A 256,198-nucleotide genomic window follows, 5' to 3' on the forward strand; every position below is an offset into this window, starting at 1 on the left:
GAATCTGGGGGATTTCTTAAAAATATTTCTTTTCTTTTTTTTTCCAGAATTTTTGTTTTGTTTTTGTTTATGAGCTACATCTGGCTATGTTCAAGGCTTATTCCTGTCTCTATCCATGCTCAGGGATCATTCCTGCTGGGCTCTGGAGACATATGGGATAGTCAATGATGGAATTCTGGGTTGGCCATGAGCATGTAAGACAAGTGTGCTACTCACTGTACTATTTCTGTACTTCCTCTCTAGCCCCTCAGAAATATTTTTATCTATTTTTTTTCTAATCTTGTTACTATAAAATATCTTGTGTGTTTTTTTTTTCTTTTTGGGTCACACCTGACGATGCACAGGGGTTACTCCTGGCTCTGGCTCTGCACTCAGGAGTTACTCCTGGCGGTACTCAGGGGACCATATGGGATGCTGGGAATTGAACCTGGGTCCGCCGCGTGCAAGGCAAACGTGCTACCCGCTGTGCTATCTCTCCAGCCCCTTTGTGTGTTTTTAATTCTTTCAGTTTGTGTAGGATTTTTGTTTTTGGAGCAGACTATAAATATCACCAAGTCAAGCTATTTAATAAAAGTACTAACCCAGGCTTATTTGGTTTTTCAAGTCCATGTTCTTTCTTGAACACATCTCTGTCTGCCTGTCTGTCTCACTCTTGTGTTCTCTCTCTTTCTCTCTCATATCTCTATAAATTAATTTCAATAAATACTACTACACTATTTTGGGGCCAGAATGATAGCGTACTAAGTCAAGAGATACTATTGACAGGAAGGATAGAGTACTTGCATGGGACTGGAAGAAACAGCTTCATATTAAAATTTTAAATTGTTATTATTATTATTATTATCACTGGTAGTGAAATCCATGCTCTACCAACTGAACCCCAATCGCGGTCCTTCTTATCACTTTAAATTTACTCTAGAACGCGAAGACAAGTTGGAAATCACTACGTATCCCAGCAGGCCTAGTGGAACTCGGTACACACGCAAAGAGGGGAGTCCGAGCTTTGGGCCACGCCCCTTCCCTGGGTTGGCAAGGCAACTGATACCCAAGCCAGCCAATTGGTGAGGTGCTCACCTGCAGGGCTGGGGGGCTCCACGAGAACCAATGGGAAGCGGGGCAGACGGTTCCACGGGCCAATGGCTTGCGAAACGGGGCGGGCTTTCGCCAAAGGAACGGTGGTGGGAAAGATGGCGGCGGCCCTGGGACCCTCTGGGTGGTGGCGGCGGTGGCGGCGGCGTTGGTCGACTCGGGATGGGTTCAAGCTGCTGCTCCTCCTGCTGTTGCTGGGGTCTGGGCAGGGGCCGTGGCAAGTCGGGGCGGGCCAAACGTTCGAATACCTGAAGCGGGAGCACTCGCTGTCGAAGCCCTATCAGGGTGAGGTGCCCCGGGCGAAGTGGTGCACGGGGACGCCTTCGGGACTCGGTCCCTGCGGTCGAGGTGGGGGGCAGCGGAGGGCCCCTGGCCCTGAGGGCACCGCCAGCGGCGGCGGCGTTGGCGGCGGGGGCGGGGGCCTCGCGGGAGCCGCGGGTAGGAGTCCGCCTCCCCGGCGTTCCCGTAGGCGCGCAAGTTTGCAGCAGGTTCTTGGATGCCGCTCGCGCCGGGCCTGGGCAAAGGGGCGCTTTGGAGCCGCGCGGCAGACGAGTGGGAAGGGGAGAGAGCTGCGAAGGGTGGGCTGCGGTTAGGGTCCGCCGGCAGTGAGCCGCCGGCGGGATGGACCTCTGGGTGCGCTAGAGATAAAGCGGCAGGAGGAGGAAGGTCTGGGGTTCCAACTAAGGCAGGACTGAGAAAAAAAAAAAAAAGCAAATCCTTGTTGCCGGAATTTAAAAGCACCTGTTCTTCAGTGTAGGCGGATCAGCTTTGCTATTTAGGGTACGAGGCTCCTGAGGGTAATTTGCCCGCCCAGGACGTGTATTAAGGCCCCCTACAAGAGTACCAAGTTAGTGCAGATGGCTTAACTGTGCCTGTTACCCACCGAGTGGGGCGGGGCAGCAAACAAAAACCGCTCAAGAAAAGAGGGTAGTTCCTGCGATTTTGGTGACCATTTAGCAGTTGCATTGGGGCCTCTTCTGTGCTAATACTATGGGTAACTCACCCGCAAAGTTCTCACTCGAGTTTATAATCAGAGGTGCTGAAAGTAGCTTCACGCGGAAAACTTACTTGCTTTTTGGGGGCCACACCCTGCAGGGCTTATTCCTAGTTTTGTGCTCAGGGATCTCCTGGCAGGGCTCAGGTGATCATTTGTGATAGGATGCAAGGCAAGTACCTTAGCTACTCAGTGCCATCTCTCCGACCCTAGAAAGCTTATTTAGTTTTTTTTTTTTTTGACCACACCTGGCTGTGCCCATGGCTAACTCCCTGCTCTAGGATCAGGGATCACTCCTGATGGGATCAGGGCACCATTTGAGGTGCTTCTTGGGATCCAACCGGGGTGGGCTGGCTGCACGCAAGGCAAAATGCTTCACCCACTGTACTGTCTCTGGGGACCATGTGGGATGCCGGGGATCGAACCTAGGTGGGCCACATGCAAAGCAAACACCCTGCCCTCTGTACTATTGCTCCCAAAGCCTGGTATCATATTAGGTCAGGATTTTTAGGGGATTTCTTTTTTTTCCTTTTGAGATCTGGGGCCACACCCAGTTGTGCCCAGGGTTTACCTCTGACTCTGTGCTCAAAGGTCGCTGGAGGTCCTCAAAGACCTATTTGTTTCAGAGACTCTAACCCAGGTATTTAATAATGGAGGTTCGCTGGGGCTAGGCAAGTGCCTTAATCCCTATACTATGTCTTCAACTGGAGTATTGCCTTGAGGTAGGTTTATTGTGTGTGGATACAGTAACAGTTCTCCTATGCTTAGAAACGTTTCCTGAAAGGGAGCTGGAAAGGTGGTGAGTATTTCAGATTTATGAGTTTCCAGGGTGGAAATTGACAGGAAAAGGTAAACAGTGATGAGCCAGCCTCTAGAGTCTGTGGCTTTGTGACTGTAGGCATTGAAGCATATGAACTGATGTACTTCCTTCCTGTAGGTGTGGGCACAGGCGGCTCCTCACTGTGGAATCTGATGGGCAATGCCATGGTGATGACCCAGTATGTCCGTCTTACCCCTGATATGCAAAGTAAACAGGGTGCCCTGTGGAACCGGGTGGTAAGAATCTTTTTCTCTTCCTTGAGGTGTCTCCAGAGAGTTCTTGAAAAGTTCCATGGTAGCATATTGACTTCATTTAACTATTTTCCCTCCAGTATTCTTTCTTCTATAGATGTCAAGGATTTCCATTGTGGGAATCATGATGATATTTATAATGAAATTAGATATCCAGGCCAGAGCTTTCCATTGCCCTAATTAAGCAATAATTCATTTTGATTCTACTTTTGGAAATATCTAAGTGACCTGATAGGACTTACTTCTTGGGAGGTTAATAATTCACTTTTAATTACTTTGTAAAACAGAAGATTGTTCTATAAAATTTATTTCGTCATGTTTCCTCATTGTCTTACTTTGAGGAGTCACTGTCACTGTCATTGTCCTCCCGTTGTTCATCGATTTGCTCGAGCGGGCCCAGTAACGTCTCCATTGTGACAATTGTTACTGTGTTTGGCATATCGAATACATCACGGGTAGCTTGGCAAGATACTCTTGGTAGCTTGCCGGGCTCTCCGAGAGGGGCGGAGGAATCGAACTCCGGTCAGCCATGTTGGCCGCTTGCAAGGCAAACGCCTTACCCACTGTGCTATCGCTCCAGCCCACTTTGAGGAGTCTAAATTTTAATTTTTATTTTCATATAAAAGTCACTTTATTATTTTATTTGTTTTGGGGCCACACCCAGTGATGCTCAGGGGTTACTCCTGGCTCTGCACTCAGGAGTTACTCGTTGTGGTACTCAGGGGATATGGGATGCCGGGAATCACTGGGTCACCGCCATGCAAGACAAGCACCCTCCTTGCTGTACTATCTCTTAAGCCCCTGTACTGTGATTTTCTACAAATGTGAGATGATGGTTTCCTTTTGGTTTCAGGACTCTTTTTAATCTTTTATAACCACTTTGCTTTTTTTTTTTTTTTTTTCGCTTTTTGGGTCATACCCAGCAATGCAGAGGGGTTACTCCTGGCTCTGCACTCAGGAATTACTCCTGGCGGTGCTCAGGGTACTATATGGGATGCTGGGAATTGAACCCGGGTCAGCCACGTGCAAGACAAATGCCCTATCCGCTGCACTATCGCTCCAGCCCCTAACCACTTTGCTTTTGGGAAGGGTACTTTTGATATCCTTTACTACTCTTTGCGATGCTCATTTATGAAGAACTTTTGCTCTGTTTTTATCATTAGTTATAGATAAGTGTCACTGTCACTGTCCTCCCTTTGTTCATCGATTTTCTCGAGCGGGTCCAGTAATGTCTCCATGGTGAGACTTGTTACTGTGTTTGGCATATCGAATACATCATGGGGAGCTTGCCAGGCTCTGCCGTGAGGGCGAGATACTCTCGGTAGCTTGCCGGGCTCTCCGAGAGGGGCGAAGGAATCGAACTCGGGTCGGCCATGTTGGCTGCGTGCAAGGCAAACGTCCTACCCGCTGCGCTATCGCTCCAACCCCTAACCACTTTGCTTTTGGGAAGGGTACTTTTGATATCCTTTACTACTCTTTGCGATGCTCATAAATGAATAACTTTTGCTCTGTTTTTATCATTAGTTATAGATAAGTGAGCCTCAGGAAATAGACTTATTTCTTTTCCCTGTTCAATGAGAAAGTTCTCTAAGAGCTGTTGGCACAGACTGATTCCTTAACCCAGATTGTGGTGCTAAGTTTGTTCTTGGGCAGAATGCAGGGCAGGGTGTTCTGGTGGAAGTGAGTTGAAAGACTTACCACTTCTAGATCTAACTGTATCACAGCTCCCCTGTGAGCCTTGGGCAGCTTCTTTCAGTTTTCACTTTTCCTGTCTGTCATGTGAGCTACGTAATATCTGTTCTACTTGCAGGGTTATAGTGAGGAATAAAATAAGATGGCAGACTGAAACAAAAAAACTTTGGAAAGTTAAAATGTTACAGAAGCGTATTGCTATATCTGTTAGAAGGTTCATTGATAGTGCCAGTGTGGGTTACTAAACTTTGTTCAAGGCTTGATATGTCACTGCTATTTTGCTAGCTATTACTTGGTAACTCCTTCAGTGGTAGTTCAATCTGATATCTTCTTATAGTGCCCCTTCCCTCCTTTTTTTTTTTTCTATTCTTTTTGTACCACCCTGGGTGGTGCTCTGGGTTTATTCCTGGCTCTGTGCTCAGGGATAAGTCCTGGTGGTGATCAGTCTTATAGGTTAGGGAATAGGATCGGGGTCAGGTATGAGCAAGGTAAGTGTTTTAACCCCTGCACTATCTCTTTAGTTTCCTACTTTTTTTTTTTTTTGCTTTTTGGGTCACACCTGGCAATGCACAGGGGTTACTTCTGGCTCTGCACTCAGGAATTATCCCTAGCGGTGCTCAGGGGACCATATGGGATGCTGGGAATCGAACCTGGGTCAGCCGTGTGCAAGGCAAACGCCCTACCTGCTGTGCTATCGCTCTAGCCCCCTAGTTTCCTACTTTTTAAGAAAAATATTTGGATCACTCTCAGGGGTGCTTAGGGAACCTTGTGCTGTCTGGAATCTATCCCGGCTCTTGCATGTGAAGTTTGAGCTTTAGCTCACACTCATGCAAGACATACTATCCTCAGAACTGTATCCCCTGCCTTCTCCAGATTTCAGTAGTTGTATTTTTTTGTATTTTTGTATTTTTGTTTTATCTCATTCGGAGAGGGAGGTTTGGTATTGTTTCTGAGGTATTTGACCGCATATGCTTACGTAGGTTTTGACAGTTGGCTGACCATTCAAATTGATGCCTGGATCCCTTCCCCGAAGATTCTGAATTAATTGCTAGGTACTTGGGGGGTTGTAAAACTCCTTTAATGAATCTAACAGGTAGCAAATCAAGACTCTCAGTTAAACAACAGCCTCTTGCTGGCTCTGTGTGAATTTTTCTGGTCCTGCCCTCTTTATGGTGCCTTATTATATACTCACTCGCTGTGGGGCAGCTTCCTCTCACTGAATTTCACTCTTGACCTGATATAGAAATGAAACCATAAAAATGAGAACCTTACTTGGCCCACAGGAACAGGGCTCCTCAAAATAGAGTAGGCAATTGGAGATTTCAGACTCTTTGCTAAATTTAGAGGTACCCATACCCCTTGCATTTTAAACATTTATTTCTAATACACTTTGTTTTTGTTTTTGGGCTACACACAGCAATGTTCAGTTTATTCCTGCTTCTGTGCTCAGGGATGCGGGAACTAGATGGAGTGCTAGGGGTTGAACTGGGGTCAGCCACATGCAAGGCAAGTACCTTCCCTATCCCAGTCCTGTCGCTAGGCCCCACTGATAGTGATACTTAGGGCAGATTTTCCAGAAACTAACACAATACTGAAAAAAATCTGGCATTATATTACTAGGAGCCCTAATCTGACTGACAGGTCTTTGACTCCACCCCCAGTCTGTCTGCTTTTTTCCATGATAAGCTTTAATCCAGAGCCTCTCAACCAGATACCCATTTTTGGTTTTGTTTTGGGGTTAATGATCAAACCAGGATCAGTTTCGGACACAGCTCATCTGTGCTTAGGGTTCACTCCTAGCGTGCTCTCGGAACCAGGATTCAAACCAAGGTGAACCTCAATAAGACAAACATCTTAACCGCCGTACTTTCTCTCCGGCTCCAAATACACATTTGGGTTTCTTCTTGAAATTGTTCAACTATTTAGTGTACTTACTTATCCACTCACCTTTTCTTCATTTTCCCGAAGTTCTGTACACTATTATTATTATTATTTAATCAAAACCAGGAATCTGATAGCATCTATTTCCTTTATATTTCCCACCAGAAGCTGTGCTCCCGTGAGGACGATGATCTTGCTGGTGCTTTTGTGCTGCGTAGCCAGAGGCATGAGATGGGGACTAACGTATTCCTCCCTGTGGGAACTCTGGCTTGCCCCTTAGCTTGGCATAGGACCAAGTTTAGCTAATTAGAGATGCTTATAGCACCTGCTAATTATTCCCGGAAACCTTTTCGTAACGACTTCGCTTTTCTTATTCTTTGGTAATTAATGAAGCTTTGACCTTTCTTTAAGTCAAAGCTTTTCAGAGTGCCTCTCTCAGAAGGGTGATCTTATTTTTGGTTTGTTTGGGGGTCATACCTGGCGATGCTCAGGGGTTACTCCTGGCTCAGTGCTCAGGAATTACTCCCGGTGGTGCTCAGGAGACCGTATGGGATACTGGGAATCGAACCCAGCTGCTTGCAAGACAAGAGCTCTATCCTACTATGCTGTCTCTCTGGTCCCTCTGAGGGGGTGATCTTAAATTGCAAATTTGTGTTAATTTGGCCTTGTATACAGGTTGAGCTACTTTGCTCTTCAAAGTAGAACAACAGTAATCTGATTTGGCATTTTCTCATCTTTTCCAACTTGGCAATACTGCCCCGTTTCTGTGGGGTTAGGCCAGAGAGAATTGGGAGAGTTAGTCACTTTTTTATTTGGGTGGGGTGGGGGGCACACCCAGTGATGCTCTGAGGTTACTCTTGGCTCTGCACTCAGAAATTACTTCTGGCAGTGTTCAGAGGACCATCTGGGATGCCTGGAATCAAATCTGGATCAGCCGCATGCAAGGCGGACTCCCTACCCATTGTACTATTGCTCCAGCCCCAAGTTAATTGCTTTTAATATTAAATCTCATAGTTGAATGACTCAATTCATTTAATTTTATGAAATACATGTGCATAAATCTTATATTTTGTTTTTAGTCCTTAGCCTCATGTTACCTTCCTTTATTGTCTTATAAACCTGTAGATGACTGATAAGGATGTCAGGGCTTTGTAGTTCATGTTCCTCACTAATTCCACTATCTTTTCCGCTTTAGCCATGTTTCCTGAGAGACTGGGAGCTGCAGGTGCACTTCAAAATCCATGGACAAGGGAAGAAGAACCTCCATGGGGATGGCTTGGCGATCTGGTACACAAAGGATCGAATGCAGCCAGGTACATAAGTGAGCCCTGGGTGGCTCTTGTATGGGGTGACACAGGCCTGTCCTGCTGCATTCATCCTTTTGAGGATTTGTCCCTACAGTGCCAGGGCTTTGCTCTCTCCCTTGATGTCTGTGTCTGAAGACTGCCTTGGCTAGTCTCTGCAAAGGACCCGAGTCCTAATAAGCAGCTGAACTTGACTCATCCTGGAGTGATTTCTTGCTGATTAATTCCATCTATTTTTTTTTTTTCTGTGAAACCACCTGGCCTGTTGACTGGGTGAAAACACTGACTCTCAGACATCAAGTTGGGGAGAAAGTTTTTTCCGGGAACGCACTGGAAACAGATCTCTGCAGTGCTGAGTTATGAGAAGGAGCTGTTTTATCTTTGTGGGAGCCATTGCTCTAACTCTGTGGCAGATTCAGCCTGATATGACCTGATCTCTTTTGCAGCAAGAAGTGGAACTTGGGAATTCAGTTTTCTCTTGGGGACTTAGTTGTCACCAAGTGTTTGTGAAGCAGAAATCTTTAGGGGCACCTTAGCAACCACTTTGGATCAGGAGCAGGTGCAGTGCCAAACAAGGTTGCTGGGGCCTTCTCTCTTTCCCTCGCCCTCAGACAGTGGCCAATAGCTTTTGGGTGCTTTTACCAGTGTTTTCTCCTCTTAAGAGAGGCACGGGAGTCAAATTAAAGTTCACCTTCTCCACCACCATATTGTTATATTATTCCCTTATCGACTCTTGGCTTTGTCTCATTGTTCATCTGTTCTCTCTCTCTAGGGCCTGTGTTTGGAAACATGGACAAATTTGTGGGGCTGGGAGTATTTGTAGACACCTATCCCAATGAGGAGAAGCAGCAAGAGGTAATGGCAAGTGTCTGAGCTTAGGTCAGCTCCACTGACATTACAGTCTTTGCCTGAGGAATGTTGTTTCAGAGGGACAGAAGGGATAGAAAGATTCCATTGTCTTCGTCGTCGAACTTCAAATATTTATTCCTTGAGAAGGTTTCTTCCTACAGAGAGCTGCCATGGTACAGAATCCTTTGGGAGTGACTGTCATGAGTGGGGCCTTTTTCTTTAGTATTAACAGTGTCTCTTTCGTGCATATTAGGTAGATGTGGAATTGAGCTTGTTTGCTGGTTGGTTACTCAGCTCCCCTGAGTTCATCTAACATTGCCATGCTCTCTCCTGCAGTTGACTGACCCTTTCTGGCATTCTTTTTTTCCTTTTCTCAGACCCAACAGCAATTCTCTTATCCTATAGGAAAGGCTGTCAAAGGAAATTGATGAAATTGCAGCATTTCACTGGAACTAGGAATCTGGTGTTCACTGAGCTTCTGGCTTTTTGTAGCTAACTCCAAGGGTTCTTTATTGCTGCCTTATGCTGGCAACATGTTTGTACCCATCTCTGCCTGATCGATGGTCCAGCTGTCAGATAGTGGGACAGAGCTTATGATGCGTGGTCGCTGGGTCTTCTAGAGCTAGAACTAAGTAATTGTTGTAAGGAAGACAGGATTAGGTGTGGGGACAGCACTCACTCGTATCTGGCCCCCGCCCAAACTGTGTGTCGTTGTCTTGGGGGAGGGTTGGTTTGGCTGTTCCACCAGCACCAGAGCTGGGAGAGTGCATGAGCACATGTCCTCACCGTGCACAGAGTAGGGTTGTGTTCTGCGGGGTGCATTCTCTTAAGGAGCCTGGACTGATGACTTCCGAGTACTGCTGGGTGTGTCCCCTTCTCCTCTAGTGAAACAGAATAAAAAAGTAAAAGCAGGATATATCCGAAGATATCTGGAGATATACGAAGGGAATGAATGCATTAAGGGATGTTTGTGAGAAGAACATCATGACTGGCTAAATGGGTGGGGCGTGGAGGGGGCAACCATCATTCAGTACCAGGGATCCAACACTGGCTGCATGCAGAGCCTGTGTTTCTGCCTGTGAGGTATCTCCAGCCCTGGTCTTGACTACATTTGCAGCCAAATTGAAGATATAATGATAGTTAGAAATGCATCTGATTGTATTTCACAAGGGCTTCTGTAAGTGACTAGAATTTTATTTATTTTATTATTTGTCTTCTTTTTTTTCTTTTATTTTTGGTGGGGGTTGACTATACTTGGTGATACTCAGGAGTCAATTCCGGTGGTGCCAGGGATCAAACCTGGCCCTCCACATGCAAAACATGTACTTTAGCCCTTTGAACTATGGCTGCTGCCCCTTGGCTAGTGTTTGATTTACTTAATTATTATGATTATGATTTTACTGTGGTTGGTCTTTTTTTGTTTTGGGAAATTTGGGCTATAACTGGCGGTTCTTAGAGGCTGTTCATGGCTCTGTGCCCTGGAGTAACTAACTCCTGGCTCTATGCAGAAAACTATACGTGGTGCTAGAAATTTGAACTGGGGTTGACAAGATGTATTGCAAGCGTCTTAATCTTTGTACTTTCTCTCTAGTCACTGTGGTTGGTTTTCTGCTGGAATAAGTGGTCTCTCTCTCTCTCTCTCTCTCTCTCTCTCTCTCTCTTTCTCTGTTAAATTAACATGTTACAGTAGTGTTAATGGTTTTTTGTTTTGTTTTGTTTTTTTTTTTTGCGCCACAGCTGGTTCTGCATGCAGAGGCTGCTCCTGGTGGCCCTTGTGATGTACTTGTGGTTTCAGGGTTTGAGCCAGTGTTGGACAGTAGCTCCAGGCTAGGTAGCCTTTGTACTCTCTCTGTGGCCCAATGTTTTTGGTATACAATGAATTTACCATCATCACTATTAAAGTGCCAAAGACCCTCCAACATTATCCACGTGTCGCTTATTTGTTTTTTAGTTTGGGGAGCCACATCTGGCAGTATTAAGGGCTTACTCCTGGCTCTGAGCTCAGGACTCACTCTTGGCGGGGTTCAGGATATCATGTGCTGGAGATTGAACTGGGGTTGGCTACATGCAGAGCAAGTGCCTTACCCATGGTATTATTGCTCTGGCTCCGTCCTGTGTCACTTCTCATCTGCCCCTTGCTTTTCCCACAGACCTTCTCACCCTGCTGCTTGGGAACCGCAATCCTGTAGTCAAGGACAGAGGGTTTGTTTTCACTGCATACTGTCTACTCCCTTTCTTTATTTGGGATAGGCCAAATAAACGTGGGAACTTCCATCCTAGACTAAACTAACAGCAGTTCTTACTTACTTACAAAATTGGCTACTAAGGGGCCAGAGAGATAGTACAATGTGCAAGGTACTTACTTTGCATTGCATGTGGTGGTTTGATCCCCGGCATCCCATATGATCCTTGAGCATCACCACCAGTAGTGATTCCTGGGTGCAAGAGTAACCCCTGAACATTGCTGGGTGTAGCCCAATCCCCCAACCTTCCCAAAATATTGGCTTTTAAAACTAAATTTTTTTTTAAAAAGCAGTTTCTGTTTACTAGGTGACTTATGTATAAAGTAATTTACAGATATTATCAAGCCTCATGAAATCTTATAGTCAGTATTGTGTGTTTAACAATGAGTAAGGAAACTTGAAAAAGCTCAGTTTAGGAGCCAGAGTAATGACAGTACAGTGGGTAAGGCGTTTGCCTTGCATGTAGCCTATCTGAGTTTGATCCCTGGCACCCCATATGGTCTTCTGAGCCCACCAGGAGTGATTCTGAGCTCAGAGCCAGGGTAATGCCCTGAGCACTGTCAGGTGTGCGTCCCCTCCCCCCCCCCCCCCCCCCCCCCCGCCAGAAAAAAAAAAGTAAACTTAGAGGCTGAAGAGAGAGTCCAATGGGCTGGAGCACATGGAGAGAAGAGTGTACTGACAGAACCCAACTTCAGGACTTAATGCTATGTAATAAAAAAAAAAAAAACATGGTGTTGTTGAAAGACAGATCAATAGAATGGGAAGAAAACAAACAAACAAAAAAAACCATTTTAAGTATATTCAACTCACCTCTAAAAAGCGACCAGAGGCAACTCACCAGAAAAGGGTAGTTCTTTCCAACAGATAATGTTAGAAATATTTGATATCCAGGGGGTTGGAGTGATAGTACAGCAGGTAGGGTATTTGCCTGAGTTCGATCCCCAGCATCCCATATGGCCCCCCAAGCACTGCCAGGAGTGATTCCTGAGTGCAGAGCCAGGAGTAACTTCTGACCATCATCTGGTGTGCCCTCCCCCTTCTCCCTCCACAAAAAAAGAAATATTTGACATTCATATTCTTGATTAACTAAAAAGAAACCATAAACCTAAATGTAAAATGCCAATACTACAAAACTTAGAGGAAATAACACAGAAAAATTCTGGATGACTTTGGTACTGGCAATGAGATACAATACCAAATGCTTAATTTTTTTTTTATAATTTTATTTATTGAATCACCGTGAGAGCACTTACAAAGCTTTCGGGTCTAAGTCTTGGTCATACAATGAAACACCCGTACCTTCACCAGTGCCCATTCTCCACTACCAAAAACCCCAGTATACTCCCATCCCACACCCTCCCCCTACCTGTGGGGCAGATGATTTCCACATTACTCTCTCTCTACTTTTATCACATTCAATATTTTGACACCAAACCCACTATTATTATTTGAGATTTTACCCCAACACTTAGATCTGCTGAAAAGGCAACAGTAGACAATTTGTGTTCTATTTCTGGTTATGAATAACATGATGTTGCGTGGCTGCAGTAGGGCCACGTGATTTTGAAATTCCGAATTTTTTTTTTTTTTAAACACCATGAGGTACAGTTGTAGATTTACAATTTTTTGTGCTTGGGTTTAGATTATACAATGATCAAATACCCATCCCTCCACCAGTGCCCATTTTCCACCACCATGGATAATATCCCTCCCACCCCCATCCCTCCCATCCCACCCTGCCTCTGTGGCAGGGCGATCCCTTGTGTTCTCTCTCTCCTTTTGGGTGTTGTGGTCTGCAAAAGAGGCTTTGAGTGGCAAACATGTTCAGTCCATAGTCTACTTTCAACATGCAAATGCTTAATTTTTAAATACGATACCAGTCCATGAAAAAATTGATAAATTGAATTTCATTAGAATTAAAACCTAGCAATGAAATGACAAACTACAGACAGACCAGGAGAGGACTATTTGCAAAACATCTCAAAAAGCCCGAGGGTAGACCGTATTGATAGTGCCCTGAGCTTCCCCAGGAGCTAGCACTGAACTGTGTCTATTCTCTGAACACCATCAGGTGTGCCCTCCACCCCCCAAAACAGTTATACATAGGGATTAGGGAAGTAGCTCAAGTGATAGAGCATGTGTAAGGTCCCAGATTTATTCTTGGCACCTCATGACACGACACACACACAAGCACGCACGCACACATGCATACATACACACACGTTCCAGTGTTGCTTTCTTTTTAACAATCAATGTTTTGGATTTGTTTTGGGCTACACCCAGCTATGCTCAGGGCTTACTCCTGTCTCTGTGCTCAGGGATCACTTCTGATGGTGCTCAGGGTAAATCAAACATGGTCAACTATGTGCAGGGCAAGCACATTATCTACTGTACTATCACTCTAACACTTAATTGTGTTTCAGTAGCATATATAAGAACCAGATACTGGTGATACTGGTTGTTTTTTGGAGGGAGAGGGGGTTGGCCACACTCAGTGGTGTCAGGTGCTACTGCTGGCTCTGTGTGAAGAGGGGTCACTCTGCGGTGCTCAGGGTGCTGTCCGGGATTGAACCTGGGTCTCCTGCTTACAAAACCTCAGACCCACCAGATATTCCTTTAATTGTGGGTGTGGGGTGGGGCAGGCACACCTGGTGATTCTCAGGGGTTTCTTCTGGCTCTGCCCTGAGGAATCACTCCTGGAGGTGCTTGGGTGACCATTTGGGATGCTGGGGATCGAACCCTGGTTGACCACATGTGAGGCAAACACCTTTCCCATTGTACTATTGCTCGCCCCCACCCATCAGATATTTTTAAAGCACTTTTACATCTATTATTTAGTTACCATAATAATCCTAGGATTAATAGTAGTATTATGCTTGTGTTGTGGATAAGAAACTGAGTGCAAAAAGGTAAAAAACTTGTCAGATAGCACAGGATTATGGTTTATGCAGCCTTGCATATTGCTGACCCCAGGTTGATTCCTATCTCTCTGGAAGTGACCTCTAAGTGCAGAGCTGGATGTAGCCCTTGAGCCATTCTGAATATGGCTCAACGCCTCCTCCCCTACCAAAACCCAAAAAAGCTTGTCAAGACACACAGATAATAGGCCTGATCCAGAGACTACAGTCTCGTCACTTGATTTATTTGTTTGAACACAGGAAAGGGAGATAAATATGGTAGCTTTTAAAAGCTTGCAGGTGTTGAGTGTAGAAGATGTGGTGTGGAGCTGTGGATGAGGGCCAGGGGCAGGCAAGAGTGTATGGAGCAGTTCCTCCAGCCCTGCAGATGAGGGGACAGCATTTCTCTGGGCACTGTGTCTCTGTCGCAGGAGAGTGCATGGGCCTGTTGCTCAGCCCCTGCCACATTTCCTCATGGAGAGAAACTAGGACAGTTCTAGCCCGCACTGAAGCATGGGAGTGGCTTGAGGGGTACAGTATCTGGCATTCAGCGTGGCTTTCTGAAATGACGGGATCTGAACGGTGCTGAGCTCTAATTCCCCACCAGCAGTGCAATCCTGGAGTCGCACTGAGTCCATGGGGCACTTGTTTCACTGTGTCTGTGTCAGGAGCTCCCTCAGTGGGAGCTGTTTGTTGAAGAAATAGAACATTTGGGTAGACCTTTAACAGAGACTGAGTCTGTAATGAAAAAGGACTCACAGAGAAAAAGCCAGATGTAGATGACTTAACAAATTCTGCCAAACATTAATTAATAGTAAATACCAATTCTTTCTTTTTTGGGGGGATGGAGTTGGGAGGAGGCACACCTAGCAGTGCTCAGGGCTCACTCCTGGCTCTGTGCTCACGGGTCTCTCCTGGCAGGCGGCAGCAAACCATATGTGGTGCAGGAGATCAATCCCAGGTCGGCTGTGTTCAAGGGAAGAGTTTTACAACCACTTTTTTCTTGCCTGCCCTAATACCAATTCTCAGTACAAAAAAGAGGGCTAACCAACCCATTCTTTGAGACAAGTATCACCCTGTTATCCAAACCAGATAAAGATGTCACAGAAAAAGAAAATTATAAACTTTTATTTTTGTGAATATAAATGGAAAAATTATCAACAAAGTACTGATAAGCCAAACTTGGCAATATATAAAAAGGATAATAGGAGGCCAGAGCGATAGCATAGCAGTAGGGCATTTGCTGTGCATGCAACTGATCCAAGTTCAATCCCTGACACCCCATATTGTCCCCCGAGCCTTCCAAGAGTGATCCCTGGGCGCAGAACCAGGAATAATCCCTGAGCATCACAGTGTGTGACCCCAAGACAAAAGCGGAACACAAAGGGTACTTGCCACATTGATAAATACAGGTCTGATACAAATCCTGTCTGTTAGAAGTTCAGCCAATATTTTTGCATAAATTAAAAGGTCCATCCTAAAATCAATTTGGAAATTCAAGAGAACTAGAATATAAAAAATAATCTGAAAAAGAAGCAAAGTTGGGGGCTGGAACAATAGCACAGCGAGTAGAGTGTTTGCCTTGCACATGGCCGACCCGGGTTCAATTCCCAGAATCCCATATGGTCCCCTGAGCACCACCAGGAGTAACCCCTGTGCATCACCCGAAAAGCAAAAAAAAAAAAAAGTGAAGCAAAGTTGGAAGCCTTACACTTCCCGATTTCAAAACTTACACAACATAGTAGTAATAAACACTGTAGTATTGGCATACAGACATATAAATCAATGGGATAGAACTGAAGCTCATAGATTTCACGTGTAAATTTTCATGAAGTTTCTGAAGTGTCTCAATGTGGAAAGAAAAATCTTTTCAACAAATGGTGTTGGTACAATTGGATACCCACAAGTAGAACAATGAATATAAGTAAAATTGAACTCAAGTGTAGGGGCTGGAGATGGGGCTTCACATATAAAGCACACGCATGAGGCCTGGGTTTGATCCCCAGCAGCTAATAGGTAATAAAAGTAAAAATTAAAATTCTAGAATCTCTGAATCCAAATTTTTTCAAATGTTAATTGCATTTGCTTCATCCTTTTCTTTCATTTCTCTTGGTGTATTTATATGTATAATTATGGGTGTATATATTTTTCTGAACTCTGACAGTAAAAGCCTTTATAATGCTCCTTTAGTTCTAAATACTTGAGGGTTCCCCTCCTCCCCCCGTCTTAAAAACAAGTGTTCCCTTATATTGCCACAGCAAAGTGAGGAAAATCAGGGACCGGGGTGATAGTACAGTGTGTAGGGCTTTAGCCTTGCACATGGCCAACCCAGGTTTGATACCTAGCATCCCACAATCCCCCAGGCAACGTGAAGAGTAATTCCTGCGTGCAGAGGTGGGAGTAACCTCTGAGCACAACCAGGTATGACCCAAAATGAAAAACGGAAAAAAAGTGAGGAAAATCAGAAACTTATTATTGATAACTATTTAATCTACTGAATTTACTCAGATGTCTCCAAGTGTCCTATAATATTCTCAGGGGTTGTTCCTGGCTCTGTGCTCAGGAATGGCTCCTGGCTGTGCTAGGGCACCATATGTGGTGCTGAACCCACTGCATGCATGACAGGTGCCTTACCCCCATAACAACACTCCGGTGCCCCCCATCCTTTAATCTGGAATTACTGGGTAGTAGCTGTTTGTGCACATGCGCATACACACACACACACACACACACACACACACACGTACCATTTAGAGCTCAGTTTTGATTTGATTTGTTGGATGTAATTTTTTTTTTTTTTTTTTGGCGGTTTGGGGTCACATCTGGTGATGCTCAGGGCTTACTCCTGGCTCTGCACTCAGGAATCACTGCTGGCGGTACTTGGGGGACCATATCTGATGCTGGGAATTGAACATAGGTCAGCCACGTTCAAGGCAAACAACCTGCCTGCTTTACTATCACTTTGGCCCCTGGATTTAAAAGTTTTGTATTCAATTGTATATGTCATTCTTTCATATTGTTAGTGAGAGCATTTACAGCCTTATGATTGAGCCCAGGGCCCTATAGCCAAACTACCCGGTTTCTTTCTTTTTCTTTTTCTTTATTTGCAGTGTCTGGGCTCAAACCCTGTGCTGTCCACACTCAAGGCTTGTATTCTACCACTGGGCCAGGTTTCACCCCTTAATACCTGGGCTGACTTGAGCAAGTTTTCTTACTTAAGATACAGGAATACTAATACTACCTCTTAGGGTTGGGGAATGAAACAAAACCCTTCTGGGTATGTGGCTGAACACAGTGTCTGCACTGAGCAGGTGCTCAGTAATTGATCACTGTTCCTCTTCCTAGCGCTAAGTGATACTCCCAAGGGACATGGTTCCAGCCTCTGGGCCACTGCTGTGGTTCTGTCTCTCCTGATCCTCTTCTGCGCCTTTGTTTCCTGTCTAGGTTCCAGCTTACTTGGTTGCAATGTGCTTTAGAGAGGAACCCTGCTCTCAAAGGGTCTATCCCAAACGCTGGTGCAGGAATTCCTGCTGGCAGGTCAGTGTCACTGGTCTAAGAATAGGAGCAGTGACAGGACTTTGTGAATGTTAAATGTTTCATAATGACATCATTATTTAATTCTCTTTTTTTGATGTTCCTTTAAAAACAATGCTTTTTTTTTTTTTTTTTTTTTTTTTTTTTTGCTTTTTGGGTCACACCCTGCAGTGCACAGGGGTTACTCCTGGCTCTGCACTCAGGAGTTACTCCTGACAGTGCTCAGGGGACTATATGGGATGCTGGGAATCGAACCCAGGTTGGCTGCATGCAAGGCAAACACCCTACCCGCTGTACTATTGCTCCAGCCCCTCTTTTTTTTTTTTTTTTAATTTTTATTAGTGAAACACCATGAGGTACAGTTGTAGACTTAAAATTTTTGTGCTTGGGTTTCAGTTATACAATGATCGAGTACCCATCCCTCCACCAGTGCCCACTCCCCATCACCAATGATCCCAGCATCCTCCCCACCCCCCATCCCCCCCATCCCACCCTGCCTCTGTGGCAGGGCATTCCCCTTTGTTCTCTCTATCCTTTTGGGTGCTGTGGTTTGCAAAAGAGGCATTGAGTGGCAGTCGTGTTCGGTCTTTAGTCGACTTTCAGCATGCATCTCCCATCCTGGGAGGATCCTCCCAACACCCTTTATTTGGTGGTCCCTTCTCTGTCTGAGCTGCCTTTTTCCCTAGGATGTGCAGCTGGCCTCCTAGTACTAGCAGCTAGCCATGGAGTAAACCTCCTAGTACTTATCTCGGCTATTCTTGGGTGTTAGTCTCCTATTTTGTTACTTTATGTTCCCCAGATGAATACAATCTTTCTATGTCTGTCCCTCTCTTTCTGACTCATTTCACTTAGCATGATACTTTTCATGTAGTGCCACTTGTATGTAAATTACATGACTTCATCTTTTCTAACAGGGCTGGAGCGATAGCACAGCGGGTAGGGCGTTCGCCTTACAAGCGGCCAACATGGCTGACCCGAGTTCGATTCCTCCGCCCCTCTCGGAGAGCCCGGCAAGCTACCAAGAGTATTCGATATGCCAGACACAGTAACAACAAAGTCTCCAATGGAGACGTTACTGGGCCCGCTGGAGCTGATCAACAGGAGGGCCTTTATTTTACTTTACTTACTTTACATCTTTTCTAACAGCTACATAGTACTCCATTGTGTAGATGTACCAAAGTTTCTTTAACCAGTCATCCATTCTTGGCACTCCGGTTTTTTCCAGATTCTGGCTATTGTAAAGAGTGCTGCAATGAACAAACAAGTACAGATGTCACTTCGACAATACTGTTTTGCCTCTCTGGCATATATTCCCAGGAGTGGTATTGCTGGGTCAAATGGGAGCTCAATTTCTAATTTTTTGAGAATCATCTATACTGTAAAAATAATGCTTTCTTCAGGTGGGTGTTCTGTCACTTTGTATTTCAATATCTGATTAGTAGGTGAAAAAACAGAAAAGTCAGGGTTTTTTTATGTTTTTGTTTTGTTTTGGGGCCTCACGCAACAGGGGACCACACTGTTTGGGAAATTGAACCCAGGACCCTCTGCATACACTCTAGCCCGGTGAGCTATCTCCTCAGCTCCGGTCAAACCTGTTAATCTCTCAGATAATTTTTGTTAATTTTTTACTGGCCTATGACTGACAGTTGTCTGGGTCTTAATCTCCAAACGTGTGTTTGGTTTCATGCTTCTGTCCGAGCACTGTGAACTCTCTGTCTGGAGACGTCCTTAGTTTAGTCATTGATGGAGTAAACATTTAGTTACTTCTTCCTGAATGCCAGACACTGGACTAGATGCTTGACATTTCTTGTTTCATCTTCATAATTAACCCGTAAGTAGTGTACCTTATTCTGCCTGCTTGCAGTGAAGAAATAAAATCTCAGAGAGATGCTGTCATCCGCCCCAGGTTATGCAGCTGTGACACAGGCCACAGAGTCCAGTCTCCCGCACTTCAGAAGTGCTAGTGCCCTTTTTCCTGTTTGATGATTCACAGTCTGTGTGCTTTGGAGATGGAGTTTGGTTTTTAAGTAACATTGAAGTACAGCCGGATGTAAGTTTCAGGTATGAGTGCTGAAATGGTGCCATTATTTACATGGCTAGTGCTCGACTACTGAACCACCTCCCACCCAGATGGGTCTTTTCAGTCAAGATAGGTTGAAGGTGGGCCCTAGAGAGTAGGGCTTTTGATTTGTATGAGGCTGACTCATGTTCACTGCCCATCTGGTCCCCTGAGTACAGCCGGGAGTGATCCTTGAGTGTAGAGCCAGGAGTTAAATCTTGAGCACCACCGGGTGTGACCCCAAAACAAAACAAACATGTAAAAATGATAGATTGAAGATACAGTGATCAGGAACAGGGTGTTTTCCCTCACCCCCCTTCATGCTCGTCATCAAACCCAGGTCATGTTTTTTTAGGCATTATGATTTGCAAAGCTGTTAATAACAGAGTTTCAACGTCTGACTCCAAACCCACCCCCAGTGTCAGCGTCCCTCCATTCCTGGTCATGATTTTCAGTGACCTTGTAGCCCAAAAATTTGCAGCCATTTCTTCACTCTCCAGAAAGCAGTCATTTGGATGGCAGGCTTAAGTTCCTCATTCTCTGGTCACTCCCCAATCAGGAATGAAGCTGGCACCTTGTTGGCGTTGGGCGTCTTTAGCCTTTGGGTTTAGCTAACTGTGGCTGCTTTCCAAGGAAAGAAAATTCGCAGCTGCGAGAAATTAGTGGCTACACAAGACCCACTTTAAGAAGCCGTGACTGGGTGTAGACAGTGAGATGGCATTTAAAGACTTACTGCTAATGGGAGGTGAAAAGTTGAAGCCCAAGTCCTGGGTTGCTGAAGCAGACAGATTTCTGAGATGCAGGCTCTGTGTCTAGTGCAGTGCTTTTATTTTTATTTTTATTTTCTTTTGTTTTTGGGCCACACCTAGTGGTACTTAGAGCTTATTCCTGGCTGGCAGGGCATTGGGGACCACATACAGTGCTGTAAATAGAACCCTGTTGGCTGTGTTGGATGCAAGTGGCCTACCTGTTACACTATGGCTCCAGCCCTGGGCAGTGTTTTTAAATGTGGCTGCCCATAACAGCCATTGTAGGCTTTTTAAAATGTAACCCTGTGCTCTCCACTGGACCTACTGAGTGAAACACTGACTGAGGGTCCCAAAGGAATGTGCCATTGAAAAGCTTCTGGATGGGCACTTGCCTTGCACATAGCTGACCTGAGTTCAATTTATAACATCCCATATCCCTGAGCACGGCCAGGAGTAATTTCTGAGCACTGAGCCAGGAGTAATCCCTGAGCAGTGCCAGTCCTGAGCAATGCAACAAACAAAAAATCCCCAAAAGCTCTCCTGGGAGATGCCCTCTGAAGATTCTGTGGAGGAGATGGTGATTGGGTGCTGCTCTCGGGAGAGCCCTGCACCCGTGGGTAAGGATGAGGACCACTGTCCTACAGCCTGCTGGAGAGTTGCCGCGTCAACTTACCATCATCAGTACGGGGACCAATAAAGAAGCACACTTGGAGACCATCAGAACTCCTAAAGACATTTTTGGATTTTGTTATGTTTTTATTGTTTTAAATTTTATTGCTTAATTGAATCATTGTGAATTAGAAAGTTTAATTAAATTAATAAGGTTAATTTATTATTATTCATGACTGAGTTCCAGGCGTACACCAGTCCTTTCATCAGTGTCCACTTCACTCCACCAATGTCTCTAATTTCCCTCCTTTCCTCCATGAGACAGGCTTTGTTTTTGTTTTTCCGTTTCCTTTTTAAGCAATGTGTTTTATAATACTGTGGCTTACAGGGTATAATCGTGCATATCACTTTACCTCCTCTCAGTACCCTATCTTCCTCCAGGATGACCACTTACTTCCCCTGCACCATTATCAGAGTTCTCTTCCTTGACATACTCCCCCGTCCCTCCTCTCATATGCAGGTTTCTTTATACCCTGCATATGAGAGAGATCATTTAGTGGAAGTCCCTTTTCTTCTGTTCCTTTTACTCCAAGTCCATCCATGTATCAGCAAATTGCATGATTTCATTTTTCCTTAAGGCTGAGTAGTATTGTTTATATGTACCCTAGTTTCTTTATCCTCTCATCAGTTTTGTTTTGTTTTGCTTTTTGAATCACACCCAGCGATGCACAGGGGTTACTCCTGGCTCTGCACTAAGGAATTACTCCTGGCTGTGCTCGGGGTACCATACAGGATGTTGGGAATTGAACCTGGGTCCGCTGCATGCAAGACAAATGCCCTACCTGCTGTGTTATTGCTGCAGCCCTCACTCATCTGTTCTTAAGACACTTGCGTTGTTTCTAAATTTTGGCAATTATGAATAGTACTGCAGTGAATTTAGGAGTGCAGATATCTTTTGTGCAGCGTGTTATTGGGGCCTCAGGGTATATCCCAAGAAGTGGAATTGCTGGTTGGTATGGAAGTTCAATTCCTAGTGTTTTTTTTGAATAACAGTCAATCTGTTTTCCAAAAAAGGCTGGACCAGTCAACATTTACCAGCAGTGAGTGTCCTGAGGGCATTTTTAATCTTGTCCTTTCTGTAATTGTTCACTGAAGTTAGATATTTTCTTGTCACAAGCCCTTTTCATTCCCTAAACTTAATGAGTTACTTTTTTTTTTTTGTTTTGTTTTTTGGGCCACACCTTGTGATGCTCAGGGTTTACTCCTGGTTCTGCACTCAGGGATCACTCCTGGTGGTGATCAGGGGACCATTTGGGATGCTGGGAATCGAACCCGGCTCTTCTGTGTGCAAGGCAAAGCCCCTACCCACTGTACTATCACTCTGGCCTAATGATGACAATGTTTCTTGATCTAGGAGATGATAGCTGTAGAAGTCGATCCATGGCAATTTAATCAACAGTTGATTCATTTCATATTTTAAGTAGACAGGTGCCTCATAGTGCTGCGGTGTACCCCCTGCCAGACATGACCAGTGGGCCCTGAGTGCGAGGTCCCCATCTCCTCCACCCTGTCAGTGTTTCAGACACCTGTCTCTCTGGCACCTGGAACATGGCCGTCTCGTGCTGCTTGTAGCCCAGGTCTTGTGGTGTCATGACTCCAGTGCTCGGGGTCTGCCTTCTCAGCAAGATGATCCCTCATCTCCCTCTGTCACAACACCCCTTTTGTTTCCACCACAGCATCTGTCACTATCTGAAATAAGTTTATTCGCGTGCCTGTTTGTCTCTCCCCCTCTGATGCCTGCTTCATGAGTGTGCGTTCCTGTCTGAGCTCATGGAGCAGTGGCTGGCTAATTCCCTGCTGGACCAGAGGAAGGATGCTTCGGGCTCTGCCCTCAGTGCAGGGCTGAGCTCAACTGTGCCTTATTGCTAGTAGCTTACAACAGTTGTGATTTCTAAAGTGAACCAGCCTTCAGTCTCAGGGTTTTTCTTAATCCATTGGAACTTTCCCTTTCTCGCAAGTTGTAGGTCCACAAGCCTGTGCTTGTTTGGAAATCCATATGCATACATATGCGTACATGGCGAAGGATTCCTTTGAATGGGAGTGAACGTCGGTGTCTCTCAGGTGATGGGCAGGTGCTGTGCCCTGAGTTCCTGAGCACGAAAGATGTTCTGAATTTGGAACAATTAGCCCTTTTTTTTTGTCTCTTTCGGGACAGATTAACTTTCTGTTTCGGGACAGATTAATTTGTTGGCAGAACTTTTGACTCTGAGACACTGTGGTCCTGCTTGGGCATTGGAGGACTGTGGGAGTTCCTGAGAGCATCAGGACCCTCGGGGGTTAGATAGGTACCCTCATGACCCCCTGGGAAACTCGGAAATGGCAACAGGTTCCCTGCCTAGAAAATGTCCACGAGTCTGTGCGTCGCGTTAGACCTGTAATTTTGGCGAGGGAGGGAGGCTAAGCATTTGCTGAATGCCCTCTGTGGACCCTAAACTCTATTTTGGGAATTTAGATTGGCGTGTCCACCTGTCATAGCTGGGTCCTAGCTCCTTCACGGCTATTTCTTTCTGACTTCGTCTCCTGTCTTCTGTGCCCTCTCTCGTTTTCGTAATTCCCTGCTGGACCCTCTCAGGCCCAGAAGAGGCGGTATTCTCCAGGAGTGCAGGTACTCAAGGCCAGCTTCTCCACCTTGGCCCTCCCGCATTCCCTGTGTCCATCAAACCTTTGCTACTGTTTGGAATCCATTTGGCTGTTGTCTCCAGAGTCCCTGGCCTCTAATTGCGACTGCATCTTCACCTTGCATGCTGACTGTGGGGGGCAGTGAGCAGCTCACATGAAAGGGGCATGTTTGTCTTCCCTCCGCCGCCTCTCAGCATTGCCTTTGCACTGGGCTTGGTCTGGAATGTTCAGCACATCCTTTCCAAGGAGAGGGCCTCTGAAGAACATGGAAGGGGGGTGGCAGGATGGGAGACTTTTTCCGTGGGACACTTTGCCCTGGGTGTTCTAGGGGTGTGCTCTGTGGATGGGTCTTCTGAGCAAACTTGGAGGTCTTTGAGGGGGCTGGTCAGCTGGAGAACACCCTCCTACAGCACAGGCCTGCTGCCCTCTCTGAGACCTGCTTTGTGTGCCAGTGGGATTGTGAGAGGCAGTTTTCTTGATGGAAAGATCCCCCCTGCCATGAAAAGGCATTTCAGAGTACCAGGGTGTGTAACACTTAACCTGAGGGCTAGGGGTTGTGTGGGGGAAGAAATGGAGCTAAGTGAAACGCTTCCAGGGAGAAGGAGCGTAACAATGACCTTTTTCCCCAAGAGCTTCATAGCAGATCTGCACATGGACCTAGAAGAAATCCACTCTCTTGTAGCAGTATCTGCTGCTAAGTGCTGATGTCTGGTGGCTTACAAGGCATGCAGCAGAGTGCAAGGGCGGCCGTTTCAGGCGCACCCCAGATAGTTAGGCAGGATGGCCCCTGAAGGCAGGTACAGAGATGAGCTGCCTCCCGGGCCCTGTCTGTGAGTGATCACGCGAGGGGGGCGGAGGGGCTGCTGCAGGCTGCTGTGAGCTGCTGTGAGGGCGGCAGCTTGTCTGTGCAGATTCCTGTGGCTTTTCTCCCGGCCTTCTGAGAGCACTGCCTCACTGCCTCTGCTTTTCCTTCCCTGCTTCCCAGAGGGTGTTCCCCTACATCTCAGCCATGGTGAACAATGGCTCCCTCAGCTATGACCATGAGCGGGATGGGCGGCCTACAGAGTTGGGGGGCTGTACAGCCATTGTCAGGAATCTCCACTATGACACCTTCCTTGTGATCCGCTATGTCAAGAGACATTTGACGGTGAGTTCAGGTTCCCGATGCGTTTGGTTGTCTAGGTTGTTCTTGTTTCTGCTCCTATGGCCTGGCCCTGATCTATTTCTTCTTTTCATTCTAGATAATGATGGACATTGATGGCAAGCATGAGTGGAGGGACTGCATTGAGATGCCAGGGGTTCGCCTGCCCCGGGGCTACTACTTTGGTGCCTCCTCCATCACTGGGGATCTCTCGGGTACTGCCACGTGCACCCTTTCTTTGCTGAGACACACAGGCCGTAGCTTCTCAGGGAAGAGGCCGAGGAGCAGAGCGTAGGGAAGCAAGTGCCCTGAGAAGGCTTACCGCTCTGCATTCTTCCTTGCAGATCCCCTCCCGCCTGGCCGGGCCTATGCCAGACCTGTTGTCTTCACAGGGAGCTAACGGGCAGCAGTGTTTGTGGCTCCCTCCAGCCCATGGCCATTCCAGTTGTGTTTTGAGCTCTGTACTTTCTTCTTTCTGAGGCCTCTTTCTACCCGCCACCTCTTCCTCTCTACTGCACTTACTTCCCCTTCTAACAGCTTTCCTGGACTCTAATCCATTTTGTGACTCTTCTTTGTGCTCTGACTTTCGTTTTGGGACTATACCTGGTGGTGCTCAGGGGTCACTGCTGGGAGGGCTCAAGGGACCATATAGGGTGCCAGGGATTGAACTTGGGTTGGCTGCACATGAGGCATAAAAAGGCTTGTACCCACAGAACTCTCTCCAGCGCCCAGTGTGCTGTGGCGTTTTGTTATGAGGAAGGGCCCTCTCGGCATTGTTGCAGTGGGGGACACCTTCCGGCCCAGTGCTCAGGAGCCACTCCAGCTGGTGCATGGGGGACCATGTAGTGCTGGGGGCTAAGCTGGGGATTGAGCCTGGGGCTCCTGTGTGCCCAGCCCTTTGAGGTGTCTCCTAGCCCCTGCTCAGCCTCTGGATTGCACCGTGTACAGATTCTTCTGCTTTCTGCTCTCTGCTCTTTACCAGGCTGCTCTTGGCCCTGTATCTCTCTGTCCCCTTAGCACTAGTCTCTTAAAAGTCACTTCTGTTTTCTTGCCATTTTAGTCCTTGATTCTCAGTCCTCACTCTTTATCCTCTTTCCTCCTGTCTAACAGGCTACTCCAAAACTCTTAACCTTGGAGTTTTATGGCATTTACATGTGAATGCTTCTTTTTCTTTGCTGACTCCTCTGGCTATGCCTTTCTAGTTCTCAGGTTCTGTTGTCTTTGGCTTTCTGCTTTGATATTTGGGCCACACCCAGGGATGCTCAGGGATCACTCCTGGTGGGTGATATTATATGGTGCTGGGGATTGAGGCTGGGTTGGGTGCATGCAAGACAAAAACATCACCTGCTATACTATTCCTCTGGCCTAGGTTCTGTTGCCTTAGGCATACTGTGTTTCTTTTCTTATTGGTTTGTTGTTGTTATTGTTGTTGTTGTTTGCTTTTGTTCTGTTTTTTGGGTCATACCTGGCAATGCTCAGGACTTACTCCTGGCCCTGTGCTCAAGGATCAGTCCTGGTGGGGGGGGGGGGGGGCTTCGTGAACAATATGAAGTTCCGGGGAGCAAATCTGGGCCAGCCACATGCAAGGCAAGCACCTTACCCTCTGTACTATCTCTCCAGAGCTTTGTTCCTTTATAATCCACATGTGAGAGAAGGTTTTGTATTTGTCCCTCACCTTCTGACTGATGTCATGGATGGATCTCCAGATCATCTCCGCAGCAGCAAGTTACATGATTTTTGTCCTTTCTTATAGCTGAGTAGTATTTCATTTTGTATCGTAGTTTCTTTATCTAGTCATGTTCTTGGACATGTGGACAATTTTCAGATTTTGGCTATTGTGAATAGTGATATAAATGTGGATGGATCATAGAAGGGCAAATGCCTTTTCTGCAGAGCCTTTAGACCCTAGTAGTAGATTCCAAGTATTACGGCTTGATCATGTGGAAGTTCAACTCTCAACGTTTAATAAGTGTCCATATTGTTTTCCAAAAAGTTCAAGCTAGTAAATATTCCCACCAGCATTTTTCCCCATATCCACACCAGTACTTTGGATTGTGCTGTGTAAGAGTTTTTTTTTTTTCTTTTCTATGCTGCCAGATGTACTGGTATGTGGAGATATCTCATTGTTGTTTTGTATTTCCCTCATGATAAGTGAATTTTTTGTATACCTATTGCCTATCTGTATATCTTCTTTGAGGAAGTTTCTGTTCATCTCTTCTCCCTGTTTTTTGATGGGGTTGATTTTTGTTAAGTTTTACAAGTGCTTTATATATCTTGGCTATTCCCCCTGGCAGATGAATAGTGGGTAAATATTTCCTCCCAGTCTGTGGGGTCATCATTTATTCTGGTCATCATTTCTTTCGCAGTGCAGAAGCTTCTTAATTTGTTGTAGTTCGATTTGTTATCTTTGCTTCTGTTTGCTTGGCCAGTAATGACAAGTTCTGGTGACTAAAAGCTTATCTGAAATTGGCTGCTGCTACTTAGTTCCAGCTGTTGTTGTCAAAAGTATGGGTGTAGTGAGACTTTTTCTTAGTTTTATAAGAGAAGATAAAATTCTGGATTTTTATTTTATTTGTTTTTATTATTTTGGGACCTAGGACCTCATTTGGTATTCAGGGGCTACTCCAATCTCTGCCACTTGGGGTTTGCTCCCAGGAGTGCATGAGGGACCATATAGTGCTGGGGCACAAACTTGAGCTTCTTCCTCAGAGAGCATGGGCTTTTGCAATATCTCCCCAGTCTCCCCAGAATCTGAATTTTAAAAAAATTTTGTTTGTTTTTTATTTTTGGGCCACACCCAGCAAAGCTCGGGGGTGTTGCTCCTGCTCTGCACTCAGGAATTACCCCTGGCAGTGCTTAGGGGATCATATGAAATGCAAGGGTCAAACCTGGGTGAGCCTTATGCAAGGCAAGCTGTACTGTCTCTCTGGCCCCCACCCCCCCCCCATCTGGATTTCTGAAATGAGATCTCTTTTTTCCATTTATTTAAAACTATCAACTTATTTTAAAAAATCAAACTATTGAAAATCCCTTTTTTTTAATACAGTATAAGTATATAATCTAAAGGCTTTATTTTTGTCTTTTTCCTTTCGTCATTGGACCACATCTGGTAGTGCTCAGGGCTTACTCCTGGCTCTGTACTCAAGGCCCACTCCTGGCAGGACTCATGGGACCTTGTGGAGTGCCAGCGATTGAACCTGGGTCAGCCATGTGCAAGATCAGTGCCTTATCCCCTGTACAATATCTCAGCCCCCGCTGAATTTTGATATATATTCATGCCCTTGCAAACACCACCATAGGCAAGATACAGAATATTTCTGTTACGCAAAAATTTCTTCTTTGGTGCCCAGGAGACAGTGACAAGTGGAAGAGCCCATTTCTAGGACTTCAAGGAAGGTCTTGACTTTGATTTTTAGCACCGCACCCCCTCTGTACCCTCTGCCACTTCCTGGCACAGCTCTGGTGGCCCCTGAGCACCATTGGCCTGTGCCAGGCCGCACTCCACCCAAAGTGCCCCCCCCCCCCACACTTCAATTACCAGCATTGCTGGTTGCAATCCCAGCAATTAAAAATTAAAAATTAAAAAAATAAAATAGGGGTGGCCAGAGCAGTAGTAAAACAGGGAAGGCATTTGCCTTGCACATGGCCAACTTGAGTTCAGTCCTGGGCATTTCATGTCCCCAGAGCACTGCCAGGAGTAATTTCTTTTCTTTTTTTTTTTTTTTAAATTTTTATTAGTGAAACACCATGAGATACAGTTGTAGACTTACAAATTTTTGTGCTTGGGTTTCAATTATACAATGATCAAATACCCATCCCTCCACCAGTGCTCATTTTCCACCATCACGGGTCCCAATATCCCTCCCACGCCCCATCCCCCCCCCCATCCCACCATGCCTCTGTGGCAGGGCATTCCCTTTTGTTCTCTCTCTGCCAGGAGTAATTTCTAAGTACAGAGCTGGGAGAAAGCCGTGAGCACTGCTGGGTGTGAACCCCCAACACACACACACACACAAAAAAAACAAAAAGAACAAAAAGGACTGGAGAGATAATTCAGCAGGTAAGGCACTGTCCTTACATGCAGCCAGCCCAGGCTTGATTCTAGTCACTACATATGATCTCCTGAGCACTGCCAGGAGCGATCCCTGATTGCAAAGTAAGGAGTAAGCCCTGAGCACAGCCAAGTGTAGCCAAAAAAGAAAAAAGAAAACCAAAACAAAAAAAAACCCAGAAAGTCCTCTGCTATCCTCTTTAGTATCCTTCCCTGCCCTGGCTCTGGTCTAGGACTGCTTTCTGTCACTTGAAGTGTTTCCTTGGGCACTGACAGTGCCATGGGGCAGGCAGCACCTTGCAGGCAGCATGGGGGTGAGAGACACTGGCTGGTGCTCTGTCTGTGACTCAGGTTGAAAAAGCTTCCTTGTCTTACGTATTTTCCTTTGAGCTTTTAGCTTTTACAGGCCGGCATTCTTGCAAATTTAAGAGTAACTTTGACCTCCTGATGTCCTGATTTTCAGCGGGGCCTTTTTCCTAACTGGTAAAAATGGCCAGAGAATAATGTTTGATAAGAAAGCCAGAGTACAGCACAGTGGGTAGGGTGCTTGCCTTGTATGCATTGGACCGGGTTCCATCCCCAACACCCATATGGTCCCTTGAGCCCCACTCAGATCCCTGAGCACAGAACCAGGAGAATGCCTTGCGTGTTACCAGGTGAGACCTAACCTCCCACCCCCACCCCCACCCCCAAAAAAAGCATCCTGTCCTCTAGGTATTTTGTGATTATGGAAAAGTTAATGTCTGTTTCTTTCTTCTAAGACATCTCTAAATACAAATTATATCAGACATAGAATTTGAGGTGATTTTGCTAAGTAAAATAAGCAAGTAATTGAAATACAATTATGGGTTAGTTTTACCAATGAGGAATATGAATGATGCAAACAAACTGGGTCTGGAAAGATGGTAAAGCAGTTAGGATGCTTGTCTTGCATGCAGTTGACCCAGGTTTCAACTCCCTGTCCCGCATATGGTCTCCTGAGTATAGAGCCTGGAGTAAGTCCTGAGCACCACCAGGTGTGGTCCCAAAACAACAAAACTAGCTTCTAGATTCAGTGAGGACTAAGTTTCAAATAAGAGAAAGAAGGTACAGTGGGCCGATGCAGGCAGTACTCGAACGTTTGGTTGCCGAGAGCTGCCTCCCCAGGCCAGACGACAGGCAAAGGACTGGGGGGTTGGGGGAGAATGACAAAACAGGAACAGGACCCCAGCTGGTCAGTAGTCGGTTTATTTCTCTCTCCTCCCTGGCGTAGTCTGATCTCTCCCTTACGGTACAGTCGCAGTCATCATTTTGGTTGTAGTCCCAGTCATCAGAGTTCCATCATCCTAGTTTCCTTATGGACCTCAAAGTCCTCTGCTTTCTTGTATCTTCTTCACGTCTCGACTTAGTCTCAGAGTCTTCTACTTCCAGTCATCATCGCCATCTGGTTCTCCTAGTCCCAAGGTCTCCAAAGTCTCAGTTCTCCTCGTCTCCAACGTCTCATTGTTGACCTTGTCCTCAACGTCTAGTCCTCAGCATCTAGTCTTCAGCATCTGGTTCTCAGCATCAGTCCCAACTTTCTCGTTCCCAACATCTAGTCCTCAACATCTTCAACATCTCCTTCCCAGAGTCTCATCCCCTTACAGCATAGTTATATAGAAATCATGAAGGGTGAGGATACAGACGTGGGGTTGAACATTATCATAACAACAAAGAGAAGTAAAGCCCTCCTACAGGGGATTAACTCAAGGACAGAATCTCATCTGAGGGTTCAGTTGTCTAGATTACTAGGAGATTCTGCTCAAGGGCAGGATTCCATCCAGGGTGTATTGCTTTCTCCTTTCCTCATCTAGTAATCCATTTAAACAATCACAGTAAATTTACTTATAATATTTCTACCAATTTCATTTTGTATGAACACAGCAAGAGATATATTAAGCGTAAAGATATATTAAGCTCTTCCTGGGGATGTCTCGCTATATATTCCAGACCACAATCCTCAGGCTAAATTAGTCGTTCCTAACTCCAGCAGGGTCTGCATTCAGTTACTTCTTTTTGGGTCATGACAGAGTTTGTCCATGACCGTGCTCTTATAGTTAAGTATTATGGCACTTGGCCTGGCCCATTTCGATGTCAGGGTAGCTCACAGCTTGCCTGGGTCCATCTAGTCCCTCCTCGGGACCATGCTCTTGGAGTGCTAGGAACTAAGGGCAACTGAGGCTTAAGTAAATATGGATGCCCAGGAGTAAAATATTATTTTGGAGTCAATTAACTTCCATGTTACATAGCATAGCAGCAATTGTCTTCCTGTGTCTGTATGAAAAGGACATTGCTAAGTGAACCATGCAAATGACATAAAGGAAAGAGAAAAGCAATATAGGATTATTAGTGCTTGATGGAATTGGGTGTGCCTCAACTGTACTCTTGTGGGAGTGGCTCAATAAACTTAAGATCCCTGGGGGAGGAGCAAGGAAAACCCAATGTTATCCAACAGAAGACTATGATGATTACTAGAGAGGAGAGGGTAGGATGGTATTGGAACTTTGAATGTAATGAATTCCATATGCATAGAGATGTTAAGCAACATTCCTTATAATCTATTAATGTAAGATAATGATAAATCAATTTTTAGAAAGACCAAAAATAGATAAAACTTATCTCTTACTCTGTTTGGGGGCCATACCTGGCAGTGCCAAGGTCTCCTCCCATTTGGTGCTTGGGAGTCACAGGCTTCTGGGAGTGCTCAGGCGGCCATGCTGGCCTGGAGTCTGAACCTAGGATTCTACATGCAAGTGTAGCCCTTTGTGTTATCCCACCAGCCCTCTCCCCCCCCTTCTCTTATTTTCAATATCTGCTCATTTACGCTTATGTTTTTACTCCCTCCCTGTCTCCCTTTACTCTTGTTGATGGGGGTTGCACACGCCTGGCTGTGGTGACGCTCCTTTAGCTGAGGTGGGACATGGTGAGGCTGCTTGTGCACTCAGCTGAAGCTTCACTGTGGTGCTTGCACGGGTGTCTGCCTGGGCCCCCTCCCTCAGTTGAGGCCCACAGTTTCTGATCATGGTGCCTGCCAGGAGTCACATTTCCTGGCTGGGACTCTCAGGTGGCTTTTGTGGTGGTGCTCCTTTGGCATGTCCCACCTCTGTTGTTCCGGTGCCCACACATCCCAACTGTGGTGTGGGGAGAAGTGGCGTGTAGTGCCAGGGCCAGAGAGCTGCCTGGTTTGTGCTCAGTGCATGGTGGGGGAAGCGGGTGTCTAAACTTGTGCCCAGACACTTGTGAAGCAGGTGCTGAGCCCCCGAGTTCTCATTCCTTTGGACCTTAATTGTTTTGTTCAAGGTTACTATTTAGCTGGAATCAGAAGCTTGAACCAGGATACTTGAAGGCACTTGTTTTTGAGGTTACTTGAGTAATCTTCATTCTTCCATTCTCTAGATAATCATGACATCATTTCCCTGAAGTTGTTTGAGCTGACGGTGGAGAGAACCCCAGAAGAAGAGAAGCTGCATCGAGATGTATTCTTGCCCTCAGTAGACAATTTGAAGCTACCTCATGATCGTGAGCATGGGGGGCCGGTGGGAGGGGGAGAGGGTTGGGGCCTGGGAGATCTGAGTAACTTGACCCTAGCTTTCCGGGCTCTTCCTGTGCTATTCCTGTAATGAACATGGTACACAGGCCTCTGTTTTCCCCTCATCTCTCAGTTATAGCAGAATATCTGCACAGCAGCACTTATTACATACTGATTGCCATGGCATCCATGCAGTAGGCGGCAATCACTGTGTCTACAGACTATTTCCATGACAGGAGGAGGCCCTGTGGTTGGTTGACTGGTTGGTTGGTTGGTTGGTTGGTTGGTTGGTTGGTTGAGCAGCAGCCACACCCGACAGTGCTCAGGGCTTACTGCTGGCTCTGCGCTCAGGGATCATTTCTAATGGCTATGAAGGACCACGTGGAGTGCCAGGGGTCGAACCTGGATCAGCTCTGCCCAAGGCAAATGCCCTACCTGCTATACTCTGAAGCCCTGTGGTTGAAACCCCACTGACTGAGTTTATAAATGGAGGCACCTGAAAAGGGAGCTTCTAAGCCCTGGCTCCTGGAAATTGGTGTCAGAAACTAGGGGATTAAAAGCTGGTTGGTTGGTCCCAACTGAGCAACCTGGTTCTGATTTGCTTTTCTTTTGTTTCCCCAGTGACAGCCCCTATGCCTCCCCTAGGAGGGCTGGCTCTCTTCCTCATCGTCTTTTTCTCTCTGGTGTTCTCTGTATTTGCCATTGTCATTTGCATCATTCTCTACAACAAGTGGCAGGACCAGAGCCGAAAGCGTTTCTACTGAGCACACCTACTGCGGGGCCTCTGTGCAGAAGTCTATATGACCTCTGGTGTCTGGCCACTGTTCAGGGATTGCTCTGTCAATGTTGCCGAGAAGGCAGGGATGCTGCATCCCCATGGGCTGTGGGACATTAGACTCGGATTCCGGAAACCCAGCCACCCCAGGGCAATGCTGCTGTGCTGCCTTTCCTTGCAATCCTTCCACTTGGGAAAGGAGAGGAAGGGGAGGAGAAAGGCTGGTGAAACGCCAGCATCACAGAAAGAACCTCAGAGCTCAGGCTGCCTTGTTGATGGGCTCCAAGGGCCTCTGAGCTCAGTTTTAAATCTGCAAAGAGCAGAATACCAGTGACCCTTGTCCATGCTGGTTAAATCTTCATTGGTTTTTGCCTTTCGTCCAAATCTCTGTTCACCCGAGAGGCTTTCTATGGAGACCTGAAGAGGAACTTTCTTCCCTGCCTTGCCTTCCTTCTTCTTTCATTGTCCTCCAACTGCAAGCTGAGCGGAAAAGACTTCCTAGTGGGGCCTTGGGTCCTAGCGCAAGCCCACACTTCACCTGTGCTTACCCGGTGGCCCCAGCACAGCGGCTCTCAGCTTTGCTCACTGCTCTCGCCTGTGTCCTATGGTGCAGTTCCAGGCTCTCTCATGCAGTCCTGCTGCCCCACAGGCCTGCAGCTCCTCCGTCAAGAGGAAGGAGCTACAAGTCAAGAGAAGTTTGGAAATCTTGGGTTGCTTTGGGACCCCCGTTGAAAATAACTGGCTCCATATCTCACCAAAAGGAACAGTCACCATATGTCTGACCATGTGGAGATTTTCTTTTGTGGGGGGGTGGGGTCATTGGAGCGTTTCGCTGCATGGTTTTTCATGATTTGGGGAATTCCACTTTGAGGGCTCCAAATGTGAGGAAGCTGCTTTCACAGAGATTCAGCATGGATTCTATGACCCAAGGAGGAAGAGATCTGCTTCCTCTTCCTAGTGGAGGAGACACAGTTGTGGTGTTACACAGTTGGAACATACTCTTGACGCCTGGAGACTCAGTCAAGCTGCAGAGACTGAGTATAAGCCTCCAAAGTCCACTGCCTTATCTGATGGGGGTCACTGCTCAGCTGTCTACCTGTGGTCACAGTCGCCAACTCAAGGGCCTGACACTCAGAACTTAGTCACCGTACACTTTTGTAGCATAAGGGAATTCTTAAAATGGCTAATAGAAAATCAAACATGAGTTTCTCACTTAGTGTCCTTCCTCCTGGGAGGGGTCTAGAGGCCCCTGATGCTCAAGCTTCTCAAGCTTCGCACTTTTCTGGCTTGGGAAAGCCCACCACAGCCATGTCCAGAAAGAAAGGAGTGGGCTGGGTCTGCGTTTCCATCTGGGCATTTTGCTCACTGCTCTCGCCTGTCTTCCATGCACATCAGAGGCTGTCATGTTGCAAATGGAATTAAAGGGGGGTGAGTGCCAGAGGACATACTGTGACCTTGAACTTGGCCTTAGGAGCAAGTAGTACTAAAAAAAGCAGATGACTTTTTGTTCTTTTTGAGTTCCAGGAGAGATTGGATAGAACCCTGTGGTGGGGTGACCTGAAATATCACACCTGGGATGACAGTGCTGTAAAAGTCATTTCTTTCATGGGGTGGTATGTGTGTGCTGTGTGAGGTCATTATGGAATGGGGTGTATGCATATGTGTAAGGTCAGACATACGGGTGCTCTCATGGAGTTGTGTATAGTTGTGTGTGTGTGTGTGTGTGTGTGTGTGTGTGTGTGTGTGTGTGTGTGTGATATCAGACATTTTGCTTAGGAGGTTTTCTGGTGCTGAGCTCCTTTGGGCTTTGTATTTTTATATATGTATTTATTTGGGGGCTACACCCAGTGGTGCTCAGGGGCTGCCTTGGGGGTTGCTTTGGCAATGCTTGTGGAACCATGTAGTTCTGGGATCAAATTCAAGGGATGCTACATGCAGAGCATGTGCTCCAGAGAGTTTTGGGTTTTGGGTCATAGCTGGTGGTGCTCAGGGACTTCTCCAGCTTAGTGCTCAGGAGTCACTCCTGGCAGTGCTTGGGGGACCATGTGGTGCTGGGGAGTGAACCTGGGCCTGTGTACAAAGTGTACAAAGCCTGTACTCCAGCCCAGTAAACAAATTCTGATCCCCTGGAGGCTTTTAATTTTTTTGTTTTGGGGGCCACCTCTGGAGGTATTCAGGGCTTACTCCTGACTCTGCACTCATGGATAACTCCTGGTGGGTTCAAAGGACCATATGGGATGCTGGGGTTCTACAGCATGCAAGGCAAGCACCCTACTATTGTACTTTCACTCTGGCCTCCCCTGTAGCTTTTTTAGAAAGAGGGCATGGAAGTCATGAAAATGACCCCACCAAGCCTGGGGCTACTTTAGGGAAAACATACGCAGGGCAACAACTGCGCCAGCTGGAGCTTTTCTAGAATTGTGGGCATGTGATCCCAGGTCTGATCACGAGAGGGAGGTGCCTGGCCCATGCTGTGGCTCTGCGCTCGCTTGAGACTCATCTGCTTGTCCCGTGGCCCCAGGTGAGAACAGGTCTGCCTGTCCCGTAGAGGCATTGTTCTCCTAAATCCCCTGTCCTTCCGTTGTCCCACTGCTAGGCAGAGACCCGAAGGCCTGGAGGTGGTGCAGAAAGAGGGCACTATTTTCCCGAGAGTCTTGTCTGAAGACTGGAGGTTTCAGACTTCCGTATGGCTCCAAGCATCCAACACCGTACCCCTAAATTATCAGGCAGCAATGTTATAAAACTTGTTTATTTTAGTTTCAGGAAAATTACAACTCTGCCCTCCTTGTTGAAAGCGATTTTGGAAGAGAACAGCCAGAATACCAGAGGCTTCCCGCGTGTGTCTTAAAAGACAGAAATAGGAGTTGCCCAAGGAGCGCTGCTGGGTAGGAGAAAAGCTAAGCAAAATGACGGATCGTCTGGGAGAGGACCTTTGAGCGACTCCCCTCTCACTCAAGTGGATTCTAGGGGGAGTCTTAACTGAGTCTTCTGTAGACCTTAGGTTCACATGCTGGCTGCAGAGGATGGAAGAGACCTCTCGACTGGCACACTATTTTTAAGGTTAGCAGAACTAATCATCCGGAGTTCAGGTTTGATCCAGGACATGGCCAAATAGTTCTAGAGAGAAGAGGCACTGGCTAGCTTGAGGTAACAACTCCAAGAGCGACCAGTGCCTCGTCCTCGTCCCCATGACTGTCACTCACCGGAGCAGAATAGATGAAGTTGAATAGCAAAAGCCCTATAACCGATAGGATCAAGCTGATCAAGAGTTTGTATCGATAGCGTCTCCACAAAACATAGCTGAAAGTTCGGAAAGGTGCCCGAAGCCATCTGATGAAGCTGGAGGCCCGCCTGTCCACATGCAGAGATGTCAGAGAATGGGGGGCAGAGGGAGGCTGCTGCCACCAGCCCAGGCCTGGGCCTGTTCCTGTCTCCCCCACTTCATCTCTTTATTCTCTCCTGATTTGAGCTGTGGACTTGGGACATCTGGCCCCTCCCTTTGTAGGTCCCCCATACCGTGCAAATGGAACCTTACACGGGAGGATAGAGTGTAGGATACTGGTTGGGCTCTGAATGGCCTCGGCCTGTGGGCTTGAGTAAAGCATCCTTCTCTGTCAGCACCTCCAGCGTCATCTTTATTTTACCCTAAAAATGTCCGGGGGGGGGGGGGAGGGGGAGGGGGAAGGGGACTGAGCTCAGTTTGAAAGAGTAAGAAGAGCTTTTTGTTTTGTTTGGGGGCCACACTTGATGGTGCTCCAGAATAGTTTACTCCTGACTTCGAGCTCAGGGCTTGACCCTGTGGTGCTCTCGGGATCATGTAGCACCAGGGATTGGACCCAGAACTCCCCCATGCAGAGCATGTGCTCCAGCCTATTGAGCTCACTCTTTCCAGTACCAGGAGGGAAAAGTGAGAATCTGTGAGAATCAAGACCCATGACAGCCCAGGCAGTGGATGCCTCCCCTGGGCGCTTACCGACATGTACCATTTATTTTCCTTAAGGGCCTGACACGGCCACCAGCCAGTCACAGTCTTCTTCTTGAAGAGGGAGAAGCGTTGAGGCTGGAAGTAGGGCCATCTGGGGTCACTTTCCATCAACCTGATGGAGCACTGCCTGGATTTCTTGGCTGGGAATGGCATGTTGGAGAGATTCAGCTCCAGCATCCCTGAGTGGAGAGATGCCGTCAGTAGGAAGGCGCGCCCTGTCCTGTGGTCCTGGGTCACAGGCAGGGTCTCACCTAGGAAGTCATCCGCAGAGATGATGTCATTGTCCCAGACCTGGATGATGAGCCGGGCTGGGAACTTTTGTGATGTGGGGTTCAGGCTCCAGACATAGTCCTGGAGGGTGGCCGGAGGGTATGTTACGGATCTGCTTGGAGTGTCTCTGGTCCATTGCAGCCAGTAGGCTGTCCAGTGGAGGGTTTCATCTCAGGTCCCCTTCCACGTGCACTAGGGCAGCTTGCAGGCCTCCCTGAAGGGCGTGGGGGGCAGGAGCGCACCCACCCGGCCTGTTACCTTCTTGCTCAGGACGCACATTTGCTCCTCAGGCAGGTAGTCAAAGGGGAAGATGAAGCGCCAGTTGAAGTCGGCTTTCCCCAGGGATTGGTAGTGGATATCTGTACTCTGCATGTCCTTCTCGAGCCCAGATAACCACCTGCGGCAAAAGGCCTGTCATCTGGGGGTGGGATCTGCTTGAGCCCCTGGGGAGACCCATGGGAGTCACAGCCCCAGGGACATGCAGGGGTACCAGGCCTCACGCACCCTTTGATGTAGATGTCACTCATTTTGTCGGTGCTTATACTGATGTCCTGCAGCTCTACCTCAGCCGTTTCCCAGATGACACAGCGCAGCTCGTACCTGCAGTCACCAAGCTCTCAGGCCTCCCTGAGTGACTAGCTCCATGACTGCAGCCTCAGGAGGGAGGAGGGCCCTGGGCCCTTCATGCCCACATGAGTCGGGCTTCATTGAGAAGTGAGGAGGGGGGCCAAGGGAAGAAAGCTCCCGTGGAGGAAGAGTGTGACCAGGTGTCAGCCCCAGAGCATTGGACCGGTCAGGCTGTACGAGCTGTGCAGAGACTGGCAGGTTTTTTTCACTCACCTCTTAGCAGTTCTGGGACTGATGATGGTGGGAGCACCAGGAAGCCCAAGCTTCTTGGGGAAGAGGTCCACCCACAACTGCACCTTTCCCTACAGTGGAGATAGATTGGTTTGCTGGCTTCTGTTTGTGGTATGGGGGCCTGGGGAGTCCTGGTCCAGGTACCAAAGTCTGTTGGAACTGTGTTGCCCACATGGAGGGCAGGATGTATCTGTGAGACATTTGTGAGTGAAGGAACTTGAGCAATTGTCCATCAGTTCCCCCCTGCTTGTCCATTCTTTGTTTGGGGACCACACCCAGAGATGTGAAGGGCTTAATCCTGGCTCTGAGCTCAGGGATCGCTTGGGAGACCCTGTGTGGCTGGGGATCGAACCCAGATTCACCATGTGCAAGGAAAGAGATTTAATCCTTGTGCTCTCTCTTCCCCTCTCTGATTTCTCTGGGGTACTGGGAGAGGCTGGTGTCTTCTAGCCCTGACTCTGAAGAAACTAGATGATTAAGCCAGAATCCCAAGTCTCTTTTTCCCTTATGCTCTATAAACACACTGTCAAACACTGTCCTCCTGTTGTTCATCAATTTGCTCGAGCAGGCCCAGTAACGTCTCCATTTTTGAGACTTGTTACTGTGTTTGGCATATTGAATACGTCACAGGTAGCTTGCCAGGCTTTGCCGTGCACATCCTAAGGATAAACAGTCCACAGAGCACTGAGGTCTGAGGAAGATGAAAATGGTGAGGAAGAGGGTGGGACAAGTGACACCACTCACCCTGGAAGAGAAATGCCCTCTTTCAAACCATCTGGTTGGGTATTGACCCCAGGCGCCTTCTCCATCAGTGCTGACATGCCTCCCTGGAAACTTCTTGCCATCACCATTTATGCAGCCTGCTCACCTCCAGGGCTGGCACAAAGGTGAATGTGTGATTTCTCCTCCCCCCACCTTACCTTGTCTGTGCCCTGGGAATGGGCGCCCAGCTCTCTGCGGGTAGCACCGACAGTCTCCTACCTGGTCAATGCCTGGCTGGCTCTCACTGTACAGCGTGCGGGTCTCCACATGCTCAGGGACCAGCCCCTGCAGGCGCAGGACATGCAGGGCTAGGCGTTCTTTCTTCGGCCCCAGATAAGGCAGACGAGGGGTCTGGGGCTCTGGAGGGGAAGGCAGGCAGTATGCGCCATTAGTCTTCCCGTCTCCTGGGCAGGCCTCCCCGCTCCCCGGGCCTCTTGGCAGGCTGGGCTCACCAAAGTGCTTCAGCTTGAACACTGTCCCGTTGTAAAACACCGTGTCCTCTTCCATGTTGAACACGGGCCGAGACAGCCCCTTCCGCCTGGCATGCTGTTCCAAGAGGACAGTGGGGGGCACCTGATCACGCCACTGGAAGGGCCCCGACCTGTGGATATGTGTAGGGAGAAGGGAGAAACAGGATGAGCAGTGGGGTGACTGGTAGGCAGCAGGAGGGCAGAGCTAGCACAGGAGCCATCGTAGTTCCCGGATGCAGCCCTGGCAAGGGCTGAGGGCGCTGGGATTCTCTCCTGCCCTCTCCAGCTGAGTTCTCTCTCACAGGCAGTAGGATTTGGGGATCCCACAGCGAGCTCCAAAGCCAGACAGGAGTCGGTTTTCCAGGTCGATGATGGTGGTTCCGATCTTATCATCGGGGGAAAACAGGTCAAAGTCGTACAGCTGGATCTCCAGGTCCTTCTCCAGGGGGATGGTGCAGTTCAGCTCAAACATCCTAGGGCAAGGGCGTCAGACATGCAGACTGGGGGCTTGTTACTAGCCACCTTCGTCCCTGGCATCTTTGTCTCCAGGCCTGTGCTCCACCCTCTGCTTAATCCCAGTGAAGATGGGGGCAGAGCCTCATGACTTTTATGAACAATGACTAGCCCCCCAGTTATGGCTGGAAATACTTTTTTTTTTAACTAGGGGCCATGCCAAGCAGTGTTTTAGGTAGGAGTGTGCAGTTAGGATTTTTCATGCATACCTCACAGTTGGGCGCTTTGGGGCCACCAGGGCCACCCTGGAGATCTTCTGGGGGGCATAGGGTTCTCGGGAGAGAACTCAGGCCTCTGGAGTGCCCAATGTGCTCAGCCACTAGAGTTGTCTCCCTTGCCCCCGGAAGTAATATCTTATAGGCGTTGGACCCCAACCTCCATCCCCAGAGAGAGTGTTAGAGAAAGAGGGGGAGAGCATCCGTCGCCCCTCTACTGAGTGCCCGGAGTGTGGAAGGCTTCCCACTATGAACTTGGGGGTCAGAGCTGGAGCTCTCTCCAGGCATGGTAAGGAGAAGAGCAGGACCTGCTGAATGGGAGCAACTCACATGCCGAAGATGGGGTCCAGAGTGTTGGGCTGGTACTTGTCGCGGGTGCCCAGCACCACCTTTCCCAGTTTCAGCATCACGTAAGGGTCACACTGGAGTCAGAAGTCAGGGGAGAACAGGAAATGGGGCATCTGGGTGACTCAGGCGGTCAGGAGGGACACACACAAGCAGCAGTTAGCAGTCTGAGGGGCCCCCTGGGGCTGTGGGCGGGGGAGTTGCTCATTACCAGGCCGTTGGTGTCCTGGGGCTGCAGGTTGATGGCCCGGATGATGTACACCCGCACCAGGCACTCCTGAGGGAAATCCTCCTTGTCGGGGTGGAATCGGAGCTGGCGGGGGGGCCTGGGGTCATTGGGGTCCTCCGAAATGGGGTAGATACGGAAAAGGCCCTGTGGGGGCATGCAGGAGGGTTGGTGGCTTTCAGCTTGGCTATGCCACCCTCCTCGGTTAGGCTCTCCAGGGGGTACCCAGCAATGCCCAGGAGAGGATGGGTGGAGGCCGGCATGAGTGTGACTTGGGTGTGTGGGGGGTCTGTGGGAGGAGGGTGTGGGCAAGGCCCCCTGGTCATGGGGTGAGCTCTGGTTGCCAGAGTGCGTCTCAAACACAGGCCAGAGGCAGGGTGAAGAAGGCTCTGGTCCTGGGGTCACCACAGGTAAGTCTGTACATACCCCGTTCTCTGCTGCCCCCAATTCCCAGATCATTGCTTTTTGGTTTTGTTTTTAATTTTTGCTCCACACGCAGTGATACTCAGGCACTCCTAGTTCTGCACTCAGGCTCAGGGGAGTTCCTGGTTGCCTGCCTGGCCAGTGCTTTGCTGCTGTACTGGCTCTCCAGCCTGCCCCAGCCCCTGCAAACCGTGTTTCAGGTGCTCCCAGCCCCAGCATTGAGAAGTACCACCAGAAGCTAGGACCCACACAGGGGTTTCTGGGTGCAGAAGGGCTCCGGGCCAGGCTGCTTAGGCAGTGTGGGGGAAGGAGGTTGCGTGCCTTGAACTCCCCCACGACAGGGCTGTCCACCTTGGGCTGCCCCTGGTAGAGTTTGAAGGTCTGGCAGAAGTCCTGCAGGCCCTCGAAGGCAGGCACCGCCTCTAGCTCACAGTCATACACCTGCAGGGGTTGCAGAGGCCGGACCATCAGTCCATAGCAGGCCGACTTGCCACCAGCCCTCAGATCCTTCCCCAGAGTGTCTGCTCCACTGGTGGCCAGGCTAGTGCTCGGTGCCAACTCCCTGGAGGGGTCTCCAAACCTCAAGGGGGAAGTAGTCCTTGTACTTGTACTCCTGGGTCTGCTGGTCCAATCCTGTGGCCCAGAACAGCTTGCTCCACCAGTCCACATCGTACTGGAGATTGTCCTGTGGGGAGAGCGTCCTGGGCCCTGCCCCATACCACCTGCTCGAGTCCTGTTCCCAGGCAGAGCCTCCCTCACCTGGACTTTGCTGACCTTCGGCCAAAACTTCTCATAGAAGTAACCAAGGAGCTGTAAGACAGACCGTGAGCAGCGGGGAGCCAGGCAGCCCCGCTCTGGTGGGAGCCAGAGTGAGGGGGGCTCAGTGCCCAGCCCCTCCGCCACTCCCATGGGCCATGGAATTTTGGAATCTTCTCCTTTGGGCCTGGGGGTGAGGGAGACAAGGAGTTCTTTTTTGCCCACAGCTTCAGCCTGAACTTGGGGAGGCTTGGAGGTACCGCAAGTATCACACCAATCCCACTTGGGGTCATCAGAATGTGGGTCTGCTCAGAGTGGCCCCAGACACTGTTCACGCATGACATGTTCACGCATGATAGCTACTGCTCCAAGCACACACTGGGGCCTGGGCGATAGCGTGTGCCTGCTCCTGGGGACCCCAGAGCCCGTCTTGAGCAACCTCCTAACTGTACCAGGTGCAGTTCCTGAGTATTGTGTGTGTGCCACTGCCCCCCCCCCAAAAAAAAAAAAAAAACTGACAAAAATGACAGCAACGTGCAAACCTACCCAGACTGGGCAGGAAGGGGGACTTGGAAAATGCTGATGCCTGGGTTGTGCCCCCATCTGCTCTCTGCTATCAAGATTTATTTATTTTTGCCAGGACGGGGTGGGGTGGTGAACCACACCCAGTTACGTTCAAGGATTACTCCTGGCTCTGCGCTTAGGAATCACTCCTGGTGGTGGTGCTCTGGGAACCATATGAGGTGCTAAGGATTGAACCTGGGTTGGCTGTGTGCAAGGCAAGCACTCTACCCACTGTACTATCACTCTGGGCCCCTGCTGTGTTCTCAAGATTTCTAAAGAACTCAGCCAGTGGTAGTTTTGGGGGTCATGCTGCAAAGTTCTGGTGTACAGTTAATCACGCCTCACCCTGGCGCTGATGGCGAAGTGTGAGCTGTTTGGTCTACCCTCCCCCCCAGGAACAATTGTGCAGGAGAGGAGAGGGGCGAGGAGGAAGAGGAAGGATGGAAGGGAGAGGTGTGGGGAAGGAGGAGAGGAGAAGAGAGGAGGGCGGGGTGGCCTCGCTCACCGTCAGTCTCCTGATAGAGAGCACTGTGTGGAGAAAGCAAGGGGGAATCTCAGGAAAAGGGCAGCCAGGACCTTCCCCACTGCTGCTAGCTGGGTGGGCAGGGCCAGGAGGAAGGGCCTTACCTGGGAGCTTTGGGGGCACATAGTCAGAAGCCCAAGGATCACAGATGTAGGGCTGGAGGGAGCTGATGCTGGTCTGACCCACCACACTGCGCTGGCCATACTTCTGGGTATCCAGCACCTTCAGCATGAGGGGCGTCATGTAGGACTCCTGCATGGGCATGAACTGCAGCCAGGAGAGAGAGACGATGGTGAGGCTGCGCGGGTCCCACCCCCACCCCCACGGGGACCCCCTGCAGGCAGGTTCCACACCAGCGTGAGGAAGAGGATGGGCTCATTGAAGTTGGGGTTGGTCTGGAAGTTGGGGATGGGCCGTGTCTGTAGGGTCTCTTGCCAGCACTCCACAAGGAGCTGGGGGGAGCCCACGTACTTCAGGTTCCGGAGGCCCCAGGCCAGGATCTGCCAGAAAAGAGAGGAGGCTCCGGGGGAGTCCCAGGGACCCTGCCCCGTGCAGGTACCAGCTTGTCCTCCTGGCCTGGAGACTGTCCTTGTGGTCCTTCCCCTCCTGCACCTGGTCTGGCCTCTCTGGAATTCTCCTGAGTGAGTGTTCAAAGTGACTGCTCAGGGCCTCGATGTTGCAGGCGCCCCTTATACTCTTTAGAGAGATGCTGGCTTGGACCCGAGAGCAGTCTGAGACTCAGCACCCTGGTGTGGCGCCCTGGCAAGGTCCAGACCCCGCATCAGGGGCCATCACAGGGTTTGCCAGCCTGCCTTATGTCCTGGTCCAGCAGGTGGCCAGGCAAACAGGTGTTCACAAGGACCCCTGACTCACACGCTCATGCTGGCTGACTGGGAAGTTAGCCGGGGCTAGTTCTATAGTGCAGCTCTGAACCCCCACCCCCACCCCACCCCTATGCAGCCTCTCCGTGCCCAAGGAAGGCTGAGCCCTTTGTTTTGGGGCCACACTCTGCGGTGCTCAGGGCTTACTCTTGGCTCTGCACTCCTGGCAGGCTTGAAAGACCACATGGTGTGCCGAGGATTGAGTCCAGGTTGGCTGCATGCAAGGCAAGCACCCTACCCACTGTACTGTCTCTCCAGCCCCTCGACAGGGACTTAAAATAACTGAATAACAAGGTAAAATACTGAACCTCTTGAGGCTCTTTGCTTCTCTGCTGCCTCCCAACAGGCCACACACACTGTGGGCTTCAGACTTTGGATCAGCTCACCAAGAGGGCCCACGGGGGGCAGCAGAGACAGCTCTGCAATGCTCAGCTGCTGAGGATGGGGTCCCTGCGACTCCTCCCCACCCCCTCCCCCTCATCACCTCAATAACCATTTTCTTCATCACAGGCTGGATGTTCTTGGGGAGAGCGTAGACCCCATTCTTCCAGGGGATATTGAAGATGGGCAGTTTCTGTTTGAGTTTCTGAAGGAGGAGGTGGAGTGTGAGGGGCTGTAGTGCACCCCATTCCCTGATAGGGTCGGTGCCAAGGGCAGGGCTAGTGGCAGGGCAGCAGAGAGACTGGGCAACCCATGGCGCCGAGCCCAGATGGGGTCCGGGCCCTTTCTTCGGGTGTAGCTTCGGGGCTTGTGGTGGGGACGGCAGGCGGGGCACCCCAGTACCTCTGTCTCCAAGAACAGCTCACAGGAGGCCAGGATCTCGCCCTCTTCCTCCCCCAGTTGGTTGATGAGCGGACACCACCTCATGGGATACAGGATCCTGTTTTGGACATCCAGCCAAACCTTCGGGACACACATGCTCCGTCCCCACAAGCTTTCCCTGCCCTGGAGAGCAGGGGGTGGGGGGTGGGATTTCACATCAACTGGATGCCCAGAGCCCAGCCACAGGCTCTGTGGAACCCGACCCACTACCCCCACTCCCAGCCCATCACCTGGGAGTCATGCTGCCACAGCTCCAGAATCACGAGTGGGGGGCTCTCCCGGGTGTCCTGGGGGCTCTCGTTCAGGAGCAGGTGGTGGAAGATGAGTGTCTGGGCCCACGTGGGCACGGTGGAGCTGCTCAGGGTCTGCGTGCACTGGCTGTGGTTGAGGAAGACCGCCCGGACGAAGGGCCCTGGCAGGGGGATGGGGGCGCTGCTCTGAGCCCTCAGCCAGGTGCTTCTTGCCTCTGGTTACTGCCGCCCAGGACTGCGACATGGGGAGGTCCCAGCCGACACCCCCGGAAGTCACCTCAATGTTAGCTCCTGAGTGAAGTAGCAAATCTCCAGGACCCTGATCGTTTGCTTCCATCCATGTCCACTTCTCAGGGCATAACCAAGGGAGCCCAGTGGCCCCAAGCAGGAGCTCAGGACATTGAGGCACAAAGGCAGTCCTTTGGTGGGTCAGTGGGTGCCCTGGCCCTGGGGCCCTCCTAATGTGTGGGTGCAGGAACACAGGAGACACCTGCCAGCACCCCCGAAACAAGGCCACTTGTGATGTCCCTGACACCAGTCCTGTCTCCTCCCGGGACCCCCGTGGGCTGCTTCCATGCAGGCCAGCAGTTGCCCCCCACCCTCACCTCCCTTATCACACAGGGATACTCTGGCCCCAAGTGCTCCCCTTGCTTGCCTTCACACACGTCTGCTCTCGGCCAGCCAAACTCATTCCCCACCTGAGGCCTAGGGATCCCCTCACTGGATGAAGCCCCTCCAACTCCCCCGTGTTGGTGGCATAGGGGAACCCCCAAGAGCAGTCCTGCCTGTACTCCTCTTGGCTGTTTTAGGTTAAAATAGTGCTCATGAGACCACTGGGCACCGGGGATCACACTCAGTTCCACATGCAAAGCATGTGCTCTTTTTGAGCCCCCTGAGCTATTTCTCTGTGTCCCTGTACTCCTGGGTTCCATGCCCCTTGGTGTTTTGGCCACACCTGGCAATGCATTCAGGAACCTCTCCAGGGACAACATGGGGTGCTGGAGATTGACCCTGGTACCTGCTATGCTCTCTCTCCAGCCCTGGTCTTCTTGGGTCCTGTTCTTTCCCACAAACTAGCACCATGAGTGACCATGGGGTTGGAGGGAGGACCCCTGTCTTTGTCACCCTCTTCCTTTACACTGACGGATCACCCCCTCCCCCACACACCCTTGCGGCCCTGGGTGCTTGCCACCTACCCTGGAAGGTCAGGATGTTGGTGGAGATCAGGCTCCGGGCCTGGTAGATATAGCAGAAAAGCTGGTAGTAGTTGGGCTCTGGGTAAGAGAAGAGTTGAGTACACCCGCTGGCCCCAGGCCCCGTCTCCTCACCCTGCCCTCAGAGGCGGAGGCCCATTCAAGGCTCACCATCGAAGACACAGTAGATGAAGGGCAGGTCGACTGACTGCACGGGTTCTGGCTGAGACATAAAAGAGAAACTGCTCCTTCTGGAAAAGCTGGTCTCTGTCACCTTCTTCTCTTCCTGAGCCATCTGGTTCAGATCCAAAGCCTGTGCCCGGGATGGTCTCTCCTCAGGTCCATGTCCCAGTCCCGAGAAGGTGCTTGTGGCGCCCTGACCCCCCCAGCCTCTGTGTCAGCCTGGCTGCAGGATGTGAGGAGGCAGAGCCTTTACCAAGGATCCCTCCAGCAGGAAGATGGGTGCGACTCTTGCTTTCTTGCTGGGCACCATGCTGCGGTGCCAGCAGCGGCGGCGGAAGCGGCTCTTGGGCTGAGGGTTCAGCTGGTACTTGGAGCCCACAACATTGCTATACTCCCAGTCCTCTTCTGGCCTGGGCTGTGGCCGCGGGGAAGGAAGTGAGTGACCATGGGCTCGGGGGTCTGGCCCCGGCCCTGCCAGCCCCTCCATGCGGGTGGGCCTCACCAGCTGCAGAAAGGAGAGTGTCTCCTGCTCAGGGCTCAGCTTCCTGTGGTCCCGGAGGCGCACCCGGGCCCAGCGGCGCCTGCGGCATGAGCAGTAGGTCTTCTCCACGGAGTTCCAGATGCGTGGCTGGCCTGATGGTGGGACCCCCACTCCGTACTCCCAGCCTGCAGGGGCAGGACCAGGGATGCAGGCGTCCAGGTGCCCTGATGCTTGGAGGCTTTGGACTGGCCTAGGGATGGCTCCCCAGAGCAGGAGTCTAACGGGGCACAACTACTCCTGAGGTCTGGTGGCTTTGGCCCAGAGTGGGAAGGGAAGGTGTGGTAGATGACACCAGGTGGCCCCAGCTCACTGCTGTCTCCAGGGTGAGGGAGACCCAGAGATGTCGCATGACCCACATAAGGCCACATGGTCAAAGAAAAATTAAAAAAATAAATTTAAAAAAAAACCACAGGGGCGCTGGAGCAATAGTACAGCGAGTAGGGCACTGGCCTTTCACGTAGCCAATCCGGGTTCTATTCCCAGCATCCCATATGGTCCCCTGAGCGCACCACCAGGAGTAATTCCTGAGTGCACGAGCCAGGAGTAACCCCTGTGCATTACCAGGTGTGACCCAAAAAGGAAAAAAAAAATACCCACAGGGTTCTAAGTCAAGGAATTGGCCTTGAGCATGGCGCAACCACACAGGAAACCCCAGCCCCACCCTTGTTCAAGCACGGGGGATTCAGGGAATGACAGACAACCAGCCTGTCTAAACACTGGGCCATGGCCTATCTCAAAACTGGGGGCCATTTCTTTTGGGAAGGATGAGGCCCTGTTCTTGGCAGCTGGAGGTCCCCCCCTTGCGGCTCCGAGGCCAGGACAGAGTGGGACCCAATAGCCCCAGTGTCCTGCCGTCAGTCCTCGGCCTGAACACGCACCCTCATTGTCCACTGCATGGTTCAGCTCCACCGTCCAGTTCTTCTTGATGTGCCAGCCCTCTGGGCACTTCATGTTCTGCCGGGTCTCCACAGGCTGTCCGTTCTGGGGGGACGGGGGCCTTACTCTCCTGCTTGGGTACTGATTCACGTTCCTTGGGTCCAGTGCCCCATTCCGTGAGCAAACCAACTGCTATGAGTCTTCACACAAACTTAAATTTCCTTTTACTGACTGGCCTTTTTCAACTGTGAATGCATGTATTTTGGGGGAGAGGGAAGAGGACACACCTGATGGTGCTCAGGGCTTACTACTGGTGCTGTGCTTAGATCGTTCCTCTTCCCTGACAGTGCTGGGGGACCATAAGTGCATATAAGACAGTAAGCCTTAACTCAGCCCCATCAACATTGTTTTTGTTGTTGCTTTTTGTTTGTTTCTTGTTTGGCCCTTAGCCGGCTGTGTTCGGAGATAACTCCTGAATCTGGGCTGAACAGCACTATCTCTCCAGCCCCAACCATCATTGTGTTTTTTAGAGGGAAATCAGAATTCATGGCTTCATGAAAAATCAGCCATCCTCACTTACCATAAACAGAAGATAAGCACAGTCATGGCTGAAAACAAGTCGCATGACTGGCTCTCAGCGACTGCCCCCAGGTCAGACTTGTGCTACTGAAGCACAGCTCTGGGGATACCGAATGAAACAAAATTTAGGACTGGGTTTCAGATGCAGACAATTAAGTTCAGAACATTCCCATCCTTGGAGCAGCTTGCCTTGTACATGGCTGACCCTGATTCAATCCCCAACATCCCATATGATCCCCTGAAGCCCCACCAGGAGTCACCCTTGAGGGCCAGGCAAGCCCTGAGCACCACCAGATATGATAAACAAAAAAATACAACAAAACAAAACAAAAAAATAGACTATTTCCATCCTCACAGAAAGTTCCATGGGCCAGTGCTGGCTTAGTTTGGCCTCTTACAGACTTTCCCTGGGGCAAGACCACCTGGGGTGAGGGCTGGGAAGAGACTTGTTATTCCTTCATCCGCTTCTCCTCATATTCTGATATACAGTATCTCTATCCACCATCTTGGGGGCTCAGGCCATGTGGGGGGGGCCAGGCTCTGATGGGGACCGTATGGACTCATGCACTAGCACAACCCATCTTCCAAGGTCCCACCCTGGTAATGGAGTGGGCAAACCCACCCCACCCCTGTCCCCTTCACCACCACCTCCTTTGAGTTGACTTTCACCCCCACTCACCACATCGGTGTTGGGGACGGCTGCAGGCACCCAGGCACCCGTGGCATCCCGGTGTTGGTTCTCGTATACTTCCTCCACCACTTGGCTCTTGTTGATGTCTATGTCGAGGAGAAGTCTGGGAGCAGCGAAACCCCACATTCCTAACACATCTCCCAGAGCTGATTCCCACCCCTATACTGAGGGGGTCCTTCTATACTGGCCACCCACTTGGCCTTAAATGACAGGGCAAGCCTGTCAGTGGGGACGGGCATTTAAGGTGGTGGCAGGGCTGTTGTCCCCATGGGAACAGAGATAGTGGCTGGGTGGCCACCCCTCTGGGCTGCTGCTAATGAATCCTCCTCTGGGAAAGAAGGGTCAGTTCCTGGGGTGCACGATGTAGAACACAGACCGAGATCCCACCTTACCTCCTCTGAGGCTCCACTCTCCACTGCCCCTGCCACTGCCATCCCTGGGGTGTCTTGAAATTCTCCTTGGGCAGGGCCTTCTTGCACAGGACATCTGAGAAGTTGGGGCAGTGGTACAGCCTTTCTTTGCCCCACTGTCCTCTGAACATGGTTTCGTTCTCGTACTAAGGAAGGGAAGCCAGTGCTGACTACTCCCCAGGAGCTCACGGGCGTCCCACCCTGACCGTACTCTGGGCTGCTTGACACCCCCAAGGAGTGACCCCTGCCCCAGGACCAGGAGTGAATGTGTGATTTACCAGAGAAAGGCCTGCCTGCAGATGTCAGGTCTGCATCCCCATTCTCGTCTGGCCTGCCCCATTCTGTCACAACTCTGCCTCTGCCCATCGATTCAGCACAGCAGGGCAGCCCACCAGGACTGAGCCCAGTTACAGAACCCTAGGGTCTTATACCCCCATTCCACAGGCGAGAAGCCTGAGACTCAGAAGGGAGCTCTCCCACTGAGGGGCAGAGAGGGGTGTATGCCTGAGGGGATCCTAGGACACTTCCTCCCACCACAGTAACTGAACTGACCCTGAGGAGCCCCATTCCACCCCACAGATTCCACCTACTTTGCTCCTTGCACATGTGACCCCCCCTCCCGCCGGCTCCATCCCAGTGTCTCCATGACCTATATAAGGGCTAGCTATGCCTCAATGGCCTACACATCTGCAACATACGCTTTATTTATGGTGTGGTGGTCACACCCAGCAGTGCTAGGCTCTGCACCCCTCACAGAGCTAGGAGGACCATATGATGACCTGGACTGAACCCAGGCCTCCCTCATGCAAAACTTTGAATCATCTCTCTGGCCAACATGCACTTTTAGAAACAATTTTAAAAAATAGCTCTCATTCTGTAAGTTCAAAGTTTAAAACTCAAGCTTTATTTCCCTTCCTATAACATCTTCTAAACCATGGCCTGTGCCAGGGAGGAAGGGGCCATCTTGCTTGATTCTGTGAGAAGATGCCTCATTCCAGCTGCTTGGACCATCCCCGCCTTCCCTTTCTGGAGGGTTGAGGCCCGTAGGGGGCCTAGCTGACATGTGAGTGATGGACAACAACCCCCATGAGTCTGAACCTGGTTCACCTGCCACTCCCTAAACTAACGGGGTTAAACTCCCAGCACTTCCATCAGGGAAGACAGTGACCAATCCAGAGACCCACTCAACTGCCCCTCACACACGCGTGAGGACCTGCCAACAAGGGACCCTGAGTGTGTGGCATAGGAGTCGTTTTCTTCTCTGCCCCTGTCTGCAGGCCCTGGACTGCAGCGGAGCACACCCAGTCTCCGCCCCGCCCCGCCCAAGGTTCCGCACCCGTTCAAGACTCCACCTGCTCAGGCTCCGCCCCCGACCAAGGCTCCTCCCCCAGCTAAGCTTCTGCCCGGGTTCATAGACTCTACCCCATCCCCAGACCTAGGCTCCGCCCCTCGCAGGCTTCACTCCCGCCCGGCCCCGCCCCCAGCTAAGCTTCTGCCCAGGTTCATAGACTCTACCCCTCCCCCAGACCTAGGCTCCGCCCCGCGTAGGCTCCGCCCCCGGCCACGGCCGCCCACAGCTAAGCTGCTCCTGCTCATAGACTCTCCCTTCCCCAGGCTCTGCCCGCAGTTAAGCGTCTGAGGGTTCATAGACTCTACCCCTAACTCAGACTTAGCCTCCGCCCCCGGCCACGGCTCCGCCCCTGATCTCAGGCTCCTCACCCGCCCTGCTCTGGTGGCCGCAGGCTCCGGCTCCCAGTCCCGCTCTCACCGTCTCTGCGTACACCACCACTTCGCCCTTGTGTAGCAGCTGCAGATTCTTGCTGTCCATCACGTTGCCCAGCCACATGCAGACTCGGAGGTAGCCCGGCATAGTGTCCCTTTGTTCTTTATCCTGGGGGTACTGAGGCAGATACATTTAATCCCCAGGGTGCAGGACCTGGGGGCAGCGGTGGGGGCCTCCAGCCCTCCCCCTGGGTCTCTCCCTGAGCCCCTGGAGCCGGGTGCTGGGGTGAAAGTTGGCTGCAGCGAGCCTACCTTCCAGCATACCTGAGAACTGGGGGGGGACGAGGACAGGGCCCCGAGCTAAGGGCCCAGTGCGCGTCTGCCTCTCACACCCCACCACGAGGGGGCGCGCTTCACCAGGCCCATTTTACAGCCGTGCACGCTGACCCCTGGGGGCAGGGACAGGGAAGGCCTGCCACAGTGGTGGAACTGGGGTCCAGGTCCTGGCGGTTCTTGTAAAACAAGCAGGACTCAGCTGTACTCCCGAGGGTTCTTCCACCGTGGGGCAAAGGGCAAACAGGTTTGGGGGGGGGGGGGGGTACTCCAGCCCTGCTTGGCCAGGAGGTAGTGCCTGAGAGGTAGCCCGGGCAGCTTCCCCGTGGGGGATGGCGTGTCCCCGACTCGCCTCCCTGGAACCCTCAGGCACAAATGGCTTTTATGTTACCCTGCCTGGTCCCCGGCGAGGTGACAAGTGACAGGAACCCTGCCTTGCTCTGGCGACTGGTGAACCCTCAGTTCATAGGACCCCGTGTGGGGGGGAGGTGCTGCTCCTTGGGGGTGTTTGTGGGTCTTTCCTCCCCGGAGGACCCCGCTTCCACACCTGCAGGAAAAGGTTCTGTGTCCTCCCGCAGAACCTGCCGGAGCGCCGCACTCCTGCTGGGGAGAAGAGGATGGAGTGTGCCGGCACCTGTGCGAAGGCCACGCGCTGCTCCTTGGACACCAGCCAGATCATCACGTCGGGGATGCTCTGCTGGGGCTGCGGGACGCATGTCAGGTGCTGCCAGGCCCGCAGGTCCTCAGGACACGCCCACCCGGCGCCCCGCTCGCACCTCGGGGAGCACACTGTTGAGGCGGAAGAGCCAGCCCTCCACGGTGGCCACCATGTCCTTGGGCTGGGCCATCATGCTCTTCTGAGCCAGCTCCTGCAAGAGGAGGCTCCGGAGCTGCCCTCTCTTCTTGTCCAGCTCCGTGCTTTTGGAGTAATGAGCCACATGGGGCAGTGGGTGCCTGTGGATGGCCAGGGAGGGGCTTGGACCTTGCCACAGCTCCCTCCTCTCCTCCTTGGGCCTCTCCTGAGATCAGCCCGGCCTCCTGAGCCTCCTTAGACCCCACCCTTCAGGGAACAGGCATGGGAGCCTGGTCCCTGGGTTCCCCTTCTGCCCCACAGGGGGCCAGACCTGTGCTAGGTCCTCCCTCTTGAGGAGGGTGAGACAGGAGACATGGGCCACCAAAGTGGAGGGTGGAGGGTAGGGTGAGAGGGGTGGGTTCCAGTGGAAGAGAGGCCTTCTGTACCACAGTCTTCTAGAGCAGACAGAGGGACAGAAGGGAGGGGCCCGGGTGGGCACTGGTCTAACAGAAAGGAGTGGAGGGGGTGGTTGGCCATTTCGTGCTCAGACTGCATTAAGGAAACTTTATGTGGTGCCAGGGAAGTTCACTAGGGTCAGTGATGCAAGGCGTATCCTTTATCCCCTGTAATATCTCTCCAGCCCATCAGCTCCTCTTTCTTTCCTTTCTTTGTTTCTTTGTTTGTTTGTTTTTGTGCCACATCCACCAGAGCTCGGGGCTTTGCACTCAGGAAAATATTCCTGGTGGTGCTCAGGGAACCTATGTGACACTGGGGATTGAACCCGGGATGACTACATACAAGGAAAATGCCCTACCTGCTATGCTATCCCTTTGGCCCCAGCTCCTCTTTTTTTTTTTTCTGTTTGGGTCACACCTGGCGATGCACAGGGGTTACCAGGGGTTACTCCTGGCTTTGCACTCAGGAGTTACTCCTCGCGGTGCTCAGGGGACCATAAGGAATGCTGGGAATCAAACCCGGATCGACCGCGTGCAAGGCAAACACCCTACCCGCTGTGCTATCTTTCCAGACCCCCAGCTCCTCTTTCTTGAGGCTGTGTCTGGGTGGCAGCGGGGAGGTGGGGTTCAATAGGGACCATCCTCAACCCCAGCCCAGCTCATCCCCATCCCAGATGCACCTCCCCACCCGACCCCTACTTGCAGTCCTCCTCCAGTTCCGCCAGCAGTTTCTTCCACTGGTAGAGCAGAGCTGGGTCTTTGGGGTTCCTTATGGACTTCAGGTTGTTCAGATTGGCTTTCTGTCCAGCAGGAGAGAAATAGCAATTGAACTCAGGATTCAGGAGATGGGTTTCAGGGCTGATTTGGTTTTTGTTTGTTTGTTTGTTTGTTTTTCAAGATGTTTTCAGCTCAGTCTTTGAGGGCAAGCACTGCGCGTCAGTGCAAAGCTGGTCCCAGACGCCCATCCTACCTACTCTCAACCACCAATTTTTAGTACTGGGTGACGGGGATGAAACCAGAAAACTGATTTCCAAAGAAATGAGGAGCTGAAATCAAAATTTTTTTAAAAAAGAAACTGTTCTTTTGGGCAAGGAATATTGTCCTTCCCTTCTCCCCTCCAAAACAAATAAACAAACAAAGATGAGGACAGATAGATCCTTACCCAGAAACTTTGTTTGAGGTTTGCAGATAAGCTGCAGCCTCATTGACCAACCCACAGGAGAATCTGTTGATCATTCTGGTGCATGCTAGCCTACAACTCAGCCTTCCCAAGACATGGCGTCCTCCTCACTTTCTCTCTACGAAAAGCTTCTTTTGATCATACAGGTGGTTTTATTGAGAACACAAGTCTGCCAGCTTATTACCAATTAGGCTCTTTCCCTACCTGTCACCCTGACAGTTCTCCAGCTCCCAGTGGGGACATTGGTGGCAGGCAGGAGCCAGAACAGGGCAGATGTGTGGTGGGACAGACTCCGGACCCTGTCCCATCTATACATTTGAGAAAGTTACCTGTGGCCTAACGTTGACCAGCAGCACCCGGAATACACAGACCTGTGCCATCTGTCCTGTCCCCTGTCTTCGAGTCACTTCCTACTGCCACCCTCCAACTTTGTACTACCCCAGGTTTCTTTGCACACTGTCCCCTTTTTTGCTCCCTGCTGGCCCCGATTCTGCTAGACTCTGCACCTGTTAAAACTTTTCTGACTGGCCTACTGCCCTTCTCCACGCTGTCTCCCTTCCCTGCACTTTCCCCCACTAACCTGCCTCTGCCCTGACTTCTCCAGGGTGGGCCCAGGGTGCTCCTCTCTTCTCTGTGGGGCTCCAGGCACCCACCCATTCAGTGGCCCATTGTGGTTGGGTTCTGAACCCCAGCTTCCCCTGCACTCAGCGACTCTCACTGGGTGTCCGAACCCCACTCCCCCTCCCTCTAATGTCTGCACCCGGCTCCCTCGCATCCACCCCGCTCACCAGGGTCTGCACCCGGCTCCCTTGTGAATCCACCCCCACTCACCAGGCGGTCCCGCACAAAATGGAGAAGGTTGAGGGTGCTCATCCGAAAGCTGTTGTCCTCCCAGAAGGAGGTCACTGCCACCACTGGCTTGGTGTTATACCAAGGCACGTAGTGGTAGAGAGTTCCTGGCACACAAACACACAATGGAGGTGTCTGAGGAGCTCTGGGCAACTCCCCTCCCCTGCGGCGGGTCCCCCTCCAGGGCTTGTCTACTTCCCAGGGCTGGTGGCAGGGTGGGCGCACGGTGCTGGCACTGACTCATCCTCCTCCGAGGGCCCACCGAGAGGGGGAGCACTGGGGCGCGCTGTGTCAGGAGCCTTGGGAAGTCCCCGGTTACAGGAGACAGGGGCTAGGGTCAGGCCTGATGGTGGGTCTCCCTCTGGGTGGTCTGAGGCACAGGAGCAACCCAGGGGGTGGTGGGGCAGGCCGATGTCTCACACAAAAGCCCTGTCATTCAGGGGCAGGGGGCCACAAGTGGGGTCAAAACCCAGTGGTCCAGGTTCCCGTGTTCCTGTCATACAGAGGATGGGGAAGGGCAGCAGAAACATGGTTCTAAGGACTGAGCAGAGGCTTTGCAGCCACGATACCCAGGTTCAATTCTAGCGGGGTCCCTCAAGCATCCCCAGGAACAATCAATGAGCACTGTGGCAGAGGCAAATTCCTGAGCACTGAACCAGGAGTAATCCATGAGCACTGTTCTGGGGTCAGTCCCCTGCAGGATATGACCCAAGATCCAACCCCTTACAAAGCAGAGTGGGGAGACAAAAGGAAACACGTTTTAGAGATGCATTGCTGAGCTGACAGAAAAGTTGATAAGAAGCAGAGTCTCCTACTTCTGAGGCATAGAATCTAAGTGAACCAGTCTTCTGAGTGCAGTTTGAGAAATTGTCTATTTCTCTCGGCAATTTTCTTGGGGCAAGGGGCAAAGGAGAAAGCCTGTCCCACACTGGACCATCTCGCAGAGAACCACATGGAGTGGGTTGGGTTAGGACCCTTTGCCAATGTATCTTATCCCCACGGCTCTCCAAGTACTTAGTGAGGAAAATGTCTGAGTGGACAACCCTGGTGCACTGCAGTACGCCTGACTGGTGTTCTTTCTGTTGGGTCTGGGATGGGGCTTGGGCCACACCTAGGTGCTCAGGGCTTATTCCTGGCTTTGGGCTCGGGGATCACTTTGGTGATGCTGCAGGGGAACAACCATTTAGAGTAGATGCTTCCTCAGCTCCCTCTGGCTTTTATTAGAAGATCTAGAAGAATCTAGAATATAGCTCAGAGAGATGGGAAAATATGGGAGTTTTTAAAATACAAAGAGTGGGTTTACTCTCCCATGTTCTCCCTTGAACATGTATCTTCACTTTCTTGTCTATGTTTCTTTGCTTGCTTTTTCCACTCTGGAGAGGCCTGTTTTCTCTCTCTAGCACATACTTTCCCTCTTTCTCTCCTCTCACATCTTTCTACACAAGTTTTGTTCAGTAGCAACTACCTTGCTTCACTAAAGTTAAATAGATTACAGAATGAGAAGCTCCCCAGAGGAGGGAGTGAATGAGAGCTATAGAAGGGCCTGGGAGAGATGTCAATCTCCAAGAGAAAACACAGTCTTTCAGACTTGTGAGGGGATGCTGGTTTTGGCACTGAGTGAATCCTGAGAATAATAAATAAGCAGTGACCCATGACCAGGGTTCTCAGATTTGAGCGTGGTCACGGCTATGAGACAAGTAATTTTCCTCTTCTCCCCTTGGACAGCATACAACAGCAACAAGAAGGAAAATAACCCCATTTTCAGCAAAACCAGGAGACTGATAAAATCTGCAACTCCAAACACTCGGAGGGACTGAGTGCCAAAAGCAACTCTGGCACAGAGGAGCTGAAGGGGTACAGCACAGCAGTCCCCGGGACAGGGAGGGTGGACAGATGGTGGGAAGCCGGCAGCTGGAAGCACGGCGTGGCAGGAGCAGACTGCAGCCTGTGCCAACCCAAACACACTCCCAGCATGCATTCAGCACTCACCAAGACACGGGAGCGGGTGAACCAAGGAGACAAACAGAAGCAAAAACAAAAATTCATAGATAGGAAGACAACAGAAAGCCCGCTGGGAGATTAAATCCTGCAGACAGTTCAGAGGCATATAACTGTAGCACTGTGGTACTGTCCTCCCGTTGTTCATCAATTTGCTCGAGCGGGCACCAGTAACATCTCACAACAAATTGCGGCATATTGAATACGTCACGAGGAGCTTGCCAGGCTTTGCAGTGCGGGTGAGATACTCTTGGTAGCTTTCCAGGCTCTCCGAAAGGGGCAGAGGAATCGAACCTGGGTTGACTGCATGCAAGGCAAATGCCCTATCCACTGTGCTATCGCTCCAGCCCAAGAGGCATAACAATAAGGCTTAAAAATAAGAAAACCAGGTTTGAGCCCTGGCACTGCGTGGTCCTCTGAGCACTTCCAGGAGCAACCTCACACCCCCCGCCCTCCTGAAAGGAGGACTGGAGAGAGCACTCAACAGACTGAGCATATGCTTTGCAGGCAGGAGACAGGTTTTCTCCCTGGTCCCACATAGTCCCCCCAAACACCACCAGAAGTAATCTCTGAGCAGCAAGCTGTGTGTGGGGGGGTATCTCTTGCATCACAATCACTAGTTAAGACCCTGCACTGTAGCAATGTAGCACTGTTGTCCAGTTGTTCATCGATTTGCTCGAGTGAGCACCAGTAACATCTCCATTGTGAGACTTGTTGTTACTGTTTTGGGCATATTGAATACACCACAGGGAGCTTGCCAGAATAAGGTTAAGACCCTAAAGTAAAAAAAAAAGAAAAAAAAAGGAAAGTGATTCCAAAATAAAATGAAAAAAGGTTTAGGAATATCTGACATAAAAGAGAACCAAGGAGAATTATGGGTGTGGAAGAGATAGGAGGGGAGAAACTTGAGACAGCAGGGAAGGTGAGGGAAGGTGCTTGTCTTGCACGCAACTGATCTGGGTTCAATCCCGGGCATCCCAGGCATCCCATAGAGTCCCCCAAACTCCCCAGGAGTGATCCCTGAGCACAGAGCCAGGAGTAAACCCTGAGCACTGCCAGGTATAGCCCAAATAAGAAAGAGAAGGGGGCCCTCTGGCTACTCAACAAGCTGCTTAAGCCATGATCCCAGAGACTCAGAAACAAATCTCGGAACCCAGCAGCTTTTGGCAGAAATCCCTCCAGATTTAATTATTAAGATTTCAGAATTCCAAAATTGCGTGGCTGCAACCGAGGCTGTGTGACATCATATTCTATTCATAATCAGCAATAGTAAACAAATTGTCTAACGTTGCCTTTTCGGCAGATCTCAGTGTTGGGGTAAAATCCCAAATAATGATGGTGGGTCTGGTGTCGAAATATTGAATGCAATCAAAGTAAAGAGAGAGTAATGTGGAAATAATTTGCCACACAGGTGGGGGGTGTGGGATGGGGGGTATACTGGGATTTTTGTTGGTAGAAAATGTACACTGGTGAAGGGACAGGTGTTTCATCATTGTATGACCGAGACTTAAACCCAAAAGCTTTGTAACTGTTCTCATAGTGATTCAATAAATAAATTTATTTAAAAATACATTTTATTGGAGCTGGAGCGATAGTACAGCGGATAGGGCATTTGCCTTGCACGTGACTGACCCGGGTTCATCCCATATGGTCCCCTGAACACTGCCAGGAGTAATTCCTGAGTGCAAAGCCAGGAGTAACTCCTGTGCATTGCCAGGTGTGACCCAAAAAGCAAAAAACAAACAAACAAACAAAAAAACCCACAAAAAACAAAAAAATGCACTTTTTAAAGAGTGAAAGTATTTCTGAGAAATAGCAGTGAGGAATTTTATTTAAAAAATTAATTAAAGAAAAAAAGAAAGAGAGGAGGGGGGAGACAGACAGAGAGAGAGAGAGAGAGAGAGAGAGAGAGAGAGAGAGAGAGAGAAACATGAAGCCCATAAATAGCAGCCCTCAAATAGAACACCCACACAAGGAAACCAAAGACTTGAAAGTCTATTCTGAGAGACTGGGGCATGGCTCAGAGGTAGAGCCCGCCTGGCAGGTGTGTGGTGGAGAGTCAGGTCCCTGTGACCACCCCTTGTCCCCAGTGCGATCTCTGGCAGCTCTGCCATTGGCATCCACAGTGCCCAAACAGTGAGCTATCTCCAGTGCCTGCTACCCACCAAGTGTGGGACCCCTGGATATTGCTACAACAAAGGGAAGGGAAAGGGAAGAATATATTGAGAAAATTCCTGCAAGGGGTCCTTGAGCATTGAGCCAAGATTAAGCCCTGAGCACTGCCAGATGTGGCCCAACCTACACACACCCACCAAGAAAAATTAAAAATACTTTCTTTAGAGCTATAGTAATTAAGACAGTTAATGTTGGCATAAAGATAGAAAAATATTCAACAGGACACTGCTAAAAGGAGACCCGCAAAGTATACTTAATTGGTTCCAGCAAGGCTGTCAAAGTAATTCAATGTGGCCATTGACAGTCTCTTCTGAATACAGTGTTGAATTTAATAGCTGTATATATTAAAAAAATACTCATCCTTTTCTCACATTGCATGTAAAAATGAAGACAAATCATGTTAAATCATAAATCTAGATAAAGAAGCTAAAAATACAAATGTTTTGTTTTGTTTTGGGGTCAAATCAAAGAGTGCTCAGGGGCCACGTTTGGCTCAGTGCTCAAGCCTTGCAGTGGTTGAGAACATACAGTGTGAGGAATTGAGCCTAAGCCCGTGGCATGAGGGAAAAGCATGCCCTTAGTTGTCGTGTTATATCTCTGGCCCCTAGAAGGATAAATCTTATTAATGAAAGAGGAAAATATCCTCATGATCTTGGGACAGATGAATATTTCTTAGAATTTATGATGTCCAAGTGATGGAAGGAAATATCTATAACAAATTGAATCCATCAAAATTAGAAACTTTTGTTTGTTTTTTGGGTCATACCCAGCGATGCACAGGGGTTACTCCTGGCTTTGCACTCAGGAATTACTCCTGGCGGTTCTCAGGGGACTATATGGGATGCTGGGAATTGAACCCAGGACAGCCGCGTGCAAGGCAAATGCCCTACCCACTGTACTATTGCTCCAGTCCCAAAATTAGAAACTTTTTATCTTTAAAAGACATTGTAAATTGGGTCTGGAGAGAGTACAGCATAAAGTGTCATATGTATGATTTCAATTGTGTAAAACTTTAGCATAAGGCAAAACAAATTTATAATAATAGATAACAATAATAGTATCACAGCAGTTACTGGGGTTAGGAAAATGGATGTAAAGGTACACGCTTCGACTTCCTTCCTTCCTCCTTCCTTCTCCTCTTCATTTTCATTCCATTTTCTCTCTCTGGTTTTGAATCCACATCCAGAGGTGCTCAGATCTTACTCCTTGTTCTGTGCTCATGGATCACTCCTGATGGTGCTCAGGGTACCACATGGAGTACCGTAGGTTGAACCCTGGTCAGATGTATGTAAGGCAAATACACTACCCTCTGTGCTATCTCTCTAGACCCAGAACGGTCACGGTCACGGTCCTCCCGTTGTTCATCGATTTGCTCGAGTGGGCCCAGTAACGTCTCCATTGGAGACTTTGTTGTTACTGTGGTTGGCATATCGAATATGTCACGGGTAGCTTGCCAGGCTCTGCCATGCGGGCGAGATACTCTCGGTAGCTTGCCAGGCTCTCTGAGAGGGGCGGAGGAATCGAACTCGAGTCGGCCATGTTGGCTGCGTGCAAGGCAAATGCCTTACCGCTGTGCTATCGCTCCAGCCCGCCCCAGAACGGAGAAGACATTTAACACACACATACACATACATCTGGGGGCCAGGAAACAACTCAGTGGCTAAACCACCTGCCTTGGAATCACAAGGCCCTCAGTTCAATCCTTAGTGCTACCACATGGGCCCAGCTCCATCTGCCACTCAGCTGTTTGGCCCGAGAGTTCTGCTGGGAGAGCCCAAGCTGCACCACTCCAGGCATGCAACCACTGACCCCTATGAGCACGAGCCCTGGCGAGCCCCCAGGTGCATGAGCGAGCAGGGCAGCCTGCTGTCCGAGCCCGACCCCGGGAGCACCACCACTAAGGCCACGTGTGACCCCAGTCATCACACCATCAGTAGCATATAGGGAAGGAACAACTGAGAAAAAGATACAGCTGACATAGAGAAGTCATCAGAAAAAGTGATGTACAATCAATGTATTAGAGAAATAAAAGCTCCAGGGCCAGGAATAGGATAGCGGTTAATACATAAGCCTGCAATTTGCTGACCTAGGTTTGATTCCTGGCATTACAATGTCCCCCAAGCATGGCGGGATGCAGCTCTGGAAGACGCCAGGATGGCTGGGGTGGCCAGGAATCATGGGCATTGAATCCTCAAGCCCTTTCATTGACCCTCCAGTCCAGCTGTCTGAGAGCTGCCAGTGGGACCCCTGGACCTCCTGAGCACCATCCGGGGAGGCCCCCCAAAAGAAGCCAAAATATAATCAAATGCATAACATTTATTACATGTGTATGTATTAAAAATATAGCCAGATAGAATCACAAATGAAAGAAATTAGTCTTTTACAGATGAGTAAAGAGAAATGTTTATGAATGCATGAAAAGAAGGCACAGCCTTCATTTATCATCAGGAAAGTGCAAATCAAGATTGTAGAAGATATCTTTTCACATCTACCCAATTGGCAAAAAATTAAAAGGCTGGGCAACAATAAGAACCGGTGAGAACGCAAAGTAATAGGGATTCTCATACCACACTGATGAGAGTAATTTGGTATAATTACTCTTGTTTTGAATTTCTCTTCCACTCCTGGGTATATAATTTAGAGGAAGTATTGCACTGATGACCAGGAGACACATACAATAATGTTTATTACAAAATTATTATTGTAGAGAAAAGATAAAACCTAAATATCTACATATAGCACATAATTTAGGATGTAATCAGGCAGTGGAATAAATACCGAAATGAAAGTGAACTTTAGCCAATATTAAAAAAAAGTAATGCTCAGCAAAAGTTTCAAAATATAAGACTACAGATGAAAAGTGCCCAACTATATAAAATGTAATCATAGTTGGCTACTTATAGTTGCACACACAGGTGGCAAAAATTAAAGAGAAAAGGGGTGCTTATTTTAAGATTCAGGATCATGGATATTTCTTGGAGGAATGGATACGAGAACATAAAAGGACCTTTGAGATTCTGAAAATTTTTGTTTTGTTTTATACTGTTGGCTCACACCCTGCTGTGCTTCGGGCTTCTTCTTGGTTCTGTTCTCTGGGATCATTTTTGGTGGTGCTCAGAGGACCATCCAAAGTTCTGAGAATTCAACCAGAGTTAGCTTTGAGCAAGGCGAAGGCCTTAACCCCTGTGTTATCTCGTTAGCCCCATGCTGACAATTTTTTAAGTCTTGTAAGATGAGTAGTGAGTTCAGTGGTACCCATTATTCTTTAAATGGTACATATACCTTTGTTGGATGGACCTCATCTGGCAGTACTCAGGGATCACTCCTTGTGGTGCTCAGGGGACCATATGGTGTGCTGTGGATTGATCTAGAGTCAGCCACATGCAAGGTAAGAGCCTTATCCTCTGTACCATTTCTCCGGACCAGGAGCGATATATATATATATATATATATATATATATATATATATTTGGAGGACCTTTGAAGGGAAGGAGGAAGAGAAAGTGGAAGAGAGTGGAGAGTAAGAGAGAGAGATTATCATGCTCTAGGGAGAACGCAGGCTTCTCCAAGGGCAGAGAGAGCCCCTACACATATCCCAGCATTAGATAGGAAAGCATAAAAGTACACATCTCAAGAGGGGAGATGTGGGTGACGCATGTGCTCGGGCACACGGGCGCAAGCAATACACGGGCTCGGGCGGCATATCCGCCTGGACCAGTACATATATTTAAAAAAAATTTAAATAAAGTGATGCTCAAGAGTTGCCCCCAGCTGTGCACTCAGGAATTACTCCTGATGGTGCTTGGGGGACCATATGGGATGCCTGGGATCAAACTCGGGTTGGTCCCATGCAAGGCAAATGCCCTATCCACTGTACTATCTCACTGGCCCCAATTTTTAAAATATGTTTAATGTATATATATATTTAAAACTTTGAAAACAAGCACAACTTTATGCTAGGTGAGAGAAGTCAATCTTTAAGAACCACATATTATACGATTCCATGTATGATAAGTTACCAGGATAGAAAACTATGGAAACAGAGTAAGTTAGTGAATATCTAAGTTTGGGGGTGGGATGTAGAGGTAAAATAGAGTTACTGTAAATGGGTACTGAGTTTCTTTTTTTTTTTTTGGTGGGGGGAGCCACACCCAGTGATGCTCAGGGGTTACTCCTGGCTTTGCACTCAGGAATCACTCCTAGTAGTGCTCAGGAGACTATATGGGATGCTGGGGATAGAACCTAGATTAACCATTGCAAGGCAAGTGCCCTAACCACTATACTATCTCTCCAACCCCACTGAGTTTCTTTTTGGAGTGATAAAATATTCAAAAATTGATCATGATATGGGAAGGGGGGCGTTCCGGTCCGTCCTTCACGCCCTACCAAGGTCACCAGTTGCCCCCCACGAACGGCTCTCCAGCACGGCCACAGCCCCAGAAGCACAAGGGCTTAATGCAGAACCCAGCAGCTTGGAGCAGAAAAGTGAAAGGACTATGCGTTAATCCAGGCAATCATTTCTGCCCAGAGGGGAAAGGGTGTTGCTCCCTTCCGCCCTCCTCCCTCTGGAAAGAAAGATGGCGGCCACATGGGGGCCTTGTGGACAGCAGATATGAGCCGGGGGTGTGGGGGCGACTAAAACCTCATGGGAAGAGGGGCGTTCTGGTCCGTCCTTCACGCCCTACCGAGGTCACCAGTTGCCCCCGCGAGCGGCTCTCCGGCACGGCCACGGCCCCAGAAGCACAAGGACTTAATGCAGAACCCAGCAGCTTGGAGCAGAAAAGTGAACGGACTCTGCATTGATCCAGGCCATCAAGTCTGCCGGAGGGGAAAGGGTGTTGCCCCATTCGCCCTCTCCTCTTTGGAAAGAAAGATGGCGGCCACATGGGAGCCTTGTGGACAGCAGGTATGAGCCGGGAGTGTGGGGGCGACTAAAACCTCATGGGAAGGGGGGCGTTTCGGTCCGCCCTTCACGCCCTACCGAGGCCACCGGTTGCCCCCCGCGAGCGGCTCTCCAGCACGGCCAGGACTCCAGAACACAGAAACCAATTTCTTAACTATCTGACTTTCAGTAGAAATACTTCCAGGGTCAATAGGTAAAATAGCAGAAATCCAAAACCAACATTTAATTCTTGAACCCAGCCGTAGAAAGCAAATCACTTCACAATGCTTTTTCAGCATGTCTGATTTGGGGGGGGGGGGGGTAAACTCTAAATAATAGTGGTGAATCTTTTATTGAAACAATGAATCTAATCAAAGCAGATAGAGTGTTAACTAGAATTCATCTGCTTCACAGGGACGGGGAGGGGTGGGGGGTGGGGTTTTATTGGGGTTTTTCATGGTAAAAAATAAGTATTGGTAAAGGGAAATGTGTTTGATATTTGCATGACTGAGACATAAACCTGAAAGCTTTGTAACCTTTCCCACAGTGATTCAATAAAAAAAAAAAAAAAAAAAAAAAAAAAAAAAAATTGATCATGATAGCCCAGTGAATTGTTCATATTGAAAAGATTAATTGTATGATATATGAATTTTACTTAAACAAAGCTACTTTTTGTAAAACAGCTGCATGGGGCTACAGAGATGACTCCAAGGGCCAGAGATCGTGCATTGCATGGGGGGGTGGGAGCCTTGGTTTCCATCTGTAGCACCACCTTTGAGTACCACCCAGGGTGACCTTTCTGCCCCAGCACAAGCATGCCGCCTGGAAGCACTGTTTGTGTTTCCCAAACAAAAAGAAAAAGGAAAATAAAAACAGGTAGAGGCATGGAATAATCATAGAGGCTTACTTGTCTTGCATGTGTGAGACATTGGGTTCAATCCCCATTCTCAGCACTGTATGACCACCCCCCCCCCCCACTCTAGCACTGTTGGGTGTGACCCCTAAGCACCACTCCCTGACAGGCTTTCAGTGACGAGACAGTGACACTGGCAAATTGGAACCACAAGAGCAGTGGTTCTCAGGTTTTAGCAAGCATCTTGGTGACCTGAAGGGCATGATAAAAGATGATGTTTCATGACGAAAAATGACTAATTCTAACTTCCTGCTTTTGTAGGTCTGGAGAAGAGTCAAGGATCTGCATTTTTCACAGTTTGAGTACTTTGAGAACTCCTACTCGATAGTAGCTGGCACAAGTGTGCAGTATGTAATATGGGCTGAACATATGGGTGATAAGTTGGGTGGGTGTTAGGGACAGCAAATAATGGGAGCCGAATGAACAAAGGGGTGGATACTTGGATGCCGGTGAATGAACCGAAGGTGGGTGGATGAAGTGCTGCTTGCTTGGATGGGTAAGTGATAAGTAGTGGGAAAACATAAAATTGAGGGAGTGGATTGTGCAGAATGTGGCATAAAAAAGGGCTTACTTCCAACTCTTGTCATAGTCTCATTACCTATAAACTTTACAGTGTTTGACAGGGGGCTTCAGTGAACTAACACTCATTTCCCTCATGTGTAAAATATGAATTCACAATGCCTAGGAGTGTTCCCTGAGCATTGATTTCTTTCAAAGGGCCAAGAGAAGGGTCAGAGTACAGCAGGGAGAGCTCTTGCCTTACACGTGGCTGACCCAGGTTCGATCCCCAACATCCCATGTGGTCCCCCCAAGCACTGCCAGGAGTAATTTCTGAGTGCAATCCCAAGAGTAACCCCTGAGCATTGCCTGGTATGGCTCTGTACTGCCCCCCCCAACCAATAAAACAAAAGGATCAAGAGAAAGATAATACAGCAGCTAAGGGACTTGCCTTGCACACAACCAACCTGGATTTGATCCCTGACACCCCATCTGGTCCCCTAAGCACGTCCAGGAGTGATCCTTGAATACAGGACTAGCAGTGAGCCCTGAGCACTGCTGGGTGAGGCCCTAAACTTCCATTCCCAGAATAAATCTGAGCATTGAGCCCCCTACACAGTAGCTGCTCTTGACCCTTTGGGGGTCTGATTATTACCGTCATAGATCACTGGGCTGTACTGTGTGGTTGAGACCAGAGGCTTGTAGCTCAGGTCCATCTTGTTTCCATAGTGGCCGATGGTGACCTCAAATTGGATCAGGTCCTTAAAGTCGGGCATCATGGTACAGGAAAGAAAGATGACACATAGCCCATACTTTTGGCGGTTCTGTTGTTTCTGAAACAATAACCACACCTTGCATTTCCAGTACATAAACCAATGGATGAACACAGCGAAGGGCTGGCAGATGTCCTGCTCATTCCAGAGCTATATTTGCTTTTTTCCAGGATGAGTCAGACCATCACTGAACATGACCTTCCTCTCAGACCTGCCTTGACTCCCCCTCACCGGGCTGTCCCCCTTATCTGGTTCACTCCACCAAGACAGTCCCCTCCCTTCCCTTCCTCAAGACTGGAGGCACTTTTCTCTGGCAAGACTGGCTCTGAGCACCACTGCCCCTCACCTTTCCTCTTCTCTGGAACATTCTCCTTGGACGACGCTGAGTATGGGTAGCCAAGTTGTGTGTGCACGTGTAGCACATACTCACACACACATGCACACTCTGTCTCACACATACACACACATGCTCACACACATACATAAATACTCTCTCACAAATACTCACATATACACTCACCACACATCCTCTCTCTACACACAGTCACACACACACACTCTCACACATACACACTCACATGACATGCATTGACACGCTCACGCACTCACATTCACATGCTGTCACACACACCCACACATTCACACATTCTCACACACATCCATTCACATCCATTCACAAGCACAAACACAAACACACACAATCTCACACATGCACAGACATTCAGATATACACATACACAGATACACACAGAGACACAGACACAGACACACACACACACACACACACACACACTCCTTTGCTCTTGGCTACCCTCGAGCATCCTCCTGCTTCCAGTATACCACACATATTCTGAGCCCTGCCATCCATCCGTGAGCCCCTCTCTAGTTCTGTTGTTCCGTTCCTGCCTTCTTCTAGTCATTAACTACCTCAAGTCCACCCTGATTTTACAAACAAGGGACCGGAGCAATAGTACAGCAGATAGGGCATTTGCTTTGTAGGCAGTCAACCCGGGTTCGATCCCTGGCATCCCATATGGTCCCTCGAGCACTGCCAGGAGTAACTCCTGAGCGTTTCGAGGTGTGAACCAAAAAGCCCAAAACAAATGAAACAAACAAACAAAAACAGCCTCCTCCCTCTGAGGCCCCTTTTTGGTTTATTTGTGATCTCATCTCTTTCCACTTTCCAACCGAGTTTCTCTGGCCTTGCCTCTCCAACTCTTCCTGTCCACTGTGGCCTGACTTCTCTCTGACCCAAGGCTCCCTGTTCTCTCCCAATAACCAGTGGATATCTCCTCACCCCATCCAAGGCTGAAAGATGCCCCATGGTCCTCTCGCAGGCACCTCCTTATTCTCCGGCAAACCCTGCTCCTCTGCCTCTGTGTCTCAGTGCCTTCGGCTCCCTTGGCCTTTCTCTCTCTGTCATATCCACCCCCTACCCCACTCCTCACAAGTCCGTGTTCAGATGACACACTCCCTGTGTGTCGCAGCTTCAGGGAGTAGACTGTGTGGCTCTCACATAAGCACAAACCAAAAGGGGGCACCATGGCCCCCTAACCTGCTCCTCCAGGAAGCCAATGTCGGCATGCTGGCCCCATCTTGTCATCTGCAGCAGAAAATGAGCAGCCCCCTAGAGGGGTTGTCCAAACAGGCCTATGTCAAAAACAGTCACTGGCCCCGATCGTTGTTTCCAAAGGTTTCTGGAATCAACTCTCCTCCCTGAGACTATAACCCGATTTTCTGGATGGAGTGACCCACTCACTTCTCTCTGGCCTACTTGTCCTCATTCTATTCTGACCTGTCTCCTCCTGCCCTTTCCTGCCTCAGTGGCCCTTCCTTGCCTCCGGGAAGAAATCCACACTTCCTCCACTTCATTTATCCCTAACTGGATGACACAGCTCTTCACTCAAAACCTTTGTCCCCTGGCCAGCTGGAACCGGGCAGGGCATGAAGACCGACCCCAGGGAGGTTTAGGAGAGACTCAGGTGCATGGACCCAGCATCCTCCATCCCCCGCTCCCACCCTGAAGTGTACTGAGCTTGTGGCCATAGTCCCTTGCAGGGTCAGCAGCAAACCCACAGCAGATTTGGGGTAAGGAGAGAAACACTTGCTTTTGCAGCAACCTCTTTGCAGAGTTTACCTCCATGCTAGTCACTTCTAAGGAGAGATCATTCATATGAGGGTTTCGTCGGGCCGTCTCACGGGCTATCACCTCCAAGAAGACCCGGCCTCGATAAGCCAATCCATCCTTAACAGAGCTGGGCAGAGTCTGGAGGAACATGGAGGATAACGGTGAGCACATGAGGAAAGCAGGAAAATCTCTGCTGAGGTGTCACTCAGAGAGGGTGGCCCGCTTGTCTTACAGGGAGGAGTCCCAAATACCCTAGACTGGACGTGCGTGGAAACTCTTACACCTTTAAGGCCGTATTCCTCTCCATGCAATATACCTGCTGACCAACTGGCAGGATTATAAATGCCTCCTGATTGGAGGGATCTGTGGCAATTACTGATGTCCACATCAAGCCTGACCAATCAGATCATGACCTGCCCCCTTAGCGGCAATGTTTTTCTGAACAGAGTGTGCCTGTTAGAATGCTCCCCACTGCCTTCCCAATTAGTGTCTTCTAAAGCCACATGTTTGCCAGGAGGCTGGTGGCAATAGGAGCAGCTGAGAGTTGATAAGGGCAGCAGAGGTCAGAAAGACAGAGAGCACCTCCAAATAGCACTGAGATCCTCCTCCTCAGACCCTTTCCTGCTGCATTCTCTTCTTTTGTCCATTCAAGTTATGGCATTGATCTTGTGATCCAGCATATATATGTTTATACTATAATATACACTTAGCACAGCGGTAGGGTGTTCGCCTTACAAGCGGCCAACATGGCCGACCCGAGTTCGATTCCTCCGCCCCTCTCGGAGAGCCTGGCAAGCTACCGAGAGTATTCGATATGCCAGACACAGTAACAACAAAGTCTCCAATGGAGACGTTACTGGGCCCGCTCGAGCATATATTATAGTTTATAAATATATAGTTTTGGCTCAAGGGCCACACCCTGCAGTGCTCAGGGGTAACTCTGGGCTCAGTGCTCTGGGCTCAATTCTGGCAGTGTTCACTTCAGTTACTGGGAATCAGATAGGCTCTTTCTGGGGGGGGCTCTCTTTCTCTCTCCCTTCCCTTATATTTTAATCTGTGCTAGTTCTTTTTTTTTAATTTTAATTTCGTTTTATTTTGGCTATTTGGGTCACATTTGGCAATGCTCAGGGCTTACTGCTGACTCTGCACCAGGAATTACTTCTGGCATTGCTTGAGGGACCATATGGGATGTCGGGGATCAAACCTAGATTGACCGCATGCAAGGCAAATGCTCTACCAGCTGTACTATCGCTCTGGCCCCAACCTGTGCCAGTTCTGTTGTCTCACACATACTCTGCATCTGCTGAAAAAATCTAAGAACTCATCATAGTATCCCCCACTTCAGAGAACACTCAGAGCACTCTGTGTGTGTGTATGTGTGTGTGTGTGTGTGTGTGTGTGTGTGTCTGTGAGTCTGTGTGTGGAGGATTAGACCTTGTCCAGATGTGCTCAGGAGCCATTCCTGGCTCTGTGCTTATGCGTGTCTCCTGGCAGTGCTTCAGAGGTAGCCAAACACCCTGTGTATCCGTAGCCATTCTGTTCAGATTCAAGGCCATCCACAAGAAACTGTGGACAGGAGCAAGGACTGGGTCCTCCTTGGGTAATTCCCCAGTTCCAGTGCCCTGGCAAGATGAATTTTATCCCACCCATCCCCCTGCCCCTGCGCCCCCTAGAATTGATGAGCAGCTTACAGCGCCTTCTTCTTGGATCCTGAAAGGGGCCTTTTCACCCCCATGGAGAATCAGGAAACCAGGGCCAAAGCAGGGTAAGAAGCCGGAGTACATTCCTGGAAGGAGAGAGAAGGAGGTTGGGGTCATATAGGAGGGGATTGGGAGGCAGGTGCGGGGCAGAGGCTTGCTTACCCTCTAGCTCTGCTCCCGTAGAGGAGATCTGGTTGAGGTAGAGCCTGACAGTTCCAATCTCTCTCTGTGTTTTGCCGCCGAGGCTGGAGGGGGAAACACTCTGTGCCTCTGGGCCTCTCACCCAGTCCGCGTCCCCTCCCACATTCCCCAGCAGCCACCCCAGTGCTCACCAGTCCAGGACTCTGAATTTGATGTAGCTGGAGTGACAGGGCATCTGCCAGGGAAAGGTAAGAGGAGAGGTGGGGTCACTCAGACGCCCTTTGTGGGGGGTGTGGGTCTCAGACTCTCTCTAGTCCCCGTGAGCCGCAGCCACGGATGAGGTCAGTTGATGCTGGGAGCTTAGCCCTCTTTGGCTTTGGGGACACCCTCTTGCAACAGCCCTTCCTGGGAGTTGCTTAGGACTGTGCCCCAGGGTCCTTTGATATATTTTTTTCTTCACTTGACCCCTTAATTGCATAAGCTCCAGAACCTGCAAGACCTGGTGCCCACCCCAACTGTTTATGGAAATATTTTATGGGGGCAGGGGGCTTTAATGTCTCCATATTTCCCCATCATGCCGAGCAGTTAACTGAAAAAAAATTTTTTTTTAATTTCTTTATTTGGGAGGAGGGTACACCTGGTGACACTTGAGGCTATGCCCAGATCTGTGCTTGGGGATCATTCCTGGCAGTGCTTGGGGGGACCAATGTACTCTGTCCACTGACCTCTCTCCAGTCCTAGCAGTTCACTTTTTGGGAGGGAGGCTATTGGTGGGGGAGTATGATAGTTAGGGTCACACAGCAGTTTTCAGGAGCTATTCTGGTCTCTGTACTTGAGACTGACCCTGGCAGGGATAGGGGAACCATAGGCAGTGCTGGAGAATGCACCTGATCAGCCTTGGGCAAGGCAAGCACCTTAGCTCCTGTACTATCCCTTCCACTCCAGCAAGCAGGGCCGGTTTCTTTTTTTCCCCACACCTGACTGTGCTCAAGGATTACTCTTGATTCTGTGTTCAGGGATCTCTCTTGATAATGCTGATACGTGGTGCAGGGATGGAACCAGGGCTGACCATATTCAAGGTAAGTGATTTCCTGCAGTATTATCTCTCCCACATTAGCAATTAACTGTGTGTGTGTGTGTGTGTGTGTGTGTGTGTGTGTGTGTGTGCCAACCTGGCAGTGCTAAGGGCTTACTCCTGGCTCAGCTCTGTGCTTAGGGATCATTCCTGGCAGTCTCTGGGGATCATATGGGACCTGGGGAAAAAACCAGGTAGGCTGCATGCATGGTAAATGCCTTTCCCAGTATACTATCTCTCTAGCCTGCCCTCAAATATTTTTCTTAAAAAATGCACTGCTATGGGGCTGGAGCAATAGCTCAGCGGGTAGGGCATTTGCCTTGCACACGGCCGACCCGGGTTCAATTCCCAGCATCCCATATGGTCCCCTGAGCACTGCCAGGGGTAATTCCTGAGTGCAGAGCCAGAAGTAACTCCTGTGCATTGCCGGGTGTGACCCAAAAAGAAAAAAATGCACCGCTAGGGGCCGGAGCAATAGTACAATGGGTAGGACATTTATCTTGCATGCAGCTGACCTGGGTTTGATCCCTGGCATCCCAAATGGTCCCCTGATCACTGCCAAATGATCCCCTGATCACTTCCAGGAATTCCTGAGTGCAGAGCCAGGAGTAACCCCTGAGGATCACCAGGTGTGAGCCCCCTCCCCCCGACACACACACAAAAATGTACTGCTACCATGTTTGAGACCTAACTGGGACCCAGATCCCTTTACTGGGCCTTTTCCCTCATGGTAGCCCCTGAGGAATGGCTGAGCAGTCTCCCAGCTCCTCTGTCCCCTTGTCTGTTCAGCTGGAAGTGCTGTGGTGTGTCTCAGGAAAGTGCTCTAGTGGGGAGCAGCTGGTTCATCACATTGGAAGAAGAATCATGGGATCCTGTCAGGCTGCCCCATGTTTTAAGGTTATGAATCCAACAAATGGGAATTTTTGACCATCCATCTCATCAGCCAACACATTAAGAATTCTACTGTCACCATGAACAGCTTTACCTGTGTATCTCATGGTGATTCAATGAAAAAAAAAAAGTCACAGAAGTCACCTCCAAATAAATAATTTTATAGCACAGCGGGTAGGGTGTTTGCCTTGCACACGGCCGACCCGGGTTCAATTTCTCCGTCCCTCTCAGAGAGCCTGGCAAGCTACCGAGAGTATCCTGCCCACATGGCAGAGCCTGGCAAGCTCCCTGTGTCATATTTGGTATGCCAAAAGCGGTATCAAGTCTCACAATGGAGACATTACTGGTGCCCACTCAAGCAAATCGATGAACAATGGGAGGACAGTGACAGACAGTGCAATTCTTAAAAAAAAAAAAGGATTTTCCTGTGTGGCCTAAGTGATAGTACAGCAGGAAAGGCACTTGCCTTGCTCATCAGGGCTGACCCAGGTTCGATCCCCAGCACCCTGTATGGTCCTACACCTGCCAGGAGTGATCCCAGAGCATGGAGCCCAGGAGTGAGCCCTGAGCACAGGTGGGTGTGGCCCAAAATTAAAAACACAAAGTATGCAAGAAAAGAATCCTCCCCTTTCCTAGATCTTTGGCTTTCCTTTCTTCTGTTCTGAGGTCCCTCTTTGATGGAGAGGCACCACCATCCTCAGCAGACCCTGCTCCAGTACCCTGGTACCCTGACCAACTGGCCACAGAGACTGTGAAGTGCCAGTCATTCTGGTGTCAGAGGGCTGGTGATGAGCAGCCCTGCATCCCCATGGCCCAGCCTGGAGCCTGTGCTCTGCGGGAAAAGGGTGAGGCTGCAGGAGGAGCTTGGGCATTTCTGGCTTCTTTCAGGGAGGGAGGAACCTGGTGAGTACACTGGGAAAGCCTCCAGGCAGCTGTACCTGGGCAGGAGTGATAGTACAGCAGTTAGGGTGTTTGTCTTGCTCCTAGCTGATTCAGTTTAATTCCCAGCATCCCATATGGTCTCCATAGGACTGCCAGGAGTGATTCCTCAGTGTAGAGTCAGGAGTAAGCCCTGAGCATTGCCGGGTGTGGTCAAAAAAAAAAAAAAAAAAGGCAGCTCAGCCCAAGGGAGGATTCCTAAAGTCTCAGAGCAACTGAGGAGTCAGTCGTGGGCCTCCTGCTGAGCAGATAGGAAGGAACACTTGGCAAAGATGGGAAATGGGTCTACGTCCCTTCTAACATCATTTACTCCTTTAAGAGTCTAGAAAATCATTCAAGAAGGTGGAGCATATGAGAATGGTGGAAAATGATGATTCAGGCACCAAGGCTGGAGCGCAAGTTTTGTTTTGTTTCTGGTGGTGCACAGGGGTCACTCCTGGAGGTGCTTAGGGAAATGTATGTTCTGTCAGGGACCGAAGTAGGCTTGACCTTGCACAAGGCAAGTGCCTTAAATCCTGTTTACTCTTTCTGGTCCTGGAGTTCATGTTTTGCATGGAAAAGCCCTGACTTCTATCCTGGCTATTTTGTGTTCCACCACCGTCCCTCCTACGTCCTAAACCATGAGGAGGAGGAGGGGAGCTCATTGGGTCACCAGGTCACTGACATCACACAGATATCATGTGTGAGGAAAGCAGCATGCTCTCGGGCACCAGAAAGTGTCCCTGCACCCTGACAGTGCTCACATCAGCAGTCTCTGGGCTATCAGCCACTTAGTCCTACTCTACACACCACTGCTGGGGGGTGGGCATTGTCGAACTGGCACCCACACTGCTATGGGGAACTGAGGAGACCTTCAGGTTGTGAGAGAAGACTACAAAACAGAGTTTGGGCCCCGCAGTGAGGGACAAATAACCCCCTACTTCATGTCGCTCGTTAGGAACCATGTTCCTGTTTGCTAACCAGGCCACCAACAAAGAATTATGATTATATTCAGGGCACTTAGCCTCAAAGATTAGAAAGTGTTGGAGTCAGGGGCCAGAGCGATAGTACAGCAGGTAGCGTGCTTGTCTTGAGCATGACAACCTAGGTTTAATCCCCAGCACCCCTTATGGTCCCGAGCACTGCAAGGAATTATCACTGAGTGCAAATAATAATAATAATAATTAATAATAATTTAAAAAGTAGGCGCCAGAGAGAGTACAGCTGCTTGCCTTGCATGAAGCTGACCTGGGCTTTATCCCCAGCACCCCATGTTGTCCCCACCATAAATGAAGTGCATCCCACCAGAGCACGAAGTGTCTTCTCCCTCCCCACTAACCCCTTGAGATAATTTTATTTTTATTTGTTTTGGTGGGGGGGGCAAACCCAGTGATGCACAGTGTTTACTCCTGGCTCTCACTCAGCGATAGTGATCCTGGTGGCCTTGGGGGACCATATGGGGTGCTGTGGATTAAATCCAGGTCATCTGTGTGTAAGACAAGCACTCCACTCATTGTACTATGGCTCCGACCCCAATTTTGACTTTTTAGAATAATTTATCATGAGGTCTTCTAGGTGTGCTCAAGAGGCCCCAGGGCCCTTTCAGTGACTGTCTGCTAACTAGGCCAGAGGTTCAGCACAAGGGTCCAAAGATGTGGTGTGGAGAGGACTACAAATACTGAATAAATAAAGCAAAATTTCCCATAAATTGTGATGGGCTTCTTCATGCTCCTATCAGGGCTCCCCATCCTCCCATACCTTTATTTATTTATTTATTTATTTATTTTTAAAAATGTTTATTAGTGAGACACCATGAGGTACAGTTGTAGACTTACAAATTTTTGTGCCTGGGTTTCAATTACACAATGATCAAATACCCATCCCTCCACCAGTGCCCATTTCCCACCACCAAGGATCCCAGTATCCCTCCCACCCCCTCCCATACCTTTTGGCTCCCACTTTCCATCCATTTCCCTGTACAAGCCCCCTGACTTCCCTTCATCGAGCAGGAGGAGGAGGGCGGCAGGTGTGATGCAGTTGCCATACCTGAATCTTGAAGACCAGGATTTGATTCCATATCGGGTTCTCGGTTTCGTTCAGCACCCTGGTCATGAGCTGGAAAGACCCCAAAGCAGCATCAGTGCCGACACCCCCCAGTCTCTGACTTCTGCAGCAGGGCAGAGCCAGGTGCACAGACGCCAGGCAGCAGCCTATCGCTGCCGTCTCAATTCTGTGTGCCCGCCATGACCCAGACTTTCCCTCAAACCAACTTCCAATGGATTTAATTCTTTTGTTTGTTTTTATTTGGGGGTGAACCCCCACAGTGCTCAGGCCTTACTCTTAGCTCTGTGCTCAGGGGCCACTCCCGGTGGTGCTCCGGGTACCATGTGTGGTGCCAGGGATCAAACTAGAGTTGAATGTGTGCAAAGCAAGTGCCATACTCACTGTACTAGCTCTCCAGTCCTTTACAATGGTTAAACTTTTTAATATACCCCAAGCCACAAGAATATAAAACACTTTTTGAAAACTGCATGCCATCTACCATTCAAGGTATCTCTTCTCACTCTGGGGAATCCCACACACTCACTGGGATATTAATACTCAGTGAGGTGGTTTAAAAGTACGTCCACTAATCCTTCTGTACTCCTCCCATCAAATGTTGCACACGCATTTCCCTCCCCCAACCCAGGGCTGTATTTAAATGCTTCTAACAGGTAGAATAAGCTGTAAATTATGGCTGTATGAATTGAGACAAACCTATTCATCTTTCATCCAGCATTCCCAAGATTTGAATATAGGATATCTTTTTTTTCCCATCAGCACATTTGGGAAAATGCTACTCTCTAGAGAGTGCAGAGAACTTCATAGAGATTTATGGTCAATCCCCAGCCCTTCATTTAGAGATGAAGAAACATAGATCCAAAGGGAACAGTGAAAGGTTTAATGTCATTCATTTGCAAGTGTTCTTTCATTCTCTCATCTACTCACCCACTCTTTAGTGCATTTGTGACTAAGGCAGAGATCCTAATCCAAGGCGGCCCACCACCCATTATTGGAAACGCTAGGATAGGATTCCTGGGCTCCCACCCACCAACTCAGTCTTTCCCTTCACACACTTCGACACTCACCTTTTCCCCAAACATTTCCACCTCCAACCTGGGATTCACTAACTGACCGGCCTCTGTGAACAAAATGTTGAACAGTTTCTGAGACGACAGCATTGTTTTTTAAGGGGAAGAAACAGAAAATAGAAAAATCACTTGAACCCTCTCCTCTACTTGCTGGTAAGATGCGCCAGAATAGGCCTCTCCCGTTTCTATGCTGTTTCTCTGTGCCCCAGCTGTCAGGGCATACCAGGGCCATAGGGGTGGGGGTTGGCAGAGGGAGCCTTGAGTTTTCATCTAGACATCAAAGACATGTCAGAGGCCTACACCCTCCTCAACAGCAAGAAAGCCACATTTAGTGGGGCCCAATCATAAGGGCTCCCCCAGGCCTTCCTGAGACAATGCTGAGGGAACTTCAGCCTCATCCTCCCACCACTCCCAAATATTAGGTTAGTGTCAAAATGGGAAAGGAAAGTGACCCATGAGAATCCAAGGCACACTCCCTCCCACCCAGCTTCTAACTGAGGTGCAGATCTTCTGCGCAGTAGATCAGGAACTCCAGGTAGTAGAAGTTGATCGGTACCACTGATGAGCTGAAGATCTTAGGGTCAGTGTCATCTGTCTCATAGAGCATCCTTTGATCTACCTGGAGGGATCAGAGGACTGATTGCATCACGGTCATAGGAAGGTCACAGCCAAGACCACCAGACTTGGCTTTCCTGAACTTCTACATATCAGGGTAGCATGGGGTTGGGATAGGAATATGGACCACCCTGAAGTGACCCTGTGGGAAAATGAAGTCACACAAATATCGGTAGTCACTGTGCTGGGAATGGCTCTAAGGGCTGGAGGAAAGGGTTTGCATGTGGGCACCTGGGGGTTAACCCCTGGCACTGCATGGTGTACCGAGCACTGCCAGGAGTGCCTGAGCATTACTAGTGGTGGCACCTCCTCAAACATACTCACAAAAGTATCAAGGGTCATCCGAGGGCCAAGTGGAAGCCACAGGGTAGAAAATGTTATTGGGATTGGGGTGCAGCCTCACCATGGCCTGGTCTCCCATGCCAAGGGCACAGATGGTGACCTTCAGGTAGCCTTGCAAGCCAGAGGTGGGATTCTGTGGCTGGCAGAGGCCTAGCCACTTCCTCAGGAGCATGTGACCTGCAGAGGCAGAGGGGCCTTGGGGGACCAGCCTCCAGTCTTTATCTTTCTTTCTTGAGACCAGTCTTGATAGCACGGCCTGAGCGCTGCGATCCTCCAGCCCATCTCCCAGCAGCCTCTGCTCTGTTGGAAGCTGGGAGCCTGCACTGGAGTCCAGCTGTGTGCATGTGTATGTCCATGTGCACGTCTATGCGTGTGCATGTGTGTGTGTGTGTGTATGTTTGTGTGTGCGTGCGTGCATACTCTTGCACACGCTCATTTGAGGCTAGGCATAACTTCATACCAGCCTCAGTGTTCAGGTCCATTCTAAGTCAGTCTTTTAGAATGTCAGTTTAGGGGCCAGAGCCACAGTACAGTGGGTGGGACTTTTACCTTGCATGCAGCCAGCCTGGGTTCGAGCCTGAGCACCCCAGGTGGTCCCTGAGCCCTTCCAGGAGTGACTGTGGGAAAGGTATGTGGAATGTCTGTCTGTGTGATCTGTTTTCTGCTCAGTCACTGAGGAGACTCAGAGATACTTCTCCCGGTGGCATTGACTGTGACTCAGAGGTTGGGGGCAACATATTGCCTTTAGGAAAAAGTGATCCACCTTCCTATGCCATGAACCAGCAGGCAGTACCTCCTGGTCTGACACAGACCACCATTTTCCCCAGCCCCAGTTTCAAATCTCCACCTGCTCTATGGGGTTAGGACTGGGTTGCCATGGAAACCTCTGCTCAAACTTCAGTTCCCCATACAGGTCCCAAATAACAGGTGTTCAGGACCCAGAGGATGGCTGGGTGGCCATTCAAGTCTGCTTGGCAAGGGTGAAGACAAGAGTGTGACCCTTAGTGCTGTCCCCATGCCTTGAGCATGGTCCCCATGGCTCCACTTCTGGGGATCTCTGGAACTGTGGCAGGTTTGCTCCCTGGTACACAGCGGGGATGTGAGAGCACCACAGCTATGAATCACAATCTGTCAGCCCCAGGGCTAAAGGTGTGCAAGCTCCCTGCTAAGAGTGCACCCCACAAAGCTCATGTGAGCATCACGGGGATGCCCTGAACATGATAAGCCAAAATGTGCCCAGAAGTAGCCCACCCGCCCCCTAAAGCTCTGCTGCTGAGTGAGTCCCATGACCAAGCATGCATGAACACACCGAAGGAAAGGAGAAAAGAATAAAATATAGAACAAAAAAACCCATGGGGATGGAGTGATCTTACAGTGGGCGGGGCACTTGCCTTGCATGCAGCTGACTTGGGTTCGAACCCAGCACCCCATATGGTCCCCTGAGCAACACTAGGACTAATCCCTGAACACAGAGCCAGGAGTAACCCATGAGCACTGCTGGGTATGCCCCACAAATGAAACAAAACTAAATTAACAGACATTTTAACCAGAGGCATCAATAAAAGGGTAACACTGATCCAAAGGAATGCCTAGAGTTTTTTGGAGAGAGGTTACTATAAAATAAAATGCCTTAAGGTCTGGGACTTGAGAGCTAGTACAGCAGGGAAGTCCTTGCATATGACTGAACAGGGCTCGGTTCCCAGAACCCACAGTCCCCATAGCCCTGCTAGGAGTTTTCCCTGGATGCAGAGTCAGGACTAAGCCCTGAGAACTGTAAGGTGTGGCCCTAAAACCAAACCAAAGCGCATTAATTAAGCTTCTGTGAGAAATTAAGTACAGAAAATAGTGATACTCTCCAATAGGTTTGATGAACACAAGGGAGTTTTTGAGACATTTTAACACCTAGGGTTTTTTTTTTTTTATCAGCAAACATGGATATTTGCAACTGTGGATACCCACCTGGAGAATTGTATATAAATCCAATATCTGTCTGAAAAGACAAAAGTGCATTGGATTAGTCAGCAAGATGCATAAAAGCCAACAAACTGGAGACACTATCAGGGGGAGAGCACTTTTTGCTTGGAAACACAAGTCTTTTCTTCTACACACAGGTAGGGAGCCCCAGGGGTGGTTTCTAACAATCTCCCCAAACCTCCTCTTGTATCTAGTGCTCACTTGGAATCTCCCGATCTCTGACTGGAATTTCAACACCGTGGAATTTAACACCTGTGGGGGAATGCCAGAAATATGTTATTCCCAGAACCCGATACCCACATTCCCATGAAAGTGCCTGTAAGGACACATTTGAGCTTTTCCAGTATTTACTCAACCCTTCCTATTGGTTGACACTTATATGCAGGTTTTCTCCTGCCATTCCTGTTGGTTGACACTTCAATACATGTTCTTCTCTGCCATTCTCAGAGGAAGACCTAATCAGTGAGGGGATGGATCAGAGAACACAACTCCCAAAGCACCCAGTCTTCTCAGCTGCACGCTGTCCTGTGTTCCCAGGAGCCTGACCACTCAGCCCTGTGCTGGTCCTATAGGAGGTGCTTACACATACCTGTCCCCTTCTGTTATGGGACTTGCTGCTCCGAGAATGGGACACCTCACAGAGAGAGGAACCAAGAGGTCTTTTGATAGTATGAATCCTGGCCCATGGAAGGTGTACTTTGCTCATATTCAAACTTGGCTGGGAGCCTCGCAGTTGCAATTCCGTAATGTATGTTAAGCAGAGATATGGGGATGGGTGGACTGTTTGGGAATGAAGATAGCAGTGAAGATGGGGTTAGAAAAGGAACTCAGAGGCAGGAGAGATAGTGAAGGAGGTAAGGTACTTCCCTTGCTTGTGTCCATGGCATCCCTTATCCTACTCCAGAGCCCACAAGGAGTGATCTTTAAGTACAAAGCCAGGAGTAAGACCTGAGCAATTTCTGGGTGTGGCAAAAAAAAAAAAAAAAGGGAAAGAAAAAGAAAAGGAACGTATTTGTAGCCACTCTGAATTTAAAGTGGGGATGGGGGACTGGAGTTCAAGTATCTCCAAGAATTAAGGTGGGTAAGAAGGCAACACTGGGGCTGGAGAGAGAGCATGGAGGGTAGGGCATTTGCCTTGCACGCGGCCAGCCGGGGTTCGATTCTTAGCATCTCATATGGTCCCCCGAGATCAACCAGGAGTAATTCCTGAGTGTAGAACCAGGAGTGACCCAAAAAGAAAAAAAAAGGAGGCAAAACCATCTCATCTGATTCCTCACCTGTATCAATATGGGCTCATCGAAGAACTTTGCTGGAACTTGATAAAAGTTGTGGAAAAATATCTGAAGGAGAAAATGTAGGTAGGGCTAGATCATGTTTCTGCCACCCCTTTCCACAAGGAGCTCTGTGAACCTGAAGACTGGGCAGAGCCTACTGCTTCCCCTCATCTGCCCATTTGCGGGACTTGCCACACGGTGCCGGCCTAACGTGCCTCCTCTGGCTGCAGAGGCTGAGCAGGCCCCTTGCAGGGTCTGCAGAGGGATCAGGGCAGGGGCCAGGGTCCTGGAGCTGCCATCACAAAGCAGCTCAAGGCCTTGCTCACTGCTGGGCTGGGTGTGAGTTTCCCCTTCCTTCTAGGCTGCATCTTCAATCCTGCCCCCACTCCCCACTGCTCCCAGAACTCTATTTCTCAGAGACAAGAAGCTGAGTCACTGTTCTACAAGTCGTTCAGCACTCCCCAGTCCTCCTCAAAATCCCAGGCTCCCTCCAGCCTGTCCCCTAGCTACAGCTCTGCCCAAGTTCTGCTGTTTCCAGCTTACAGGCTTCTGGACACTGGCCCTTTTCCCCGAATTGTCTTTTCCCATCGACCCTCTTCCTGTTAAATGATCCCCTTATGATTATGATTTTGGGGATCTTATCCACCTCCTCTCTAGTTATTCCTCTCTGCTCCAAGTAAGATGCTTTTATGGTTTTTTTTTTTTATATCGTTTGGGGATCATACCCACAGTGCTTGAGAGCACTCCTGAGAGTGGTCCGTGCAGGGTGTGGGAAAGGGGGAGTCAATCCCAGCACTGCTCAGGGGATCATGCAATGTCTAGGATCAAACCCAGGACTCATTCTAGTCCTTTAAGCTCTTTTCCCCCCACCCACTCTCATCTTTTGTTTGTTCTAGTCACAATTTCACCTATCCAGCATTTATGGAATTTCTATTGTGTGTCAGATACAATACTACAAGGAGAAGATTCAAGTGGCAGAGCACATGCCCAGCATGTGCAAGGTCCTGAGTTTGAATCCAAGTACCACATTATCCCCCACCACCATGGCCAACACCATTGGGCATGGCCCTATAAGAAAATGTTAAAAAGTTAAAAAACTGACTCAGTGCGGTGAGATGGAGTCCCGATGGCCTTGGGACACACATGGTCAGTGTTTCCCAACCGTGTTAATGGTTCACGTCAATTTACCCCTGGCCATTGTAGGCATGCACAGGCTGAAGGCCCCTCAAACGTAGGGTTCTGAATGACTTCATCTGTTTTCCCAGGACTTGAATCACAATGCTTGATCCTTCATGGATGCCCAGGAAATGTTCATACTACAAACAGGTGGCCGTCCTTGTTTGGAGGCATGCCCAAGCCTGCTGCAGCTCAACTGGTGGGAGAGCTCGAAGCCTCAGTGAGACCCTGGCTTTGATCTCTGACCCCACAACATCAACAGCCACAGCAAAGAAACCTCCTTGCTAAGTCCGTGCAGGAAATGCCAAGGGGCCGCTGGCCATTTGGCCAAAGTGCCCCAATTATCCCTTACAGGCACAGCCCTGACCTCATTGAAGAAAGGGTTGTTTCCTATCTTGATGCGCGTGTGGAATATCTGGCTTCCGATGACCACCTTCACCAAAGGCTTGAGGTCATTACCCAGGAGCTGTCGGGCTTCAAACACCTTTACTCGAACCTGCAGAGGAGAACACAGGGGCCCTGAGGAGCAAACTTTTCCTGAGAAGAAACGTTCTCAACAGGTAGGAAGGACTCTCAGGAGAAGGACTGGAGGAGAGAGACCAACTGCCTGCCCATCCCAGGGCGGGCCTAGCTTCCTCCTTCCCTCTCCTGGACATCATCACCTCCCCTGCCCGGGTCATTTTGCATGGACTGAGCTCTCTTCTCAATTACTTGGGGTTTGTTACAGAAGAAAAATAAATAGTATCATGCTTCTCAGTTTAAGTGGTTTTTATTTTTGTCTATGATCTTTTTAAGGAATTGAAAATTTCATCCTTTGTTTCATTTTCTTTTTGTTATATTTTGTTTTAGGGCTACAGAAAGGCCTATTTTGCTAGGCTTATACCTGGCTCTGTGCTCAGGGATCATTCCTGAGAGTCTGGGGGGCCACTGAATCAGGGCCAGCTACACATAAGGCAGGTGCCTTCACCCCTGTACTATCTCTCCAGAACTGAGTTGATTTGGGGGCCGCACTTGCTGTATGCCCCCAAATCAACTTTGCTGGGAGCTACTCCTGGACCAGTGCTCAAGAATCACCCCTACTGGTACTCAGGGGACCATGCTGGTCATCAAACCCAGGGAGCCTCCTGTATGCAAAGCAGGTGCTCAATTCTTTGAGCTTTTTCTCTCTCCTGTCCAAGGAATTGAACATTTTAAAGTTCTCTGTAGTTCATTTGTGACCTGTGATTTGATCCCTGATTTGTGATTTCTTGTGTTTTTTTTTTTAACTTGTTTTGGTTTGGGAGTCACACCTGGCAATGCTTAGGGGTTACTTCAGGCTCTTCACTCAGGAATTACTCCTGGCAGTGCTCAGGGAACCAGAGAGGATGGCAGGGATTGAACCAGCATGCTAGGCAAGTGCCCCACCTGCTGTACTCTCTCTCCAGCCCCTATATGTGGGTGTGTTTTGCAGAGGCAGGAATGGTACTCAGAACCTCACACATGCATGGCTTGTGCCCTCTGCTGAGCCTTACCCCTGCTTCTGCTTCTGTTATGTTTATACTCTTTCCAGTCAGTAAAGGGACTGTGACATCTGCATTCTACAACCAGAAGGCATTAGGGAGAAGAGCCAGGCAGAGCCCACACGAGATCAAGCTGACTAAATATCAGGGTGGATGAGGAGGTGGAGCTAATATCTGGCAGAGCATAGTTGAGAGGGTTTGTTGTGATGCTTAAGGGTAGTCAGCATATAGCCCTCCCAGGCCGGGCCATGGGTCTGACACTTTTCTCAAGGCTGTGGCAGGGATGAAACACATGCAGCTACCAGACCCTCAGAGATTGGACTAGACCAACCTTACAGGTCTGAATCTGCCCTCCCTCAGTCATGAGGGAGAGGGCAATTGGGGATCTACCTTGGTGGGAATAAAATTTGGTGAAATGGATGGAATCTCATAAGAGAGAGAGATGGTATTCCCAAGGACACAATAGTATGAGCCAGGCCTGGTGGCTGGAGATTTGAGAATGGGGCCTAGACATTCCTGGGGTGGTGGTGCGGGTTAAGAGGGACAGGCAAGGGGGCTGTAGTGATAGCACAGCAAGTAGGGTGTTTGCTTTCCATACGGCCAACCTGGATTTGATTTCCAGCATCCCACATGGTCCCTCAAGCATCTCCAGGAGTAATTCTTGAGTGCAGAGCCAGGAGTAACCCCTGTGCATCTCCAGGTATGATCCAAAAAGCAAAAAAAAGGAAAAAAAAGCGATGGGCAAGGGAGATGGTGACTGGAAGCTGCAGCCTGGGGATATCTGTGGGCTTAGGTTATCTAGAACTCATAAGGCCCATCGTTGAGTTTGTTCCTGAGGAGACTGGCATGTCCTCATTTTAAAGGATACTCTAAAGGAGAAGAATCATATCTTGGAGACTCCTCTGATAGGAATCTGGGGGAAGCTTGTTGAGGTGGTCCAGGGATGTGAGGATGGTGGTTCAGGCAGGGAACAAAAAGATGATGAAGAAGTAAGTGCATCAGGAGATATGGTGACTGAGGACTAGGAAGCTGGATGAGGAGGTGGGGTGAAGGTGAGCAGCAGTCAAGGTTGCCAGGCTCCTGGGTGAGGGGCAGGCCTGGGTGCAGGTGAAATTACATCCGGGAGGGCCAGTCACACACTCCACATCCTGGGGGAGTTGGAAAGTTGTGGGATTGAGCTACTAAAGCTCATACTGAAACCTGGAATCTTCTCACACTCTCCACCACCTGGTACATGGCCAGCCTGGTGTGGCCAACAGCTGAAGGGCTCCTGATGTGCCCAACCGCCTACTGAGGTCAAGGAGAGAGATAGGGACTACCAGGGACTGTGTCAGGGGGCAGGCGCACAGGGGTCTTTCAGCTGAAGGGGCCTCACCTGGAAGTGCTGTGGTTTAGAGGACAGGGCTTTAGGCATGGAGGAGCTGGGGAACGTCACATACTGCTTGGCCACTTCGCGAGTGGCTAAGCCCAGGAGGTCTTCATTCCCTGAGAAACACAGTCTAGATGAGTGCCCAGAGGCTGAGGCTTGGGAGCTTTTGAGGTGCTTTCCCCATTTCATCATGTTTGAGGGGCCCACCCCGCAGTGCTCTGGGGCAACTCCCAGCTCTGTGCAGTGGGGGTCACTTCTAGTGGTGCTCCGTGGCCATGTGGTATTGGGGATCAAACACAGACCTCCTGTATGCAAATCCTGTTCAATTACTGCCCTGCCCCTTCTCCTCCATTTAATAACTCTACCCCCAGTGGTCAGTTTGTCACCAAAAATCATGGTCATGAGGCGCAAAGGCATGACATGTTTTCTCAAGAACATTCCCATCCCCTACCCCCAGTCACTCAGGATCCTTAAGCCCAATGCCCCACACATGGAAACTCCTAGAAATGTTCAGTCCACCTTTATCTGCAGCCCTTTGGAAGTGGAATCTTGGGCTTAGAGATAGCAGAAGGACATGTTGGGATAACAGATGGCCTCAGTGGGTGACTGTCCCCATATCCTGACCTGGCCACAATCCTTCTGTGTGGGCCTCAAGAGACATGTCTTAGGTCTCAATGAGCCCATTAAGCTCTGGGCTTAGTGCTAAGAAACTTGTTAAATTCAGATCAGGGCAGAGCTAAGCCCCATGGAAGAACATACCTATCTCCTCGAACTGCCGCTTGACCAAATAAGACACATATAAAGAGATGGTGCACTGGAAGGAAGACAAAAGCAATGACCTGTGAGCCTTACTATGTGTCCTTGGCTAAGTCACAACCTCAGAACACGGCCCAGTCTGATCAATGCGGGCCATGGGAGGGGGCCACTCTGGGAGAGCCTGTGTGTCTGCGGAGGAGGAGGCTGTTGGCTCTCCATCCTGCAGAGGGAGCGAGCAATTTGGTAGAGAGGAGGGGATTTGGAGAATGAGTCAGGTGGCAGGCTGTGGTGGGGGACCTGGGGGGTGATGGAGAGGTGACTGGAACCTATCTGGAACTATTAATACCAACACTTCTCCCCTCACCCATGATCTCATGATGTCATACATGGGACTCCTCCACCTGCCCACCCATCCTTCAGAATTCAGAGGGTCTAATGCTCTCTTTCCAGCACTCCTGAGAAAATCTATCCTTTTAAGGGCTAGAGCACTAGTTCAGTGGGTCGGGCATTTACCTTGAACGTACCAACCTGAGTTCAATCCCCAGCACCCCATATAATTCCCCTAAACACCTCCAGTGATGATCCCTGAGCACAGAATCAGGAATAAGCCCTGAGCACTGCCAGATGTGACCCAAAAACCATGAAAACAAACAAAAAATTTTATTTTCTTCAAGTGAACCAACAGGAAGCCTTATACAATGGCATTCCAGGTTCCAAGTCCCCTGCATTGGATTGTATCATTCTAGCACCCCCACCCAACTCCTGAAGGACGCCAGGCAGGACACCTTGTTCAGGTGCCCCAAACCACCAGAATAAAGGAGAAACTGTCCAGCACAGACCACAACACCCTCCTTTGGCTCCTGGCTGCCTACCAAGCCTCAGCTCCCCCTGCTTCAGTTTCCCACCCTCGCTGGAGGATCGCACTGCCCTTGTCCCTCCAGCTCTCACACCATATACCCTGGCTCCCCAACTGGGGATTATCCTTTCAGCCAGATTCATACGCTTCAAGAGTCATCTGAGAAACAGAATATGTGAGCGGACAATTACCTGACCACATATAAATATGGAACTTTAGGGGCTGAAGCGATAGCACAGTGGGTAGGGCATTTGCCTTGCACGCGGCCCACCTGGGTTCGATTCCCAGCTTATAGTTTGATTCCCAGCTTATGGGTTTGGATCCCATATGGTCTCCTGAGCACTGCCAGGAGTGATTCTTAAGTGCAGAGCCAGGAGTCAGCCCTGAGCATCGCCGGGCGTGACCCAAAAAAGCAAAACAAACAAATAAATAAATAAATCACTGTCACTGTCCTCCCATTGTTCATCGATTTTCTTGAGCGGGCCCAGTAACGTCTCTATTGTGAGACTTTGTTGTTACTGTGTTTGGCGTATCGAATACGTCACGGGGAGCTTGCCAGGCTCTGCCGTGCGGCGAGATACTCTCGGTAGCTTGCCGGGCTCTCCGAGAGGAGCGGAGGAATTGGACTCGGGTCGGCCATGTTGGCTGTGTGCAGAATAAATAAATGAATTAATTAAATAAATATGGAACTTTGATCCAAAGTTTACAAGTGGTGAGCTCAAGAAATGAACCCAGACTCTGCAGAACGCAGCTTTGCTCATCAACCATGGACAGTCTGGACAGAGTCTCAGACCTCTATCTCTAGCAATCATCCAGAAGCCAAACCATCAGGACCAGCCTCAAATGCCCAGAACTGTCAAATAACTAAAAGCTTCCTTCTATTTTTTAAAAAATATTATTTATTGGCTTTTTGAGTCACACCCAGTGATGCTCAAGAATTACACTTGACTCTGCCCTCAGGAATTACTCCTGGCAGTGCTCTGGGGACCATATGGGATGCCGGAGTTACCCAGGTCAACTGTGTGCAAGACCAATACCCTCTGCTGTATATTGCTCTGGCCCCAGCTTCCTTCATTTTTGTCTCCACTTTCAACTTAGGGTCAACTGAAGAAAGCCAAAATGTGTTTTGTATTGTTTGATTTGGTTTATGCGCCACATCTGGCTGTGTTCAGGACTCACTCCTGGTGGTGCTCAGGGGACTATAAGCGGTGCCAGGAATTGAACCAGGGTTGACGACATGCAAGACAAGAGTCTTATCTAGTGTACTATCTCTCCAGTCTTAAAGAAAGTCAGTGTGTAGAAGTCTTCATGTTCCTCATGTCCATAGCCTTTAAATCAGGCAGGGTGTGCCTGGATTCATCACTTTTACAACTACAAATCATTCCCGTTCCTCTGATGAGCTATTCTTTGTTCCAAAGTGCACGTGGTGGTGGCTGGCTCCTCTGCTAACTATAAAGCTGAGTCCATAGCCCCACCTATTCCCCTTTGGCTCCATTCATTTCCGCTGTAAAGTCTTTCATTACCTCCCCAGGGGCCTCACTCACTCCTGGTCTCGCTGATGCCGTATTACTGACCCTTGTAAATGTGTGCTTTTGTACTTGCCACTCCAGTGGACAATGGGCTTTTTCAGGGTTGCACCCCAAGCCCTGAATGATCTATCAACTTACTCTGGAGGATGGGGGAGAAGCAACAGTGGAAGGGTGGTGAAGGGCTGGTCTGTACATGAGGGAGTTGGGAAGATAACGACAGCGTTTGATGGGTTGTTGTCTAGTGGAGGTCACAGAATCTCTGAGTGCAGTATTCCAGGATTCTCTGCACCCCCCCCCCCACACTAACTCCCCCAGTCACCCTTCCTAGGACCCGACTCACGTTTGAGACCGTCATATATTGGCTGATCAGGGGCAGGTCTTTCAGGAAAAGGACCTTATCTGGTTTCTTCACCAAAGGCTTGAGCGATATTACGGCTGAGCCAATAAATCTGGGGAGACAAGGGGCAGGCAAGGCTACTGAGCAGGGAGAAGGGGATCCTTCCCCACCCTAGAGATGGAAGAACATAGTGCAAGGAACATCCACCAGAGGGAGCAGGACTGTCTCTGGGGACCTGGCATGGGGTTTCCAGGGCACATGGCATCCCACTGACTGGCTCTTTCCAGAATCTCTGCTCCTATGCCCCAGAACTGAAATGACTGAGTAGCAGGTAAGCAGATAGGGAGGACACTTGCTGGAAGTGGATCTGCTGAGTCTGTCCTAGGATTCCTGAGCTTGGGGCATTAGTGGGCACTAGAACTGGACAGTAGGAGGAAGCAGGGGGTGGCAGAGAGAGGTAGGAGATTTGAGACCTCATCTCTTTCCCTGTGACCTCAGAGGAGACACAACCGTTACTGGGCTCCCAGGCTAATTAGACTTAGTCTCAGACTTGCTAGCCTTCTTCAGCTCTCCCATTTTCTTTCCTTTTTTATTTTCTTAATGAGCTGCCTGAAGTGGGGTTCTGGTTCCTGCATCTGAATTATACACTAGAGAAATGCAGCATCTGCTGCACCTTTAGTCAGAGGGTCAACTCCTCCTTCTTCACCATTACTTTTCCGTCCCTTTCCTCCCCGCTTCCTGCCCCTTCTCTCCACCCTTCCTCCCTTCCTCTTCCTCTCCCTTTTCCTCTTCCCTTTCCCTCCTTTCCCCTCACTTCCCTCCTCTTTCACATGAGGTTCCAGGAACTTCCCTTGGGGCCTCACACATGAAAAAGCAAGCTACCCTCTCATCCCATCCTTTACCTTTTTCTTTCTTTCTTTCTTTCTTTCTTTCTTTCTTTTTTATGGAGGGCATAAGTGGTGGTTCTCAGGGCTTATAACCTGGCTCTGTGCTTAGGGATCAATCCTGGTGGGACTTGAGAGCCATATAGGGTGCTAGGATCCAACCCAGGTTGGCTTCATGGAAGGCAGCCCCTTACCCACTGCATTATCTCTCCAACCGTGCACCTACCCCCACCCCAGCACCCCTCCTACACTCAGGTTTGGGCAACACCTGACAGTGCTTAGAGATAGTCTAGCAATCGATGGGTTCTAAATAATCTCCCCACCAGAGGAGGACCACGTGGGCTACTGGTGATAAACCCAGACTGGTTAGAGGCAAGACATTCTGCCTCCGTACTGTTGCTCTGGGCCCCTCCAGCCTACCTTTCACTCTTCACTGAGGTTTTGTTCCGAAGGATGGCTTGCAGGAAAGAGTCATTTTGCAAGGGAAAGTTCTTAAGGTGCCAGACTAGGGTCTGCAAGAGGCAGATAGAGGTCTTTCAGATGAGGGGAGATATGGGGAATAGGAGGGTACTATTCTCTCAAGCTGAGGAAATATCTTTTGAGGTTTCCTCAAAAATTATTTTAGTTTTTTTTGGAGGGCCATACCCTGCGATGTTTAGGAATTACTCAGGGCTTTGGGGACCCTATGGGATGGCATGATTAAATCTGGGTGAGTTGCATGCACGACAAGCGCCCCCTACCTGCTGTACTATTGCTCCAGCCCTCAAGTCTAATTTCCTAAGAAAATGGGGTTTGCTACCCGCACAGGTTTCTGGGCTTCTGTGGCTGGAAATACTGTACCATGTTAGTAGATAAGAGGTTTGGGGACCAAGGGTGCGGGGGGATGGGAGAGAGAAGGGATCCCTGGTTTGCTTGAGACTCCTGGGAATATCAGCTTGGCTGGGCAGGGCAAGATGGACCATGACAGGAACCATTCCCAGGGCGAGAGAAGGTCCCAGAATAGCTCCAGGCCAATTCGGCCTGCAGTGCTTGGACAGCTCAGTTTCTCCCTTGGGAGAATCCTCTGTGGCTCCTATGTGCTCCAGGACAGCTGAGCAGGCGCTGAGATCAGCCTGGTGACTGGGATGGTCACAGACTTACCTCATTCCATACGGGGTTATTCCCTTCCACTTCTGTGGTTCTCTTCTTGGCATCTGCAAAGACACCCAGGGGCCATGTTGGTATAACAAATGCTTTCAAGTCTAGACCCAGTGGGGCAGAGAGCAGTAGAATCCACTAGGAAGATTTCAATCTGCATTGGCAGGTGTGATATGATGCTGAGTTCCAATGGGATGAGGGAGGCAGTTTCCAAGTGTCTCACCTTTTATAAGGGTACATTCATCCCCTCTGACTGACTATATTCTATGCTCATTTAATTTTCTTCCCCACTATCCTGCTGGTGCTCATCCATCCTGCTGCCAGGTGGGACCCTGTGACTGGCCCCTGGGGCTTGGGTGATGCTCACTGCGCCGTCTGACTCCTAACAGCTCCCATGAGATTTTTCTTCTCCCCCACCCTTCCTTCCGGTCTTCCACCTGCCGCGCTCGGGCCTTACTGCTGGTTTTATGCTCAGAGATCACTCTCAGTGGTGTTCTGTGTTCAGGGGACCATAGAAAAGAAGTGAAAAATACCAAATACTATAAAAATTGTAGGTAAGTCTGTGGGATGTCTAAGCATATGGGTAAGAGCTATTTCTAAGAGCAAGACCACGTTCACAATAATGAGGTAGGTAAGGGGGCCTGGAATCTGAGAGGCTGCTCCCTGGATCCCTGTGAAAAGTTCATCAGGGCAAGACTCATGGGACACCCATCATGCTTTCTTGAACTGAAAAACCAGAGGCATGATGAGCCTCAAGACTTAGAAATTTCATCGCAGGTGCTCAGTGGGTATCTTTCACAGAACAGAAAACATGAAAGGAGTGTGGTTTGCTGTTCATATCTGTTTTATTTTGGCTTAGTCTTTTGCCATACCCTGCAGTTCTCAGGGCTTACTCCCAGCATGTTTTCCTGGTACTTCTGCGCGCGCTCTCTCTCTCTGTCTCTCTCTCTCTGTCTCTCTCTCTCTCTCGCTCTTGCTCTCTCTTTGTATCTGTCTATCTCCTCTCTCTCTCACCTTTTTTGGGGGGTGGTGGGGTCACATCCGGCGATGCTCAGGGATTATTCCTGTCTCTGCAGTTAGGAATTACTCCTGATGGTATTCAGGGACATATGGGATGCTGGGAATCGAACCCAGGTTCGCCGCATAAAAGGCAAACAAAAGCCCTACCTGATGTACGATTGCTTTGGTCCCCTCTCACTTTTTTGTTTTTGCCCCTCTTTTCTCCTCTCCACACTTCTTGGGAAACCTCATTTTCCTGCACACTCCTCTTCCTCTTCTCTGCTGGCTGACTCATATGACTCATAATCCTTTCCCTTCTATCCCTTTTGCTCTCAACTCTCACACATATAGTGAAGATGAGATTATACATATATAATCTGAAATCTTTATCATAAATCTCCCACTTTTCTCGGACATCTTTCATATATCTACAAAAAATAATGGAGGGGCTGAAGAGAAAGTACAGCAGTAGGGCTTTTGCCTTACATACGCCCTACAATTTGTCTCATTTGCCTCAGAATTGTAAGGGGCAACAGCAATTATATTTATAAAAAGGCTTTGCAAGGATAAAAGTAACATTTATTGCTAGAACTTGAACAAAGAACAGTACTGATGTTAAATCCTCATATTAATCCTATGAAGCCGGTACTTTTTCCCTCGCACAATTTTGGTTTACAGAAAAATCCCAAGAAACAGGAGTCAAAGAGATAGAACAGCAGGTAAGACTCTTGCATGCAGCTGACCCAGGGTCAACCCCTGGCATCCCATAGGGTCCCCTGGGCCTGCCAGGAGTGATCATTGAACACAGAGCCAGAAGTAAGCCCTCAACAGAGCCAGGTGTGGCTCCAAAACAAAACAAAGCCATTAGGAAGAGAGCTCAGTGGGCTGGTGCACAAGCTCGGGGACTCTCAGTTTCTGTCACCCGGCACCCTGACTCTCACCCCTGAAGTAGAAGGTCACGCAGAGTCTGGGCTCAGGAGTCAGAGGTGGATCGATTTTGGCTGACTCCATCACCAGCCGCAGCATCTTCACACCCTACTTCCTCTGCCCTCTCGAGGGAAATTTCCTCTTGGAGCACCTTGGTCCAAGTGTTGCTCCAGTTTCGTGGGGCAAATAGAGCCCTGTGTCCGTTGCCTAGAAGTCTGGATGCTGTCACAAAGCTGGATGGTTCTTGGTTCTGAAAAGGAATCGGGGGTCTAGAAAAGGACAAAGTCAGGAGTCTCAAGCAAATGATTTGAGCTGATTAAGCCTGGAGAATCATACTCTTGTGGGCACTTTTTAGGTCCCCTCTTCTCTTTTATTCTCACTATCCTGACTCAAGATCAGTTAGTTATAAGGGTAATACAATCTCTGTATAGAATCAGGTAATCTAGAGAATTATTGCCCAAGTCACACAGTCCAGATGAAGTTAACAAGCCAGGCAACCTAAGAAAGGCACATGGCAATCAGATTTGGATTTCAGTGACATTTCAGCATTGTGTAAGCAATGTGAGAGCAAACCATTAGGCTTTTTCTTCCAAGGAAACTTTTTTCTTAGAAAACCTAAGTACAGATATGTGTCTCTCTTTAGCAGTGGGAAATTGGTTTTCTAATTAATGTGCTCTTACTTTAGAAAGAGAAAGGAAGGAGGGAGGGAAGGAAGGAAGGAAGGAAGGAAGGAAGGAAGGAAGGAAGGAAGGAAAGAAGAGGGAGGGAGAGAGGGAAGAGGGAGGGAAATAAGGAAGAAAGAGAGAGAGAAAGAAAGAAAGAAAGAAAGAAAGAAAGAAAGAAAGAAAGAAAGAAAGAAAGAAAGAAGGAAAGAAAGAAAACAACATAAAGCAGTACAACTTGGTGATGTCCAGACTGCTGTCAATACCTCTGGCCTGCTGCTAGGGCAGGGCTATTAAACATTTCCAGAACTTTTCCCATTTTTAGCCCCTTTGCCTTCCTTCCCTTTTTGGTTCTGGTTTTGTTTGGGGTAAAGTTTTTTCTGCATTAGAGCTAAACTTTTTGACAATTCCATTTCATTCAGTGGCTGATGTGAGAATTTATGTAGTTTTTTGAAAGTGTATTCGGGGAAGCCAGGTGTGACTAAAACTGCTTTAGAAGTACGCACTTGGTGCGGTTACAGGGTCAGTGGGATCCCAATCCCGGAGTATGTCACAGTGGCTGTGGATCACTTTGGATCACAGTGGCTCTGCGGTGTGAGATCCCAAGTCCACTTTGGGTTTTGCAATCAATCTTCTGACTCAGCCTGTAGACAGTGTCCACTGCAATTAGCACACGGGAGGAAGAACTGAGCCTTCTCATTGCCTTATTGCCCAGTGCTCTCCCAATACCATTAAAACTCTGTTGAGGACTAAATCTATATTCAGTATTTTTAATTTAATTTTTTAATTTAATTTTATTTTTTATAAAGTAGTTCACAATATTTGATTACATTTAATATTCGAACACCAATGGAACCACCATTCCACCTTCCCACTACCATATTTTGGATGTTTCCATCCCAAACTCCAAACCCTACTCCAAAGCAGAACCGAAATAATTTATTTTGTACTGTTTGTTATGAATAAACCGCTGAAAATGCACCAAAAAACTTTCCTTAGGGGAGAATGTGTGAAGATTGTTATATTTCATCCACGGGCCATTAAGCCCTTCTATAAGAGATTACTAATATGTTGTTAAAAGTTGAGCCTTGGGGCTGAAATGATAGTACTGCAGGTAGGACGTTTGCCTTGCACGTGGCTGACCCGGGTTCGATTCCCAGCATCCCATATGGTCCCCTGAGCAGTGTCAGGAGTAATTCCTGAGAGCAGAGCCAGGAGTAACCCCTGTGCATCACCGGGTGTGACCCAAAAAGAAAAAAATGTTGAGCCTTGTGTGCATATATATATATATGTATATATATATACACCCACATATATATCTGTAAAAATATATTTCCCTCTAAGATCGGTTGCCTTCTACTTTAAACCCCATCAAATGTGGTGCGCTACTCTTGGAATATGAGTGGTGTGAGATATGAGATGTCCAGGAATAGGTTTACTCATGGGTGAGGCTTGGCCCGAGTGTGTGGAGAGCAGCTGTGAGCTGTGAGGTTGGATTCTGGAAGTTTTCGGTTGCTAGGGCTGGGTCCCTTGGGTGGGTAGGGGTCTCACCCGCCCCCCCCCCCCCGGGGTGCCCCAAATGAAACAGCCTGGCACGGGGTTTGGCAGCATTGCTATGGCCAGTTGTTTTATCTATATTCAGTATTTTTAATAATTATTATATCTCAAGTGTTTTCAGTCTCCAGTTCCACATCTTTTCTTTTATGATTTGGTGCTTTTCACTATGAATTTCTTTGTTGTTGCTGGGTTTTCTTGAAGGGGGTATTTTTGTTTGTTTTTCCTTGCCTTGATTTCTTGAAAGTTTGACCAAACTTTCTTCCAATATCTGTCAAGAGCTCTGTGATCTTTTCTTTTAATTTTTGTGACATAAAAAAGTTTTGTTTCAGAAATATGAGTGAGAGGGGAGCCAAGAGGGGGCAGGAGAAAGAAAGAACCCAATGAAGTAAAAGGAAGGAATGGAACATCCCAAGTTGGAATGCCCGAGACCAGGAATGGGAATGTGCCTATTTTTGTTGTTGTTGTTTTTTGTTTTGTTTTGGGGCCAGGTGCTCAGGAACCACCCCAGGCTTGATGCTCAAGAGTCACTCTCATGGGTGCTGGGGGAACATATGGTGCCAGGGATTCAATCTGGGTCTCCAGCATGCAAAGTACTTGTTTCAGCCCTTTGATCTATCCTCTGTGATATTTCTAAAGCTTTGATTTATTTATTTTGGGGGACTCTCCCAAGCACGGCTCAGGAGGCTTTTGGCTTCCCATGATTCTTGGTCACTGAACTTATGGTTCTATGTGAGAGCCCATGCCTTGGGGGGATGCATCCCGCAATGTTCAGGGAACCATGCAATGCTGGGGATATACCTGGGTCGGCTGCATCCAAGGCATGTGCCTTAAACCCGATACTATCTCTAAACCTGTGGTACTTCTTTTTTGGAGGGGGCACATGCAACAATGTTCAGGGGTTACTCCTGGCAGTTCTTGAGAGTCCATATATGCACACAGCCAATCTGGGCATCAATCTGGGTTTGATGCTCAGATTGGCTATGTGCAAAGAAGTATCCTACCCACAGTATTATATCTCTGGCCACAAACTCTTTTAAATCTATCAGGTTTTAATTCCACCAGTTGTAGTTTTTCCCCTGTAGGACTGGCTTTCTCTCCTCTACAGTTCAGCATCTAACATCCTGGAATTTCTCTTCTCCATCATCTTCAGAATTCCCTTCTCTACTCCTGTGTTAGGGCCTTGTTCAGATCCTTTTTCTTCCTCTTTCTTGCTTTAATCTCTCATTTTATTGGAACACATATTTCTGTAACTTTCTGAAGTTTTGGGAAATGTTTGCAAGTTTATATATGCCTCTTTCTGCCCTTACACTAACTGATAATCTGGGCAGACATGTATCAATAGGATGGGGCTACATTTTGCTAAGGTAATAAACAAATTTAAATTCTCAGTGGCTCAAAACTATAAAAATTTTCCTAAATAGCAAGTTAACTGAAACATAATTCAAATATTATAATTCATGTACTTTTGGCATTTTCTAACCTTAGGCTTAATTGGTATAATTAGATTTTTAATATATTCATAAGTTTATATAACTATCTACTTTCTAATTCCAGAACATGTCATCACCTGAGAAAGAAATCTTACGTGCATCAGCTTTACTCCTCATTTCTCCCTTCCCAGAGGTGCTGGAAACTATAAATCTGTGTTTTGTCTCTATGAATCATAATTATATGATTTATAATTGCTATTCAGGACAATTCACATAAACAGAGCCAGGGAAGTGGTACAATGGTAAAGCATGTGCCTCTCTTGCATGGTTAAGGTTTGAATTTCACAAGTGCTGGGTTTAATTTCTGGCACAGAAAACAGAACAAAATTCACACCAAGAAAAGATAAACAAAATCAAGTATGCAGGGGCCAGAGAGATAGTACAGTGGGCAGGGCATGCAGCCAAGCCTAGTTTGATACCTTGACATTACAGAGGATCCCCTGAGCACTGACAGGAGTGACTCCTAGCGTAGAGTCCGAAGCAACCCTTGAGTATATCCAGATGTGGTAAAATAAAGGAAGAAAGAAATGTGGAGGGGAGGGATGCAGAGAGATAGTATAGCAGGTAGGGCATCTAGCATACAGCCGGCCCAAGTTCAATCCCCAGATCCCATAAGGTCCTCTGAGCACTTCCAGGACTAATTCCTGAGTGCAAGAGCCAGGAGTAACCCCTGAGCATTTCTGGGTATGACCCCAAATAAAAGAGGAAAAAGGAAGAAAGAAAGAGGGGGGAGGGAAAGAAAATACGCCAAAATTAAATAAAGTATAAAACAAGTGTGTTTTTCAATGCTACATCCTTGGTATGTAGCACAGAATTTACCACATACAATTTGTGATTAAATGAGGGCCAAATGCATTTTGTAGGCTATCAGAGAGAGGCAGAACTTTATAGCAAAGAGAATTAACTCTAACCAGTGGTAGTGACAGACCTGAGTTCTGTGTTGGAAAAATGATTTTAAAGTTACATCTGGGCTCAGAGGGGTACTGAGCACAGTAGAATGAACTGTGATCGATGAATCATGTCTGTTATGGGCACAAAGGGGGGAACCTGTAGTGCAAGTACCAAGAGTTTAACATCTCTGCTGTCAAGAATGCTCACTATAGAACTAGAGGCAACCAAGATGAGAAGTGACCATAATTTGGTCCCCCCCCCCACTGTTTCCCCTCCTCTAGTTCTTCCTGATATAGACAGGTAGTAAGGAAGGACACCCACCCCCATGGCAATGGAATTCCTAGGTAGTAAAATATCCAATAGTCTTGAGGCTGCAAAGAGTCCATCTAATTTTTTTTATATATAATCTTATTTATTGAATCACCGTGAGAGCAGTTACAAAGCTTTCGGGTCTAAGTCTCGGTCAGACAATAAAACACCTGTACCTTCACCAGTGCCCATTCTCCACCCCCAACAACCCCAGTATACCCACATCCCACACCCTCCCCCTACCTGTGGGGCAGATGATTTCCACATTACTCTCTCTCTACTTTGATCACATTCAATATTTTGACACCAGACCCACCATTCTTATTTGAGATTTTACTCCAACCCTCAGATCTGCTGAAAAGGCAACAGTAGACAATTTGTTTTCTATTGCTGGTTATGAATAACATATGATGTTGCATGGCTGCAGTAGTGGCCACACGGATTTGAAATTCTGAAATTTTAACACTTAAATCTGAAGGGATTTCTGCCAAAATCTACTGGGTTCCGAGATTTGTTCCTGAGTCTCTGGGATCATGGCCATTAAGCAGCTTGATCAGGAGCCAGAAAGGCCATTCATGGGCGGCGACTCGGGGTCTTGTTGGGACAGGGAGGAAAAGGCTGGCTCCACCCCCATCCTGTGAGGCCCAATATGTCTCGTCACTGAGGGCCCAAACCAGACTGTCCAGTGGCCTCTGAAGGATGGTGGCCACCGAGCCTCCTAGGGGGAGCAGGCGGAGGGACAATACCCTTTCCCCCCTGGGGTGGCCCAGCGACAGTAACCTACTGTGGGGTCTGGATGCATTTCTGCCAAAAGCCACTGGTTTCTGAGATTTGTTTCTGAGTCTCTTGGATCATGGCCATTAAGCAGCTTGATCAGGAGCCAGACAGGCTGTTCGTTGGGCGATGACTTGGGGTCTCATTGGGGTGATGAGGAAAGGACTGGCTCCACCGCCATTCTGTGAGGCCCAACATGTCTCATCACTGCGGGCCCAAACCTGACTGTCCAATGGCCTCAGGAGGATGGCGGCCACCGAGCTGCCAACGGTGGCGGCCACCGTTCTTGGGTGGCGACTCAGGGTCTTGTTGGGACGGGGAGGAAAGGGCCGGCTCCACCTCCATCCCATGAGGCCCTATGTGTCTTGTCATTGCAGGCCCAAACCTGACTGTCCAATGGCCTCTGGAGGATGGCGGCTACCGAGCCAGGCGGAGGATCAACACCCTTTCCCCCCTGGGGTGGCCCGGCGACAGTAACCTATTGTGGGTTCCAGACGCATTTCTGCCAAAAGCCACTGGGTTTCAAGATTTGTTTCTGAGTCTTTGGGATCATGGCCGTTAAGCACCTTGATCAGGAGCCATAGAGGACGTTTGTTGGCGGCAACATGGGGCCTCGTTGGGGTGGGGAGGAAAGGGCCAGCTCCACCCCCATCCTGTGATGCCCCACGTGTCTCATCACTGCGGACCCAGACTGTCCAGTGGCCTCTGAAGGATGGCAGCTACCAGGCCGCCAGGGGGAACAGGACAAGGCACGAAACCTATTCCCACCTGGGTTGGTCCAATGCCGGTAACCCACTGCAGGGACTGGACGCATTTCTGCCAAAAGACACTGGGTTCCATGATTTGTTTCTGAGTCTCTGGGATCATGGTCATTAAGCAGCTTGATCAGGAGCCAGAGAGGCCACTCATGGGAGCAACTCGGAGTCTTGTTGGGATGGGGAGAAAAGGGTTGTCTCCACCCCCATCCCATGAGGCCCCACGTGTCTTGTCACTGCGGGCCTAAACCTGACTGTCCAGTGGCCTCTGGAGGATAGCGGCCACCGGGCTGCCAGGGGGAACAGGCCAAGGCATGAAACCTATTCCCTCCTGGGGTGGCCCAGCGCCAGTAACCTATTGCAGAGACTGGACACATTTCTGCCCAAAGCCGTTGGGTTCGATGATTTATTTCTGAGTCTCTGGGATCATGTCCATTAAGCAGTTTGATCAGGAGTGAGAGAGGCCGTTCTTGGGTGGCGACTCAGGGTCTTGTTGGGACGGGGAGGAAAGGGCCGGCTCCACCTCCATCCCGTGAGGCCCTATGTGTCTTGTCATTGCAGGCCCAAACCTGACTGTCCAATGGCCTCTGGAGGATGGCGGCTACCGAGCCACTTAGGGGAAGCAGGAGGAGGGACAACACCCTTTCCCCCCTGGGGTGGCCCGGTGACAGTAACCTACTGCAGGGTACGGACGCATTTCTGCCAAAAGCTGCTGGGTTTTGAGATTTGTTTCTGAGTCTCTGGGATAATGGCCGTTAAGCAGCTTGATTAGGAGCCAGAAAGCCATTCATGGGTGGTGACTCGGCACCTCATTGGGGTGGGGAGGAAAGGGCCGGCTCCACCCCCATCTCGTGATCTCATCACTGCAGGCCCAAACCTGAGTGTCCAGTGGCCTCTGGAGGATGGCGGCCACTGGGCCGCTGGGGGAACAGACCAAGGCACGAAACCTATTCCCATCTGGGGTGGCCCAGCGCCTGTAACCTACTGCAGGGACTGGACGCATTCCTGCCAGAAGCCACTTGGTTTCAAGATTTGTTTCTGAGTCTCTGGGATGATGGCCATTAAGCAGTTCAATCAGGAACCAGAGAGGCCACGCCTCCAATTATATAGCTGAGTTGGAGGTGGTTTGTGGGTGTGTCTCCCACATACCTAACTTTTGGCCGTTTACTTCTTGGTAAACTTTGCCCCAAGTTTTTGTCGTCTGGCCAAAGGCACAGCAGCTATTTTGGGGTATCTGGAAGTCTGAAGGCGCCATCAGGCTGCTGATATACTCGCCTCACAGGTACAGATTGACCTGCTGGCGGCACCATACCCCTGAAAGAGCCCATCTTGTAGACACAGGATCTAAGGTCTGATAAGACTTCACATGGTGCCAACAGACTCAGAGAAGGCTGGAGACCCCTCTAAGAGAATCTCCAGCAAGAACAAAGGCTGGGAAAGGAATTTCAAAGAATACCATGAACCACTCCCAAATCTACCCCGTTGGCAACCACCTGAGGAATAGACTCTTACCTAGGTAGAAACCCCACATAGGGTAGCTTGGGAAAATCTATAAAAGCCACTTTAACAAAGGAAGCATGCATATATATGCTGCCTGAGCCCATGTACTCTTTGTGCCCACATGGCCAAGGACACGTGGCCATGCTGGAGCACGTGTCACCCACATCTCCCCCTCGAGTTATGCACTGGGCTCTCTCTGCCTTTGTAGAAGCTCATGTTCTCTATTGAGAGCACTTCTCTCTTTCTCTCCCTCCTTTCTTCTCCTAAAAAAATAACAAACCATCCAAACAAAATCTGTTTTTACTTCACTGCTCATCTCCTTCTGAAATTCTTTTCTGTGAGTTAGAACAAGGACCTTTAAGGCCTGGGCAAGGCCTAGGACTGGCTTTCCTTTATCAGTCCTAGCCTTTGGAGAAGCCCACGTTCTCTCTTGGACACATTTTTCTCCCTTTTTCTCTCCCTCCCTTTCTCCAAATCCTCCAAATAAAATCTGTTTTACTTCACTACTCATTTCCTCCTGAAATTCTTTTCCAGGACAAAGACTTGGAAGGCGTGGGTAAGGTCTAGGACTGGCTTTCCTTTCCTGCAAAGATGGTGGGGATTAACTCTCATGCCAAGAAGGACGAGTGAATTTCACATGGGTTTGATGGTTACAGTAGTGGGGCTGGCCCATGCCACACAGGGGCTCATCCACAGACTTTATCAGTCTATTCTTCCCAGCTGGTCTTGAGCTAGCAGAGGTGGATCAGGAGAAAGTGACTGTTTCTCTCCTGTTCACCTCATATAAGCTACCTATGGAAGTCCACCAACTTCACTCCAAGCAGTCAGGACTCAGCATTGCTTGGGTTTTTAGGGGCTCTGTGCTCAGGGATCACTCCTGGTGGGGTTCAGGGGACCATATGTGTTGCCTGGGATCAAGCCTGGCCAGTCACATGTAAGATAAGTGCCCTACCTTCTGAATTATCACTTCAGCCCTACATGTCTTTGTCTTTGGATTGTCCCTGATAGGTCTGAGACCTTTCCCACTGCAGACAGTGGGAGAGAGACAAGTAAAGTGAGGAAACAGGAGAAATTTATTGGGCTTCACTCCTGGGCAGACTGTAACCAGCCTCTGGTGAGTAGAGATGACCTGAGAAGTTGAGAGAAATTTTTAAGGTGTCTTGGGTGGGAAACATAAGCATAGAATGTAACCTGGGGGCTACAGGCTTGGGATGGACCATAATCCCTGTATGGGGGCAGGCAGGGTGATCTTTGATTCCAGGGATGTCACTATCTCATCAGCTGGCCACCATTTGGTCCTGAGAAAACCTCACATTCTCTACCCACCGTTGTCTCCAAACAAAGTGAACATATCTGCTAGTCAACCTAGAAGAAGTAAACTTGACCCTTGGTTGTGTTTTCCAGTCTAGTGACATCTGCTTTTAGGGGTAGCCTAGGGGTGTGTGTGTGTGTGTGTGTGTGTGTGTGTGTGTGTGTACATGTGGGATAAAATCCGATGCCACAGGAGCCGAGAAGGTGGAATGAGGCTGGCCAGAGTGAGGGACTATGCAAATTTCATGCCTGGCATTCAGGAAATTGACCCTGGTTGCTGCCAGGGCCTCTGTTTTCTAGAGATTCCAGATAGCTGGACTTTACATAAAATCAACTACGTTTAAAATGTTGCAACATTTATAAGGTAATGTGCAGGCCAAAGATAGATATGTTGGGCTCTTTTAGGTCCACTTACTACATCTACACAGGCCTCACCAACGCTTCTAATTCTAGAACTACTGGAGCTCCAGCTCAATCTCAAAAAAACCTTCAAGAAACCACCATTAATAATCTGGTTAGGTAATCTCTTCCAGAACACTCTGGGGCCCCTCACAATGGTTGGATAATAATTCTAAGTGTTTTAGGCTTCATCAGTGAATTGTCCCTTTTCCAACTCTCAGAGAAGCTTACAGTGCTATTATGAGCACCCTCTAGCCCCCTGCATTTACCTTAAACCCTTCCTTTGTGCTTTACCTTTCATTGTTACATTCCCCAAATCAGTCTTGATTATTTATAAGTCAAAACTTCTGGTATTTTTGGACTTTGTATTTGTAGTGAATTACTTGCTTTTCTATTTCCCCTATAACCTTTTCATATTTTACTCTAGAGCAATGTTCTTTGCTTAAACACAGAAAGACCGTTAATGCTGCACTAATATCTGGGAGTTCGTTAACTCTGAAATATATCTACTCCTGGGCATTCATCATAATTACTAGACTCAGGCTTCAGTTGCTGTAGTTCCTAACATCCCAAAAGGGAAGTCCGGCTGTGGGACTGGGATGGACCCAGGGCGAGCAGTGAAGCTACCCTGGCATCAAAATGGGCCAGTCTAGAAATCATATAATCATAGTCTTTTTTTTTTTTGTTTTGTTTTTTTGGGTCATAGCCAGCGATGCTCAGGGGTTCCTCCTAGCTCTGCACTCAGGAATCACTCCTGGCTGTGCTTGGGGGACCATGTGGGATGCCCGGGACAAACCCGGGTCAGCCACATTCGAGGTAAACACCCTGTCTGCTGTACTACTACTCCGACCCCAAGGATGGTCTTGATGCAAGCTATTATGACTTGAGGACAATACCTCCACAAGGAATGACAAGCTGGACTTGCCTAAGGACTTAGTCTGGGATTTACCTTAGAGCCCAGAGAACTAAGTTTTGGAATTTATATCTCTTACTGTGTTTATATAAATAACTGCAAATATTAATAAGAAGTAAACTGAATTGTTTAATATATACAACTAAACGGAAAGAGAAAGCAATATAAATGTCCCTGGGAGACAGAGTGTTTCCTTGAGTTAATTCCCTCCAAGAGAATTGCTTCCGAAGAAATGCTTTATCTCTGTAAATGATCTATCATACCTAGGGTCCTATACCTTGAACCCTTTCAGACGTTCTATAAGTATGCTAACAGCTCTGCATGAAATGGGTCGTTCTGACCATCAGTCTGTGTGATGTAGGCAGGTAGATAGGGAAAGGCTCTCTGCAATGAAACAAAGTCTCATAGAAGAATTCTAGGACCGACCCACCCTGTGGAGACAGAGAATAAGGACTTGATAAGACCATTCCCAGACCCTGAAGATATGGGCCTCCTCCCCATGAAATTCCTCCTTTTCAAGAACCCCCCTTTCAATCCGGTTGACTCCAGTGACCCAGCCCCAAGGAGATTCCAGGACATTCCAAGTCAGATGATTCTCGAACCCCCTTTCAATCCAGTTAACTCCAGCGACACAGCCCCAAGGAGATTCCAGAACATTCCGAGTCAGAAGGATCTATAAGAACCAGCTCGAGAGCCCACTTGGCACTCTCTCCACCCTCGGAGAAGCCCGCGTTCCCTCTGGACGCGTTACTCTCTCTCTCTTACTCTCCATTCCCCCGCTTATCTGTTTATCCCTTTCTCTCCCTCTCCAAAAGCCTCCAAATAAAACCTGTTACTTCACTGCTCGTCTACGCCTGAAATTCTTTTCTGCGAGCGAGACAAGAACCCCAGAGACCTCGGGTAAGGCTTGGGACTGGTCTCTCCTTTCCTGCAAAGAGCGAATTCTCGCCCCAACTTGAGTCCGTGGCTCCCCGAGCAATCGGTGGCGGGGATTAACTCCCGTGCCGAGAAGATCAAGCGGACTTCAGGTGTGGCTTGACGGCCACCTTGTGGGGCTGGCGGGGCTTAGGCCCGAGCCGAGCAGGTGCTCACTGCAGACTTTACTGGTCCTAGCCTACCCAGGGTTCCGGGTGGCAGAGGAGGGTGGGAGAAAGTGGACGTCTTTCTCCTCCCCACTTCACATAAGTCACCCGTGGGGCCCACCGGCATCATGTGGTCCCTGTCTCTTTGTTCCTCTGCAGGGGAGGCTGCGGAGGTGGCTTCTGGCCACCCAACACAAGCGTCATGGATCCACATTTTGAACTCACAACAATAAGTGGCATCTTGAAACCGATGTGTTCTTGCCAGGTGTGGTGTCTTACACACTTAATTCTCTCAGCAATGCTATGAAGTACTGTATTGGGGGTCAGGGAGGGACACACAACCAACTTTGCTTAGGGTTTACCCTGGCTCTCTCCTCAGGGATCACTCCCGCAGGCTCAGGGGACCGTATGAAATGCTAGAAATTAAACCCAGGTCAGTTTCGGACAAGGCAAGCACCTTACCCGCTGCACTACCTCTCGGGCCCCATCAAAGCAACTTTCTATTTTTGACTTTGGGAGCCACACCCAGCAGGTGCTCCGGGCTCACGTTCTGGCTGTGTTCAAAGAACCATATACGGTGCAGAGATAAGCAACTTTTTATTTATTTGTTTTTTTTGGGGGGGAGGGGCCCACACCCGACAATGCCAGGGGTTGCTCCCGGCTCTGCACTGCGGTGCTCGGGGACCATATAGCATGCTGGGTCGGCTGCGGGCAAGGCTACCATCTTACCCGCTGTACTACCGCTCCGGTCCCGGCCTCTCAAAGCCACTTTCAAAACTTATTTTCATGTTTCGTGTGCTCGCTTTTGGAGCCCTTCTGGAACTGGTCCGGAGCGGCACGCGTTTGCTCACTGTGCAAAGGAAACATTAAAGTCAGCTCCGCCCCCACCTCGCGCCCAGCCCCGAGCCGGCACTCCACAGAACAACAATGAAACGTGGGCCAGGCGGCGGCTTTGTCCGGCCAGGGAGGCGGAAACTTCCGGAGACTTGCGTGTTCCGGCTGGCGCCGTCACATCCGGTCCGGGTTTTGCGACTCACGCCCCTTCCGGCCGGGAACGAACCCGCTTCCGCGTTTTTTGCTGCGTGCCGCGCACGCGCGCTGCGTACCGGCCCGGGCTCACCCCGTGCGCGCGTGAGCGCGCGCGCGGCGTTCCGAGTGCGGGTGAGCCGCTTTCGGCCCGGCGGGGTGACGGGGAGGAGGTGGGGGATCGCGGCCCTGGGCGAGCGGCCGTCCAGGCCTCGGGGGCAGCCTGGCTGGCGGGGCCCGCGAGCTGGAGTCGGGCGCCGGGGGCGGGGCGGGGCGAGGGGGGTGAGGGCCCGGGGAGGGACCGAGCGGCCGTGACGCGGGCGCCGGGCCGGGCCGGGGGCGGGGCGGAGGGGGTGCGATTCCCGGTTCTTTCGGGGTCACCGACCCCCGGTGACGTTGGCCCGTCGTGGGAGCGCGCGGCGGGTCGGTGCGAATGATGGGGCCGGCCCCCCGGCGCGGCCCGCCGGGTAGCGGGCGGTTTGCCGGGTGCGGGCGAGCGTCCGGTGCCCGGCGCGCCGGGCAGCGTGTGAAGAGAATTCCCGCGTGCTAGCACGAGGACCCCAAAGCTCGTTCTGTCCCCCCCCCCCAGCCTGGCTCCCTCGAGGGCCGCACCCCGAGGCGCCCTCCGTTAGGCGCGCCCGCCGTCGGCCGCGCGACGGCTCAGGGGACCGAGCCGCTGCTCGGGGAGGCGGGTGAGGGGGGCGCCCTCGCTCGCGGTTCGGCAGACGCCGCCCACCCCCGTTGCCTCTGTGGGGGGCACGTGTGCTGTCTTAACGGGTCCCGAGTTATACCCCCACCTAGAAGGGGACCGGGTGAAGGACGCCCGGCCCAGAGAACGAGGAGACCGTTTGCGCTGACTTTCGCGCTTTTCGCCGCAGGTGACTAGCATGCAGAGGCCTCGTCTCTGACTTGCCGACCCGACCCTCTGTCTGTGGACATGGCCCACCGGGGTGGGGAGCGGGACTTCCAGACGTCAGCCAGACGCATGGGGACCTCCCTGCTCTTCCAGCTTTCGGTGCACGAGCGGGAACTGGACCTGGTCTTCCTGGACCATAGCTATGCCAAGCCGTGGAGTGCCCACCCGGATGCCAGTAGTGCCCGCCCCACGCGCATGCTCTTTGTCACGCCCCGGAGGCAACATGAAAGTGCCGTGTGAGTCGGGGCTTTAGGTCTTACGGGAGGCTGGAGGGCAAGAGCTTGCAAGGGATAGGGGTGGGGAGTGGAATGTTAGGATTTTAGTGTGGGAGAGTTTAGGGGACTGGAGGATATCAGGCCTGTGTGTACACCCCTGAATTCAGGACATCTAACGAGCAAAGAAGGAAAACAACCTAATCCACTTAGATAATACGATTTCAAGGGGAAAACCTAGTCCCCACCCTTCCTTTATTGTAGTGCCAGTGATCAAACCCAGGGTCTCACACATGCTAGGCATATGCTGTCCCATTAAACCACGTGTCCAGCTAGAAGAGGACCGTTTGCTTTTGGTATTTGGGCCACAAAATACCAAAAGCTTGCTCCTGGCAGTGCTCATGGGACTATATGTAATGCCAGGGATCACATGCAAGGTTAGCACCTTCCCTACTCTGTTATGTCTCTAGAAAGAAGTAGATTTTTTTTTTTTAACTGTTGAAGTAAAGGGTGGGGTGGGGTGGAGATATTTCATGTTTTGTTTTCTGTAAGCCGAGGTTCATTTCCTGGCTCCATCCCTGGCAGTACTTGGTTCCTTTAGCATTGAGCATCATCTGGTGTTCCCTTCCACTCTTCCCAAAAAGGAAAAGAAAATAAAAAGGCTAGAGTGTTGATTTTTTTTTTAAGGGCCAGGAATGTACCTCAGATGGTAGAGTGGTAGACCTATGCACATGCCTAGCATGCCCCATTACCTTCCCTCCACACCCCCAGCACCTCAGGATGTGATCCCTAAGTGGAGAGTTAAAATTTTTTTTATTGTTGTTTGCTTTTTGGGTCACACCTGGCGATGCACAGGGGTTACTCCTGGCTCTGCACTCAGGAGTTACTCCTGGCGGTGCTCAGGGGACCATATGGGATACTGGGAATCGAACCCGGGGTTGGCCACGTGCAAGGCAAACACCCTATCCGCTGTGCTATCTCTCCAGCCCTGAGAGTTGAAATTTTTTAATTGCTGCGAGCTCATTTGTTCTGGGGCCAGAGTAATAGTACAACAGGTAGGGCTCTTGCCTTGCACTTTGACTCTGATTTGATCCCCACCACCAGGGAGTGAGCTCTAACTACTGCCAGGTGTGGCCCAAAACCAAACAACAAAAAAGGTCATTTATTCTATTTAGATGGGGTTCTGGCATGTCCCAATAGTGCTAACAGCAACCTTATTGCAATAGTTTTGTTTTTCCTGCCTTGCAGAGTTTAGGAGCATATTACCAAGACTTTGCTTTCTCTCTGAGTTACAGCTGTCACCCAGCAGTTGACCTAAAATCTTTGTAGATTTAATCATGCTTTCAGAGGGTCAGTATGGTAGGGTAAGAAATTTCTTCTAAATTTATTTTGTATGTGGTAGTTAGAATTGAGCTAGAGTGACAGTTCATTTTCACTTTAATGTGTTTTAATTATTTAAAGATCTGTTGCTATAATCTAGTTTGATGATGAAATTGTGTCTAGATACTTTTTTTGGAGATTTTTCTTTATATGGTTTTTGGGGGGTGGAGGGGGCACACTTGGCAATGCTCAGGACTTAACTCCTGCCAGGCTTGGGAGACTATGTAGTATTGGGGATCAAACAAGGATGCAAGGTGCAAGGCAAACTTCCTCCTACCACTGTACTATCCCTCTGGCCCCAGGATATCTCTTTTAATCTGATCTAATGTCAGATTAAAAGGGGACTATATGGGATGCCAGGGATAGAACCCGAGTCAGCTGCATGTAAGGCAAATGTCCCCTTCACTGTTCTATCGCTCTCACATCCCAGTAGTTTTCTTTTAATCTGACCTAATAGCACAGGTTTTAGGTTTATTAGAGAATAGAGGCCTTATCTTTTAGTTCCTGTCATTAAATCTTATCTAGAGGTATCATGTTGTGTGTTTTAAACACATAAAATGCATTTTATTTTATTCTCATTGGGGGGAGTATTTTTTTGTCATTATATTAGAAAATATGTTGAGACAATCAGTTGTTTGCTTATGGAACATACTTGGTTGTTTTTTAGGGCTTTTTTGTTGTTTTTTTTTTTTAAGGGAAATTTAACTGTTGAGCTAGGGGGATAGTATAGTGGATAAACCTTGCTTATGGCTGATCTTGATTTGATCCTGACATAGTTTAACCCAGTACTACCAGGAATGATCTGTGAGTGCAGAGCCAGGAATAAGTCTTAAGTACTGTTGGGTGTGGCTCAAAAAAACAGCAACACAAAAGAAAACTCATTTTTTTTTCCCTCTATTTCAATGTCATTTTTTTCTTAAATTTTTATTAGTGAAATACCATGAGGAACAGTTGTAGACTTAAAAATTTTTGTGCTTGGGTTTCAGTTATACAATGATCAAATACCCATCCCTCCTCCAGTGTCCATTCACCACCACCACCAGTCCCAGTATCCCTCCCTCCCCCCATCCTACCCTACCTCTGTGGCAGGGCATTCCCTTTAGTTATCTCTCTCTTTTTGAGTGCTGTGGGAAAACTCATTTTTTGCATAGGCTCATATAAATGACTTGGTTTTCCACCGGCACATATTAGCATATCAGAGAATGAAGGTTTAGGTACTGTGGTAAAGAAGACTGGATCAAAAATGTCTGTGAACATAATGTGCTCAGGTAGACTTTAAGACTGTTTAATAGCCTAATTTGGCAACCAGATTATTTTTCTTGTTATTAAACATTCTTGTGAAAAGAGACCGAAGTGATAGTGCAGAGGGTAAGGCCTTGCATGTGGCCAACCTGGGTTCAATCCCCTACATCCCGTATGATACTCCGAATACCTTCAGGAGTATTTCCTGAGCATCGCTGGGTGTGGCCCCATAACAAACATTAAAAAAATTAGAGCAAAAGAAAGCACTTGTGTGAAAACCTGTATTCATGTGATCTGGTCCTATTTCCCCACCTTTTTTCAGTGAATCAGATGTTCCAATAGATGTGGAGACAGTCACATCAACACCTGTGCCACTTTATGACAATCAGAAGGCACGAAGTGTGATGAATGAGTGTGAACGGCACGTCATCTTTGCCAGGACTGATGCGGATGCCCCTCCCCCACCAGAGGACTGGGAGGAGCACGTCAACAGGTAGGCCACTTCTCCTAAGGACTGGTCACTGAAGGGCTGATGGCACCACACAAATTATTTTGAATCATCATGGTCACTCCTGGTGGGCTCAAGGAGCCATGTGGGGTGGCAGGGATTGAACTCAGGTTGGCTGCGTGCAAGGCAAATGCCCTATCAGTGTACTATCATTCTGGCCCCAGTTTGATAAACATTTTATCACCTCAAAAAGAAACTATCCCCTTTTAGTAGTCACTTCCCATTTCTCCAAGCCATGAAGTCTGCTACCACTTTGTTTTTCTAAATTTGCCTCCTCTTGATCTGAGATGTTGCTCAGTGAAAGCGTGTCGGCATTGCATATGTGAATCACAGTCATGGCCAAAAATAAATGAACAATCTCTTCAGGATGTTTTATATAATATGTGGTCTTATGATTGGTCCCTTCGTGTAGCTTTGTTTTTGAGGGTTGTCTGTGTTGTAGCACGCATTAGTACTGTGTATTGCTGGATGATACTCTGGTTGTATAGGTATTCTTCATTTTGTTTATCTATTTGTCTGTTGATGGACATTGAATGCTAACGTGTTTCAGGTATTACAGTAATGCCCCTAAGAATACCTATGTACTTGGCTTTTGTGTTTAGTTTTTTTGGGGTTTTCAGGGCTTACTGCTGGCTCTGTGCTCAGGGATCACTCCTGGCAGTGCTTGGGGAACCGTGTACAGTGTCAGGGATCAAGGCAGAGTATGCGACAAGCAAGACGAACGCTTAACCCTCATACTATCTCTCTTACCTCATGGTTTTTGTGTGGACATGTCTTTATTTGTATGTATATATTACCTAGGTGTGGAATTGTTGGGTCTCTGATAACTTAATATTTAAATTTTGAGGAATTTCCAGACTTCATCTGGAAGGACTCCATCATTTTATGTTCACACTACTAGCATATGAGAGTTCTAATTCCACCATATTCTTGGAAATACTTTTTATCTGACCTTTCATTGCTACTGTTATTACCATTCTGAAGTGACATCTCTTATGATTTTAATTTCCCTGAAGGCTCACTATATTTTGTTACTGCATCAAAGGATATTGTTAAAGTACTTCTAGAGTTCATAGGTGGTAAACTTGCTACATTGTCCAAGAGCTCTTATATATAATGAAGAGAAAGTGCTAACTGGGTAGTAAGTGTGAGGCAAATTCAAGATTGTGAGTCAAGTCAGAAGCTAAATGAGATTAAGCAGGTATGCTATGTGAAGTCAGAATTGAAGAGGAGCATTTCTGCCTGTTGGTTGAAGAGCTGTAAAGAGTTGTTTGGCCTCTGGGATTGGAATTCTTGTAATAACCTAATGGGACATCTTCTCGAATTTCTACTTAAAAGGAAAACTGTTGTGAATGAAGATCAGCTACTGGAATAGATGAATTTGGCAAACAGCTGCATTGTTGCTATTAATAATAAATTGTAGCGATTGCATTACTAACAAAAATAAAACTACCCTTTGGTGAGTGCTTTCTAGATGCCTGGCATTGTGCCAAGTACTCTGTGCATTCTCTCTGTACCCTCTAGTTACTTTTTTGGTTTTGGGCCATAGTCAGCGGCGCTCAGGGTTTACTCCTGGCAGGGCTTCTGGACCATACGGGGTTCCGGGGATTAAACCAGGGTAAGTGGTGTGCAGGTAAGGTCCCTTCCTACTGTATTATTTCACTGGCCCCATGTGCCCTCTCTTTAAAGATAGTAAAAAGAGAGGGTCTGGAGAGAGAGATAGTATAGCAGGTAGGGCACTTGCTTGCACAGTCCTGACCTAGGTTTGATCCATGGCACCCCTGCTCCACCAGGAATGATCCTCGAGGAGCCAGGAGTAAGTTCGGAGCACTCCCTTGTGTGGCCCAATAACCAAAAAGAAAAAAAAATTTTTCACAAAGTGGCCTTATAGGATTATGTGTTTTGTTGTGGTTTTACCATTAATTTTGTTCTCCATTTGCAATTTCTCAAACTGCATGGGAGAATTTAATATTTTATCAGTTTACTCATGGTTTTGACCAGTTTGTTTTTTGGGATTTCTTGTGCTTATCAAAGCCAGAATGAATAGTACATAGGAACGCAGCTTTTAGGGGCTGTAGTTACAAGGCATATGAGATACTCGAGTGACAGTATCAGATTCTTCATTTCTAGTAGAAATGTCTGTTGATACATTTTTATGCAACACCTAGCAGTGCTCCAGCTATTCCTGGCTCTGTGCTTTGGAGTGGTGGGCCACTGGTGGTGTTTGGGAACCATATATGGCGCTGGTGATTCCAGCCAAGTGCTAGGGATTTAAACCAGGGCTGGTAGAATGTAAGATGAGTGTTTTAACTACAGTACTATCTCAGACAGTCCCACCTCCCCCTCTCCTCAAGTAGGAAAGTCTGAGAAGACATTTTTTTTTTTGCCAGAGTGGAAAGCAAGTAGAAAGATTCCTTTTTATTTAGAGTAGTTGGATGCACTCAGCTTTCCTCAAGGCAGGGCTGACTGACTTAGTAGACCAGGGCACACCTTCAACTGTCTCATCCTGCAGAGAAACACTGCCAAATTCTACCTTTTTGTTTGTGTCTTCTCATGTGGGCTTCTATCCCGTTATGACATTGCCACATATTGGCAGATATAACTAATTAGTATTTACTTTAACTCAGAGATGGTTTTTTAACACCTAATGAGATTTTAGAGGTAACTTAGCTCTTTTTAGTATTTGGGATACTAACTGGCTTCCATCTCAGAGGTCACTATTTTATGATCTGGTCCTAGAATTCTGAAGCTGTAAACTGTTTGGAGCTTGCAATATCCTATGCTCTGATTATAATCATATTGTTGCATTCTTTCCCTTGTCTTGATTGTTAAATTGCAGCTTGCTTTCTTCCTGTATAAAATCATGTAAAATTACAGTTTCCCACATGAAGAACTCATGAAGAAACTTGAGATTAGCTCCCTAGAAATCTGTTTTATTTTTGGAGAGCTTACTGATCAGTGGAGTTAGAAACAACTTTCTTTGTACCTTTCATTACCTTCTTGAGTTATTTTTGATAATTTGCTGTGTGTAGAAAAAAAACCTCATCCAAACGATTCTCACTTTGTCTAGTAATGTCAGAAATTTTTTGAAACACAGCATAACTGGGAGATCACACACTTGTTTCAAGGCTTACAGTCATGGTTGCAATGCTTGCCGGGAATTGTATGATTTAATTGTGCACACACACTTTTATTGTAGTGCTCACATGCTTTTGGTTGTGTTACCACTTTGTTATGACATCAGAGATCCCAGATGACAGTGTCCAAGGGATCACTCTTGCTTATGGGGTGGTGCCAGGAATTAAGCACAGTGATCTCTTGCACTCAGGGTAGATACTTAGCCATAGCCCCAAGCTCCTGATAATTTAAATATCCTTCTCTGTCTAATTAAAATTTTAATGTTGGGTCTGGAGACAGCTGACCCTGGTTAGATGCCTGAACCTCAAGCCCTGCCAGAAGTGATCCCAAAGCACAGAGCAAGGAGTAAGTCCTAATCCCCACCAGGTTTGGTCCTTTCACCCCATCCCACCATCACACAAACCCCTTTTTTTCCTTTGTTTTTGGGTCATGCCCAGAATGCTCAGAAGTTACTCCTGGCTCTGCACTCATTGATTACTCCAGGTGATGCTCAGGGAACCAAATAGTGTGCCAGGAATCTAACCTCGGTTAGTCAAGTGCAAGTCAAGCACCCTACCCTACTTGCTGTGTTATTTCTCTCTCCTCCCCCCCTACCCCCCACCCCCACCCCCGCTCCAATTTTTAGAGAAATTGACTGTTGATAACTATAGCTCATGTACCAGCTTTGGCCTTTTGTTTTTATATGGCATTTGTTCTAAAAAAGGTTTTGTTTTTGTAACCGAAAAATAAAGTCAGCATCTGCGAGATGATGTGTGGGAGAGGACCAGAGTGCTTAGTTTGCCTGTAAGAGCCTTAGATTCTATCCTCAGTACTGCTGCTAACACCCCAGAGCACCATAGGGATGGCTCCAAGACAGAAAATAAACCAAAAAAAAGGGAAAATAAAATCAAAAGACATGTAAAAGGACTGAAGAGATAATGTAATATGTAAGGAGCCTAACATTACATGTGGCTGACCCAGGTTTAATCTTTGGCATCACATATGGTCCCCCAAGCACCTGCCAAGAGTGACCCCTGAGCACAGACACACACTTGTGGGGAGCCATATGTGGTGCTGGGGATTAAATCCGTGTCGATAATGTGCAAGGCAAGAGCCCTACCTGCCATACTGTCCTTTAATTATCTTTCAGTATTATGTGTATCTTTATGTGAAATTGAATGTTTTGAGATTTTCGATCTAAGATCTTTCAGTTGTTATTCCCTCTTCCCCACTTCTATTCATAGTTGGGTTTTTTTTTTTAAATTCTATATTCATTCATCCTTTCCTTAAGGTTTTCTTTTGCCATCTTGTGGTGTCCAGGGCTTGCACACTTGACTGCTGCGGGTTGCTCTCACACTGATTGTGATACTCTCACACTTGGTTGCAGGTCATGCTCGGTGATTTATGTCCAGGATAGACTCAGGCTTTATGCATACAGGACATGTGCTCTGTCACTGAGCCACATATCTAGGCTTATCTCCTAGTGATTTTTTTTTCTTTTTACATTTTAAAAATTCTTCATTTCCCTTTGTTATTGGTAGTGTGTGGTGGGCTGGGGAGCAGGGGCATCTGTATACAACTGGGTTGTGGAGGTCATATACACTTGATTGTACTTGCACACACTTGTTTGTGGTGCACTGGAGATCACACACAGTTGGTTGTGGTGCCAGGGATCCCAACTAGCAATGTTGGGGCTGGAGAGATAGAATAGCAGGTAAGGCACTTGCTTTGCAGGCAGCTGACCAGGTTTAATTCCTGGCACCCCTGAGGGCTTCTAGGAGTGACCCTCAGAAGTATGCTACTGTGACCCAGAAACAAAACCAAACAACCAGATAGCAACGTTACTGTTGGGATTATGCTTTTGTGCCTGTGGAGCACCAAGATAAAAAATTTTGGTGTTCAAAACTTATTCCTGGCTCTGCGCTCAGGGATCATTCCTGGTGGTTGGGGAGCCATATTCAGTGCTGGGGATTCAAACTGGGATTAGCCATGTGCAGGGCAAGTGCCTTAGCCCCTATGCTCTCTCTATAGCCCCTCTCCTGGTATTTAAACAAAGAATTGAATAGGAAAAGTGTGTCCTATTTATTCTCACTAATGTTCTTGTATCTCTGCTTGAACTCTAATTTTTAAGCACTTTCGACAGTAAATGATTGAGTTAGTCTCCCATGAAGAGGTCTTAGAAAAAGAGTACTTTTCCTTGAAAATAACAGGCTTTTACTACACTGCAGGTCCTGGCAATGCACTGTGGGCCTGAATACCCACCCACCACTAGGCCCACACTGCTGGGCAGGGTATTGCTAGATGTGGCACCTGTCAGTTTTTTATTTTGCTTTTAAAAAAAAGATATAATTCAGATTTAGTCACAACATAAGGACCATAAGATGATCTCATCTTCATCCAAGAATAAAGAAAAGACATTTTTGCACTCATGAAAATTGAATAGGTGTAGGTGGGGAGGGGATTGTGTTGACTCACCACAGTTCCCATTGCCCTTTGACTGTTTAGACTTGTATATAAAATTGGCTCCTGGTTTTAAATTTTTCCTTAATTATATCTTTTACATGCTCTTTATCTTAATCTTGGGTTAGATCACTTTCTTTCCTGCCCACTTAATTTTCCAGCCTCCCACGAAGCTGACAAAATAGAACATACTTCAGTTCTTAGAATCACTTTGCTATGTACCCAGCCAACAGTCCAAAGAACCTTTGTTTTTTTGATTTTTAGACTCTCAACAGTGTTTTTTTTTTTTTTCAATTTAATTCCAGCTGCCATTGGTATACCATAGTAATTTTCAAATAGCTTTCTAGCCCCCCTCCCACTTGGTTCACATCATTTTTCTTGCTCCTGTCATTTTGTTTCAGAATAAGTACAGAGTAAGAAACAAAGAAAACAGTCTGTTATGTAATAAGTGGATAATTTTGGAAATGTTGATGGTGCTTTACTCTGATGATGCTGATGGTGAAATGAATTATGTTTTATACTGTATTCTTAGAATCAAAATTTGCACCATTATCAGTAGACTAAGAAAGATCAAGGGTGTTCAATCTAAAATGTTGCTTCACCTGTTTAATTATTAACAAGCGTTGTTGCCATGGGTAAGGTCAAGTTGTATTATTTTCACAGAACTGGGAGCTTGATAACTTTAGCCTTTGACACTTTATTCCCATTTCAAGAAATTTATCCCACAGAGATGCTTTTCTGACTCTTTCGGTATTTTGTTCTTGGATCACACACCCAGCAGTACTCAGGTGCGTTTATGGCAGTACTCAGTGCTACTGGCAGTGCTTAGGAGTAGGTGGGCTTCCCGTGTGCTCCAGCCCTTTGAACTATTTCATAGGTCCTTACCTGACCATTTCAAGATGTGTGTTACTGTTTCCCAGCATAGATGATGCTACCTCCCCTGTCAATGCTGGACTGATCCAGGGAAGCGGAGATGGTAGTTTTGGGTGCGGTGGAGGTGGGGAAGCACTTTCTGTTTGCTTAAATAAGGCGGATTTCCAGGGGAGAGTGATTGTTTTTATTTTTTTCCTTTTCTTTCCTGAAAAGAGGGTGGTAGGCCAGTTAAGTTTGGAAACTTCTGATGTAGATAGAGCACAGGGAGATAGATAAAAGAGGGTTGTGCCTAGTTATATGTTCTGGTGGGGAAAGAAGAGATGGTCACTGTAACTAGTGATAATAATAAGAGATAAAACCTGAATACCCACCCGTGTAATTGACTTAGCAGTTAAAAGCAAAGAGTTGTATGAATAGGGAAATAGATCTGTGTACTTCTTGAATTACTTGTATTGGGGCTAGAGAGCTAGTACACTGGGTTAGGGACTTGCATTACATGCGACTAATTGGGTTCAGTCCCTGGCACCACATATAGTTCCATGAGCTCACGAGAAGCAATGAGTATTACCATATGTGGCATCAAAGCCAAAAATAAAAAGTAAAAATTACCTGTGAATGAATATCCTTTGTCTCTCACTCAAGCCCACCAGAGAATTACTATACAGGAGAACTGTAGCTCCTGTGAATACGTTTTATATACATATAGTTTGGGGGGCCACATCCAGCAGTGCTTACAGTTTTTAGTGTTCTCCCGGTTTGGTGCTTGCTCGTGGCAGTGCTTATGGGGGGACCATATAGTGCCTGGGATTGAACCTGGGCCTCCCACATAGCAGAGTATGAGTTTCAGCCCATTGAACTTTCTTCAGTACTGTGTATTTAAATACTGTGTATTAAGGAAAAGAAATAGCTAAGAGGACGAAGAACCTCCGGCTCCGGGCACATCTCTTTGATTCCACTGTTCTTCCTGCATTAACATATGCCTCAGAGACCTGGGCCCTACGCAAACAGGATGAGAATGCTATTCAGGTCTCCCAAAGAAGAATAGAAAGAGCTATGCTTGGAATATCACGTTTCACTCAAATGAGAGAACCAATCCGGAGTTCTGACATCCGTCGACGATCAAGGATCAGGGACGCTGTCTCATATGCCAAGGTGTCGAAAATCAGATGGGCTGCTCACGTAATGAGATTTAAAGACGAACGCTGGACTAGAGCTGTTACCGACTGGATTCCACGGGATGTCAAAAGACCGCGTGGCCGCCCACCTACCAGATGGTCAGACTTCTTCGTCAAGATCACGAACGATCGGTTTGAGGCTCTTCATGTTCCCGGAGCGAACAGATGCCATTGGGCTACACTAGCACGCAACAGGGACAAATGGAGACGTTTCTGGCGCCCGCTCGAGCAAATCAACGACTAACGGGAAGTTAAGTGATTAAGAAGTGAAGTGATAAGGAAAAGAAGACTTTGTTTTTAAGCCACTCTTGGTGGTGCTCAGGGCTTACTCCTGGTTCAGTGCTCAGGCTCATGGGATCATGTGGGCTCTTGGGGATCATGCATCCTGCTAGATGCATGCAAGACAAGTGCCCTGTATGCTCTACTATCTCTCTAGCCCTTAGAGTCTGGCACTTTTTAAAAAGCAATTACTAGTTTATTTTATGGAAGGAAGAGTTTGGTAAAAGACTTACATAGCTTCTGTTCCCTTTCTTTAGTACCCTTAGGAAGATTATTGATTTGAGTTGAACTGCCAAAGTAATTAACGTCACAGAAGAATGGTGGAGGGGGATCTTCATGCTCACAGCTCTTCTGGGTGTGATAAGGTGGGGGTAAGATCAGTAGGATAGGTTTCTAATTACAGTTTATTTACAGCTTAGTTGGAGGCATCCTTATAAAGCATAGATAAACCAGTTGGAAGTCTGTTTGCCAGTCTTATATTCTGAATAATAAAACGTTAACTTGCACATAGCAGAGTATTCAAAAACACATGTGAATGGAGTACTATGTAGCTCTTAGAAAAGATGAAGTCATGAAATTTACATACAAGTGGTACAATATGGAAAGTATCATGCTAAGCGAAATGAGTCAGAAAGAGAGGGATAGACATAGAAAGATTGCATTCATCTGGGGGATATAAAGTAACAAAGTATGAGATTAATACCCAAGAATAGCTGAGATCAGCACCAGGAGGATTACTCCATAACTTAGAGGCCAGCCGGGTATCCTAGAGGAAAGGGCTATTCAGATAGAGAAGGGAGCACCAAATAAAGGATGTTTGGAGGATCCTCCCAGGAGGGGAGATGCATGTCGAAAGTAGACTATGGACTGAACATGTTTGCCACTCAATGCCTCTTTTGCAGACCACAACACCCAAAAGGAGAGAGAGAACACAGGGGATTGCCCTGCCACAGAGACGGGGGGATGGGGGGATGGGGGTGGGAGGGATATTATCCATGGTGGTGGAAAATGGGCACTGGTGGAGGGATGGGTATCTGATCATTGTATAATTGAAACCAAAGCACAAAAAATTGTAAATCTACAACTTTAAAAAAAATAAAATAAAATAAAGGGGGAAAAAAAAAAAGAAAAAAAAATAAGTAAATTGGCAACAGTAAAAAAAAAAAAACAAAAACAAAAAAAAACACATGTGATATATAGAAAGAACATAAAAAAATTCACATGGGAAGGCTGGGGAATAGCTCAGAGGGCTGGAGCTCGTGCTTTTCACGTGGGAGCCCTGGGTTTAAACCCCAACAGCTCCTGGTTCTTCAAGCACTGTTAGGAGTAGCCACTGAGCACTGCTGGGTATAGTTGCAATATCAAAAAAATTAATAATAATATATATGGGAAAGGTGAGTGGGATGGATTATTGGGTGTGTGAGGGATGGGGAAGGAATAAACATTTGTTATGTTTTTGTTTCTAAAGTTAATTTAAAGAGGCCTCCTAGATTAAAGATTTAGTCTATTAAAATGCTTGCCCATCTGTTTGCCTTTTTGTGTGAAATATTGCAGTTGGTTAAACTCAAATATGCCTTTGTAGTGGTGTTGCCCATTTACTAATGGGATTACTTTAGCTGCTAATAAAATAATTAGCTTTACTATTACTTTTTAAAAAGGTTTTGAGGGACTGGGGAAATAGGTCAAAGAACTAGAGTGTATAGCTAGGACCCTGATTTTGACCCCTGCATCTTAGGGCGCATGCAGCCCCAAGCCCCTTAAGTATTGCATGGGATCCCCTCTTATGTCCCCCCCTAACCAAAAAAAAAATTCAAAACCCATAAAGGCATTTGTGATTGAGTTTTATTTTCTGTGTGATGTCATTGCTAATGTATGCTACAATAATTCGTGAGCAGGACTGGGACCAGACTCTAGGTCTCATGGTTTAGTTTAATGAGTGATCTTAGACTAAGTTACTGCAAATTATTTTCTCATAGTGGGGACAAAAATAGGGCATATTCTTTATGCAATGTATATGCCTTTATAGAGTGACCCAAAGTTTTGGCTTTAATTCCTCAATTTCTCTTACAGAACTGGCTGGACTATGGCCCAGAACAAATTATTCAACAAGATTCTTAAAGCCTTGCAGTCTGATCGGCTTGCCCGCTTGGCCAACGAAGGGGTAAGATTCCAGAAATCTGTCCACAGTGGCCTCTCCCTAATTCAAGCCTCAGTTGCTGGCTCACTTGTGAGCCCCTTTAACTCCCAGTGCTAACAAGATGATCCTCAAGTTTTATCCTGTTTCTTAGGCTTGCAATGAGCCAGTGCTACGCCGAGTTGCTGTGGACAAGTGTGCAAGGAGAGTGCGACAGGCCCTGGCAAGTGTGAGCTGGGACACAAAGCTGATCCAGTGGCTACACACCTCCCTGGTGGAGACTTTGAGTCTGCCTATGCTGGCAGCCTACCTGGATGCTTTGCAGACACTGAAAGGGAAGGTAAGGCTGTGATTGGCATCCGCCCTTTCCTGGAGAAGTCAGCTTCTGCTGTGGATTCAGGAAGTGGGGTTGACAAGGTCATTGCCTGGTTAGCCTGGAGGGCGTGATTGAAGCTAATGAGTTTTGCTATTAAAAATCTGAGACATAATGTCATCATATTTCTCTTAACTGCAAACCATCTGTAGCCCTGTGGCTTCCAGTATGTGGTATGGAACCCGAAGGCCCGAGGACCTTTTCACCTCTGTAGCTTTGCAGCTTGTGGCTTGAGTCACCTGTGACATGAGATGATAAAGAAATTATCGTGGAGAAGATGAAGAGTTTGCCAGTGAAGAGTGTTATTTAGGGTGTGAAGCAGATTCATGAGGCTCTTAAGTGTGGGGTGTGGGTAGAAGGATCCTTCCAGACCAGAGAAGTGTGGTAGCCTCTGTCTCTCCTCAAGGGTGAGCCTTCAGTAGCAACAATTTGACTAATCTTTTTATTTATTTTTTATTTATTTGGTTTTTGGACTGCACTCGGTTATGCTCATGGATTACTCCTGGCTATACACTCAGAAATTACTCCTGGGAAGGGCTGGAGTGATAGCGCAGCAGCTAGGGTGTTTGCTTTGCGCGCGGCTGACCCGGGTTTGATTCCCAGCATCCCATATGGTCCTCTGAGCACCGCCAGGAGTAATTCCTGAGTGCAGAGCCAGGAATAATCCCTGTGAATTGCTGGGTGTGACCAAAAAATTACACCGGGGAACTGAAGGGATACCAGGGATCACACCTTGGTCAATTGCATGTAAGGCAAGCATCCTAACCGCTGTACTCCATCCAGTGTCTTGACTAGAATTCTTAATTCTTCATCAGATATAACATTGCATTCCCCTTCTTTAAATAATATTGCACTGAGCTGAACTTCATATTGCAGAGTATTGTAATTTTAGTTATTACACTAACCTAGTGAAGTTTGGGTTTTGGAGCCAACTGTCTGACTGATCTCAGATTGAACATTAATAAGCTTATCTTTGATTAGTATTTCAGTTTCTTTATCTCTAAAATGTGGGAAGGGCAGGGCATATGGCTGTTTTAGAATACATGCTTTGCATGTGAAAGGCCCTAAGTTTGGTTCCTGCCACTGCTAAAAATAATGCTATTATATTATGAGTTTTGTAAAAATTAAATTAGCTCATCTGAATAGAAGGCTCAGCACAACTTTTGGAAATAAAGCCAGAATTCTGTTAAGAATTACAGTGTTACCATCAATATTTTGCTTCAGTACAAAATGTCCTGCAGTCTAAAACAAATTAAATTTTATTTTAATTATTTTAGTTCTTGATATTTTTTGAAACTTTTATAAATGAGTTTTTGACATTTCTTTTTTTTTTTAGTTCTTGACATTTCTAAAACTATTTCTTGTGTGATAGGAAGCTAGCCTCTCATTTCTCTAGGTTGCTGCCAACAGCTTTCTGCAAACATGTCTCCTTAATTTGTAGGTTTATTGTTTTCTTATATTTTTTTAAGATGAAGGATGCTGAGTTTGTTCAGAAGCAAAAGAAAAATGATTTGAGGCTACCATAGAACTAAATCTAGAGATACATTAATCATGTGTATGATCAGAAATTTGACATTCATTCGACAGACATTTATTTTAGACCTATTATGAGCCAGGCACTGGGATGACCATAACAGAAATGCTCTCTTCTCTGTAGGATCTGGTTTCCTAATGGGGGGGAAAAAAAAACAGATGAAAAGATAGTCCCAGACTACTACTTCTGCTTCCTTTGAAGAGAGGCCCAGGAAGTGACTAGTGGCAGTGCTCAGGGCTGACTTCTGGCTCTCTGCTCAAGAATCACTCCTGGCGGGGCTGGAGACCATACGGGGTGCCAGGGATTGAACCATGTTGGCATGTGCAAGGCAAGCACCCTGCCTTCTGTATTATCACTTCAGCCTCAATGATAGATTTAAAAAAAAAAAAAACATGTTGCTGCTTAAAGGTGTTGCACAAGAAGAAAATGTGTTTTTAAAATTCTTAGCCACCTGATGTTCATTGATGAAGTTTAGAAAATACAGAATTATAAAGCAAAAAAGTCCCTTATAACTCCATAAAGATCAGTTTAGGTATAGTGGTTACATTATTACTGAATACAAATAACTGAAATTTACTGTATTAGGTTGGACATTTTAGCAATATTATTTCTCTGTGTTATCAGAAGTCTTTCAGAATTGAGGGGAGCGGGATATTGAGCCACACGCAGCATTGTTGAGGGTGTTCCTCCCTCTCCTTGGGGATCTCTCCCAGCATTGTTTGGGGGTCAAACTGGGATTGCCCACATGCAACGCAAGCAACTTAATCCCTCTGTACAACCTCTCTAGCCTCCAAATTATTTAATGACACAATATAATTTTGTTGAAGGAGATACTGATTCTAAGGAAAATGTGGAATTCTTCCAGGTAGAAGAAAGGCCCGAAGAAGAAGATTGTGCACTTAGATGCATGTATCTCCAGAGTGGAGTGCTTACAAATTCTTTAAAATGAGGGTCTTAGAGATAGTACAGTGAGTAGGCACTTGCCTTGCATGGCAGCTGGGCAGGGCTGAATACCCCGACAGTGCATATGGTCCCTGGAGCTTTGGCCAGGAATAATTCCTAAGCACAGCTGGGTATGGGCCCCTCCCCCACTCACAAAACAAAACAAAAATTATTTAAAAGAGCCACATTCTAGGGCCAGAGAGACAGCACAGAGGTAAAGACAATTGCCTTGCATGCAGCAGATCTGGTTCAATCCCCAGCACCAAATGTAGTCCCCTGAGGATTGCCATGAGTGAACCCTAAGCACAGAGCCAGGATTAAGCCCTAGTATGAACTGAACAAAGAGGTACTGGGGTGGTGCGGGGCATGTGGTTTCAAGGATCAAATTCAAGGCCCCTCACATAGTAGGCATGTGCTTCTACCACTTGAGTCACATCCCTGGTCCCTCTTTAGAATATTTCCCCTTCCTTTCCCTTCATTATTGTTGTGAGCTAGGGTTACAGATCTCATTGCAGTACTTGCGCACTTGGCTGCAGCAGCTCCGTAGGTCAGACTGACACAGCTAAGGATCATACTCATCTATGTGTGATGGTGCCAGATCTAACACTCATGCCCTCATGCATCTAACACTCATGCAGGGCAGTTGTTCTAGCACTGAGCCATCGCCGCTGACTACTTAAATATTTAAAATTAATCCTCACAATATAGCTATGTAAATAATTTGCTTGACCATTTCTTTATATGCACATGTTTAAATTGTCTTTTTCTCTTTTTTTGTATTGAGAGTGCCTTTGTTGCATGCTTAATCTTCCCCTCTTCCCCTCTCCAAAGTATGAGTATGTGCCATATTTTTGATAAGTTTTATTAGGAAAAGTTCTCAAAAATAGAATCCTTTGGAAAAAGGATAGCAATACAGTTAAGTCTTTTGATGTATCATCTTAATGCTTTCCAAAGGATTCTAGCTGTTTACCTGTTGTGATGAGAGGCAGCATACTTTACAGCTACCACTAACTCGAACTTTTGCTCCTGAGAAAAGTCTCTGTGGGTCCTAGTGGAGCTCTGTTCTCCTGCTTGATCTCTTGGAGGCAGCCTCCTACTTCTGCCAGCAATACCTTTGCTCTCCTTTCTTCTAGATCCCTACCTTGATTGACCGAATGCTTGTGTCATCCAATACGAAAACTGGAGCTGCTGGAGCAGAAGCTTTGTCCCTCCTCCTGAAAAGGCCTTGGGACCCTGCTGTTGGGGTGCTTTCTCATAACAAACCTGTAAGTCAGTCTGCTCAGGACACAGCTGTAGCTCGAGAAATGTTTAAAATTCAATCTTAGACTCCTGAGGCTTGTGAATGCTTATTTAATATATATATATTTATTAATTGATTATATATAGTGCATAGCATAGTTGAATAAGCAAGCTAGAATTGGTTGGAAAGAGGTTTTTATCAGGATACTTGAGGTTTCATGGCAGAAGACTTCTCACTCACTGGCTCTGTCTCCTTAGAGCAAACTCCCTGGCTCGCCGCTCATCATCATTGCCTCCTCTGGACCCTCCAGCTCCGTGTTTCCCACCTCACGCCGCCACCGTTTCTGGCAGTCTCAGCTCTCCTGCTTAGGCAAGGTATGATTGGGGAGCAAGAAGGGTCTTCTTGGTGGGAATATAGTCTTGGAGAATTATTCAGACAAAAGGCAGAATAAAGCCAAAATAAATTTGGAGAATCTTCTCTCTCTCTCTCTCTCTCTCTCTCTCTCTCTCTCTCTCTCTCTCTCTCTCTCTCTCATTAATTCAGTTGCTTCTTATGCAAGGCCAAAGGGATTTAACTTGGATGGACATAGGTGAAAGAGACTTTGAAACTTAAACTCTGCTTGCCTGGCTACAATTCTCTTTCCTTTAGGTCATCCCAGTGGCCACCCATCTACTGAACAATGGTAGTGGGGTCGGAGTGCTGCAGTGTCTTGAGCACATGATTGGGGCTGTGAGGAGCAAAGTACTAGAGGTGAGAAAGCTCCTTTCAGTTCTCTGTGGCATACCTGGCATTCCAGGCATGTTCTGTACCCATGTATGGCCTCCTGTCTCACTGAATTCTTTCTTTTCCCACAAGATTCACAGCCATTTTCCCCACAAACCCATTATCCTGATTGGCTGGAACACAGGAGCTTTGGTGGCCTGTCATGTAAGTAATTCCCATCTTATTTAGAAGTTGTACTGGGATAAACTGCAACTGCTACCATTAAGCCCTTTATGTTTTGGGTACTGCTGTGCTAGAAATTGCTTTGTGAACTATAGGAGGCAACTCTATATTACAAATTTCCATAAAGCAGTTTAAAAAACTAAGTTAAAAGGAGAATAGACAGTTTATTAAATACCTTGAACCCCTCACCAGTTTAGTGAGCTCATGGCCAGACTTCTCTTGTCTAAACCATCCCATTTTCTCCTGCCCTTATATTAAAGAAAGCCCTAAATATCTTCATGTATATTACAACAATTCTCTCTTTAAAAGGTGTTTTTTTTAATATCATGAAATAAGGAGCACATATTGAATGATTTGAATTGTATAAAAATTTCAGAAAGGACAATAAATACAGCTTGAAGTTGAGGTTAGAAGGAAGAAATTTTGCTATAGTAGAAATGTTCTGGGCTGGAGCGATAGTACAGTGGGTAGGATCTTTGCATGTGTCTGACCTGGGTTCGATCCCCAATATCCCATGTGGTCCCCTGAGCACTGCCAGGAGTAATCCCTGAGCATCACCAGGTGTGACCCAAAAAGCAAAAAAAATAGAAAAGAAATGTTCTGATAACTTCATAGTCTTATAAAATTATTAAAATTTATTTTAATATATAGTAACTAACTACAGTGGTTGAATGCCCTAGTATTTAGAGCATACTATTTGTTTCATACTTTATGTCATACTATTATTTTTGCTTACCAAAGTAATAATATATGATCTGGCATTTGGCTTATTGGTATATGCACAGAGCTTCTGTAGCAAATTTATTGATAACTGCCAAAAATTAGAAGTAGCTGGGGCTAGATGAATAGTACAGCAGCAAGGTGCTTGCCTTGTTCACAGCCAGCCTGGTTTCAATCCCCAGCACCAAATATGATCTCCAAGCCCTGCCAGCAATGGTCCCTAAGTGCAGAGCCAGGAATAAGCCCTATGCACTGTCAGGTGTGGCCCAAATCTCCCCTCCCCTCCCTGCCAGAAAAAGGGCTGGGGGGTAAATTAGAAGTAACTATAATGTCTTTCAGATGGTGAATGGAAAATTTACAGTATTTCCAGGAACAAAAAGATTTTAACTACCATATTATGTCCCTTTCTAAGACATTTAAGGAACTTATTCTTCATTATTTTATTTCTGTGTGTATGTGTATTAATTTGCTTACCTGTCCTCGATCTTTCCAGTACCTTGGTAATCATGAGGTGTGAAAAGCAGAGTCCCTGCTACTTAATGTGTTCTTGCCAAGTCTGACATAACATGTAGCGCCACAAGAGAAAGGCCATTTCTGCAAAATCCTTGTTCTAGAGATAACAAAACTCAGCAAGTGTTTTGGAGAAGTTTGGATGTCGAAAAGAGAGTTCAAAAGGAGTTGTGGTTAGTGGTGGGGAAAGTAAGCAAAAAGACTCTAGAATTTGATAAGAGGGGCATATTAAATCCCCTAACCTGTGGTCAGCTGTCTGCTAGTATCCTTTGGGGCTCCAATTTTCTAGCTGGTGATGGCTTTGACATATGCTATGTTTCTGTTTGCACTCAATGCTGGCTCCAGGATTATATGTGAAAGTTAGGACAGGGAGGGACAAAATCGAATTCTGAGTAGGATGTAGCTGCAGTGAAGTTCATTGACATTGAGATAAACTGTTCCATTATATCTAGGTGTCGGTGATGGAGTATGTCACTGCAGTTGTCTGCCTTGGGTTTCCTCTGCTAACTGTGGATGGCCCCAGAGGGGTAAGTGCAGGGGACAGCTGATTGCTGGACCGTGGTGCTCAGCAGCTTCTCTCTTTTCCAACTGCCTCTTCCAAGTGGACTTGCTAGACCTAAACTGAATGAAATTGCACTGGACAATTGTACAATCTGTGCCTGTTTTAGGATGTGGATGATCCACTTTTGGATATGAAGACACCAGTCCTCTTTGTCATTGGTCAGAATTCCTTGCAGTGTCACCCTGAAGCCATGGAGGACTTTCGGGAGAAGATTCGGGCTGAAAACAGCTTGGTGGTGGTTGGGGGAGCTGATGATAATCTCAGGTGGGTCCTTTCCTCAACTAAAGAGCCAGGTAGTGATGGAGAGGTATCTGTAAAGTGGCAGTGCAACCAGACTAATCAAGTCAGAAATTTAACGACGTGGACATAGTATTGTTAACTACATGAGAGGTTTTCAACGCCCATTCAGACATGCTCTGTGGAATCGTCCTGATGGTCCAGTTTTCCTGTTACTTAACACAGAGTGTGATGGACTGGGTAGTGGTACTATTATAAATATCAACATATAAATATTCCTGTTGTGAATAGTGTTTTTTCTTCTTGCCCCAAAATAATTTCCCCTATTTTTGGCAGTCTGTGGGCACATGAAGGTTTAAAATCTCTGCACTATATCAGGCGCTGTGAATTTTTTTCCACTTGCAACCTCTTTTTTTTTTTTTTTGCTTTTTGGATTGCACCCGGAGATGCACAGGGGTCACTCCTGGCTCATGCACTCAGGAATTAGATCCTGGTGGTGTTCGGGGAACTATATGGGATGCTGGGAATCGGGGAATTGAATTTGACTCGGTTGCGTGCAAGGCAGACGCCTTGCCCGCTGTGCTATGGCTCCAGCCCCTCAACTGGGAAACTTTAAGTACCTGACTTACCAGTTTTTTATGCAGAGATTATCTAGAGAACTTCTTCCCTTTGTCATCTGTTATAGACTAGTGTCTAATTTTTTGATTATCAAGGCAATTAAAAAACATTTATTCAGACATTCTCTTGTTTACTTGGTTTTTTTTTTTTTTTGCCACACCTATTGGTGCTCAGGACTTATTCCTGACTCTGTGCTCAGGGATCACTCCTGCCGGGATCAGAGACCATATGGGGTGCCGGAGATCAAATCTGGGTCAGCGAAATGCAAGGCAAATGCCCTACCTGCTGTACTATCATTCTGGCCCTCAGACATTATATAGGAGACTAGGTGGTAGTGAATTGCCAGAGACGAGATGGAGATATCTTAATTGATAGTTACTTGTGAGGCTGTTTAGGAAATACTTGCCTGGTGCTAAGATCATTGAACAGAATAAGGAAACCTCAATTTAGTATTGACTTCTTTGCTAAGAAGTTTGAGTCAGTTGTTTAGTTTCTGGGATTCATTGTCCTCATTTACGAATGAGGGTATTAACACAAGGTTAGAAGTCAGCAACCAGGAGAGAGAGGTAGTACAGTGAGTAGTACACTTGCCTTGCATGGGGTGCCGGGTTTGAGTCCCCATATGGTCTCCCACACCCTGCCAGTTGTGATCCGAGTGCAGAGCTCTGAGCACTACCAGGTGTTGCCCCCAAACCAGGCCCAACTCTGCTCACTCCACCCCCAAAATTTAAAAAGTCAGTAATTGGGATCTTGGAGTTTAGTGGCTGAGAATGTTGCTCACTCTGCCTCTTGGGGTACTTGTTTGTCCCTCTTGCTGAGACCCTAGTCAAAAGCCTGGTTTTTGAAAAGCTAACTTTCAGAGAGGGATATGTAACCCAGTATGAACATTCTTTTCTTAACTTTTTGAGCTAATCTGTTCTAAACAGACCTAGAATTGACCAGTTTTCCTCTCCTTCTTACTATAATAGCAGTTCCACAGCTCTCAGTAGAATTTCAGGGCCTGTACTAGGAGACTTCAGATTAAGATTTTAGTAATCAGGTAGCATTTATCTGTTTACCCACAGGTTTGCTGGTACTCCTACCCCATATTGTCCTAGGCACTTTTCTCTTTTTATTTTCTTTATTTTTTATAAATAAAAATCAATAAATTCTTTGGCTTTTTGGGTCACACCTAGCAATACTCGGGGCTTACTCCTGGCTCCGCACTCAGGAATTAGTCCTGATGGTCTCGGGGGACTGTATGGAATGCCAGGGATTGAACCTGGGTCAGCCGCGTGCAAGGCAAGCACCCTTCCCACTGGACTATTGCTTTGGCCTATCCCAGACACTTTGCATATGTTCTTTGTTGTGTTTTTTTGTTGTTGTTGTTTTAGTGAAACACCATGTGGTACAGTTGTTGACCTTACAAGTTTTTGTATTTGGGTTTCAGTCATACAATGATCGAGTACCCATCCCTCCACCAGTGCCAATTCTCCACCACGAATTATCCCAATAACCCTCCCATATCCCCATCCCATCCCGCCTCTGTGGGAGGGCATTCCCTTTTGTTCTCTCTCCTTTTGGTTGCTAAGGTTTCCAAAAGAGGCACTGAGTGGCAAACATGGTCAGACCATAGTCTACTTTCAGCATGCATCTCCCATCCTGGGAGAATCCTCCGAACACCCTTTAGTTGGTGTTCCATTCTCTGTCTGAGCTGCCCTTTCCCATAGCATGTGCGGGCATATGTTCTTTGTTCTTTACATAAATTTATTTTGCATCAGCTCCACAAGTCCATGAGTGAAGTATTAATGGTTTCCCCATTTTGATGTGGAAACTGAGGTTCCAGACTGTAGGTCTGCCTGAAGATTAGCATAATCTTCCTTCCTGTGTCTAGAAAATTACTGACACGGGGGAGATCCATTCTTATCTGCATATGATGCCATGGATTGGTTAGAAGCAAACATCACTTTTTGTTTGTTTCTTAGAATAAGCAAAGCAAAGAAGAAATCAGAAGGATTGACTCAGAGCATGGTGGACAGATGCATTCAGGTACACAAAGTTGTTTTCTGTGTTTTTCTCAGTTATGTTTGCCTTTCTACAACCTTTCAGGCTGGATTTTGTTGGCAGTAACTGCCATGCCTTTAAAAATTGTCTGCTGAGACATCACGCCTCTGGTATGCTTAAGTTCTAAACTAAGGAAAGGGGGCAAGAGGGAGGGAATTCATGGATCAAGACACTAGCAAATTATCGGGGGAGAAGACACAATAGAAAGCATTCCTGGACAGCACCTTTCCAGAGCAGACACTGGGGTGACATTTCATGCCGAAGCCAAGTGTATCTGTTTGAATTGAAGCTGTTAGAGATGTGGACTGAGAGGCTCGTTCCCTCTTTGCCCTAGGATGAGATTGTTGACTTTCTGACGGGAGTGCTCACTCGAACCGAGGGCCATGTGGGCTCTGAGCCCCGGGATCAGGATGCTGAGAAGAAGAAAAAGCCTCGGGACATTACGCGCAGAGACCTGGCCTTTGAGATCCCCGAGCGGGCCAGTCGACCTGCCTCACCAGCTGCCAAGTTGCCTGCCTCTCCTTCAGGCTCAGAGGTAATGCAGGAGGGGGCGCACTTTCGCTGGGGAGACAAACCGATGCAGTAGATTGCTGCACTTCCTGAGGCTTCCTGTTCACCTTTTCAGTGGAGTAAGCCTGTGAGTTTCTACAAGAGTTTCTGGTCAGGGGATCCTAGGGCTAACAGTGATTACTTTTCAACACCATTGGCTGACTCTTGTCTTTCCCTCGCCCTGCTCAGGATCTCTCCAGTGTGTCCAGCAGTCCCACCTCCAGTCCCAAGACCAAAGTGACCGCAGTGACCTCTGCTCAGAAATGCAGTCAGGTTGGGAGCTCTCAACTGCTGAAAAGACACGTGCAGCGGACAGAAGCTGTACTGACTCACAAACAAGCCCAAGGTACAGGTGCCTGCTCCAGAGGCTCTCTTGGTTTCCTCTCTTTTGCAGTGGTCTTGTGGGAGTTGGAAAACATTGGCATTTTTTTCCAGCGGCACCTCTCTGGTTAAAAGTATGCTGAAATGAATGTTTTCCAAGGATTGAACATCACAAAAGAACTGCATCAGGGACTGTATAATAACTCCACTGATTATTGCTTTGTCTTGGCATTCTAAGGAAGTTAGGCCTTTGTATGCTGACTATATGTAGATCTGAAACTTTTTTTTTTAATTTCTTCTTTTCTTTTCTGGGAATTGCACACTTGGAATCTCACACTTGGTCATGGTACTCACACACTTCATCTGCCTACCAGGAATCACACACCTTGAAAATCAAGACTTATATCCAGAGTTGGAGAGATAGTGCTCAACATACATTTTTGCAGTGTACTAGCCTCTAACTTGTGGCCTTGGGCTTGCAAGGCAAATCCTATACCACTGAACTACCTGAAGGCCCTCACAGTTTTTTCTAACTCCAGACTGGAGAAGCTATACCTTTTGTTCAATCCCTGACCAGCAACTCCTGTAGTCAGAGATTGCTCCAAATCAGTGAGGTGAATGGTTGGATTTACTTATTAGATTCTAAGATAATTCATCTCTTCTCGTACCCTATCTTTGTTTTTACCTTGAAGATTTAAGGTTCCCATGCTGGAACTTTTAGAGAAGTTTATCAGGATTCTCTGCAGATAGGTTTTAAATTTGGCTGGGAGTCTGTATAGTGAAACAAGTTTAGAGAGCAGTTGAGTGCTTTATAAGGTGTATAGAGGACCAGGGATATGGCTTAGAAAAATTGGAGCTCATGTTTTAAATTCAAAAGTCCTGTATTTAATCCCCCAGGCTCAAATGGGCCTTCCTTGACCACTGCTGAGAGCAACCCCTGAGAAGTGAGCTGGGAGAAGCCCCTGAGCATCACCTGGTGTGTGGCCCAAAAAAATTATTTTTGATGCTACAGAAAGGTGAGCATTAAGTTGGTAGGGAGAGAATTAGTGACTGATTCTTGCCTCTACTTCAGTGCTTGGACATTTCTAAGGTGAAAGTCTTAGGTATTGATACTTGGTGATGTATTAAGGAATATGTGCTATCTGGGTTGTAGGGAGAGGCACAGCCATAATGACTTTCTTATAGCTAGACAGGAAGTTGATTTGTTCCCTTTACCTGTTGATATCAAAAGATCAAGACTTATATCCAGGGTTGGAGAGATAGTACAATGGGTAGGTCACTTACCTTGCACATGACTGAACTAGGCTCAACCTCTGGCATCCCATATGGTGCTCTGAGCCCCACCCCATGATCCATGAGCCCAGAGCCAGGAGTAAGTCCTGAGCACCACTGAATATGGCCCAAAAGCTAACCAAAATTTAAAAGTGACTTAAGTCACTTTATGAGGGAGCCTATAAGCAGGAACAGTGCTAACAGAGCAGAAGTGGATAGATGAAGAAAACTATAGATCAGATCCGGAGGGTCCATATGGATTTTCTGTGAACTCAGTGTTCGTAAGTAGTGGCTAGAGACAAATTCCTGATGGCCCATGTGTGTCCCTTTAGGCTTTTATTTTTCCAAACTCTTTGAAGCCTGTATTTGGAGAGCGCTGCCAGGAATTGAACCCATAGCCTCATGCAGTTCATGTGTACCACCACTGAGCCACATCCCTGCCGCCTAGACTTTTTTCTTTTTTGTAAATTGGAACTACTCCTAATGGTGCTGGGGGCATGCAGTGCTAAGGCTCTTACTCAGGGCCTCACACATGCATGGCATATGTTTTGTCTCTTAAGCCATATCCCTAGACTCCTTAGGCATGCTGTGCTTCTGGAGGGGATAATTAAGAATCTAAGGAGTTCTGTGGAGCCCAGAGCGATACTACATCTGGTAGGGCGCTTGCCTTGCATGTGGCCAACCCAGGTTTGATCCCCAGCACTCCATATGGCCCTCGAGCTTGCCAGGAATGATTTCTGAGTGCAGAGCCAGGAGTAACCCTTAAGCACCAACTCCCCTCCCTCAAAGAAAAAAAAAAAGACAAAAGAATCTAAGAGGTTCTGGGGCCAGAGAGTAAATAGCAGATAGGGCACTTGCCTTGCATGCCCCCAATCCAGGTTTGATCCCCGGTACCTGATATGGTCTCCGGGAATAAGCCCTGAACACAGATGTGAGTTCTGCGTGAGCTGGATTCAAAAGGGAACTTGGAGTGTTGTGGAAAGAGCAGCAGTTGTGCACTCCTGCGTTGGTGGAACTCATAGACAAGGGGTAATGTTAATAATCAGCTTTTATGGAGCTTTACTACAGGCCAGGGGTCTCCTACAACTCATGGCAGTGGCCCCATGAGTCAGGCACATTTATTATGTTGGGTTTATAGTACGTTGCTGAATGGAAGTCAGATTTCAAACCCTTGAAATAACTCCAAAAAAAAAGAATTTATTTTTTCTATTCACCATTTTTCTAAAGCATTTCCTGTCGTTTCCTTACTCCCTCTCCTGTGTCCTTTCTCTGGCTGGCTATGATTCTGTAATTCTTTCTGATTCATTCTAGCACAGTTTGCTGCTTTTCTGAAACAAAATATGCTGGTGAGGAAAGCTCTTCCTCCTGGCACCTCCTCTTGTCTCTTTGGTGAGTATTGTTGTTTTTCTCACCTTTCAACCTCTGCTATCTGCTTCTCTCCTATTTTTTGCCTTTTATTGGTTGCTGGTTTTCCTTTTTTCTCTACCCTTTTTTTGGGGAGTTTGGTGGGGAGTGCAGCACCTGCAGTGTCTGGTCTTGCCGCCTTTGCGCTCAGGCCTCACTCCTGGCAGTGCTGGGCAAGCACCTGACCTGCTGTATTTTCACTTCAGCCCCTTTCTTCTACCTTTTGCTGGTTTTGTTTCGTTGGGGTTTTTTGTCTGATTCCTTTTTCTGTACTATTTTTCTTTTTGTTTCCTCTATTCTGTTTGCTTCCGTGTTGTTTTTCTCATCTCTGTGCTTCTGTCACTGTGGGGTCTTGGCTGTACCTCTCCAGTAAGTGCCCGTTACCCCTTGCTCATGAGCCTGCATTTTCTTGTACCTTTCTCCTTTCCTCTATCATGACTTCCGTAAGCACACCAGCCTTTTAATAGCACAAAACCTATATCTCCCTTCCCTTTTACCCTCCTTCCTATTTAGATTGTAGTCAGTGTGTTTGTTGCCTAAGCAACCCTTCCAGCTGATTCTGGCCTAAGTTTGATCTAGAGTAGTCCCTGTATTTCCAGGCCAATTAACCCCCACACCCGCTTACCCTGTTTGGCTGTTGCCTCCCCATCCCATCCTGATTACTTACACTAAGAAGAGCATTTGGGGTAGTCATCTGGGTTTAAAGAGGACAATATCTGTGAGGGAACCGGAGGGGTAAGTTAAGAGTCTGTGAGGTTTGAACCACACAGGATGAGTTTGAGAGTATGGGGAACCCCATGTGTGGGTTTATGGTGGGCATTATGCTAGGAAAAATGACACGGGGATTGGCTTGTAGCATAGTCTCTGTTGGGGTAGGAGCCTAAAGTTGTCTTGGCCAGATGTTCCCTTGCCTAGCAGCTCTTTAAAGCTAGCCTAAAGGTCCAGTGATGGTCTTTTTTTTTTTGCATCTGTTGGGCTGCCCCTGAGGCTTTGAGGGTAGGATAGCATTCTGAGAGTCTCTGACCATCCCCTTTTCAGAGAGACGAAAGGGTCTGTTCCTTGTGGGTTCTAAATGAGAGGGAATCTTTCCTTTCCTCTAGCTATGTGATAGGGGAGGACTTGAAACTGGGACGTGAGTCCAATTCTTCTGAGAAGCCACTGTGGTGAGCATGCAGTCACTTGGTTTTCCTGTGATTGGCTCAAGTGTCTTTTCTTCTTGTTTCGACTGACTCAGAGCCTTTCTTAGGAGTTTAGGACAGGGTGAAAGAGGAGGTGGAGTTCCCTCGAGTTGGGTCTGTGTGAGGAGGGACTAAAAAAATGGCAAGTTTCTTTCACGTGTGACCACACGAGTAGGATGGTACTCTCACTGTCTGTTGGGCTCTTTTGAGTTGTGGCAAACCTCACCTTTGCTTCATCTTTCAGTTCCCATTTCATCAGAACAAACAGAAGAAACAGAGAAAGATGATCTTAGGGTCCAGCTGAAGCGGCACCCTCCCTCCAGTCCTCTTCCTTGTAGTAAAACCTCCAAGCGACCCAAGATAAAGGTGTCCCTTATCTCCCAAGGAGATGCAACTGGAGGGCCTTATACGTCTTCCCAGGGAGCAGCTCCAGAGGGTGAGTTTTTCTAGGCCGATTCAGCCTCTTGGTATAACTGAGAGGTTATAAAGTATAACTGGGAGGCCTTTGAGATGTTTTGCTCTTTCCTACCACTTTTCTTCAACATTTCTGTGGTATACTATTTATTTCCTTCCTTTTCTTAATTTCTGTTACTTTGTCCAAAAAAGGAAAAAAAGAAAACCCAACTCTTCCAGAGCACACAGTTTTGTGTTCTTGGTGGCTTAACCTGTATTTCAGTGCAGAGATGGAGCACAGAGGACACAGGCTGCACATGGGGCTGGGGGTGGGGGTGGGGGGGTGATGATCTGATGTAAATGAGGAGCAGAGGAAGCTGTGGGGTCATTCACAGTATTATATTTTTTAGCAGGTCTACAAATACATTGTTTTATTCAATATTTATTTTTTATAACATTGAAGGGGGGAAAATCTTGCTAATGTTGAACAAAACATTATTTTGGGCCTGCTTTCATTATATATCATTTTTCTTAAAATAGAAGTCTCTGGGAATATATCTATGATTTTATGTGGGGGTACTGTGTTTGATTTTGCTGTAAAGATTATATTATTTTTATTTATATACATCAAATGTTTAAACAACAGAAAGGAAATAGTAACCTGAATCCTCCCTACGGTAAGGTAGTTGTCATTTTTTTAATCCTCCTGTTCTTGGTGGCTGGAGACCACTGAAAAGTCTGTGTTGTGACACTCCCCTTTTGAAGCACTTGACTTTGAATGCTTGTTGACTTTACCTCGTCCACAATGTTTTGCATTTAGCCTGAAAGATAGGGGCCAAATCGGATTGACAGTGTGGCCTTGGGCTTTTCTGTTTTGTAGTTGCGGGAGGTAAGCCCATCACCATGACTCTGGGACAAGCTTCTGGAGGGGCCAAGGAGCTCACCGGGCTTCTCACCACAGCCAAGTGAGTATTCATAGGCCAGCTTCTATCCCTTCTTTATTTTTACCCTTTCTCTAAAGTCATTTATTGCTTTGGGAAGATGAGCAGTATTGGATTTTGTCTTGTGGGAATGTGGCCTTTTTCTGATTGGGATCTTTGTTAACTCATTTTTACTTGAAGTTTGTAAAACGCCTCGGCTCTCGCTTAAAAGCCTGAAGTTCTTTAGGCTGACTTTGAGAAAGACTAGAGGTCTAATTCAGAAGATGAGGGGAAGCACCTGGTGGCCCTTGCCTTGGCTCCATTGCTAAGCCTTGGCCTGCTCTGGCCCCTCCCCGCATTACTGATGTCTGCTGCTCTCTGTCTTTGGATAATGAACTCCTTGTTTTTGTTCAAGGTCGAGTGCTTCAGAAGGGGGCGTGTCACTCAACCCAGCCTCTTCAGTGGTCTCCAGCAGTACAGCGCCTAGCACCCTGCACACACTCCAGAGCCGCCTGGTGGCCACCTCTCCTGGCAGCTCCCTCCCAGGTATCAGGGAGCCCAGCAGCCCCTTCCCAGCAGTCTTCGGGGCCGCTGCTGGAGGGTGATGACAGAGAGAAGTAGATGGTGGGAGGTGAATGTATTAGGTTTCAGTTGGGGGGTTTTAAAGATACCAAAATGAATGAAAACCAGAAATGGTGCTATGGTGAACATTAGCAGAATGGGACATTTTCTTGCCTGGGCTGGTCTCCTTCCTTCCTTCATACCCATCCAACAGTGAAAGGTTAGTTGTGTGCAGCCAGCAGAGACCCTTCTCTTCTAAGAGGATCTTTCTCTTTGTAAGGCTAAGTGTAAGCCAGGGATTTGGAATTCTTTGGGCTTTAAACTTGTTCCTCTTCTCTGCAAAAGAAAGGGAATTTAGATTTAATTTTTTTTAAAAAATGGTATTTAGGCTCTTTTTGGTTTTCCAAAACCTACCAAAAGGAGAATGGGTAGTTTCGTTATAGCCCATTGGTATTGACAGAATGACTCCAGGGCAGTGTGTCTACTGTGTGACTTTTCTTTTCATGGACACTCTATAAACATGCCAGGGCTACCCTTCCTTCCCAACATTTTTCAGGCAGCACTGGAACTGTCTTGGGAAGCCATTGTGTTTCACTTGTTGAGGATGGGCGAGCATGGCTGTGCCTGGAGAGGTGACTACCTGAGCCCACACTGAAGCCTGTTGTATGTATCCTCTCGCCTAGGGGCCACATCAGCCAGCAGCCTCCTCCAAGGCCTCAGCTTCAGCTTGCAGGATATCAGCAGTAAGACCTCCGGCCTCCCAACAAATCCCTCTCCAGGGCCCACCTCACAGGTGCACATCTACCTTCCCTGGGGACTGGGCAGGTGTGAGGAGGAGGCCTCCTCTAGCTTAGTTGGTTTGCTCAGGGGGATGGGCTCTTGAGTCAAGGGCAAGCACAGCCTTCTGACACCTGACTCGGGAACTACCAAAGTTTAAGGCTCCATTACTTACTGTGTGAACTTGGGAAATGTCTTGGACTCTGTGTCTTTTTGTCTGTGTCTGTTAAAATGAGGATAATAATAGTATCTCCCTCAGAAGGTTTTTTTTTCCCCCCCAAGGATTAAGGTGGCATGTGAAAAAATGCCTGGAAGAGAACCTTGCTTATAGGCACTCAGAACATGATAGCCTTTAATGATATGCAATGGGCCCTCCACACTCGAATGTTGCTGTTGGCAACAGCTTCTGATCACCTGGGCTTGTGTGTCCCACAGGCCACCAGTGTGAAGTTGCCCACCCCCATGCAGAGCCTGGGTGCCATCACCACGGGCACCAGCACCATTGTTCGTACCATTCCTGTGGCCACCACTCTCTCCTCCTTGGGTGCCACTCCTGGTGGGAAGCCCACAGCCATCCACCAGCTGCTGACCAATGGGGGCCTCGCTAAGTTGGCAAGCAGCCTCCCTGGCCTGGCTCAGATCTCTAATCAAGCATCAGGTGAGTCTCTCATGAGAACCGTGGGGACTCCCAGATACGGGATCTTCTCTCAGTATCTTCCTGTCTCACATGGGCAAGGTGGATGTTGAACCCATCTTTGCAGGGTCCTGGCATTGACCCTCAGGTTCAGCTGTGTGGGCCCATCCCCCAGAGAGGTTGAAAGACACAGGATGTTTCCTGTTGCCTTTCAGATGGACCGATAGGGCATAGATGACCCATCTGGGGAGGAGGGTCTGTGGGGAAGTAACTTCAGGAAGGGAAAGTGGGGACAGTGACAAAACAAAAAGCCTTTTTCTCTCAGGCCTGAAGGTCCCTACTACCATCACTCTGACGCTCCGTGGCCAGCCAAGCAGAATCACCACACTGAGCCCCATGGGCTCAGGAACAGCCTTGTCAGAGGAGTCTGCCTCCCAGGTACTGCCTTCCAACTCACAGGTAAGTCTGACTGGGAAGACTAAGGACATGAGCGTCATGTTGGCAGGGTAGGGCCAGTCAGCTGGTAAACTGATGGCAGGGCCTTCCAGTCCTCTGAATTTGCAGGTAGGCCAGATTCAGATTTAAGCTTCAGGTCTAGTTTTGTAACTGAGCAAAATATGGACCTCTTCAAGTCTCCTGTTCTCTTGTACTCCTGGAATTGTTGTGGGGATAAATAAGTATGTTCTAGTAGAGTAAGAATAGTGTCCGGTCATTTAATGTTTTTATCTTTCTTCTTCACTGTTTTCTCTTCCATTCTCTATTTCATTAGTCAGAGGTTATAGGTGAGGCTATTTGGGCAATAACTTTGTTAACCAACAGCTTTCCTAAATGGTGTCTTTCCAGATCTTGGCATTCACTTGCTTTAGGTTACAGCTAAGTTTTTTTTATAGCTGTTATCTAGGAAATTATCAGTTTCTCCTAGTTGATCTAGTTTCTAGTCCTTTAAAAAAAATTTGTGTTCTTAAGTAATAGTCTGAACCACCTGAAAATTAGAAATTAAAGGGGGGGAAGAAAATAGTAAGTCAACTCTTTTTTTTTTTTTTTTTTTTTTTTTTTTGTGGTGCGGCACACCTAGCAGTGGTCAGGGCTTATTCCTTGCTCTGTACTTAGGAATCACTTCTGGCAGTGCTTGGGATACCTTATGGAGTGTCAGGGACCAAACTCTGGTCGGCTACATGCAAGGCAACTGCCCTACCCACTGAGGCCTGTTTTCCTTCAGTATCCATCCATTGTTTAACCCAGAGCTGGCCTTTGTAGGGATCAAGTGATGTTCCATGACTGATGAACCTTCATTTCCTCCTAGACTGAAAACCTGGAGGCCATGTACTGTTGGCCCCTCAAGGTTCCCAATTGTCCTAGAAATCTCTCAGCCTCTTCCTCTTTTTTTTTTTGGTTTGTTTGTGGAGCCATACCCAGTGTTGCCCAGGACTTATTCCTGGCTCTGTGCTCAGGGATCACTCCTGGTGGGCTCAGGGGACCATATGGGGTGCTGGGAATATCAAACCCAGGTCAGCTGCAGGCAAGGCATCACCCTATCCACTGTACTTTTGCTCTGGCCCTTCTTCACCTTTTTGCAGAAAGGTGGAGGTATTTTTGTTTGTTAGATGGGTGAGGCAGGGGGCATGTGGTACCAGGGTTGGAACCCAGGATTCTGCATGCAAAGCATGTACTCCAGTCTTAGAATTATCTCCCTAATCCTAGAAGTATTTCTGACATTTGATTTCTTATTCCTTGTTTTTTTTCTTTTAAAAAGGGTAAATTATTTTAAATAATTCAAACATAGGAATGTCATTTTGAAATTGAGAATTTCCTATGCTGCTGCTCCTAGAGATGATAATCACTGTTAATAGCTTGAGATGCATTCTTCTAGATTTTTTCTCTACAAAACACATTTTGTTGTGCTGGGGACACACCCAGTAGCATTGCGGGGAGCATTAGATTGAATGCAAGGCCTCACACGTGCAAGGCTTGTGCTTTACCAGTAGTACTCCCACACACACACGTCTTGGACAAGTGAACTCAAAGAATATGGGCTGCTTTTCAAATTAGCTTTATAAATTATGTAGGTTTTTATTTGTTGGTCACATAGAAATCTATTCTGTTTCTTCCCTGCGACTGTCTAGTATTTTTTTATTTTTGCTTTTTGGGTCACACCTGGTGATGCACAGGGATTACTCCTGGCTCTGCACTCAGGAGTTACTCCTGGCAGTGCTCAGGGGACCATATGGGATGCTGGGAATCGAACCCAGGTCGGCCACATGCAAGGCAAACGCCCTATCCGCTTTGCTATCTCTCCAGGCCCTGTCTAGTAGTTTTATAGGATGATGTAGTGGATGTAGCACTGTAGCACTGTTGTCCCATTGTTCATCGATTTGCTCGAGCAGGCACCACTAACATCTCCATTCTTCCCAGTCATGTGCTAGTGTAGCCCAGTGGCATCTGCTCGTTCCAGGAACACTAAGTGTTGTTACTATTTTTGACATATCGAATAGCCACGGGGAGCTTGTCAGGCTCTGCTGTGCGGGCAGGATACTCTCAGTAGGTTGCCGGGCTCTCTGAGAGGGACAGAGGAATCGAACCCAGGTCAGCCGTGTGCAAGGCAAACGCCCTACCCGCTGTGCTTTTGCTCCAGCCCATAGTGGATGTAGGAAAGTATATTTCATCACCATCAGTAAGAGTCTTCGGCTGCCGAAGACTTTTTTTATGACATCTTATTATCTTTTTTTAATGACATCTTATTATCTTTTTTTATGACATCTTATTATCTCATTCCTACTTTGGACAAACTTGCAGGCTATCGAATGTAGCCTGCCCACAGGGCAGAGTCTGGCAAACTCCCCGTGGCGTACCAAATATGCCAAATACCAGTAACAATGATGGGTCTCATTCTCCTAAAGAGCCGTGAAAATAATCTCAGGGCTAGGATGAAAGAGACGTTACTGGGGCCTGCTCGAGGCAATCGAAGATTAACAGGATGATGAAATGAAAAAAATGAAAATGAAATCAGTAAGAGTAGATTGTGTTTTGTTTTTTGATGGTGTGGTGAATACTTTTCGCTCGGGATTCTTCCGTATCTCTGGGTGCTCTTCTGATGCCTGGATACCTGTAAGTGAGCATGCATCTGACATCTAACTCTCTGCTGACTAGCTGCCCTTTAAAAGCTTTTGCCAATAAGTAGTGACAACAGGACCAGAGCAGTACTACGGCGGTAGGGCATTTGCCTTGCATGCAGCTGTCCCAGGTTCAATCCTCAGCATCCCATGTGGTCACTCAAGCTTATCAGGACTGATTCTTGGATACAGAGCCAGGAGTAACCCCTGAACATCACCCACCAGGTGTGACCCAAAAACCAAAAAAAAATAGAGTATGCTTCTCTTTTTAATAAAAAAATCAGTGGCTACACCTACTGTCATACATCTTTGTCAAGTGTGGAAATCAGTATTTTGAATACACTAATTTTATAGGTAAAAAAAATTTAAATTGTTTACATCCTCATTTTGCCAGTTGCTTAGGAAGTTTTGTGTTTTTATGAATTGCTTCTTGTCATTCTGTATTTAATAGCAGCTTTTTATATATTCAGATTTAACCTTATAAAAGTTGTATATATTTTATTTCAGTCAATTGTATATCTTTTTTCCCCTTGTTTTTTTGTTTGTTTGTTTGTTTTCTTGTTGTTTTTAGCCATACCTGGCAGTGCTTAGGTCTTACTCTTGGCTCTCTGTTCAGGGATCACTCTTGTTGGGGCTCGAGGGACCATGTGTGGTTCTGGGGATTGAACATAGATCTGCTGCATACAAGGCAAATACCCCACCCACCGTGCTATCTCTCCAGCCCCTTTCTGTGTTTTTACTTCCAATGAAGGACTTTTCAATTAAAATTCTCTCCTGGCTCTGTTCCTAGGAATCACTCCTGGTGGTGCTTGAGGCAACTCGGATTAAACCCGGGTCAGCAATGTGCAAAGCAAGTGCTTTACTCACTGTTCTGTGTGTCTGGCCCTATTTTGGGTGGGTGGGTTTTCGTGTTTTTGTTTTTAATTCATTAGGTATTTAAAGTTCTCATAGGGAAAAATTGAAAAATAATGGCGCCAAGATTTTTTATGACTTGAGAATACTATTCCCAATGCAAGAATATTACCTTTTTCAAAAAAATTGTGATAAAATACACATACATACGATTTATGATTATAACCTATTTTTTTAGGTTTCCAGTTTATTAAGCCTGTTGTACAACCATACCACCATCCATCTGCAAAATTTTATTATCATTTTGTACTGAAATTGTTTTTGTTTTTTCTTACAATGCTTTTGTTTGGTTACCTTTAGGTTTTCATCCACTTGTGGTTTATTTTTGTGAAATAAGGCTCTAAATTTATTGATCTTCCATTCCTTCCAGGTTCAGTTCTTTCACATTCTTCAATACTATACACATGTGAACCTATTCTGTATCCTTGACATTTATGTTTCTTTGATAGCTTTATATTATTACTGTTTAATAATGTAGGACCTCACAGAAGTGTCAGTTGTGTTTCTAGTTTTCTAAGATTATCTTTATTCTTTTCTTTTATCAATAAAAATGGGTTTCAGTTTTGTCCACTACCTTTTAGAATCAAATGAGATGGATTAGTATAAAGCATTCCTTTTAATAAGTTAAATTGTTTAATTCTGATGCATCCCCTATATAAAGTAATATTTTACATATGCCAGTGGATATCCCACAGGTATTTTAAGTTGAAAGATAATTTATTTTTATTTTAGGTTACAGACTATGTTTATGGATAGAATTTTTTTGGGGGGTGGGGGTGTGGTAATACCTGGCAATACTCGGGAATTACTCCTGGATTTTCACTCAGGAATTACTCCTGCCATTGCTCGGGGGACCACAAGGGCTGCCGGGGATTGAATCTGGGTCAGCCTCGTGCAATGCTGTACTATTGCTCCAGCCCCTAGAATTAAATTTTTTTATTATTATTATTTTACTTGTTATTCTTGAATTCAGGTTACACCTGGCAGTGCCCAAGGCTACTCCTAGCATGGTGCTAAGGAGTCACTCCTGGTGGTGCTCCTGAGGACCATGAGTTGCTGGGGATTAAACCCAGGCCTTTTGCATATAAAGTCTTATTCCAGTGGCACATAGCTGTTGAACTATATCTCTTCAGCTTTAGATGAATTTAAAATAAAAAGTTTATAGGCCTGTGAGGTGTCCCAGTACTAATGCACATGTTTTACGTGTAAGAGATCTGGGTTTCAATTTTGAACTCTGTTTAAAAAAAGTATTCACTCCATAAGGTGAGTACAAGCACTTGGCTGTTTCTGTGTATTTCCTTTATGGAACTGTACTTTTGTTACTCCTCCTAGCTGGAAAGTTAGGCACAGGTCATTGTGCCCCCATCAGTCCTGAGAATGCATTCTTGCCTATAGTCACTCCTGTCTCTCCTACTCGCACACCATGACTGTGTCAGACTGGGAAGATGACCCCTCAGCTATGTGCCCAGCTGCAGCCCTGCAGCAGTCCTGGGAATGGGCCTCTTCCCAGGTGTGTTCCTTCAGAGAGAGGAAACATTCCCATGTGCTACCTCTGACGGGGTGAGCAAATGGGCTGCAGTTCTAAAGGGTCCGGTTGTCAGTCCCAGCCTCAAGTGATCTCTCCTTTGTCCTTTATCTTCATCCTTTTGCCACCTTTTCTCCCCGATTCTTCCCCATCTTTTCTCCTTTATTACAGTCTTAGAAGCTTAGGAATTTTCTGAGGGTAATACCTTAGCAAAGCAGGAAAACCTTGGTGAAAAGACTTAAGCTTCTTTCCAAACTGCAGGGCTTCAACGTCATAGTGTTCTCAATACCTAGAACAATGAAGACCTTCAAAAGATAATGTTAGAGCAGTCATTAAGACTTCCCCTCGATGCTGCTGTCCAGAACAACTCACCTTTTCCACTTCCCCCACCCCACATTCTCATAAGAGCTAATTTTGGTAGGTGAATATATAATATAGTTCAAATGTTGTATGCAGATTGTTTACTTAATCTCACAACCCTGGAAATTATGTGCCGTTATCTATAGTTTACATATGAGGAAAAGATGACTCAGAAAGTATAAGTCACTTTCCCTAAAAAATAGTGGAAGAACATGTGGTCCCCTGAGCACTGCTGGGTGTGACTCCCCCACCCCAGGGGCGGGGGGGGGGGAGAATGGAGGCTGGGCTCTTCACTTCAGGGTCCATGTTTTTTAACCACCAGTTGCTAGAACAGATATTCAGTGCATTTAGTTTTTTTGCCCTGTTGAAAATGAATTTGGAATAAATTCTCAGGAGTGGGATTGGGGCAAAATGTCTGGATATTGGCCTGGGAAGTTTGACTGTTTTGCTGCTTCTGCCATAGCGCCTGCCTCCAGCACCCTGAAGATGCCGTGTGATTTGCCCTTCTTTGCCGGTTGGTGATGGATGTTGCACAGTGAGCCCTGGACATGTGCTGTCCTGTTGAGCTGTCCACTTGTCTGAAGACAGTCATTTCTTCTTCCTACCACTGTCTCAAGGGTTGTGCCTCAGGGTTTTATGAAACCAGTAGGCAAGAGGCTAGGGGAGCGGTATCCTCCAGCATCTCTAGGTCAGTTCCACAGGTTCTTCAGCAGATCAGAGGCATGGATCAGGCACTCTTTCCCAGCATTTGCTGTGATTGGACCAATGGCTGTGTTAGCCTGCTCGCTGCACTTCGTAAAGGAGTTCCTTTTGGAAAACTGTGCTGTTCCTGTGCCAAGTTGGGAGAGATGTCCCACTGGGCTGGGGGCGGCAGGAGTTAAGACTGAGAGCCCTGTGCTTCGGACCAGGATTATCCAGACCTGTTGGTTGTTCCATGCCCAGAGGTTTTGTTTCGATATCACTGTTGCCTTCACTTAGATGCTATCAGAGACTGTGTACCAGCAACTACTACTTAGGAACCACATCAGATACTGAGTAGCCTGATGAGGCCCAGGAGCTTCTAATTTCAGATCCACCATCAGGTACAGAGAAGTAAACTCTCATCCTTCAGTCTCTTTGGCCACTGCACACATGGGAAACAGCGATCACAGGAGATGAAACTGGCCCCATTTTCTTTTTATCGTGCTTTGAGTACTTCGTCTAGAGCCTCTGAAGAGTGGGCAAAGGGGGAGAAGTTGAAGAGGATGGAGAAGCAAATGAAGTGACTTAAAGAACGTGCTAATAAGTCCTGTGGTGAAGAAAATTTTGGCTAAGGCTTTGCTTTCAGCTCCTAAGAACTGTTGATTCAGTGTCCCCTTATCGCCAGAAAGCTTGGGCATTGAGTCAACAAAGACCATGCTGCAGTATCTTGAGTCTGTGCGGCACTTTGTGTTCTTGCTTAGGAATGGGAAAATTACTGTCAGTGATACTACTGTGCCCTTGGCACCAGCCTGAGTCCTGGTGGTAGAGATCCTGGAGAAGTGAAGCTGAAGATGGGCCCTGAGCCTCTCCTTACCAAACCCCTTGATGCTATGTGCAAAGGCAGTTTGGCACATGGCTTAGAATATCTGCTGCAGAGTAGGCTTCTTTTCTTTTCCCCCAGCTCAGGTGATAGTTGAGGCAACCCAGATGTGACTGCTGGAGGAAGGACCCACAGCATGCCATGGCTGGAGTTGTGTTATTGTGCGTTCTAAAGGATGGCCAAACCAGGTCATCTGCTCCTGAGGTTCCTCTGATCCACTTAGCAACCTCTCCTGCCAGAGTGAGTGGCCACCAGGATGAGCATTTAACATGCAGAAGTATTAGGTGAGGCAGATTGGGCACTACGGGTGAAGCTGCAAGGGCAGTTGTCATGAATGGAGATGTATGTCCTTCTGGAGAACAGCAGAGATTGACACAGAATATAGCTCATTACAGTCTTGGCATTGGCTGCTGTGTAACTTACTTTGTGACATTCAGGAATCGTTTAGGAAAAGTGAGGAAGGTATGAAATCTGAAAAGCATCTAGGATCAGAGAGTTTTTGACTGTATAGATAGTACAGCAATAACGTAAGAACCGAAAACAGTGAAATGTGAGATTTCGTGGGGCTTCAAGGAATCGCTTGAGTGAGGCAGAAGAAAGCTCTTATTCCCGACAGATGAGTAGCCTGCACAGTGCTGCTGGGGCTGCTGCAGGTGTTGGCTTCTTATGTGGAGCAAAGGAAAAACGTTTATGTAAATCTTAATGTGCTTTCTCTGGAAAACTTTCTGGGTTGGGTTGTATAACTTGAAGAATGTCAAAATGGGGAGCTATAAGACGTTTGATTCCTCTTCATCTTGGAAGAATAGACTGAAGATAGAAGGTTGAAATCTACTGTAGAGTTATTCCATACTTTTCCACCATATTCCTTGAAATGTTTTAAAAGGGGATCTTCCTAGCTATCACATAGCAGAACAGGAATATGTATTATCAAAGATGGTACCCCTGGCTGAAAATGTAGAAAGAGCAAAAAGCCTTAATTAATGCATTTGGGTAACCTAAGGAAGAAACCGTACTGCTTTCAGAAAAGGACACTCAAAAGACCTTTTCTCCGTTCTTAGCCCCACCACTTGGATTGGGTGGGTTATGGATCCGTTACAATGGTTCTATTCTCACACGAGCAAAAATAAAATAATGTTAAATTGCTTCAAGTTGTAGTTGAATTGCTTCAACTTTCCAGTTGATATTTTTATGTTTATTCTTATAACCATTCAGTGAAGAGACAAAAAAAAATAAAAAGCTAAAATACTGTGGTGAGCCTTTCGTCTTCTACTGATGCCAAGTGCTATGAGATTGGTCCTGTAATCCTCCCTTTCTGCGGGTGGAGGGGCGCCCCCCCCCCTCACCCTTTTGAACATCCTGTATTTCCATTCCTTCCAATAAAGGGAACAAAGGGAAAAGTACATTTGAAAGTAGGACACAAGGTTTAGAGATGAATGGCCAAATTCCAACTTCCAGATTATTTTATGACTTGAATTTTAGAGGATCTGCCTCTTAGTATGTGAAGTTCTATATTTCACCACTTAGTATTGGAACCCGCTGAGTGAGACCATGGTGTTAGTACACTGTAGGGATAGGAGTATCAGGACAGGCTCAGAGGACATTACGAGATAGAAAAGTCTTTGTAAATTTTTTTTTTTTTTTTTATTGAATCACTGTGGGAAAGGTTACAAAGCTTTCAGGTTTATGTCTCAGTCATGCAAATATCAAACACATTTCCCTTTACCAATACTTATTTTTTTCCCATGAAGAACCCCAATAAAACCCCACCCCCCACCCCTCCCCGTCCCTGTGAGGCAGATGAATTCTAGTTAACACTCTATCCGCTTTGATTAGATTGTTTCAATAAAAGACTCACCACTATTATTTAGAGTTTACCCCCCCCCCCCCCCAAATCAGACATGCTGAAAAAGCATTGTGAAGTGATTTGCTTTCTACAGCTGGGTTCAAGAATTAAATGTTGGTTTTGGATTTCTGCTATTTTACCTATTGACCCTGGAAGTATTTCTACTGAAAGTCAGATAGTTAAGAAATTGGTTTCTGTGTTCTGGAGTCGTGGCCGTGCTGGAGAGCCGCTCGTGGGGGGCAACTGGTGGCCTCGATAGGGCGTGAAGGGCGGAGCGAAACGCCCCCCTTCCCATGAGGTTTTAGTCGCCCCCACACTCCCGGCTCATACCTGCTGTCCACAAGGCTCCCATGTGGCCGCCATCTTTCTTTCCAGAGAGGAGAGGGCGAATGGGGCAACACCCTTTCCCCTCCGGCAGACTTGATGGGCTGGATCAACGCATAGTCCGTTCACTTTTCTGCTCCAAGCTGCTGGGTTCTGCATTAAGTCCTTGTGCTTCTGGGGCCATGGCCGTGCTGGAGAGCCGCTCGCGGGGGGCGACTTGTGACCTCGGTAGGGCGTGAAGGACGGACCGGAACGCCCCCCGACCCATGAGGTTTTAGTCGCCCCCACTCCCCCGGCTCATACCTGCTGTCCACAAGGCTCCCATGTGGCCGCCATCTTTCTTTCCAGAGAGGAGAGGGCGAATGGGGCAACACCCTTTCCCCTCCGGCAGACTTGATGGCCTGGGTCAATGCATAGTCCTTTCACTTTTCTGCTCCAAGCTGCTGGGTTCTGCATTAAGTCCTTGTGCTTCTGGGGCCGTGGCTGTGCTGGAGAGCCGCTCGTGGGGGGCAACTGGTGACCTCGGTAGGGCGTGAAGGACGGACCGGAACGCCCCCCTTCCCATGAGGTTTTAGTTGCCCCCACACTCCCGGCTCATACCTGCTGTCCACAAGGCTCCCATGTGGCCGCCATCTTTCTTTCCAGAGGGAGGAGGGCGGAAGGGAGCAAGTCTTTGTAAATTTTTTAATTGCATTTATGAGCATAGGTTTTAGGGTTGATGATAATTGAGAAGCCAGAACCAATTCACCACTCAGGTCCTAAGGCAGTGTCTCTTGGGGGTATTCTTGTAGAAAGATGAATTTGCAGACAAAATAACCCACAGGTCTATTGCCTCTTGACCTTCATTGACTTGGACTTGCTGCCAACCAGTTTTTTGGTTTTGTTTTGTTTTTGTTTTTGTTTTTTTAGGTGCACCTAAATCCTGGGAAGCTGCCAACTAGTTTTGATCCTGTTATTGCAGGACTTGACTTTCTCTTTTTGATTTTTCCTTTGGTCACATCCTGGAGTGCTTAGGGCTTACACCTAGCTTTGCACTCAGGGATCACTCCTGACAGGCTCTGGGGACCATTGTTAGCATAGGTCTTCTCTAGTGCAGAGCCTTTTTTGGCCAGCTAGATTCTTGTTCAAGTTCTGAACAAGATAAACTGCATCAGTTCCTTATAGGTATTGGTTCATGCCTGACAAAAGTTTCCAGAAAATAAAGTCATGTGGTTCATACATCTTTTTAAAGAAAATGAATATGGTGGGAGGCAGGAGGGCTGGGCCACACTGGCTGTGCTTGGGGGTACTTCCATCTCTGAGGGTCATGTGGTTCCCAGGTCAAACCTTGTCAGCTGCATGTAAGGCATGTGCATTAATCCTTGTGCTAGCAAAAGAAGAGGGTTTGTTTCATTTGGGGGGCTATATGGGGAGGTTCCCAGGGTTTATTCCTGACTCTCTACTCAGGGATTTCTCCTGCCAGGATTGGGAAACTATATGGGGTGACAGGGATCAAACCCGGGTCACCCAGCTGTTTGTAACACAAATGCCCTACCTGCTGTACTTTAAGTTGTGCTGCTTAGATCTGTTTATGAAGTAACTTACAGTGATACAGAGGTCCCATCTTCCATTCATCCATTGCCCCCAATTCTCGTATTGCACATAAATATATTACAATAACAATTACAGAAAATCAACAGTTCTGTCATTTACCTCATTTTTTATCTCTGCAACTGTAAGATACAAAACTATTCCATCACAACAAACACCTTCACCATTATAGTCATACATCCCAACCTCACTTTCTTTAGTTTTGGGGACATACCCAGTGATGTTCAGGGGTTACTCCTTGTTCTGCACTCAGTAATTCCTCCTAGGTGGTGCCACAGCTGGCAATGCTGGAAAACTCTATGGGATGCCAGGGATTGAACCCCGGTCAGCTGCATGCAAGGCAGGTGCCCTACCCACTATAATATCTCTCCAGTCTCACTATTTTCAATCTCTAGTGACCACTGGTCCTTTCTTCACCTCTGTGCTTGAAATGGGCTGAAGCGATAGCACAGCAGTAGGGCGTTTGCCTTGCAAGCTGCTGGCCTGGCCAAGCCAGGTTTGATTCCTCTGCCCCTCTCGGAGAGCCTGGCAAGCTACCGAGTATTTTGCCCTCGCGGCAAAGCCTGGCAAGCTACCTGTGACGTATTCGATATGCCAAACACAGTAACAACAAGTCTTGCAATGGAGACGTTACTGGGCCCACTCGAGCAAATCGATGAAAGGGAGGACAGTGTTACAGTGCAGTGCAGTGCTTGGAATAATGTATAAAAGGAACTAGAGAGATTGTGCAGCAGGAAGAGTGCTTGCCTTTCTATAACTAGTTACCTATTTAGGGGCATCTTGATTGTTATCCATTTGAGATTACAGCAAGACTTCTATGAGCAGTATGGCAGGGTTTTTTTTGTGTGTATGAATATTTTGTTTCTCTGGGATAAATGCTGAGGATCGGGTTTTCTGTTATTTTAGCCTCTCAATATTATTGGGAGGTAAAGGTGGGGGTGGAGGGTATACCTGGCACTGCTCAAGGCCTACTACTCCTGATGTAAGAGTAAGAGATCACTTCTGCTGTGGCTTGGGGACAATATGGGGTGTCAGGGATCCAACTCATGTTGGCTACTTTTTACACGTACTGTCTCTCTGGCCCTGGCCTACATTCTAATATGTTGTGATACATTATTGTGATCTTTTAAATTTGAAAAGGTGCAAGCTATGCTTTTTTTTTAAAATCTTCGAATATGTTCTGTGAGCTCTTGAAAGTATATCCTGCTATCAAATGGAATGTTCTATAACTGATGAGTTTATGCTATTCAGTGATACTGCTCTTCCTCAATGACTTTCTGTCAAGTGATTATATTAACTGTGAAGGGGATTATCTTACCTGTTCCTGTGTGATTTTGAAATCATGAACGTTTGACTGGTTGGGGGTCTGTCTTGGGTGTGTTGTGGACCTTGCCCTTCTGAGCACAAGAAATAGAGTGTGCTATCCTATCTCTCGAGTTTGATTCCTCCGCCCCTCTTGGAGAGCCCGGCAAGCTACCGAGAGTATCTCGCCCGCACGGCAAAGCCTGGCAAGCTCCCTGTGACGTATTCAATATGCCAAACACAGTAACAAGTCACAATGAAGGCGTTACTGAGCCTGCTCGAGCAAATCGATGAACAACGGGAGGACCGTGACTGTGATCCTATCTCTAGAGCACTGCAGCCAAGTGTTGCACCCAGCATCGAAGCCCCTTAGGCATTTCTTGTTATGGTATTAGGAGGCAAAAATGAATGTTTCCTCATCTACATAATATAATCACTGCTGGGCTGGAAAGAAATGTAGACAGGAACTTTGTTTCCGAATCAAATGAGGGTTCAGCCCAGGGAGCAGAGTGCCTGCTTCCACCTCACAAGCTCTGCTGTAGCTCACAAACCACTATGGAAAGTGGCTACACACAAGAATAGACGTTATTCCTCGAGAGTATTCAGGGGCAGAAGTCTGGTAGTTTTTTACTATCTGTAGGTAGGTAAATACAACTTATGTATGAAAAATGGAAAGTCACAAAATCTTAAAAGGATTTTTATGGGCATGAGGATCTAGTCAGAATTCCATTGTTGTTACCCTTCAAGCAGCAGCATAGGGTGGGGTTAGAATTATGGGGCACTGGGTATTGGCAGGAAATTGAGACTGCCCAGGAACTCAGAGGCTCTGTAGCTTTTCCTGTGCCCAGAACTCCTGATCTAGTGACATTTCAGTGTATCTTTGCCCTTTAGTTCCTCTGAAAACTTCCAGTTGACATACTGTAATCAATTACTATTGAGATAATTTGTCAAAATAATGGTTTGGGGCTGGAGAGATAATGCAGAAGGTAGGGCATTTGCCTTGCATGTGGCCAACCCGGGTTTAATCTCCAACATCCCGTATATTCCCCTGAGCACTGCAAGGAGTGATCCCTGATTGCAGAGCCAGAAGTAACCCCAGAACATCACTGAGTGTGGCCCCCATCAAAGAAATTAATTAATTTGGTTAAATACGTTTTTCATTAATTTAAGTAGAGTTGATTTGATCAGTAAGCCTGAATAAGTTTGGAAGAATATGACTAAATAGGAAAAGTGTAAGTTTATGCATAACATTAATTAGAGAAGATATGGCTGTTTCAAAGTATTAAGTTCATCTTAATTGCAAATAACTTTTAAGGTATGTTGAATTCATAAAATATGAGTTATTTTATATAAGGATACTTTCATGTGAATAAGTCTCAAGTCACAATCACAATAGGGTTCTTTTTATTCTGTATAGGTAAATCTTAATCACAATAGAGCTCCTATAAAGATATATAATCTGGGGCCAGAGTGATAGTATAGCAGGTAGGGCATTTGCCTTGTATGTGGCCAATCTGGGTTCGATCCTCGGCATCCCATATGATCCCCCAAGCACCGCTAGGAGTAATTTCTGAGTGCAGAGCCAGGAGTAACCCCTGAGCATTGCTGGGTATGACTCAAAAAGCAAAAAATATAAAAAATAAAGATAATCTAGTTTAACTTTGTAATATCTAGAAGAAAATACTTTTTATAGCCTCAGTCCTAAAATTTCAAGAATGGCTCAAGAATACCTATTGCCACAGGCAACAGGGGTGTGAGATGGGAAGTGCCCTATTTTTGTTTTTGTTTTTGTTTGGGGGGCATACCAATCAGTGCTCAGGGCTTAGGGATTGCATCTGGTGGTACTTGGGGGAACATAGATGGTGCTGGGATTGAACCAGGTAGGCTGCATACAAGACAAGTGCCTTAACTCCTTTGTCCAGCCCATGTCTTGTGCCTTGGGAAGGTAGCACTCACAGTGTGGAGACAACTACAGTGGAAGTGTCTAAATGAGTAGAAGAGTGTCAGGTCTCCATCCATGAGGCTCCAGTGGCACTCTGGCTGTTGATGGCGGCCTACCTACCCTTGCTGGTCATTGGGAGTCTTACTCAACCTCTCCCTCTGATTTAGACTCCTGATTCCATGTTGTATGTGATTCTTGGGCTTTCCTTTGCTCCCTATACAAGCACAGGTTTGGCAAGGCCCAAGAGTGTCAAGAGGACTGCAGGGACAACAGATCTTGTCAACTTGAGACTTGAGGCATGGTTGAACTATAATACGAGAAGATAAAGAGCCAGGCAGGTCTCTGTTGGCCTAGTTCTCAAATAGAGCTAGATCAAAATCCTTACTTTCTGAAAATTCTGGAGCGATACAGATTCCTAAGTATGAGTTAAGAATAATTCAGACCAAAAAAAAAAAAAAAATAACTCAGACCTGTGTGAGCCCACACTTTTCCCTGAGGGAAACCCATAGTACTCAAGAGTTTTTTTCCCTCAATGATCCAGAATAGGCCACAGAGGGCATTTAAGCTGTTTTTGTGGGGTGACCTGGTTGAAGGCCCAGTGAGTTCTCATCCATTATGACTTTGGCTGGCAAATATCCAACTCATTGACACGGCTGCTGTCAGACAGATTAGTGTGCGTAGGCAGTCACCATAACCAGTCCTTTGCAGCTGATGGCAGAAATTGGATCTAACTGACTTAGAGTCAGAGGGTGATTCTGAGGCATTCTGGTTGTGCTTTTTTCTCCAAAGAAAATTTGGGATGCCTCAAGTTCTCCTTAAAACATAGCCATTCCCCTGACTTAGTGCCACTAGTCCAGTAGTCCAGGTAGGTAATGCCCAGCCTGGCAGGGGGCAGGGGAATACTGGCTGAACCATTCTGCAGATGGCCATGGGTTATCTACTGTGACCACACAGGTACCAGCTGACAAAGGAAGTATTCAGTCATCACAACCAAGACTGTATATGAGGCATCTGTATGTGAAGGGGAACGTGTCAAGAAGCCTGCAAGAAGGTTGAAGCAAATTCAGACAGAACCAAGCAGGCACTGTTTTGGTTTAGGGGACTTCAACACTTGGATTCCTAGGCTACAACCCTGGCTAGATTCACCTTCCAGGGACTCACGGGCAGAAAACTTGGCCCAAGGTGAGTTGCTGGGGTCTTTGTCTCAATGCTGGGCACTGGGCTCTGATGCCAGATTCTACCTTAGATCAGTTTAAGGAACTGTTTGCCAGGCCGGAGTGACAACTTGACAAACTACAGTGTGTTGGAAGTTGCTCAGAGTAAACCCTAAGACTTCTATAACAAGGATTGTTTTCTCTACACGAATGTTAACAAAATATAGCGCAGTAATTACACCGCATGCGTAAGACACGTCATTATCCTATACACCTTAAATTTGCATATGCTGTAAGTATTTTACATGAATAAACCCAGAGAAAAAAGGAAAATATCTGTCCAACATTATGTTCCAGGTTCTGCTCTGAGACGTGGGGAGGAGATGGGAGCCTTTCTTTAATATGCACGTCACTGCATGCACATGCACACTCACACGGGTGTGCATAGTCATGCCTGTCCCTGCAGTTTATCCCCATGGTTCTGTTTTAGTCCATTTGGAATTAGATAAGAAAATGTCCCAGACTGGATGACTTGTAAAGAGCAGAAGCAGGATAGAGCAACACTCTGGTTAAGCACATGCCTCTCATGAAGGAGGCCCATGCTCTGTCCAGCATCACACACCCAAAAACAGACCAGGTTGTGAAGATTGGAGTCCAAAGTCAGGGTGCCAGGAAATTAAGAACGCATATGGACACTAAGCCCACCCAGACTGGCTCTCCCTCAGGACCAAGTCACCCACTAAAGGCTCTCCTCCAGATACCATCACATTGAATGTCTGGGTTCAGTACAAATTGCAGGGCAGCACATTCAGACCGTAGAGTTCCCTTGAGTCCTTTTCTCCCCAGCTACCTTCCTGATTCCTACTCAGTGTTGCTGCCCTGGATGTGTGGACTCCGACTACCAGACCCACGCTCTACTCCTCCCACCCACACCCACCCCCATGCACACCAGACAGAAGTCAAGGAGCTAAGGTGGCAGTGTGGCAGGGAGTGAGAACATAGAGCTGATCCCCATTTTTACATGGGGAGATGGAGGACCTACGGGGTGGAAGCTCTCTCTGCTCCCTGCTCCATGGCAGACAACCTGGTCCCTAGTCTAAAACTTGATCACTTTCCTGGACCTGGGCCGATACAGGATACAAAAGGTCAGAAGCTAACAGGAGTTTAGAGCAGGCCTGGTGGTCGTGCCAACCCAGCAGAGCTGTGGGGAAGGAAGAAATGGTTCCCAGCTGTGCAGAACTCAAGCTTACACAGCACTTCCACCAATTGCTATGACCTTAGAGACCTGGAGGAATGGAGGCCTGGGGAAGGCATTCGCCTGCTATCTGTGTCCCTGGCGGGCACACTTCTGTGAAGTGGCAGGTCAGTGCCTTGGGGACTCAGGACCCGTCTGATCGGTCACTGGGGAGCAGAAACCTCAGCCTTGCTAAGTCCCAGTGCAAAGGGGGCATCTGTAGCCCTCTGGCTACCAGCATGGCATCAGTTAAAGTTGAGAAGAGAACCAGCTCTCTCTCTAGTGGCTGTGCCCCAGAGAGGGGACATGGGGACCTTGTGGCCTCGATGTCTGTGCCCAGTCTGTTGGCATGGGTCTTGGGTGTGTTCTGTCTTCCCCCATTCCTGTTGTTTCCTCCCCCAGGGAGAGGGACCAGGCTAGGTGAGGGTAGGAATCCTGAATGACAGATGAGTCACCAGTCACCAAGAGGGAGGGCAATTGTCCCTGAGAACCAGATTCCCTGTGGCCCTTCACTGTCCACTATCCACTTCCCCACAAACAGGGCTAGACAGTGGCTACCAGGAGCAGTGCCAGGTGACACTTGCTTTCCTGGAGAGACCTGGAACCAGTGACCCTGTGGGCCAGGCCCCCTGCCCCTCATTTCTGGCTTTCAGCCCACCGCCCGCACTGCCTAATGGAACACCGACCAGAGCCCAGCTGCTGTGCCCCTGGAAGCACCAGTTGCTTTCCCTGGGCAGCTTTCAGGGTAGTTTTGTTTTTGCCAGCAGGTTCTGTGCCCCAGGCAGAAGGAAAACTGCCCCAGTGTGTCCCTGATTCTAGCTTCAGGGCAGGACTAGAACTGCAGGAGCCCCAGGGATAAGTGGGGTCCATGGGGCTGGAGAATGGCAGCAAGGGGCCAGCAACCTGCCCACGCACTGCTAATCTTCAAGGAATGGGCCTGTGTGGGCAGAAGTTTCAGGGGCTGGAGTGATACTCAACAGGGAAGGTACTTGTTTTGCACATGGCTGTCCCGGGTTTGATCCCTGGCACCCTGAGCAGTATCAGTAGTGATTCCTGAGCACAGAGCCAGGAGTCAGCCTGAACACTGATGGGTGTGTGGCCCCAAAACGAAACCAAAAAACCCTTCCACTTACTATTTGGGTTTGGAGTCCACACCTGTCAGTGCTTGGGGGGGCTATTATTGGCACTGCTCAGGGAATAATGCAGTGCCAGGATCAAACCCAAGGCTTCCACTTGCCAAGCAGGCTTTCTTGCCTTTAGAGCTATCACCCCACACCCAACAGGACTGAGGACTACTTCCAGCTCTGTTAGGGGTGACTCCTGGTAATGCTTGGGGGTTCATGCTGTGCTGAAATTGAACCCAAGCTTCCTGTATGCGGAGTATGTGTGCAATCTGTTGAGCCATCGCTCCTGCCTCCATTCCGATTTTCAAAGAGACGCCTGATAAATTTTGTGGGAAGGGAGTGGGTGTTGACCTCACCCATTGGTGCTGGGGGCAAATTCCGACTCTTCTCAAGGGTTGCACCCAGTGGTGCTCAGGGGACCATATGCAAGTGCCTTAACCCCTTGTACTTTCTCTGGACCATGATACCTAAGTGTATTTGTGTGGGTGGAGGGTCCTCACAAGTGGAGCACAGGAGGCCTGGGGGCCCCACTTCCGTTCTCAGGCAGTCTGGCCAGTTGGTTGTCGGGCTCTGGGGTGCCAGGGATGAGCCAAGCCATGGCGGCAATGCCAGAGTTCTCCAGGGCCACCCTGAAAACTGTTCAGGAGCCTTCAGGGCTGCAACCCAGTGATGCTTAGGGGACCGTGAAGTGCCAAAAATTGAACTGGGTTGGGCATGGGTAGCATGGGCCCTAACCTCTGTGTTGTCTCCAGACCCCCATTACTAAAAGTTTTATGTGAAATCTGTTGTTCTTTAAATGCAGGTGACTAATTTACAAATTCTTTAGGGGTGGGAGGGAAGGAGTACCCCCAAGCAGAACTAAGAGTCTGTTCAGGCCTGGGGGTGCAGTGCTGCCTTGCCCAGTACTGTTGGGGTCCCTGGGGGCCATCCCTATACCTCGCAAGGTTCGAGGAACCATACAGCTCCAGGGATTGAACTGGGGGCCGCACTTATGCAAGGCTTGTGCTCCAAACTTGAAAGCCATCTCCTAGTCCACACAAAATAATGGGTCCAGCACCTCTTCAGCCACCATTGATAGCTGGGCTAGAGCGTAAGTAGTTTCCAACTCTGCCCCTCCAGCCCACATGGCTCCTTGCTGCCCCCTTGTGGGCTCTCCCAGATCCTGTTGTCCTCTTGATCGCATGCTGAGAGCAAGATCCCTGTTTGAGGGGGGCCTGAGGGTGGTTCAGTGGGTAGGGCGCTTGCCTGGCATGTGGCTCACCTGGGTTCAATCCCCAGGACCACATAGACTCCTCCAAGCCCCACCAAGAGTGATACCAAAGCAGAGCCAGGAGTGAACCCTGCGCAGAGAGAGGTATAGCCCAGCCACCCCTCCTCTGCCCCCACAGTACTGTTCTGTGACTATGAATGAGCTTTCTCTGTCCCCCACCCCCGAATCCACTGCTCCAACCTTGCAGGCCTGTTATGTTGCTCAGACACTTCCTGCCCCCTCTGCCTGCTCTGCTGCCAGCCCCCACGTCCTGCTCACTCGCTGCCTAGCGGGGGCTCAGGCTGTTCCTTTAACAACACGGACCTGGACGGGGAGCGGCTCAGCAGGCTGATGCCGGGTTTTGCACATTGCTCCCCAGTACCACGTGTTCCCCAAACACCTAACACAGCTAGGGATTCCCCCCAGAATGAAAATGAGCACCCCAGAAATGCCTGGTGCTCGTTAGTGGCCAGACACTGTGTGGACTTAGTGCCACTGAACCATAACGCTTCCACCTGTGTTCACTCTGCTGTGTGTGGAGCTGCTCCACAGCCAGCCCTGCCCCCAGCACGGCACCCCTGCCACGCCGTGGGTTTGATTCACCTCGATCTTTGCTGGGTGTCAGCTCTGTGAGGGCAGGGCCTCATGGTTTCCTCATGCGTCCATCCCACAGCAGTGCATGCAGGGGAGAAAGGGATGAGAACAGATGCGACCACAGCCTACTCATTCAGGTCTCTAGGAACAGGGACGACATGGACATCCCTCCAGCATCGCCTCTGCTCACCCTGCCACCATCAGCTCAGACCCCACAATGGTTTGAAACAACCCTGAAGCATTGTCTATATCCAAAGCTGAGTGCTCCACCAACCCTGGCAGCCTGAGGGTGCCCGGGCCGCCAGGCACAGCAGCACAGAGGCAAGGCGCCCTGAGTGTGCCAACCACTTAGGGCTGGAGAGACCAGGAGACCCCGCAGACTGCCCACTGCGGGCTGGGCCACCAGCTCAGCCACTTCTTGGTCTCCAACCCTGTTGGCTCATTTGTAAATGGGCACCTCTCGTTTTCTGGGCTGGCGAGGAGGAAAAGTTCTGCCGGGCACAAGGCGCAGATTCCACAAAGCATGGCCCACATCAAGCCTCGGTGTGTGATGGCCCTAACAGGAGCCAAAGCTTCCTCCTGGTCTACCTCCTGGCTCCTCCTCAGGACTCGCGGAGCACAGAGAGGACAGGAAGTCCCTAAAGTGGCCTCCAGAGGGCACCACGATCCTAGCTCTGATTCTGGGTCCAAATCCTGCTACCCACAGGTACTGTTCACTCATGTCTGGAGATGTCACCGGGTAGTGATGCTGCCACACCTTACAAAGGACTTAGCACACTGGTGCCAGGGCATCTGGCCCCAAGCCGGTGGTCAGTCTCCTGCTGCTCCTTGTCCAGAAGCTGACGGCTGGGCAGTGGGGGCGGGGTGGGTGCAGGCAAAAGTCGGGGTCGCAGGGCCCACAGTCTGACATTTCCTAAGAGAAATTTGCAGGTCCCTTTGCAGAGCCCATGGGTACTCACAGCAGGCACCACCCTGCAAGCCTGACACAGGCGACTCCTGGAGCCACCTCCTGTACCAGACGGGGCAGGTACCCTGGTCCAGGATGAGTGCGGGTGTCACAAGGCTGTGCCTCCCATGGCCTGAGCTAGCGAGTGTGTGGGCAGCAGGGAGCCCTGGTGAGGGTCAGAGCTGTCAACAGCAGCACCCTCTATTCAAGGGCCCAACTCTGGTGAGGGGCTGTTTGGAGGGGAGGTTCCCCAGGCTGGGCCCAAGACCACCCCCCAGTGCTACCCGGTTGTCAGACCAACTCTCCTCTCCCCGTTTGCCCTGTTGCCCCCTGATGCAGCTGGCAACTGGGGTGATCAGGGTCCCAAGGGCAGATCCCAAAGTCCATCCACCACAGGGCAGACCAAGCCAGGCCTCTGCTCCCTCCAGCACCTCCAGTAGTCCAGGCACAGAATAGACAGGCTGTGGCGGGGCACTGGGTGGAGGCGCGGGATGGGCACCGGGGGCTACTTGTCAGTGAGTACTTGTGGGGCTCCAGGTCATGCTGGAGTACAGGCAGGCACTGGGAGGGCCCAGTCCCCGCTGCCTTGGCCAGTGGCCTTGCCCCCGGAGGCCTCCCGCTCAGACACACGGGGCTGGGCATTCACATGGCTCCTTTATTGGATTCTCCGTGCACAGCCTCCTGTGCCCCGTTCATTCTCAGCTCCTGCTCAGGGGCCAAGTGGGAACCTTCCGGGCCTGCCCAATGGGGAGGTCCGGTCACCTCCCCGGGACTTAGCCACACAGAGCCTCCAGGTCCTGGCCATTTCTTCAAGATAGGCTGTTCCCAGCCCCGCAGTGACTGGCCCCAGGGCCCAGTGTCCCTGCCTGCAGCGCCCACCGCTCAGCTCGTACCTCCCACCCCGCACGGCGGGCGGGCCTACAGCTTGGTATTGAGGTGGAAGAAGTGGGGTGCCGCGTAGGTAGTGGCAGGTGGCACGTGCCAGGCGGACGCACCTGGGTATAGTCTGTGGCGAAGAGCACTGTCGAAGGGGGTCGGGGAAAAGTGCTGCAGACCAGTGGCCATGGGCAAGGGCGCAGTGGAGGTCAGGAAGTGGGCTGGGAAGGCCGGGATGACCAGAGGGCTGAAGGGGAAGGTGGCCGGGCCCTTTAAGGGGTCCAGGCTGCCAGTGAAGTTGAGTGGGCAGCGCAGCATGGTGCCCCTGTAGGCCTCAGGCAGGCCGGGCCCCGAGGCCGGGCCCAGAAGGCAGGACACAGCCAGGCCAGGCCCCGCAGGCTTGACCTCACACTCCTTGGCGTCCGTCTCCTTCAGAAAGGGGGACACAGCCCGCAGTTTCTTGCCCCCGTGAGAAACGCCCTCTTCCTCCAGGCGGCGCTTGCTGCTGGAGCCGGGGCCAGGACCAGGGCCGCCAGGGAAGGCGGGAAGGGGCGCGGGACTCTCGGCGGGGGCTTTGGCCATGGGGGACACCCAGCAGGCTTTGGGCTTGGGGTAGGGACTGCCGTCCCGGGAGCCACCTCTGTGGAAGGCAGAAGGGCGGCTGGCATCCCCACCCCATACCAGCTGGGACCCCTCCTTGCTGCGGGGCCCCCAGAGCACTCCATCTTTAAGACTGGGGAAGTCCCGGGGGTGACGGCTGATGGGCTTCAGCACCTCAGTGGGGCAGGTGTGGAAACAGCCGGTGAAGACAGGGGCGGACGGGCCAGGGCCCATGGGCGCTTCCTCCCCGGGGCCTGGCGCTGCTTCCTGAGCTCCCGGCTTCTGCCTGGCCTCCTCCACCGCTGCTCCTGGGCTCGGGGGGCGCTCCGGGGGGCAGGCCGCTGGTGGTGCTGGGAGCTGCCCGGGAGGGTCTCCTGCCCTGTGCTGGCAGCTCTCCTCCCGGCACTGCAAGGCCCCAGCCTTGCTCACCTGGGCTAACAGTTTCTTTTTAGCCAGTGGGGACATTATGCCATGTGTCCCTTTGCAGTAGAAGCTGGACAGGAGCCTCTGGTAGGCCTCAGGGCAGCTGCCGGCACTGTCAGCGGGCAGCGAGGGCCCACGGCTGGGGCCCGGCTGTTCCACGCGCTCCCCCGCAGGCTCTGGGCTGCACAGCTGCACCGGGTCCGTGGTCGTTTCTGCCTTGGTCTTTCCGGGTGGTATCTGGAAGGAGAAGCCTCACACCTCACCTGCTGGCCTGCCCAGAGCAGGATCAGGCTTATCTAGAGGGACACATCCCGGCGAAGGGGGTGCTCACCGCAGTCCCACCGTCACAAGCCCCCACAGGACTGTGGTGGCGACCCAACCCTGTGTCCTGCCTCAAAGCAGGCGTCCGTGAGAGTTGGGACTAGGGAGGCCCGAGGGCAGTTGGGGGTCCCGGCCACGTGCAGCTCACCTGATCTCCCGGCTTCTCCTCCTTGGCCTTCCTGGGTCTCTCCACAGCGCCGTCGTCCCCCCGAGGATCTTTGGTCATCTTGTACTGCTTCTTGGGCTTGGACGGAGGCAGCGGCTTGTCCTCCTCCCCCTTCAGATGCCGCACATACGGGAGGACCAGCCTGAGGGGAACGCAGGGCATGTCCAGGGGGAGCCAGGGCCGGCGGCTCCCACGTCCCCCCCAGGCCCTCCAAGCTCCCTCCTGGAGCTGCACACACACTCGTGTGCTCCTGCCCTGCCCCCGCACATGCCCAGCCCTGCCCGTACCTCTCATAGTGTCGGCGAGTGCAGGTGGCGGCGCTGGTGCTACCTGGGCTGCCCCCCAGCTCGTCGTATACGTTCTTCCAGAGGCGCCGGCCAGTCACCTGCAAGGATACCCAATGAGGACGCAACCTGGCTGGGGTCCCGAGGCCCAGGGGGAGATGGGGGGTGCTGCAGGTTGGCAGCTGCTGGACCGGCGGTGGGGGGTGGGGGGGTCTTGCTCACAGTTCTCCCTCCCAATGGTCAGGTGAGTGGGCCGGTGACCAGATGAGGGGCAATGGAGTTTTCTTTGGGCAGCAGAACAGCAGTGAAGCTGGCCCCTCTGCTCCCTACCCCCACCGCAGTCCGGGACTCCCTTTTCTTCCTGGCTAGACTCCCAGGGGCCATTCTTTTTTTTTTTAATTTTTGGGTCACACCTGACAATGCTCAGGGGTTACTCCTGGTTCTGCACTCAGAAATTACTCCTGGCGGTGGTGCTCAGGGGACCATATAGGATGCCGGGAGATGGAACCCAGGTCGGCTGCGTGCAAGGCAATCATCCTCCCAGCTGTGCTATTGCTCCAGCCCACACAGGCCATTCTTACCAGTTCGTAGGCCCCCAGCTTCTCCACGGCCTTGTAGATCTTCCACAGGTTAACTGGGGAGAGAGGGCAGGGCCTTGTCAGGCTCTGCGGGAAGCGGGTACAGTGCCAGAGGGCTCTGTCCAGCGGGTGGAGCAGCTCACAGAGACAAGGTCCAGTGGCCACTGAGGATGGACGTTGGCACCGCCCCCCACTGCCAGCCCTGTGCTTGGGGGGAGTGGGGACGCCCCTTCTGTAAACCCAAGGGGCGGGCAGCAGCCAGGGCCACCCAGAGCTGAGGTGCCCGCCCCATGCCCTGCCCTCCCTGCCTGCACCCCAGGGACGCACTCTGCTTGAAGCCGAGATGGGGCACCCTCTCGATGGGCGTGTGTCGCTCCTTCATGAACTTGTAGAGGCTGACCAGGAAGGCCTGCTCCTCCTCCCGCTCCCCGCCTGCCTCAGGGGAGTCCTGGGGAAAGAACAGGAGGCGCTGGGATGAGCCCCAGTCACTCCCCAGCTCTCAGGGGGCCCCCAGCACCCTGCCTCCTACTCCAGACTGGAGTGATGTCTGGGGTCCGGGGGGCACCAAGGTCAGCACCCAGTGCCCGAGACCTCAGCTGTGCCCAGGCCGCTGTCCGGGCCTCTTTTTCTTGCTGAGTTCTGCATTCTGCACCTGAGCCTGTCCCAGACAATTCCTGCAGGCACTTGGCATGAAGGCAGGAGGAGTGGAAGTGTCTGGTGTGTTCGGCACCCAGGGCTACTCTCTTCAGCCCAGGTTTCCCCTGGCCTGCCTGCTGGGTTGCTCCGGGCAGATCCATGGGCAGGCACGGGGTGTGCGGCTTCTGGTCCGAGGCCTTTCTGAGGCTGAAGGGGACAGTAGGCCCCAAGAACAGGCGGCTCCGGGTCCTGCAGGGGAGGCTCTGAGCCCCCACAGCCTCTGCCCCTCCAAGCCCACAGGGCGTGGGGGAGAGCAGGCAGGACTCAGCGCCTGCCTGGGCCGGCTCTTCAAGAGGCTCTCCGTGTCCTTTCTCCGAGTCCAGGCAAGCATTTTGCAGCCTATTTTCTACACAAATCCAGATTTCCACTCCAATGGTGCCATCTGGGCAAACCGCCAAGAAAGGCCCAGCTGCAGAGGCTGGTGCTCTGGAGACATCCTGGCCCCGACGCCACCCCACCACCACCACCACCAGCTGTGTGTGTCTAGCAGAGGGGCTGAGGCGAGTGGGTGGGGGTGTAGAGTAGGGTGATGGCAGGGCCGTGCTGCCATCGGCCACCTCCATGGACAGTTCTGGGACAGAGCAGTACCTGCTCCTGTGGCTGCACAGAGGCTGGGGACGAGGTGGGGGACCATCCCCAACACCATCACCCAACTCACCTGCAGCCGGGTGGGGCTCTGGCTCCTACTCTTCTCACTGTCGGGATTAGGGGACACGGGTGGGTCCTGGAGGTCACCTTCCTCTGAAGGGCTCGTTTCCCTGGTAACGGGCGGTGCTGGGAGGAGAGGAAGCAGCAAGGAGAGAGGAGGGTGAAGAGTGAGATGCGGGCTGGGAGGAGCCATGGACCCTGGTTCCCATTGATTGGATTAAGTTCCCTCACTTTTTGGGGGGGTCACACCCGGGGATGCACAGGGGTTACTCCTGGCTCATGCACTCAGGAAGTACTCTTGGCGGTGCTCAGGGGACCATATGGGATGCTGGGAATCAAACCTGGGTCAGCCGCCTGCAAGGCAAATACCCTACCTGCGGTGCTATCGCTCCAGCCCCAAGTTCCCCCACTTCTTCGAGGGGTGCTGTGACCCAGTCCCCAGCTGCATGCAGGGTCTCAACCTCTGGAGCGCTCCCTAGTCCCTCCCCCTCATTGGTCCCAACCTCTCCTGCCACCCTTGGGGGAAGCCCAGACCCCTCCAGGTGCCATTGGAAGAGACGCCCCCATTCAGGCACGGTGTTTGCAGTGGCTTAGTGGATCGAGAGAAGCTACGTGGCCCCCTGTGTGTGGCCAGGTCAGACACGCTCGCTCCAGGAATGACCCAGAAGACTAGCTCCCAGCCAGGGGCTGTGGCCTCCTGGAAAGTTCTTGGTGATCCAGCCCCCAGCCCAGCCCTGCCGTCTGTTTCTCTCCAGGCTCGGTCACACCCACAGCAGAGCTCCAGGTGGATGGGAGCAGGTGAGCCACCACCACCAGCATGGGGCCTGGAGTCACACTGTGCAACAGATCAGAAATCCGGGGTCTGAACCCTCTTTTTCTTTTCAGTTGTTGTTGTTTGGGGCCCAGTAAATCGATAAACAATGGAAGGACAGTGACAGTTGTTTGGGGGCCACACCCCGTGGTGCTCAGGGCTTACTCCTGGCTCTGTGCTCAGGGGTCACTCCTGGCAGTCCTCAGGGGTCATATTCCAGGGACCGAATCTGGGTGGGCCACATGCAAGGCCATCCCCGTACTGTCTCTCAGGTCCCTTGTTCCCTGTTCTTTTTCCTTTTGTTAATGTAGTGGGACTTGTTCCATACACCAGGTTGAGTCTCAGTCTCAGTCTCAACATTCCTTACTGAGGGGCTGGCGCTTCACACAGCTGACCTGGGCTCAATCCACGGCACCCCATATGGGCCCCTGAGTCCCACCAGTAGTAGCCTCAAAGCACAGAGCCAGAACCCTCAGCTGTGATCCAAATCATCATCATCAATCATCCTTACTGGGTCCTGGGGACGGCTCAAGGGCAGAAAGTGCCTGAGTCTGACCCCTGTGGTCACTGCACACATTGAGCAGGTCCCTGTGGCGGTGCTGTGTGGGGCCTCCAGGGGGCCGGCAGAGTAGATGGTGCCAGCACAGAGGCCCTAGTGGGCATGTGTGCGAGCACCACAACCAAGAGCAGGACTGACACCCCCTCCCCCTGCCCATCACAGCAGCAAAAACAGAGGGGAGGAAAGGCAGAAGAGAGAACCCTTAGTGCTGGGATCAGGGAGCCGTCCCCTCATTCCCACACAGAACCAGGATCCCTGTAAGTACAACAAACCCATCCCAGGACAGACACCATAATGCGAATCTCCTTCAGTGGTCGTTGTCATACACATGCTCCACCCACGACTGCTCCACGGTCCAGCTGGTCCTCAGTGCCCAGACCCTGGCTCTTGTGTCATGTAAGTTCTCTCCTTTTGCTTATTTAATGGATTAATTTTTTTTATGGTGCTGGGGATTAAACCTGGGGCCTCTGTGAATAAGGCCTGTGCTCCGGCCCTCAGAGCCCTCCCCAGGCCTGTGGGGCCCACTTTAAAGACAGGTTCATTTTCTCCTCTTCCTAGGGTCCCTGGTTCCAAACAACATCCGTCTGGCTACCAGTCCAGTGACACAGTGTCACCCCTGCTGTGACCACTGTGGTTCTTGCCAAACTGGCCAAATCTTAAAGAGCTCAGATCAGCTGGGCAGAGGCCCCCCTACCTGTCTATGGAAAAGAGGCTTGGGATGGCCTTTTGCCACAGGGCCACTCCCCAGAGACCCAGCACACGATGCTTTTCCAGTCAAGCCCGCGGGCAACTGTGCATTGGTTCTGCCCACCCATGAAACAGGAGAGGAAGCACTTGCATCCACGGCAATCAACCCCCATGTCGGCAGCAGTTCCCGGAGTGCCTGCTCCTCCCAGCTGCTCACCTTCACCCCTGCCTGCACTGATGCCTCTCGAGCCTCCTCATGCCCTCTCCCTCCTTAGCTGCAGGCGCTCAGTCCTCATCTCCACAGACCTCCTCCACCTGTTTCTCCTTAGAACCTGCCCTTAGATAGGCCGTAACCCTGGCAAGCTGTCGCCCGGGCTAGAACCTCAGAAAGAGAGAGAGGGACTAGGATCAAGACCTCCCAGAACACGGGTGGGTAACCCCGATGCCTGTGCTCCCCATTCCACCAGCCCCGCGCTTGAGTGCAGACCCTCCCAGGGTCCCAGAGGACAGCCAAGTAGAAGAGGCACCTGGATAGACAAGTTTTTTGTTTTTTTTTATATTTTCCATTTTCTGGCTGTGTTGTCACACTGGGCAGTGCTGGGGGAGGTGTGGGGTGAGGGGCTCTGCTTTGTATGACAAGGTGGTGCTGAGGATCAGAACTGGGTCTCTGCCTGCAAAGCACACTGAGGTGTGGCCTGGGCCCCTGGTTCCTTCTGCCTGGGTCACAGGCTCCTGGAGTCAGCACTCAGGTTACCTGGAAAGGAGGTCACCGAGCCAATCTGAGCCGCTGGACCCAGACTAAAAGGGATTCGAGCTCTTGCCTAGAGCCACAAAGGCAAACACTTTCATCTCTGTGCCTGCCCCAGACCTCAGATGAACTCACACTTGGCCTTCATTTCCTCCCAGCCATGCTCCCGGGGACTGTATTGCTGCAGGGGCTCTACGCCCCACTTCTGCCTCTACAGCTTGAGGGGAAGGTGATGGACACCCCCCCCATCCCAGACCCCACCCGGCCCTGGCTGTCCAGATTAATCCTCCCTTCCCCTCATTCACCTGGATCAGGGCCCCAGGTAAATCTTTTGGAAAATGGATTCTGTTGCAAAAAATTAGCTTGAGACCCCCCTCCCTCCCAAGGTGACAGGCAGCCCAGGGCAAGGAAGTCTGAGACAAGGACGGGGCAGGGAGTCCTGGGTCAGCCATCAAGTCTCCCTTCCTGCAGCCCCCGCAGGCAGGACTGACTGCTACACCCACCCACAAGCCACTGAGTGATCCCCACCTGGTGGTTGGTCCCCTCTGAGCTCAGACATGGTGCTAGTGCAGGTAGTTGTTCAGTCACAGAGGGAAAACCTCCCCTCTATATCCCAGAGTCACTCTCAGGACAGTGACAATCATGGTGGTCCCCATCTCACTGTTTCCTTGGAGTTCTGCTGAACTGTGAGGTCCAAAGTAGGGACCTAAGCATTGTTTAGGGGATCCCAGCACTGGGGCTCACCCCAGCTCCTGTGATACCAAGCTTGCTGGTTTTTTTGGGAGGAAGTCACACCTAGTGATGCTCAGAGATCACTCCTGACTCTGCACTCAGGGATCACTCCTGGCTTGGGGGCCCATATGGGATGCCAGGGATCAAATGCAAGTCAGCCACATGCAAGGCAAGTGCCCTACCTGCTGTACTATGGCTCTGTCCCAATTTCAAATGCTTCCCTTCCCACAATCTAGTGGCTTCTAAGAACATGCTAGAGGCTGTCTCTGGGCTTCTGTTCCATCATTCACTGTGCGCACGCTTCATTTTCTGTTGCTCTGTACAGTTCACTCTCCAAAGGACAAGTTCCACACACAACTTTTCCTTATAGAAATTCCATCTGAGGGTCCTGGACTGGGGCTCAGTGGCAGAGCACATGCCTCCCCTGGGTGAAGCCCTGAGTTTGATCCCTGACACCACACACACACACACACACACACACACACACACAATCAACCACAACAAAACTTTAAAAAATAAAGTTAGAGAGTTTAGAGAGTACAAGGTGCTAACTGAGCTTTGCTAGGAGTGATCCCTGAGCATCACTGGATGTTGCCTCCCCTCAAAACAAACCACCTCTGGGGTTTTGATGGCATTCATTCCCATCAGAGATCATTTTTAGACATTGCATCTTCCTTTTCAGGGCCCCCTCTCAAGGACTGGTTCCCACTGGCGCCCTAGGGTGCGCTTTTCTAAAGGCCTTGTGTGTTCCCGGGAGGCGCAGCCCTGGGGATCTTTGCAGCTTCACTTTGCTCCAGAGCCCCCAGCTGTTTGCTCATGTCACTGCTGGGAAGAGGACAGAGCGGTGGAACCAGCAGGAGTGATGACCCGAGCCTGGAGACAGACCCAGGAGTGAGACCGGAGCCCAGGAGTGAGGACGGGAGCTCAGCCAGACTGACCCAGCGGGGCCCATCAGCCTGTGGGCGTGGCATGAGGCCGATGGGCGTGGCAGGAGTCGGGTGGGCGTGGCGGGCGCGGGTCACCGCCAGTTATTAGGGAGCGGATTCCGTTGCACTTTTAGAATTCCCATCAAAGTCAGACGCAGCAGTTTCCGGATCCTAAAACCACAGCAGTCAAGAGGCTGGTTCCAGCCAGTAACTCCGAAAGCGTTCCCTGGAGCCTGCTTCTCCGAGGTTCGCACACAGCACACCCAGCTCGGAGCAGCGCTGGCCTGCGCGGGTTGATGAGAGATGCAGGCAGTTTCTCGAGCCTTCACAGTGAGGATATTTCCCCCCTTTTCACAGTTGCAATAGCTGACACTCACAGGAGTGGCCTGTGGGAGGTCACACTAACAAGTGGCAAAGCAGGGCATCAGGACCACAGGAGTCTAGCCGAGATTGTCAACTCCGATGGCGCTTTTGTCAGTGGGAGCAGGGAGACACCGGTATCCCTCACCTGTGCTCATAAGGGCAAACCTGCCCCCTTCCCTGGGTGGACCGCAGCATCCCAGCCCCTCAGCCCCGCCCATCTGCTCAAAGGAGCCTGCCCAGCCTTCCTGCCATGAGCTGCACTCACTGGGGGTCGAGGGGCACTGAGGCAGCCACCACTGAGCAGGCAAGTGAGACTCATAAGCGACCCCACTCTCCGCAAAGAAAGCGCACAGAGAGGAGGGTCTTCTCCAACCTCAGCTTCTGTGTGCCCCCCGAGAGAGCAGAGGTCTGTATACCCCACTCATTCCCACGTGCCTGATGCCCTGCGCAGTCCATGGCAAGGTGCAGGCGCTGCAGAAACAGCTGCCTGGGTGCTGGCCAGTGAACAGACTCCCGGTGGTGCCCGCATGGGGAGGGTGGGGGTGGGGGCGACCCTTGGCAGTCCCTCCCCAGCCCTCAGACACCCCGGCTCTCTCTCTCCCTTCCCCTCTCCCCCTCTCTCTGGGTGATGGGAAGGAAGCAACACTTCCTTTCATGAAAAGTCACCCACTGGGAGCCCTGCGTCAATTATGACAATAACGGTGACAGAAGCCTCAATAACCAGCCCCAGCCCCAGCCGCGGCCCCACCCCCTCGCCTGAGGTTGTTGGCTTAAGTTTCCCGGAGCCGAGCTGGAGATGAACAAAGACGGCCTTTGAAGCGGCCAGTCCACCGCGCTCGCTCGCAGGGGCCGGCCGGCTGGCGGAGGCTCCGCGGCGTGGGGAGAGTGGCCAAGGGCTGCGGAGCCAGCCGCGTGTGGGACCCCGGGTGGCATCATCACGTGCCATAGCCCTGCCTGCGCGCCTCAGCTGAGAAGGGAGGGCGGGAGGGGGCATGGGGGACGGGTCTAGGAGCAGGAGCGGCAGGGATCAAAGGAAGAGTCCCGGGAGCCCGGAGTGAGAACCTCCCACCCCCCACCCAGCCCATGGGCCGTTCCGTCAGTGGACCGAACTCCAGGAGACGGCTGCTGTCCCTGCTGTCCCTCCTCCAAGTCTGGCCGCTGGGGACTGTTCCATCCAAGGACTGTTTCTGCGTGCGCTCCCCGGGGGTCTGGGGGGAGTTGTCCGGGATGAGGTCCCCCAGCAGCACTGCTCCACCTCCCGGGGCGGGATCACACAGTCTGACCACCCGGCTAGTGGGGGGTCGGTTTCTCTTCCCCCTAAAAGGGGCGAGGTCATGCAGCCCTCCGTCACTGCCAGCCCAGGGCTGGTCCTTGGGCCTGGGGTCTCCGAGGACAAATCAATTAAGGATGGAGAGGTTTATCCTTGGTCCTTCCCAGGAACTCTGCACTGCCACTCTGGGAGGCACAGGCAGCTCAGGGCTTCTATCCCACACCGAGTCCCCAGGGGTTCCTCAGCCTTTGAACCCCCTCCTCCGCTCCACCACGAGGCTGCTGGGCCGAGGAAGGTGAGGCCGGCGCACCGGCGCCGCCCCCACGCCCCCCGGGACCCTGCGAAGTGAGCCAACAACCCCCCGCGCCCCGGTTCACCCCACCTCTCTCGGGGTGCGCCGGCGGCTGGCATAGCGCCCTCGGCTCCCCTAGTCCTGCCCACACCATCACGGGGTCCCTGCAGGAAATCCCGAGGGGAGAAACTCGGAGAGACGAAAAGGAAAGCGGCTTCTTCCAAGCGGGCGGGGGTGGGGGGTGGGGGAAGGGTGAGGGAGCGGGGACAGAAGCGATGAGGGGAGAAAAGGAAAAAAGGGAAGAGGAGGCAGGAGCCGGGGCTGGACGCCGGGGACTGCCCGCGGAGGAGCTGCGCAGCCCTCGGCTGAAAGAGGAACCGTCGATCCTTCAAAGCGCATTGAGCAAGTTCTTGAAAACCCGCGCACGGCCACTTTCAGGAAACGGCGGCCGCAGTGGAAAGCGCCCGCGCCCCGCGCCCGCGCGCTCTGGTCGCCGGCTTCTGAGAACCGCGGGCCAGCGACGGAGGGGGTGGGGTGGGGGGGTGGGGTGGGGGGTGTGCCGGGGCCGGGGGAGGGGGGAAGGGGGGTGTGCAGAGAAACTGCGGGTGACAGCTGTCACAACAAATGAGCTGAGCCCAGCTCGAGATTGAAACCACAGCAGGAAGTGGGATGCCAGAAGAGTGCAGGACTCGGTACATTTCAGTCGAGACACGGCCGAGAGAGTTTCGAGATAAACGCCCGGGAAGCCCCTGACCGCCAACTTCTTGTCTTTCCTTTTTTTCGAAGACTGAGAGTCGGCATTTGGCCTCACCGCTCCCGCACCGGGCCCCGGGCACCAGGCCCGATTCGTCCCGCGCGCCCTCGCCCCGGAGTCCACTTCGGGTCCAGCTCTGCTCCCCAAAGTGGCGGCGTCCGCCCCTCGCGCCGGGGGAGACCCCCCGCGCCACACCCTCGCGCTCGCCGCCAGCCGTCGGCCCGGCCCCAGGCTCCGCCGCGGAGCCGCTTACCCATGGCCCGGCGCAGTCCCGCGGCCGCCGCCCCAGACCCTCCGCACTCGCAGCCCGGCGGTCTCCGAGTTCCCGGCGCTACTGGCCAGCTGCGCGGCCGCCCGCCGGCTCCCCGCCGCCCCGCCTCGCCCGGGCACCGCCTCCCTCCCTCTCTGGGCGTTGATTGGTGGAGCTGAGGCCTCTGGGCGGAGCTAGGGCCGCCCCCCTGCTCCCGGGGAACTCTGGGAGTTGTAGTATGCATGTGGTTGTAGCCACCTAGTTCGGAGACCAGGGGACTGAGGTCCTCCGTCCAGGAATCCCTGGGGTCTTGTAGCTCTAGACGTAAAGCCAGAGTCTTGGAAATATCCTTCAAGGTACTGGAAGCTGAGTCAATTATTTTTTTTCCGGGGGTTGGCCCTCAGGTGTAAACACTCCTCAGGTGTAAACACTCTAGCTCTGCACTCAGGAATCACTCCTGAAGGTGCTCGGGGAACCATACGGAATGCCAGGAATCGAACCCAGGTTGGCCTTATGCAAGACCAACGCCCTCCTCACTGTACTATCGCTCCGGCCCCTCAAGTACTTCTGACTAACTTAAAAAGTTTTATGCGCACAGCCTAATTCTCTTGGCTCAACACAGAAGCTGTCGTGGTGAGCAAGGCCAGAGAGGAGCCTGTCCCCACTGAGGTAAATGAGGAGGCAGGCAGTTTAGGGAGCAGTGGGGACCTCCAGAGACATAGCCACATGACCCCTGCAGTTGAAGGAAGGAGTCGCAGGACAGGGGGCAGGTCCCAGAGGAGGGAACCAAGCCGGGCTTGAGCACCCCAGGTCTCAGCATAATAGCCAAAATGTGGAAACTGCCACTGGTGGGTGGACAGATACACTGTGGTGAGGTGATATTTAGCTTTGAAAAGGAAGCTCTGACACCTGCTCCAACAGGCTGAACCCCCAAAGACACTTTGCAAAGTGAAATATATACAGACACGAAAGGGCAGGTACTCTATGATTCTAGTACATGAGGTCCTCGGAGCAGTGGATCTATGAAGAAAGCAAGCAGAGTGGTGGCTGTCAAAGCCTGGGTGGGGGGGAGGGTGGGAAAATGGAGTGTGTGTGTTTCATAAGAAACTTTCAGACTTTTAGTTTTACAAGACGAAAAAGTCCAGGAGATGGGATGGTGATAGTCGCACAGTAATGAGGTGATACTTAATGATGTCACTCAATTGCTCCACTTCTTTCCTTTTTTCAGTAAGGCCACACTTAGTTGTACACAGAGGCCACTAGGGCCACTCCTGAGAGTGCTCGGGTTGGAGGGACATGCAGTGCTGAGGATTGAATCCAGGCCCTAGAATATGCCAGGCATGTACTCTGCCACTGGAGCCGCCCCTCTAGACCCCAGTGCCTCTAAGCTGCTGCCTTAAGATGGCTAAAATGGTCATTTAATATGGCTCTTTTACTAGATATTTTAAAGCTCAAGGACTAGCTGGAGCTTAAGGGTAAAGTGGATGCCTGGCATGTCTGAGGCCCTGGGCTTGATCTCCAGCACCCCTTAAAGAGTCCAAGGTCAACATACAAGTAGCGAGGATTTGAATAAGTTCCTAACTTAGAGTAGATATAAGTTTTCATTGATTAATTTTACTACACCAGCTCCACATTCTACACCACACTGGCCTTATTCTGTAGGTAGAAGGGAGGTTCTGGCAGGTTCATTAGCTCAAGTAACAGAGCTGGTAAGTGGCAGAGGCAAGCTGAACCCAGATACCCAGAACTGGCCTCCTTCCCACGGCCTTCAGCCACCTCTTGGCAGTGCCAATAACAGAATCAGAGACCATGACCTAAGCGGGAACAGGGACACTTAAAGTGACAGGTGAGGAAGAAGTGGGACTCCCAGGCATCCATCAGGCAGCTGTGACTGAGGCCTGAAATTCTGGAGCAAGACTCGGACTGGAAACATGAGACAGTTAAGGAACCCTCCTCCTCAGGCACCTACCAGCCCTGCTTGCACCCACTGCCACCCACCCAACACCCTGAAGAAATGGAGTGGACTGACAGTTGATGACGAGGAAATGCTGGTTTGTCCCTCTGGGCTGGAGCGATAGCACAGCGGGTAGGGCGTTTGCCTTGCACACGGCCGACCTGGGTTCGATTCCTCCGTCCCTCTCGGAGAGCCCAGCAAGCTACTGAGAGTATCCAGCCTGCACGGCAGAGCCTGGCAAGCTCCCCGTGGCATATCCGATATGCCAAACACAGTAACAAGAAGTCTCACAATGGAGACATTACTGGTGCCCGCTCGAGAAATCGATGAACAATGGGAGAACAGTGCTTCAGTGCTACAGTCCCTCTGGTTCTGGGATGAAAGATCTTACTGGGCTCAGCAAGAAGAGAGACAATATGGGAGCGGGGGTGTCCTGGGCACCTCCCGATGGGAGGTCGGTAAGAACCAGCTCCTGGAGATTCAGCAGCAGACACATCATGGACAGTGACTAGCAATGGCCCAAACCAATCGTTACAGACAATACATCCCATGCCCTGGCTTGCAAGCTCACCATTAAAGGAAAGGCAGCAATGGGGGCAGCCCCCAAGAGAGAATACCATCATTCCCCCCACAAAAAAAATCCAGTGCTCATTATTAAGGGTGGGAGCCTGGCAACCAGGCTCACGGTTATGGGCCAAGCTATGCCTCTTGCTTGCACTGACACCCTCGCACCGGGAGCTCACAGTCTTACATAGCAGCAGCTCAGCACCATGGGCTACTCACTCTGCTGTCCGGGGGAGCACGTGCTCCCCCAGACAGTACAGTGGTGAGGGCCTGAGCAAGTCAACGCCTGCCTTGCCAAGCAGGAACAATAAGATCTAAATTTAATTGCCTCCCGAGGCAACTGTTTGCAATACAATAATACATATACAAGGGCCAGTAAATCTTGCCAAGGAACTGTATTTCCATTTGGCTCCCTAAAAGCATACACCTCCCTCACGCACCACCCCTCCTGCCCCTTCTTCCTGCATCTTCTGACAGAGACCATCTGACACAGCATCTTGGTCCTCAGGGTCTTGGCGTCTCTGTGTGTGTCTTAAAAAACAACAACAATCCAAATAAAACCCCCAACACTCCTAAATGCCTTCTTCCTGTAAAACTCATTACAGATGAATCAGTCCTTTCTGACACTATTCGACATTTACTTCCCCTGGGGCTGGAGGAATTGTACAGTGGGTACGGCACTTGCCTCGAACGCGGCAGACCCAGGTTTGATCTCTGGCACCCCATAGGATCCTCCAAGTCATAAGGGTCCTCCAAGCACTACCCGGAGTGATTCCTAAGTGCAGAGCCAGGAATATAACCCCTGAGCGTTGCTATGTTTGGTCCAAACAAACTGTCACTGTCACTGTCACTGTCCTCCCGTTGTTCATTGATTTGCTCGAGCGAGCCCAGTAACGTCTCCATTTTTTCAGACTTTCACTGTGTTTGGCATACTGAATAAATCATGGGTAGCTTGCCAGGCTTTGCCGTGCCGAGATACTCTCAGTAGCTTGCCGGGCTCTCCGAGAGGGGCAGAGGAATCGAACCCGGCTTGGCCGGGCTGGCTGCAAGCAAGGCAAATGCCCTACCGCTGTGCTAAACAAACAAAATTTAAAAAGTAAATGAAATCCGAGTTTGTCACTCTGTGACTTGCCCTCCCACCCCCACCCCCCACGCCCCCGAGGGGAGTGTCTTTCAGGGCAGAACTGGGAGCTGCAGGGCTTCAGGCTCCGCTGTGACCCCTCTCAATGTCTATTTAATCCCCTCTGGATGTACTTAACCCTTTTCTGCAATAATATAAGTCTTCTGAGCACATTGGGGACCCTCTTAAAACTCCCTCTGGGCTTAGAAGCTCAGAGTGTTCCCAGAGACATAAAAGCTGCTTCCCTGACCCTTGCTTTCAAGTTCTTGCATCCCTTGTTGGCCCAATTTTAGAAACAAAGCCTCACCCAGAGGGGCCAGTTCTTATCCTGGATTCTCAAACAGGGAAGGACCATTCTAGATCTGTCCACCTAGCTTTATTTTAGGGAGGAGGCCCCCAAGCTCAGAGAGGTTAAGTAAGTTGTCAGAGGTCACACAGCAAACCAGAGCTGTGGCTTCTTTGGGAACCCGCAAATCTATCCAGTGCTCACAGGAAATGGCATGGTTTTTCTGTCCTGCCAGCTTTCGTCCTTAGCAAGCTCGGTTCCCAGGCTCAGCAGTTGCAAAGGCCCCTGGGGCTTTGTTCTCAAAGGAGAAATGAAGCGGGGAGTATTTTTAACTGCTGGCCCCGCCTTACGCCCTGCCACGCTCCCGCATGCTAGCTGTCCAGGAAAGGCAGGCCTCACTGTGGCATTCACAACTCATGGAAAACAACAAATGCCCGAAATAGACGATACCCAAGCTCAGGAATGGAAAGACTTGGCTCATGGCTTCAAATGCCTCTTTTAGAAAAAGCCAAGAATAGCTTTTGGCCTTTGGGGAACTGCTGGGGGTGAGGGAGTTGGAAGGTGTTGCACTGGGATGGGGATCCAAGAGGCCAGCTTCTGGCCAGAGGAGCCCGGGCCTCTTGCTCCCCACGGGCACCTGAAAATGAGCTCCCGCGGCCTTGCCCACGCTGAGAGCCAGTCTACCCCAGCTTCCAGCTGAGTCTGGAACAAATTATTTCCTTTGTTGGGTTGGAGCCCCTTCCCTGCCCAGCAAGGACCCAATAGGATGGAGACCCAGAATTGGTAGAGTGAGCTGCTAATTCCTTTTCTCTCTCTCTCTCTCTCTCTCTCTCTTTCCCCCCTATGTCTCGCACTTTTAACCACGTACAGCCCAGGTATGTGGCCCAAGGCAAGTCCCTCATCTGGAAAGTGGGTAATGCTTCTATTCATTCCTCTGACGGGATGTTGGTCCTATAAGGTGTGAGTACTAAGCTAGATGCACCACCAGATCCAAGTCCTGCTCTCATGCCGCACACAGCGGAGCTCAGCTGTTGAGAACTAGCCCTTCCTTCTTCAAACAGCTACTAAGCCGGGGCTGGAGCAATAGCACAGCAGGTAGGGTGTTTGCCTTGCACACGGCTGACCCAGGTTCAATTCCCAGCATCCCATATGGTCCCCCGAGCACCGCTCCAGGAGTGATTCCTGAGTGTATGAACCAGGAGTAACTCCTGTGCATTGCTGGGTGTAACCCAAAAAAGAAAAAAAAAAACAGCTACTAAGCCATGCAGGATGCCATGGGGGAGATGATGCCTCTGACCACAGCTTACGCCAGCAATGTTACACCAAGCATCTTACACAGATGGTTTCATTTCATGTCACCCAGGACCTGTGTGCCCAGCTCGATCACATTTGCTGCCATGCTACAGCTGAGGACACCCAGGGAGGTCAGTTGACCTTCCACACTGGCCGGCTCAGCACAGACAGCAAGGCTAAGACAGGCTCACCATGGGGGTGTGGGGAGGGGGCGCCTGCTGGGTCCTGGGCACCTGCAGAACTTTGTGCTGGTCTTTGTTGTACCGCAAAGTGCAAGTCTAGGCTGAGGTGAAAAGAAAGTCACTGCCCCGAGAGAGACTGCCAGGGTTAAGTTCAAATTGCCTGGCATGTGACCTAGCTAGTTCAAATCCCAACACCTCACAGTGTACCCCGACAGAGCCAGGATTAGTCCCCACACACCACAGGATGTAGCCCCCAACTCCCCATTAAAAGAAAAAGATGGGGCCGGAGCGATAGCACAGTGGGTAGGGCATTTGCCTTGCACGCAGCCAACCTGGGTTCGATCCCCAGCATCCCATATACTCCTCCCAAGCACTGCCAGGAATAATTCCTGAGTGCAGACCCAGGAATAACCCCTGAGCATTGCTGTGTGTGACCCCAAAAAAAAAGCAAAAAAAAAAACCTCACTGAACAAAGCTTTTGATGGGAGTAGTGGTGAGTGAGGGGCTTGGGACCAGGTCTGGCTCTGTGCTGGGGGGTCCTGCCCCACCACAGGGCACATGGGTCCCCAGCCCCCTCGCCCTTTAGTATGTGCTTAGCCCACTGAGCTGTCTTTCCCGTCCTGAGCAGAATCTTTTGAGTGTGAGGTCCATGTGGCACTTCTACTTAAAAAAAGCTCTCTGATTGGCGGCAGACTGCGGCTCAACTCTCTGAGCATGTGGTGTGCATGTGGAGACCCTGAGCTCATCCCAGGTTTCCTTCCTTAAGTGAGAGCACAGCGCACAGCACACGCCTTAGAAATAAGATCACAACTCTTCCTTCAGTTCTGAGTATGTACCTCCCATTTGACAGATAAGTAAACTGAGGTATGCAGAGATTAAGAGACTGGTTCAGAGCCAACACAACCTGGGGTCCTGTTGTTCCTTCTAATCACAGTGAAGATGACTTTGCCAGACCCCAGAGCACCCCACACAGCACCTGGAGGGAGGAGGGCGTCTTGACGCAGGGGAAAGGGAGAGAAACTACATTTCCCAGAATGCCACGCGCGGGGCGGGGCCTCCGTGAACGCAGAGCTGTAATTTCTTGGTATTTAAAAAAAAAAAAAAGTAGTAAAAGAAAAAAGAATCAAAGCCTCAAACGTCACGTCTAGGAATAGACTCGGAGTCGGGCCAAGTCATTATAGACGATGAGTAATCCAGTTAAGTCATTTCTCTAAACACCATTCCTTGTAAGAGAATTAAAATATCAGCTTACATCAGACGGGGGGGAGGCGGGCTCCGGGGGCCGGGGGCTGGCGCGCCGCCAGGAGGGGGGCGCGGCCGGCGTGGCTCGGCCCTGGCACGGCTCCGCCTGCGGAACAGCCCTGCCAGGGGCGGCTGCTGGCGCCCAGGGACTCGCAGTGAGGACTGGGCTAGGGCTGGCCGCCAGCGTGCTGGGGAGTGGGGGGAGGGAGCGGACCTCCGGGCCTCAGTTTACTTGGTGGTTCAGGTTTTCCGGGGAACGTTTGGGGCTGCCTCCATTCGGGGAGAACCCGAGTCGGGAGCCGCCCGCAGCAGAGGGGGGTGTGAAGGACGCGGGAGGGGTCAGAGCTGCTCTTTGCCTCAGTGCCCCTCCGCCCCGCGCCCCTCCAGCCAGGAGACAGCCTAGTGGGTGCCCTAGCATCCTGGAGGTTGTCTCTTTCCCTTGCAGAAAAGGCATGATTTGGGGAGGGGGAGGAGGGGGAAGCCCTCTAATCGACACCTGGTAATCAGGAGGATTCTGGCCTGGAAACTAACCTACTAACCGTGGAGGAGGCTGTTGCCACCGGGCAGCTTGTGGCGCCCTGAGCAGGAATGAGAGGAGATGGGGAGGGTACACTGACCAGCAGCTGCCTTGAGCCCCCCACGCCCTGCGACATTCCTCAAGACAAACTAGGAAGCAAAACAGCTTCCCAACACTGCTTTGAGCTCGGGCACCCCATGTGGTCCCCTGAGCCCGCTAGGACTTGATCTCTGAGCACTAGTGAGTGGGTCCATCGCAGAAACAAAAGTTCTAGCTCTAAGGTCAAGAAAGTAAGATTCCCAGCAGGCACATATGTGAACACAACTGAAGGAGCACAAAGCTGAGTGAGTGCCTTGTCTGAGCACACAACTCAGCAAGCAACACGCAGATTCACAGCCAGGTGTGTGTGGACCCCGATAATTGCAGCTGCCCCAGTGGCAACAAGGGAAAGGCAGGGGGATTTGGTTTAAAAAGATCAGAGAAATAACATAGTGGGTCAGGCACTCGCCTTGCATTAACCCACTAGGTTCCATTTCCCCCACCCCAGATGGTCCTTGGAGCCTGCCAGTGGTGATCCCTGCGTGAAGAGCCAGGATTAAGCCCGGAGCTTCCCTGGGCGTAGCCCTAACCCTCCCCGCCTCATCGCCTCATCCTTGGGCCAGAACAAAGCAGAAGGCATGGAGAGAACCGGGAGTGGGGTGAAGGTCAGGAATCTGGGGTTCCAAGTTCTAGCCCTCACATATAGGCACTTGGTCCTGGAAGGCCCCTGCCCGCCTCACCTTCCTTCTCTTCTGTGTAACTGTCTTTGGGGCTTTATATTTTCCCCCTCTCAAACTCATCAGGCTGATGAAACCCCTAATATTCTGGTTAAGTTCTGAAACAACTCAGAAATCCCCTCCTCCCGTTGTGAGTCAGTGGCAGGAGCAATAAGCAGAACCTCTAGAGGCTGCGGGGGGGGGGGGGGGGGGGGAGGAAAAAAAAACCCTGCAAAATAGCAGCTGGGCAGCCCTGTGGTCCCAGGGATTTGAAATGGGTAGGGGTGGGGGGAAATTGCAGAGATCAGGATGAGCTGGTAGAGGCCCACGATACCCACGCCCCTCGTCTAGTTTGAAACAAATACAACTCTAAACAGTTACACGGGTGTAAGCAAATCCCACAAGACTGCCTTTTCCCAGGACGGCGATTTCGAGACGCGTTTGGAAACAACAAATTCCCGCCAAGCGTTTCCCTTCCACTATTTTGGTAAAGGAAGCACGTGCTTTGGAGAGGGCGCTGCAACCGGAGTCCTCCCGGCAGGGGCCCGGTGCTGTCCGGGCGCGCGCGCGCCGGCCGGCCGCAGGGGGCGCTGTCCAGCTGCCCGGCGCGGCGGCGGGAGCGCTCGGGACTCGCGGCCCGAGGCAGCTCCCGCCCCTCCCGCGGCTCCGCGGAGGCGCGAGCGAGTTTCGGAAGCGCTTTCCTAGCCCCGCCGGATCTGAGTCAAAAGGGAGAGCTGGTTCAAACCGAAAGAATAATTCGGTTAGCCAAAGCCTCCAATATTTCTCTGGGGCGCAAATTACTGCCGGGCAGGAACCCGAGGGCCAGAGTCACTGGCCCCTTGGGCTTCGATGAAAGCCCCGCGCCCCCCTACTTCCTCTCCTCCCCCCAACCCCCAACCTATCAGTAAAGGCTTAGGGGAAAGGCCAGTAAGCTATGTGGGCTGCTGCCACAGGCTCTGGGGGGAAGCCCAGGGTCACTCATCTCCTGGAGCCCTGATAGTTGGGGGTCTTTGGTCCTCAGCTACTCTTCAGGTGATAGTCACCCTCTGTTCCCTCCCCACCAGCTTGCCAGTTCCTGCGGATCCTCTTGGGGGCAGAGGCCCAGACAGGACATTTTTCTGGAAACCTCAGAGAGACTGTCCAGGTCCTCTCCACCTGTTGAGAGCCCCTCCAGTCACCCACGAGAGATCAGTCTGGAAACAACTTGGACAGGGCCGTTGGAGGTACCTGCAGGTCCCCGGGCTTGTCCAGCAGACACAGGGACACAGAAGAACCGGGGTGGGTGGGTCTGGAGAGGCTCAGCATCTCCTGGTCCAGGTTGTGCTGCTGGGAGGTGGCTGTGGGGGTTGGGGGGCAGGAAACTTCCCCCCTCCACCCCCCACCCCGCTGGTTTGCCTGCAGGAGCTCAGACCTTTCCTGAAGGTTATTTGGCTCCAGGTTGCCCCTCAGTTTTATGGGGCAGCTGCTCTTGCAGTCCAGACACTGGCTCAGGTCCTTCTGACTCAGGACAGGTGTGGGGAACTGTTCCCAGTAGTTCTGGGCCCCTGCAGACCCCTGCCACTACTAACTGCTGCTGCAGCTCAGCCGGCGCCTCCTCAGCACAAAATTTGCAGGTAAGCAGCCTTGTGAGCTCCCAGGCAGGTGGCACAGTTGCTCTGGGAAGAGTCCTGGAGACAGCGGGCAGGCTGCAGCCAAGAGGCCTTCCCAGCTGCCACCCACAGAGAGCACAGAATAGAGGCCAAGGTCAGGGGCCAGGGGAGCTGAGCATGTGAGGATGACACAGATGCCTACAAACACACATATATATATACACACACGTATACTGCATGTGTGCATAAGCACAGGTGACAAGCATGCACTTACACACAAGCACACATAAACACAAGCACAAGTATGCATGCATGTTTGCACATACACAAATGCATACAGGCACACACAAAGGACATATGTGTGTGCACATAGGCACACATACAAGCATTAACATTCATGCACACAGGAACACTCATGCACAAGTGCATGCCTAGGAGTAGATTCTCACACAAGTACACACCAACTGCATCCACTGGCACACTGACATCCACGTGCACATATGAATGCACATAAGCATAAGCATGCACACACAAAGCACACACGTGCACACATTCACACACACAGCACCAGCAAACACACACTCCCCAGGGCACGGCTGGTGACTCTGTTCCCTGTCACAGTGTCCTGCTGTGTCCTTTTCTGGCTGCTCTGTTGTGCAGTCTGGGAGGGTGAAGGCGCAGAGTGTTCAGGAGGGGCTCTCTGCCAGCTTGAACTACAACTGACCATGAAATGTATGGATAATTTGAGAGATTTAGGGTGGGTGCTGCTAGTCCTGAGGAGGAAGGGAGGGTCCCTGGCACCCTGGGGAAAACTGGGAGAAGCCCAATTGGCGGGGGTGCTGAATGAAGGTGGGGAGGTAGGACCCCTGGGACTCAGACAAGGGTCCCAGAGAGATTGGGGGCAGAAGGATCCCTGCAACTCCCCTTGAAGCCCTTGAGGGGATCACAGTCCTGCCCATAGTGTCATATGTGACACTCCTCTCCGGGCTGTCCCATTCCCGGGTCCACGGTGCCCTCTGGGCTGTCCCATATCCTTGTCCACGGTTCCCTCTGACTACCCCGTGCCTCTGTACCTGGAGCACCTCCTGTCCTCTGTTAGCTTCTTCCTTCTTTGTTGAATCTTCTGAATCTCTGACCGTGAGAGGAAGTGGACAAGCAGGGGGCTGACAGTACCACCTGACTGCCCACTGAGGAGACTGCTCCGAGGGAGCGGGGTCCTTAGAGAAAGCTCTGGGATGCCTCCCTCTTGGGGCATCTTAGTACCAAGAGTTCTGGAGGAAGAAGTTCCCCGAAAGGGTGAGGCCAGGGGTCACTTGCTAAAGCCAGTGCAGGGGCTGGTTGAAGTAGTGACTGGGTAGGTGCAGTGACCCCACACACATGGCCTAGTTTCTTTGCCACACTCTCCATTGTTTTCTTTTAGTTTTACGTATGTGCATAGATTCATGGGGGTGGGGTTAAGGGCCACACCTGGCATTGCTTACTCCTGTCCTCTGTGCTCAGGGATCACTCCTGGCAGGGCTCTGGGCATCAGATGGCGCTTTCCCCACTGTACAGTCTCCCTTGCTCTAGTTTTGCTTTTTAAGACAGATCAGTCGTTGGCTGAAGAGATCAGTCAGTGGTAGGTCACCTGCTTTGCATGACTGAGGCACTGCCTTCAATCCCCAACACATTAAAAAAAAATCTGATTACCAACACTGAGATGATGGGAAGGACTGTGTAAAAGTTTATGTTTCTGATTCTTTTCCAGGAATCAGATCTGCCTTAGCAGGCCTACACCCTCCCTAGGGGCCCAACAGCTGCTGGCCCTTCCTTTCTGAGGTGAATGTGTGTGTGTGTGTGTGTGTGTTTTGGGGGGTAGGGGGTGTGGTTCCGTAGTTCCTTCCTGATCTGGGACTATTTATCTCTGGGATTTGCTTAATTTTCTTATCTGTCAGACTCAGAGTACTTTGAGGTGGCTCCGCTGGGGTATGGCCCATGTGGGATTTTGGTGAGTTTTGCTTGGTTTTGGGGCCACACCTGACAGTGCTCAGGGCTTACCTCTGACTCTGTGCTCAGGGATCACTCCTGGAGCTGTTGGAGGGACCATATGGTGTGCCAGGGTAGAACTAGGGTTGGCCACGTGCAAGTGAAGCACCTAGACAGCTTTCAAATCTCTTTCCTTCTGCCCCATAGATTTTTTTTTTTTTTTTGCTTTTTGGGTCACACCCGGCAATGCACAGGGGTTACTCCTGGCTCTGCACTCAGGAATTACCCCTGGCAGTGCTCAGGGGACCATATGGGATGCTGGGAATCGAACCCGGGTCGGCCACGTGCAAGGCAAATGCCCTACCCGCTGTGCTATTGCTCTAGCCCCCATAGATTTAAAAAAAAAAAAAGAATTGTGAAACTAAAGACCAAACAAAAACAGAAACTATATGATTATATGATTGAGACTCTAAACTTGAAGTATCTACTCTCTTTGCTTTTACATGAAAAGGATTTTTTTTTGGTTTTTTTTCTTTGCTTATGTGTGTGTGTGAGAGAGAGAGTGAGAGAAAGGGAGAGAGAGACAGAGAGAGAGAGAGAAGTAAGGTCGTTTTTATTGAAAGAAACTTGCTTAGAAAGATGTGAACACAGAGAAAGAGGGGAAATGTATTTAAGAGAGAGCACAATCTTTTCCAGAGTGGGAATAAGCAAGCAATAGAGACAACAGGTGAGGAATGTTTCCAGAACACGGGCTTGAAGAACAAGTCTGCGTGAGAAGTTTGCTGAAATCTTTGCATGGAACAGTGCCAGGTTCCACCACCCCCACCCCGCCCCACCATCACCACAGGGTTCCTCGGTCATGCCCAGGACTAGTACACAAGCTACACTGGCCCCCAAATAACACACACACACACACACACACACACACACACACACACACACACACACAGAGTTTACTGGGGTCTTGGATGTGGCCCAGTGGTAGAGCACACACTTTGCATGTGTGAAGCTGAGTTTGATTCCTGATCGCTGATCCCCAGCACCACCCCACACTGACATGTGCGATTCCCTGTCATTTCCCATGGTGTCACAACCACTGTAATCTCTGGTGCACACAGTGCGCCTACAACGGAGGACTGTAGACACCAAGACCAGCACTGCGGGGGAAGACAAGGACAAGAGCAGAGCTCGTGGACTCTCAGGTTTCCAGAGAAGGCCTTGCCCTGGGCCACTGTCCACTTTCCCATCAGCACTGCAGGGGGGCAGGGAGAGGGGCTGGCCAGGCCAGCTGCCTGGGAGAGCAAGGTGCCTGCTGGCCCGACTGGCTGCTCTGTGTCTGTTGTTTTGAATGTTTTTGCTCTTCTCTACTGGGAATTGCTGAGCCCAGGGTTGAATTCAGAGAAGGTGCAAGCCGCTTTCTGTGCAGTGTTTTCCCCGTGGTCTGGACTGTTTATCAAGCACTCGTTGGTGTGAAGGCACCCGTTCCTACATGCACACATGTTGGGGGATTCTGGGGAATTGACTTTTCTGGGTAATTGAGGGTTAACTGGAAACCTGGGCTCTTACATGAAAAGTTTTCTCCAAATGATGAGCATTTCTCTAATTTACTAGTGTGCGAAGTCCCACCACTTTCTAAATACGTGACCTTGGTCAAGTTACCTAACCTCAGTAACCTCAATTTCCTTATCTGTCAAATGTGCAGTGATAGCTCTAGCTCGGGCTGTGAAAGGCCTCGAAAGAGTTGCCGGCAGTGAGTGCTGTGACCCGTGTCTGCAGCCACTGCAGGCATGTCAGCCATGGTCACAGTGTGCGCACACACGCACGTGCTGTGATGGTGACAGGGAGCATGGCAATGGGGGGCCGATATCGCATTGTTATTTCCCAGTGCTGAGGTGTGAACCCAGGGCCTCACACACGCCAGGTGATATTCCCCCACTGAGCCACATCACTGTCCGAGAGTGGGCAGAACTAGCCTCAGTTCAGTTTCTGTCCCAGCCAGGTCCTCCCAAGGAGGTGATTTTCTTCTGATGCGCTCCCTTCTCATGGAAGCTGGCAAAGTCAAGGCTGCCTGCGAAGGACCGAAGACTCTGTCAGGAGCCCTAGGCAGGCCTAGAATGGGCAGCAGTATCCCCCTTGGGAAAAGGTCAAGAGATGAAGGGGAAGGAGCTCAGCCCGCCTGGAGTTTCAGTTCTCACCCTGCCTGTCCTCTGCACACAGCCCAAGACCTGCTCTGGGCCAGGAGAGCGGCGGGAAAGAGATATGGAAGAGGCCCGAGCCTGCAGGCCTCTGAGAAGTGGGGGTGAAAGCACTCCAATCTGTGTGTGTTGGGGGGGCTTCCCAGCAAGAGTAAAGGGGTGAAGAGGGCTGGCAGGGCCTGAGAGTTCATCTTGGCCTGTTGCATTCTGGGAAGCTTTTCTTGCTGGCTCCTGATGCAGGGCTTGAAGGAAGACAGAGACCTGTAGCTTCATACAACTGCTCCTGCCAGCCCCTGGGTAGGAAGAAGCAGTCATGGATAGGGGGATGCGGTCTCCAGGGCCCCCACCCGTAAGACCTGCTGCCCTCTGGTCTGACTCCTGGTGCTTCAGCTCTCCACCCTCTGGGAACAAGGCAAGGGGTGTGTGGGTGACCCAAGCTACTCACAGAATCCATCTTGGGTGAGAGGAAACAGTCAGACTCACTCCCTGCCTTCCCCCTTACTGAGTGCCCGTGGACAGTCACTTAACCTCTGGGTTTAACTCCTAATCTGTAAAATGGGACCATTTGTCTCTAAGTTTTGATGTGAGGATAATGACATATACATACTTACACACATACACTCATATATATATACACATACACATACATATACTCATCATCTACACATAAATACATACACTCCATATGTATGTATTTTTGCTCGAGTGAGCCCAGTAACGTCTCCATCATGAGACTTGTTGTTACTATGTTTTGGCATATCGAGTACGTCAGGTAGCTTGCCAGGCTCTGCCGTGCGGGTGAGATACTCTCGGTAGCTTGCCAGGCTCTTCGAGAGGGGCGGAGGAATTGAACTCGGGTTGGCCATGTTGACCGCTTGTAAGGCAAACGCCCTACCGCTGTGCTATCGCTCCAGCCCTATATGTATGTATATAGATAGATAAATATTATACACATTTCACTATGTTTTTACCTTACTACATATATTTATCTCACTATGTAGATTTATTTCGATTTCGTATTTGGGTGCCAAACACGGAACCTAGACACTCATATATGTAAAGTCTGTGCTCTGCTCTGAATCACAGTGACACATATGTGTGACCACTAGCTTTGTCACCTGCCTCCTGGTTTCTTCCTAGGGGCTGGCAGAGCCATTTGGTGTAGGGGGGTGGGACGGGGGAAGGGATCTCTTATAGCACCCAGTGCATTGGCTTCTGGATGGGATGTAGCTGGCAGTGGGCAGGAAGTACTTGTTGGGGGATCTTCCACCCTAAGATTTGTTTTTCTGCACGTGTAGACTTACTCTGGGTCTCTGGGTCTCGGGTGCCTGAGGTCTTGCACACCCAGTGGGAGGAGGAGGCGTGGGAAAGAAGGGGGTGGGCTTTGGGTATGTTCAGAGGCAGAACACGTGTGCTGAGCATGGACCACAGGAAAAGACAGTGCTTGTGGTGGGCTAGGGGTGCGTGGGGAGATGAAAGTATGCTTGCTATTGAGATGATGTCCCACTCCGTATATGTATGGCAGGGACTACTTCACAGACGCTTTCCTAGGGCGCATGTCCCACCTTGCCACAGAGCCCCGAACTCTCTAAGCAACAGTAGAACAGATAAGGTTCATGCCTTGCAAGCAGCTAATCTGGGCTTGATGCCCAGCATCCCATATGGTCTCCTGAGCCCACCAGGAGTTACCCCTGAATGCAGAGCATGTATTGGTTGTTTGCTTTGTTTTGTTTTGGGGCCATGCCTAGCAATGCTTAGGGGTTACTTCTGGGTCTGCACTCAGGAATCCTTCCTGATGGTACTCAGGGGACCATATGGGATTCCGGGGATTGAATCTGGGTCTACCGCATGCAAGGCAAGTGCCTTCCCACTGTACTAACTCTCTGGCCCAGCAAAAATATATTTTAAAGATCACACGGCTCTTTCTCCCAGAAGGGAGCACAACACGAAGCCTGCCATAACCATGCCACCAGACTCTGCGCCGGACTGTTTCACTCGGGGTGCCCAAGAGGGGGATGGGTGGGAGCCCTCCCCACCCCAAGGGACCCAGCTCCAGCAGCCAAATACCTTCAGGAACCAACCGCTGCCATGATCAAGGCTGCTCCTCACACGCTCGGGCCAAGCCTCACGCATGAGTGAACATATTCTTAGACCGAGAGGCCGCAAGTGCCACAAGTACAGCTGCGTGACACATCATAAGACATTCCCTACCCATTCTTCATAATTACCACACCACATTTGATGGGGTTTAGATAGTAGGCAACAAATCATAGAGGGAAATATATGTATATATGCATATATACATATTTTCATATATGTATGTACAAAAACTCACATCACTCAACCTTTAACAACATCCTAAAGAATGTCTTAATGGTCCCTGCCAAAATAGAACAATCTTCTAGAACAAAAGGCAATGCCCTGGGGTGGGGGTGATGGGGCGGTGGGAGGGATATTGGGATCATTGGTGATGGAGAATGGGCACTGGTGGAGGGATGGGTACTCTATCATTATATGATTGAAACCTAAGCACGAAAGTTTGTAAGTCTGTAACTGTACCCCATGGTAATTCATTAAAAAATAAATAAATAAATAGAACAATCTTCACTTCACACTGTTTCCTATATGAAAGCATTTGTAAGCATTTTCGGTGGTTCTCCATAGCAGACACTTGGTCACTTGACATTCTGTTACTCATCGATTTACTGGAGCGGGGACTGGTAACGTTTCCATTCATCCCTGTCACATGCTAGTGTAGCCCAATGGCGTCTGAAGAGCCTCAAACTGATCATTCAGGGTCTTGACAAAGAAGACTGACCATCTTGTAGGTGGGCAGCCACGCAACCTTTTGATGTCCTGTGGAAACCAGTTGGTAATGGCTCTAGTCCAGCAATCGTCTCCAAATCACATTACGTGTCCAGCCTATCTGATTTTTGACGCCTTGGCAAATGAGACAGTTTTCCTGACTCTTGATCATCGATGGAGGTCAGAACTCCGGATCCTTTGTCTCACTTGAGTGAAGCGTGATACTCCAAGCATAGCTCTTTTGATTCCTCTTTGGGAGACCCGAATAGTGTTCTCATCCTGTTTGTGTAGGGCCCAGGTCTCTGAGGTGTATGTTAATGCAGGAAGAACAGTGTAATCAAAGAGATGTGACCAGAGCCGGAGGTTCTTCGTCCTCTTAGCTATTTCTTCAACGCTCTTGTGTTCCAAGCCGCTCTCTTTCTCCTGTGCAACTCAGGTGCCAGGTCATTCATCATGTTGAGTTCTCGACCTAGGTACACATAACTGTTGCATTCGGAGATGTTCATTACATTGAGAGTGAATGGAACATCAGGAATGAGACCGTTTCTCATAAAATTGTCTTCATGAGATTCAGCTGTAGTCTGACCTTTCCACACTCACGGTCAAAGTTGGCCAGCATTTGTGCTGCTTGGCTAATGTTTGGTGTTATCAGAACAATGTCATCAATGAAGCAGAGGTGGTGTAGTTGCTGACCATCTATCTTCACTCCTATCCCTTCCCATTCTAGTCGTCACATGAGGTTCTCGAGGGTGGCACTGAAGAGTTTCAGTGAAATAGTATCACTCTGCTGAACCCCTCTCTTGACATGGATGATCACTTCCTTGTAGAATGGTGAGATCCTGGTAGTGAATCCATAATACAGCTCACGGAGGATCCTGATGATGAGTTTGAATGCCCTATTTGGCTAGGGCTTCAATGACCACTTCTGTCTCAACAGAATCAAAGGCCTTCTTTAAATCAATGAACGTTAGACAGAGAGGCATCTTGAACTCCCGAAAAACCTCAATGAACTTGGTTATCATGTGGATATGGTTGATTGTGCTGAATCCTTTTCGGAACCCAGCTTGCTCGCATGGTTGTCCTTCATCTAGTGTTCTGCCAATCCTCTTCAGGATGACTCAAGTGAACAGCTTGTAGATGACAGAAAACAGGCAGATTGGGTGATGGTTGCCAATGTCATGGATGTTTCCCTTCTTGTACGGTAGTACAGTCCTGCTGGTTTTCCATTGGGACAGAACCTTGCATTCGCACAGATAGTGTGTGAAGAGCCGAGCCAGTGTATTGATGAGTACTGACGGCAGGTTCTTCAGGTGTTCGGGTCTGACCTTGTCTGGGCCGGGTGCTATTCGCTTCTTTACCGATGAAATGGCGTGTCGGATTTCGGAAGGGAGAACGTTGGGAATGACATATCCATCCTGCGGAATTTGGTATGTGGGCAGGTGGACGTGGCTATCAAAGAGATCTGAATAGAAGTCATGGATAATCTTCTCCATTGCCCTTCTGGACGATGTGATAGATCCATCAGGATGTCAGAGGGCAGTCATCTTGGTCTTATAGTTGGCGAAAGACAGGCGGGCATCGTAAATGCTTTTCCCAGCTTCTGCCACTTCTGCCAGCACTGCTGCTCTTCTCTCTTTGAGGTCTTCCTTGATTGCTTCTCTGCACTGCTTTGCGAGCTCAGATGTTTGCTTGCAGTTGCCTGAGGCTTGTGCCAAGCCACGTTGGCGAATGAGCTCAAGAGTTTTCAGGCATCTTTTTGTGGCTATCTCTCTCTCTTGGCATTCCTCGAACAGTCATGGAGGTGCTGAACCAATTGATTGTATTCCTCGTCAATGTTGTCGATGACAGCATCTTCCCATGTTGCAGCAATAGTGCCAAAGAGTTCCCAGTTGGTGGTCCTTCTGGGAGTTCTCTTCTTAAACTTTGCAGCCCTTTCTCCCCACTGTGTGAAGTAGAATTTTGCACGAAGGAGACGGTGGTCCAATCCCGTTTGGAATTTTGGGACAACAGCGGACATTGGTCAGGCCAAAACCATCGATTGAATATGATGTGGTCAATTTCATTGTGGAACCGTCCACTGGAAGACCCCTATGTCCAACATTTAGATTCAGCCTTCTGGAAGTGTGAGTTACCATGGATGGTTTTGGCTGACATGATGAAGTCAGATAGTCTCTCATCCTGTTCGTTCCATTCTAGGCCATGGGTCCCAATGTGGAGTTCTTTGGCTGATCTTCTCAGTTCTATCTTGGCATTAAAATCACCAACAATGATTTTGTAGAAGGTGTGTTCTTCTTATAGAACTTCTCGTGCTCCATGTAGAACTCCATCATAATTGGATATTGGTGCGTAGAGAACGAAGATAGAAACTGCCAGCAGTGAGCCACATCTATTCCAGTGTAATCGTCTGATTTGGGTTGTTAGGCATTTGAATGAATCAGTGCTCATGGCCAAGTTCATGTTGACAAGGACACTGATACCATTTGTCTCATGTTCCAAGGAACAGTTCTTCTCCAGTCAAAAATGGCGTGATGTGATTGATGCTTTTTTGTCTCAGTCAGACCAGTGATGTCGTATTTGATCTTTTGTGCTTGTACCATAAGGTCCTCGATGGATGTATCCAATGCCAGCGTACGTGCATTGAAAGTACAGACAGTCATTTTTGTCCTTCTTCATTTTGGTAGCCTAGTTCGGCCTTGAGATTTTATCAGCCTCTCTTTTCTCATCCTTAACACTGCCATATTGGGTGCTCTTTCAGGGTCAGGGGAATGAGACCCATTGTATTTACTGGTTTTGGCATATCGAATATGCTATGGATAGTTCGCCAGGCTCTGCCGTGCGGGCGAAATACTCTCAGTAGCTTGCCAGGCTCTCCAAGAGGGATAGAGGCTTTTGGGGCGGCCTCTAATTGCCCTTGCAGGTGTTCCTATGGTTCAGACCATATTTGAACCCCATCAAATATGGTGCGGTAATCTTGGAAGATGGGTATTAAGTGTCTTATGATGTGTCAGGAAGCAGCCTGGAGCGTGGTGGCGGTTAGGTAGTGGAGGTAGTGGAAGTCTGCCAATGAGGTATTTATCTGGTACCGGTAGGGTGGGGCTTCTGGGGGTAATCCCTGGGTCGCTGGAGATTGGTGAAGCAGGCAGGGCAGACAATACAAAATATATTATTTTGGTTGTGCTTTGGGACAGAGATGGGTGCTTGAGATGAAAACATCCCAAATTTGGTGGTGGGAAGGTGTAATGGTGGTGGGACTGGTGTTTGAATATTAAATGTAATCAAATATTGTGAACTACCTTATAAAAAAAGTTTTAAAAGTATCTTTGAGCACCGCTTGCAGCTGGAGGCAGCTTGGGGAGACAGTGCTGGATGAATGCAGGCATCTGCAGGGTGTCCTGGGGAGCCTGATTTTCCTGCTAGAAAGCCTGCCCCTTCCTCTTTGTCACCTCCTTTTTGTTTTTTGTTTTTGTTTTTGGGTCACACCCGGCGATGCACAGGAGTTTCTCCTGGCTTTTGCACTCAGGAATTACTCCTGGCAGTGCTCAGGGGACCATATGGGATGCTGGGAATAGAACCCGGGTCGGCCGCATGCAAGGCAAACGCCCTACCTGCTGTACTATCACTCCAGCCCTTGTCACCTCCTTTTCATGTCTGTTTGGAAGGTGGAGTGAGCCTGAGGTGAGCATATCTGGGGGAAACTGAAGAGGAAGGTGACTTGGCAAGGTGGGGGAGAGCAGGGGGTTGAAACGACGCTGGACTCAGGAGGTCTCCAAGAGCCCTTCCCACAGCAGGCTTCTTTCCTGGGGGGCGGAGGTGGCACCAGCTCACTCCTGCAGTGCCAGGGATTGAACTCATGGCTCTGCGCATGCCAGGCACATACCGCAGCCCTTGGAGGCATGGGATCAGCATCCCCACTCTGTGATTTCTTGTCTTTCAGCTGAAAGGATCCCCATGTGGATATGCCACCTACTCTGGGTTTCTGTTACAGAAGTTCGACCCAGGCCGTGTGGATGAGGGCTGACGCCCCCTGCAGTTGGCATGGCCGCTCCAGGACCCCAGGCAATGGTCTGTTCTCTGTATGTCTCTCTCTTCTCTGGTAAGCCAGAAGTTGGGTGAGATGACACAGGGGTTCTTTATGCCTGCGCTTTGCTATTTTATAATATTTGAACACGCAATACACGTCCAAGTATGTGGGTGTTGGGAGTCTGACTTGACTGACGAAAATCAGTTCCTGCATCCCAGGGACTTTCAGGGCACACAGTCCCTGCATGTGGTGTAGGAGCGTCCGCAGATGGCCAGAGACGCATGTGTGTGGGAAGAAGAGGTAAGAGCATTTGAAAAGAAAATTGAGAAATTTAGTCCTACACTAAGTTCCTTGCCAGCAGGGAGGTTTGCCTTCTATTTTCCAATAAACTTTTCTATTTTCTTTCTTGTTTGTTTGCTTGTTCTGAGACCATACCCGGCAGTGCTCCTAGCTCTGTGAGCAGGAATCCCTCCTAGTTGGGTTTGGGGGGCCATATGGGATACCAGGGATCAAACCCAGGTTGGCCACAGACAAAAGACGCGCCTTACCCATAAACTTTTCTGTTTTCTAAAGAAAGAGTAAATTTGGGGGACACACCGGGGTGCTCAGGAATCACTCTTGGCAGTGCTCAGGGGATGGCAGGGATCAAGCCTGGGTTGGTCACATGCAAGACAAATTGCCCTATCTGCTGTACTATCTCTCAAGGACCCCATTTTGGTTTTCACACCACAGACTGTTGATTTCTGGTGGTGGTGTGGGCACACAGTGGTTGCCAAGCTGACACAGGTGAAGTTCCTCATTCGCTGGCAGAGCCTTCCCTGGCCTGCCGACCCGGAGTGCTTCTATGTGCTCTTCAGATAGTGGGCCTGAGGTCCGATTCTTTTTCTTTTTCTTTTCTTTTCTTTATTTTTTCTTTTTGGGTCACACCCGGAAATCCTCAGGAGTTACTCCTGGCTCTGCACTCAGGAATCACTCCTGGCAGTGCTCAGGGGACCATATGGGATGCTGGGAATCGAACCTGGGTCAGCTATGTGCAAGGAAAATGCCCTACCCGCTGTGCTATCACTCCAGCCCCTGGGTCTGACTCTTAGCTTCTCCCCCTGAGCCTGGCTGGCTCAAGGACCTGTCTCATGGCACAGGGTGTGGCAACTGTGGCTGCTTCACAAACAGTCTGGCCCACCTGGAGCAATTAGAGGAGGCAGTGGGTTCCCCTGGAGGCCCGCAAATGGGGCTCAGGCCTCTAACCTCAGCTGCAGGCTAGCACATCCTGACAGGGGATCCACTCAGCGTGGTTTCCCAGATGTGAACTCCAGCTGCAGTCCCTACTCCGGAGGTGACTCCCCACTTACCAAGGAGGGACCTGAGAACAAGAACACTTCCGGTGGGCTGCGGCGATAGGGCAGCAGGTAGGGCACTTGCCTTGAACATGGCTGACCAGGCTTGATCCCAGGCACTGAATGGGGTGTGATCCCTGGAACTTTGTATGGTTTGATCTCTGGCACTGCATATGGTAGACACCCTGGCAGTGCCCACACCTGAGCAGTGCCCTCACCTGAGCAGTGCCCACACCCCAGCACCCATACCCCAGCAGTGCCCACACCCCAGCAGTGCCCACACCATAGCAGTGCACACACTCCAGCAGTGCCTGTGCCCCGGCACCCACACCTGAGCAGTGCCCACATGCCAGCACCCACACCTGAGCAGTGCCCACCTCCCAGCAGTGTGCACATGGAGCAGGCACCAGGCAGGCTCAGAAGAGGAGGCCCATTCCCTCCCCTCCCATAGCATTTGCACCCGCTGTGCGGAGCAGGCAGGAACCCACGAGTGCATAGGGCACGGCCAGAGAAAATAGCTGCCCTGTGATGCCCTTGGCACGGACTGGCTCTTTTCCTATGACGCCAGAGCTCAAGTGGAGGGCAGAAAGGCCACTGAGAGGTGGCAGCCCTGGCTCGCTCAGCCTCTGAGGTGTGAGCTCAGGACAGGTGCTGGACACAGATGAACACAAGGGGCACAAACTCTGAGGAGCCCACGAAGCTCCTTTCTTACTCCTGTGCTGGCAGGACCTGGAGGGGGCAGTGACTTGTTTTCCTGGCCAATGAGGCTCATTCCAGTTGCAGCAATGGCTCCCACCCACCCACCCACATGCCCTCAGGAGCCCATTCCCCAGATAGTACTTGAAGGACATGGACCTCCCTCACTCCCTCCTTCCCCCAGCCCTGATGTTTGGGCAACACCTGGTGGTGCTCAGAGCTTACTCCTGGCTCTGCACTCAGGAATCACTCCTGGCAGGGCTCAGGAGTTCATATAGGAAGCGGGGAATAGAACCCATGTATGTCAGTGGCATGCAGGCCAAACAACCTACCCACTATACTATCTCTCCGGCCCCAAGAATGAATGTCTCTTTTGAGCCTCTATCACACACAGTGACACAGTGCGTCTGTCCCAGTGGCTGCCCCTGCCCTCGGCCTCTGGCTGGGCTGTCCTTAGGAATAGCTTCCAGGGCCCTTCCTAGCATCCTTGCCACAGCTTCTGAGCTGTGTCTGGTGCTGTCCCGGAGCTCTGACCCCTGCGGACCCTCCTCTTCACCCACAGCAGCAGGGTGAGGGGCACTGCCCTGGCCAAGAATGGCACCGAAAAACTCACTGGTTAACTCAGGACTTTATTTTCACTGATTCTAATTGAAAGTATTTTAGTGATATTTGCTCTCTCTCTCTCTCTCTCTCTCTCTCTCTCTCTCCCCCGCCCCCACCTCATTGCTGCATTGTGCATTGTTGTATTGTTGCTGTGTGTAAAGGACCAGAGAATATTACTTTATGCCTTATTATATATTGGTTTAGAAAAAATAAAAACATAGAACTATAAAAAAAAAAGGATGGCACTGAACTGTTACGCTCTGGGCAGACAGGGCCCGCACACTCACCCACTCTCCACGCAGCCCTCCGTGGAGGCCTCTTCATGCTCACTCTGAGGATGAGAAAGCAGAACTCAGAAAGGACAGTTGACTGTCCCCAGGGCTTGTGGCTATTAACGTGCTGAGGTCCCCGTTCAAGGGTCTGGACCTTGGACCTTGTGTCCATCATCCTCCTTCCCTAGTAACTCTGGAGGGGTCAGAAGATGCCTCTGGTTCAAAACCTAGAACCCCAACATCCCTCCTCGGGGGTCCCTGGGCACCGCTAGGCCCCCCAGCACTGTCTCCTGAGTTGTGATTGGGACTCCCAGGGCCCTCAGTCCCATGGACCCCAGCCTGGCTTGCAACTGGCTTGTGTCCCATCCCTGATCCCCCCCATCACCCAGCAGCACCTCCTCCTGGCTGCTCCCACTCATCCCACCTAGCAGGGCTCCTCCCCTGCACTCAGCATCTGTCTGGAGCCCACCACTCTGCATCACTCGGTTCTTCCTCAATCTTGCAGCAGTCTCTATTTTCCTTCCGACGAAGGCCCAAAGCCTCCTCAGCCCTCTGGCTCCCAAGACTCAAGGTGATGGTCCGGCATGAGAATTTGCGGAATACACAGAGTGATCAGGGGGCTCGTGGTCAGGAGGTAAGTGGGCAGGGAGGAGAGTGAGTGCAGGGACACTAGCTGGGAGGGAGCCTTTGTGGTTGGTCCCTGCTGCTTCCAGGACGGCCTGCACAGCCAGTTCTGCTTTCCTCCACCAGGTGGCAGTGCTAGCCAGGTCGTCTGGCTTTTAGGGTAGCTTTCTGTGGGGGATTGCTGGCGGCTCCATCGCTCTGGAGCAGCGTTAAGGCTGAAAGGGAGTTGAGCCAACATACGGCTAAAGATGTAAAAATACATATTTTTGGTTTTCAACCACACAAAGCTGTGCTCAGGGCTTATTCCTGACTCTGCACTCAGGGGTCACTCCTGGCAGTGCTTGGGGGACCACATGGGATGCCGGGAATCAAACCCAGGTTGGTGATGTGCAGGACAAATGCCCTACCTGTTGTACTATCGCTCCCACCCATGTAGCTGATATAATCTGAGGGTCACTGGGGTCAGAGCAATAGTACAGTGGGCAGGGTGTTTGCCTTGCAGACCAGTTTTGTCCCTGGCATCCCATAAGGTCCCTGAGCACAGAGCCAGGAGTAACTCCTGAGCATAGCCAGGTGTGACTCGAAAAGAAAAATTAAAGAAATGAGAGTCAGATGGATGAAACTTTCTTTGTGTATAGACACCACCCATTCTGGATAGAGGACATTCCCAGCTACCCAGAACGCCCCAACCTCAGACCGTCTCCCAGTTATTTGCCCCTCAAAGGTGAGCACTCAACTAGCTTCTCACCTCACAACTTAGTTTTGTCTGTTTTCCAGCTTCACGTGCAGAGCATGGAGCGCAGGGTCTTCTCTTACATCAACCTGACAGTCCACCAAAAACTAGGGAACATATGTGTGACTTCACAACAGGTGAATGGGCTATTTTCCTGCTGTTGTGAGGGTGGAGGCACTCCCTGGGCGGCAGGCCCTGAGATAGGCCCCTTACGGGAGGCTCTGGAGGCCAACACCTGTGTGGACAGCAGTAGGCAAAGAGAACTGAACTCAAGAGTAGTTTTGCCACACAAACCACAGCTGACCACAAGTTCTTCATTCTCGAAGTGGGGTCTGAGCAGCACCAAGGACATTCGGGATGTTTCTGGTCCAAAACTGTCATTAGGAACTCTGTCCTGAGCTTTTTGTATTTGTTTGGGGGACGTGCCTGGCGGTGCTCTTCTGGGTGTACTTCTGGCTCTGTGCTCAGGGCTCACTCCTGTTGGTTTTCTTTTTCCTTTTGGGGTCGTACCCGGCGATGCACAGGGGTTACTTCTGGCTCATGCACTCAGGAATTACTCCTGGTGGTGCTTGGGGGACCATATGGGATGCTGGGAATAGAACCTGGGGTTGGTCACGTGCAAGGCAAACACCCTACCCACAGTGCTATCGCTCCAGACCCTCCTGCTGGGGTTTGAGGGACCAAATGGGGTGCTAGGGATTGGTTGAATCCAGGTCCGCTATGTGCAAGACAAGTGCCCTACCTGCTGTACTATTTCTCAGGCCCTTCTACTCTGAACTTTATTGGGGATGGAGAGTTGGGGCGACATAAGTATTGCTTGGGAGCTACTGCCAGCTCTGTGCTCATTCCTGGCAGTGCTTGGAGGATCACACAGTTCCCAGGGACAGAACCCAGGTCAGCTACATGCAAGGCAAGAGCCTTGCCTCCTGCACTCTCTCTTTGGGCCCCTGCTCTGAGCTTGATGTAGGTCTTTGTTACCAGCTGCACGAAAGTCTGTTGGCATGGAATTGCTGGGGTATGATGTACTCAAATTCGAGTTTTATTTTCCTGGAGGTTCTGGGGGACCATGAGGTTCCAGGGATCGAACCTGGGAGCCCTGCATGTACATCCTTCAATCCTCTCAGTCATCTGCCCAGTCCCAGAAGGGAATTTTCTTGCTTTTTTTTGTTTTTGGACTAAACCTGGAGCGTCTCAGAAGCTGGGAGAGCTTGAGGTGTGGGAGAGCAAGCATTGCCAGGGCCGGAACCCTGGCCTCCTGCACGCAAAGCACGTCTTTGCTCCGTTGAGCGATTTCTCTGGCCCTAAATGATTTTGTTTTACCGGATGAGAAGTTTTTTTAAAATTTATTTTACATTTATTTTGGCAGGGCAGGGGGAGGTTTCCCAAGTGGAGCCAAGGAGGCCCAGGAGCCCCACCAGCAATTCTGGACTAGCTAGGACAGTCATTCAGCTCAAGGGCCTGAGGATGCAGCAGTCAGCCCTGTGGAGTGGGGCATGACCTGGCCTATGACCGCAGTGATGGGGTCTCCAGGGATGCACCCTATGATGCTAGGGGATGTCATGTTGTCATGTGCTGGGAATTGATCCCACAAGCTTAGCATGTGCCCTGACCACTGTCTTATCTCCTGGCAGCTGGATGGGATTTTTTTTTTTTTTTGGTTCTGCTTTGTTTTGGGGCCACATCCGGCAGTGCTCAGGACTTACTTCTGGCTCTGTGCTCAGAGATCATTCCTGGTGGGGCTCAGGGGACCATATGGGGTATCAGGGATCAAACCTGGATGGCCTGCATGTGAGGAAAGTGTCTTCCCCTGCTGAACTATGTCTCTCATCCTGGGTGGAAAGTTTTATTTTATTTTTTTATTTTTTTAATTTATTTATTTATTTATTTATTTTGCTTTTTGGGTCACACTCGGCGATGCTCAGGGGTTGCTTCTGGCTCATGCACTCAGGAATTGCTCCTCTCGGTGCTCGGGGGACCATACGGGATGCTGGGAATCGAACCTGTGTCGGCCATGTTGGCTGCGTGCAAGGCAAACGCCCTACTGCTGTGCTATTGCTCCAGCCCTATTTTTTTTTTTTACTTTTTGCCACATCTGGTGGTGCTGAAAGCTAACTCCTGACTCTGTTCTCAGGCATCACTCCAGGGGGTGCTTGGGAACCATATGTGGTACCAGGGGTTTGACCCTGGGTTGTCTGCATGCAAAGGAAAGTGTCCTACCATCTGCACTATCTCTTTGACCCTGAATGATAAGCTTTTTTTTGAGAGGGGCAGATCCAGCAGTAGTCAGGGGTTACTTCTGGCTCTACAACTCAGGGACTACTCCTGGCAATATTTGGGGAACCACATGGGGTTCCAGGGATTGAATATGCTGCCTGCTGTACTATGGTCCCCCCCCCCCCCCATATCCTGCCCCATGGTGATATTTAAAGACCCCGCCTCCATGCTTGGCACTGAGGAACCCTCGCTGATGCCTGCTCTGAGCACAGCTGGATGGGCCTGGTGCCTGGTGCCTGGAGTGGTTGACCCAGGGGAGTGTATGGAGGAGCCCCCAGGGAGTCCACAGAAGGTGGCCACAGCTTTTGTGTCCCAGATCAGGCTTGTTCTCCATGGTCTCCCATTTCTTTTGGGGACACCATCCCTGGGCAGGCCCTCAACTTCCTCCTCTGCCTGGTGGGGTCTGAAGCACTCTCCAACCCCCCCCCCCCCTTTTTTGTAGGAGTACTGCTATTTATTCAGCCACTGATTAGCTGATTGAATTGTGCATGAGCTCCACCTTACTTTTTTTTTTCATTTTTTAATAATTTTTTTTATTGAATTACCGGGAGAGCAGTTACAAAGCTTTCAGGTCTAAGTCTTGGTCATACAATGAAACACCCATCCCTTCACCAGTGCCCATTCTCCACCCCCAACAACCCCAGTATACCCACATCCCACACCCTCCCCCTACCTGTGGGGCAGACAATTTCCACATTACTCTCTCTCTACTTTGATCACATTCAATATTTCGACACCAGACCCACCATTATTATTTGAGATTTTATCCCAACACTCAGATCTGCTGAAAAGACAACAGTAGATAATTTGTGTTCTATTGCTGGTTATGAATAACATATGATGTCACATGGCTGCGGTAGGGCCATGTGATTTCAAAATTCCGAAATTTTAAAACTTAAATCTGGACGGATTTCCGCCAAAAGCTGCTGGGTTTCGAGATTTGCTTCTGAGTCTCTGGGATCATGGCCGTTAAGCAGCTTGATCAGGAGCCAGAGATTCCATTCGTGGGCAATGACTTGGGGTCTTGTTGGGGTGGGGAGGACAGGCCCGGCTCCACCCCTATCCCGTGAGGCCCAGCAAGTTTTGTCACTGCAGGCCCAGACCTGAATGTCCAATGGCCACTGGAGGATGATGGCCACCAAGCTGCCAAGTGGGAGCAGGCAGAGGGATCCCCCCTGGGGTGGCCCGGCAACAGTAACCTACTGAGGGGTCTGGACACATTTCTGCCAAAAGCCGCTGGGTTTTGAGATTTGTTTCTGAGTCTCTGGGATCAAGGCCGTTAAGCAGCTTGATCAGGAGCCAGAGAGACCATTCGTGGGCGATGACTTGGGGTCTGTTTGACTGGCTCCACCCCCATCCCGTGAGGCCCAAGATGTCTCGTCACTGGGGGCCCAAACCTGACTGTCCAGTGGCCTCTGAAGGATGGCAGCCACTGGGCCACCAGGGGGAACAGGCCAAGGCACGAAACCTATTCCCCTCTGGGTTGGCCCAGCACCAGTAACCTACTGCAGGGACGGGACGCATTTCTGCCAAAAGTCGCTCTTTTTCGAGATTTGTTTCTGAGTCTCTGGGATCATGGCCATTAAGCAGTTCAATCAGGAACCCGAGAGGCCATGCCTCCAATTTTATAGCTGAGCCGGAGTTGGTTTGTGGGTGTGTTTCCCACATACCTAACTTTTGGCCATTTACTTCCTTGGTAAATTTTGCCCCAGGTTTTTGGGCTCTGGCCAAAGGCACAGCAGCAATTTTGGGGTATTTGGAAGTCTGAAGGTGCCATCAGGCTGCTGATGCACTCACCTCACAGGTACAGATTGACCTGCTAGCGGCACCATACCCCCTCCCTTCTTTTTTTTTTTTGAGGAGCAATTTTTTATTTTTATAACAGATGAAATCTATTGAGTCACATCTCCTTACCCCCATGCTGGAAGCAAGTACTTTTAATGGGTTCTTTTTAACAAATACACTAAAAAATCATGCAATGCTGCCGGCATTGGAAGCAATCCTGGGCCATAAGTCTGCACATTCCTTTGCAACTGGTCCAGTGATGGCAGAACCTATCATTTCACCTTTATCGTTCACTATGATCCCCACATTGTCTTCAAAATAAAGAAAGATGCCATCTTTTCTCTGATATGACTTTCATTGTCATATTACCACTGCTGGATGTACCTCTTCCAGAGCTCAGGTTTGCCTTTCTTGACCGTGGCCATCATCCTGTCACCCACACCAGCGGCGGGCAGTCTGTTCAGCTGTCCCTTGATCTCCTTCACAGAGATGATGTACAGATTTTTTTTTTTGCTTTTTGAGTCACACCCGGCGATGCTCAGGGGTTACTCCTGGCTCATGCACTCAGAAATTACTCCTGGCGGTGCTTGGGGGACCATATGGGATGCTGGGAATCGAACCTGTGTTGGCCATGTTGTCTGCGTGCAAGGCAAATGCCCTACTGCTGTGCTATCGCTCCAGCCCCAATGTGCAGATTTTTAGCTGCTGTGTTGTCCATACAGTTGATCACGGCTTCGACCGGCAAACCCAAGGAGATCCGGAACTTGGCCCTGGAGGACCCACTGCGTCCTCGCTTAGACATCTTGAAGGTCGGAAAGGGAAAGAAAGGCTCCAATCCCTTCTTGGGACATTTCTGGCATCTCTGGACCATGGAACATCTTTTTTAATGATGAGGTATCAGGAGAACTGGCTGTGAGAGAGGGGAGCTGGGGAGGGAGGGATGTGGGCCTCTGCAGGGTGCAGGGAGGAGGTGCAGAGGTCTCCAAAACCTTTGCAACTGGGACACGCCTGGACCCACCCAGCAGTATGGACTTGCAGCTTCATTTGCCCCGTGCTGCTGAAAATAGTCAGAAGGGGGCGCCTCAATCACTGTCTGAAGGTTTCCCTGCTGGATTTCTCTAGACTCCATTCTTAGCATTTTTTTTTTTTTTTTTTTTTGGAATGTAGTTGGTTTATCAGCAAGATGCTCTTGACTCTAGCCCCTGGGCACCATTCAAGGCAGCTTGAGCTGTAAGATCTTGGGAGGAGGAGGTGGGGGGTATGGAGTGAGGACGGAGCATCTTTGGGCCTCAGTACTACCCAAAGTCCAGGGGGTGCCCTGGCCTGGACCCCCCAAGGCTGGGCCAGCTGAACCGTCCCCTTTGCATGTGCTATACTTGCTGCTGACTTCTCATCACTTTGCCCTCAGGGTCTGGGAACTTGGCAGGCACCGCCTGGCCCTGGGTTGACACACCAGTCAGTAGGTCCGAGCGGGCCCCCATCCTTTGCACCCTACCGAAGGGCCTGTGGTGTGTTTTGGAAACGCCAGGCTGGAATGCCAGCAGCTCTCCACTTGGCCCTTTGTCTCTCCGAGGGGAAAAGCCAAGGGCTGGGGCCCAGCACAGGAAGCAACAGATTCAGTTTAACTCACTACAGCAAAACTGCTTCTGCCCAAGAACAGATGACTGTTTAAACTCTGGTACATCTGCACAGTGGAATACTATGCAGCTGTTTAGAAAGTATGAAGTCATGAAATTTGCATATAAGTGGATTCACATGGAGAGTATCGTGCTAAGTGAAATGAGTCAGAGAGAGAGAGAGAGAGACAGACAGACAGACAGACAGACAGACAGACATAGAAAGACTGCACTCATTTGTGTAATATAAAGTAACATAATGGGAGACTAACACCCAAGGATAGTAGAGACAAGGGCCAGGAGTATTCGTCCACGGCTTGGAAGCCAGCCTCACATGCTGCGGGAAGAGGCAGCTCAGATAGAGAAGGGACCACCAAGTAAATGATGCTTGGAAGGCTCATTCAGGATGGGAGATGTGTGCTGGAAGTAGACTACAGACTGAACATGATGGCCATTTAGTACCTGTATTGCAAGCCATAACATCCAAAAGGAGAGAGAGGGAGAGAGAGAGAGAGAGAGAGAGAGAGAGAGAGAGAGAGAGAGAGAGAGAGAGAGCGCGCAAGAGAGAGAGAGAGAAAGAGAATATGCCTGCCACAGAGGTAGGAGGGGCTGGGGGGTGGTGGGAGGGATACTGGGACCATTGGTGGTGGAGAATGGGCACTGGTGGAAGGATGGGTACTTGATCATTATATGACTGAAATGTAAGCACGAAAGTGTATAAGTCTGTAACTGTACCTCACGGTGATTCATTACATATAATAATAATAATAATAAAAAGTGTCTGCTTCTGCACCTGCTGTGTGCTAGGGTCTGGGGCAGGGAGGCCCTATCATGGCTGTACTTTGGAATCATCTGGGGGAACTGATAAAAGTCCCCAATGCTGCGCCCCACCCCAGGTTGTGGGGGCAGGGCTGGGCATCAGGACTGAGTGTGCTTCGGCAGCTACCCTGCTCCACATGAGCGCTCAGGCGGCAGGAAGGGAGAAGCTGCCCGTTGCTGCTCCCAGACCCTCTCTGGCCCTGACCCCCTTAGCTCAGCAGCTGGGACAGGACTGCAGCAGCCAGGAGAAATTAACAGGAAATTCCCTGGAAATTGTGATCGAAACATGTATTTAATCATCAACCCCGCGTAATGTAATCCCAGTCCACAAGGGGACTCCCTGCTGGAAATCTGTTCTCAGGACAACTCCTTCTGGACCTGAAGACCTGGCCCTCAGGACCTGGGCTGATGGACACCCAGTTCTGCTCCCAGGCTGGTGAGTGGCAGACCTGAGCCGGGTCCCTGGGGAAGCGGGGTGCAGAGTGGGACAGGTTGATGCCCCCTGATGACTCTGTCACAGGCGAGGCTGCCAGCTGCTGATTGCCTGTAGGTACGGTACAAAACTGTAGCAGAGGCGGGGACTCCACAGTGAAAGGAAGTGGTGTGGGATCCAGGGGAATGACCTCCAGGCTCTGCTGTGCAGAAGGAGGACTGTTGGTCGGAAACTGGATGGAGTTTGGAAGTTAAGGGGACCCAGCTTTGCCAAATCAGGCTGTGCAACCCTGGGCAAGTCTTTTCCCCATCAACTTCGTTTCCTCATTCGGACTAGAGCCTTGTGACGCCCCCTACTGGTGGACAGAGCACACGATGACAACCTGTGAGACATCCCTGTGGTGCTCCATACCCCATAGCAGTGCATCCCTTAGACCCAGAAACCTCTTAGGCAGAGAGGCTGCAGCCCCTATGGCCTGCGGAGTCCTACACTCCGCTGGCACCCAGAGCCCAGCAGAGGGACTGACCCCAGCAGTGATGTTGTGGATGCTGGTTTTGGATCCCAGACACTCTGGGTTCCTTGGAGGCAGACAGGGCGAGGAGGTAAGGTGACCCCCACCTCCACACCTGTGCGGCTGCTATAATCTTCCAGCTGCAGTTTCCTTGTCCTCCGCCCTAACCTCAGATGCGTTGGGAAGAGAAGATGGGGAGCTGGAGGCTTTGGGGCGGGGCACAGAGGGAAGCCTGCTGGCAGCTGAGGGGCACAGCCATGGGGTGTGGGTCAGGGAGCTGACCTCGCTCCCCTTGATTCCGGAAACCTTGGTGCCGAGATTCTCTGGGCCCCACATGCTGGGGCTGAGATCCAGAGGCCAGACCATGCTTCCTAAAGTCCCCAGCAGCCGGGGGTGATTGTCCAGCCCGGCACACAGCTGGAGCAGAGGGAGGTGGGGTGACACCGGGTCAGTCACTTCGTAGATCCAGCTGCAGATTCCATCTGCGAATGGGCCTGGCAAGAGTGACTGCTGGGCCAGGCACATGGCTCAGAGGACCAGGGTCTGGGTTCTATCCCGGCACCACGTGGCCTTAGCACTATGGGATGCTGCTCCCTCCACCCCCCACCCAGAGTGTCTGGGACTGGAGGGATAGTACAGGGGTTGGGCACTTGCCTTGCATGTACCAATCCTAACTCAGACCACTAACTCATACTCCTATAATTCCAAGCACCACTGGGTGTGGACAAAAAAAAAAAGTGTCCCTGGAGAACTGTTGGGTCAGGGCCTTCTGAAATCCCACGGGGGACAGGATGATAGACCTACATGCCAGCTGCTCCCCAAGGGGGTGGGGTGACACCAGGCGGCCTGGGTCAGAGTGTATAGAAGGCTGCAGCCCATTAGAGCCACAGTGAGTGACCCCAAAGGCAGGCGCAGGGGCCTGGGGAGGCAGCCTGCAGGATGAGGGCAGGTCTCTGTCCGCTGGGCCTCAACCCCGAGGAGCACGTGGACAGACAGGTGCCCAGGGTTCCCTTTGCCCCTCCCCTGCCTCCCTGGGCCAGCGGTTGCTTGGCGCGCACTGAGCCTCTGCGCTCCCCTGCAGGGCGGCGCGGGTCCCAGAGCTCTTGCGGGGCGGCTGGGAAGGCTTTGCGGGGCCGTGGGAGCGTCCAGGCAGGGAGTCGAGCCTTCGGTGCAGGGGTGGGGTGGGGGACCGGCGGCCCCTGGGGCTGGGGCTGCAGAAGTCTCCCTCCTTTCTAAGGGGTCCGGGGGTCTGGGCGGGCGCGCACTCAGCCCCTCTCCTCCCGCTTTCCCGCAGACGCCGAGGCGCTCCCGGAGACGCTCTGCTTCCACGCCGAGGCCAAGGGCGCCCAGGTGCTCCTGGACGCGGGGCGGCGCGTGGCGGGCAGGCGCGCCACGTTCCACGACGGCATCGTGTTCAGCCAGCGGCCGGTGCGGCCCCGCGAGCGGGTGGCGCTGCGCGTGCTGCGCAACGAGGGCCGCTGGCAGGGCGGCCTCCGCGTGGGCTTCACGCGCCTGGACCCCGCGCGCGTGTCGGCGCCCTGCCTGCCGCCCTTCGTGTGCCCCGACCTGGAGCAGCAGAGCCCGACGTGGGCCGCGCTGCTGCCCGAGAACTGCGTGCGCGTCGGGAACGTGGTCAGCTTCTGGGTGAACCACCGCGGCTGGCTCTTCGCCAACGTCAACTCGGGTCCCCCGCTCCTGCTGCGCAAAGACCTGCGCATGGGCGCCCCGCTCTGGGCCGTGATGGACGTGTACGGGACCACCAAGGCCATCGAGTTACTGGGTGAGGCAAGGGGCTGAGACTCGGCACACTCCCTGAATCCTGTGGGAGGCGGAGCGAGGTCAGAGTTGATAGCACAGCGGGTAGGGCGTTTGCCTTGCACGCTGCCGACCCGGGTTCGATTCCCAGCATCCCACGGGTAATTCCTGAGTGTAGAGCCAGGAATAAACCCTGTGCATCGCCGGGTGTGACCCCAAAAAGCAAAAAGAAAAGAGTCTTGGCAGCCCCAACCTGGTGCCTTTGGGAGAACGTGCCTTCACTACTACTCGGTCTGTTTCTCCATCATCATCATCATCTCGTGCCCAGTACCCGACAGAAACATTGGTACTGGAGTACCGATGGCAACCTGATCCCTAAGAATGATGAGGATGTACAATCAGTTCCACTACATCTGCTAAAGGGCTAACACAAAGCAAGAACTTTGGGGGCTGGAGAGATAGCACAATGGGTGGGGAGTTTGCCTTACACAAGGCTGACCCGCGTTCGATTCCCAGCATCCCATATGGTCCTCCAAGCCCCTCCAGGAGTAATTCCTGAGTGCATGAGCCAGGAGTAACCCTGGAGCATCGCTGGATGTGACCCAAAAATACAAAAAAGTAAAGAACTTTGGGGGTGGGGAGTTCACTAGGGAACAAGGGACATGAGCAGGAGTTAGAGGAGCAGAAGAGAGGCCAGACATTCCCACAGGGAGAGCAGAAATAAGACCCATCCCTCCAGCTGGGGAGAGGATGTATGTGAGAGCAAGTCCCTAAAGGAACCCCTCTGCAGCTGTGCTGGTGTTGGTGGCCCCTGGCCTTGTAGGAGCTGTCCAGGCCCTAGAAATACCTGTTTTCAAAATCACTGTTACCACTGTGCTGAGCCACTTCTGATGTGCTGTCCTGAGGGGTCACAAGCCCCTGTCTCCCTGACCCTGGGGGCTTCTGATGGGCTTTTAGGTAAAATGGCGGGTAATGCTGCTGAGTTGGCGGGCAGCCACTGTGGCATGGAGGAAGGGCTGGTGCAGAGATTCTCTGCTGGTTCAGCTTGGGGAGGAATGGCCAGGACAGACCCTACGGGCAGTGGAGAGCTCTAGATAGAAGAGATGATGGATACTGTCCCTGGGTGGGGGCCGGACTTGGTTTGCCCTGGACAGGCCTGAGTGTCTTTGTCTCTGTCTTAGATTCTACAGCCAACGTCATCCCAACACCCAGGCCTCAGCTCGTGGAAGGTGACTCTCCTCAAGCTCCTGAAGGTGAGGGGCTTCCCCAGCCTCCGGGACTTCCTGGAGACTCCAGTCCCAGGGCAGCTAGTGGACACGGGCCCTGGGAGCTCAGTAAAGTCTTTTCAAGTCATGCTGGGGCTCCCACTGACTCAGGCCCAAAGACCCTTCCTGACATCTGAACAGCTCAAAGTACCCTAAAATCTGCCTTCTAGAATGTTCGCTCACTTCATAAGTTGCAAGAGCATATTCCTCAACAGGTTTCATTCTGTTCTTGCCTTTAAGAAGCTATCCAGGGGCTAGAGCGATAGTACAGCGGGTAGAGCACTTGCCTTGCATGGGGGCCGACCCAGATTCAATCCCTGGCACCTCTATATGGTCCCCCGAGCACCACCAAGAGTGATCCCTAAACATAGAGCCAGGAGTATCCTCTGAACACTGCTGGGAGTGCCTTGTTCTACCCCCTTCCCCTAACCACCCCAAAAGAAGACAGTAAGAAAGAGAAAAAAAATCACCCTTCCTCTCTGCTTGAAGGTTTCCCAACCCAGTCTGTAGTCACACATGGGGATTCCTTTCCATTTTTTCCCTTTTCTGTTTCGGTTTTGGTTTTTGGTCCACACCCAGTTATGCTCAGGACTTACTCCTGACTCTGTACTCAGAATCACTCCTGGCAGTGCTCGGGGAACTTGATAAGATACCAGGAATCAAATCTGACTTGGCGGAGTGCAAGGCAAGCGCCTTACCCACTGTGCTATCCGTCTGGTTCTATCTTTCCACTTTTCCCTAAATCATATTTGCAAGATGTTAGTTATGTTGCTGATTCTCTTCTTACTTTCCCTGACTTGATTTCATTGTGAGCATTTTCTCCCAGCGAATGTTCTTGAAACTTAAAGGCACCATTTCCTCTGCTGGATTTTGTCTTGGTCACCAGGCCACGTGTCACTCATCTGTGCTGTCACCCTCTAGATGCAACCGCAGAGGACTGCACCATCTGCTTCCACCACACTGCGGACACCTTCCTGGTTCCTTGCGGCCACCCGCACTTCTGCAGCCACTGTGCCTGGCGGGTCTTCAGGGAGACAGCCACATGCCCGCTGTGTCGCGGCGAGATCCAGGGACTGGGCTCCCTCTGCCTGCTCCGGGGACTCAGGGGAGCCTCTGAGTCCATGCAGGCAAAAGATTGGACCTAGCCCTGAGCCCCGCTCCCAAAGGGGGTGTGATGAGCATCCCTGCCTCTTTCCGGAGAAGATTCAGGAAGAGTCTAAAGTCTGTGACTGACACGGCAGAGGTTGGGGGACAGAGGGGCACTGGCACTTTCCTGCTCCACCGCAGCATGGGGCCAGTGGTGCAAGGAAGAGCCCCTCCTTCTCGAACTTTCCTTAGTGGGGTACCCAACTGCAGAGAGAGGCCTTAGCTCAGAGGGGCACCCAATTCCGGGGCTGACCACTGAGAAAGCTCTGTCCACCGCAGGGTCTTGGTGCACTGTGCACAGCCCAATAGACAGTGGTCATGTGCCCCTCATGCTCTGGGCCATGGATTTGAATTAGCTTCCTCTGTCCTGCCATGAAGCCGGCACAGAGCCTGCACGCACTGCCCTTGCTCCTTTCCTTACTGTTTCCTTGGAGGTGGAAGTAAAATCTGTTTTATTAATGATTTTGTGGTGAATATGTCTCGTTGGTGGCCGTGACTGGGAGTGGGTAGAGCCATGAGCAGGTCAGGGTGTTAGGACATTTGGAAACATACTGTCCTATCCTCCTCAGACACTGCTGGGCTTGTGCCATGGGGGTTGGGGATCTGAGTACACAGACCTAGGGACCCTCCCCCATCCCAGACATAACTGGGCTTTGCTCTGGTCATCCTTGATGTAGGGTCGACTGAGGTGATGGCTCCTGAATGAAGGGGCTGACTTGGATCTCTGTCAGCGAGTGGGTGTGCACATCACCCCTATTCCTTTGATGGGGATCTCTAGTCTGTTCTCTGGGGGGGGGGGGGGGGAAGAGCTAAAACAGGGCTTTGGATCTATTTCTGTTGTGCTAGAAACTGCGCTAATGGGCACCTCTGGAGATGCCCACACATGCCACCCAAAAGGACATTGGTGGATGAGGTGGGCTGCACTCCTCTCCCACCGGGGCCTGAACATGGAGACCTCTGTTTCCTCCTCTGGAAAGTGGAAGTAAAGTACTGATCTCATCAGTAAGTACTGAAGAAAATGAGGAGCAGGTTTGCAGGTCAGAAGACGTTCTCAAATCTCACCACTTTCTTCCTAGAAAAAGCCATTTCCCAGAGTATGTTCCCTGAATATCCTGGAAAAGACCCGGGGATGTCTGAGACTTAGGGGTACTTCGTAGAGCAAAGCTCAGGGGCCTGGAGGCCTCTCACCTCTGACTATCCCCTTCACACCCTGTCACCCTAATATTTTAGAATGATTACTATGAGATGCTGTGACTTACAGAAAATAAGAAATTATATATATGTATATATATATAGGGTCTTTACAGAATATACATGAATATATAAACTGTATAGAACACTCTTTTTTTTTGGGTCACACCCAGCAGTGCTCAGGGGTTACTCCTGGTTCTGCTCTCAGGAATTACTCCCGGCGGTGCTCGGGGGACCATATGGGATGTCGGGGATCAAACCCGGGTCAGCCACATGCAAGGCAAATGCCCTACCCGCTGTGCTATCACTCCGGCCCCAACACTACTGAATACATATATTGCTTTCTATATATCTATATACTGCTCACCCATTTATGGGCATCATCCGCATTCCTAGCTCACCCTGAGTGTTGAATGCAGTCATGTTAATAGAGGAAAGGTTGGTGGGGATGGGCCTATAGCAGGGAGTTTACAGAAGGGTGGGTGGTGGAGTTTGAGTCTCACCAGGTTTCCTGGGAAGGATTGAAGTCCAAAGGCCGAGGTCACTGAGTGATCATTGCCAGGAATGATCCCTGAGCACAGCAAGACCAAACCGACAAACAAAACACAATAGCACCAACAAACACTGTCAGAAGGACCTACTATTCATAAAGTCACATGATACTATAGAAAAGATTCATCTTTTTTTTTTTTTTGTGGTGCCAGGGATTGAACCCATGGTTTTGTACATACAAGGGAAGTGCTCTACTATAAGCCCTGGCCCTGGCCTCAAAGACTCTGTTAAAACGAAAACACAGAAAGAAACAGGAAAGGAAGAACATGGCACAGGGAGCAATCGCCCCAAGGACTGTCCCAGAAGGAGGCCCCATGCTGGATTCACCGGAAAAACACGTTCCATCTCCCCCTCCCCCCCCCCACACACATTTAAAGAGCACTGTGATTCCCTATTGTTCACCACCAAAATTCCTAAATCTACTTCTGTGGATCAGCCCCTCGGCCCCCCCAGCATCCTCTCCCTCTAGCCACCTCAGTTCTGCAGCCCCCGTCCATAGTATGAGATGAACACCCAAGGACAGTAGAAACAGGGGCCAGGACGAACAGTTCTTGGTTGGAAGCCTGCCTCAAAGGTTTGGGGAGATGGCAGTTGGAACAGAGAAGGGATTGTTATGGCAGTGATGGTTAGAAGGGATCCCTCAGGATGGGAGATGTGTGCTGAAAGTGGATAAAGAACCAAACCTGATGGCGTCTCAGTATCTGTATTGCAAACCATAATTCCCAAAAGGAGAGAAAGAGAGAGAGAGAGAGAGAGAGAGAGAGAGAGAGAGAGAGAGAGAGAGAGGAAAAGTGGGGGGGGGTGGCAGAAGGGATATGGAGGATATTGGTGGTGGGAAATGAAAGCTTTGTTACTGTATCTCACTGTGTTTCGATTAAAAAAGTTAATTTAAAAAAAGCACTGTGGGGGCTGGAGCAATAGCACAGCAGGTAGGGTGTTTGCCTTGCACGTGACCAACCTGGGTTCGATTCCCAGCACCCCATATGGTCCCCCAAGCACTGCCAGGAGTGATTCCTGAGTGAAGAGCCAGGAGTAACCCCTGAGCATCAGCGGTGTGACGCCCCCCCCCCCCCCCCAAAAAAAAGCACTGTGATCTACAAAGTCATTCAAGGTTGAGTTTTAGACATACAATATTGCAACACCAATTCCATCACCAGTATCAACTTCCCTCCGCCAGTGTTCCCAGGTTCCCTCCCGTAGTCACCGACCCCTCCAGCTTGCTCTCTTGACAGGCACCTTTTTAAGTTTAGTTGTTAAAGGTAAATTTGGGTCTCTCGATTTCAGTGTTGTTGACCTGTAGTTTGGGTATTTGGCTCTATCATTCCTTGATACCACCTTTATTTTATTTTTTAATTTTATTTTATTTTTATAAAGTTGGAGCAATAGCACAGCGGTAGGGCATTTGCCTTGCACGCAGCCAACACGGCCAACCCGAGTTTGATTCCTCCGCCCCTCTCAGAGAGCCCGGCAAGCTACCGAGGGTATTTCGCCCACACGGCAGAGCCTGGCAAGCTACCCGTGATGTATTCGATATGACAAACATAGTAACAACAAAGTCTCCGATGGAGACGTTACTGGGTCTGCTCAAGCAAATCGATGAACAATGGGAGGACAGTGACAGAAAGTCACAATGATTTATTACATTCAATATTCCAACACCTAACCCACCACCATTACACCTTTCTACCACCGTTATTTCAAAATTCCCCACTACAACCTAGTTTCCCCCCAAAGTAGATCATAAATAATTTATTTTGCATTACTTGTTATGAATAATCCACTAAAAATCATCCAAAAATTTTCCTTAAGAGGAAAGTGTGAATATTGTTGTATCTCACCCTGGAGCCACTAACCCCTTATATAAGAGATTACTAACATGTTGTTACAGGTTGAGCCTTGTGTGTTAATTTTTGTTTTTGATTGAGATTGATTGCCTTCTACTTTATGACCCATAAAATGTGGTGTGCTACACTTGGCACATCAGTGGAGTAGAGTAGGAATTTTAAAATTTTTTAAATAGGATGATACAACTGGAGATAACTTTGGGGTTCAGAGGCATCTCTGCAGCTTGATGCTCTCTTCTGAGATTAATTTGTGAGTCTCTGGATCATGGCTGTTAATGAGCTTATGTGGCGTGAGTGGTAGTTTGTGGGCATGAGTGCCCAGCTCCCAAAAGAACAGGGAGATGGGGGCAGGAAGCCTATTCTTGAACCCTTGAGAGCCTGAAAATTTCAGTCACAAAAGATGCATGCCTGAGTTTTTCAGCAGATTCATTCTCATAGATGAAGCTCATCTCGAGCCTGTGGAGATTGGCCATGAGCATGGGGGTGAATGGGTTCTGGAGATTTTTGGCTGCCAGGGCTATGTTGGAGTGGGTAGGGTACACTCTCTCACCCCCCTCCTGATTGCCCTGGATGAGACTCAGCCTGGAGACATCACTGCAGATTGTTGCTCTCTTCCGATATTTATTTGTTAACACCACCTTTATGCCTCTCCTGTCCCGGTCCCCACTGCTTCTCATCATGTGTCTTCTCCCCCTCCCCTGGCCAAAGACTTTCAACCAGCTGTTATAAATGTGTCCAAAATTCTAAAAGAAATCACATCTAAAGAATTAAAGAATTGGGAGCCAGAAAGATAGTTCAACGGGTTACATGCAGCTGACCCAGGTTGATCCCCGGCATCCCATATGGTCTTCGAAGCACTGCCAGGAGTAATTCCTGAGTGCAGAGCCAGGAATAATCCCTGAACACAGCCTTGTGGGACTCAAAAGGCCTAAAAAATAAATGAAGTTAAAGAATTGGCACAAAGACTGGTGTATTTTCTGAGTTTGCTTCTGAGTGAGATGAGGTCAGTTAGAATAGTAAAGTAAATTTTAGTAATGTAAAATGATACCTTTGCCCTGGCATATACTTTTATTGGCATTGGGGTCTTTCCCTGTTGCTATTTGTCTTCTGCCCCTGCCCTAGGGAGGCACCCGGAGGACCCTCACAAGGCAAATTCTATCCCAATATAGAAAGTCAGTTACCATGCAGACTGTTCTCTGGGGTGATGCTCATGCTTGCATCATTCTTCTTGCCCAAACTGGTCATGGGCCTCCAGTGGGGGGCCACCAAGGGAGAAAGAGCACAGACAGTGAGAGGAGGAGTCACTTACTGGTTGGGTCATTTTGATAAACAGGCTGTTCAAATCTAGCTATGGTAGTCATAAATATTTTGAACACTCCACTCATAAATTGTTGGACCTTGAAACTTTTTGTGCTCAAGGCTCGCTGGGCGTAAGTTGTTTAATGAGGACACATTCTTCTAATTCCTTGTCGTCTTCCTGAAATATTTGGTGCTTTGAGTTAAGATTTTTACTTTTATCATTTATTTATTTGGATTATTTGGGGCCACATCCAGTAGAGCTCGGGGATAACTCCTGGTTCTGGGCTTAGGGCTGGCACCTGGCAGGGCTTGGGGGACCACATGTGGTGCTGAGAATTGAGACCAGGTTGTTCACATACAAGGCAAGTGCCCTTTCCATTGTATTATCTCTCTGGTCTCAAATTCTTATTTTTATAACCCCCATGAGCTCAGAGTCTTTAATATTGAGTGTTCTTTCATAAAATGAAACAGAATAGGTTTCAAAGAGTGATACTTGAACTGGCCTTGCAAAGTGCATGGCTATGTTGAGAAGAGGGAAAATTAGATATTCCATTGTATCACACACAGGGAAAGCTTCAGGATGCACCTGGGGAAGCACGAGGAGGTCACGAGGCCAGAGCCAAGGAGCAGGAAGGTCCAGAGGGATGCATGGGGAAGATGGGTGGGTGGGCCGCGGTGCAGTGCGTGATGCTGGCTCTGAATTGGAAGTTCTTGTGATCAAAGCGAAGCCAGCAAAGACAGGGAGTGTGGAATGAATCATATCCTCAATAACAACCTTCAGAGGGAAAGGAAAGTAAAAGTGCAACCAAGGATGGTCATTGTTAACTGTTGGCAGGAAGCAGCCCAGCTGGTCCTGGATCAATCTGGGAATTTCCAAGCCTGGAGAAAATTCCCTTGTTCAGGTGACTTTTAAGCAGGTGACTTCCTGCTAAACAGAAAGCAGGAGTCATAGCATGAGACACAGTATGGGGATAGCACCCCTGCCCCTGCCCAGGGCCTCCTGCCACCAAGTCAGTCCTGTCACACATGGAAACAACCACAGACACACACAGACACAGGCAACCACACAGAGCTGCAGCCACATACAGGCACGCACGCACACACACACACACACAGACACAATCACAGACACATTCAGTCACACAGATACATGCACTCATAGACACTCACAGATACAGACACACACAACCTGGCACATACTTTTATTGGCATTGGGGTCCTTCCCTGTTGCAATTTGTCTCCTGCCCACACAGATACAGCCACATAGTCACACACAGACACACACAGATACAGACACATACACTCACATAGACACATGCACACACAGACACTCCAGACACATACAGACACACACAGCCACAGCCACATAGTCATGTACACATACATACACACAGACAGACACAGTCAGCCACACAGATACATGCACACACAGACACTCACGGACACAGACACACACAGACACATACAATCACACAGACACACATAATCACTCATAGACATGCAGAGACACAGCCACATACAGTCACACAGACATACACAGACACAGACACACAGACACACAGAAACACATACAGTCACACACGCACACACTCAGACATGCAGACACAGATACACACTCTCACAGACATACAGATACACAGCCACTCTTACAAACACAGACACGCACGGCCCCAGCTGGCCGGGGCCTGGGGCAGGGTGGGGGTGGTGCTAACCATGGGTCCTGCCTGTCAGCTGTGCTGCTCCCCACCCTTTCCTCTGAAGAAGCAGGAGGGGTTCATGAGTCTGAAGGTAGTGATTCTCTGACCCCAGCACAGCCCCTCAGACGAGGGTACAGGACCGGTGGGACATGGCCGGGGGGACGGGAAGCTGAGGCATTGAAACAGAGTCTGACTCACCCAGGCCTCTCAGTAGAAATTTGTGGTGGTGGTGGTGTTAGATGAGATCCCAGACTCCTGAATCTCGACCAAGTGCTCTTCTGCCTCTGATGCTGTGATTATGCTCTGACATGGATGTGGGTCAGCGGGAGACACCAACACCTCCCCCCCAACACACACACCCCATAGTTCCCTACAAAAGGGTTTAAGTTAGACACAGACAGTAATGAATGCAAGAGGCTTCCCAATCTCCTCCCACTTCCATTTCTCCTCAGGCCCTCCCGTGCCCTCAGCGGCTTGTGGGGCCTGGTGGCTGAAGGGAGAATCAGGTGCACTCTGGTCTCTCAACTCAAAGGTTGCATGGCTCTGGGTCTGCTACTCCAAGAGCTGTGAGCAGGGGCTTGAGGTGGGATGGTGAGATGTGGGGATGGATTACTTGAGCCCAGGAGTGATCACTGAGGGAAGAACCAGGAGAAAGGACTAAGCACCTCAGGTGTGGCCCAAACACACAACAAACAGAAACAAGAGCCTCCAGTGCATCAACAGACTCATTCAAATATCCCACTCTAGTCACCCTGGGTTTGATCGTTGGTACCACGTCTGATTCCCTGAGTTCACCAGGAGTGATCTTTGAATGCAGAGCCAGGAGTAAGCCCTAAGCACCAACACATGTGGCCTCCAAACAAAACAAAACGAAAAAATCAAAGCCAATAGAAAGGCATGTTGTGAAAGGAACATTCCACCAGCCAAGAAGGAAACAGAACTTGCCCCAACGATCACGATCATGATCATCCTGTTGTTCGTCGATTGTCTCGAGCAGGCACCAGTAACATCTCCTTCGCCCTAGCCCTGAGATTTTAAGAAGTACCATATTTAAGGCTCTTTCAGGGTTAGGAGAATGAGACCCATCATTGTTACTGGTATTTGGCATATTGGGTACACCATGGGGAGTTTGCCAGACTCTGCCATGTGGGCAGATTATATTTGGTAGCCTGCCAGGTTGTCCAAAGTAAAAATGAGATAATAAAATGTCTTCCGGGAGCTGGGTTTTATAGTCTCTGGGTCTTGGCCGTTGATGGAATTACACGGTGCCTGGGAGCAGTTGGTGGGTGTGACTCCTGCCTACTGGAAGATGGAGAATCTGGGTGGAGGATGCTCAGCCCCGATCCACGCAGGCATGGAGATCTCAGCCCCGGGACCCGCATGCTTTTGTTCCTCTGCCGGGACCTTCATGCATGTGGAGAGTGGTCTCAGCATGGTGGTGGCTGGTTCTGGAGGTCTTTGGCTGCTGGGGCTCTGCTCGGGGCGGGGAGGGAAACTCAACCCAGCCCTCTCCAAGGGGCCCCGGTGAGGACAGCCAGGAGCAGGGGCAGGAGACTCAACAACCAGACAAAATATAAGAAACAGCCTTTTTTCTGTTATTATTGTGGGGCCATACCTGGTAGTGCTCAGGACATACACCTGACTCTTTACTCAGGGGTGTGGTGCTGGGGATTGAACCTGGGTCAGCCACATGCAAGACAAGCAACCTACCCTCTGTACTATCGTCCTGGCCAGAACTGTTTTCTGATAACATACAATACAGGAGAGAAAAGAAGCAAATGAAGAAAGGAATCGTGCCACCAGTTTTGTCTATAAGCAATTTCTAGGTATAGAAAGAGGAAGGCTACTAAATGAGGAGGGGGAGACCAGAGTGAGGGTTCCCTCCTGTCAGCCCTTCTAGCAGCTGGAGGAACAAGTTCCTGAAAGGGGAGTGCTATCTTGTGCATACAAACATGCAACACATCCTGTGCTTGAGAAGCATGACTAAAACATGAAAATGAATCTTTTGTGTTTATCAATCACAGTTAAATATTTTTTAACTGAGTTCAACCATTTTATTCCCTGACCAAAGCACTTCATTTATATTCTGGTTAAAACCATTAAATAGATACGGTTCACATGAAAATGCTATATCAACTTAACAATTGCAAAGCTTTGACACTCATTTGCTATAGATATAATGCTTTTACAAATTCATACAGTAGTGTGGTCTGCATATACTGTTTACAGTTAACCAAAAAACAAGTACCAAGGACCCAGGTACTGGGCCGCTGTTCCCACAGTGGCATAGTTTTGTCTCAAGAGAGTCACTGTCACCTTATGGAGATACTTTATTTTACTTTCCCCCACTTTTTTAAAACACTGTGGTTTACAAATTTGTTTACGACGCTTTGTTACAGTCTTTCAATATTCCAACATCAATCCCACCACCATCGTCACCTTCCCTCCATCACCGTCTCCATTTTCCTACGCACCCCTCAAGCCCACCCCTGTGGCAGAAGATACTTTATTTTAAAAAGCACTTGTGGGGCCAGGGAGATGGTTCTTGGGATAAGGCCCTTTCCTTGTACTCAGCTGAGTACAGAGCCAGGAATAAGCCCTGAGCACAGTCAGGTGTGGGCCCGAAACCAAACAAACAAAAATCACTTGTCTTCAGCCCAGACCTCTGTATGTCCCTATCTCATGTCTGTGTACACATAAGGAAATGCTAATAAAGTTGTCCATTGGGTTTTTTTTGGGGGGGTCACACCCGGCGATGCTCAGGGGTTACTCCTGGCTCATGCACTCAGGAATTGCTCCTGGCGGTGCTCGGGGACCATTTGGGATGCTGGGAATCGAACCTGTGTTGGCCATGTTGGCTGCATGCAAGGCAAATGCCCTACCCGCTGTGCTATTGCTCTAGCCCCTCCTTTGGATTTTTTAATGCAAGCCTTGGTACATGTGGCATATCCAGGCCCTTTTGATGAGCGGAGGCCAGGGGGCAGTCTCCTTGGTGTTGGGCTGTAAGGTACTGAAGAGACCAGAGTGCAATCAGACCAGCGAACATCCCTGTGTTCAGCCTTCTGGAAGGCTGCTGGCATCTTTCCTCTTCCTGCCCTGCTCTTCCGCACATTTATCCCTAATCTATGAAAGTCTTTACCTGCTCACCATATCTACTGCTCCTGCTCACAATTAGCTATCAGCCTTCTACAAGTACATCTAACCTGCAATAAACTCCCAGTGAAAACCTTGTCACTTGTCACTTGTCATCCCATTGATCATTGATTTGCTCAAGCGGTTGCCAGTAAAGACTCCATTCATCCCTGTCACAGGTTAGTGTAGCCCAATGGCATACTGGGGGCTCTTTCAGGGTCAGGGGAATGAGGCCCATTACTGTTACCATTTTTGGCATATCGAATATGCCACAGGTAGCTTGCCAGGCTCTGCCGACCAGTGAAAAAGAGGGGAAAAATATCATTTATTGGGCCAAAGAGATAGTACAGTAGGGAAGGCACTTGTCTTGCATGTGACCGGCCTGACTTTAATTCCCAGCACCCCATATGGTTCCTGAGCTCCGCCAGGAGTGACCCTGAGCAGAGAGAGACAGTCTCTGAGCATCACCAGGTGTAACCCAGAACCTCCCACCCCACAAAGAAACAATTTTTCTGGCCCAAGGGATGACTGGTTGGCTAAAGCAAGCCTGAGCCTCGAAATCCTGAGGCCATGAGACTAGAGAGCGTGTGGCCTCTGGTGTAGAGCTAGGAGTGTGAAAACAGGGCTAGTGAAGCCAGAGACCCCAGTGTTTGATCCCTGGTTATCGCAATAAAGGGAAGGATCACTTAATCACTTAACTTCCCGTTAGTCGTCGATTTGCTCGAGCGGGCGCCAGTAACGTCTCCATTTATCCCTGTTGTGTGCTAGTGTAGCCCAATGGCATCTGTACGCTCTGGGGACATGAAGAGCCTCAAACCAATCATTCATGATCTTGACGAAGAAGTCTGACCATCTGGTAGGTGGGCGGCCACGCGGTCTTTTGACATCCCGTGGAATCCAGTTGGTAACAGCTCTAGTCCAGCGGTCGTCTTTAAATCTCATTATGTGACCAGCCCATCTGATTTTTGACACCTTGGCAAACGAGACAGCGTCCCTGATTCTTGATCGTCGACGGAAGTCGGAACTCCTGATTCTTTCTCTCATTTGAGTGAAACGTGATATTCCAAGCATAGCTCTTTCTATTCTTCTTTGGGAGACCTGAATAGCGTTCTCATCCTGTTTCCGTAGGGCCCAGGTCTCTGAGGCATATGTTAATGCAGGAAGAACGGTGGAATCAAAGAGATGTGCCCAGAGCCGGAGGTTCTTCGTCCTCTTAGCTATTTCTTCGACGTTCTTGAAGGCGTTCCAAGCCGCTCTCTTCCTCCTGCACAGCTCGGGTGCCAGGTCATTTGTCATGTTGACTTCTCGACCTAGGTACACATAGCTGTTGAATTCGGAGATGGTCGTTCCGTTGAGAGCGAATGGGGCATCAGGAATGAGGCTGTTTCTCATAAACATTGTCTTCGTAAGATTCAGCTGTAGTCCTACCTTTCCACACTCACGGTCAAAGTCGGCCAGCATTTGTGCCACTTGGCTGATGTTTGGTGCTATTAAAACAATGTCATCAGCAAAGCGGACGTGGTGTAGTTGCCGACCATCTATCTTCACTCCCATGTTTTCCCATTCCAGTTGTCGCATGATGTTCTCGAGGGTGGCACTGAAGAGTTTCGGTGAAATGGTATCACCTGCCGAACCCCTCTCTTGACATCAACAATCACTTCTTTGTAGAATGGTGAGATCCTGGTAGTGAATCCGCAATACAGCTCACGGAGGATCTTGATATATTGGGCTTGAATGCCCTGATTGGCTAGGGCTTCAATGACCGCTTCTGTCTCAACAGAATCAAAGGCCTTCTTTAAATCAATGAACGTTAAACAGAGCGGCATCTTGAACTCCTGAGAAACCTCAATGAGCTTGGTTATCGTGTGGATATGGTCGATGGTGCTGAATCCTTTGCGGAACCCGGCTTGCTCGCATGGTTGTCCTTCATCTAGTGTTCTGCCAATCCTATTCAGGATGGCTCGAGTGAACAACTTGTAGATGACAGACAATAGGCAGATCGGGCGATAGTTGCCAATGTCATGGATGTCTCCCTTCTTGAACAGTAGTACAGTCCTGCTGGTTTTCCGTTGGGACGGAACCTTGCATTCAGACAGGTAGCGAGTGAAGAGCTGAGCCAGTGTATTGATGAGTACTGATGGCAGGTTCTTCAGGTGTTCAGGTCTGACCTTGTCTGGGCCAGGTGCTCTTTGTTTCTTTACTGATGAAATGGCAGGTCGGATTTCGGAAGGGAGAACGTTGGGAATGACATATCCATCCTGTGGAATTTGGTATGTTGGCAAGTGGACATGGCTATCGAAGAGATTTGAGTAGAAGTCATGGATAATCTTCTCCATTGCCGTTCTGGAGGATGTGATGGATCCATCAGGACGTCGGAGGGCAGTCATTTTGGTCTTGTAGTTGGTGAAGGACAGGCGGGCATTACGAATACTTTTCCCAGCTTCTGCCGCATCTACCAGTACTTCTGCTCTTCTCTCTTTGAGGTCTTCCTTGATCGCATCTCTGCACTGCTTTGCGAGCTCGGACGTTAGCTTGCGGTTGCCTGAGGCATGCGCCAAACCACGCTGGCGAATTAGCTCAAGAGTTTTTGAAGACAGGCGTTTTTTTGTGGCTATCTCTCTTGGCGTTCCTCGCACATTCATGTAGGTGCTGAACCAGTCGATCCTATTCCTCGTCAATGTTGTCAACAATGGCATCTTCCCATGTTGCTGCAATAGTGCCAAAGAGTTCCCAGTTGGTGGCCGTTCTGGGAATTCTCTTTTTGAACTTTGCAGCCCTTTCTCCCTGCTCTGTGAAGTAGAATTTTGCACGAAGGAGACGGTGGTCCGATCCCGTTCGAAATTTTGGGACAACAGCGACAGCAGTCAGGCAAAACCGTCGATTGAATATGATGTGGTCTATTTCGTTGTGGAATCGTCCACCAGGAGACTCCCATGTCCAACATTTAGATTCTGCCTTCTGGAACTGTGAGTTACCATGGATGGTCTTGGTCGACATGATGAACTCAGACAGTCTCTCACCCTGTTCGTTCCATTCTAGGCCAAGACTCACGCACGACTGAAGACCCACAGAACAAGATAAGCGGAACTCTCTGAGACCTTGGACTCCAGCTCGGCGGACCCAGGAACAGAGTTTCTCTGCTTGCTCCCACCAACCACAGGTGACAAAGGGATTCTAATCAGGAGCCCCACCCTACCCTCCCTGTCTGCTTCCATCAACCACCCAGGGATTGGATCGCGCACAGAAGACCCACCCTACCCAGATAAATACCCCACTGGCAGACTTCCACTATTGACACTACCTCCTCTACCCAGCTGTCGCCACACTCCAGGACGCTTTCCGGACCCGCGCGGCCGCTTCGCACATCATAAGACACTAAATACCCATCTTCCGGAATTGTCGTACCATATTTGATAGGGTTCAAATATGGTAACACCTACAAGGGTGATTAGAGGTCGCCCCAAAAGCCTCTATCCCTCTCGGAAAGACTGGCAAGCTACCGAGAGTATTCCGCCCGCACGGAAGAGCCTGGCAAGCTATCCGTTGTGTATTCGATATGCCAAAACCAGTAACTACAACTGGTCTCATTCACCTGACCCTGAAAGGGAAGGATAAATGACAAAAAAATTTTATCTTTTTCTTTTTGGGTCACCCCATCTTTTTCTTTTTTGGTCAGGGGTTATTCCTGGCTCTGCACTAAGGAATTACTCCTGGCAGTGCTTGAGGGACCATATGAGATGCCAGGGATCGAACCCAGGTTGGCTGCATGCAAGGCAAACGCCCTACCCACTGTGCTATGGCTCCGGCCCCCCAAACCACTTCTTATTTAGTGATGTGTGTTAACCTCATTCTCCAGTGTGCCATGCTCCCCAGGAGTGCAAATACTCATACTCCGTTCCTTCCTTCACTCTTAGAGCAGTGAAGACAGTCCTACAATCATCCTCAGATATTTAGCTTTGGTTTGTTTTGTTTGGGGGCCGCACTGGTGATGTTCAGGGGTTCTCCTAGCTCTGTGCTCAGGGGTCGCTAGAGCTTGCTGTGTTAGTGGGGGAGGATGGAGCATTATAGGAGAGGATGGGGGAGCGACTAGAGCCAGTGAGTGGATTCCTCCCGTCGAACCCCGAGCCCTGGGCACCTCTCTCTAGTCAGAACACCTGGAGCTCTGTGGGTCTGCTGTGCAGACAAGTCGAAGGGAGTTTCCTAGGCAAGTGGATTGAGAAATAAGGCATTTGCCCACTTCAGAGAACGTCATGGTAAAAGGCAATCATTTATTTTTAATGTGTGAAGGACTTTGTACATTGAACATTTGGGGTTGTTTTGCTTTCCTGTTTTGGGCAAATGCCCAGCTCTTACCTGTTACTCATGAGAAACCAATTAAAAGGAGAGGATAGGGGAGCCCTAAGGAGTGCGGGGGTCAAACCTGGGTGTGGCATATGCAAGGCGAGGGCTTTATCCACTGTACTATCTCTCTGACTTCTCAAAACTTTTCTAAACATGAAAATCATCACATAAAAAAAGGCTGGAATATTACACATAATCCTGTAAAATACAAAGGCAGATGAGCTTCCACTAAAGACTCTTTTTTTTGTCACCAGTGCCATTGACTGGGGAGTTTATTTTATTTTATTTTTTTATTATTTATTTATTTATTTATTTTTGGGTCCCAGCGATGTTCAGAGGTTACTCCTGGATTTGCAAAACTCAGGAATTACTCCTGGTGGTGCTTGGGGGGACCATATGGGTTACTGGGAATCGAATCCATGCCAGCTGTGTGCAAAGCAAATGCCCTCCCTGCTGTACTATCACTCTAGTCCCAATTTATTTTATTTTTAATTAAAATTGTTTTGTTTTGTTTTTGGGCCACACACTGGCAGTTCTCAGGGCCTGCACTTGACTCTGTGCTCAGGATCATTCCTGAAGGTGTTTGGGGGATCCGTGGGGTGCCGGGGATTGAACCCAGATCTCTGCATGCAAAGCAAGCACCCTTCCCATTGTGCTTTTTCTTGGGCCTAATATGTTTCCCCACAATTCCAGATCCTGGGAGTCTGGGGTTAAGATGCTGGAAGAAATAGTATTTTTATTTATTTATTTTTTGATTTGGGGTTATACCTGGTGATACTCAAGGCTTATTCCTAAATCTGAAAGGGGGTCTTCAGATTAGCAGGGCTTAAATGATCTCCAATCCCTCTTTAGTTCATGAAGTTACTCTCTACTGCGTACACGCTTTTCCTCCTGCAGGTAGCTGGAAGGACAGGGCAAGGACAATAGAACAGTCATTACATTTCTGTTAGGTCAGCATGTGCTTGCTCATCTGTTTGTGCTCAGGGTTTTCTCCTGACTCTGAGTTCAGGGAACTGAGTTCAGGGGTCACTAATAGTGGTAGTAGGGTTGGAACCTAGGTTGGCTGCATGCAGGCAATCGTCTTAACATTTGTACTGACTCCAATCCTGGGGTTGATGTTTTAATTTTTTTTTCTTTTCTTTTTGAGTCTGGAGTGATAGCATAGCAGTAGGGCGTTTGCCTTGCATGCGACCGGGCCAGCCGAGCCAGGTTATATTCCTCCACCCCTCTCAGAGAGCCTGGCAAGCTACGGAGAATATCTCGCCCGCACGGCAAAGCCTGGCAAGCTACCCGTGACGTATTCGATATGCCAAACACAGTAACAAGTCTCACAATGGAGACATTACTGGGCCCGCTCAAGCAAATTGATGAACAACGGGAGGACAGTGCTACAGTGCTTTTTGGGTCACACTGGGCGATAAACAGGGGTTAGTCTTGGTTCATGCACTCAGGAACTACTCCTGGCAATGCTCAGGGGACCAAATAGGATGCTGGGAATCGAACCCGGTTGGCTGTGTGCAAGGCAATTGCCCTACCTGCTGTACTATCGCTCCAGCCTGACATATTTAATTAATTCCCCCTCCCTTTAATTGTTGCTATGGTGACTGGGGTTTGTTCGTGGGTGCTTATGCTTGGCTACCATTATGGGGATAGGGGATGCACACATCTTTCCCCCTAGCCATGCTACCTGCTGGAGCTCAAACTTCTTTTTAGTTGTCGTACTTATACTCACCTGGTCATGGTGCTTCCGTAAATTGTTTGCAATCCTGGAAACCACAGCAGAGCCACTAGGACTTGGGCACATTGCATTGAAAGGCAGCAGGCTTTCAGCTCCTGGCCTCAGGCCTGGAAGGCAGGTACCCTATGCCCTGAGGCCAAGTCCTGGGCCACAGAGACAGTTTTGTAAACTCAAAGGTCTGAAGGTCTGTTTCTGCTGCTCCACAGGCTCTATTGATTAAGATGGGTGACGAGGGAGAAAGGGCAGGTTGGGAAGGAGATTGTGTCCTAGTGACCCTGCAAAGAAAAGGGAGTCCAAGGAGCAGGCAGGTCACATGCTCTGCTGGGAAGTTCCCTGGAACCTAGTGGTTTGAGCTGCACCAAATGGTGCTCAGGAATTACTCCTGGCTCTGGGCTCAGGAATTACCACTTGGTGAGCTAAGAGGACCATATGGGATGCCAGGGATTGAACCCAGGTTGGCTGTGTGCAAGGCAAGCTCCCTACCCATTGCACTGTGGCTCTGGCCCCTTTCGGCTGGTTTTCTGATGCATGTTAGCTTGTGGCCTGTGGACCCTGTCCTGTAAATCTGAAAGGGGGGCTTCAGATTAGCTGGGCTCAAATGATCTCCAATCCCTTCCTTTGGTCCATGAAGTTACTCTCTACTGCATATACACTTTTCCTCCTGCAGGTAGCTAGAAGGACAGGGCAAGGATAATAGACCTAATTTCTGTTAGGTTAGGATGTGTTTGCTCATCAGTTTGTGCTCAGGGCTTTCTCCTGATTCTGTACTCAGGGATCATCCTGGAAGGTCCCAAGGGACTATATGGGGTGCTGGAGATCATACTTGAGTCAGCCGCATGCAAGACAACTGCCTTCCCCACTGTACTCTTTCGAGTCCTGATTCAATGTTTAAATCCAAGTATTAGCTTCTTGGGGGGCTGATTTCAGTTTCCTTGAGGTCTCTTTTTGATTTGCCTTTTCCTATGTTGGCACAACATCTTTCCTCTGAGGGCACCTGGACCTCGATCTTTCTTTCTCTCTTTTTCTTCTTCAGTTTTTGTAGTGCCAGGGGTCAACCTATAAAGCATGTGCTCTACTGCTAAGTTACATCCTTAACTCTCCATCTTTTCAGCTTAATTATTCTTCAACTTTTGGCCACAGCCCCTGGTGTTCAGGGGCTAGAGATGGCTTGGTGCTGGGGGCAAGGGGGTCATGCAGGTGGTGCTCAGGGAACCATGCAGCGCTCAGGGTTCAATGCTATGCCTCTAGCATTGCAGGTTTGCCTCCTGGTCCTCTGAGCCATTGCCCTGACCCCAATCTTCTGATTGTAGAGGGACAAGCTGGGCAGGGGAGACAGGCCGGGAGCTAGATCACATCCAGCACGAGTGAGGACTGAGTCTTCAGCTGCACCGTCGTAGCACGTGGCCTACCAACCCCCTGAGCGGCCTCCAAAGGACTTTGGTAAAATTTGGGGACTTTCAGAAACCTCTAGAATCTTGGTTTGTGGACTTTTATTTAGAGCTCACTAATATTATTATTATATTCATAAGTGAGATAAGCTTATGATTTCTTGAGGGTGGTGGTTTGGGGCCATGTCCAGGGTTGCGGGGGAGTATGTGGGGTTGGGGCTGCTCCTGCTGATGTTCCAGGGACCACATGGGGCTAGGAGTGAGTCAGGGTTGGCTGCGCGTACGCCAGTATGTTAAGTGCTAGCCTCTCTGGCCCAAGGCCATAACTGTCTAGTCACACAGATACAATCCGCTTTTAAAATCTAGATGTAATCATCTCAAAGCAAATAGGAAAGCCCAACTCTTCTGTTGACATAATTCTACCTTCACCCACGACCAGAGAGCTGCAGTGTCATGGGGAGCCCCGGGGATGCCCCACTGCTGCCCTGGACACCGGCCAGGAGCAGAATGTGTGGCTGACTGGGCACTCAGGAAGCCGAGAGAGGTGCCAGCCCTCACCTCCGGTCAGGCTGCTGCCCAGGAAGATGAGTCCTTCCCAGAGGTGGGAGCTAGGGCGCTGTGTGGGAGCGTCAGTGTGAACCTGCACCTCCCTTTCCCGGGTCAGGCGGGAGCCAGTGGAGGTTCTGCAGGGGAGAGTGGGGACACAGTCCAATCCTCTCACTGGCTTCCTAAATCCTCTCATTGGCTTCCTGCCGTCCCAGCCCAGCCAGCATCAGACGAAGCCCTTTATATCGGGCACTGTGATGCAACCTCTTTCTGGAACTGACAGCCAGTCTCCAATCCAGGTTGCCGGGTTTACCCCTCGCCAGCCTGCCCAGGGACCCGCTCACATGTCCCTGTGACCTGCCTAGATGCTGGGCATCTGCTCTTCGGGAACTGATTCCACCGGGCACTGGACACATTCGCTGAGCCCCACTGTGCTCTGTGCTTGCGGCTTTGCTCAGAAGAGCTGGAGACAGGAGTGGGGGGGGTCTCAGAGTGCCGGGGAGGCTGACCTTTCCCTGCAAATCACTCGCCCACCTGTCCAACCAGGTTGTTTGTAAAACTGTGGAAGTGTGCCCAGAATGTACTTAAGTGTGTACTGTGTGCTCCAAGTGTGTCCTGAGTGTGCCCACAATATGCAGTGTTCCCCGAGAGTGCCCAGAGTATGCCCGATGTGTGCCAGATGGTGCCCAGAGAATGCAGTGTTCCCTGCATATGCCTCGAGTGTGTGACCTGACTGCCCAGAATGTGCCCAGTGTGTGCCCGGAGTGTTTCAGAGTTGGGCTGCAAAGATGCCTGAGCTGGCAGGGCTGGTGTAAGGCGGAGGCTGGAGGAAGGCTCTGCGGGAAGGGCATACTGCAGCTCCCAGGCTGGGAAACAGGGTCTCAAGCATAGGTTCAGGAACATGAGAACAAGCTGGGAGTGAGAAGGTACAAAGAGAGGCTGGTTCTGAAATCCTGGAAAGAGAAAAGGCAATTTGCTTGAGGTTGCTGGGGGGTGTGGAGGACCCCATGAAACATAGTCCAAACACCCAGTTAGTTCATCTGCTTGACGGCTGCAGCCCCAGGCAGGAAAAATATACCCAGCGTTTCCTCAGCTCCTCAGCACCCACTGTGACAAGCCGGACATCAAGCCAGCTGCTCTCTAAGAGGCCCCAGTGACTCCCCTTCTGGCATCTGAAGGCACTGAGGCTTGCGAGGGGTATGCCCATGGGGGCAGAGAGAGCAAGACCGAGTGTCTGGCCACTTTACTTGGCCCCTCTCTGAAGCTTAGAGTTCTCAAATGAAAATCAGAAGATGGGTGCTGACTACTGACGTCAAAGGGTTTGTAAGTTAGCACTGGGGGCATTCCTAGGTGCAGCATAGCCTCGAGTCACCTTGTACTGATGGTCACCTATTACTCAGATTCATTTCTGTTGTTTGGTTGGTGTGGTTTTGGGGCCACACCTAGCAGTGCTCAGGATTTACCTCTGGCTCTGTGTTCAGGGATCACCCCTGATGGTGCTCAAAGAACCCTATGAAATGCCGGGGATCAATCTTGGATCATCTCATTCCTACTTTGGATCTCATTCCTACTTTGGACAAACTTGCAGGCTATCGAATGTAGCCTGCCCACAGGGCAGAGTCTGGCAAACTCACCGTGGCCTACCAAATATGCCAAATACCAGTAACAATGATGGGTCTCATTCTCCTAAAGAGCCGTGAATATAATCTCAGGGCTAGGATAAACGAGACGTTACTGGGGCCTGCTCGAGGCAATCGACGATTAACAATCTTGGATCGACCCTTGGGTGTAAAGGATTCATTTCTGAATCTCGAACATTGACATCACTGCGACTTGATTTCAGACTTCAAGGGCTTGGGGAGTGGTTCAAAAAACTGGAGCACATGCTTTGCTCAATTCCCAGTATATGGTCCCCAGAGCAATGCTAGAAACAGGCAAAAAAGAAAAGAAAATGGGCTGCAAGGAGGTCGGGGCTGGAAGCCAAGTAGAAGGAGCCCTCTTGGGGCCATAGTTTCAACACAGGGGCCCTCCACTATCATGGGGGTATTCATCTGCACCTGGTTCTGGTGAAACCAACAAGGTTTATGTACTTCCTGGATGGAGTCAAAGGACTAGATCATGTCCCCTATCCCCCCACCCCCTGGGAGGATCACTGGAAAAAGAAAAAAAAGCAACAGAGGGGGTGCAGTGGTATAGTACAGCAGGTGGGCACTTGTCCTGCATGCAACCTACCCAAGTTTGTTCTCCAAGTCCCCAAGCCCTGCTAGAATTGATTCCTGAGTGGAGCCAGGAGTCAGCCCTGAACATTGCTAATGTGGCCCAAAATACAAATAGAAATTGTGTAAAATGGATTTCTTTCTTGTTTTGGTTTTTTGGGTCACACCCGGTGATGCCTAGGGATCCAGGGATCACTCCTGGCTCTGAACTCAGGAATTACTCCTGTCAGTGCTTGGGGATCATATGGGAGGCTGGGAATGAAACCCGGGTTGGTGACATGCAAGGCAAGTGCCCTCCCCTCTGTACTATCGTTCCAGCCCCTGTAAGTGGTTTTCAACTTGTTCAACAGCATGGAGCTGGAGCAATACCACAGCAGGTAGGATACGTTAAGCACAAGAGGCTCAACCTTTAACATGTTAGTGATCTCTTAAGAAGGGCTCAATGACCCTTGGGTGAAATACAACAATCTTCACACTCTTTCCTCTAAGGAAACTTTTTGTAGCATTTTCGGTGTTTTTTTTTTCATAACAAACAATACAACATAAATTATTTCAGTTCTGCTTTGGGGCAGGGGTTGTGTTTAGGATGGAAACATCTGAAATATTACATCAAATATTGTGAACTACTTTATAAAATTTAAAAAAAATTAAAATAGTTATCCCTGAGCACAGAGCCAGAAGTAAGCCTTGAGCACTGCTGGGCCTGGTCCCAAAACCAACAGAACAAAATAGGACAGGTAATATTTTGGACAAAATCTGGAAAGCAGAATCTGGACAGTAATCCAGGCAGGGCACGGATTCTTATTTTGTGTGCATGTATGTGGCTTTTGGCTTAGGAACAAGTTTGTAATGAGAAATCATGTATCTTATAGCTTCCCTGCTTCTGACCTAATACTCAAGCTCTCTGGGCCATGAATAGTGATTGGATGTTTCAGTAATCCGGGCCCACCAAGAACAGAATTCTTGGGTCAAAGCTCCAAGTAACGAGTGTGTGGCTTGATCGGCAGAGAGCACAGGAGTTGACACAAAGAAGTGAAGCTAGTCCAGGCCAGGCCCTGCCAACCAGCTTCCTCTCCGTGTGCCTCCCTTGGCCCTGAAACAGGCATGCTAGCAGCACACTCCCTGCAGGAGCACTGAGAGCTAAACCGCGTCCCCCACAGTGGGCACCTACTCATATCCCCCTCAAGCCCGACATGCCTGTGTGGATGCTGCTGGTGACTCTTCCACTCTGCTAAAGACACCTCATGGCCCAGCAACACCTCCCGCCTTAGCCAGACACGTAAACAGTCCCTTCAAGGGTAAGAACCAGATGGAGAACTGATAGAGCGAACTCAGTTTGCAAAGCAGATTGTTCATGATTTTATTCTCGAGCATTATATATACATATACACACAACACGCTTAGAAGTGCACATACAATAATGTGCTTAGATGCATGAATTATGTTGTTGACAGAAAAATTTGGAAAATACAGACTCACTTTGGGGTAACAGTACACACAGAGAACAAGGAATGGGCACAGGTCTCTGTAAGAGCAGGATCTTCCACGGCTCCCTACACAGGAAACTTGGCAGGAAACATCAAGGGGAGGGAGTCAAGGGCAGCAGGCAGGGGGTAGCAGCTATCATACCCACAGGCCCTTCAGCTCATGGCGCCATGGTTGCTGCACGGGGGCTCCTTTGTGGAAGTGCTGAGCCCGCAGAGGTCGGCTCTGCCTGGGAAATCAAGTTGTCCCGCCTCACCAGGATATCGGAAAGGTCCTCAGTTCCTTCCAGCTTTAGATTCTGAAGATCAAACACACACAAATATAAGATGTGAGGCACCAAGTAGGTCCTGAGTGATTGCAACAAGAACGAAGCCATGAAGAACGAGGTCTGTCCTGTGGTAACAAGTATAAGTCACTGCAAATTTGCTGATAAAACTGGTTGCAAATCGTTGCAGTAACTGGGAACCACCGGGGCAGCCATTGAGGCTGGTTCTTGCAACAGTCATTCTGCAAGGGGCCTGCCAGATACTTTCCCCTGGGAAGGAGTTTGCTAGGAGGCCACCAGGAGCCCCAGTGCAGACAAGCCCCATTCACATTGGTCTTCTCCAGCCTGCTCACTCTACCCAGCCCCTTTGGGCCAGCTCTCCCCACCCACACTCCCCTCACGCAGACCCTCCCCCCAGCCCACCAATTCTCTACAGCTCAGGCAGCTGTGCCCTCAGGACTTTTAGTCTTTCTCACTCCCTGCACCTCACCTCGCCTCCCTTGGCACTGGAGGCTGGGGCCATGTTGGCCCGAGGTATCAATCCACTCTCCCAGAGACAGTCCCTGCAGCCTGCGCCCCAGACTAGTTCAGTCCGGCTGTCAGCCACACTGTTGGGACTTGGTGGGGCAACCAAGTCCTCTATCTGTGTCTGAAAGGGTGGGGACGAGCGGTAGTGCTTGTGGACAGCAGCAAAGGCCAGAAAGGGCCTGAGTAGGGCAAGGCCTGTGCTTATGGCTGAGCTACCGCAGATATTTCCATCATCTTGGGAACTGTGAGGGCCAATGTCACCCATTACAGGTGCTCAAATAGTTCCAACAGGCCTCCAGTGGGGGAAGGAAGGAGTGACATGCTGGGGTCAGGGAGAGGGACTAGTGTAGCGTCATCTCTGCAGCAGACATAACATAAACGCCACAAGAAACTGTGGGCAACGAGTGCACGGCAGAGGCCGCAGCACGTACTGGGACAGACCCCTGCGGCTTGCTCTGTGCAGCATCTTCTTGGCCCCATAGACTTGAGACCCAAGAGGGCCAGGAGGCTACTCTCTTGCCATGGCACTAGTTTTCTCGAATGCAAAGGAGAGTCTCTGAGCCTGGAGGCATTTTACACTTGAGGGCAACACTTCTGGGAAGATTCCTGGCTCCGAGGGTCACTACTACACGGCAGATACAGGTGGCAGCCCCCTGCTCTAATAGGACCCCCTACCTCACTGTGGAGCCCCAGACATGATCTTTTTCCTTTGAAGTTTTCCCCACTAGGGCCTCAGGGGGTCATGGCCCTTCTCACTGCTCTCTCCCGCCGTGTCCCCTCATGCACAGGTGAGACCTGCCTTTAGCCTTCGACACCCCAGAGGTGAAAGCACTCCGCACCCCCCATCTGCGAACTGCGAGATGACGACCCTCCTCTGGCTCCTCGCACCGGATGGCCTTTTTCTAACTTACTTCACGGTGCCTGGTTCCTCCTCAGGGCTGAAGGCTCCAGGAAGGGCTGGGCTGAAGACAGCCCTACCAGGTCACCCAGGGAAGGAGGGATGAAAAGCCCAGGCAGGAGGCCCCAAGCGGAGAACACTCACCAGCTGACCAGTCTGACCTACCTGTTCGTTGGCTAAGTGGAGAAGACAGGAGAAGGCCAGGGGGACAGAGAGGTTCTGAGCCATGAGGGGAGGCAGGCTGTGAGACAAAGAGCAGTGTTTAGCAGCGGCATTGCAGTGCCAGGAACAAAGGTTCTTTCATCAAGTATAAACACACAAAGGAATGTTTCAGATGCATTTTATAAGCAGGTCCTTCCAGTTTCTGATTTGGGAATAAAATATCCCCTGTTCACTCTTGCTAAAAGCGGTAAAAATATGTCTTTTCTTAAGTTGGAGTGCATAAGATCACTCATGGACACGAAGAAGGGAAGGACGGTGTGCGCCCCAGCACCAGACAGCTGGTGCGTGGCTCAGTGGGGTGCAGAGGGGAGAGACCCTAACCCACCTCTTCTGAAGGTCCTTGGTGAGCTCACTGAGCATCTTCTTGTGCACCTTCACCACGTTCCCTTCTTCTCCAGGGTCACTGTGGTTTGCCTGCCGGGAGGAGGAGCGTTAAGGACATTTCCGAGTACCTTGACCCTTTCATAGGAGCAGCTCCTTCAGAACAGCCTTCGCCTGAAGGAATTCAGTGATTTCTTGACTAGGAAGAGAGAGCGCAAAGGGCTGCAGCCACCGGGCGTAGCCACCAGCACTACTGGAGTGACCTCCCCACTAAGACACAAAAACTAAAAAATGTCTTGGTTACATACAAAAAGGTGAGACCCAGTGCCTCAGGGCTAGGCCATGACATCAATTATCCATAAATGTGGATGTTAAGAGCCTGTATAAGTGGGGGGGGGGGGGGGGGGGAACTGCCAAGAGGCATCTAGGTAGAGAAAGAAAGACAGTAACAAAAAACTGATCATTTACAGCTTTAACAGGACTGCACAGGATCCCTAACTAAAAATGTAAACATGCTTTCTGCTTACAAACAATCAGGACTGAAAGGACAAAGCAAGGTTCTTGCCTTGAACATGGCCAACCTGGTTCAATCCCTGGCACTGCATATGGGTCCCCAAGCACCACCAGGAGTGATCCCCTGGAGTAAGAGTGAGGAGTAAGCCCTGAGCAGCTAGATATGGCCCATCCCCACTACCCAAAACCCCCACATATTCATTCTCATACACACCAACACGTGCTCTGTCGCTCTCGCTCTCTCCCTCTCTCTCTCTCACACACATACACACACACACACACACACACACACACACACACACACACACACGCGCACACACGCACACACACACCCTCCTCCTTGCTAGCAGTCATCAAATGATATTATTCTGGGACTAATGGGGTTTTTGTGGGTTTGTTTTTGGGCCACAATCAGCAATGCACAGGGGTTACTTCTGTCTCTGCACTCAGGAATCACTTCTGGCAAGCTCAGGGGACCATATGGGATGCTGAGTGTTTAGCCTGGGTCAGTTACATACAAGGCAAGTGCCCTACCCGCTATACTACCGCTCTGGCTCCAATTCTGGAACTAATGTAAAATAACTATGTACAAAGAGAACATGGAGGGTAAGTTTAGAATTGGGGAAAAGTATAGGTAAAAATATTCATAGTAATTGAAAATGGGCGTTCATTAAACTATTTTCTAATTTTATGTTTAAATGTTTTTGTAAGACAAGCTTTTTTGATGGGTGGGCTATTATTTTTTATTTAGAGTTCCTTTTTAAAAAATTTTCCTCCCCCCCCCCCACATTTAAATTTTTTGTTGTTTTGCTTTTGGAACAAACCCATTAGTGCTTGGGGGCTCCTCCCAGTAGTGCCAATGAGGACCATATATTGCTATATTGCTGGGGATCAAACCTAGACCTCCAGCTACCAGCTACAAAATATGTGCTCAGTCCTTGGAACTTTTTTTTTTTTTTTTTTTTGCTTTTTGGGTCACACCTGGCGATGCACAGGAGTTACTCCTGGCTCTGCTCAGGGGACCATATGGGATGCTGGAAATCGAACCCGGGTTGGCTGCGTGCAAGACAAATGCCCTACCCGCTGTGCTATCTCTCCAGCCCCTGGAACTCTCTTTTAAGTCCCAAAGTTTTCTTTAGAACAAGAATAATTTTGGGGGCAGGGCAGGATTTGGGTCATACACTGGAGTGCTCCGGGGGGACCATGCAGTGTCTGAGATTAAGCCCCAGGCTCCCACGGGCTATTTAGCCCTTCGGACTACCACCCTGGCACAGGAACAAATTTTTTTGGTGTTTGGGGATGGGTGGTTTGAGCCACACCCAGCAGTATGCAGGGATCACTCCTGGTGGCTGTACTCAGGAGACCATACTGTGTGCTGGGGATTGAACCAGAATTGGCTGCGTGAACAGCAAGCACTTTATCCCTGCTATACTCTCCACCTGAACGAACTCATTAACCAGAATCCCTATGGGATAGAGTATCAGGGATCACTGAATTCAAAGAGTGATCAGAATCCCATTGCTGCCTTTCTGGCCACACCTGATGATTCTCAGGGCGAGTCAGTGCACGGGAGGCTGTGTGAACCCCCCATGAGCACATGATCTTAATCCTTTCCATCATCTCTCCAGCCCTGCTCCTGGATTTTTAAGCAAACGCTTCCAGTCTTGGAGCCACTGAATGAGGCCCCTTTCCGAGACCCCTTCTACACAGGTCCTGCAGAGGATGCGGGACACACTACCTCGGTGTCTGCTTGCTTGGAGGGCTCTGTCAGAAAACTCCACATGTTCTGCTTCAACTTCTTCATGTCCATCTTTTTGGCGGTTTTGGCATAATGAATTTCAATTTTATTTACCTGAAATAGGGATGTGACAAAATTAAACAAAAGTAGAAGAAAAACAAACAAACAAAAAAACCATTTACCATCTAACTGCAAAAAATAAAGACAGGAACTCAAATACAGAACCTTGTTCCAACCAGTTATCAAGAGCTGAGGAAATACGACAGAGTCTCTCCTCTCATTCTAAGTCCTGTTCAATCATGTGCAATCTACAGTAAATCTGACCTGGACTATCAGCATAAAAGAGACAAGTTAGTCAAGGGTCTGTGAAAGCACTAAGCCTAAGACCATCATTGAGACGCTGAGTGCATGACAGTTTTATGGCAGGGCCAGCGATTGCATAGCATTTAAGGTCTTGCCTTGCATGTATGTTCCAGCCCAGGTCCATGCCTGACAATCCCTGAGCCCTGCCAGGAGGGATTCCTAAGCAGAGAAGCAGGAGGAAGTCCTGAGTGCTGCCCGATGTGGCCCAAAATAAATTTTAAAAAAGATTTCCAGTGGCAAAGGAAAAGACAGTACAGGGGTTCAGGCTCTTGCCATGCCATCCCCAGCACCACCAACGATCCCCCGAGAACCTCCGGGAATGACCCCTGAGCAAAGCCAGGAACAGTTTGCCCTGAGCACTGCCAAGTGTGACCCAAAGTCTCCCCACAAGAAAAAAAAAATTCCAGTTTTACCTAATCAGCAGAGAAAACCATGTTCTCCGCTCACAGCCTTATTCATACACTGTACTGTGTGGCTGACTTGTTCCACTGGTCTTCCTTTGTACAACCTAACCTACACAAACCTAGTGTATATGAACCCATTCCCCATAGTTGCATTTAAGAACCAGTCACTTGGCTAAAGTGCTAGAGAACCTGCCTGCAAATGGGAAGAGTGGGGTTCAGTTTGCACTACCGACACACTGTTGCAAGTCCCCAGGGCCTCAACTAGGAAAAAGGATCAGCCACTTGAAAAGCAACAGGATAAATCATGAAGAAAGAAAAAAAAAATCAAGGTCAGTTGGACCTGGCTCTCACACAGGAGGCAAATTAAACAGACTTCAGGCAAACAAGACAGAAGGTGGCTCTTGGCCTCCCCTACCTTCTGAGGCTCAGCGACCAGATTGGAATCCCTGTAAGTGGTGATGTCTAATGGGACGTTGGGCACATCACCATTCTCTTGCTCTGTATTAGATGGAGGGCACGTGGTAAAGTCAAAGGTCCCAGTTGGTCCCACAAATAAGTTGTCCGGCTCTTCGTCATCACTGTCAGCAGCCTAGACAAGGAAACAGCTTTTCAAGCTTGGCAGAAGCCACTTAAGGGTGTAGAAAACGCCCTGCAGAAGACGATTTGGACACCAGAAGCAGAGTCAAACCGAAGAGGAGTGTGTGGACCCCTCTAGTTGTCTTCTCTCTGTGCCTTCAGGGAGAGAAGCAGAGAGGAAATCCGAAATCCCAGCGGGTCGTGTCCCCTTTGGATTCTAAGCAGTTGAAAGTTTCAAGTGATGAAAAGCAGCCCAGAGGAACAATCACGGCCTGTGGGCAGCAGGTCTGCCAAGGAGCTGGTGAATAGGTCATTCTCAGGACAAACCCCGGGGGATCTGTCTGTCCTGCGGGGTGGAACGGAACATCACCTCTTCCTAGGCACCCTAGGTGAGCTGATGGATGCTTGAGAAGCAACTGTGAAGAGGTCAGTCTGGACTTACACCAAAATGTAACCACCTGCTGTCCGCCAAGTCAGAATATAAGGGGCACAGAGCTTTGCCACTCTTTCTACCCCTTTCCGGGCATGGAGACCTGTGGGGTCCAGTCCTAGCTCCCTTTGTTGTTCAAATTTGCATCTCATGAGTAAACTCAGAGAAAGGACCTTGAGATAACTAGCGAAACCAGGATGGGAAGGAGTTTGTCCGCATTCAGGATCTCAGAGCCAAACTCAGAGCTACTAGCTCATTGGACCACATTGTCTTTATGCCATGTTTTGATAATAAGCTCAACATAGGCATTCCTAAGAGCAGAAAGAGATTCTTTTTTTTTTTTCCGGTGATGCCAAAAAATGTCAAGTAAGTGCTTTTTGAAGGCTAAAGACTCTACCCACTTCTTACTGGCCTGCTGGAGTGTGCTCATCTGTTTCCTGCAGAGGGCTGCAGAAGGCCAGGCCACACCTTGGCTACTTCCTCAACTCTGCGCAGTTTCCCCCACCAAATTCAGAATGTTCTAGAGCTTTCTGTCACAGAGCAGACGCAGGAAGGAAAAGACTCTTCTACTTGTCAGAGAGGTGAGAGCTCTTCTCTCCTTTTACCTGTAATCCGGGGCAAAAGTTGGAGGTATCATTAGGATTGTTGTAATCATAGTCTTTAATCTCCTCATAATGCACACTTCCTGTCTTCCGGTCTTGGGACATCTTAAGTACCTAGAAGGAAGGGAAAAAAAAAAACAACTGCAGAAAAGCAATTTCTAGGAAAGTAGCTGTAGATCTCCGATTATACAATTTTAACTTATAAGGCCCCAGGGGACCCCCAAATCCATTAACCTTTAATTACATCCTGTTCTGGCGGACTGGGCCGGCAGCTCTGAGTCACTGTCCATCCCAAACAAGCCAGAGGGTAGGCTGACAATGAACTCTGCACACACAATTTGGAAGAGGGTCCTTCACTAACAGCAAAATGGCCAAGCACAACCTGCTGATGTCATGTGTGACTGCTGAACAATTCAGATTCAACAAGCTACCAGCTGAGTGCAGAGGCAGCCTGTCCCATTCCTGGGCAATCACAATCCTCATGGATCTACAGGAAGAAACAGCTATTGTCCTGCTACACCCGTGGGTCCTCTCTGGGGACTTCCTATGACAATAGTCCCTCAGCTATTTCCTGATCCACAGACGTGCAACTTTTACCTGTGGCATGTCACTCTGGGTGAAACTGGGTGGGAGATGTGTACTGGTTACAACAGCTCACTGAATATTTTAGATGTAACTGTGTATTCCAAAGGCAATCAAGTCCAAAAACCTCAGGCAAACATAATCCACAGGACTTAAAAGTTCCCACTTTGAGGCAAAGTGATAGTCTAATAGGTAAGACATTTGCCTTGCACAAGCCTGACCTGGGTTTGATCCCTGGCACCCCACATGGTCGCCCAAGCACTGCCAGGAGTAATTCCTAAGACAAAAAAAAATTCTTAAGACAAAAAGAGAGAGAAGTTCCCACTTTTCCCCTGTTCCTGATACAATTTCAAAACCCCTCTCCACTCAGAAGATTTGTCTGCCACAACTGAAATGACCCATTACCTGTAAGAACTCTTTTGGGAAGGGAAATGACCCCTCCACAGAGTGGAAACAGTGGTACTGACAGGCTGATTGTGAAGCGGCACACTCTTGGTCGAATGGTGAGAGGAAGCCTCAGTTTCCCCTTACCAGCTACATTGAGCAGCTGCATTTCAGCTGTACCCATCCTACATTTTAAATAGCTTTGCAAATTTTCTGGGCTTTCTTAGAATGGGAAGCTTATAATATCCTCAAGATCACACATTCTGCCCCAGACCTTGGGGTCCCAGGAAACGAAGCAATAACTGGCAACTTGCAAGTGGCCCCCCTGCCCCGGAGGCTGCCGTGCTGGGGACAGTCTTTTGCTGAGATCTTTATAAAATGGTTTGTTTGGTTTTGCTTTTTTGGGCCATACCCAGTGATGCTTAGGACTTACTCCTGGCTTTGTGCTCAAGGATCATTCCTGGTGTGGCTTCGGGGACACTAGGTGGTACAAAGGCTCACACCCAGATGGTCAAAGAGAAAAGCCAAGAGCCCCTAAACAAGCCAGACCACTCTGTAAGTGAGTGGGAAGCCTCAAGTTCTTGGAACAACCAGGTCATTTAATAAGTAACCCAAAGATCAAGATTTCCTATTTGAAAAAACCCACAAAAATGAGTCATACTTAGTCCAATACTGAGTTCCTACCTGGCTGGGGAGTTTCTTTTCTACTTTCCAATAAACTTTTCTATTTTCAACTTTCATTCTTGAAAATACTGAAGAACCTGAGAGCAATGGGCAAACAGAGTCCAGGCCTCATCCCTTCTACAGTAAGTGTCTAATGATCCAATATTTGATTTTTCATGTTTTTAGAGTTAATGACCATTTTCCTGGGCAAGCTCTGCTACCTGGCTTGCCCTACAAGGGAATTTGCTCCTGTGGATAGTCTGGAGTTCTTTCTCCTAAAAGAAATAGTTAGAAAAAAAAAAAAGGAAAAAAAAATCAAACAAAAACATCAACTCCTCAGAGTGTGTGTAATGATCCAACAATTCTGTCCTTATTATTTTTTGTTTTTGAGTCACACCTAGTGGTACTCTGGGACCACACGGAGCGGGGAATCAAAGCCAGGCCTCCTGCATGCAAAGCCTGTGCTTGGTCCAGAGCTATCCCGCTTGAGCCCCCAAAACTTTGTTCTGTCACTTTGTATTTGAACATAAAAATTGCCACTTAGGCCTCATTTTCCAAGTGCTCAGAGCGGGGGGCCTGAGGAGCCCGGGAGGCAGGGGCTGTCGCAGCTGGAAGTCAGGCGAGACTGGCTGGCAATGTCCCCACGGCCTCGAGTGCAGCTCTTTCGTCTTAGGGCTCCCGTCCTTGGTCAGGCAAGGTCGTCCTGGCATCTAACCAGCACTGACCAAAGCCAGAGGCATGACTGCGGCTTCAACTCTGCCTTTCAGCAAAGAGAAGGATCAGAGAAAAATCTGGTGATTAAAAACATTTAGTTGGTTTACAAAAAGAGAATGTGAGAAATGAGTGGATTCAGGAAGTGTGTATATATACCACAAAGATCTTGTGGAGAAGCAGCAAAATAAGGAAGAGGAAACTGGAGGCTGTGGGCTTGACATCCAAGACTAGAGCAAGCAGGAATGTGAACCAACAGTGTCCAGACAAAACGGAACTTGATCTGAGCCACAGCCTCGCTGCCCTGGTGGCAGAGACAGGCACGCTCATGGCAGCAGATGGGCCTGGGAAAATGAAGGAACGGTGACTGGGGGAAGGAGTAGCGTGGCAGAGGAGTGAGTGCCAGGAGGACTGTCCGAGGCAGCAGTGCCAGGAGCCAACTGCAGACTTACCCGAGTGTCCGGCTTCAGGTATAGCTGCACAAGGCGATCCACATCGTAGTGGAAATCAGCAGGGAGAGTGGTGGCTTTCCAGTTCCGTCTCTCCAGCGTGGATTTGGTAAGAACCGTGGGTGCCTGCTCCAAGTTAAAAAGAGTGGAGTTCAGGTACCTTAGGAAGAACGCTCAAAACATCTGGGGCTGAGGGCGGAAGCTTGTGATTTGGGCAGCAGTAGACTACAATCAGAGTTGTGTGTCAAGAGTGACTGCAAAACCATGCAATGGGCAGTGACATGGATGGAACGAGAGGACAGCATGCCGAAGAGAGTCAGTCAGAAGGAAAGGGACAGAGAGCGATCTGTCTCATATGTGGGGCTTAAAGATACACGGCAAGGGAGCCACACAACAGGAGAGCTGAGTCATATGACTGAGTTAGTGTGTGTGTTGGGGGAGTGGATTTGAAAGGGAGGGGTGCTGGGATCCTTGAGGAGAGAGGTGGGAACACTGGTGATGGAGGCTCAAAAACCTGTACACAGGAATCATCACTGACAGGACTGTAAATCACAGAACTTCACTCAATAAAAAAAGTTTGTTTTTTTTTTAAAAAATGACACTGCTAGACATTATTCATACTTTAAATCTGATTCTGTCACCAAGTTTAGGATTATTTCTCAATCCCTCTAGGGAATGAGAGAATATGAAGATATACAGTTATCTAAAGTTAAATTTATAGTGACAAAAAAACTTGAAATCACTTCTGTGAGGGAAAGAGGGGGACAAGAATAGAAAGCACGAGTGCAAGTAAATGTAGCACGAACCTTTGTTTTTTTAAAATATGCATCAAAGTTAATATCTGCATCAAAGCAAATTTCAAACTCTTTCTTCGGATTTTTCTTTTTGTTCTCTGCTTGTGAGGTAGCTGCCGCTGCAGAAAGAAACACAGGCATCAAGTGTTTCCACCTCTGTGGCCTAAACTACTTCTTCATCGCACAAGATCGACAACAGCCTGGTGAGCACCACAGTTAGCATCTGTGTCTAAGTACATTGGCAATTCTTGCTTAACTTCAAACTTGTTTTGCTAACACAACAAAAACCACACACTATCCCTTCTCTCCAGAGACTGCAAAACACCACACTTGTCCATCTGTCTTCTGCAGAGTGCTGCCTGGCGCCAAAGGGCCCTCCAGGGCCTGGTGTCCTGCCACTGTCTGAAGCCCCAGGGATGGATGACAGGGAGCACAAGGTCTTGAGCAAGTTCTCCAGACCCCAGTCGTGCAGGCGCCTCAGCTGGAGGTGACCCCCGACCCCAGACAAGGCCAACAAAGGCTGGTTCTCTGGAGTGTGAGATCGTGAGAGGCACAGAAGTGCAGGGAGACTGGTTGTCTGATGCTTGTGGCTCCCAAGCTCTGGCACCTGCAGACAGGCAGCTGAAAACCACTTTCTACGCCGCCTCTTCTATTCCACCTAGGAGGAGTACTCACTTTTGCGTCGCGGTCGAAAGCGCCAGTGATCTGGGCCAGCCCACATGGACAAGGTACGGGGACTAAAATAGGAATATTCTCCGGGTTTCATGGATAGAAGGGGGCACATGGTCCTGATATCTCCATCTCCAAGGGAAATCCTGTCTTCCCTGTAACACATGTGAAATCATGCTCTCATGTTCATGGCAACAGAGAGTAGAATCAGATACCAAGTAAAGAAGCATGTGATGGAACAGGAATATTCCACCTACCCACATTTCCACAAAGGAACAACACATGCCAACAGAACTATTTTATCATTAACAATCCCTTAGATTTTACTTCATAAGTGCTCTTGCTTCCCTAAACCTTAGAATAAGATAATAAACATTTAAGACGGCTCAAGACATTTTCATTATTTATTTTGCCATGTTGGGGAATAAACCCAGGGCCTTACACATGCAAGGCAAATGCTCCTCTACTGAGTCACATCTGCTGCAGTATTTTCTATTTTATAACTTAGATGAAATACGAGCTTATCCTTTTGACAGACAAGCAAACAGAGGCGGAAAGAAATCTAAGTTTTTTTATGACTACACAGCAATGGAGCTGGAGAGATAGTACAGGGGTTATCAGCCTTGCACATGGCCAGCCCCTGCTCAATCCCCTAAACACCTCCAAGACTGACCCCAGAGCAGTGCCAGAAGGCCCATGAACTGCCACGCGTGCCCCCTTCCCTCCAAATACCACATACACAAGGTAGAAAAATGCCAGAGCAAGGTGTTAAAAAATAGATGCGGGGCTGGAGCAATAGCACAGCGGGTAGGGCGTTTGCCTTGCACGCAGCCAACATGGCCGACACAGGTTCGATTCCCAGCATCCCATACGGTCCCCCGAGCACCGCCAGGAGCAATTCCTGAGTGGTGCGTGAGCCAGGAGTAATCCCTGAGCATCGCTGGGTGTGACCCAAAAAGAAAAAAAAAAAAAAGAAAAAGAAAACAGATGCCCAAATCCCAGCTTCAGGATTAATGCTTATACAAGGCTTCCTGACTCCAAGGCGAGCCTGCACCATTTCCTTATCATTCATCCATCAATGTTACACTTCCAGCGAATGTGACGACTATGTTATTTGGTCCTATTTCCACTAAATGATGGGGGGGGGGGGAGGTCCCCCATTGAATCTCCCTGGCAAGCAAGGAGCATTGAGCTCCTTCTGGCGGAGTGAAGTGGCTTACCAGCCAGTCCAGCACAATAGTTCTGGCCTAGTTTTGCCCCTTCTAACTCACCACCAGAACGCGGGAAGCAGCTTTCTCCTAAGGTTGCTGGCCTGCCCACCTCCAAGGACCTCAGTGTCATTATACTGCCCTCTAGTGGCAGAGACAACAAGGACTATAAAGAAAGCTTTAAAGAGTCTTGTACTTTAGAGATCACAGATCACAGATCATCCTGTTATTCGCCGATTGCCTCGAGCAGGCTCCAGTAACGTCTCCTTCATCCTAGCCCTGAGATTATATTCAAGGATCTTTAGGAGAATGAGACCCATCATTGTTACTGGTATTTGGCATATTGGGTACGACACAGGGAGTTTGCCAGACTCTGCCGTGTAACCTGCCCACACGGCACACTTTAGAGAATCTTCCATTAAAAATCACGAAACAGTATTTGTATATTTTACTGTGTGGTAAAAATTTGATCTGAAAAAACCTGGGCCAGAGATATGGCACAAGTGGTAGGGCCTTGAGTGTGTAAGGTCCTACATTCAATTTCTAGCACTGCCTGCCCCCTCTCCTCTCGCTTCCCAATACCACCAAGCCAAGCCCTGGTGCCCCCTGAGCACCTCCAGGAGAGAATCTCCAAATGAAAACAAAACCCCAAATCATATCCCCCAAAAGAAAAGAATAAAAGTCCACTGCCAACCAAGCCCCCAGTCACAGTTCTGATCTGTTAAAGGTCTAATGACCAGCCCACACCACCAACAACTGAACCATACCGACTTCAGGTGACATCAATAGCTTTCCCATTCTTGTCCACCAAGTGTGGGGTGCTTGGAGGGCCCCCTCGAGATGGGAGATGTGGGCTGAAAGTAGACTACAGACTGAATGATGGCCAGTCAATACCTCCATTGCAAACCACAACACCCATAAGGAGGGATATGACTGTCACTGTCCTCCCGTTGTTCATCGATTTGCTCAAGCGGGCCCAGTCACGTCTCCATTGGAGACTTTGTTGTTACTGTTTCTGGCATATCGAATACGTCACGGGGAGCTTGCCAGACTCTGCTGTGCAGACGAGATACTCTCGGTAGCTTGCCGGACTCTCCGAGAGGGGCAGAGGAATTGAACTCGGGTCGGCCATGTTGGCTGCGTGCCCATAAGGAGAGAGAGAGCAAAAGGGAATGCCCTGCAACAGAGGCAGAACGGGGTGGGGGGGATGGGGTGGGGGTGGTGCAAGGGATACTGGGATCATTGGTGGTAAAGAATGGGCACTGGTGGAGGGATGGGTACTCAATCACTGTATGATTGAAATGTAAGCATGAAATTTTGTAAGTCTGTAACTGTACCTCATGGTGATTCATAAAATATATATATGCATATATATGTAAAATATAAAATAAAGTGCTTCTGGAAAACAAACAAACAAAAAAAGCTTTCCCATCCTAATGGACAACCCTCCAAAACTTTTGGGAAAGGGTTGGAAATTTGTTGGGAACTTATAGGCAAAGCTAGTTTGGCTCCAATTCCTGGAGTCTGAGGAGCAGAACGCTTGAATGAAGTCATTTGATAACAGGCACCTAGGACCCTACCTCTCCGCAGCTGAGCTTATGTTCAGTGTGGCCATTTCTCAAAGCCCGCCCTTCCGATGTGCCAGTCCCTCTAGAGGGGCTCTGTTTTAATAGCCGCACCCCCGACATGGGCTCTCCTTCAACTCAGAACTATTCAACCACACCATGGAGCACTGCAGGAAACACCTCCCAGCTGCTGCCAGCACTTGCCCTGGTGCTCAGGGTCTACTCCTGATGGGCTCGGAAACCATGTGGGGTGCCGGGATCAAACCCGGATCAGCGCATGCAAAGCAAGTGCCCTGACCACTGTATCATCTCTCTGGCCCATCAACCCTTATTGTAAAGATGCAACAAAGACGCCACAAAGGGATGCCTCACACCTCACAGCTCTGTGGCAGCAGCACATTCAGTCCATTCAAATCTTTACTAAGGGCCAAGGTGACACCTCAAAGAGCCAGTGCGCAGGTGCTGCATGTGTGAGGCCTGGGTTCAGTCCCTGGCACCACATGGTCCCCTGTGCCTCAGTGGAAGCCATTCTTGAGCACTGAGGTAGGAGGAGTCTCAGGCACTGCCAGGTATGGCCCGAACACTTTATTTCCAAGAGAGGCCCATCATCATGCCACAGGGAGGGGTGTTCACTGAGTCAGGTTCTAAGCCCCCTGCCCCTCCCTCTGCATCCAGTAGGGTGGAGTCTGAGGTGCATTCTGTTGGGACTGGAGAAGTGGAGGCACTTACTCAGAACCAGCATGTTCCAAAACCCAAACGGAGCTGCCTAAGGCCTCCTGACATGCCACCGCCAGCTCCTTAGTTCAGCAACAGCATTTCCCTGACAATGGGAGCGGATCTCAAAGGAGCTCATTGAGGACCCAGAGACAGCACAGCAAGGAGGGGGCTGCCCCGCGTATGGCCAAATGGGTTCGATCCACAGCATCCCATATGATCCTCCAAGCACTGCTGGAGTAATTCCTGAGTGCAGAGCCAGGAGTAAGCCCTGAGTATCACTGGGTGTGGCCCCAAACAACAAACAGCACATCCAGGCCTGGAGGCATACTCAGCAACATCATGCATGCCGAAACATGTCTGAGGCCCTGGCTTCACTCCCTGCCATACACACAAATAAAAAACCACCCCCATTTTTCTATGTGTGTTTTTATTTATATTAGGTTTCCTAGGCCATACCCGGGGGACCATGTGGTGCCAGAGATGGAACCTGGGCCTCCTGCAGGGGCTGCTACCTTCAAAAAGAAAAAAATTTTTTTTTCTTTCTTTTTTTTTGGGAGGTGGGAGGGGTGGGGGGGGTCACACCCAGCGATGCAGAGGGGTTATTCCTGGCTCATGCACTAAGGAATTACTCCTGGTGGTGCTCAGGGGACCATATGGGATGCTGGGAATCGAACCTGGCCCGGGCACGTGCAAGGCAAATGCCCCACCCACTGTGCTATCACTCCAGCCCCTACGTTTTAAAAAATTTTTTTAAAAAAAGTCTTTTTTTTTGTTTTTGGGCTGTACCTGGCATTTCTCAGGGGTTTCTCAGGAGTAATTTCTGAGTGCAGAATATGCTCCGGGGACCATATGGGATATTGAGGGTTGAACCCAGAACTGCTGTGTGCAAGGCAAGCACCCTGCTCACTATACTACATACTCACTATATCCTATGGGCTGCTACTGCTGATGTAGAGCAGAGCCTGCTTCTCTACAGGGAAGGAGGAATTGGACTGGAAACCAGACTTGTGTAGAACGTAGAAATGCAACACCTGAGGAATCTGATCTGTGCTTACACTCCTAGCTGTACACATCAGGGGCAGGTGAGCGACCAATACAAGTCAGAGCAGCCTGGCACACCAGCCCAGGCACTCCAAGGTGACCAGACGGTGCCAACACTGGTGCTGAACACCGAGGGGAACGTGTTTCATGTGCCAAACAGCCTTACTGGCAGCTCTGGGTATGGCAGGGTGTCTCCTGGCTTCGGAACTCAGTGCGGTCCCCGGAAGCGGTTTGGTCGGGATCATCGTGGGCATCGAAGTCATCATTCAGTGGCTCTTCAGGGAAGTCCCCACCGTCACTCTCCTCCACCTCAGCATCAGCGTCGAACACCTGGTCAGTCTTCTTAAATTTGTCCACCAGGGCTGACACAGACTGCAGGGAACAAAAAGACAGTTGTGTGCTGGACCTCATCCCTGGAACCAGCCTAGCCCAGCCCAGCCACAAGATAGGAAAGGCCTGAGTAGCTGTGCCTCCTTACCCTGAAAACCCAATTTCCTGTACCCCTCCCCCACACACGAGTTCTCATGCTAGTAAAGCACTGAGGAAGTTTATATTGTGTGGCACAGGATGGAGTATTGTTGCCAGACACATTCTGTAAAACATGAACAGGAATCTGCATCCATTAACTGCATGTTTAGAGAAAACAGTTTGCCATGGAGACCATTTATTTTGGAAACCGTGTGAAGTAAGCTAAAGGGGGCCTGCTAAAAATACAGAGGAGAGAGGACAGCTTTACACATGACTGTTTCTCAGAAAACTGTGCCCAGAGACTCACCCGGAAGAGCAGGAAATTCCTCGAGTTTATCAGTGGCCTAAGAAACCAGAGGCCAGGAGCAGGGCGATGGCTCAAAGGGCTAGAGTGCGCACCGGCATGTACCAAGCCCTGGGTTCAATTCCCAGTACCACACAGCCTCCTGAGTACCATGAGGGGTAGTCCTGGTGACCCCCAGTACCACCAGGAAACCCCTCCCCACAAAAAAAGAAAAATGTGGAAACAAAGCCAGAGGCTACCGTGACAGGTTTTTTTGAGGAGCAAATCAGATTGCAAACATGTCCTGCCCAGGAACAGAGGGTCTGCCAGTCCCTTGGAGCAAGGGGAGGGAGCCCCACACTGAGCCCAGAATCTCTTTAGCCGTCCACGGGTCCTGCAGAAGTTCACAACCTTTCTTCCCCCTCCACTTTTCCTTCCTCGTGAATGAAAATAATCTTCATTGCCAAAAGAAATATTTTCTGTACTCCTGGCTACGGAAAAGTGCACCAGTTTTAGTTCCCACTGGGCAGAGCTAATCTGGAGTCAACTCACTGAGCCCATGAAGTGCTGGAGGGATGCCCCAGAAGCCCCAAAGCTGAGCCTACCTCATTGTGTGTCTCACTGTCCCACTGAGTGAACTGGAAGCCAGCCAGCGAGGGGCAGATGGGGCGGTCTTCTGCACACTGCTGCAGGGTGCCTGGAGAGGACAGAAGACCACAGCTGGCTCAGAGAGGGTGCAAGAGGGCCCTGCTTCACCAGCCAGGAGGGGTTGGGGCACGGCCCATCAGAGCAGATAAGTGACTCAGAGACCTTCAGAGTCCAGTAGTCCAAAGCCCTGCATGTATATCCCGTTAGGTAATGGTGTTAAGTTCACTCCCAAACTACAGGAGCTATAGATGACCTGGTTGAAGGTTCCATGGTGAGTCCAGCCTTCACCCTCACCTGTGCTGCTCAAAGAGTCTCAGACTGCTCCAGGCACAGGAACTGGAGGGGGTTATAGTTCCTTGCCGAGCCAGGATGAGGAATGGGCAATAGAACAAGTCTGTTCTCAGGATAACACAGGAGTGTGAGTGTGAGACCAATATGCAACACCCTCATCTCCTCAGGAACCCTGGAGCAATATTTCTCTGGCGAGATAATTTTTTTTTTTTTGCCTTTTGGGTTACACCCAGCGATACAAGGGGTTACTCCTGGCTCTGCACTCAGGAATTACTCCTGGCAGTGCTCAGGGGATCCTATGGGATGCTGGGAATCGAACCCGGGTTGGCCACGTGCAAGGCAAATGCCCTACCCACTCTATCGCTCCAGCCCCTCGACAGAATGTTTCTTTTGGGGGGAGAGTGGCTTTTTGGGCCCTGCCCAGCGCTGCTCAGGGCTTACTCCTGGCTCTGTACTCAGGGAATCACTCCTGGCAGGGCTCCGAGGACAATATGGAGTGGTGGGAATCGAATCAGGGTCAAGAGCATGCAAGGCAAGCATCCTGCCCACTGTACTATTACTCCTACCCTGATAAAATTTCTGTAATACTCCTTTCCTCAGCTGGATCACAGGCAAGGGCCTCGGTTTGATCCCCAACATCACCTGGCCACCCAAGCATCCCTGGGTATAGCCCTGACAGTCCCTAGTATCATTGACAAGGCCCCCAAGGAACAAAGGAAAAAAATAAAGCCCTGCCAAGATCCCCTAAATGACAGTGGGAACCAACAACTGACTGGGGACACTTACTTGACTGTGACCTAAACAATGGTGGGTGTTAGCTCCTGTTTTAGACTCCAGGCTGAGAAAAGCCAGGAAGGCAGTTTGTCCCCAAAAGAGGCCCAATATGGCATTCTAGAGGAAGCTCCAGTGTCACTGACATAAGCAACGTGATGTTAGCATCAGGGCATTCTACACCCCACAGTTATGTAGAACCATACCCTGCTATTGAAAGGCTCTGGGGAAAGACGTTGTGCTCTGCACACTTCAGATGCTTGTTTGGGGGCCTCACACTCTAGTGCTCAAGGATGATTCCTGGCTCTGAACTCAGAGATCAGTCCTGGAGGATTTCCGGGGCACCATGGGGGATGTTAAGGATCAAACCAGGGTCAGCTATGCGCAATGCAAGCACCCAACCTGCTGGACTATCGCTCCAGCCCCATACTTACCTTTTAAATCTGTCATATCTACCCATCCCAAATCTGGTAATTCACGAGGTTCTCCAGCGGACAGAGTGCGGGCATCTGAAGGGAAAAGCAGCTCACTTCTATAATCTTCACAGCGGAGGGTGGAGAGAAATATCCCTGCGGTGCTACACTCATCAAACGAGGCCGCAGTCTTCTGGAACATGGGATCAATCTGGATACAAGAACAGAGAGGAGGGGAAAAGCTCCTTAGGTAGCCAAGACATATGTAAACCCTCATTCACTGGACCCTACTCATTTAATTCCAGAATACACATTATTCCAGAATGCCTCTATGTGTAATCAGAAACAGGGGGAGCTTTCCAAACGATCAGGTAAAATCCCCTGCCAACAGGCCGCAGCCCCCAAAGAAAGGCTATGTGTGGCTGGGAGGAAACAGATCGCCCATCTGAGCCCATGGCCAAAGGCACAGGGCACGACAGATTGTCACAATATCCCGGCCAGTCCCCTACTGCTGCCCTCTCCACAGTCACGGTCCTCCCGTTGTTCATCGATTTGCTCGAGCGGGCCCAGTAATGTCTCTATCATGAGACTGGTTGTTACTGTGTTTAGCATATCGAATATGCCACGGGGAGCTTGCCAGGCTTTGCTGTGCGGGCGAGATACTCTCGGTAGCTTGCGGGGCTCTCCGAGAGGGACGGAGGAATCAAACTCGGGTTGGCCATGTTGGCTGCATGCAAGGCAAACGCCCTACCGCTGTGCTATCGCTCCACACTGTCTGCAAATGCCTAGTTCGCGTTTTGGTTTTTGGGCCACATCCAACGCTGCTTACGAGTTTCTCCAGGTTCTGCACTCAGGATCACTCCTGGCAGGGACCACATGGGATGCCAGGCATCAAACCCGGGCCAACAGCATGCAAGGCAAGAACTGCACCACTGCTTCGGTCCCTGTAAATGTCTATTTCTACTGAAATGCTCTCACATACAGAGATGACCCCAAGGCTGGGTCAGGAAGAATGACCTAGCCAGGTCACAGTAAGCCAAAGGACATGACAGGGTCACTAGGCGTTAAGGCCCCTCGGCATGGACACACCATCAGCAAGGATCTCAGTCCTGGGAGTCTTCCGGTGAAGCTGTTGTTGTTGCTGGAAAAGATGTCACGCCACAGCAGCGATGGTGCCCAGGGACAGAGAAGCCGCAACCAGACAGCAGTGAACTGGAGGACTGGCAGCTAGCAAGAGCACAGTCAAACCCCACCAAAGGGGGTTGGAGGACCAGGGCACAGACGGCAGTGGCTGGCGAGGTCTGACGGTGTGTCCAAGCTGAGGGGTACGGGAATTGGCAGGCGCACTTTCTGGAAGGTCCAGCAAGCTCATGGAGGTCCTTGTGCCAGGACTAGGCCAGTGGGAGGTGGGAGTGTCGTTTGAAGCAGGACAGGGAGTGGTGCCCCTCTGCGGGCTCCAGGTCCTTAGAATATGGCTCCTCAGCCTTTGCCATGCTCCCACCACCTTCAGAGCCTTCTTCAGAACCAGACAGGTAGTACAGTGGGTAGGGTATTTGCTTTGCACACAGCGGACCCAGATTCCATCCCTGGCATCCCAGATGGTCCCCTAAGCACCACCAGGAGTGACTCCTAAGTGCAGAGCCAGGAGTAACCCCTGAGCATCACTGGATGTGGTCCAAGACCAAAAATCAAAAACAAAAATAAACCCAGAATCTGTCTTCCCCTTCGGAGGGGGTGCTCTCCCGGCAGTGCTCAGGGTGTCAGACAGCCCCCGGGGATAGAGGCTGGGCTCCCTGAGGAAATCCTGTACTCAGTTCTTCCAGCTGCCCCCGGTCCCCCCAGACTAGACATTTGGTTCCTGCTTCTTCCCTTTGAAGATAATTACTGAGGAATCAGATTTTTGTCAGGGTTGAGATTTAGAGAAACATAAATCACTATAATTTCTAAGATTTTTTTGGTTCCTCCTCTCCCAATACTTAATTTTGCTTCCTGGAGAGTGATATTGGCCTCATGAGAAGTGAAGGAGTTAAAGCGAGCAGGTGGAAAGAACCTTCAGGAAAAGGTGAGTCCAGGGACACTTGCTGATAACTGGTAGGGGCTGAGGGGTGCCCTGTTGGTATGGCAGCTGCAGCCCTGGGGGCTTATGTGTGTGATGAGCACTAAAGGGTGGACAGTGACAGAAGCCATGCCGCTGATGCTCGGTGCATGTCGAGGCCAGGGGAGTGGGCATTCTAATGAATGATAATGTGGGCCAGGAGATAGTACAGCGATCAGGCGTTTGCCTTGCATGTGGTCGACCCGAGTTCAATATGGTCCCCCCAAGCAACTCCAGGAGTAATTTCTGAATGCAGAGCCAGGAGTAACCCTAAGTATCGTTGGGTGTGACCCAAAAAAGGAAAAAAGAAATACAATGATAATGCAGAGAAAAAACAGGGTTTTTTTTGCTTGAGGATTTAGTCAGCCATCAACCACCTGGGCAAGCTCAGCCCTGGAGGTTTGTAATTTGCCAGAGACCACATAGATACAATTCCTCACCTCACATTTTCGATCTGCTTCAGAGACATTGAGGTTATTTATATTCTGCTCGATGGTTTTATATGAATGCTTCTTCTTTGGTTTCAAAGCCTTTTTGGCTGTTTCTGCTTCCAGAGCACTTCCATCTAAAGAAGGCATAAGGCAATGGTTTAAAATATTACTTCATATTCTTCAAAATGTGACAGCGTGATGAACGATAACAATTAAAGCATATGCTATTCTCTCCAAGCAATATGCACATCTAACTGAGGCCACGGAGAAACCAGACTACCAGAATATGTACCTGGTTTATAATCCAAGCTGATTTTCCAAACATCCCTAATTCAGGCAGCTCCCTAGTTGGAGATGTTTATTCAATCTTATCTAACACCTGGAGGCCTTTAATATAAAAAAGGTTCTTCTTTTTCAGAGAAAACTACTCTGGTGTCTAAGCTTATTTTTAAACACAACGCTGAAAATATCCCTGTTTTCAAAGGAAAGATGACTTTTTGGTGACTTCATTCCAAACAAACACTGTCCTCCCATTGTTCATCGATTTTGCTCAAGTGGGCCCAGTAACATCTCCATTTTGAGACTTGTTGTTACTGTGTTCGGCATATTGAATACGTCACGGGTAGCTTGCCAGGCTTTGCCATGCGGGCGAGATACTCTCCATAGCTTGCCGGGCTCTCTGAGAGGGGCGGAGGAATCGAACCTGGCTCAGTCAGGCTGGTTGTGCGCAAGGCAAATGCCCTACCGCTGTGCTATTGCTCCAGCCCTCATTCCAAAACATTACTCAAATAACTGAAGACTACAACCTTTGAATGATTCCTCTGTCCCCATCCCAAACCATGTACCGGCAACGTGGCTCTCTCCTTCTTCTGGGGGCGCTGCATCTTTGCCCAGTCCCCCCAGAACTCTGTACACATCAGCATGGACGGCATCGACACGCACAGCATAGATCTTGGTGCTGGCATCAAGTGTGCCAGCTGCCACCTAGTCAAACAAGCAGAAAAGGAACTTCTGAACAAGCAAAACAGCAAGCTTCACAGAAAACTAACAAACCCTTAAAACAAAACAAAACAAAAACAAAGAACACCTAAGATTCCCTGAAGACCGAAAAGGAAGAAACAACAAAACAGAACGATATCTTCTTTACATTTCATCAGGTGGGAAAAGAAAGCAGAGCAGCTAGTAAAATGTCATAACAGAGGTGTTCTTTTGTGTTTGTAGAATTTAATGTGCCAAGCTGAGTACTGGAAATGATGACTTAAAAAAAATTATGAGTACAGATAGAAGAGTGAACATCCTTCTTACTTTAAAGTTGGTCGGTTCAGCGTCTTTCTGCTTAAGAATATCTGACATAAAATCAATCAAGTGCAAGCCAAAGGCATTCTTGGTAGTGATTTTCTGAAAACAAAGTTGCAGAAAGTCAGGTTATTAATAGTCTAAACTCACATATATAACCCTGATAGGCAGTTACATTTTTAGACAGAAATATCCCACATCTCACCACAAAACTCAGATTCCACAAATACTTTGTTACACAGCTGAATTCTAACCCACATCACCTCACTCTCAAATGTACAGACCCCCTGGGAGTTCACTGCATGCAGGCCCTGATGGAAGTACTGCCCACAGAGGGGAGGCTCACTCGCAGGCAGGTTCCGCTGTCACTGGAGAGAGGGCCCGCGACAGTGGCTGGTGACCTGCCAAGGCCATACAACTTGTAAGTGGCAAAGACACAATTTCAACTCGGGTTAACTCCAGAACTCAACGAGTGTGCCATTCCACTCTCTAGCTCTATCTTGTTCCAGAACTCACACCACTGACCCTGCAGCCATGCTGCCTCTCAATACACTGCAGACAACCCACAGAAGGAGCAACAAAGGCTTCGGGAATCAGTGGAAATCACCAGCCAGAGCAGGAGTGCAAATGATTCCATCAACCAGGAGGATGTTTCGCCTCCAGCCACGCTGTGAAACTGTCCAAGGTAACCTGGCAGGTACTCACATTTTCAGTGGACAGCTTGATACAGGTGGAATAATGTTCTGTAATCTGCGTGTTGGTAAATTTAGGAACAGAAGTTGAAATGTCAGCATTCCTAGGGGAAAAAGCAAGCAAACAAAATCAGTTGAGGACCCATTTGACATTTCAAGATCCAGAGGCAGGTCCACAAGTGACTAGACACGTCAGCTCCCCGACTCATGCCTGGATCAGGGTGGCTGGGCCAAGGAGGCCGCAAGGCTGCACGCACCTCCTGGAGGGGGAGGCTAGCAGATGGGGTGAGTCTGTGCTGAACTGCAGGTCAAAGATCTTGGAGCGCCTCCGCTGCATGCGCTCCTTCTCGTCATCATTCTGGGGGATGTCTTCGAGGACTGGAGTGCTGGGAGTACTGAAAGGGCCCTTCCTGGACAGCGCCATGGAGAACAGGTGTTCTGAAGGTGATGAGACAACGGGGGCTTGCCCGTGAGTCTTGGAAGAGTCACTGACTATGACAGAACAGAAGACATGTCAAGAAACCTTGAACATTTCCTGTCTCTTAAAGAGGGACATCAGAAGTGTGAGCAATAATAAAGCAGGCAGAGCACTTGCTTTGCACGTGGCGGACGTTGGTTCAATCACCTGCATCCTATATAGTCCCCCAAGTCCTGTCAAGAGTGATCCCTGAGTGCAGAGCCAGGAGTAAGACCTGAGCACAAATAGGTCTGTCCCAAAAGCAATGAAAAAAGGGGTATTGGGCTTGGTGTGGTGGTGCAGCTCACCACCTCTTTCCCACTTATATCTTTTTTTTTGGGTTGGGGGGGCCACACCCAGCAGTGCTCAGAGGTTCCTCCTGGCTATAATGACAAATAAGAAGCTATATGTAATGAGGAATATGAAACTGTAATGAAAATTAAGAAAATATGATGGAGACTGGGGAACTAAAACTGACCCCCTAAGTTAAACAAGAGGAAGGGAGGGAGAAACATTCCTTTAGGACCCTAATTAACCGAGTTAAAGGCCCAGCAGCCCACCAGACTGACGTTAGCACACTGGGCCCCATAGATTTATGGGAGTGCACGGGAGATGGTACCTGAAGGCCGCACCAAAAATGGGCAAGATATACTGACACTGACTTTTTGAGCACCTGAAGGCTGTACCATGTGGGAACTATGCATTGATAGTTTTTCTTTTACTTATTGCCTCTGTATCCCCTGTTAACAGATAAGAATGTACGTAGATTGTAGCCCACCTTTAGAGAATAAAAGAGAGATCTCAGCGAACGGGGCTCCAAGTCTTTCTCTTCTGACTTGGGGTCCTCAGCACTGATTGTCTAATAAACTCAGTATCCTATCCTGAGCTGTCTCTCTCTCTGTTCATTCGCGGCTTGCACCAGCACAACACTGGCAGCGGCTGGGGAACGATATGGGGTTCTAGCAATTGAACCTGGGTCAGCCATGTGCAAGGCAAATGCCCTACCCACTGTACTATCACCCTGGCTCCCTTATGTCTTTTCTAACCCTGACATTCTAAGCTGGAATCACTGTGGTTTGGGGTTCTTCTGCTCCCTTGCCAACCTAGACAAATGTCCAATTGGCAGAACTTTGACTCTAAAGTGATATGTGTGTGGGCAAGAGACAGCCGCTACCCTAGGAGCCTCACAAGGGAGAACAATCATAATGCCAAGCAAGAGAATATGACATTGAGATAAGGGTGACAAATGTCACATAAAACTGTCTCTGCCCTATTTCCAGGGAAGAGACAGAGAATAAACATGGATAAGTAAAAATAAATAGAATGTTCCAAAAACTCAATCACAGTTTACTTGCTAAGTAGAAAAGGGAACTGTCTTTCCCAATAAAAGATCTCACAGTAACCAAGGTAACCAATCAAATACAGTCTCGTGGAACATGAGACAACTTGAAACTTCCTCATCATCTGATTGGAGGAAATAGGAAACTGACAGCATCACCCATAAAATATGTTTGCCAAAGACAGCTAACCTCAGTTGAACTAAGACTTTACCAGTTTAGGAGCCCAACAGATAGCAGAAAAGACTGGAGCATATGCTTTGTGTGAAAGAGGCCCAAATTTGATTCCTAGCACTGCACAATTCCCTGAGTACCACTGGAAGTGACCCAGAGCATAACCCTGGAGTAGACAGAGCACTGCTTGGTGTAGTCCCAATTCCTCAAAAGAGAAAATTATTCTAAGAAAAAAAAAACAATTTATGGGGCCAGAGTTCAGAGGGTAGGGCAAACCCCGTATTGATTGATCCCCGGCATCCCATAATGGTTCTTGAGCACATATCCAGGAGTAAGCCCTGAGTCTCACTAGGTATGCCTCCATCCCCCCACCCCGAAAAAAAAAAGCCCAGTTCAGTAGAAAGAAATAGATGAAATAGTAGAAAGAAATGAATGAAATAGATTGTATGTTTTCCCACTGCTCTTGTAAACTGAAATTATTACAACTACAGTGGTGGGAAAGTAGCTAATAGGGGCCAGGGAGTCAAAGAACTGAGTATACACAGGGGTTCCAGGTTCAACTCCTAGCACTGCTTGGAGCCCCGCACTAAGTCAGGTGTGCAGCCCTAAACAAAACAAACGACAGTACAATGTACATTTAAGTGTGCAAATGTATAAATGTACCGAGGTACAGCTGCAGGGCAGAGCAGTCACCTTATAGGCATGAAGCCCTGGGTTGGATTCCTGGCACAGGAAAAACCAAATAACACAAACGTACGCTCTTGCTACTGTAGAAGCCAGAGTCTAAAGCACAATGTCAGTAGGCGACAGCCCTTAAATTTGTTTCCTTGCCTTTTTTAGCTTCTAAAGGCCATGGATATTCCTGGTTTGGGGTCCACTCCTCTTTTCACTCCAACCCTTTGCGTCTGTCCTCACGTCTTCTGATTCTGAGGTGCCACCTTCCCTCCTCTTATCAGGACATTATGATTATCCTAGGCTGCCCAGATAATTCAGAAAACTGCCCCATAATAAGAGTTACTCATGTCTACAAGTTACCATGCTAATTAATATGTGCATAGTTCTGAATACCTCCAGGGGCCATCATTCCCAGCGACCTGTACTGCAGTTTCCTAAGTTGGGAAACCACCCCTGGAGTGGGGGCGCTGGACCAACAAAAGGGGGAATTGATGGGGCTGTATACAGATGACCTAGGTTTGATCCTCACTACCCCAAAAGGTCCCCTGACCCTGCCAGAAGTGATTCCTGAGCACAGAGCCAGGAGTAAGCCCTGAGTATTGCTGGGTATAGCCAAAAAAGGGGTAGGGGAAAAATAGCAGCTGGTAGGGCCCTTGTCTTGCATGCAGCTGACCTGGGTTTGATCCATATGTCCCTGAGCCTTTTCTTAAGTGTGATCCCTGAGCTCAGAGCTAGGAGTAAGCCCTGAGCACTACGCCAGGTGTGGCCCCCAAAACAAAACAAAACAAAAAAGAAACATCTAGGCCAAAGGAGATAGCACAACAGGTAGGACGTTTGCTTTACACACAGCCAACCTGAGTTCAATCCCTGGTATTCCATACAGTCCTCTAAGCACTGCCAGGAGTAATTCCCAAGTGCTGACCCAGGAGTAACCCCTAAGCATCACTGGGTGTGATGCAAAAAAAAAAAAAAAAACAGAAACAAAAACAAAACAAACATCTAATTAACTACACACTGGATATTGAGTTAAACATTCAGAAACCAGTTGTGGCTGTCACATTTTCACCAACCCAACCCTCAGTTACATAACCCCATCCTGATACAATTTAAGAGGCCAGATTCTAGAACAGGTAATGGATCAGCAGAATGGCAGCTTGAGACCTAGATGGTACCTGTCAAACTAGTATAAGGAAACAAGAAAGAAAGGTTACAAGTGTGTGTGAAGAAGCAATATACCGATAAGAGAAAGAACACATGGAGGGTGCGGGATCCCGGAGGAAAAAAAAAAAGAAAAAACAGGTTCCAAAAAGAGCCGAGATCACCCGCAAGTTCCAGATGGAGTAGGTGCCGCATCCCGCCTCCCCCAGATGGAACCCCGGTGACCAGAAGCCCCTACAAACACAGCTCGAGTATGCGGGAACGAGGACTTTTTCTCAAATCTGCCGGACTACACCTCCCAGGTAACCTCTGATTCCGGAAGTCACGCCCACAGCCCGCCCCCCAGCGCCATCTTTGAAGCGTTCAGCATAAGAGAAAGAACACATGGAGGGTGCGGGATCCCGGAGGAAAAAAAAAAAAGAAAAAACAGGTTCCAAAAAGAGCCGAGATCACCCGCAAGTTCCAGATGGAGTAGGTGCCGCATCCCGCCTCCCCCAGATGGCCGCGCGACATCTCTCTATATACAAAGTGATCAATGAGAAGTAAACCACCCAATCTTTCTCTCTGAAAGTCAGAGTTAAGTTTGGAGCACAGCCACAGCCCCAGAAACACAAGGACTTAATGCAGAACCCAGCAGCTTAGAGCAGAAAAGTGAAAGGACTATGCGTTAATCCAGGCCATCAAGTCTGCCGGAGGGGAAAGGGTGTTGCCCCATTCGCCCTCTCCTCTCTGGAAAGAAAGATGGCGGCCACATGGGAGCCTTGTGGACAGCAGGTATGAGCCGGGAGTGTGGGGGCGACTAAAACCTCATGGGAAGGGGGGCGTTCCGGTCCATCCTTCACGCCCTACCGAGGTCACCAGTCACCCCCCACGAGCGGCTCTCCAGCACAGCCACGGCCCCAGAAGCACAAGGACTTAATGCAGAACCCAGCAGCTTGGAGCAGAAAAGTGAACGGACTATGCGTTGACCCAGGCCATCAAGTCTGCCGGAGGGGAAAGGGTGTTGCCCCATTCGCCCTCTCCTCTCTGGAAAGAAAGATGGCGGCCACATGGGAGCCTTGTGGACAGCAGGTATGAGCCGGGAGTGTGGGGGCGACTAAAACCTCATGGGAAGGGGGGCGTTCCGGTCCGCCCTTCACGCCCTACCGAGGTCACCAGTTGCCCCCCACGAGCGGCTCTCCAGCACAGCCACGGCCCCAGAAGCACAAGGACTTAATGCAGAACCCAGCAGCTTGGAGCAGAAAAGTGAAAGGACTATGCGTTAATCCAGGCAATCATTTCTGCCCAGAGGGGAAAGGGTGTTGCTCCCTTCCGCCCTCCTCCCTCTGGAAAGAAAGATGGCGGCCACATGGGAGCCTCGTGGACAGCAGGTATGAGCTGGGGGTGTGGGGGCGACTAAAACCTCATGGGAAGGGGGGCGTTCCGGTCCGTCCTTCACGCCCTACCGAGGTCACCAGTCACCCCCCACGAGTGGCTCTCCAGCACGGCCACGGCCCCAGAAGCCCAAGGACTTAATGCAGAACCCAGCAGCTTGGAGCAGAAAAGTGAACGGACTATGCGTTGACCCAGGCCATCAAGTCTGCCGGAGGGGAAAGGGTGTTGCCCCATTCGCCCTCTCCTCTCTGGAAAGAAAGATGGCGGCCACATGGGAGCCTTGTGGACAGCAGGTATGAGCCGGGAGTGTGGGGGCGACTAAAACCTCATGGGAAGGGGGGCGTTCCGGTCCGTCCTTCACGCCCTACCGAGGTCACCAGTTGCCCCCCACGAGCGGCTCTCCAGCACGGCCACGGCCCCAGAAGCCCAAGGACTTAATGCAGAACCCAGCAGCTTGGAGCAGAAAAGTGAACGGACTATGCATTGATCCAGACCATCAAGTCTGCCGGAGGGGAAAGGGTGTTGCCCCATTCGCCCTCTCCTCTCTGGAAAGAAAGATGGCGGCCACATGGGAGCCTTGTGGACAGCAGGTATGAGCCGGGGGAGTGGGGGGCGACTAAAACCTCATGGGTCGGGGGGCGTTCCGGTCCGTCCTTCACGCCCTACCGAGGTCACAAGTCGCCCCCCGCGAGCGGCTCTCCAGCACGGCCATGGCCCCAGAAGCACAAGGACTTAATGCAGAACCCAGCAGCTTGGAGCAGAAAAGTGAAAGGACTATGCGTTGACCCAGGCCATCAAGTCTGCCGGAGGGGAAAGGGTGTTGCCCCATTCGCCCTCTCCTCTCTGGAAAGAAAGATGGCGGCCACATGGGAGCCTTGTGGACAGCAGGTATGAGCCGGGAGTGTGGGGGCGACTAAAACCTCATGGGAAGGGGGGCGTTTCGCTCCGCCCTTCACGCCCTACCGAGGCCACCGGTTGCCCCCCGCGAGTGGCTCTCCAGCACGGCCACGACTCCAGAACACAGAAA

The 256,198-nt window shown here is 49.5% G+C and overlaps 6 protein-coding genes and 1 pseudogene across 12 annotated transcripts; 3 read left to right on the top strand and 4 right to left on the bottom strand.

Moving 5' to 3' along the window:
• Positions 1 to 1,177: 1,177 nt before the first annotated feature.
• On the top strand, positions 1,178 to 33,971 carry LMAN2L (lectin, mannose binding 2 like). 4 transcript variants are annotated; one of them, XM_056123918.1, is made up of 9 exons: positions 1,178 to 1,374; positions 3,021 to 3,139; positions 7,923 to 8,040; positions 8,804 to 8,886; positions 23,604 to 23,636; positions 24,636 to 24,797; positions 24,892 to 25,006; positions 32,257 to 32,379; positions 33,011 to 33,969. In XM_056123918.1, exons 1-9 carry the CDS (start codon positions 1,188 to 1,190, stop codon positions 33,151 to 33,153), a joined length of 1,083 nt encoding a protein of 360 aa, XP_055979893.1. In that variant the 5' UTR covers positions 1,178 to 1,187; the 3' UTR covers positions 33,154 to 33,969. The 4 variants fall into 4 exon arrangements, with proteins under 4 accessions (XP_055979893.1, XP_055979903.1, XP_055979909.1 ...); XM_056123928.1 differs by lacking the exon at positions 23,604 to 23,636 and having other exon boundaries at positions 33,011 to 33,970; XM_056123934.1 differs by lacking the exons at positions 23,604 to 23,636; positions 24,636 to 24,797.
• A 2,196-nt stretch (positions 33,972 to 36,167) lies between these two features.
• FER1L5 (fer-1 like family member 5) lies at positions 36,168 to 91,829 on the bottom strand. The gene is made up of 53 exons (XM_056129055.1): positions 91,745 to 91,829; positions 89,808 to 89,860; positions 89,088 to 89,179; positions 87,787 to 87,895; positions 85,065 to 85,119; positions 84,312 to 84,421; positions 81,805 to 81,933; positions 80,265 to 80,327; positions 79,189 to 79,239; positions 78,973 to 79,003; positions 77,075 to 77,190; positions 76,552 to 76,675; positions 76,054 to 76,106; positions 74,972 to 75,040; positions 70,233 to 70,276; positions 70,063 to 70,145; positions 69,892 to 69,986; positions 68,210 to 68,338; positions 65,955 to 66,132; positions 54,816 to 54,940; positions 53,504 to 53,604; positions 52,333 to 52,510; positions 52,104 to 52,259; positions 51,270 to 51,401; positions 49,484 to 49,647; positions 49,080 to 49,194; positions 47,824 to 47,926; positions 46,875 to 47,070; positions 46,658 to 46,814; positions 46,393 to 46,444; positions 46,225 to 46,302; positions 45,008 to 45,189; positions 44,739 to 44,900; positions 44,440 to 44,541; positions 43,428 to 43,574; positions 43,179 to 43,341; positions 43,057 to 43,079; positions 41,991 to 42,041; positions 41,812 to 41,916; positions 41,553 to 41,672; positions 40,794 to 40,955; positions 40,568 to 40,659; positions 39,812 to 39,982; positions 39,492 to 39,640; positions 39,259 to 39,398; positions 38,260 to 38,348; positions 37,924 to 38,019; positions 37,678 to 37,816; positions 37,401 to 37,500; positions 37,138 to 37,328; positions 36,700 to 36,809; positions 36,368 to 36,515; positions 36,168 to 36,281 (listed from the first exon to the last, which is right to left on the bottom strand). Exons 1-53 carry the CDS (start codon positions 91,827 to 91,829, stop codon positions 36,168 to 36,170), a joined length of 5,982 nt encoding a protein of 1,993 aa, XP_055985030.1.
• Positions 91,830 to 105,333: 13,504 nt separating this feature from the next.
• Positions 105,334 to 145,183, top strand: KANSL3 (KAT8 regulatory NSL complex subunit 3). Of its 3 annotated transcripts, XM_056126836.1 has the most exons (21): positions 105,334 to 105,551; positions 108,472 to 108,642; positions 118,632 to 118,722; positions 118,850 to 119,035; positions 122,678 to 122,809; positions 123,042 to 123,158; positions 123,433 to 123,534; positions 123,640 to 123,711; positions 125,412 to 125,486; positions 125,628 to 125,785; positions 128,341 to 128,404; positions 128,754 to 128,954; positions 129,158 to 129,314; positions 131,873 to 131,950; positions 133,388 to 133,579; positions 134,417 to 134,501; positions 134,872 to 135,002; positions 135,701 to 135,810; positions 136,230 to 136,452; positions 136,754 to 136,887; positions 142,799 to 145,183. In XM_056126836.1, exons 1-21 carry the CDS (start codon positions 105,337 to 105,339, stop codon positions 142,817 to 142,819), a joined length of 2,715 nt encoding a protein of 904 aa, XP_055982811.1. In that variant the 5' UTR covers positions 105,334 to 105,336; the 3' UTR covers positions 142,820 to 145,183. The 3 variants fall into 3 exon arrangements, with proteins under 3 accessions (XP_055982811.1, XP_055982819.1, XP_055982828.1); XM_056126844.1 differs by lacking the exon at positions 131,873 to 131,950; XM_056126853.1 differs by lacking the exons at positions 136,230 to 136,452; positions 142,799 to 145,183.
• A 12,658-nt stretch (positions 145,184 to 157,841) lies between these two features.
• On the bottom strand, positions 157,842 to 169,253 carry ARID5A (AT-rich interaction domain 5A). 2 transcript variants are annotated; one of them, XM_056124452.1, is made up of 7 exons: positions 169,186 to 169,253; positions 161,801 to 161,916; positions 160,774 to 160,894; positions 160,450 to 160,502; positions 159,872 to 159,969; positions 159,567 to 159,726; positions 157,842 to 159,334 (listed from the first exon to the last, which is right to left on the bottom strand). In XM_056124452.1, exons 1-7 carry the CDS (start codon positions 169,187 to 169,189, stop codon positions 158,117 to 158,119), a joined length of 1,770 nt encoding a protein of 589 aa, XP_055980427.1. In that variant the 5' UTR covers positions 169,190 to 169,253; the 3' UTR covers positions 157,842 to 158,116. The 2 variants fall into 2 exon arrangements, with proteins under 2 accessions (XP_055980427.1, XP_055980436.1); XM_056124461.1 differs by lacking the exon at positions 160,774 to 160,894 and having other exon boundaries at positions 169,186 to 169,209.
• Positions 169,254 to 198,075: 28,822 nt separating this feature from the next.
• LOC130035643 (60S ribosomal protein L23-like) lies at positions 198,076 to 198,793 on the bottom strand (annotated as a pseudogene).
• Positions 198,794 to 200,834: 2,041 nt separating this feature from the next.
• NEURL3 (neuralized E3 ubiquitin protein ligase 3) lies at positions 200,835 to 205,535 on the top strand. Its single transcript, XM_056129066.1, has 4 exons — positions 200,835 to 200,862; positions 202,665 to 203,150; positions 204,307 to 204,378; positions 205,312 to 205,535. The coding sequence occupies exons 1-4, from the start codon at positions 200,835 to 200,837 to the stop codon at positions 205,533 to 205,535; spliced, it is 810 nt and encodes a 269-aa protein (XP_055985041.1).
• A 21,590-nt stretch (positions 205,536 to 227,125) lies between these two features.
• On the bottom strand, positions 227,126 to 250,464 carry NCAPH (non-SMC condensin I complex subunit H). Its single transcript, XM_056129083.1, has 17 exons — positions 250,254 to 250,464; positions 250,010 to 250,100; positions 249,314 to 249,406; positions 248,854 to 248,992; positions 248,018 to 248,142; positions 245,504 to 245,693; positions 243,965 to 244,056; positions 242,775 to 242,980; positions 238,084 to 238,232; positions 237,421 to 237,527; positions 236,618 to 236,740; positions 233,829 to 233,939; positions 232,633 to 232,806; positions 231,451 to 231,564; positions 229,204 to 229,292; positions 228,822 to 228,897; positions 227,126 to 227,263 (listed from the first exon to the last, which is right to left on the bottom strand). Exons 1-17 carry the CDS (start codon positions 250,418 to 250,420, stop codon positions 227,126 to 227,128), a joined length of 2,184 nt encoding a protein of 727 aa, XP_055985058.1. The 5' UTR covers positions 250,421 to 250,464.
• Positions 250,465 to 256,198: the final 5,734 nt, after the last annotated feature.

Source organism: Sorex fumeus, unplaced genomic scaffold (genome assembly GCF_029834395.1).
Source record: "Sorex fumeus unplaced genomic scaffold, SorFum_2.1 ptg000006l, whole genome shotgun sequence".
In the NCBI taxonomy this organism is placed as follows: Eukaryota; Metazoa; Chordata; class Mammalia; order Eulipotyphla; family Soricidae; genus Sorex; species Sorex fumeus.

Coding starts and splice junctions, on each gene's coding strand:
- LMAN2L (XM_056123918.1), top strand. CDS start 1,188: ATGGCGGCGGCCCTGGGACCCTCTGGGTGGTGGCGGCGGTGGCGGCGG. Junction 3,140..7,922: donor GTGCCCTGTGGAACCGGGTG/GTAAGAATCTTT, acceptor TTTCCGCTTTAG/CCATGTTTCCTGAGAGACTG. Junction 8,041..8,803: donor AAAGGATCGAATGCAGCCAG/GTACATAAGTGA, acceptor CTCTCTCTCTAG/GGCCTGTGTTTGGAAACATG.
- NEURL3 (XM_056129066.1), top strand. CDS start 200,835: ATGGACACCCAGTTCTGCTCCCAGGCTG. Junction 200,863..202,664: donor CCAGTTCTGCTCCCAGGCTG/GTGAGTGGCAGA, acceptor GCTTTCCCGCAG/ACGCCGAGGCGCTCCCGGAG. Junction 204,379..205,311: donor CTCTCCTCAAGCTCCTGAAG/GTGAGGGGCTTC, acceptor GTCACCCTCTAG/ATGCAACCGCAGAGGACTGC.
- KANSL3 (XM_056126836.1), top strand. CDS start 105,337: ATGGCCCACCGGGGTGGGGAGCGGGACTTCCAGACGTCAGCCAGACGC. Junction 118,723..118,849: donor CCCGCTTGGCCAACGAAGGG/GTAAGATTCCAG, acceptor CCTGTTTCTTAG/GCTTGCAATGAGCCAGTGCT. Junction 135,003..135,700: donor TCCTGGCAGCTCCCTCCCAG/GTATCAGGGAGC, acceptor CCTCTCGCCTAG/GGGCCACATCAGCCAGCAGC.
- NCAPH (XM_056129083.1), bottom strand. CDS start 250,420: ATGGCGCTGTCCAGGAAGGGCCCTTTCAGTACTCCCAGCACTCCAGTC. Junction 236,741..237,420: donor CATATTTTAAAAAAACAAAG/GTTCGTGCTACA, acceptor AACTTGGAGCAG/GCACCCACGGTTCTTACCAA. Junction 228,898..229,203: donor ACCAAGGACCTTCAGAAGAG/GTGGGTTAGGGT, acceptor TTTGTCTCACAG/CCTGCCTCCCCTCATGGCTC.
- ARID5A (XM_056124452.1), bottom strand. Junction 160,895..161,800: donor AGAGCCCCACCCGGCTGCAG/GTGAGTTGGGTG, acceptor TTCTTTCCCCAG/GACTCCCCTGAGGCAGGCGG. Junction 159,727..159,871: donor ACTCGCCGACACTATGAGAG/GTACGGGCAGGG, acceptor CGTTCCCCTCAG/GCTGGTCCTCCCGTATGTGC.
- FER1L5 (XM_056129055.1), bottom strand. CDS start 91,829: ATGCTGCGGCTGGTGATGGAGTCAGCCAAAATCGATCCACCTCTGACT. Junction 52,260..52,332: donor TCAACAGTGTGCTCCCCGAG/GTGCGAGCGGGG, acceptor TGCGTCCCGCAG/CCCCAGCAGAGCATCCCCGA. Junction 39,983..40,567: donor CTGGACCCCATCTTCGGCAT/GTGAGTTGCTCC, acceptor CCCTTGCCCTAG/GATGTTTGAGCTGAACTGCA.